This window comes from Scardinius erythrophthalmus (assembly GCF_964197995.2).
Source record: "Scardinius erythrophthalmus genome assembly, chromosome: 19".
NCBI lineage: Eukaryota > Metazoa > Chordata > Actinopteri > Cypriniformes > Leuciscidae > Scardinius > Scardinius erythrophthalmus.
The window spans coordinates 20,063,750-20,352,107 of NC_138239.1; the positions used below are offsets into that span (position 1 = coordinate 20,063,750).

General features: G+C 37.5%; 8 protein-coding genes across 10 annotated transcripts in view; 3 read left to right on the forward strand and 5 right to left on the reverse strand.

The window, feature by feature from the left end:
• Window positions 1-2,458, reverse strand: part of cdk1 (cyclin dependent kinase 1) — a 6,645-nt gene extending 4,187 nt beyond the window's left edge. Inside the window, exons 1-3 of the mRNA XM_081394102.1 lie at window positions 1,974-2,458; window positions 1,300-1,349; window positions 946-1,102 (exon numbers count right to left, since the gene is read on the reverse strand). Of these exons, the coding sequence (XP_081250228.1) occupies window positions 946-1,102; window positions 1,300-1,336 (194 nt within the window). The 5' untranslated portion in view covers window positions 1,337-1,349; window positions 1,974-2,458. The remainder of the gene's footprint in view (window positions 1-945; window positions 1,103-1,299; window positions 1,350-1,973) is intronic.
• A 102,581-nt stretch (window positions 2,459-105,039) lies between these two features.
• Window positions 105,040-215,871, forward strand: ank3a (ankyrin 3a; the record flags this gene model as incomplete). Its single annotated transcript, XM_081394120.1, has 49 exons — window positions 105,040-105,156; window positions 131,183-131,284; window positions 132,128-132,226; window positions 132,567-132,665; window positions 150,269-150,367; window positions 151,645-151,830; window positions 155,382-155,480; window positions 156,142-156,240; window positions 157,163-157,261; window positions 159,025-159,222; window positions 159,603-159,701; window positions 159,904-160,002; window positions 160,659-160,757; window positions 160,969-161,166; window positions 161,392-161,490; window positions 163,048-163,146; window positions 164,145-164,342; window positions 164,433-164,531; window positions 164,671-164,769; window positions 164,851-164,949; window positions 165,743-165,838; window positions 166,459-166,531; window positions 167,239-167,277; window positions 171,346-171,469; window positions 175,017-175,028; window positions 177,735-177,837; window positions 181,780-181,830; window positions 182,334-182,443; window positions 183,286-183,318; window positions 185,399-185,623; window positions 185,887-186,041; window positions 186,144-186,355; window positions 187,053-187,260; window positions 189,595-189,691; window positions 190,656-190,884; window positions 191,218-191,343; window positions 191,940-192,062; window positions 192,372-192,398; window positions 192,977-193,055; window positions 197,261-204,457; window positions 205,153-205,227; window positions 206,274-206,405; window positions 206,545-206,688; window positions 210,423-211,476; window positions 212,649-212,829; window positions 213,138-213,218; window positions 213,713-213,796; window positions 214,090-214,224; window positions 214,575-215,871. The coding sequence occupies 49 exons, from the start codon at window positions 105,040-105,042 to the stop codon at window positions 214,647-214,649; spliced, it is 13,665 nt and encodes a 4,554-aa protein (XP_081250246.1). The 3' UTR covers window positions 214,650-215,871.
• A 6,276-nt stretch (window positions 215,872-222,147) lies between these two features.
• ccdc6a (coiled-coil domain containing 6a) lies at window positions 222,148-237,334 on the forward strand. Its single transcript, XM_081347945.1, has 9 exons — window positions 222,148-222,633; window positions 223,670-223,819; window positions 226,527-226,655; window positions 227,029-227,132; window positions 227,266-227,426; window positions 229,734-229,890; window positions 230,750-230,850; window positions 231,971-232,092; window positions 236,106-237,334. The coding sequence occupies exons 1-9, from the start codon at window positions 222,334-222,336 to the stop codon at window positions 236,283-236,285; spliced, it is 1,404 nt and encodes a 467-aa protein (XP_081204071.1). The 5' UTR covers window positions 222,148-222,333; the 3' UTR covers window positions 236,286-237,334.
• A 4,131-nt stretch (window positions 237,335-241,465) lies between these two features.
• Window positions 241,466-250,754, forward strand: slc16a9a (solute carrier family 16 member 9a). Of its 2 annotated transcripts, none has more exons than XM_081347060.1 (6): window positions 241,466-241,962; window positions 242,309-242,555; window positions 244,827-244,970; window positions 246,640-246,735; window positions 248,256-249,140; window positions 249,339-250,754. In XM_081347060.1, the coding sequence occupies exons 2-6, from the start codon at window positions 242,351-242,353 to the stop codon at window positions 249,545-249,547; spliced, it is 1,539 nt and encodes a 512-aa protein (XP_081203186.1). In that variant the 5' UTR covers window positions 241,466-241,962; window positions 242,309-242,350; the 3' UTR covers window positions 249,548-250,754. The 2 variants fall into 2 exon arrangements, with proteins under 2 accessions (XP_081203186.1, XP_081203187.1); XM_081347061.1 differs by having other exon boundaries at window positions 241,864-241,992.
• A 6,872-nt stretch (window positions 250,755-257,626) lies between these two features.
• npy4r (neuropeptide Y receptor Y4) lies at window positions 257,627-258,760 on the reverse strand (the record flags this gene model as incomplete). Its single annotated transcript, XM_081394237.1, has 1 exon — window positions 257,627-258,760. One exon carries the CDS (start codon window positions 258,758-258,760, stop codon window positions 257,627-257,629), a length of 1,134 nt encoding a protein of 377 aa, XP_081250363.1.
• Window positions 258,761-272,001: 13,241 nt separating this feature from the next.
• On the reverse strand, window positions 272,002-274,096 carry LOC308707530 (uncharacterized protein). Its single transcript, XM_081394087.1, has 5 exons — window positions 274,048-274,096; window positions 273,583-273,673; window positions 272,984-273,086; window positions 272,506-272,640; window positions 272,002-272,286 (listed from the first exon to the last, which is right to left on the reverse strand). The coding sequence occupies exons 1-5, from the start codon at window positions 274,048-274,050 to the stop codon at window positions 272,046-272,048; spliced, it is 573 nt and encodes a 190-aa protein (XP_081250213.1). The 5' UTR covers window positions 274,051-274,096; the 3' UTR covers window positions 272,002-272,045.
• A 5,545-nt stretch (window positions 274,097-279,641) lies between these two features.
• Window positions 279,642-281,835, reverse strand: msmb (microseminoprotein beta; the record flags this gene model as incomplete). The annotated part of the gene is made up of 4 exons (XM_081347819.1): window positions 279,642-279,756; window positions 279,882-279,984; window positions 280,849-280,969; window positions 281,809-281,835. The coding sequence occupies 4 exons, from the start codon at window positions 281,833-281,835 to the stop codon at window positions 279,642-279,644; spliced, it is 366 nt and encodes a 121-aa protein (XP_081203945.1).
• Window positions 281,836-284,532: 2,697 nt separating this feature from the next.
• LOC308707604 (sterile alpha motif domain containing 8) overlaps window positions 284,533-288,358 on the reverse strand; it is a 12,697-nt gene continuing 8,871 nt past the window's right edge. The window contains exons 2-6 of one of the 2 annotated variants that reach the window (XM_081394203.1): window positions 288,354-288,358; window positions 287,767-287,862; window positions 287,242-287,359; window positions 285,815-285,965; window positions 284,533-285,669 (exon numbers count right to left, since the gene is read on the reverse strand). The exon at window positions 288,354-288,358 is cut by the window's right edge and continues 572 nt beyond it. In XM_081394203.1, coding sequence (XP_081250329.1) covers window positions 285,365-285,669; window positions 285,815-285,965; window positions 287,242-287,359; window positions 287,767-287,862; window positions 288,354-288,358 — 675 coding nt within the window. In that variant the 3' untranslated portion in view covers window positions 284,533-285,364. The remainder of the gene's footprint in view (window positions 285,670-285,814; window positions 285,966-287,241; window positions 287,360-287,766; window positions 287,863-288,353) is intronic. The other variant, XM_081394204.1, reaches the window with a different exon arrangement.

A 288,358-nucleotide genomic window follows, 5' to 3' on the forward strand; every position in this document is an offset into this window, starting at 1 on the left:
AAAAAAAAAAAAAAGGGGCAATTCCAACTTTGCTAGGGCAATGTGGTGCTTCTGAATCAGATCCTGCATATGTTTTATTATTTGTTAAACTATTTGCCATTGACTGTTCAAATGCAGAGTTTTGTGCAGTATAGAGTAACGCATATTGTTTGTCGTTCTTAAGATCAAAAGTGCAGAGATGGATTTACCAACTGTTCTCTGCAAATAACTTGTGGTGAAAAGATGACAAACAGATGCACTCTGTGTTCTGTTTCACACTGGTCACTCAAGCAGAGTTACAACTTACCACTGTGAAACGTTCTGCTGAAGTCGTGCTTGCAAAGTTGGTTCAGAACAAGCTTGGGCTCAAACTGATATGGTAAAGCTGACGACTTTATTAACTGTCTTTATAATTGCTTTGGAAGCTGAAGCTCGCGATTATGGTAAGGAGCGTTACATTTCTGACACATACTTGAGGTGTCCGGCCAATCACAACGCACTGGGTCAGCTGGCCAATCAGAGCACACTGCACTTTTCAGAACAGACTGGGTCTAGGGAATAGATCAGCTACAAAAATGTACAGTATGTGAAAAATAATGTATTTTTTGAACATTAAAGCATGTTAGCATTCTATTACACCCAATGCAAAAAATAATGATCTTTGAAAATAGCATCATATGACCCCTTTTAAGAAGCAAAATAAAATCATTACTCTCTCATTTTGTGTGAGAGAGAGAGAGAGAGAGAGAGAGAGAGAGAGAGAGAGAGAGAGAGAGAGAGAGAGAGAGAGAGAGAAAGAGAAAAGTGAGAAGACATCCGCAAGTTCCAAATGTAGTTACATGCACGCAATTTCCGGCAATTTCTATGCAGTAAATCTGACTGAATCCAGATTCTTTATGCTAAACTTTGAGGTTTTGATTCTGTTTTGTGTAGATAAAGATGGTATGAAATCTCTCTGTCTCATACCGTACAACGTTTGGGTGCTGAAGCTCCTTGAGGAGGGAGATTTCTCTGACAGCAGTGCTGGGCACACCCTCCTCCTCACTCTCCAGGCGGATCTTCTTCATAGCCACCACCTGTCCAGTGCTTTTATTCCTGCCCTTATATACCACACCATATGTACCTAAAGAACACATACATGGATTCCTATTAGACATCTACAGGAAAAAATACCAGGAAATCAAATCTCATGCAATCTCATAGTCTGGCTTGAAACAAACTGACTGCACACTGAGAGAGAGAGAGAGGCCAGAGAACAATATAAAATGGTCGTATACAACTCAAATACTTAAGAAAATCACAAAGAAAGATTCAACTTACCTTCACCAATTTTCTCTATCTTCAGATAGTCATCCATTTTACTCAACAGTCTTTTTTAAGGAAAAACAAAGGGTTGAAAAATAAAATAAATTTACAGCATAACATTTGCAATTACTCAACACTGATGCCAAAAGGAACTCACCTTAAAAAGCTAGTGGCAGACAAACTTCTCATTTTTATTTCAATACACTGTCTAATATAGAATGCTATAACTTAGCCTATATCTAATGTATGTAAGTTAACGTTATACATTTACTTAACGTTACACATGATATAAAAGACTGGCTGAACACATTTCTGAACATTAATTACAACTTTTAGCCTTGACATCATGAATATATTCATATTCATAACTTTCTGCTTATGAAAACACGAAGTCCCATTTTTAAATCCATGTTTTGCAAATGAAAATGTGGCCACGTTAAAACAAAATGCAACGGAAAAAAGAGTTAAAACCAATGAAAGGCGACAAGACCGTGCTCTGCTTTTATTTATGAACTATATTTGTGAATCACATGAAGCAAAATATTATTTACAAGTAACTTATAAACTGCATGTTGAGGTTAATGACTAAGTCGTTTTTTGCCCAGTGGGGCCTCATCAACTTTAAAACGTTCAACAATCAGAATCAAGATTGATAACAGGCAATCATCTTCATATATTTAAAAACTCACCTGTTCTGTAACTATATAACTATATCTAATCTGGATGAATATCCAAACCCTCGAATTTTCTTCAGATATCTTGATGATTAAAGTCTTTGAGAAAAGAAAGAGCGTGCGGATGTTGTCTCTCGCTGCCGAACTGCGAGTTCCTAGATTCAAACTGGCCACGTAATTCAAAGCAGCCAATCGGAGTTCTCGGTGGACTTCAAACTAACCAATCAGATTGTAGGGCGGTTAGGAGCGGGAGCGTACGTCTGTCCGAGAGTACGTGCGCGTGCCCAGTGGTTTGTTTGTTCAATATTATGCTGGCAAGGGAATGGTGATATTCCCTATTTTTTACAGTCTATGGATAGTCCCCGTTTTTCCAATGTTCGCTGCTACAGAATCGCTTGTAGTGTTCAGATCAGGAAAACATTTTCTCTTTTTAACCTATAGGTTGTCCTAAAAGACAGACTACCCAATGCAACAGACTAAACTTCATGACGTTCAGTGGTTCTTGAATGTGCCCCACATATTTTTTTGTGTGATTTTTTTTATTTTTGTCATTAGATTGTTTGGAGCACTTTATTATTATTTTTAAATACCCTTTTAATGTGATTTTAATTCAAAAGAGATGTGGTAGCTAGCCTCGAAATTTCAAACAAATCATCCATCTTTCAACTAAATTTATTCACAAATTTGAACAGAATGTTCATTTTTTTAGCTTGACTTTAATTTTCTTGAGTTACTTTACCCTGATTAGACTGATGCTTGACTATTATTTTAGTGTTATTTGTATACTACAGTATTTATTAATATTTTGTTTATTAATATTAATATTTGTATTTTATTTATTTTATTTATCCTCTGGAGAGGACACCAGGACTCAAATAGCATGATAATGTATTGGCAAAAACAATGTTTTTTTTTTGTTTAGTTTTTTACCAATAATTTTTTAGGTTTCAGGCTATTTTCAACCACACTTTGTATAAAGATGATTCTCAACTATGTTATGAAAGATATAACAGAATGATTTGATATATATATTAATATTATATATTTTACTTTATGCAATATGTGTGTAAAATGGCCATAAATGGGTATTCCCATACCATCTATAGGCAAACATTGTATCTAATTGGCATATTAATGTGTTCTTGGGTTAACATGTAATGAAAAAGAAGTGTAAAATGCCTGATTAACATGTAAGTCCTGGTGTCTTCCACGAAGCACATGTATGTTATCAGTGCAGAAAATCATATTTTTTGTAACAGAAAGTCATAATCTGATTTAAAACCCCATAACGTTTTCCTGAGATGTTTATTTTCGACAAATATTATCATATTTCCATAAGAGTGCTAAATTTGATAATTCAGTCAATGGCAGTCATTTTTAAAGACCAAGGAGAGCGAGTTGTCATGGTGAAACCTCCAAACATTTGGTTTCTCTGAAAAGCCCTGAATGTGCTCTTTACAGGACATCCAGACTGTGTGTTGTCAGAGAAATTCGCTAAAATGTAATGTCCACTGCAGAGGAAAAAAAGTATATGCCTTATAGTTGTTTTGTGTGTGTCTGTCAGGATCTGTACACATCTGTTTTTTACAGTGTGTGGTACACACATGCACATACAAACATACAATCCTCTGTTTGACCACTTGGCGTCACTGTTTGACCGCTGTATTTAAGTAAATCAGATGTGCACCAGTGAGAGCGCTGTTTTTTAAATCAGAGGAAAATCACTCACGGTTTATTCGTCCTCTAGACATTCTTATGAGAGAAAGAAAAAAATGTGATGTACAATAAATAAATGAACATGTTTTTTCTAATGTACATGTATACCAGCCTACTTTTTACATTTTGAATGGTCACAAAGTGAAAATAATTTTTTTTTAATAAAGTTTGTTTTTTATTCAACTCCTCAAAAGAGCTATTTAAAAACTCTCAAAAGGCCAATGAAGCATAACTAGGCTGTCTAATTACAGAGAAATAAAGGAGGCTTAGTCCCCAAGATAAAATCTCAATTCAAAAGCCAAATCCTCAGAGGTAGAGACTTTAATTAAAGAAGTGATTAGTGACAAATTATTAAGATGCATGTTTGAGCCGCCCTTATTGGCTGAAGAAACGAACAATGGAATGGAGAGAGTCAAACTGATGATGGGTTGTTGTTGTCGTTGTTCTCGTGATTTCACCAAACGTGTTCCTACATCAACATCTTTGTTACCTTGTCCAATCAACCAATCAGATTTGAGGGAAAAGTTTACAGTTTATGTCAAGTTTAGGCTTACAAACAGGGTTAGGTGCTTCTACATCTGTGTTGTTTACATCATTCCCCTCTGATTTTAGAAATAACTTATGGATAGATTAAGAATTTTCGGACAGGACTGTTGCTCCACTTCCAAGATCAACAAAATATGTTGATGTCTTACTTGGCAAATTCACGGTGATCATAATGCCACCATTCTATATTTACATGTAAGGGATCATGTAGGCCTATTTTAAGCTAAATTCATGATAATGAAATGTATATTGTCCCTCTTATTACACGGCCACCAAATAAATAATAAATGAACTGAACATGAAACATTGGTTTGAGTTGAAATGATTTTATTCTGAGTGCTATGTTAGACATGTATGGTCGATGATACAGTTTAGCGTCATTTTGGCAGATTGCACCGACTGGCCAATCAGAATCAGGCATTAGTTGTGTTACTTTAGTTTTAGTTATTGAGATACTATTATAGTTTTTATTATGAAATAGTTATTATTATTATATTTTTCATTATTATTTCAGTGAAATTTAAAAAAGAATCTTGTATTTTTTGTTTCTTTTTAAATATTTCTATTTTTAATTTTTATTTCTGTTTTATTTTTTAGTTATTTTAGTACATTAAGATAAACTAAATTATTATGAGATATCTTTCTTTGCTTATAGCTGAAATTTTACTTCAGGTTTTAGTGAACTATAATGGCCGTTCCAGAGAGGCATGTAACACGTATTATCTCTCCACCATGTTTTTGTCTGTTATAGTCTGACGTCTGTGAGAGAGACTGAAACACAGGAACACGCACTCAGCAGGAGTCTTCAGGGAGGAAGATGAGCCTCGTGTATTTTGTGTCCCGTGTGAGAGATAGAGATGTGTGTATGTTTACATGAGCTTGTTTTTGAGAGAAAGGTGTTCTGAAAAGAAAGAGGTCATGATGAAGGGGGTTGAGAGTGGGGTACTAACCTAGAGACAGGGGAGTAGTGGGCAAATGCTACAAATAGTTTTTAGGACACTGAGATTTTGGGGCAAGGGAGGGCTGTTGTGTGTTTGAGCGATTTTATTTGAATGCGTGATGTGTCAAATGTAGGGCGAATGCAGGACCAAAGAGGATTCCCTCACCTAGATTTCACACGACCTTCATGTGTGGAAAAACTACAGCAAATAATGAGTACATTTGAAAACTGGCTAATTATAAAGATCTGATTAGGTCAAAACATTTACATTAAGCTGATGACCGTATAAGCCTACACTGTCGGCTTAATAACCATAATCGAAAATTGAATGTAAACATCGCATATTTAGTTTTTTGACCGAAAGTACTAATTCATATATATCTACATTTAAATAATGCTGTAAAACTATCATAATATTCTGTATTGAATATTGTCCATTTTCTCTCTCCCTGCGCTGAATAGACTCTCTGACATTAGCATTCCTACCCAGACTTGGTTGCCATGGTGAAAGCATGTGGTTTCCTGGCGTTGCCATGGGGATTTCCTCCCTGAACATTTCTTCAGCAATCATACACGTGTCTTTTCATGATTTATTCCTTCTCTCTCTCTCTCTCTCTCTCTCTCTCTCTCTCTCTCTCTCTCTCTCTCTCTCTCTCTCTCTCTCTCTCTCTCTCTCTCTCTCTCTCTCTCTCTCAATCACTCTGTCTTTTTTTGTCTTTCCCTGAGATTGTCGGTCTCCATGAGGATCCTGCAGTTGGTGTAACTGTGTAATAAAGGACAGTTGATGAGTCTTGATTCCCCTCAGATGAGGATGAAGGTTTTCTCAGGGTGCCCTTGAGCAAGCGTGACCACATTGCTTTTCTCATATACAGACACACAGATTTGCTCAAACGAGTGCACCTTGAGCAGAAATGATCAGCTAACGGGCATATAATATCACCCACTCACCCGGCCGCCCCCATGCGCACACTATATGAGTTTCTTGTGCTTGTATTTATCAGGAGGTTCCTGAGGAAAACATGCTGTAGTGCTAACAAGACTGATTATGACAGCAGTCTTATTAAATGGCCTCTGGGTGAAACAACATGTGAGATCCTGTTATGTGATCTCTCTACTGCTATATCCTTATTAACACTGAAGCTAAAAAAATATTCAGAAATATTGTATGGCCTTCACCTTGCTGATATTGGTTCTTATTTCATTTAACACCCTTAAAGAGGGGAAATAAGACTATAAGTATACTTTTTAATATGACCTTTTAATTATGTGTAAAATAAATGATAATGATTAGCCACAACTAACTAGCATGCTGCTTTTTTCCTACAGATGTTTTATTTGGTAATGAGACAGAAATATTTGCAGGTAATAAGAGTATTCAGATATACGAATTATCACAATTACATATAGGATTATTAATTTTATCCCATTTAGGCATTTGGTAGATGCTTTTTTTTTTTTGCATTCAATGTACTGTATACATTTGATCAGTTCAGGCATTCCTTTTTATATCATTATACATGTAATATGATTTCTGAATAATATTCTGGTAATTTTCTTGATTTTCTGTATTTATATATGAGAATTGCATGATTCATTCCTTGCGAAATGTTTTTATTTTTTCTTAATGTAAGCATAAAACTAAATGTTTGTGAGGTTTATGCTTCAAACTAAAATCTTTGGTCAAAAGAGTAAGAATTTTTTTTTTTTTTCAAATTCCAATTCAAGATATAGCCTACTTATAATAATTTGAATGTGATTTTAATAACAATATATATAAATGTGTTAATTTATAATTTGATTTTACAGTACATTAGCATTAGGTTTATGAAAAAAATGTAAATATTTTTACAGTGTTGAAATGACTGAAAATCCTGCTCCAAGGCAACTGAAACACATAGTAATGTTTTAGAGATATGTGTTATATACCTCAGCTGAGCTCTATAAATCATTTTCTCAATGTCTGCAGATTTAGCCTATATTGGCAATCTGAAAGACATTAGCAGTAATGTACAGGCAATTTCCAGCCTTATCATTAATTTGTCCTTTATTTTGTCTGTGTGTGTGTGATTGTAAAGGCTCTTCACAGCAGGTGTTCTTAATATTACTGTGAAGTGGACAAAAATAAACCTGTGTACCTCCGCCAAACATTTTACATTTCTACTGAGGGAACCCTGACATTCCTGAAACTAATTCATCAGTCTGTAAATCAGTTTGATCTTTTCTCAGCTTTTCTTTGCCAGACGGTTTCTGTCACAAGGTAAAAGTGTTCACATATACCTGATCATTGGACAACCTTATGACTTGGTGTATATTTGTGTATTCAGTGAGTGCATGAGCATGTTTGTGGTTTGGAGTATATTTGAACATATACTCTGACCATGCCAGATCGACGGAAGTCCTTTTAACACTTCTATCAACACATACTTTATCTCCTCCTCTCTTTCTGTCTCAGTTTGTCCATTTGACCTCTAATAAAGGTCACTTCCTCTTCAGTAATCTCGTAGCATGCAGTGTATGTGGGCTCAGGTTTTGTTTGCGTGCATGAGTGTTTCCCTGCTGAGTGTGTACATGCATTTGGAAAGAGTGTGTGAGAGAGTCAACAGTGAGGACATAGATTTAAATATAAAAAGGCAGGCTGATTTACATGTGAAATATACGTTTTCTGACTATTTATGTGAGTCTATAGGCCTATATTAAAATAGATATTAAAAAGAAAAGAGTTATTTTAAATTCACAATATGACTGTTTTTACTGTATTTTTGATCAAATAAATGCAGCCTTGGGGAGCATAAGAGACTTATTTAAAAAAAAATATTATGAAATCTTACCAGCTCCAAACTTTTGAACGATATTATCCTTATTAATTTTCCATTTTTAATAAACAATTAAGGAAACAATAAAAAAGAGGGTTTGCTTTTTTAAGTGAATTGAGATTTGTTTCCCCCTCTATATTTGACGTCTATCTTCTGTTTTTCTTTCCTTTCCTCCTGCTAAACATTTGTCTGTGTGTGGGTCTTAACCCCGCTCTACTCTCTGACCAAACACATTTGACACACATTAATCAGGCTAGCTTTAGCTGACTCTCTCTCTCTCTCTCTCCGACAGAACAGACCAATGTATTTCGTTTTGTGCTCTGCTGTGGTCAGCCCTCCTAGCCGCTCTGTTTTATCTACCTGGCCTTTGTCATGCACACTTACACAGTGCTTTATTAGGTTGTTCGGCGCTGTGAGAGAGTTGTGTTGCATTAGCTCTAGGTCAGCAGGTTGGGAAGGCTTTGTTAGGATTCTCAAACTGACCTCCCACTCCTATCCTTAAAGCACTGCTCTGAAAACTTCCCCGCCCACAGAGTTGGCCAGCTTTATCATTTCTGCTCTCATTTTTACACCTCATATTGATGATGAATTATAGAGGGTTTAATTAGCCTGCTAAAGGGGAGCAGAACGGCTGAGGAAGCAGAATCTCGCTTGGACAGTGATTATGAGAAACGCCTGAGCTAATAAACATGCGAAGTATGGTGGACCATCGCCTTCTACAGAGGTCACTGCCACTGGAAACATTATTTGTTGTAACATAACTAAACGAACATTAGCAAATAATCCTGATCATCCACAGTCTCATTTTAGAGTCAGTACACCACAAAATAAGCATTATATTGACTTCATTTATAAAAAAATAATGTAAGCCTATTGGTACTATGCACTACATTTCATGACTATTGACAAGACTTTATTGCACCTCTCAATACGCAATTCTTACCTCCAAATGACAAGATTGTTTTATTTTATTTTGCTCATTAATTTGAAAATATAATGTCCGAAGCAGTTCGACTTCACGAACGCATTTCTTTACACACACACACACACACACACACACACACACACACAGGGCCGGTTCTAGACATTTGGAGGCCCTAGGCAAAATTCATGTTGGAGGCCCCCCACCCCCAATAAAAAAACACTTGAAACAAATATGATTCCTAACCTTTTTATTTATACAACATTTAATTTTAAAAGCAGTATATTTTTACTTACACAGTACATAAGTTTGGACACATTACTATTTTTAATGTTTTTGAAAGAAGTCTCTTATGCTCATCAAGCCTGGATTTATTTGATCAAAAATACAGAAAAATAATATAGTGAAAATAGTTAAAATTTTAAATAATGGTTTTCTATTTTACTATACTTTATATTTCTGCATGCAAAGCTGAATTTAGTGCCACGTGATCATTCTGATTTATTATGTTAGAAATGGTGCTTAATATTTATTTTATAACCTGTGATACTTTTTTTCAGGATCTTTGATTATTAAAAAGTTGTTTTAAAAAAGTCTTCACTGTCACTTTTTATATATTTAACACATCCTTGCTGAATATTCCTGTTTTTTTTTCTCTGTATTTTTGATCAAATAAATGCAGGCTTGTAGAGCATAATAATAAACTTCTTTCAAAAACATTAAAAATAGTAATGGGTCCAGACTTTTACCGGTACTGTATGTACATATAAATCAAACTTTATCTAAGGTAATCTCTTTTTTGTTTAATGAAGATGTTATTGTTGTTGTTGTTATTTTGCTGTTTTATTCAATTTATTCACAGTTCCAGAATCCCACTTCAGTAGATGAGCATAAGTGATTTTATATTGCATTGCTACCTTAAATATGCTATACACAAATCAAGTGGAAGAGAAAGACACGATCGCTACTGAGCAGAAAAAAATATATAAAGTGATATTATTGGCGTAATGTCAGGAATCTAATCATCAGCAGAATTTAGAAGATAGACCCATAGATATGAGATCCTTTATTTGAAACATTTAAAAATGTTGTAGTGTGTTGGCTTTTTAACTTAGAATACAGACGTCTTGTCTTTTAATTGTGTAGCTTTTTTACTAGTCAGCTCCCGACGCGATGTTATTCATTGTACGCGCAAATTCAAAGCGTCGCGTCTTGGGCACGTTACGCTCGCGCTCTTTTAAACTCGTAATAAAGCGGTGAATGATTTTTCCAGAAATGACGCTGATCTACAGTACAAGTTTATATTTAGAATACATTGCAATCACTCCAAAATAGATGACGACAACTCACACACCTGCATTATGAGATGTGCTTCTTTGTGTGCTTATTAGGCTTTTGCCTCGCAGCACCTGATGGATGCGTTCTTTACACATAGAGAGCCTAAGTCCCGCCCCTCCGCTTCCGGCTCATGGGACCTTACTTCGGAAAAAATATGTATGGAAGTCAATGGCGAGAGATAACTTATCTTTTTATTCCGTCTGAACTGTGCCCTGAACTACACATATGATGTTTGTCAATTTAAAAGGTAATTATGAAAGTCAAGAAAGTCGCAGTTTGTCATAAAACAGAAGAGTAACGTTTAGTTTTATGTGAAAATCGCTCAATGAACTACATCTCTCGTCTCGCACTATGTACGTCACAAGATCCGTTGCTCGTATGTGTGTATTCTGGCTCAAAACACTCAGGCATGACGGCGTAACGTTACGATTATAATGTAAGACTATAGAATAAAATGACAGACGTTAGCTTCAGTAAAGTTAGCTTCATTCATTGAGAGAAAAGGTATGACGTCGCATGTGCGCCTTCTGGGTTTGTAGTCTTTGTAATTACGTATTTTCACAGTCTTATACCTCAGCAGTTTTACATCAAGCTGCGACTTTCTTGACTTTAAAATGTATCTTTTAAATTGACAAACATCATATGTGTAAATCAGGGCACAATTCAAACGAGATCAAAATATTTGTTGTCTCTCGCCATTGACTACCATACAATATTTTTCCGAAATAAGGTCCCATGGTGGTCGACCGGAAGGGGCGGGACTTAGGCTCTCTATACTTTCAGAAGCCGGCACCCGCTTTGTAACGGACACATTAATTGGTTTAACTGTAGTAATGTAACAGTCTATGGTTAAGATAAACATCGTCACTATTTTTAGTTAATAAATAAATATTGAAATAAATTGTAGATAGGACATTTGTACATTTTTTTTTTTTTTTTTTTTGTCCCTCTGTCTGGGCCCCATCCAACCAATCGGGCCCTAGGCACGTGCCTAGTTTGCCTTTGCGTTAATCCGGCTCTGCACACACACACACACACACACGTGGTTTGGAGACAGGACGCGCACCGTTTTGAATGCCTGTGCATACGGCAAGCACACAGACAAAAATATATTCTACGGAAGTCGCTCAGTGCACAATATGGCGACCGTTGACGTTCGAACTTGAGTGTGTGGGCCAGTACTTCCGGTGAAAACTTCCGGTGATCTGACAGCGAGTGCGAGAGACAACAGCGACCGAGTTCCATTACCAGAGAGATAATTTTTCACAATGAGTGTGTTTAGGATTCAAGAGAGGTGACTTGCCTTTCAGAGTGTATAATGCTGAAGAATTATTGAAGATAATAAGAATTGGAGAATGCTGAATCTCGAACCTCCAGAAAATCAACAGTTTAAAAAACCCCGAAAAGATTCTGCTGGCAAAGAGAAGGCGACAGAGCTCATAATAAAACGAGAATCAGCATCGGATTGGCTTTTCGGAGAGGGCGAGAACTAAGGAATTTAATATGTTGTAAAAGTGACGCAGAGATGGCGTTTTCATTAATAAACAGGTGAGTAACGTTAGGCCTAAAGTATTTTGTTCAAACACAGATAGGCTACATTGGAAGGTAATATTTTATTTTGATGGCCCCCTTAGATATTCTGTTGACTATAAGTAGGCTAAAATTTCAACAACATGTGCTTATATCTGCTAAAACTGTATTTTGATGCTCCCCCAACAGACATTCTACGGACTATAACTTTGTACAACTTACTCTTCTAACCCGAACCCCCTAACCTAACAGTCAACTAATATTCTAATGAGAGTTAATTGACATGTAGGTGCAGCATACTTACAGTCAACTGACAGTCTTAAGGGGACCATCAAAATAAAATAAAGTGAACTGGATATGTAGCTTTTATGTAGTTCATTGTAAAGCATCTATTGTGAAGGGTCATTTCATTATGGGTTGTTGTAGCGCTGTAAGTTACTTGGAAATTATTTTCAAGGAAGTACCGTGTCCATTAATGATAACGTCTATCTTGAGATCTTTTCGATCTCAACTGGTTACATCTCTTCATCCTCTCTCTCTCATGTTCATGCTGAGTCAAGGCACAACCAAAACAATGTTCTTCCGCAAAATGCAGTTTTTTTTTAACCACTAGAGGGCCAAAACCCTGAGGTTAGTATATTCGTTCGTCGTAACCTAGAAGTTATCGCTTTCACATCAACACGTCACCAGATATTTTGTGTCATGCTTTTGTTAATCTTGATTTCTCACGACTCGTGTGCTTTTTCTGGGTGAGACGGAGTGAACTGTGGCGCTAACAAGTCAGACTTATAAAAACAGATGTACCTTGTCTAAAACACAAATATATTGATCAGCAAGCATGGTGCTGGGTAACACAGAGCGGTGGAAACCTATGTAGGCTATGTGAGGAAACCAGTGGAACTAAAAAGAGCTTCAGTGTTTTTTCTCATGGCTGTCGATTAGCAATGCGTGTTGCCACGGTTACCCATGACATCTCTTTTCCTGGAAATGCAAAAGCACAGTCACTCTTTCCTTTCTTTTTTTGCTCCCTTTCTTGCAGCATCAGATCTTCCAAAGGAGGTAAGTGCCATCTCTTGTTCATCCTGACACTCTTCATGTGACTGTCTCTTTTTCGCTCTCTCTCTCTCTAGGGAAAATCACACATTATCCACAGGTTCCCAAAAGCATACAAGTGGGCTGGCAAGAGAGTGTAACCATGGTGATGGGGTAATGGAGTGATCACCGTGGCAACATGGCTTGACAGGTGGATGGAAGGACTAACAAGGCTTGTGATTATGTCTCTCTCTCTCTCTCTGTCTGTAATTGGCCAATTCCTGTCTCCCACTTAATCAGAGACTGCTATATTTTTTTACCGAAATTAGCAGCACAAAAGGAAATGAGCCTATCAGCACTGATCTGCTTAGTATGCCCTCAAGACACTATTTGAAGACCGAAGTACAAGTACACCATAATTTTGAACCCACAGTACTCATAGTACTTATGCTATTAATACAGTTGTATCCAACTTTGCGTACTTTACAGCTGGGGTTACACAATAAAGATCTATAATGTGGAGTGGTTGAATATAGATATCTGGAGAAGAGATAAACCGAACGATAGATAGAAAGATTTGTGTATGTGTGCCTAAGAGCGCGTTTATAAGTAAAAGCAATATATATCTGTGTGTGTGTGTGTGTGTGTGTTTCAGAGCTGACGGGGCACTTGAGCACTGAGGCAGAGCCAGACGGTCACTTTGGAAAATAAGCCCACACTCCCAGAGAAGGGGTGAAAAAGGCTGAATCAAATCTCAGACGTTCACTGGAAAAGAAGTGGGCAGCACAGACAGACCCAGAGCTCTGGTGCCCACCCAGTGGTGTAATGCAAATCTTGGACCCCCGTGGGAATCGTGAGGCGAGGCATCAGGTGGTCACGTCATAATAGTTGTATAAGGGATGAAATAGTTTTGCTGATGAATAAGGATAAGGACAATTTAACCCTGCTTTATCCTTTCTGTGCTGTAATATTTGACCATTTAGAAGTAATCAGCAAGTAAAATAATAAAAGATAACCTCCAGAATTTTAATATCGGTGCATCCCTACTGATATTAGGTGGTCTTTTTTAGAAGAAATGTCAGTGATGTACACTACCCTTTCAAAGTTTGAGGCTCTAATGCTCACTAAGGCTGCCTTTATTTGATCAAAATACAGTAAAAACAGTAATATTGTGAAATAAAATGTAATTTATTTCTGTGATGCAAAGCTGAATTTTCTGCATCATTACTTCAGTGTCACATGATCATTCAGAAATCATTCTAATATGCTGATTTGATACTCAAGAAACATTTATTATTATTATCAATGTTGAAAACAGTTGAAACTTTAATATTTTTGTGGAATACATTTTGTCAGGATTATTTGATGAATAGAAAGTTCAGAAGAACAGCATTTATTTTAAACAGATTTTTTTCACTATTATTTTTTTTAAATCAATTTACTTGCTGAATAAAGGTATTCTGCAGGGACACAAAACCATTAATCAACATTCAAGCTTTCGTGTGGCATAACATTTATTTAAACACATACTTGCTACTTTAATGCAGCTTCTTTGCAGAGTAAAATTGTTCCATAATATAACCACAATATAACTGACTCATACTTCCATGAGAGGATCCCCGCAAAGGGTCAAGGATCCCCCTTCACTGTTGATTAAGAGGAGCATTCCAGATCATGAGAGAGATGTATCAGTAGACTGAGAACTCAGAAACATTTAGATGCAGTTTAGTGTTCTGAAGAGCAAGCGTGCAGTTGTCAAGCACTGTTACAGACTGAGCTTTTATGCTGCTAAAAGCAGTTAAGCCGATGTATATCTGATGGTTTGCTTTGATCTCCATTGTTCGAGACAGGACCGGGGTTCACTCTGTCCCAATTTGCCATGGCACCAATTCGTTTGTTCTGTTTGAGCTAGATAATGTCATCCAGTCCATTTTAAATAAAGTTATTTCAAACTATATTTAAATATAATGGGACCTTTTCTGCACAAATGAGTTTTTCATGGATAAATATGAATGGAAGTGCAATCACAGTACATCTGAAGTCAAATTCAGACCCAGTTTTGGATATATTAGTCATATGTGTACTGTTTCTTAAAGCCAATGAACAACAGAACAGAGTGTCACTTAGTTCTGTGATTAGTCACGTTGTCACGGCAACTGTGGATTGGGATGCCCAGGTGGCCACACTGAGTGGGCTGAAATTCGTGAAGCATTTAAATACGGCAAAGCTTCCTAATGTTGGTATGAAATGATGTGAACAGGATTAGAGTGTCTAAATGAAGGTTTTATTTAACCGAGTTCAGCCAACCAGAGCACAAGCTATGAGAAAAGCACACATTAATGTGTACAACTGGCTTGGCTGTGTCAACACTTCTGAATGACAGACAGGGCTGTATTACATTTTAAACACCTCATGTTGATACAGCTTTTATTTAGATTTGTTAGTGTGGCTTTTGCACGATGAGAACCGCACTTAAAGAAATGAGTTTTCTTCTGGATCTCAACACACATGTCAAACTAACTACATTTACTTTCTCTTACAACTTTTGTGTGTTGAGATCCAGAAGAAAACTAATTTCTATTTACCCTCTCTAATTAACTCTTCCCTTATTTTTTTTTATTTCAATTTGTTTGGTAGATGTACATATACTGGGAATGTTCACTGTTTGTGTCACTTTGCTTGTATGCGTTTGCATTCTAGATAGACTGCATTAGTGGTGGGGGTTTTAGAGTGTCTTTCTGTATGTTAGATTGTTATGCCAGTTGGTGGCAAAAAGTAACTAGCTTTATAAGTGAGCCATAGGGTGTATTCACACCAGGAAAGTCCACTAGTTCACTTGCTTTGGTGCGTACAAATACAATGTTGATGGTGTGGTTCGCTTTCACACTGCCCTTTTTGCAAGTGAACCAAAATTTGTAAACAAAACCACACGTGTGCTTAAGGTCATCCATTCATTGGACAGAAATTCGAACCATACCGAGACCACCTCTTCAGTTGTTTCTCAGTACGGTTTTTTGGTCCGCACTCGAGTGTGATTGCTGTATTCACACCTGTCCCAAAAGATCCGCACCAAGGAGGGAAACGAACTTCACTTCGATTCAATCGAACCAAACAATACAGGTGTGAATACACCCATAGATTCATTCATTCAACCGGTTCGATCAAACACTGATTCATTCAAGAACAAAACCAGTCTTTACGATTGAGTAATTTAATCATTCACTCATCCTATTTTGTTCAAATTATTGATTCATTCAGGAACGAAACAAGTGACTGTCTTTATAAGCGAGTCATTGAATCATTAGTTCAAAAACACAGATTCATTTAGAAACAATAAACTGCTACTGTCTGGCTAGGAGACGCTAGGAGTGGCTTTATTGCATCAAATATATGTAACTTTGCTCACAGCTGATTGGTCCAGTTTTGGTCTGTGGTTTCTAACCCAGAAAAAAACCTGCTCCAGAGCAGGTTACCCAGATAGCATGTAACCATTGAAACAATGTTGAGTCAGTGTTGATGCGTCAACGCTGATTACATTGAAATAATGTTAGAAAGTGATGTTGTTTTACCATCACTCTTGCACCCTCAGTTAATATTGAAATAATGTTCAGATTTCAACCACAAACCAATGGTGTTAATATTGCTTCAACATTAAAAAGTGATGTTGTTTCAACATAACTTTTGCACCCTCGGTTAATATTGAAATAATGTTCAGATTTCAATCACAAATCAATGGTGTTAATATTGCTTCAACATTACAAAGTGATGTTGTTTCAATGTCACTTTTGCACCCTCGGTTAATATTGAAATAATGTTCAGATTTCAATCACAAATCAATGGTGTTAATATTGCTTCAACATTACAAAGTGATGTTGTTTCAATGTCACTTTTGCACCCTCAGTTAATGCTGAAGCAATGTTGAGATTTCAACCAAAAATCAACGGTAATAGTATTGATTCAACATTACAAAGTGATTTTTTTTATCAACATCACTTTTGCACCCTCAGTTAATGTTGAATCAACATTACACTATGATTGATTCTACATCACCAATGCTGAATCAATACTGAAATTAACACAAATAATCAATGGTAATATTGAATCAACGTTACACTAAGATGTTGAATCTACATCACTGCTATTGAATCAACACTGAAATTAACTAAAATAAATCGATGGTAATATTGTTGAATCAACGTTACACTATGATGTTGAATCTACATCACTGCTATTGAATCAACACTGAAATTAACTAAAATAAATCGATGGTAATATTGTTGAATCAACGTTACACTATGATGTTGAATCTACATCACTGCTATTGAATCAACACTGAAATTAACTAAAATAAATCGATGGTAATATTGTTGAATCAATGTTACACTATGATGTAGAATCTACATCACTGCTGTTGAATCCACACTGAAATTAACTAAAATAAATCGATGGTAATATTGTTGAATCAACGTTACACTATGATGTTGAATCTACATCACTGCTGTTGAATCCACACTGAAATTAACTTAAATAAATCAATGGTAATATTGTTGAATCAATGTTACACTATGATGTTGAATCTACATCACTGCTGTTGAATCAACACTGAAATTAACTTAAATAATCTTTGGTAATATGGTTTGATCAATGTTACAATGTGATGTTGATTCTAAATACATTTTGTTGAAACACTGAAAATATAACTGAAAAGGAATGTCAACCAATGTTGCCATCTGATATACCAAGTTAATGTTGAAACAAGATTAATATTTCAACTACACTTCAATGATGCGTCAACAAATTCCTGACCAAAAATTTGGCAAAAACCTTTTAAAATATAAATGACACATTTCCAGCAGTTGAGTTAATTTATTTTATTCAATCAATCAATGACAAAAATATATTAAAAGATCATTCTTTAAAAAAGAAAGGGGGAGAAATAGGACAAAAGCATTTCAACCTTTAAAAATAAAATTGGCTTCAGAAGTCTGATGTCATAACTACAGGTGGTCCAACGGTTCAGGTTTTTAAAAATCTGTCATACATCAGACTACTGCCTCTTTTCCTCTGGGTTCTCTGAAATCTGAAAAAGAACAAGTCAGTTCAGTTGCCACATTCAAGAATGTTAATATACTAAACACAATATTTGCTTTTTTAAAAAAGTTGCTGAACACAAAATATTCTAACTATGATTAAAGTATCATTAAATTTTTTTAAATCTATTAATGCTTCAATATAAAAAAATCACTACGGCAGGGGTGTCCGATTTTATCTCCAGCCCTAATTAAACACACCTGAAGCAGCTAATCAAGCTAATCAAGGTCATTGGGATCAATGGAAACTTCCAGGCAGGTGTTGGAGCTAAACTCATGACTTCATGAAGAGGAACAAACACCTATGGGCTATAGCCATTAACAATATCTCAGTTCAATTTCTGTGAAACTACATAGCATTCAAGTAACACGTTTATCTTGTAGAATAAAAGAACTTTGGTTTTTACAATGAAAATTTCTTTAAAGGGATGGTTCAGCCCAAAATGAAAATTCTGTCATCATTTACTCACCCTCAAGTTGTTCCAAACCTGTATGAGTTTCTTTCTTCTGTTGAACACAAAAGAAGATATTTTAAAGAATGTTGGTAACCAGAAAGTTGACGATATGGCCATTGATTTCCATAGTAGAAAATAAATACCATGGAAGTCAATGGCTACCCTCAACTGTCTGGTTACCAACATTCTTCACTCTCTTCTTTTGTGTGCAGTAGAAGAAAGAAATTCATACAGGTTTGGAACAACTTGAGGATGAATAAATAATGACAGAATTTTCATTTCGGGATGAACTATCCCTTTGAAGCTGCAGATTCATCTTATGTAGAACTTAATCTCTTCAAATATCACAAAATGAAAAAGCCATGTCAGTCACTTTCTTAATAAACACAAGATGTTTTTTGTTATTGTGTTTCAGATTCAGGAATATGAATGATTACCAGGGGGCTGTTTCATAAAAGACGCTTAGAAAAGCGGGGATTAAACTCTAAAACTGGACTTGAATAAGCCTAACAAATGAGTTGGGGCTAAAGTGGTTCCATAAAAGGTAATTGAAGCTCACGCAATCTCACTAATTTGATCCAGGTTTATCTAGTCTAGATAATTGCGTGTGCACGCGTTTCTTAAGCAGCCCTAGAGGTCGATCGTGGATCAAATCGATCCACCATCAAACAGCGTATATTTTGTGCTGTTTTATGCGTTTGTGACATGTTTTTTCCCCCCTCAGTTCAAAACTTACATTTTACAGTTATATTCTCCATCTGTAAATGTTCGAAAGTCATGCAAATGTATCCTTTTTTGCTACTAATTTTCATATTGAACGAGCGCTGCTGCGCGCATGCGCGCCAAATAATAGCGCAATAATTCTTAAAATCGGAAAATTCGGAAAATTAATATGCGATATTTTATAACACTAGAAATATCTTCTAATTATAATAATTTATCTTTAGGATGTTGGATAAGTTGCAGTGAACTTCTAGCGAACAGTAGTACTTCAGTGAAGTAGCTTATAATTCAGGGAAGATTTTAAGAAACTAAATATAAAGCGATACAAAAAATAGTTTTGGGTATAGGACCTATGCTACTTAATAAAAATGATGTATACTTATTTAGAAGCTGAGAATTACAGCTTTTAATGCAATATTTTTTTGGAGAACGCAAGAATCCCCAGTTTTAAATGAGTAGATTTAGTTTCTAAAGTACATTATGGAGAGGATAACATTAAATTAAGAGTAAATGTATACATTTTGAAAAGATATGTGCAACTCTAAAATCAAAGAATATTCCATAAAATAAAGGAATATATATTATTAACTACATTTTTATATAACCCTCCCTCCCTTTTATTTCTAGTTATTTGTTATTTTATTTATTTACTTATTTAATATTGGATATTTGATATTCAAATAATATTACTTGAATAACTAGGAATTATGAGTCTCTATTTAAATTATAAGAGTTTGATATAAATATGTTAATGTTAAATTTTTATTACTATTTATTTATTGTTTTTTGTCTTTTCCCCCTTAAATCATATGTAAAAGTGTCTATGAACTTTTTGGTTATTGTTCTAATCATGTGTGTTTTTAGGCTATGTGTTGGTGGGTATTATCACAAAAGAAAAAAAGTAGAAGGAAAAATAAGGAATATTTATTGGGGGAAAATATGATGTCTTTGTCCATTTGTATAATTGTGTTAAATGTGTTTGAATTGAAAGACATAATAAAGTACATTATATATATACTAAAATATTTGTTATTTGGACATTAGATGTGCCTTATTTAGAATTTTAAACCTGTATTTTTATGATAGCAATAACTGTAAATGGGTAATAACTATTGTAATGGGGTAAATCAAATGTAGGCTAATATACTGTCAATTACTAAGCTCAGATTCATCTTATCAGTTAAAATTTATACTCTGCTTTTGTAATTATTTATTTTTAATTTTGTGATTTTAACTTCTGCTTTACAAAGCTTTTTTCAGATTGTGTTCTAATGTTCTTCTAATAATCATAAACATGTACTACAGCTGCCAAACAAAACCAGAGAGAAATGTATTCATAAATCTTTAAATAAATCCAATTAAATCTTGGGCACAAAACATTCAGCCAGTAAAAAAACCTGTAGTACATATATTGTATTTAGGCCTATCTATCTATCTATAGGTCTATATTGTCTAGGCTAATTTATCATTGTAGCCTTATTTAAGTTGATTTTCTGTATACTGTGTATTTATTTTTGGACTAATATTGGTTAATAAAGTCCAATAATGGTATGAGAGAGTGTCAGTGGTAATATCATTGTGTTCTTGTCGGTCAGTGTTAGAGGATCTGTGTAACAACTGAGGCTTAGCTTGACAGTTAGCCTGCCCTGGACCAGGCTAGTTTCCCAGCATAAGTTGCCAGGGTAACTGAGTTTGAACTATTTTAAGTTTGCTTTATGAAACCGAATCTACCAAAAATAAGCCTGACTAACCGAAATAAGCCTGGCTTATACTCTAATCTTGGTTTATGGAACAGCCCCCTGATTAAGCAGTGATAAGGCACAGGATATCATCAAGTCCCAGGTCAGGTGATTATGCTGTCGACAACAACTCGGTGTATAATCAATGTCAGCATTATCAGGAGGGGGGTTTCTATTTATTTATTGTCCATCTTCGTCGGCCTTCATTCCTACTAAAGGAGCAATGTGCTCTGCATGCAAGCACTGATGGATGCAAGACATGGGCTATGTTTGCATTGTAACTTTCTTGCTCATGTTCATGTCTCCTGCACTTCAAGAAATGTGTTAAATGACGTTAGAACTTTATTCAGGAAATTCGTAATAAACTTTACTAAAGTAATGTGCATTTTTTAAGTATGTAGATGCACCATTGTTTGAAACTGTGCTAGAGAAGTCATGTAAGTATGTCAGGTGCTTCAACAAACCAGACTTCTGTATAGGATGCACCTATGTTTTCTCTCTAATGAGGAAGCATTACACTACTGAGAAGTGCACATGCAAAACCAAAATGGGCGTTTACCAATCAGTGGCCAATTTCAAACTACAATAAATGTTTTTCAACCATTTTTCAACAGACTTGCTAAACCACCCCACCCCTAAACCAAGCCCCCAGTGGATTAGAGCAAATCAGGTAAAGCGGTTGAAAATGCCCATTGTGGTTTGAAAACGCCCCACCGATAGAGAAACACCCACTTGTGTTCTGCAGAGATACATGCCTGAATGATCTTGTGCTCATAAACTACAAATCACTGTTAGTTCAATGTCACTGTCTCCACCCATGTGTGCTGTTGGCTTTCATCAAAATTTCAATGCTGATCCAACACACTTTAAACACTGAAATGTCAATCTCAACCAAAATTATGGTTTGGATCAAAACTCAACATTGTATTAATGTTCCCATGCTATCTGTGCGATTTATTTCAACACTTTACTTACTTGGAAAATTAATGTATGTTAGTAGATTTAGTAACAATAAATAAAATGCAAGTAAAAAGCATGCTAAAAACAGAAATACATTATATGCACCATTGTTTGAAACTCGGAGAGTTCATGCATGTCAAACACACAAGACTTCCGTATAGGATGCACCTTGTGTTTTCTCTCTAATAAGGAAGCATCAATTAACTACTGAGAAGCCCACATGCAAAACCAAAATGGGAGTATACCAATTAGTGCCAACTTTTAGTGCAAACTACAATTGGTTTTTCAAAAGACTTGCTAAAATCATGAGGGCCCACCCCTAAACCAAACCCCCAGTGTATTAGAACAAATGAGGTAACACCATTGAAATTGCCCATCATGAACTGAAACGCCCCACTGATTGGGAAACACCCAGTAGTGTTTTGCACAGATACATGCCTGCAAGATCGTGTGCTCATAAACTAAGACTCACTGTTAGTTCAATGTCACAGTCTTCAACCATGTGTGCTGTTCCCTTTCATCAACATTTCAATGCTGATCCAACACATTTTAAACATTGAAATTTTGATGTCAACCAAAATGATGGTTTGGATCAAAACTCAATATTGAATCAATGTTACCATGCTGTCTGGGTAGCCTTGTAGCGTAAGTTACTATGGCGATGAACACAGCTAAAAAAACAATCCATCTTCTTGACACCCCCCCTCCCAATACAGAGTTTGCTCAAACTTACCTTGGTAGGAACTGAAACCGGCTTCATAAAACAAGCCTCTGAATATCAGCACGACTGTGTTTACCTGAGTTACAGCCAAATTGCTTGTGGGATATTTCTTAATCACAGACTTCTATTTTGTCAAATCATTAAGTTAAATCATTAATCATGGGAACCTGTTTGATATATTGTCATCTAGCTGGTCTAGAAGGTTCATTAATGTAAATAGAATGTCGCCACACCACACGTTTCAACAAAAGACGTAAACTCACATGATCATTAATTATACGGTGCTGTTGCTATCTTGGAGATACACCCTGTAATTTGTGGCAAACCGCAGAGACACCTGGAGAGAAAATATTGACATCTGCACGCAACTGAATTTGATCATGTATTGTTGTATACTTCCCTACGTTTTGTCAGGAACATTTTGAATGTCAGGATTAGGAACTGCATCACACTCTAATGCTGGTAACCATGATTATTTTGATGATTGATAATTTTGCACATTTGGTGTTGAGTTTTCATTCTTCAGGTCCTGAAACAATATTCCTGTCAAACAGACGCTAATGATTTAAGCCCTAAACCTAAAAGCAGAGAGAAACCCCCCCCAGCTAAGCCTAAACCTGATCTTTTCAAATCTGATGTTTCTCGTGTTCTGTTTCACATTGTCAGGTATGGCTTAGTCTGGATTTTAAAAACATACCGAGATGATGTTGTATTATATCTTTGTTTATATTTTACAGTTACAATCCACAGATGTGATGTCTGGAGGCTGGGACGGTAACAGTGCTTATATTCTTCTGTGTTGACAGAGTGACAGTCTTCGAGGCTGTTTCAGGTTCCTCTACAGCTCGCAGGATGCTGGCCACACTTTAGGACAGGTCAGTCTTAAAGAACACTTATTATTTATGGTGCTAGCCACCAGAGGGCGGAACAAAGTGGCAGCAAATTTGTGGGCGCTGAGTTTGTGTGTGCGCCTGAGAGCAGAATCGATGACTGCCGACTGGAGGTAGTCCCTCACGTCCCAGCAATAAGCTGTGTACATCACACACACACACAGCACATTATACATTATTCATGAGAAAGGTGGAAGTCAAGTCACACTGACACACAAAATCCTTACAGATAAACAGAGCTTGTTTTTTTTGGGGATGGTGGAGATCATTTATGTGTGTGTGAAACTGTGGGTGGAGCGTCTGTGTGTGTGAGAGTGTGTTGTCAGTGATGTGCTGTAGGGCTAGAAGCTTTTGGTTGGCCAAGCCCAGCCGTCTGTGACCAGATTACTGTCTTTCTCCTCATCCCCCCCATTCCTCTCTCTTTTTGACACTCGCTAACACTCTCACTCTCCTCTAATTTCCCTCCTCCCATTCCCTCTCTCTTCTCTTTTCCTGTATTCATCGCTCTCTGTTGATGATGCTGTTATCCAAATGGAGAGGAAGCTGGCTGTTGGGCCGCCATGTCTGTGCGCTCTCATATCATACGCTGAAGAACGTTATATCACAAACCCCTTGAGAAAGACACATGGTATTGCATGTTTTTCTAACAAATAAAGCAAGGATGTAACCACCAGATACATCTAGTAAATATTCAGGTTAATGGGTGATTCTTAGAGGAATAGTTTCCTTGAAAAATTTAAATGTTTTCATATACTCACCCTCACGATGTTCCAAATAATTAGCCTATATTCGCCTTTACCAAACATGCTAGAAACTGCAGCCTGTGTGTGAGAGTGCGTATGGCATGTACCTGTGTGTGTTGTTTGAATTTGAATTAATAATTGTTGAAAATAGTTCAGTGTAAAATTAGAATTGGAGGGGTGTTTTTAAAATTCAGATTCAATTTAAAGTATTTTATTTTGTACTTTATTAACATAGAATATCACCAATATACACATAAAACTGAAAGGGGAAAAAAATTAATTCTGTTAAATAAGAAAAATGTCAAATAGAAACATGTTTGGTCCCTATTGTAAATTCACGTATGTACATAAGTTTGTTCAAAAGTTTGTTGTGAGTACGTTTTTTTTTTCCAAAGAAATTAATATTTTATTCAGTAAGGAATAAGGATGCATTAAATTGATCAAAAATTACTTCAAAGAGTTCAACGTTGTTACAAAGATTTCTATTTCAAATAAATGAAAGAATCCTGAAAAAAATGATCAGTTTCCACAAAAATATATTAATCAGCACAGCTTTTGTACCAAATCAGCTTATGATTTGTGAAGGATCGTGTGACACTGAAGACTGAAGTAATTTCTGCTTAAAATTCAGCTTTGTGATCACAGAAATAAATATATTAAAATAGAAAAATTTCAAGTTTTTACAGTTTTTACTGTATATTTACTAAAATAAAAGCAGCCTTGATTAGCATAAGACACTTAAAACAATATCTTGTCAACCCTGAACTTCTGAACGGTAGACTATATCTACAATACAATAATACAAAGTAGTTCTATGAATACAATAAAAGTAAAAATAAAACTCTAGGTTTGACTACACAAATGTTTCTAATGTCTCTCTCTCTCTCTCTCTCTCTCTCTCTCTCTCTCTCTCTCTCTCTCTCTCTCTCTCTCTCTCTCTCTCTCTCTCTCTCTCTCTCTCTCTCTGTTCCCTGTCTCTCTCTCCCTGTTAGTAAGCTGATCTCTTGGCACCGTGCTGGAGGAGTCTTCCTTTTCTGGAAGGACCTGATGCATGCTGGTCCAGCCCTGCGCATACACACACGTTTAGACACCCTCATACACACGTACACACACAGCACAGAGGTGTCACATTTAATATTTCACTCCGTGCACACTTGCAAACGCGCACACATTCTCAGAGAGCACATGAGAGGACTATTGGCAGCAATCTGAATGGATCTCCATTTACTGTGTGAGAATAAGTGTTTCTCTCTCATTTACAGCTATTGTTCTTTCTTTCATTTCATTTAATTGTTCTTTTACACCTCATTTTGTTTCACTCTTATTTAATGTGTTCTCTCCCCCATCTCTCTCTCTCTCTCTCTCTCTCTCTCTCTCTCTCTCTCTCTCTCTATGAATATTAGGAGCGTCTGTGTGGGTGTCCTTAACAGATCAAAGCAGTTAGGCTATTCAACAGGATTACACTCCCCTGTATTTCTTCTTTCTCTGATCTCAACTAATCTGTCCATCAACATCTCATTTCTTTTTCCTGTCTCTCCGTGTCCCCTCCTTCTCTCCCTCTGCCTCACTCTCTCTTTCGCTCCACTAACTCTCCACACCCTTTCTGGGGAACACCAGACAGAAGTAGGCGAGTCTTCTGGAACAGAGAGGGAGAGAGTTCACACAAGAGAGCGTGCGCTTGCCTCTCAGCATCTCTCTCATAAACAAACACCATCAGCGAAGATTTAATGGACTTCTCTGCCTGGTCCGCGTTGGTCCGAGTGGATGTTGGAATAAGGAGGATCACTCAGGGTGTCTGATTGGATCAGCTTTCCCAAAATGAGTGAAGAAGCCAAAGAAAAAAGTAGCTCCAAACCAGCGCACCGTAAAAAGAAAGGAAAGAAGGTAAGATAGAATTGCATAATGTTGTGTTATTGTGGTTTTGGCTGTTGTTTGCTCATGATGGATTGATGAAGATGCTTTAAACCCACTGAGAGCTAAAAAAAGCCAATAAGGGAGATGTATGTCAGGCGTTTGATTGGGAACTTTGGGTATTTGATTTTTAGTATTGATTGTAATTTTTATTTTTATTTTTTTATTGATCTGAAGACTGCTATCCCAATGCATTGACTCTATTGTCATTTGTGTTGGCTGTCAATCAGTATATTAAAATACATAAAAAAAAAAATGTATTTACCAAAACATAGCCTAATATTTAATCTTTTTTTGTGTGTGTGTGCATTCATGTGCGTTTTTTAACCGTGAGGCATGTTTTGCTAGGTGATTTCTTGGTATGTCAGAAGATGGTTATTAGTGGGTGTGGTTTGGGTCAATAGGTCGATCAGCCTATTTTAAAAAAATGTTTTACTTAATTTTTGGAGGTGTGTGTGCGAGTGAGATGAAAAGAGGACGTGCAAACGGTCATGCATTCATGACGGCATGTCCATCTCATGAGCTGTGTATGCTGAGCTTTATTTGTGCGTTTGCTTTTATGTGATGTTATCAGACTCTGAACACTTTGTGTTGTGCTCTTTTCAGAAGTGTACTTGTGCAAGCACAAGTTTGTGCATGCTTGTTTACGCATCTGTGCATTTGTTAGTCTCTCTATATCTGAATTTGCATATTGTGGAATGCTGTGTGATTGACAGGTCCTGTCATAAAGTTATTTGGGAATTTGAGGAAAAACACCAAAATTGCTTTACCCAGGAATCATGTGTGCCTTATACACGCACACTGAAATGAAACGCATATTTTAACTACATTTACAAACCTGATTATCAGCATGTCAATTGATGTGCGTGTATGTAGTCTGATGTCTGACACAAATACTTTAAAGCAGTTGCTCTTCTTTGGTTTTGAAGCTGATGGTATCTTTGAGCCCTCAAGGGAACAACTCCCCCTTGCAACACACTCCTCAACAATTAAAGGATTTTCACCTATTGCCAGTGGCCCCTCCATTTTTGGCTGTAGTTCTGTGTGTTTATGAGTGTGTACTTGTTCTTAATGAGTCATGTGGTGTGTGGAGATTCTTATGTCGAAATAACATTCATATCTAAAAACACACAAATTGAGAGCAGCTGAAACACACTTACACATAGTAATGTTCACGTTACACAAACAAATGTTTAATGATATAGTCTTTGTAGTTGCAATATTTGGGCAAAGAACAAAATAAGCCTAAAGCCTTCTACACTGCAAAAAATAAATAAATATATATATATATATATATATATAGTTTTTGTCTTGTTTCCATCATTAAAAGAAAATTAAAATTTACTCAAGAATACAAATTTCTTAAGAACATGTCTTGTATGAAGTATTTTATGTTCTTTTTTAAACCTATTTTCAAATAGTTTTTTTATGATGAACAAAATGATTTTTGTGCAGTGTAGTACAGGCTCCAAGGATATTTCATTACCCCTCAGACTGGCATCATTTACCTCAGCCATTAGTAAAAGGTTTTGGCATGGAAGGCATTTTGTCAGCGTTTTAATGGTTTGTGCCTGTGCGTGCATGTGTCTTGGCCTGCTTTGTTACTACACTGTGAAATAACCATGTGTTAATGATTGTAGTCATGGAAACAAGAGAAAGAGAGATTTAGACAGGACAGACAGACACAAAGAAGTACAAAAGCTGTCATCAGAATCGTGCCTTTAAATAGCATACATTGACGTCATATGAAATATTTAGCATTTTAAAATTAGAGATTGATGTTCGATATTTTTTCCTTTATCAGCCCAATCAACAGTCAAAATAATAAATATAAATACATATGTTACCGGCAAAGTGTGAAATCCCGGTATTGTATAGAATGCCTAGGCAATGTATAGAATGCCTGATGGTTTTTGGCAAAAATACATTACCTAATTCTATACATTACCTAGGCATTCTACAGAATGCCGGATTACACACTTTGCCGGTAACATATATATAAAACAGCAAACATTTTTCTCTTTTTCTCTCCTCCATATTTCTTGTTTCCTTCACAAATGCCATTTTGTGAAATGGATGGTTCCTCGATTCCTAATTTTCTCTGACTTCATCTCTCTCAGCCACACACAACTACACTTTTCTCACATGCTGTGCTTGTATGAGTGTGTGCTTTGACATTTGCTTGTCCATGGATGTAAGTGAGTCTGTGTGCGATTCTGACATGGGGTGTGGTGCTCCATTATTGCCCCTCTGCCACCATCATGTCCTTCTGGCTGACACACTCAGACACGCACTTTGCAGCGGTCATGAACATCATAACTGAAACACAGATGTGAATTCAGCTTGGAGAGATTAGCAAATATGAGAGATCAGACCTGTCAAAAGAGAGAAATAAAGTGTGTTTGTATGGTGGAAGGGGAGGAAGGAAAGAAAGAAAGAGTTGGTATGGAAGGAGGGAAATAAGGAAGAATGGATTGTTGTTATGCTTGAAGGAGGTAATGAATAAAAATGAATTAGGAAGGAAAAAATAGATTGGTGAAGGAAGGAAGGAAAAAGAAAAGGATGAAAAGAAAGAAAGTGGTGAAGGAAGGAAGGAAGGAAGATTGTTGGTAAGGAAGGAAGGAATTAAAGATTGGTTCTGAAAGGATGGATGGAGGAAAATGAAAGATTGGAGGAAAAAAATTAAGTAGGAAGGAGAGAAAGATAGTTGTTATGCAAGAAGTAAGGGAGAAAGAAAACATTCAGGAGTGAAGGAAGGTTGGAGGAAAAAACATTTAGGAAGGAATGAATTAGACATAATGTTGGTATGCTAGCAGGAAGAGAGGAAACATTCAAGAGGAAAGGAAAGAAGGGAAGATAAGTCCAGTGTGAGAACAGAATGAAAGAGAGAAATGGCAAGCAGAGATTTCTGAAAGAGGGATCAAGAGAACAAACCGCTTTTCTTTTGATGAAGGTAGAGAGAATCCGAAAAGATCTTGACTTAAAGTGCTGACAGAAAGCATGGGAACATAAAAGTGTGAGAGCAGGAGATGATGTAAACAAAGAGAGCGAGGGAGGGTTCGTCTAAATGGAGAGACAGTGTATTTAAGGGGCTGAGGGCACTAAATCATAACAGCTAGAAAAACCGTTGCCATGGAGCTTTTGGCAGAGGGGCAATCTATCAGTCTGCTCAACTACACATGCGCAGACACATGTGTTCACATGTGAATACAGTCACATAGATTTGTGCACACATAAATACTTGCATCAGAGCTTCCTAACTAAACTGAACTAGCCTAAACGCTGCTGCAATCAACAGAAAATATTTTCCTTAAACCTGAAAATATCAAGTCACATGATTTCACAATGGCTGGTTCATGTGTCAATCTAAATATCAGCATAATATCTAAACATATTGAGAGATAATCACGAAAACACTCATGTTTTCATGATTATTATTTATCTAATTTGTTTGTGTTGATGATAAACTTTTTAGAGAAAGTATCACTTTTCTAGCCTAGAAATCTAGACGCACCCTAGCGGCAGCAAAATGTATTTTGCAGCCAGGGCAGTCTAGCAACTCTCCATTGACTTTCGAGCTGCAAAAACCTAAATTGGGTCAGGCCAATCGCGTATAGAGTAGGCGGGGCGGGCTTAACATAATGACGACAGAGTTGCGACGGTTACCTGCTACTTGAAAACAAAGAAGAGCGGCTGCTGCTGGCGAACATCTTTCGAATCGGCTTTGTCCGCGACTCTGGAGGACTTGGAGTTAGGTTTTTCTTTGTGTTCGTAGTTTTGCCGGCCAGATATGGCAAAAGTTGAATCTATCAACTAGCTCCGCTGTTTGGAAAACGATCTGGTTGGTTGAAATGCTGTCCTATTGCATGCAGAGGGAATTTGAAAGACAGCCGTTTATCCCGCCCCTCGGATTGAGCCGTGTCTATGGTGAGTTGCCAGACCCAACATCTTGATGTAGGTCTGGCTTGCCAGGCTACCACTTTTCATCACTCTTGTTTTTCCCACCCTTTATGATCCTTAAAGGGTTAGTCCAACAAAACCAAAAAAAGTAAATTCTGTCATCATTTATTCATCCTAATGTAGTTCTAAACCTGTACAACTTTCTTCTGTGGAACACAACAACCAGTGCTGGGTAGTAACTGATTACATGTAATTTGGAGTATGTAATCATATTCCAAAAAATAAGTATTTGTAATACGATTATATTACATTTTAAAATACTCATAATCAAACTACAGTTACTTTTTGATTGATAACATGATTACATGCTTTTCTCACAATGGCACTACTTTGATTTTATCTTTAAAATTTCCTTTCTTTAAAAACCTATTGATTATATACATAGACTGTAGATTATATATGAAGAGTTCAGATGCAAAAGCCTCTAAGTGCTATCTGAAATTTTCTTCTAGAATGATAATTTTTTATAAAGCTTGTATAATTAAGTTAAGTAATTTCACTTTAAGGACAATTAATTGGTCATTTACATTGCCATTTAAGTGAAATTATTGAACTTAAATATACAAGCTTGATAAAAATGATAATTCTAGAAGAAAATTTCAGATGGCACTTAGAGGCTTTTGCATCTGAACTCTTCATATGTTCAAAACGTCTTCCAGGTTTGTGTAATCGCACACACAGACCAGACACTAGTCATGAGCCGATCACTGAAAACTGAGACGCACACAGCACTTAATCACTGGATTTACAGAAATCATTTCACTTTTAAGAAGTGTTTTCTCAACATTGCAACAAAGTATGTCTAGGGTGTTAGGGGTTCAAGCATGGAGTGATGAAAGTGACCCCTTTTACTTGTGGTCTAATATGTTCCACAGAAGATAGAAAGTCATAAATGTTTGGAGCAACATGAGGATGAGTAAATAAGTAAATGTAGGTTAGAAGGGAAAGTGTGACTGATACTCAAGCAAAACTTGTTCGCTCTCTCTGTAATCTTAATCCCACTCCTGAGCAAACAGACACATTTTCCCAGCCTCTCCGGTGTCTGCTGGAGTATCCAACACACACCCGGTTCCAAACGCCAGCCCCGAGAAATATTTAGCACACGGAAGGGCACCCCGAGACGGATCGGAGAGAAACTGTACACCTGTCAGGGAGAGAGAGACAGAAGGAGTGCAGTTAGACCCCATGCTGAGCATATAGACAGGTCTTACGCTAGGGGTAATGTGTCTTCTGGCTTTTAGGCTATATTTTGACCTAACACTCATTAATATTAATTTCCATGATTAATTAGCAAATCCATATGAATAACCTTTGTTATCAGCCCTGGTGTTAAAAGTATTTACAGACTTATTGACAGCAGATCTAGATGTAGACATCTGGTGCATTGTCGTAATGGTGTACATGTGTATGCAAACAAGTGTGAATCCATGTGTTATGTGTAAGTAACTGATATAACTCTTTCTGGAAAGAGTCTGCAGCATTAGTGAGCTGTAACAGTGAAGTGCTGATAAGGCAGTCTGGGTACTAGTGCTGCTGGCCATTTGGCTCTGCAGAGATGAAGCTCTTTGGCCCATATCATTCTGGACAACCGATTGCACTGTCTGCACCCTTAATGCACAGACTGCTGGGAACGTAAATAATTCTCTTCAGTATTTGGTACTGAAACTTGATCAACAAAACAGTATGTCAAAATGTTCCCATGTCCTCGTTTAAGACAGTTGCTTCACTAGTAAAGTACTGTAAATAGAAACTTTACCCTATTACCTACAACTGTCTGGGGCTGTTACCAGTACGACCGCAGAGTGAACTGACATGTTTTTTTTTTTTTTACTTACCCTGTACTAAACTCCAGCATTTTTACAGAAAGATAGATTATACTTAGCAGTTGCCTTCGTTTCCATTCATCATACAAAACAGCTTGTAGTGCACTACATTTACAACAGAAACGGTCCCTTTGGAGTAACCTGGGGTTAAGTGCCTTGCACAAGGGCACGTGGGGAAGCCCTCATGGGGGTTTGAATCTACAACCCTTGGGTTAATAGCATAAATCAATAAACATTAAACGACCATCACACCGCATATGTTTGAAAGACACACAATCGAAAGCTTTGAATATAAATGACATAAGAGATAATTATAGGTGTGTAAACATTGCGTCAGCACAGCTTACGGTTGTTGTTGTTTGAGGTTTCCATACGTTTAGTTCCATGGTGTTGCAATAACAGTAGTTTAACACTATGCGTAAGAGAGGAAGAACAATTTGACCTGATTATCCATTACACACCCTGTTTACTGAAACTACTACTTATAATTAATGGAATAGTTGTTTGTGTTCATCTCCACCAGTGAGATGACTAATTCTTGACTTACAATAAATCAACAGGTCTGATTGTGTATTTGTATGTATTTGTGCACAAAACCTGCGTGCAAACATGTTTATTCAGAAATAATGATTAATAAATAATCTTAAATTTGTATTCTAAATTTAGAATAAAAGTTAGAACCAACTGAAACCACAGATGCAACAATCCTGGTGGCCTTAAACATTCATGAGACCCTCTGTTTTTGAGAATGGATGAGGCAAATGTGTGTTTGTGAGTGTGGTTGTGGGTGAGAACAAGTGTGATTTGCTTAATTTATATCCACTATGATGGTGCGAACGTGTAAATGCAACACCACTGGAGACTACAGACATGCCCCACTCATAACAGCTACATTGTAGTGTGCGTACTTGCATATACAGATTATGTGAAACTGAGTGTGGCAAAGGCTGTCGGCCAAGACAGATGTGAAAGATTTCTGACACTTTATGGGTTTTTTATTGAGTTTGTGTGACTTTTGTACATTGTTGTAGTTATTGTGTTGGGTATGGTGATACTAATCTTTAAAATACATAATCTTAACAATATAGTCATATATGAATATAATTAATATTATTAATATAATCAAGAACATATTAGAGAACTTAGTTTGGCTCTAACAGTCTTGATAATTAGATAATCTGTTGAAATTAACCAAATGTAGGAGATGGATGCTAAATGTCCTGTGACAGTCAAAGATCTAATGAGATTACTTAAAGAACTGGAGCAGAAAAAAGACAAAATGTTGTTTGAAGATGTAGAAATGATTGAAGGGCTTCTGTGTCATTGAGCGTGTGTTTAGAGAGCTCTATTTCAGAAACATCACCAGAGAGATCTTCCTACATTTGCCTGTTCCTCCCTCTCTCTGTCTTGGCCGTATTCCAGCGCTAGAATCTCAGTTCAGAAATACACCTGAGACCAGCGATCACCCTCACAAAGAGAGCTAGAAGTTCAAGAGAAAGAATTGGCAGTGCTAATGGTGTATTATGTTGGACTAAATGAGAAACTCCCACATGACTGAAAAGAGTTATATAAACATGGCTTGTGGATGTCATTGTGTGTATGTACACACATATTTCCTTTTGTTCTCTTAAAGTAGTGTTCGGTATTACTTTATGGCTGTGCAGACAGAACCGGAATAGATTAGAAGTACACAGTAATGTAAACTCACACTGTCATGAACATGCAAACACACACACACTCTCTGTTGGTCTTGTTATAAAAGTTTTAGGTGAGAAGTGCACAGAACAGGAGAAAAAAAAATCATCCTTTATTTCTAAAACCAGAAATCTGACAACTTTCAACTCAACTCAAAAATCAAAGTTTGTTGGGTTTTTTGTGTTATTTTTTTCCAATAGCCATGTTTAACAATGTTGTTTACATTGAAAAGTGCACACTTTCTTTATTTGTACAGAATCAGGGTTGAACGGGAGCTGTAGGGAATTCTGCATATTTCGTGGGATTTCGTTGTGGAATGGTGCCATAAGCTTATTGGGTAACTTAGGGTTAAGTGCCTTAGTGATGACTGATGCGGATTGACCCAAAAACCTTAGTTACAATCGCTGAACCTTAACCTCTACAACACTATACATTGTCTTTTGGGATGCATGATATATCAATACCATTTTGCTATGTGCAGATTTTAGAAATGTTCTAATTTATTTGCTTTGGTCGATATTGGATATACTTTATAATTGCTCTTCTGCTTTTCACTTGCAGTTATTAAAGAACACTGTTAAATAAAAACCTTTAGCAAATCTCAAAATGAATATCCATTTTTCATACTGTCAATTATTAAACTCACTTTTTGGATTTAAATTGATTGGTTTTATTTTTTTTAATGTTTTATTTAACTTATAGACAACTTATTCCAACTTATAGTCATTATTATTAGTTTAAACCATAATAAAATTATTAATTGCATTATTTCTATTGGTTTTAATACTTATTCTTCATGTATCTTCATTGTTGAACAGGAAAAAATAATTTTCTCTTAAAAATGTAAATGAAATCTTCAGAGGTGTAGTGTGTAATTGGTGTGTTAGTGTCACCAAACAGAACTGCAAAAAGTGTTTGAAAAACAAGTTTCAAATACTTCATCTTACATTTATGAGAATTTCACCAAATTATTCACATTTAAGTCTGTGATGATAGGAACTGTCAAACTTCTATCTTTCCTGTATTCTTACCCAGAATGCACAGCAGATAAGCAGAGAGGAAAACCAAAGGAAATGAAACCTTTAGAACCAAAACAAAAACATATCATTTTTTAAATCTTTTTAAATTCTCCTACATTTTTTTTTCTGATGAAGTGTGAATGATTCAGATCAACCTTTGTGTCTCTCTTTTTCCCATCCCTTCTTCTGCGGCCATATTGACATTCTTTCCTTCTTAGTCTATACGACAATCTGTCTAATCTATCAATCACACACTCATTGTACATTCTCCCTCTTGCACACAAATGGGATATTGAATTTTGGTTAAGAATATGGCAAAAACATCAGATTATGTCCTCTCACGTTCATTTCATGAGATGAACAGATGTCGGATCAGGTTTGGCCTTGAGCTTACTTGAAATTGGTGATTATATGCTAAATGAACACATAGAGAGATAGATTGGTTATTAATCTTCAATTAATCATCAAAGGCTTATGTCAAAATAACCAAATGAAGCATAGCTTTTCATAAGAGATTATCAGCCCTGCAAGAGTTTATGGTCGTGTATGCAGAACATTTTGACGGGGCAGAGATGAGAACTGATGAAGAATTACACTGATGGGAAGTAGCAGTAGATTTGCTCTGATGGCTGAGCATGTGTCTCTTAATGTGAGGCAGATGGGAGTTTTACTTACTCAAACATGTTCTGAGGGCAGAAAGGAAAATGATTGGTTTACAGCTTCAACCAATGAAACTGAAGCAAGGGCGGGGTTTAGAGGTTTGAATTTGATGTGCGCTGCGGTCTGCGGACGTGCGGAGGGATTCTTGGGGAATAGTCGGAATAAAAGACAGATGTTCGTGGGAGAGCGCATTTATTGCAAGGTAAGTGAATTTACTATATTTGGTTACAATTCAACATCCTCTAACGTTTACTAAGATAATAAGAGAACATTTAAAATGCACAGAACTAATATAATCGTCTAAATATCATATTGTATTGTAAAACATGCTTTTCCAAAGCTACCTCGCTGTCTGTTAAATTGATATGAGAGAACAGAACTCGTTAAAATTTTCCGCGATATCTCAACGCCAGTTAAAATGATACATCTCCCGCCTTAGCGCTTCTCTCGAGCTCGATTCAAATCGCTGTTATTTTAGTGTATTATGCGCTGCTCTCAGGGCAGGAGTACTCAATAGATTCAAATTGCTGTTATTTTAGTGTATTATGCGCTGCTCTCAGGGCAGGAGTACTCAATAGATTCAAATCACTGTTATTTGTAGTGTATTACGCGCTGCTCTCAGGGCAGGAGTACTCAATAGATTCAAATCGCTGTTATTTGTAGTGTATTACGCGCTGCTCTCAGGGCAGGAGTACTCAATAGATTCAAATTGCTGTTATTTTAGTGTATTACGCGCTGCTCTCAGGGCAGGAGTACTCAATAGATTCAAATCACTGTTATTTGTAGTGTATTACGCGCTGCTCTCAGGGCAGGAGTACTCAATAGATTCAAATCGCTGTTATTTGTAGTGTATTACGCGCTGCTCTCAGGGCAGGAGTACTCAATAGATTCAAATTGCTGTTATTTTAGTGTATTACGCGCTGCTCTCAGGGCAGGAGTACTCAATAGATTCAAATCGCTGTTATTTGTAGTGTATTACGCGCTGCTCTCAGGGCAGGAGTACTCAATAGATTCAAATTGCTGTTATTTTAGTGTATTACGCGCTGCTCTCAGGGCAGGAGTACTCAATAGATTCAAATCACTGTTATTTGTAGTGTATTACGCGCTGCTCTCAGGGCAGGAGTACTCAATAGATTCAAATTGCTGTTATTTTAGTGTATTATGCGCTGCTCTCAGGGCAGGAGTACTCAATAGATTCAAATTGCTGTTATTTGTAGTGTATTACGCGCTGCTCTCAGGGCAGGAGTACTCAATAGATTCAAATTGCTGTTATTTTAGTGTATTATGCGCTGCTCTCAGGGTAGTAGTACTCAATAGATTCAAATTGCTGTTATTTTAGTGTATTATGCGCTGCTCTCAGGGCAGGAGTACTCAATAGATTCAAATTGCTGTTATTTTAGTGTATTATGCGCTGCTCTCAGGGCAGGAGTACTCAATAGATTCAAATTGCTGTTATTTTAGTGTATTACGCGCTGCTCTCAGGGTAGTAGTACTCAATAGATTCAAATTGCTGTTATTTTAGTGTATTACGCGCTGCTCTCAGGGCAGGAGCACTCAATAGATTCAAATCGCTGTTATTTTTAGTGTATTATGCGCTGCTCTCAGGGCAGGAGTACTCAATAGATTCAAATCGCTGTTATTTTTAGTGTATTACGCGCTGCTCTCAGGGCAGGAGTACTCAATAGATTCAAATCGCTGTTATTTTTACGCGCTGCTCTCAGGGCAGGAGTACTCAATAGATTCAATTCGCTGTTATTTTAGTGTATTATGCGCTGCTCTCAGGGTAGGAGTACTCAATAGATTCAAATCGCTGTTATTTTAGTGTATTACGCGCTGCTCTCAGGGCAGGAGTACTCAATAGATTCAAATCGCTGTTATTTTAGTGTATTATGCGCTGCTCTCAGGGCAGGAGTACTCAATAGATTCAAATTGCTGTTATTTTAGTGTATTACACGCTGCTCTCAGGGCAGGAGTACTCAATAGATTCAAATCGCTGTTATTTTAGTGTATTACACGCTGCTCTCAGGGCAGGAGTACTTAATAGATTCAAATCGCTGTTATTTTTACGCGCTGCTCTCAGGGCAGGAGTACTCAATAGATTCAATTCGCTGTTATTTTAGTGTATTATGCGCTGCTCTCAGGGCAGTAGTACTCAATAGATTCAAATCGCATTTTTTTTTGTGTATTTCGCGCTGCTCTCAGGGCAGGAGTACTCAATAGATTCAAATTGCTGTTATTTTTAGTGTATTATGCGCTGCTCTCAGGGCAGGAGTACTCAATAGATTCAAATCACTGTTATTTTTGTGTATTATGCGCTGCTCTCAGGGCAGGAGTACTCAATAGATTCAAATCGCTGTTATTTTAGTGTATTACGCGCTGCTCTCAGGGCAGGATGACTCAATAGATTCAAATCGCTGTTTTTAGTGTATTACGCGCTGCTCTCAGGGCAGGAGTACTCAATAGATTCAAATCGCTGTTTTTTTAGTGTATTATGCGCTGCTCTCAGGGCAGTAGTACTCAATAGATTCAAATCGCATTTATTTTTGTGTATTACGCGCTGCTCTCAGGGCAGGAGTACTCAATAGATTCAAATCACTGTTATTTTAGTGTATTATGCGCTGCTCTCAGGGTAGGAGTACTCAATAGATTCAAATCGCTGTTATTTTAGTGTATTATGCGCTGCTCTCAGGGCAGTAGTACTCAATAGATTCAAATCGCATTTATTTTTGTGTATTACGCGCTGCTCTCAGGGCAGGAGAACTCAATAGATTCAAATCGCTGTTATTTTTACGCGCTGCTCTCAGGGCAGGAGAACTCAATAGATTCAAATCGCTGTTTTTTTAGTGTATTATGCGCTGCTCTCAGGGCAGTAGTACTCAATAGATTCAAATCACTGTTATTTTAGTGTATTATGTGCTGCTCTTAGGGCAGTAGTACTCAATAGATTCAAATCACTGTTATTTTAGTGTATTGCACGCTGCTCTCAGGGTAGTAGTACTCAATAGATTCAAATCGCTGTTTTTTTAGTGTATTATGCGCTGCTCTCAGGGCAGGAGCACTCATTTAATTCAAATTGCTGTTATTTTAGTGTATTACGCGCTGCTTTCAGAGCAGGAGTACTCAATAGATTCAAATCACTGTTATTTTAGTGTATTGCACGCTGCTCTCAGGGTAGTAGTACTCAATAGATTCAAATCGCTGTTTTTTTAGTGTATTATGCGCTGCTCTCAGGGCAGGAGTACTCAATAGATTCAAATCGCTGTTATTTTTAGTGTATTACGCGCTGCTCTCAGAGCAGGATTACTCCGATTCAAATTGACTTCAACATGCACTAACTGTGATAAGCATGTGACAATATAACTGTGTCCTTAGTACTGTTTTGAGGGCATTAAATGTATTTTAGCTTAAAGATCTTAAGATTTTTACAAGTAATTTTATTTGTTTACATTGGTACCACGTTACAATAAGCTTTCATTAATGTCCCTCGCACCAAGTTTACTCCACAAAAGAAATAGTCCAGGAAATATTTTAAAATGAGGATGTTCATTGTGCAATATCCAAACCTGAAGCTTTCAGGTGAAATACATTTTACGTTTTTTTTTTTTTATGACTATCAGCTTACATTGAAACCAACATCTTTATGTAATTCATTTGCAGGAAGACCTACAGTTCTGGAGAATTTAAGGAGGAACTGACAGACATTTGACCAGGCGACCCGTAGCGTTGGGCCTGGTTTAACGGGAAGCCCATTCAAGTTCAATGACACCAGTCTAAAAGAAAAATAATAAAGCAATTAAAAACCTCTTAGAATAATGATATGAGCTAGTTAAAAGTACAACGGTTTAATGATAGGCTACATCTTTGCTCTGCATTTTTTTGTGATATGTTTCTGTTTTATACATTTAATTCACTGGAAATGTTTTGTAATACTATAAAAAAGGAAAGTCATAATTATGCTTGAACTGATTATTTTGTTGCAAAATTGGACCAAAAGACAGTTCAATAAAAATATAATTAGTAAACTAGTTATTTACAATCAATTTTTGTTCAGTCACTAAATGAAATCAAAATTCCATACTTTTGTAAGGATGGGTTTCCTACAGGGGTTCAGGCTGCCGAATGACTACAGAAACGTTATCAGTAAGATGGTGGAAAACTAGATTTCTTGTCTATTACCACCCACTGCTACTTATATCACCAACGGAAATAAGTGTAGTTACAAGTTGTAACAACAGCTAAATATGTGACAGATTGCTGCTATAGTGACGAATGACGATATTGTTTTGCAATAGGTAGCACTTCAAAGTCAATACCTAATCAAAACTAGTTAGCACATTATATGTAATTGAAAGGGTCTAATGACACTATTTATGGTTACACTTAAAGTTACAAAATAGATGTGATGATAAAAACTTATCCCATCCCAAAATACCATTAATTGAACCCCCCGTATATGTAAAGTGTTACCTGAGAGATATAAAGAGAGGGAGAGGGTGTGGGTGTAGAAAGAGACAAATAAAGAGAGCCAGAGAATAAAAGGGACAGAGAAACTGTTATAATATTTGATGCCTTCCTTGACCGTGTGTCTGTAACCCAAATGTGAGATGTTCAAATTGACTAATCAGATAATTACAATTTCCCCCATTGTAAAGGGTGTGACAATTTGTAGACCCCCGAAGTACACACATTTTGACACATTTAGCACCTCTGCCTTTAGGAATTCCAAATGGTACCCTGGAGTAAGAAAGGGGAATTGAAACAGTCAAAGAAAATGTTTTTGTTCATTTTCAAATATCTTTAATTATTTTCAATCTTACATTTTTCCACTCAGACTTAAAATTGCAATCCTCTCTAGATTTTTCTTACCATATTAAACATTAATGATTCATAAAACATTATATTTTTGGTATAGAGTACAATCAGTACAAAAGTTTTCTGGAAGTGATAAGCACTTACAGGATGAGAAGAAACCTTAAATGCTTTATAACCTGTGTAGTTTGATGTTGCATGAGTTAAATGGTAGTCTGCTCCTTTATCTGTTGCTGGTAGAGGGGCAAATACACATTAATTTAGTGATATTCAAAAGAGACTCGCTTATGATAAAGACAAACAATCTCTAAATGATCACTGAACTTTTGCCATGAATTCAATCTGCTTTTGATCTTAATTTTATATTTTAGAAAAAAGAATGGTGGGAAAAGTATGGAAACAAAAATATTTTTCCATACTTGGAAATTACTCAAATCAAATGCCAAACTTTTCCAAATTGCCTAGGAACCCTGAAATTAAGTGTCTTTGTTTCTCTGCAATACTCAGTGGAAAATTAAGGATTTGAACATAGATCCATATTTTGCAATCACATTTTTGCATCACAAAGTCAACACTGAGATTGTGTGCTTGTATCAGGTGGAACCAAACGCTCTCCATCTTTGCATCCAGGCGTTAATCATAGACTGGGTAGCATCAGGCATCTTCAGTGTTGGCTCCTTTTATTCATCCATTTTCTGCCAGCTCTTTCAGGTAACTGAAGAATGAGATAAAAGAACAAGTTAAAAATAGACCAAAAAGAAATGGTCTACTTATGTGACAACAAAACGATTAAAAATAATCAAATATACCCTTAAAAATGTGTAGGGCTATAGATTTACTAGACTATAAAACCAGCAAAAATATAAACAGAAAAAAAAAAAGTATTTTGTACTGTATATTTTGGTATTGTGGGAGAACTTTGCTTTAGTTTTACAAAAGTGATGCCCTGAAGAATGCCCTGGGAGCTGACAGCCATGTTTACTGAATGTTTTTATGACTGATGTTTTTTTTTTTTTTAGAATTAACAATGATTAGTTATAGAGAAAAATATAATTATTCTAGAACTGAGCTTAGTGTATCGAAAATTATTGCAGCACATAGTATCAATACTACTGTATATTACTGCAATACAGGAATATTACAGGACTTCATTTCTAGGAAAATGCAAAGCAATCAGAATCTCTTGAGTAGGCTACTCCTTCCCTGACAGCATGGAGTACTGCGCTAAAATAACAGCAATTTTAATATATTGAGTACTGCCCTGAGAGCAGCGCGAAATACACAAAAATAACAGTGATTTGAATCTATTGAGTACTCCTGCCCTGAGAGCAGCGCGTAATACACTAAAATAACAGTGATTTGAATCTATTGAGTACTCCTGCCCAGAGAGCAGCGCGAAATACACAAAAATAACAGCGATTTGAATCTATTGAGTACTCCTGCCCTGAGAGCAGCGCATAATACACTAAAAATAACAGTGATTTGAATCTATTGAGTACTCCTGCCCTGAGAGCAGCGCGTAATACACTAAAATAACAGCGATTTGAATCTATTGAGTACTCCTGCCCTGAGAGCAGCGCGTAATACACTAAAAATAACAGTGATTTGAATCTATTGAGTACTCCTACCCTGAGAGCAGCGCGTAATGCACTACAAATAACAGCGATTTGAATCTATTGAGTACTCCTGCCCTGAGAGCAGCGCATAATACACTAAAAATAACAGCGATTTGAATCTATTGAGTACTCCTGCCCTGAGAGCAGCGCGTAAAAATAATAGCGATTTGAATCTATTGAGTACTCCTGCCCTGAGAGCAGCGCGTAATACACTAAAAAAAAAAGCGATTTGAATCTATTGAGTACTCCTGCCCTGAGAGCAGCGCGTAAAAATAACAGTGATTTGAATCTATTGAGTACTCCTGCCCTGAGAGCAGCGCGTAATACACTACAAATAACAGTGATTTGAATCTATTGAGTACTCCTACCCTGAGAGCAGCGCGTAATACACTACAAATAACAGTGATTTGAATCTATTGAGTACTCCTGCCCTGAGAGCAGCGCGTAATACACTACAAATAACAGCGATTTGAATCTATTGAGTACTCCTGCCCTGAGAGCAGCGCGTAATACACTAAAATAACAGCGATTTGAATCTATTGAGTACTCCTGCCCTGAGAGCAGCGCGAAATACACAAAAATAACAGCGATTTGAATCTATTGAGTACTCCTGCCCTGAGAGCAGCGCGTAATACACTACAAATAACAGCGATTTGAATCTATTGAGTACTCCTGCCCTGAGAGCAGCGCATCATACACTAAAATAACAGCGATTTGAATCTATTGAGTACTCCTGCTCTGAGAGCAGCGCGTAATACACTAAAATAACAGCGATTTGAATCTATTGAGTACTCCTGCCCTGAGAGCAGCGCATCATACACAAAAAATAACAGCGATTTGAATCTATTGAGTACTCCTGCTCTGAGAGCAGCGCGTAATACACTAAAATAACAGCGATTTGAATCTATTGAGTACTCCTGCCCTGAGAGCAGCGCGTAATACACTAAAAATAACACCGATTTGAATCTATTGAGTGAGTACTCCTGCTCTGAAAGCAGCGTGTAATACACTAAAATAACAGCAATTTGAATTAATTGAGTGCTCCTGCCCTGAGAGCAGCGCATAATACACTAAAAATAACAGTGATTTGAATCTATTGAGTCATCCTGCCCTGAGAGCAGCGCGTAATACACTAAAATAACAGTGAATTGAATCTATTGAGTACTCCTGCCCTGAGAGCAGCGCATAATACACTAAAATAACAGCGATTTGAATCTATTGAGTACTCCTGCCCTGAGAGCAGCGCATAATACACTAAAAATAACAGTGATTTGAATCTATTGAGTCATCCTGCCCTGAGAGCAGCGCGTAATACACTAAAATAACAGCAATTTGAATCTATTGAGTACTCCTGCCCTGAGAGCAGCGCATAATACACTAAAATAACAGCGATTTGAATCTATTGAGTACTCCTGCCCTGAGAGCAGCGCGTAATACACTACAAATAACAGTGATTTGAATCTATTGAGTACTCCTGCCCTGAGAGCAGCGCGAAATACACTAAAATAACAGCGATTTGAATCTATTGAGTACTCCTGCCCTGAGAGCAGCGTGTAATACACTAAAAATAACAGCGATTTGAATCTATTGAGTACTCCTGCCCTGAGCGCATAATACACTAAAAATAACAGCGATTTGAATCTATTGAGTACTCCTGCCCTGAGAGCAGCGCATAATACACTAAAAAAACAGCGATTTGAATCTATTGAGTACTCCTGCCCTGAGAGCAGCACGTAATACACTAAATATAACAGCGATTTGAATCTATTGAGTACTCCTACCCTGAGAGCAGCGCGTAATACACTAAAAATAACAGCGATTTGAATCTATTGAGTACTCCTGCCCTGAGAGCAGCGCGTAAAAATAATAGCGATTTAAATCTATTGAGTACTCCTGCCCTGAGAGCAGCGCATAATACACTAAAATAACAGCGATTTGAATCTATTGAGTACTCCTGCCCTGAGAGCAGCGCGTAATACGCTAAAATAACAGCGATTTGAATCTATTGAGTACTCCTGCCCTGAGAGCAGCGCATAATACACTAAAAATAACAGCGATTTGAATCTATTGAGTACACAAAAATAACAGCGATTTGAATCTATTGAGTACTCCTGCCCTGAGAGCAGCGCATCATACACTAAAAATAACAGCGATTTGAATCTATTGAGTACTCCTGCCCTGAGAGCAGCGCGTAATACACTAAAAATAACAGTGATTTGAATCTATTGAGTACTCCTGCCCTGAGAGCAGCGCATAATACACTAAAATAACAGTGATTTGAATCTATTGAGTACTCCTGCCCTGAGAGCAGCGCGTAATACACTAAAATAACAGTGATTTGAATCTATTGAGTACTCCTGCCCTGAGAGCAGCGCGTAATACACTAAAATAACAGCGATTTGAATCTATTGAGTACTCCTGCCCTGAGAGCAGCGCGTAATACACTAAAATAAAAGTGATTTGAATCTATTGAGTACTCCTGCTCTGAAAGCAGCGTGTAATACACTAAAATAACAGCAATTTGAATTAATTGAGTACTCCTGCCCTGAGAGCAGCGCATAATACACTAAAAATAACAGCGATTTAAATCTATTGAGTACTCCTGCCCTGAGAGCAGCGCGAAATACACAAAAATAACAGCGATTTGAATCTATTGAGTACTCCTGCCCTGAGAGCAGCGCATCATACACTAAAATAACAGCGATTTGAATCTATTGAGTACTCCTGCTCTGAAAGCAGCGTGTAATACACTAAAATAACAGCAATTTGAATTAATTGAGTACTCCTGCCCTGAGAGCAGCGCATAATACACTAAAAATAACAGCGATTTAAATCTATTGAGTACTCCTGCCCTGAGAGCAGCGCGAAATACACAAAAATAACAGCGATTTGAATCTATTGAGTACTCCTGCCCTGAGAGCAGCGCATAATACACTAAAATAACAGCAATTTGAATTTATTGAGTACTCCTACCCTGAGAGCAGCGCATAATACACTAAAAATAACAGCGATTTGAATCTATTGAGTACTCCTGCTCTGAGAGCAGCGCGTAATACACTAAAAATAACAGCGATTTGAATCTATTGAGTACTCCTGCCCTGAGAGCAGCGCATCATACACTAAAAATAACAGCGATTTGAATCTATTGAGTACTCCTGCTCTGAGAGCAGCGCGTAATACACTAAAATAACAGCGATTTGAATCTATTGAGTACTCCTGCCCTGAGAGCAGCGCGTAATACACTAAAAATAACACCGATTTGAATCTATTGAGTGAGTACTCCTGCTCTGAAAGCAGCGTGTAATACACTAAAATAACAGCAATTTGAATTAATTGAGTGCTCCTGCCCTGAGAGCAGCGCATAATACACTAAAAATAACAGTGATTTGAATCTATTGAGTCATCCTGCCCTGAGAGCAGCGCGTAATACACTAAAATAACAGTGAATTGAATCTATTGAGTACTCCTGCCCTGAGAGCAGCGCATAATACACTAAAATAACAGCGATTTGAATCTATTGAGTACTCCTGCCCTGAGAGCAGCGCATAATACACTAAAAATAACAGTGATTTGAATCTATTGAGTCATCCTGCCCTGAGAGCAGCGCGTAATACACTAAAATAACAGCAATTTGAATCTATTGAGTACTCCTGCCCTGAGAGCAGCGCATAATACACTAAAATAACAGCGATTTGAATCTATTGAGTACTCCTGCCCTGAGAGCAGCGCGTAATACACTACAAATAACAGTGATTTGAATCTATTGAGTACTCCTGCCCTGAGAGCAGCGCGAAATACACTAAAATAACAGCGATTTGAATCTATTGAGTACTCCTGCCCTGAGAGCAGCGTGTAATACACTAAAAATAACAGCGATTTGAATCTATTGAGTACTCCTGCCCTGAGCGCATAATACACTAAAAATAACAGCGATTTGAATCTATTGAGTACTCCTGCCCTGAGAGCAGCGCATAATACACTAAAAAAACAGCGATTTGAATCTATTGAGTACTCCTGCCCTGAGAGCAGCACGTAATACACTAAAAATAACAGCGATTTGAATCTATTGAGTACTCCTACCCTGAGAGCAGCGCGTAATACACTAAAAATAACAGCGATTTGAATCTATTGAGTACTCCTGCCCTGAGAGCAGCGCGTAAAAATAATAGCGATTTAAATCTATTGAGTACTCCTGCCCTGAGAGCAGCGCATAATACACTAAAATAACAGCGATTTGAATCTATTGAGTACTCCTGCCCTGAGAGCAGCGCGTAATACGCTAAAATAACAGCGATTTGAATCTATTGAGTACTCCTGCCCTGAGAGCAGCGCATAATACACTAAAAATAACAGCGATTTGAATCTATTGAGTACACAAAAATAACAGCGATTTGAATCTATTGAGTACTCCTGCCCTGAGAGCAGCGCATCATACACTAAAAATAACAGCGATTTGAATCTATTGAGTACTCCTGCCCTGAGAGCAGCGCGTAATACACTAAAAATAACAGTGATTTGAATCTATTGAGTACTCCTGCCCTGAGAGCAGCGCATAATACACTAAAATAACAGTGATTTGAATCTATTGAGTACTCCTGCCCTGAGAGCAGCGCGTAATACACTAAAATAACAGTGATTTGAATCTATTGAGTACTCCTGCCCTGAGAGCAGCGCGTAATACACTAAAATAACAGCGATTTGAATCTATTGAGTACTCCTGCCCTGAGAGCAGCGCGTAATACACTAAAATAAAAGTGATTTGAATCTATTGAGTACTCCTGCCCTGAGAGCAGCGCGTAATACACTAAAATAACAGCGATTTGAATCTATTGAGTACTCCTGCCCTGAGAGCAGCGCGTAATACACTAAAATAAAAGTGATTTGAATCTATTGAGTACTCCTGCTCTGAAAGCAGCGTGTAATACACTAAAATAACAGCAATTTGAATTAATTGAGTACTCCTGCCCTGAGAGCAGCGCATAATACACTAAAAATAACAGCGATTTAAATCTATTGAGTACTCCTGCCCTGAGAGCAGCGCGAAATACACAAAAATAACAGCGATTTGAATCTATTGAGTACTCCTGCCCTGAGAGCAGCGCATCATACACTAAAATAACAGCGATTTGAATCTATTGAGTACTCCTGCTCTGAGAGCAGCGCGTAATACACTAAAATAACAGCGATTTGAATCTATTGAGTACTCCTGCCCTGAGAGCAGCGCATAATACACTAAAATAACAGCAATTTGAATTTATTGAGTACTCCTACCCTGAGAGCAGCGCATAATACACTAAAAATAACAGCGATTTGAATCTATTGAGTACTCCTGCTCTGAGAGCAGCGCGTAATACACTAAAAATAACAGCGATTTGAATCTATTGAGTACTCCTGCCCTGAGAGCAGCGCATCATACACTAAAAATAACAGCGATTTGAATCTATTGAGTACTCCTGCTCTGAGAGCAGCGCGTAATACACTAAAATAACAGCGATTTGAATCTATTGAGTACTCCTGCCCTGAGAGCAGCGCGTAATACACTAAAATAACAGCGATTTGAATCTATTGAGTACACAAAAATAACAGCGATTTGAATCTATTGAGTACTCCTGCCCTGAGAGCAGCGCATCATACACTAAAAATAACACCGATTTGAATCTATTGAGTGAGTACTCCTGCTCTGAAAGCAGCGTGTAATACACTAAAATAACAGCAATTTGAATTAATTGAGTGCTCCTGCCCTGAGAGCAGCGCATAATACACTAAAAATAACAGTGATTTGAATCTATTGAGTCATCCTGCCCTGAGAGCAGCGCGTAATACACTAAAATAACAGTGAATTGAATCTATTGAGTACTCCTGCCCTGAGAGCAGCGCATAATACACTAAAATAACAGCGATTTGAATCTATTGAGTACTCCTGCCCTGAGAGCAGCGCATAATACACTAAAAATAACAGTGATTTGAATCTATTGAGTCATCCTGCCCTGAGAGCAGCGCGTAATACACTAAAATAACAGCAATTTGAATCTATTGAGTACTCCTGCCCTGAGAGCAGCGCATAATACACTAAAATAACAGCGATTTGAATCTATTGAGTACTCCTGCCCTGAGAGCAGCGCGTAATACACTACAAATAACAGTGATTTGAATCTATTGAGTACTCCTGCCCTGAGAGCAGCGCGAAATACACTAAAATAACAGCGATTTGAATCTATTGAGTACTCCTGCCCTGAGAGCAGCGTGTAATACACTAAAAATAACAGCGATTTGAATCTATTGAGTACTCCTGCCCTGAGCGCATAATACACTAAAAATAACAGCGATTTGAATCTATTGAGTACTCCTGCCCTGAGAGCAGCGCATAATACACTAAAAAAACAGCGATTTCAATCTATTGAGTACTCCTGCCCTGAGAGCAGCACGTAATACACTAAAAATAACAGCGATTTGAATCTATTGAGTACTCCTACCCTGAGAGCAGCGCGTAATACACTAAAAATAACAGCGATTTGAATCTATTGAGTACTCCTGCCCTGAGAGCAGCGCGTAAAAATAATAGCGATTTAAATCTATTGAGTACTCCTGCCCTGAGAGCAGCGCATAATACACTAAAAATAACAGCGATTTGAATCTATTGAGTACACAAAAATAAGAGCGATTTGAATCTATTGAGTACTCCTGCCCTGAGAGCAGCGCATCATACACTAAAATAACAGCAATTTGAATTTATTGAGTACTCCTACCCTGAGAGCAGCGCATAATACACTAAAAATAACAGCGATTTGAATCTATTGAGTACACAAAAATAAGAGCGATTTGAATCTATTGAGTACTCCTGCCCTGAGAGCAGCGCATCATACACTAAAATAACAGCAATTTGAATTTATTGAGTACTCCTGCCCTGAGAGCAGCGCGTAATACGCTAAAATAACAGCGATTTGAATCTATTGAGTACTCCTGCCCTGAGAGCAGCGCATAATACACTAAAAATAACAGCGATTTGAATCTATTGAGTACACAAAAATAAGAGCGATTTGAATCTATTGAGTACTCCTGCCCTGAGAGCAGCGCATCATACACTAAAATAACAGCAATTTGAATCTATTGAGTACTCCTGCCCTGAGAGCAGCGCATCATACACTAAAAATAACACCGATTTGAATCTATTGAGTGAGTACTCCCGCTCTGAAAGCAGCGTGTAATACACTAAAATAACAGCAATTTGAATTAATTGAGTGCTCCTGCCCTGAGAGCAGCGCATAATACACTAAAAATAACAGTGATTTGAATCTATTGAGTCATCCTGCCCTGAGAGCAGCGCGTAATACACTAAAATAACAGTGAATTGAATCTATTGAGTACTCCTGCCCTGAGAGCAGCGCATAATACACTAAAATAACAGCGATTTGAATCTATTGAGTACTCCTGCCCTGAGAGCAGCGCATAATACACTAAAAATAACAGTGATTTGAATCTATTGAGTCATCCTGCCCTGAGAGCAGCGCGTAATACACTAAAATAACAGCAATTTGAATCTATTGAGTACTCCTGCCCTGAGAGCAGCGCATCATACACAAAAAATAACAGCGATTTGAATCTATTGAGTACTCCTGCTCTGAGAGCAGCGCGTAATACACTAAAATAACAGCGATTTGAATCTATTGAGTACTCCTGCCCTGAGAGCAGCGCGTAATACACTAAAAATAACACCGATTTGAATCTATTGAGTGAGTACTCCTGCTCTGAAAGCAGCGTGTAATACACTAAAATAACAGCAATTTGAATTAATTGAGTGCTCCTGCCCTGAGAGCAGCGCATAATACACTAAAAATAACAGTGATTTGAATCTATTGAGTCATCCTGCCCTGAGAGCAGCGCGTAATACACTAAAATAACAGTGAATTGAATCTATTGAGTACTCCTGCCCTGAGAGCAGCGCATAATACACTAAAATAACAGCGATTTGAATCTATTGAGTACTCCTGCCCTGAGAGCAGCGCATAATACACTAAAAATAACAGTGATTTGAATCTATTGAGTCATCCTGCCCTGAGAGCAGCGCGTAATACACTAAAATAACAGCAATTTGAATCTATTGAGTACTCCTGCCCTGAGAGCAGCGCATAATACACTAAAATAACAGCGATTTGAATCTATTGAGTACTCCTGCCCTGAGAGCAGCGCGTAATACACTACAAATAACAGTGATTTGAATCTATTGAGTACTCCTGCCCTGAGAGCAGCGCGAAATACACTAAAATAACAGCGATTTGAATCTATTGAGTACTCCTGCCCTGAGAGCAGCGTGTAATACACTAAAAATAACAGCGATTTGAATCTATTGAGTACTCCTGCCCTGAGCGCATAATACACTAAAAATAACAGCGATTTGAATCTATTGAGTACTCCTGCCCTGAGAGCAGCGCATAATACACTAAAAAAACAGCGATTTGAATCTATTGAGTACTCCTGCCCTGAGAGCAGCACGTAATACACTAAAAATAACAGCGATTTGAATCTATTGAGTACTCCTACCCTGAGAGCAGCGCGTAATACACTAAAAATAACAGCGATTTGAATCTATTGAGTACTCCTGCCCTGAGAGCAGCGCGTAAAAATAATAGCGATTTAAATCTATTGAGTACTCCTGCCCTGAGAGCAGCACGTAATACACTAAAAATAACAGCGATTTGAATCTATTGAGTACTCCTACCCTGAGAGCAGCGCGTAATACACTAAAAATAACAGCGATTTGAATCTATTGAGTACTCCTGCCCTGAGAGCAGCGCGTAATACGCTAAAATAACAGCGATTTGAATCTATTGAGTACTCCTGCCCTGAGAGCAGCGCATAATACACTAAAAATAACAGCGATTTGAATCTATTGAGTACACAAAAATAACAGCGATTTGAATCTATTGAGTACTCCTGCCCTGAGAGCAGCGCATCATACACTAAAAATAACAGCGATTTGAATCTATTGAGTACTCCTGCCCTGAGAGCAGCGCGTAATACACTAAAAATAACAGTGATTTGAATCTATTGAGTACTCCTGCCCTGAGAGCAGCGCATAATACACTAAAATAACAGTGATTTGAATCTATTGAGTACTCCTGCCCTGAGAGCAGCGCGTAATACACTAAAATAACAGTGATTTGAATCTATTGAGTACTCCTGCCCTGAGAGCAGCGCGTAATACACTAAAATAACAGCGATTTGAATCTATTGAGTACTCCTGCCCTGAGAGCAGCGCGTAATACACTAAAATAAAAGTGATTTGAATCTATTGAGTACTCCTGCTCTGAAAGCAGCGTGTAATACACTAAAATAACAGCAATTTGAATTAATTGAGTACTCCTGCCCTGAGAGCAGCGCATAATACACTAAAAATAACAGCGATTTAAATCTATTGAGTACTCCTGCCCTGAGAGCAGCGCGAAATACACAAAAATAACAGCGATTTGAATCTATTGAGTACTCCTGCCCTGAGAGCAGCGCATCATACACTAAAATAACAGCGATTTGAATCTATTGAGTACTCCTGCTCTGAGAGCAGCGCGTAATACACTAAAATAACAGCGATTTGAATCTATTGAGTACTCCTGCCCTGAGAGCAGCGCATAATACACTAAAATAACAGCAATTTGAATTTATTGAGTACTCCTACCCTGAGAGCAGCGCATAATACACTAAAAATAACAGCGATTTGAATCTATTGAGTACTCCTGCTCTGAGAGCAGCGCGTAATACACTAAAAATAACAGCGATTTGAATCTATTGAGTACTCCTGCCCTGAGAGCAGCGCATCATACACTAAAAATAACAGCGATTTGAATCTATTGAGTACTCCTGCTCTGAGAGCAGCGCGTAATACACTAAAATAACAGCGATTTGAATCTATTGAGTACTCCTGCCCTGAGAGCAGCGCGTAATACACTAAAATAACAGCGATTTGAATCTATTGAGTACACAAAAATAACAGCGATTTGAATCTATTGAGTACTCCTGCCCTGAGAGCAGCGCATCATACACTAAAAATAACACCGATTTGAATCTATTGAGTGAGTACTCCTGCTCTGAAAGCAGCGTGTAATACACTAAAATAACAGCAATTTGAATTAATTGAGTGCTCCTGCCCTGAGAGCAGCGCATAATACACTAAAAATAACAGTGATTTGAATCTATTGAGTCATCCTGCCCTGAGAGCAGCGCGTAATACACTAAAATAACAGTGAATTGAATCTATTGAGTACTCCTGCCCTGAGAGCAGCGCATAATACACTAAAATAACAGCGATTTGAATCTATTGAGTACTCCTGCCCTGAGAGCAGCGCATAATACACTAAAAATAACAGTGATTTGAATCTATTGAGTCATCCTGCCCTGAGAGCAGCGCGTAATACACTAAAATAACAGCAATTTGAATCTATTGAGTACTCCTGCCCTGAGAGCAGCGCATAATACACTAAAATAACAGCGATTTGAATCTATTGAGTACTCCTGCCCTGAGAGCAGCGCGTAATACACTACAAATAACAGTGATTTGAATCTATTGAGTACTCCTGCCCTGAGAGCAGCGCGAAATACACTAAAATAACAGCGATTTGAATCTATTGAGTACTCCTGCCCTGAGAGCAGCGTGTAATACACTAAAAATAACAGCGATTTGAATCTATTGAGTACTCCTGCCCTGAGCGCATAATACACTAAAAATAACAGCGATTTGAATCTATTGAGTACTCCTGCCCTGAGAGCAGCGCATAATACACTAAAAAAACAGCGATTTCAATCTATTGAGTACTCCTGCCCTGAGAGCAGCACGTAATACACTAAAAATAACAGCGATTTGAATCTATTGAGTACTCCTACCCTGAGAGCAGCGCGTAATACACTAAAAATAACAGCGATTTGAATCTATTGAGTACTCCTGCCCTGAGAGCAGCGCGTAAAAATAATAGCGATTTAAATCTATTGAGTACTCCTGCCCTGAGAGCAGCGCATAATACACTAAAAATAACAGCGATTTGAATCTATTGAGTACACAAAAATAAGAGCGATTTGAATCTATTGAGTACTCCTGCCCTGAGAGCAGCGCATCATACACTAAAATAACAGCAATTTGAATTTATTGAGTACTCCTACCCTGAGAGCAGCGCATAATACACTAAAAATAACAGCGATTTGAATCTATTGAGTACACAAAAATAAGAGCGATTTGAATCTATTGAGTACTCCTGCCCTGAGAGCAGCGCATCATACACTAAAATAACAGCAATTTGAATTTATTGAGTACTCCTGCCCTGAGAGCAGCGCGTAATACGCTAAAATAACAGCGATTTGAATCTATTGAGTACTCCTGCCCTGAGAGCAGCGCATAATACACTAAAAATAACAGCGATTTGAATCTATTGAGTACACAAAAATAAGAGCGATTTGAATCTATTGAGTACTCCTGCCCTGAGAGCAGCGCATCATACACTAAAATAACAGCAATTTGAATCTATTGAGTACTCCTGCCCTGAGAGCAGCGCATCATACACTAAAAATAACACCGATTTGAATCTATTGAGTGAGTACTCCCGCTCTGAAAGCAGCGTGTAATACACTAAAATAACAGCAATTTGAATTAATTGAGTGCTCCTGCCCTGAGAGCAGCGCATAATACACTAAAAATAACAGTGATTTGAATCTATTGAGTCATCCTGCCCTGAGAGCAGCGCGTAATACACTAAAATAACAGTGAATTGAATCTATTGAGTACTCCTGCCCTGAGAGCAGCGCATAATACACTAAAATAACAGCGATTTGAATCTATTGAGTACTCCTGCCCTGAGAGCAGCGCATAATACACTAAAAATAACAGTGATTTGAATCTATTGAGTCATCCTGCCCTGAGAGCAGCGCGTAATACACTAAAATAACAGCAATTTGAATCTATTGAGTACTCCTGCCCTGAGAGCAGCGCATCATACACAAAAAATAACAGCGATTTGAATCTATTGAGTACTCCTGCTCTGAGAGCAGCGCGTAATACACTAAAATAACAGCGATTTGAATCTATTGAGTACTCCTGCCCTGAGAGCAGCGCGTAATACACTAAAAATAACACCGATTTGAATCTATTGAGTGAGTACTCCTGCTCTGAAAGCAGCGTGTAATACACTAAAATAACAGCAATTTGAATTAATTGAGTGCTCCTGCCCTGAGAGCAGCGCATAATACACTAAAAATAACAGTGATTTGAATCTATTGAGTCATCCTGCCCTGAGAGCAGCGCGTAATACACTAAAATAACAGTGAATTGAATCTATTGAGTACTCCTGCCCTGAGAGCAGCGCATAATACACTAAAATAACAGCGATTTGAATCTATTGAGTACTCCTGCCCTGAGAGCAGCGCATAATACACTAAAAATAACAGTGATTTGAATCTATTGAGTCATCCTGCCCTGAGAGCAGCGCGTAATACACTAAAATAACAGCAATTTGAATCTATTGAGTACTCCTGCCCTGAGAGCAGCGCATAATACACTAAAATAACAGCGATTTGAATCTATTGAGTACTCCTGCCCTGAGAGCAGCGCGTAATACACTACAAATAACAGTGATTTGAATCTATTGAGTACTCCTGCCCTGAGAGCAGCGCGAAATACACTAAAATAACAGCGATTTGAATCTATTGAGTACTCCTGCCCTGAGAGCAGCGTGTAATACACTAAAAATAACAGCGATTTGAATCTATTGAGTACTCCTGCCCTGAGCGCATAATACACTAAAAATAACAGCGATTTGAATCTATTGAGTACTCCTGCCCTGAGAGCAGCGCATAATACACTAAAAAAACAGCGATTTGAATCTATTGAGTACTCCTGCCCTGAGAGCAGCACGTAATACACTAAAAATAACAGCGATTTGAATCTATTGAGTACTCCTACCCTGAGAGCAGCGCGTAATACACTAAAAATAACAGCGATTTGAATCTATTGAGTACTCCTGCCCTGAGAGCAGCGCGTAAAAATAATAGCGATTTAAATCTATTGAGTACTCCTGCCCTGAGAGCAGCACGTAATACACTAAAAATAACAGCGATTTGAATCTATTGAGTACTCCTACCCTGAGAGCAGCGCGTAATACACTAAAAATAACAGCGATTTGAATCTATTGAGTACTCCTGCCCTGAGAGCAGCGCGTAATACGCTAAAATAACAGCGATTTGAATCTATTGAGTACTCCTGCCCTGAGAGCAGCGCATAATACACTAAAAATAACAGCGATTTGAATCTATTGAGTACACAAAAATAACAGCGATTTGAATCTATTGAGTACTCCTGCCCTGAGAGCAGCGCATCATACACTAAAAATAACAGCGATTTGAATCTATTGAGTACTCCTGCCCTGAGAGCAGCGCGTAATACACTAAAAATAACAGTGATTTGAATCTATTGAGTACTCCTGCCCTGAGAGCAGCGCATAATACACTAAAATAACAGTGATTTGAATCTATTGAGTACTCCTGCCCTGAGAGCAGCGCGTAATACACTAAAAATAACACCGATTTGAATCTATTGAGTGAGTACTCCTGCTCTGAAAGCAGCGTGTAATACACTAAAATAACAGCAATTTGAATTAATTGAGTGCTCCTGCCCTGAGAGCAGCGCATAATACACTAAAAATAACAGTGATTTGAATCTATTGAGTCATCCTGCCCTGAGAGCAGCGCGTAATACACTAAAATAACAGTGAATTGAATCTATTGAGTACTCCTGCCCTGAGAGCAGCGCATAATACACTAAAATAACAGCGATTTGAATCTATTGAGTACTCCTGCCCTGAGAGCAGCGCATAATACACTAAAAATAACAGTGATTTGAATCTATTGAGTCATCCTGCCCTGAGAGCAGCGCGTAATACACTAAAATAACAGCAATTTGAATCTATTGAGTACTCCTGCCCTGAGAGCAGCGCATAATACACTAAAATAACAGCGATTTGAATCTATTGAGTACTCCTGCCCTGAGAGCAGCGCGTAATACACTACAAATAACAGTGATTTGAATCTATTGAGTACTCCTGCCCTGAGAGCAGCGCGAAATACACTAAAATAACAGCGATTTGAATCTATTGAGTACTCCTGCCCTGAGAGCAGCGTGTAATACACTAAAAATAACAGCGATTTGAATCTATTGAGTACTCCTGCCCTGAGCGCATAATACACTAAAAATAACAGCGATTTGAATCTATTGAGTACTCCTGCCCTGAGAGCAGCGCATAATACACTAAAAAAACAGCGATTTGAATCTATTGAGTACTCCTGCCCTGAGAGCAGCACGTAATACACTAAAAATAACAGCGATTTGAATCTATTGAGTACTCCTACCCTGAGAGCAGCGCGTAATACACTAAAAATAACAGCGATTTGAATCTATTGAGTACTCCTGCCCTGAGAGCAGCGCGTAAAAATAATAGCGATTTAAATCTATTGAGTACTCCTGCCCTGAGAGCAGCGCATAATACACTAAAATAACAGCGATTTGAATCTATTGAGTACTCCTGCCCTGAGAGCAGCGCGTAATACGCTAAAATAACAGCGATTTGAATCTATTGAGTACTCCTGCCCTGAGAGCAGCGCATAATACACTAAAAATAACAGCGATTTGAATCTATTGAGTACACAAAAATAACAGCGATTTGAATCTATTGAGTACTCCTGCCCTGAGAGCAGCGCATCATACACTAAAAATAACAGCGATTTGAATCTATTGAGTACTCCTGCCCTGAGAGCAGCGCGTAATACACTAAAAATAACAGTGATTTGAATCTATTGAGTACTCCTGCCCTGAGAGCAGCGCATAATACACTAAAATAACAGTGATTTGAATCTATTGAGTACTCCTGCCCTGAGAGCAGCGCGTAATACACTAAAATAACAGTGATTTGAATCTATTGAGTACTCCTGCCCTGAGAGCAGCGCGTAATACACTAAAATAACAGCGATTTGAATCTATTGAGTACTCCTGCCCTGAGAGCAGCGCGTAATACACTAAAATAAAAGTGATTTGAATCTATTGAGTACTCCTGCTCTGAAAGCAGCGTGTAATACACTAAAATAACAGCAATTTGAATTAATTGAGTACTCCTGCCCTGAGAGCAGCGCATAATACACTAAAAATAACAGCGATTTAAATCTATTGAGTACTCCTGCCCTGAGAGCAGCGCGAAATACACAAAAATAACAGCGATTTGAATCTATTGAGTACTCCTGCCCTGAGAGCAGCGCATCATACACTAAAATAACAGCGATTTGAATCTATTGAGTACTCCTGCTCTGAGAGCAGCGCGTAATACACTAAAATAACAGCGATTTGAATCTATTGAGTACTCCTGCCCTGAGAGCAGCGCATAATACACTAAAATAACAGCAATTTGAATTTATTGAGTACTCCTACCCTGAGAGCAGCGCATAATACACTAAAAATAACAGCGATTTGAATCTATTGAGTACTCCTGCTCTGAGAGCAGCGCGTAATACACTAAAAATAACAGCGATTTGAATCTATTGAGTACTCCTGCCCTGAGAGCAGCGCATCATACACTAAAAATAACAGCGATTTGAATCTATTGAGTACTCCTGCTCTGAGAGCAGCGCGTAATACACTAAAATAACAGCGATTTGAATCTATTGAGTACTCCTGCCCTGAGAGCAGCGCGTAATACACTAAAATAACAGCGATTTGAATCTATTGAGTACACAAAAATAACAGCGATTTGAATCTATTGAGTACTCCTGCCCTGAGAGCAGCGCATCATACACTAAAAATAACACCGATTTGAATCTATTGAGTGAGTACTCCTGCTCTGAAAGCAGCGTGTAATACACTAAAATAACAGCAATTTGAATTAATTGAGTGCTCCTGCCCTGAGAGCAGCGCATAATACACTAAAAATAACAGTGATTTGAATCTATTGAGTCATCCTGCCCTGAGAGCAGCGCGTAATACACTAAAATAACAGTGAATTGAATCTATTGAGTACTCCTGCCCTGAGAGCAGCGCATAATACACTAAAATAACAGCGATTTGAATCTATTGAGTACTCCTGCCCTGAGAGCAGCGCATAATACACTAAAAATAACAGTGATTTGAATCTATTGAGTCATCCTGCCCTGAGAGCAGCGCGTAATACACTAAAATAACAGCAATTTGAATCTATTGAGTACTCCTGCCCTGAGAGCAGCGCATAATACACTAAAATAACAGCGATTTGAATCTATTGAGTACTCCTGCCCTGAGAGCAGCGCGTAATACACTACAAATAACAGTGATTTGAATCTATTGAGTACTCCTGCCCTGAGAGCAGCGCGAAATACACTAAAATAACAGCGATTTGAATCTATTGAGTACTCCTGCCCTGAGAGCAGCGTGTAATACACTAAAAATAACAGCGATTTGAATCTATTGAGTACTCCTGCCCTGAGCGCATAATACACTAAAAATAACAGCGATTTGAATCTATTGAGTACTCCTGCCCTGAGAGCAGCGCATAATACACTAAAAAAACAGCGATTTCAATCTATTGAGTACTCCTGCCCTGAGAGCAGCACGTAATACACTAAAAATAACAGCGATTTGAATCTATTGAGTACTCCTACCCTGAGAGCAGCGCGTAATACACTAAAAATAACAGCGATTTGAATCTATTGAGTACTCCTGCCCTGAGAGCAGCGCGTAAAAATAATAGCGATTTAAATCTATTGAGTACTCCTGCCCTGAGAGCAGCGCATAATACACTAAAAATAACAGCGATTTGAATCTATTGAGTACACAAAAATAAGAGCGATTTGAATCTATTGAGTACTCCTGCCCTGAGAGCAGCGCATCATACACTAAAATAACAGCAATTTGAATTTATTGAGTACTCCTACCCTGAGAGCAGCGCATAATACACTAAAAATAACAGCGATTTGAATCTATTGAGTACACAAAAATAAGAGCGATTTGAATCTATTGAGTACTCCTGCCCTGAGAGCAGCGCATCATACACTAAAATAACAGCAATTTGAATTTATTGAGTACTCCTGCCCTGAGAGCAGCGCGTAATACGCTAAAATAACAGCGATTTGAATCTATTGAGTACTCCTGCCCTGAGAGCAGCGCATAATACACTAAAAATAACAGCGATTTGAATCTATTGAGTACACAAAAATAAGAGCGATTTGAATCTATTGAGTACTCCTGCCCTGAGAGCAGCGCATCATACACTAAAATAACAGCAATTTGAATCTATTGAGTACTCCTGCCCTGAGAGCAGCGCATCATACACTAAAAATAACACCGATTTGAATCTATTGAGTGAGTACTCCCGCTCTGAAAGCAGCGTGTAATACACTAAAATAACAGCAATTTGAATTAATTGAGTGCTCCTGCCCTGAGAGCAGCGCATAATACACTAAAAATAACAGTGATTTGAATCTATTGAGTCATCCTGCCCTGAGAGCAGCGCGTAATACACTAAAATAACAGTGAATTGAATCTATTGAGTACTCCTGCCCTGAGAGCAGCGCATAATACACTAAAATAACAGCGATTTGAATCTATTGAGTACTCCTGCCCTGAGAGCAGCGCATAATACACTAAAAATAACAGTGATTTGAATCTATTGAGTCATCCTGCCCTGAGAGCAGCGCGTAATACACTAAAATAACAGCAATTTGAATCTATTGAGTACTCCTGCCCTGAGAGCAGCGCATCATACACAAAAAATAACAGCGATTTGAATCTATTGAGTACTCCTGCTCTGAGAGCAGCGCGTAATACACTAAAATAACAGCGATTTGAATCTATTGAGTACTCCTGCCCTGAGAGCAGCGCGTAATACACTAAAAATAACACCGATTTGAATCTATTGAGTGAGTACTCCTGCTCTGAAAGCAGCGTGTAATACACTAAAATAACAGCAATTTGAATTAATTGAGTGCTCCTGCCCTGAGAGCAGCGCATAATACACTAAAAATAACAGTGATTTGAATCTATTGAGTCATCCTGCCCTGAGAGCAGCGCGTAATACACTAAAATAACAGTGAATTGAATCTATTGAGTACTCCTGCCCTGAGAGCAGCGCATAATACACTAAAATAACAGCGATTTGAATCTATTGAGTACTCCTGCCCTGAGAGCAGCGCATAATACACTAAAAATAACAGTGATTTGAATCTATTGAGTCATCCTGCCCTGAGAGCAGCGCGTAATACACTAAAATAACAGCAATTTGAATCTATTGAGTACTCCTGCCCTGAGAGCAGCGCATAATACACTAAAATAACAGCGATTTGAATCTATTGAGTACTCCTGCCCTGAGAGCAGCGCGTAATACACTACAAATAACAGTGATTTGAATCTATTGAGTACTCCTGCCCTGAGAGCAGCGCGAAATACACTAAAATAACAGCGATTTGAATCTATTGAGTACTCCTGCCCTGAGAGCAGCGTGTAATACACTAAAAATAACAGCGATTTGAATCTATTGAGTACTCCTGCCCTGAGCGCATAATACACTAAAAATAACAGCGATTTGAATCTATTGAGTACTCCTGCCCTGAGAGCAGCGCATAATACACTAAAAAAACAGCGATTTGAATCTATTGAGTACTCCTGCCCTGAGAGCAGCACGTAATACACTAAAAATAACAGCGATTTGAATCTATTGAGTACTCCTACCCTGAGAGCAGCGCGTAATACACTAAAAATAACAGCGATTTGAATCTATTGAGTACTCCTGCCCTGAGAGCAGCGCGTAAAAATAATAGCGATTTAAATCTATTGAGTACTCCTGCCCTGAGAGCAGCACGTAATACACTAAAAATAACAGCGATTTGAATCTATTGAGTACTCCTACCCTGAGAGCAGCGCGTAATACACTAAAAATAACAGCGATTTGAATCTATTGAGTACTCCTGCCCTGAGAGCAGCGCGTAATACGCTAAAATAACAGCGATTTGAATCTATTGAGTACTCCTGCCCTGAGAGCAGCGCATAATACACTAAAAATAACAGCGATTTGAATCTATTGAGTACACAAAAATAACAGCGATTTGAATCTATTGAGTACTCCTGCCCTGAGAGCAGCGCATCATACACTAAAAATAACAGCGATTTGAATCTATTGAGTACTCCTGCCCTGAGAGCAGCGCGTAATACACTAAAAATAACAGTGATTTGAATCTATTGAGTACTCCTGCCCTGAGAGCAGCGCATAATACACTAAAATAACAGTGATTTGAATCTATTGAGTACTCCTGCCCTGAGAGCAGCGCGTAATACACTAAAATAACAGTGATTTGAATCTATTGAGTACTCCTGCCCTGAGAGCAGCGCGTAATACACTAAAATAACAGCGATTTGAATCTATTGAGTACTCCTGCCCTGAGAGCAGCGCGTAATACACTAAAATAAAAGTGATTTGAATCTATTGAGTACTCCTGCTCTGAAAGCAGCGTGTAATACACTAAAATAACAGCAATTTGAATTAATTGAGTACTCCTGCCCTGAGAGCAGCGCATAATACACTAAAAATAACAGCGATTTAAATCTATTGAGTACTCCTGCCCTGAGAGCAGCGCGAAATACACAAAAATAACAGCGATTTGAATCTATTGAGTACTCCTGCCCTGAGAGCAGCGCATCATACACTAAAATAACAGCGATTTGAATCTATTGAGTACTCCTGCTCTGAGAGCAGCGCGTAATACACTAAAATAACAGCGATTTGAATCTATTGAGTACTCCTGCCCTGAGAGCAGCGCATAATACACTAAAATAACAGCAATTTGAATTTATTGAGTACTCCTACCCTGAGAGCAGCGCATAATACACTAAAAATAACAGCGATTTGAATCTATTGAGTACTCCTGCTCTGAGAGCAGCGCGTAATACACTAAAAATAACAGCGATTTGAATCTATTGAGTACTCCTGCCCTGAGAGCAGCGCATCATACACTAAAAATAACAGCGATTTGAATCTATTGAGTACTCCTGCTCTGAGAGCAGCGCGTAATACACTAAAATAACAGCGATTTGAATCTATTGAGTACTCCTGCCCTGAGAGCAGCGCGTAATACACTAAAATAACAGCGATTTGAATCTATTGAGTACACAAAAATAACAGCGATTTGAATCTATTGAGTACTCCTGCCCTGAGAGCAGCGCATCATACACTAAAAATAACACCGATTTGAATCTATTGAGTGAGTACTCCTGCTCTGAAAGCAGCGTGTAATACACTAAAATAACAGCAATTTGAATTAATTGAGTGCTCCTGCCCTGAGAGCAGCGCATAATACACTAAAAATAACAGTGATTTGAATCTATTGAGTCATCCTGCCCTGAGAGCAGCGCGTAATACACTAAAATAACAGTGAATTGAATCTATTGAGTACTCCTGCCCTGAGAGCAGCGCATAATACACTAAAATAACAGCGATTTGAATCTATTGAGTACTCCTGCCCTGAGAGCAGCGCATAATACACTAAAAATAACAGTGATTTGAATCTATTGAGTCATCCTGCCCTGAGAGCAGCGCGTAATACACTAAAATAACAGCAATTTGAATCTATTGAGTACTCCTGCCCTGAGAGCAGCGCATAATACACTAAAATAACAGCGATTTGAATCTATTGAGTACTCCTGCCCTGAGAGCAGCGCGTAATACACTACAAATAACAGTGATTTGAATCTATTGAGTACTCCTGCCCTGAGAGCAGCGCGAAATACACTAAAATAACAGCGATTTGAATCTATTGAGTACTCCTGCCCTGAGAGCAGCGTGTAATACACTAAAAATAACAGCGATTTGAATCTATTGAGTACTCCTGCCCTGAGCGCATAATACACTAAAAATAACAGCGATTTGAATCTATTGAGTACTCCTGCCCTGAGAGCAGCGCATAATACACTAAAAAAACAGCGATTTCAATCTATTGAGTACTCCTGCCCTGAGAGCAGCACGTAATACACTAAAAATAACAGCGATTTGAATCTATTGAGTACTCCTACCCTGAGAGCAGCGCGTAATACACTAAAAATAACAGCGATTTGAATCTATTGAGTACTCCTGCCCTGAGAGCAGCGCGTAAAAATAATAGCGATTTAAATCTATTGAGTACTCCTGCCCTGAGAGCAGCGCATAATACACTAAAAATAACAGCGATTTGAATCTATTGAGTACACAAAAATAAGAGCGATTTGAATCTATTGAGTACTCCTGCCCTGAGAGCAGCGCATCATACACTAAAATAACAGCAATTTGAATTTATTGAGTACTCCTACCCTGAGAGCAGCGCATAATACACTAAAAATAACAGCGATTTGAATCTATTGAGTACACAAAAATAAGAGCGATTTGAATCTATTGAGTACTCCTGCCCTGAGAGCAGCGCATCATACACTAAAATAACAGCAATTTGAATTTATTGAGTACTCCTGCCCTGAGAGCAGCGCGTAATACGCTAAAATAACAGCGATTTGAATCTATTGAGTACTCCTGCCCTGAGAGCAGCGCATAATACACTAAAAATAACAGCGATTTGAATCTATTGAGTACACAAAAATAAGAGCGATTTGAATCTATTGAGTACTCCTGCCCTGAGAGCAGCGCATCATACACTAAAATAACAGCAATTTGAATCTATTGAGTACTCCTGCCCTGAGAGCAGCGCATCATACACTAAAAATAACACCGATTTGAATCTATTGAGTGAGTACTCCCGCTCTGAAAGCAGCGTGTAATACACTAAAATAACAGCAATTTGAATTAATTGAGTGCTCCTGCCCTGAGAGCAGCGCATAATACACTAAAAATAACAGTGATTTGAATCTATTGAGTCATCCTGCCCTGAGAGCAGCGCGTAATACACTAAAATAACAGTGAATTGAATCTATTGAGTACTCCTGCCCTGAGAGCAGCGCATAATACACTAAAATAACAGCGATTTGAATCTATTGAGTACTCCTGCCCTGAGAGCAGCGCATAATACACTAAAAATAACAGTGATTTGAATCTATTGAGTCATCCTGCCCTGAGAGCAGCGCGTAATACACTAAAATAACAGCAATTTGAATCTATTGAGTACTCCTGCCCTGAGAGCAGCGCATCATACACAAAAAATAACAGCGATTTGAATCTATTGAGTACTCCTGCTCTGAGAGCAGCGCGTAATACACTAAAATAACAGCGATTTGAATCTATTGAGTACTCCTGCCCTGAGAGCAGCGCGTAATACACTAAAAATAACACCGATTTGAATCTATTGAGTGAGTACTCCTGCTCTGAAAGCAGCGTGTAATACACTAAAATAACAGCAATTTGAATTAATTGAGTGCTCCTGCCCTGAGAGCAGCGCATAATACACTAAAAATAACAGTGATTTGAATCTATTGAGTCATCCTGCCCTGAGAGCAGCGCGTAATACACTAAAATAACAGTGAATTGAATCTATTGAGTACTCCTGCCCTGAGAGCAGCGCATAATACACTAAAATAACAGCGATTTGAATCTATTGAGTACTCCTGCCCTGAGAGCAGCGCATAATACACTAAAAATAACAGTGATTTGAATCTATTGAGTCATCCTGCCCTGAGAGCAGCGCGTAATACACTAAAATAACAGCAATTTGAATCTATTGAGTACTCCTGCCCTGAGAGCAGCGCATAATACACTAAAATAACAGCGATTTGAATCTATTGAGTACTCCTGCCCTGAGAGCAGCGCGTAATACACTACAAATAACAGTGATTTGAATCTATTGAGTACTCCTGCCCTGAGAGCAGCGCGAAATACACTAAAATAACAGCGATTTGAATCTATTGAGTACTCCTGCCCTGAGAGCAGCGTGTAATACACTAAAAATAACAGCGATTTGAATCTATTGAGTACTCCTGCCCTGAGCGCATAATACACTAAAAATAACAGCGATTTGAATCTATTGAGTACTCCTGCCCTGAGAGCAGCGCATAATACACTAAAAAAACAGCGATTTGAATCTATTGAGTACTCCTGCCCTGAGAGCAGCACGTAATACACTAAAAATAACAGCGATTTGAATCTATTGAGTACTCCTACCCTGAGAGCAGCGCGTAATACACTAAAAATAACAGCGATTTGAATCTATTGAGTACTCCTGCCCTGAGAGCAGCGCGTAAAAATAATAGCGATTTAAATCTATTGAGTACTCCTGCCCTGAGAGCAGCACGTAATACACTAAAAATAACAGCGATTTGAATCTATTGAGTACTCCTACCCTGAGAGCAGCGCGTAATACACTAAAAATAACAGCGATTTGAATCTATTGAGTACTCCTGCCCTGAGAGCAGCGCGTAATACGCTAAAATAACAGCGATTTGAATCTATTGAGTACTCCTGCCCTGAGAGCAGCGCATAATACACTAAAAATAACAGCGATTTGAATCTATTGAGTACACAAAAATAACAGCGATTTGAATCTATTGAGTACTCCTGCCCTGAGAGCAGCGCATCATACACTAAAAATAACAGCGATTTGAATCTATTGAGTACTCCTGCCCTGAGAGCAGCGCGTAATACACTAAAAATAACAGTGATTTGAATCTATTGAGTACTCCTGCCCTGAGAGCAGCGCATAATACACTAAAATAACAGTGATTTGAATCTATTGAGTACTCCTGCCCTGAGAGCAGCGCGTAATACACTAAAATAACAGTGATTTGAATCTATTGAGTACTCCTGCCCTGAGAGCAGCGCGTAATACACTAAAATAACAGCGATTTGAATCTATTGAGTACTCCTGCCCTGAGAGCAGCGCGTAATACACTAAAATAAAAGTGATTTGAATCTATTGAGTACTCCTGCTCTGAAAGCAGCGTGTAATACACTAAAATAACAGCAATTTGAATTAATTGAGTACTCCTGCCCTGAGAGCAGCGCATAATACACTAAAAATAACAGCGATTTAAATCTATTGAGTACTCCTGCCCTGAGAGCAGCGCGAAATACACAAAAATAACAGCGATTTGAATCTATTGAGTACTCCTGCCCTGAGAGCAGCGCATCATACACTAAAATAACAGCGATTTGAATCTATTGAGTACTCCTGCTCTGAGAGCAGCGCGTAATACACTAAAATAACAGCGATTTGAATCTATTGAGTACTCCTGCCCTGAGAGCAGCGCATAATACACTAAAATAACAGCAATTTGAATTTATTGAGTACTCCTACCCTGAGAGCAGCGCATAATACACTAAAAATAACAGCGATTTGAATCTATTGAGTACTCCTGCTCTGAGAGCAGCGCGTAATACACTAAAAATAACAGCGATTTGAATCTATTGAGTACTCCTGCCCTGAGAGCAGCGCATCATACACTAAAAATAACAGCGATTTGAATCTATTGAGTACTCCTGCTCTGAGAGCAGCGCGTAATACACTAAAATAACAGCGATTTGAATCTATTGAGTACTCCTGCCCTGAGAGCAGCGCGTAATACACTAAAATAACAGCGATTTGAATCTATTGAGTACACAAAAATAACAGCGATTTGAATCTATTGAGTACTCCTGCCCTGAGAGCAGCGCATCATACACTAAAAATAACACCGATTTGAATCTATTGAGTGAGTACTCCTGCTCTGAAAGCAGCGTGTAATACACTAAAATAACAGCAATTTGAATTAATTGAGTGCTCCTGCCCTGAGAGCAGCGCATAATACACTAAAAATAACAGTGATTTGAATCTATTGAGTCATCCTGCCCTGAGAGCAGCGCGTAATACACTAAAATAACAGTGAATTGAATCTATTGAGTACTCCTGCCCTGAGAGCAGCGCATAATACACTAAAATAACAGCGATTTGAATCTATTGAGTACTCCTGCCCTGAGAGCAGCGCATAATACACTAAAAATAACAGTGATTTGAATCTATTGAGTCATCCTGCCCTGAGAGCAGCGCGTAATACACTAAAATAACAGCAATTTGAATCTATTGAGTACTCCTGCCCTGAGAGCAGCGCATAATACACTAAAATAACAGCGATTTGAATCTATTGAGTACTCCTGCCCTGAGAGCAGCGCGTAATACACTACAAATAACAGTGATTTGAATCTATTGAGTACTCCTGCCCTGAGAGCAGCGCGAAATACACTAAAATAACAGCGATTTGAATCTATTGAGTACTCCTGCCCTGAGAGCAGCGTGTAATACACTAAAAATAACAGCGATTTGAATCTATTGAGTACTCCTGCCCTGAGCGCATAATACACTAAAAATAACAGCGATTTGAATCTATTGAGTACTCCTGCCCTGAGAGCAGCGCATAATACACTAAAAAAACAGCGATTTCAATCTATTGAGTACTCCTGCCCTGAGAGCAGCACGTAATACACTAAAAATAACAGCGATTTGAATCTATTGAGTACTCCTACCCTGAGAGCAGCGCGTAATACACTAAAAATAACAGCGATTTGAATCTATTGAGTACTCCTGCCCTGAGAGCAGCGCGTAAAAATAATAGCGATTTAAATCTATTGAGTACTCCTGCCCTGAGAGCAGCGCATAATACACTAAAAATAACAGCGATTTGAATCTATTGAGTACACAAAAATAAGAGCGATTTGAATCTATTGAGTACTCCTGCCCTGAGAGCAGCGCATCATACACTAAAATAACAGCAATTTGAATTTATTGAGTACTCCTACCCTGAGAGCAGCGCATAATACACTAAAAATAACAGCGATTTGAATCTATTGAGTACACAAAAATAAGAGCGATTTGAATCTATTGAGTACTCCTGCCCTGAGAGCAGCGCATCATACACTAAAATAACAGCAATTTGAATTTATTGAGTACTCCTGCCCTGAGAGCAGCGCGTAATACGCTAAAATAACAGCGATTTGAATCTATTGAGTACTCCTGCCCTGAGAGCAGCGCATAATACACTAAAAATAACAGCGATTTGAATCTATTGAGTACACAAAAATAAGAGCGATTTGAATCTATTGAGTACTCCTGCCCTGAGAGCAGCGCATCATACACTAAAATAACAGCAATTTGAATCTATTGAGTACTCCTGCCCTGAGAGCAGCGCATCATACACTAAAAATAACACCGATTTGAATCTATTGAGTGAGTACTCCCGCTCTGAAAGCAGCGTGTAATACACTAAAATAACAGCAATTTGAATTAATTGAGTGCTCCTGCCCTGAGAGCAGCGCATAATACACTAAAAATAACAGTGATTTGAATCTATTGAGTCATCCTGCCCTGAGAGCAGCGCGTAATACACTAAAATAACAGTGAATTGAATCTATTGAGTACTCCTGCCCTGAGAGCAGCGCATAATACACTAAAATAACAGCGATTTGAATCTATTGAGTACTCCTGCCCTGAGAGCAGCGCATAATACACTAAAAATAACAGTGATTTGAATCTATTGAGTCATCCTGCCCTGAGAGCAGCGCGTAATACACTAAAATAACAGCAATTTGAATCTATTGAGTACTCCTGCCCTGAGAGCAGCGCATCATACACAAAAAATAACAGCGATTTGAATCTATTGAGTACTCCTGCTCTGAGAGCAGCGCGTAATACACTAAAATAACAGCGATTTGAATCTATTGAGTACTCCTGCCCTGAGAGCAGCGCGTAATACACTAAAAATAACACCGATTTGAATCTATTGAGTGAGTACTCCTGCTCTGAAAGCAGCGTGTAATACACTAAAATAACAGCAATTTGAATTAATTGAGTGCTCCTGCCCTGAGAGCAGCGCATAATACACTAAAAATAACAGTGATTTGAATCTATTGAGTCATCCTGCCCTGAGAGCAGCGCGTAATACACTAAAATAACAGTGAATTGAATCTATTGAGTACTCCTGCCCTGAGAGCAGCGCATAATACACTAAAATAACAGCGATTTGAATCTATTGAGTACTCCTGCCCTGAGAGCAGCGCATAATACACTAAAAATAACAGTGATTTGAATCTATTGAGTCATCCTGCCCTGAGAGCAGCGCGTAATACACTAAAATAACAGCAATTTGAATCTATTGAGTACTCCTGCCCTGAGAGCAGCGCATAATACACTAAAATAACAGCGATTTGAATCTATTGAGTACTCCTGCCCTGAGAGCAGCGCGTAATACACTACAAATAACAGTGATTTGAATCTATTGAGTACTCCTGCCCTGAGAGCAGCGCGAAATACACTAAAATAACAGCGATTTGAATCTATTGAGTACTCCTGCCCTGAGAGCAGCGTGTAATACACTAAAAATAACAGCGATTTGAATCTATTGAGTACTCCTGCCCTGAGCGCATAATACACTAAAAATAACAGCGATTTGAATCTATTGAGTACTCCTGCCCTGAGAGCAGCGCATAATACACTAAAAAAACAGCGATTTGAATCTATTGAGTACTCCTGCCCTGAGAGCAGCACGTAATACACTAAAAATAACAGCGATTTGAATCTATTGAGTACTCCTACCCTGAGAGCAGCGCGTAATACACTAAAAATAACAGCGATTTGAATCTATTGAGTACTCCTGCCCTGAGAGCAGCGCGTAAAAATAATAGCGATTTAAATCTATTGAGTACTCCTGCCCTGAGAGCAGCACGTAATACACTAAAAATAACAGCGATTTGAATCTATTGAGTACTCCTACCCTGAGAGCAGCGCGTAATACACTAAAAATAACAGCGATTTGAATCTATTGAGTACTCCTGCCCTGAGAGCAGCGCGTAATACGCTAAAATAACAGCGATTTGAATCTATTGAGTACTCCTGCCCTGAGAGCAGCGCATAATACACTAAAAATAACAGCGATTTGAATCTATTGAGTACACAAAAATAACAGCGATTTGAATCTATTGAGTACTCCTGCCCTGAGAGCAGCGCATCATACACTAAAAATAACAGCGATTTGAATCTATTGAGTACTCCTGCCCTGAGAGCAGCGCGTAATACACTAAAAATAACAGTGATTTGAATCTATTGAGTACTCCTGCCCTGAGAGCAGCGCATAATACACTAAAATAACAGTGATTTGAATCTATTGAGTACTCCTGCCCTGAGAGCAGCGCGTAATACACTAAAATAACAGTGATTTGAATCTATTGAGTACTCCTGCCCTGAGAGCAGCGCGTAATACACTAAAATAACAGCGATTTGAATCTATTGAGTACTCCTGCCCTGAGAGCAGCGCGTAATACACTAAAATAAAAGTGATTTGAATCTATTGAGTACTCCTGCTCTGAAAGCAGCGTGTAATACACTAAAATAACAGCAATTTGAATTAATTGAGTACTCCTGCCCTGAGAGCAGCGCATAATACACTAAAAATAACAGCGATTTAAATCTATTGAGTACTCCTGCCCTGAGAGCAGCGCGAAATACACAAAAATAACAGCGATTTGAATCTATTGAGTACTCCTGCCCTGAGAGCAGCGCATCATACACTAAAATAACAGCGATTTGAATCTATTGAGTACTCCTGCTCTGAGAGCAGCGCGTAATACACTAAAATAACAGCGATTTGAATCTATTGAGTACTCCTGCCCTGAGAGCAGCGCATAATACACTAAAATAACAGCAATTTGAATTTATTGAGTACTCCTACCCTGAGAGCAGCGCATAATACACTAAAAATAACAGCGATTTGAATCTATTGAGTACTCCTGCTCTGAGAGCAGCGCGTAATACACTAAAAATAACAGCGATTTGAATCTATTGAGTACTCCTGCCCTGAGAGCAGCGCATCATACACTAAAAATAACAGCGATTTGAATCTATTGAGTACTCCTGCTCTGAGAGCAGCGCGTAATACACTAAAATAACAGCGATTTGAATCTATTGAGTACTCCTGCCCTGAGAGCAGCGCGTAATACACTAAAAATAACACCGATTTGAATCTATTGAGTGAGTACTCCTGCTCTGAAAGCAGCGTGTAATACACTAAAATAACAGCAATTTGAATTAATTGAGTGCTCCTGCCCTGAGAGCAGCGCATAATACACTAAAAATAACAGTGATTTGAATCTATTGAGTCATCCTGCCCTGAGAGCAGCGCGTAATACACTAAAATAACAGTGAATTGAATCTATTGAGTACTCCTGCCCTGAGAGCAGCGCATAATACACTAAAATAACAGCGATTTGAATCTATTGAGTACTCCTGCCCTGAGAGCAGCGCATAATACACTAAAAATAACAGTGATTTGAATCTATTGAGTCATCCTGCCCTGAGAGCAGCGCGTAATACACTAAAATAACAGCAATTTGAATCTATTGAGTACTCCTGCCCTGAGAGCAGCGCATAATACACTAAAATAACAGCGATTTGAATCTATTGAGTACTCCTGCCCTGAGAGCAGCGCGTAATACACTACAAATAACAGTGATTTGAATCTATTAAGTACTCCTGCCCTGAGAGCAGCGCGAAATACACTAAAATAACAGCGATTTGAATCTATTGAGTACTCCTGCCCTGAGAGCAGCGTGTAATACACTAAAAATAACAGCGATTTGAATCTATTGAGTACTCCTGCCCTGAGAGCAGCGCATAATACACTAAAAAAACAGCGATTTGAATCTATTGAGTACTCCTGCCCTGAGAGCAGCACGTAATACACTAAAAATAACAGCGATTTGAATCTATTGAGTACTCCTACCCTGAGAGCAGCGCGTAATACACTAAAAATAACAGCGATTTGAATCTATTGAGTACTCCTGCCCTGAGAGCAGCGCGTAAAAATAATAGCGATTTAAATCTATTGAGTACTCCTGCCCTGAGAGCAGCGCATAATACACTAAAATAACAGCGATTTGAATCTATTGAGTACTCCTGCCCTGAGAGCAGCGCGTAATACGCTAAAATAACAGCGATTTGAATCTATTGAGTACTCCTGCCCTGAGAGCAGCGCATAATACACTAAAAATAACAGCGATTTGAATCTATTGAGTACACAAAAATAACAGCGATTTGAATCTATTGAGTACTCCTGCCCTGAGAGCAGCGCATCATACACTAAAAATAACAGCGATTTGAATCTATTGAGTACTCCTGCCCTGAGAGCAGCGCATAATACACTAAAATAACAGTGATTTGAATCTATTGAGTACTCCTGCCCTGAGAGCAGCGCGTAATACACTAAAATAACAGTGATTTGAATCTATTGAGTACTCCTGCCCTGAGAGCAGCGCGTAATACACTAAAATAACAGCGATTTGAATCTATGGAGTACTCCTGCCCTGAGAGCAGCGCGTAATACACTAAAATAAAAGTGATTTGAATCTATTGAGTACTCCTGCTCTGAAAGCAGCGTGTAATACACTAAAATAACAGCAATTTGAATTAATTGAGTACTCCTGCCCTGAGAGCAGCGCATAATACACTAAAAATAACAGCGATTTAAATCTATTGAGTACTCCTGCCCTGAGAGCAGCGCGAAATACACAAAAATAACAGCGATTTGAATCTATTGAGTACTCCTGCCCTGAGAGCAGCGCATCATACACTAAAATAACAGCGATTTGAATCTATTGAGTACTCCTGCTCTGAGAGCAGCGCGTAATACACTAAAATAACAGCGATTTGAATCTATTGAGTACTCCTGCCCTGAGAGCAGCGCATAATACACTAAAATAACAGCAATTTGAATTTATTGAGTACTCCTACCCTGAGAGCAGCGCATAATACACTAACAATAACAGCGATTTGAATCTATTGAGTACTCCTGCTCTGAGAGCAGCGCGTAATACACTAAAAATAACAGCGATTTGAATCTATTGAGTACTCCTGCCCTGAGAGCAGCGCATCATACACTAAAAATAACAGCGATTTGAATCTATTGAGTACTCCTGCTCTGAGAGCAGCGCGTAATACACTAAAATAACAGCGATTTGAATCTATTGAGTACTCCTGCCCTGAGAGCAGCGCGTAATACACTAAAATAACAGCGATTTGAATCTATTGAGTACACAAAAATAACAGCGATTTGAATCTATTGAGTACTCCTGCCCTGAGAGCAGCGCATCATACACTAAAAATAACACCGATTTGAATCTATTGAGTGAGTACTCCTGCTCTGAAAGCAGCGTGTAATACACTAAAATAACAGCAATTTGAATTAATTGAGTGCTCCTGCCCTGAGAGCAGCGCATAATACACTAAAAATAACAGTGATTTGAATCTATTGAGTCATCCTGCCCTGAGAGCAGCGCGTAATACACTAAAATAACAGTGAATTGAATCTATTGAGTACTCCTGCCCTGAGAGCAGCGCATAATACACTAAAATAACAGCGATTTGAATCTATTGAGTCATCCTGCCCTGAGAGCAGCGCGTAATACACTAAAATAACAGCAATTTGAATCTATTGAGTACTCCTGCCCTGAGAGCAGCGCATAATACACTAAAATAACAGCGATTTGAATCTATTGAGTACTCCTGCCCTGAGAGCAGCGCGTAATACACTACAAATAACAGTGATTTGAATCTATTGAGTACTCCTGCCCTGAGAGCAGCGCGAAATACACTAAAATAACAGCGATTTGAATCTATTGAGTACTCCTGCCCTGAGAGCAGCGTGTAATACACTAAAAATAACAGCGATTTGAATCTATTGAGTACTCCTGCCCTGAGCGCATAATACACTAAAAATAACAGCGATTTGAATCTATTGAGTACTCCTGCCCTGAGAGCAGCGCATAATACACTAAAAAAACAGCGATTTGAATCTATTGAGTACTCCTGCCCTGAGAGCAGCACGTAATACACTAAAAATAACAGCGATTTGAATCTATTGAGTACTCCTACCCTGAGAGCAGCGCGTAATACACTAAAAATAACAGCGATTTGAATCTATTGAGTACTCCTGCCCTGAGAGCAGCGCGTAAAAATAATAGCGATTTAAATCTATTGAGTACTCCTGCCCTGAGAGCAGCGCATAATACACTAAAATAACAGCGATTTGAATCTATTGAGTACTCCTGCCCTGAGAGCAGCGCGTAATACGCTAAAATAACAGCGATTTGAATCTATTGAGTACTCCTGCCCTGAGAGCAGCGCATAATACACTAAAAATAACAGCGATTTGAATCTATTGAGTACACAAAAATAAGAGCGATTTGAATCTATTGAGTACTCCTGCCCTGAGAGCAGCGCATCATACACTAAAATAACAGCAATTTGAATTTATTGAGTACTCCTACCCTGAGAGCAGCGCATAATACACTAAAAATAACAGCGATTTGAATCTATTGAGTACTCCTGCCCTGAGAGCAGCACGTAATACACTAAAAATAACAGCGATTTGAATCTATTGAGTACTCCTACCCTGAGAGCAGCGCGTAATACACTAAAAATAACAGCGATTTGAATCTATTGAGTACTCCTGCCCTGAGAGCAGCGCGTAAAAATAATAGCGATTTAAATCTATTGAGTACTCCTGCCCTGAGAGCAGCGCATAATACACTAAAATAACAGCGATTTGAATCTATTGAGTACTCCTGCCCTGAGAGCAGCGCGTAATACGCTAAAATAACAGCGATTTGAATCTATTGAGTACTCCTGCCCTAAGAGCAGCGCATAATACACTAAAAATAACAGCGATTTGAATCTATTGATTACACAAAAATAACAGCGATTTGAATCTATTGAGTACTCCTGCCCTGAGAGCAGCGCATCATACACTAAAATAACAACAATTTGAATTTATTGAGTACTCCTACCCTGAGAGCAGCGCATAATACACTAAAAATAACAGCGATTTGAATCTATTGAGTACTCCTGCCCTGAGAGCAGCGCATCATACACTAAAAATAACAGCGATTTGAATCTATTGAGTACTCCTGCTCTGAGAGCAGCGCGTAATACACTAAAATAACAGCGATTTGAATCTATTGAGTACTCCTGCCCTGAGAGCAGCGCGTAATACACTAAAATAACAGCGATTTGAATCTATTGAGTACACAAAAATAACAGCGATTTGAATCTATTGAGTACTCCTGCCCTGAGAGCAGCGCATCATACACTAAAAATAACACCGATTTGAATCTATTGAGTGAGTACTCCTGCTCTGAAAGCAGCGTGTAATACACTAAAATAACAGCAATTTGAATTAATTGAGTGCTCCTGCCCTGAGAGCAGCGCATAATACACTAAAAATAACAGTGATTTGAATCTATTGAGTCATCCTGCCCTGAGAGCAGCGCGTAATACACTAAAATAACAGTGAATTGAATCTATTGAGTACTCCTGCCCTGAGAGCAGCGCATAATACACTAAAATAACAGCGATTTGAATCTATTGAGTACTCCTGCCCTGAGAGCAGCGCATAATACACTAAAAATAACAGTGATTTGAATCTATTGAGTCATCCTGCCCTGAGAGCAGCGCGTAATACACTAAAATAACAGCAATTTGAATCTATTGAGTACTCCTGCCCTGAGAGCAGCGCATAATACACTAAAATAACAGCGATTTGAATCTATTGAGTACTCCTGCTCTGAGAGCAGCGCGTAATACACTACAAATAACAGTGATTTGAATCTATTGAGTACTCCTGCCCTGAGAGCAGCGCGAAATACACTAAAATAACAGCGATTTGAATCTATTGAGTACTCCTGCCCTGAGAGCAGCGTGTAATACACTAAAAATAACAGCGATTTGAATCTATTGAGTACTCCTGCCCTGAGCGCATAATACACTAAAAATAACAGCGATTTGAATCTATTGAGTACTCCTGCCCTGAGAGCAGCGCATAATACACTAAAAAAACAGCGATTTGAATCTATTGAGTACTCCTGCCCTGAGAGCAGCACGTAATACACTAAAAATAACAGCGATTTGAATCTATTGAGTACTCCTACCCTGAGAGCAGCGCGTAATACACTAAAAATAACAGCGATTTGAATCTATTGAGTACTCCTGCCCTGAGAGCAGCGCGTAAAAATAATAGCGATTTAAATCTATTGAGTACTCCTGCCCTGAGAGCAGCGCATAATACACTAAAAATAACAGCGATTTGAATCTATTGAGTACACAAAAATAACAGCGATTTGAATCTATTGAGTACTCCTGCCCTGAGAGCAGCGCATCATACACTAAAAATAACAGCGATTTGAATCTATTGAGTACTCCTGCCCTGAGAGCAGCGCGTAATACACTAAAAATAACAGTGATTTGAATTTATTGAGTACTCCTGCCCTGAGAGCAGCGCATAATACACTAAAATAACAGTGATTTGAATCTATTGAGTACTCCTGCCCTGAGAGCAGCGCGTAATACACTAAAATAACAGTGATTTGAATCTATTGAGTACTCCTGCCCTGAGAGCAGCGCGTAATACACTAAAATAACAGCGATTTGAATCTATTGAGTACTCCTGCCCTGAGAGCAGCGCGTAATACACTAAAATAAAAGTGATTTGAATCTATTGAGTACTCCTGCTCTGAAAGCAGCGTGTAATACACTAAAATAACAGCAATTTGAATTAATTGAGTGCTCCTACCCTGAGAGCAGCGCATAATACACTAAAAATAACAGTGATTTGAATCTATTGAGTACTCCTGCCCTGAGAGCAGCGCATAATACACTAAAAATAACAGCGATTTAAATCTATTGAGTACTCCTGCCCTGAGAGCAGCGCGAAATACACTAAAATAACAGCAATTTGAATCTATTGAGTACTCCTGCCCTGAGAGCAGCGCATAATACACTAAAAATAACAGCGATTTGAATCTATTGAGTACTCCTGCCCTGAGAGCAGCGCATAATACACTAAAAATAACAGCGATTTAAATCTATTGAGTACTCCTGCCCTGAGAGCAGCGCGAAATACACTAAAATAACAGCAATTTGAATCTATTGAGTACTCCTGCCCTGAGAGCAGCGCATAATACACTAAAAATAACAGCGATTTGAATCTATTGAGTACTCCTGCTCTGAGAGCAGCGCATCATACACTAAAAATAACAGCGATTTGAATCTATTGAGTACTCCTGCTCTGAGAGCAGCGCGTAATACACTAAAATAACAGCGATTTGAATCTATTGAGTACTCCTGCCCTGAGAGCAGCGCGTAATACACTAAAATAACAGCGATTTGAATCTATTGAGTACACAAAAATAACAGCGATTTGAATCTATTGAGTACTCCTGCCCTGAGAGCAGCGCATCATACACTAAAAATAACACCGATTTGAATCTATTGAGTGAGTACTCCTGCTCTGAAAGCAGCGTGTAATACACTAAAATAACAGCAATTTGAATTAATTGAGTGCTCCTGCCCTGAGAGCAGCGCATAATACACTAAAAATAACAGTGATTTGAATCTATTGAGTCATCCTGCCCTGAGAGCAGCGCGTAATACACTAAAATAACAGTGAATTGAATCTATTGAGTACTCCTGCCCTGAGAGCAGCGCATAATACACTAAAATAACAGCGATTTGAATCTATTGAGTACTCCTGCCCTGAGAGCAGCGCATAATACACTAAAAATAACAGTGATTTGAATCTATTGAGTCATCCTGCCCTGAGAGCAGCGCGTAATACACTAAAATAACAGCAATTTGAATCTATTGAGTACTCCTGCCCTGAGAGCAGCGCATAATACACTAAAATAACAGCGATTTGAATCTATTGAGTACTCCTGCCCTGAGAGCAGCGCGTAATACACTACAAATAACAGTGATTTGAATCTATTGAGCACTCCTGCCCTGAGAGCAGCGCGAAATACACTAAAATAACAGCGATTTGAATCTATTGAGTACTCCTGCCCTGAGAGCAGCGTGTAATACACTAAAAATAACAGCGATTTGAATCTATTGAGTACTCCTGCCCTGAGCGCATAATACACTAAAAATAACAGCGATTTGAATCTATTGAGTACTCCTGCCCTGAGAGCAGCGCATAATACACTAAAAAAACAGCGATTTGAATCTATTGAGTACTCCTGCCCTGAGAGCAGCACGTAATACACTAAAAATAACAGCGATTTGAATCTATTGAGTACTCCTGCCCTGAGAGCAGCGCGTAAAAATAATAGCGATTTAAATCTATTGAGTACTCCTGCCCTGAGAGCAGCGCATAATACACTAAAATAACAGCGATTTGAATCTATTGAGTACTCCTGCCCTGAGAGCAGCGCGTAATACACTAAAATAACAGCGATTTGAATCTATTGAGTACTCCTGCCCTGAGAGCAGCGCGTAATACACTAAAATAAAAGTGATTTGAATCTATTGAGTACTCCTGCTCTGAAAGCAGCGTGTAATACACTAAAATAACAGCGATTTGAATCTATTGAGTACTCCTGCCCTGAGAGCAGCGTGTAATACACTAAAAATAACAGCGATTTGAATCTATTGAGTACTCCTGCCCTGAGCGCATAATACACTAAAAATAACAGCGATTTGAATCTATTGAGTACTCCTGCCCTGAGAGCAGCGCATAATACACTAAAAAAACAGCGATTTGAATCTATTGAGTACTCCTGCCCTGAGAGCAGCACGTAATACACTAAAAATAACAGCGATTTGAATCTATTGAGTACTCCTGCCCTGAGAGCAGCGCGTAAAAATAATAGCGATTTAAATCTATTGAGTACTCCTGCCCTGAGAGCAGCGCGTAATACACTAAAATAACAGCGATTTGAATCTATTGAGTACTCCTGCCCTGAGAGCAGCGCATAATACACTAAAAATAACAGCGATTTGAATCTATTGAGTACACAAAAATAACAGCGATTTGAATCTATTGAGTACTCCTGCCCTGAGAGCAGCGCATAATACACTAAAAATAACAGCGATTTGAATCTATTGAGTACTCCTGCTCTGAGAGCAGCGCGTAATACACTAAAAATAACAGCGATTTGAATCTATTGAGTACTCCTGCCCTGAGAGCAGCGCATCATACACTAAAAATAACAGCGATTTGAATCTATTGAGTACTCCTGCTCTGAGAGCAGCGCGTAATACACTAAAAATAACAGCGATTTGAATCTATTGAGTACTCCTGCCCTGAGAGCAGCGCATCATACACTAAAAATAACAGCGATTTGAATCTATTGAGTACTCCTGCTCTGAGAGCAGCGCGTAATACACTAAAATAACAGCGATTTGAATCTATTGAGTACTCCTGCCCTGAGAGCAGCGCGTAATACACTAAAATAACAGCGATTTGAATCTATTGAGTACACAAAAATAACAGCGATTTGAATCTATTGAGTACTCCTGCCCTGAGAGCAGCGCATCATACACTAAAAATAACACCGATTTGAATCTATTGAGTGAGTACTCCTGCTCTGAAAGCAGCGTGTAATACACTAAAATAACAGCAATTTGAATTAATTGAGTGCTCCTGCCCTGAGAGCAGCGCATAATACACTAAAAATAACAGTGATTTGAATCTATTGAGTCATCCTGCCCTGAGAGCAGCGCGTAATACACTAAAATAACAGTGAATTGAATCTATTGAGTACTCCTGCCCTGAGAGCAGCGCATAATACACTAAAATAACAGCGATTTGAATCTATTGAGTACTCCTGCCCTGAGAGCAGCGCGTAATACACTACAAATAACAGTGATTTGAATCTATTGAGTACTCCTGCCCTGAGAGCAGCGCGAAATACACTAAAATAACAGCGATTTGAATCTATTGAGTACTCCTGCCCTGAGAGCAGCGTGTAATACACTAAAAATAACAGCGATTTGAATCTATTGAGTACTCCTGCCCTGAGCGCATAATACACTAAAAATAACAGCGATTTGAATCTATTGAGTACTCCTGCCCTGAGAGCAGCGCATAATACACTAAAAAAACAGCGATTTGAATCTATTGAGTACTCCTGCCCTGAGAGCAGCACGTAATACACTAAAAATAACAGCGATTTGAATCTATTGAGTACTCCTACCCTGAGAGCAGCGCGTAATACACTAAAAATAACAGCGATTTGAATCTATTGAGTACTCCTGCCCTGAGAGCAGCGCGTAAAAATAATAGCGATTTAAATCTATTGAGTACTCCTGCCCTGAGAGCAGCGCATAATACACTAAAATAACAGCGATTTGAATCTATTGAGTACTCCTGCCCTGAGAGCAGCGCGTAATACGCTAAAATAACAGCGATTTGAATCTATTGAGTACTCCTGCCCTGAGAGCAGCGCATAATACACTAAAAATAACAGCGATTTGAATCTATTGAGTACACAAAAATAACAGCGATTTGAATCTATTGAGTACTCCTGCCCTGAGAGCAGCGCATCATACACTAAAAATAACAGCGATTTGAATCTATTGAGTACTCCTGCCCTGAGAGCAGCGCATAATACACTAAAATAACAGCGATTTGAATCTATTGAGTACTCCTGCCCTGAGAGCAGCGCATAATACACTAAAAATAACAGTGATTTGAATCTATTGAGTCATCCTGCCCTGAGAGCAGCGCGTAATACACTAAAATAACAGCAATTTGAATCTATTGAGTACTCCTGCCCTGAGAGCAGCGCATAATACACTAAAATAACAGCGATTTGAATCTATTGAGTACTCCTGCCCTGAGAGCAGCGCGTAATACACTACAAATAACAGTGATTTGAATCTATTGAGCACTCCTGCCCTGAGAGCAGCGCGAAATACACTAAAATAACAGCGATTTGAATCTATTGAGTACTCCTGCCCTGAGAGCAGCGTGTAATACACTAAAAATAACAGCGATTTGAATCTATTGAGTACTCCTGCCCTGAGCGCATAATACACTAAAAATAACAGCGATTTGAATCTATTGAGTACTCCTGCCCTGAGAGCAGCGCATAATACACTAAAAAAACAGCGATTTGAATCTATTGAGTACTCCTGCCCTGAGAGCAGCACGTAATACACTAAAAATAACAGCGATTTGAATCTATTGAGTACTCCTGCCCTGAGAGCAGCGCGTAAAAATAATAGCGATTTAAATCTATTGAGTACTCCTGCCCTGAGAGCAGCGCATAATACACTAAAATAACAGCGATTTGAATCTATTGAGTACTCCTGCCCTGAGAGCAGCGCGTAATACACTAAAATAACAGCGATTTGAATCTATTGAGTACACAAAAATAACAGCGATTTGAATCTATTGAGTACTCCTGCCCTGAGAGCAGCGCATAATACACTAAAAATAACAGCGATTTGAATCTATTGAGTACACAAAAATAACAGCGATTTGAATCTATTGAGTACTCCTGCCCTGAGAGCAGCGCATCATACACTAAAATAACAGCAATTTGAATTTATTGAGTACTCCTACCCTGAGAGCAGCGCATAATACACTAAAAATAACAGCGATTTGAATCTATTGAGTACTCCTGCTCTGAAAGCAGCGTGTAATACACTAAAATAACAGCAATTTGAATTAATTGAGTGCTCCTACCCTGAGAGCAGCGCATAATACACTAAAAATAACAGTGATTTGAATCTATTGAGTACTCCTGCCCTGAGAGCAGCGCATAATACACTAAAAATAACAGCGATTTAAATCTATTGAGTACTCCTGCCCTGAGAGCAGCGCGAAATACACTAAAATAACAGCAATTTGAATCTATTGAGTACTCCTGCCCTGAGAGCAGCGCATAATACACTAAAAATAACAGCGATTTGAATCTATTGAGTACTCCTGCCCTGAGAGCAGCGCATAATACACTAAAAATAACAGCGATTTAAATCTATTGAGTACTCCTGCCCTGAGAGCAGCGCGAAATACACTAAAATAACAGCAATTTGAATCTATTGAGTACTCCTGCCCTGAGAGCAGCGCATAATACACTAAAAATAACAGCGATTTGAATCTATTGAGTACTCCTGCTCTGAGAGCAGCGCATCATACACTAAAAATAACAGCGATTTGAATCTATTGAGTACTCCTGCTCTGAGAGCAGCGCGTAATACACTAAAATAACAGCGATTTGAATCTATTGAGTACTCCTGCCCTGAGAGCAGCGCGTAATACACTAAAATAACAGCGATTTGAATCTATTGAGTACACAAAAATAACAGCGATTTGAATCTATTGAGTACTCCTGCCCTGAGAGCAGCGCATCATACACTAAAAATAACACCGATTTGAATCTATTGAGTGAGTACTCCTGCTCTGAAAGCAGCGTGTAATACACTAAAATAACAGCAATTTGAATTAATTGAGTGCTCCTGCCCTGAGAGCAGCGCATAATACACTAAAAATAACAGTGATTTGAATCTATTGAGTCATCCTGCCCTGAGAGCAGCGCGTAATACACTAAAATAACAGTGAATTGAATCTATTGAGTACTCCTGCCCTGAGAGCAGCGCATAATACACTAAAATAACAGCGATTTGAATCTATTGAGTACTCCTGCCCTGAGAGCAGCGCATAATACACTAAAAATAACAGTGATTTGAATCTATTGAGTCATCCTGCCCTGAGAGCAGCGCGTAATACACTAAAATAACAGCAATTTGAATCTATTGAGTACTCCTGCCCTGAGAGCAGCGCATAATACACTAAAATAACAGCGATTTGAATCTATTGAGTACTCCTGCCCTGAGAGCAGCGCGTAATACACTACAAATAACAGTGATTTGAATCTATTGAGCACTCCTGCCCTGAGAGCAGCGCGAAATACACTAAAATAACAGCGATTTGAATCTATTGAGTACTCCTGCCCTGAGAGCAGCGTGTAATACACTAAAAATAACAGCGATTTGAATCTATTGAGTACTCCTGCCCTGAGCGCATAATACACTAAAAATAACAGCGATTTGAATCTATTGAGTACTCCTGCCCTGAGAGCAGCGCATAATACACTAAAAAAACAGCGATTTGAATCTATTGAGTACTCCTGCCCTGAGAGCAGCACGTAATACACTAAAAATAACAGCGATTTGAATCTATTGAGTACTCCTGCCCTGAGAGCAGCGCGTAAAAATAATAGCGATTTAAATCTATTGAGTACTCCTGCCCTGAGAGCAGCGCATAATACACTAAAATAACAGCGATTTGAATCTATTGAGTACTCCTGCCCTGAGAGCAGCGCGTAATACACTAAAATAACAGCGATTTGAATCTATTGAGTACTCCTGCCCTGAGAGCAGCGCGTAATACACTAAAATAAAAGTGATTTGAATCTATTGAGTACTCCTGCTCTGAAAGCAGCGTGTAATACACTAAAATAACAGCGATTTGAATCTATTGAGTACTCCTGCCCTGAGAGCAGCGTGTAATACACTAAAAATAACAGCGATTTGAATCTATTGAGTACTCCTGCCCTGAGCGCATAATACACTAAAAATAACAGCGATTTGAATCTATTGAGTACTCCTGCCCTGAGAGCAGCGCATAATACACTAAAAAAACAGCGATTTGAATCTATTGAGTACTCCTGCCCTGAGAGCAGCACGTAATACACTAAAAATAACAGCGATTTGAATCTATTGAGTACTCCTGCCCTGAGAGCAGCGCGTAAAAATAATAGCGATTTAAATCTATTGAGTACTCCTGCCCTGAGAGCAGCGCGTAATACACTAAAATAACAGCGATTTGAATCTATTGAGTACTCCTGCCCTGAGAGCAGCGCATAATACACTAAAAATAACAGCGATTTGAATCTATTGAGTACACAAAAATAACAGCGATTTGAATCTATTGAGTACTCCTGCCCTGAGAGCAGCGCATAATACACTAAAAATAACAGCGATTTGAATCTATTGAGTACTCCTGCTCTGAGAGCAGCGCGTAATACACTAAAAATAACAGCGATTTGAATCTATTGAGTACTCCTGCCCTGAGAGCAGCGCATCATACACTAAAAATAACAGCGATTTGAATCTATTGAGTACTCCTGCTCTGAGAGCAGCGCGTAATACACTAAAAATAACAGCGATTTGAATCTATTGAGTACTCCTGCCCTGAGAGCAGCGCATCATACACTAAAAATAACAGCGATTTGAATCTATTGAGTACTCCTGCTCTGAGAGCAGCGCGTAATACACTAAAATAACAGCGATTTGAATCTATTGAGTACTCCTGCCCTGAGAGCAGCGCGTAATACACTAAAATAACAGCGATTTGAATCTATTGAGTACACAAAAATAACAGCGATTTGAATCTATTGAGTACTCCTGCCCTGAGAGCAGCGCATCATACACTAAAAATAACACCGATTTGAATCTATTGAGTGAGTACTCCTGCTCTGAAAGCAGCGTGTAATACACTAAAATAACAGCAATTTGAATTAATTGAGTGCTCCTGCCCTGAGAGCAGCGCATAATACACTAAAAATAACAGTGATTTGAATCTATTGAGTCATCCTGCCCTGAGAGCAGCGCGTAATACACTAAAATAACAGTGAATTGAATCTATTGAGTACTCCTGCCCTGAGAGCAGCGCATAATACACTAAAATAACAGCGATTTGAATCTATTGAGTACTCCTGCCCTGAGAGCAGCGCGTAATACACTACAAATAACAGTGATTTGAATCTATTGAGTACTCCTGCCCTGAGAGCAGCGCGAAATACACTAAAATAACAGCGATTTGAATCTATTGAGTACTCCTGCCCTGAGAGCAGCGTGTAATACACTAAAAATAACAGCGATTTGAATCTATTGAGTACTCCTGCCCTGAGCGCATAATACACTAAAAATAACAGCGATTTGAATCTATTGAGTACTCCTGCCCTGAGAGCAGCGCATAATACACTAAAAAAACAGCGATTTGAATCTATTGAGTACTCCTGCCCTGAGAGCAGCACGTAATACACTAAAAATAACAGCGATTTGAATCTATTGAGTACTCCTACCCTGAGAGCAGCGCGTAATACACTAAAAATAACAGCGATTTGAATCTATTGAGTACTCCTGCCCTGAGAGCAGCGCGTAAAAATAATAGCGATTTAAATCTATTGAGTACTCCTGCCCTGAGAGCAGCGCATAATACACTAAAATAACAGCGATTTGAATCTATTGAGTACTCCTGCCCTGAGAGCAGCGCGTAATACGCTAAAATAACAGCGATTTGAATCTATTGAGTACTCCTGCCCTGAGAGCAGCGCATAATACACTAAAAATAACAGCGATTTGAATCTATTGAGTACACAAAAATAACAGCGATTTGAATCTATTGAGTACTCCTGCCCTGAGAGCAGCGCATCATACACTAAAAATAACAGCGATTTGAATCTATTGAGTACTCCTGCCCTGAGAGCAGCGCATAATACACTAAAATAACAGCGATTTGAATCTATTGAGTACTCCTGCCCTGAGAGCAGCGCATAATACACTAAAAATAACAGTGATTTGAATCTATTGAGTCATCCTGCCCTGAGAGCAGCGCGTAATACACTAAAATAACAGCAATTTGAATCTATTGAGTACTCCTGCCCTGAGAGCAGCGCATAATACACTAAAATAACAGCGATTTGAATCTATTGAGTACTCCTGCCCTGAGAGCAGCGCGTAATACACTACAAATAACAGTGATTTGAATCTATTGAGCACTCCTGCCCTGAGAGCAGCGCGAAATACACTAAAATAACAGCGATTTGAATCTATTGAGTACTCCTGCCCTGAGAGCAGCGTGTAATACACTAAAAATAACAGCGATTTGAATCTATTGAGTACTCCTGCCCTGAGCGCATAATACACTAAAAATAACAGCGATTTGAATCTATTGAGTACTCCTGCCCTGAGAGCAGCGCATAATACACTAAAAAAACAGCGATTTGAATCTATTGAGTACTCCTGCCCTGAGAGCAGCACGTAATACACTAAAAATAACAGCGATTTGAATCTATTGAGTACTCCTGCCCTGAGAGCAGCGCGTAAAAATAATAGCGATTTAAATCTATTGAGTACTCCTGCCCTGAGAGCAGCGCATAATACACTAAAATAACAGCGATTTGAATCTATTGAGTACTCCTGCCCTGAGAGCAGCGCGTAATACACTAAAATAACAGCGATTTGAATCTATTGAGTACACAAAAATAACAGCGATTTGAATCTATTGAGTACTCCTGCCCTGAGAGCAGCGCATAATACACTAAAAATAACAGCGATTTGAATCTATTGAGTACACAAAAATAACAGCGATTTGAATCTATTGAGTACTCCTGCCCTGAGAGCAGCGCATCATACACTAAAATAACAGCAATTTGAATTTATTGAGTACTCCTACCCTGAGAGCAGCGCATAATACACTAAAAATAACAGCGATTTGAATCTATTGAGTACTCCTGCTCTGAGAGCAGCGCGTAATACACTAAAAATAACAGCGATTTGAATCTATTGAGTACTCCTGCCCTGAGAGCAGCGCATCATACACTAAAAATAACAGCGATTTGAATCTATTGAGTACTCCTGCTCTGAGAGCAGCGCGTAATACACTAAAATAACAGCGATTTGAATCTATTGAGTACTCCTGCCCTGAGAGCAGCGCGTAATACACTAAAATAACAGCGATTTGAATCTATTGAGTACACAAAAATAACAGCGATTTGAATCTATTGAGTACTCCTGCCCTGAGAGCAGCGCATCATACACTAAAAATAACACCGATTTGAATCTATTGAGTGAGTACTCCTGCTCTGAAAGCAGCGTGTAATACACTAAAATAACAGCAATTTGAATTAATTGAGTGCTCCTGCCCTGAGAGCAGCGCATAATACACTAAAAATAACAGTGATTTGAATCTATTGAGTCATCCTGCCCTGAGAGCAGCGCGTAATACACTAAAATAACAGTGAATTGAATCTATTGAGTACTCCTGCCCTGAGAGCAGCGCATAATACACTAAAATAACAGCGATTTGAATCTATTGAGTACTCCTGCCCTGAGAGCAGCGCATAATACACTAAAAATAACAGTGATTTGAATCTATTGAGTCATCCTGCCCTGAGAGCAGCGCGTAATACACTAAAATAACAGCAATTTGAATCTATTGAGTACTCCTGCCCTGAGAGCAGCGCATAATACACTAAAATAACAGCGATTTGAATCTATTGAGTACTCCTGCCCTGAGAGCAGCGCGTAATACACTACAAATAACAGTGATTTGAATCTATTGAGTACTCCTGCCCTGAGAGCAGCGCGAAATACACTAAAATAACAGCGATTTGAATCTATTGAGTACTCCTGCCCTGAGAGCAGCGTGTAATACACTTAAAATAACAGCGATTTGAATCTATTGAGTACTCCTGCCCTGAGCGCATAATACACTAAAAATAACAGCGATTTGAATCTATTGAGTACTCCTGCCCTGAGAGCAGCGCATAATACACTAAAAAAACAGCGATTTGAATCTATTGAGTACTCCTGCCCTGAGAGCAGCACGTAATACACTAAAAATAACAGCGATTTGAATCTATTGAGTACTCCTACCCTGAGAGCAGCGCGTAATACACTAAAAATAACAGCGATTTGAATCTATTGAGTACTCCTGCCCTGAGAGCAGCGCGTAAAAATAATAGCGATTTAAATCTATTGAGTACTCCTGCCCTGAGAGCAGCGCATAATACACTAAAATAACAGCGATTTGAATCTATTGAGTACTCCTGCCCTGAGAGCAGCGCATAATACACTAAAAATAACAGCGATTTGAATCTATTGAGTACACAAAAATAACAGCGATTTGAATCTATTGAGTACTCCTGCCCTGAGAGCAGCGCATCATACACTAAAAATAACAGCGATTTGAATCTATTGAGTACTCCTGCCCTGAGAGCAGCGCGTAATACACTAAAAATAACAGTGATTTGAATCTATTGAGTACTCCTGCCCTGAGAGCAGCGCAAAATACACTAAAATAACAGTGATTTGAATCTATTGAGTACTCCTGCCCTGAGAGCAGCGCGTAATACACTAAAATAACAGTGATTTGAATCTATTGAGTACTCCTGCCCTGAGAGCAGCGCGTAATACACTAAAATAACAGCGATTTGAATCTATTGAGTACTCCTGCCCTGAGAGCAGCGCGTAATACACTAAAATAAAAGTGATTTGAATCTATTGAGTACTCCTGCTCTGAAAGCAGCGTGTAATACACTAAAATAACAGCAATTTGAATTAATTGAGTGCTCCTACCCTGAGAGCAGCGCATAATACACTAAAAATAACAGTGATTTGAATCTATTGAGTACTCCTGCCCTGAGAGCAGCGCATAATACACTAAAAATAACAGCGATTTAAATCTATTGAGTACTCCTGCCCTGAGAGCAGCGCGTAATACACTAAAATAACAGCAATTTGAATTAATTGAGTGCTCCTGCCCTGAGAGCAGCGCGAAATACACTAAAATAACAGCAATTTGAATCTATTGAGTACTCCTGCCCTGAGAGCAGCGCATCATACACTAAAAATGACAGCAATTTGAATCTATTGAGTACTCCTGCCCTGAGAGCAGCGCATAATACACTAAAAATAACAGCGATTTGAATCTATTGAGTACTCCTGCCCTGAGAGCAGCGCGTAATACACTAAAATAACAGCAATTTGAATTAATTGAGTGCTCCTGCCCTGAGAGCAGCGCGAAATACACTAAAATAACAGTGATTTGAATCTATTGAGTACTCCTGCCCTGAGAGCAGCGCATAATACACTACAAATAACAGCGATTTGAATCTATTGAGTACTCCTGCCCTGAGAGCAGCGCATCATACACTAAAAATAACAGCAATTTGAATCTATTGAGTACTCCTGCCCTGAGAGCAGCGCATAATACACTAAAATAACAGCAATTTGAATCTATTGAGTACTCCTGCCCTGAGAGCAGCGCATAATACACTAAAATAACAGTGATTTGAATCTATTGAGTACTCCTGCCCTGAGAGCAGCGCATAATACACTAAAAATAACAGTGATTTGAATCTATTGAGTACTCCTGCCCTGAGAGCAGCGCATAATACACTAAAATAACAGTGATTTGAATCTATTGAGTACTCCTGCCCTGAGAGCAGTGCATAATACACTAAAAATAACAGTGATTTGAATCTATTGATTACTCCTGCCCTGAGAGCAGCGCGTAATACACTAAAAATAATAGTGATTTGAATCTATCGAGTACTCCTGCCCTGAGAGCAGCGCGTAAAAATAACAGTGATTTGAATCTATTGAGTACTCCTGCCCTGAGAGCAGCGCATAATACACTAAAATAACAGTGAATTGAATCTATTGAGTACTCCTGCCCTGAGAGCAGCGCGTAATACACTAAAATAACAGCAATTTGAATCTATTGAGTACTCCTGCCCTGAGAGCAGCGCGTAATACACTAAAATAAAAGTGATTTGAATCTATTGAGTACTCCTGCCCTGAGAGCAGCGCATAATACACTAAAAATAACAGTGATTTGAATCTATTGAGTACTCCTGCCCTGAGAGCAGCGCATAATACACTAAAATAACAGTGATTTGAATCTATTGAGTACTCCTGCCCTGAGAGCAGTGCATAATACACTAAAAATAACAGTGATTTGAATCTATTGAGTACTCCTGCCCTGAGAGCAGCGCGTAATACACTAAAAATAATAGTGATTTGAATCTATCGAGTACTCCTGCCCTGAGAGCAGCGCGTGAAAATAACAGTGATTTGAATCTATTGAGTACTCCTGCCCTGAGAGCAGCGCATAATACACTAAAATAACAGCGATTTGAATCTATTGAGTACTCCTGCCCTGAGAGCAGCGCGTAATACACTAAAATAACAGTGAATTGAATCTATTGAGTACTCCTGCCCTGAGAGCAGCGCGTAATACACTAAAATAAAAGTGATTTGAATCTATTGAGTACTCCTGCCCTGAGAGCAGCGCGTAATACACTAATATAACAGCGATTTGAATCTATTGAGTACTCCTGCCCTGAGAGCAGCGCGTAATACACTAAAATAACATTGAATCTATTGAGTACTACTACCCTGAGAGCAGCGCGTAATACACTAAAAAAACAGCGATTTGAATCTATTGAGTACTCCTGCCCTGAGAGCAGCGCGTAATACGCTAAAATAACAGCGATTTGAATCTATTGAGTACTACTACCCTGAGAGCAGCGCATAATACACTAAAAATAACAGCGATTTGAATCGAGCTCGAGAGAAGCGCTAAGGCGGGAGATCATTTTAACCGGCGTTGAAATATCGCGGAAAATTTGAACGAGTTCTGTTCTCTCATATCAATTTAACAGACAGCGAGGTACCATTGGAAAAGCATGTTTTACACCGGTTACACCATAAGCAGCTTTGTTTTGGTCGACTGATGAAACAGTCAAATCAAAATGCATACAATATGATATTTAGACGATGATATTAGTTCTGTGCATTTTAAATGTTCGCTTATTATCTTAGTAAACGTTAGAGGATGTTGAATTGTAACCAAATATAGTAGTAAATTCACTTACCTTGCAATAAATGCGCTCTCCCACGAACATCTGTCTTTTATTCCGACTATTCCTCAAGAATCCCTCCGCAGACCGCAGCGCACATCAAATTCAAACGTCTAAACCCCGCCCTTGCTTCAGTTTCATTGGTTGAAGCTGTAAACCAATCATTTTCCTTTCTGCCCTCAGAACATGTTTGAGTAAGTAAAACTCCCATCTGCGTTAATAACCACCCTTTGACTTCTGGTAATATTGTGGTTTAGACCTAGATATTGTTCTCTCTTGGGTTGTAAATGAAAAACAGTGTTTAGGAACTTCCATAATATGACATCTTTCAGAGTGAAACAGGATATTACAGTTTTTCACAATCACTTTGTTACTATTTTCAGAACCTTGATGTCATTTTTCACAACTCTAGACACAAAACTCACAACCAATGATCAAAATGCACATTTTTCAAAACTCTAACCCTTTTCTCAATTGCTTGGATACAATACACATAAAACTTAGATCATTTGTTCATTCAACAAAAATCACCTGTTCAATATGACACAACTTAACATCAGAGTACTACTATTTCAAAAGGCAATTCACACATTACATTTCAAATGAGTGTCTATTCATTTCCTTACAGTGATCTAACTATCAATTGATACAACTGCTCAAAATGATAAGTTACTGTTGCATTACTCTTAATGCATAGTTGTATGGAAACAGACAAACAATCTTTCATGTTTACTGTAAATCATGAAAGTTTCAAGATAACGAGATTCATTGTCACCAATTAGCATGAAGCATGAACCAATTAGACTACAATATCCATGGATGTAGCCTAATATTTTGGCTAATGAAAACATCCATTGTGATGTAGATGACAACCTGTGGCCAAATCCACAACACAGAGTTGATGACAATGTAGAAGTACAGTAATCGCTCCTGTTTTGTTTGTTACAGTACAAGCAAGCAAGTTGAGGAACATTGCATTTGATGTTTTACAGTACTGTCTTTTCTTTTCTATTTCATAGCTAATTATTTTTGCTTTGATTTAAATAACCCTATGTTGTGATTGTACTGTAGTGTTTTGCATCAATATATTACAAACTTTGTTCAATGATTCCACTGTCTGTAGTATCATGCAGTGCTTTTACAGAGATGTGTTTACTGTACATGTAGTACCATAATGAAACCTGTATCAACTATTTTGTTCTACAATATTTAATGATTGTACGAACAATGACACAGTGAAACTATCGGTTGCTTGTGTGTGGGTGATCTATAGTTATGTTTCAATGGTATTTCACAGTAAATTAGTTTTTTGAACCAATGATTGTGCAAGTGCAAGATTTCCTTAAATATGTGAATGCACAATGCGATGTTTTGAACATTAGACAGCCTGTGTTACAAGTGATAACCGTTTTGAGTTTTGTGTCTATAGTTTTGAAAAATGACATCAAGGTTCTGAAAATAGGAGCAAAGTGATTGTAAAAAACTGTAAAAAATAGGGTGGGACTGGATTAAATTTATAGGATTGATTTTATTGTGGAAAAATGTCTCTATTGGTGTCTTTGCGTTAGGTTATCTATAGGTTAGGACTGCATCTGTGCCAGGTCCAAATCATGTGAATAGATTCATAATTTAATGTTTCTATATTCATAATTTTTTAATTTTGAGGGTTAATTTCAAAACATATTTTTTATATTTATTTGTATTAACAATATGTTATGTTTTATAACATAATATGTTACAAAATTGTGTATTATAATATATATTTATGGTAACACTTTAGTTTAGGGTCCAATTCTCACTATTAACTAGTTGCTTATTAGCATGCATATTAATAGGATATTGACTGTTTATTAGTACTTGTAAAGGACATATTAATGCGTTATTAGTAATTAGGAGTTTATTGAGGCAAAAGTCGTAGTTAATAGTTAGTTATCAGTGAGAATTGGATCCTAGTCTAAAGTGTCACCATAATTATAAAATAGATTCACAATTATTAATTTAGCAGAAGTTTTTATTCAAAGCAAAATACAAATGAGGAATACAACAAGCGATTCATCTTAAGGAGGCAATGCCACAGGAAATGGTAATAATATGAAGCTTCAAACATTAGTTGTGTCCCAAGTGACGCACTACTGTACATTGTGCACTTACACACTATGTACTTATACACTATATACTCAACTGTGTAGTGTATGAATTTTATCAGGTTTTGTCATTAGCTGAGTCTGATCACCCCTCACCTTCTGCTACGTAATTAAAGCTGCGAAAATTGAGTGCATGAAGTGTCCAACATTCCACACTTCGGCTGTGTCTGAAATCAACCCCTATACCTTCAAATAGGGCACTATTTAGGGGACAGCTATTTGTAGTGGTGTCCGAAACCATACTGGACGTTATCGAGTGCACTCATTCAATCCCATAATGCACCGCAATAACGAGCGTACAACTGATGTACACTCAACGGCTAGAGAATACCCATAATGCACTGTAAGGCCCGGGCCGAATGAATTCCAGTGTCTCGATAGAAAATGGCGTCCGCAGCTGAATCATCCATCCATCCATTTTCCAAACCGCTGATTAAATGCGGGTCGAACAGAGTTGACAGAGTTCAAGATACCTTCAAGATATCTTTCTTCCGCTGAACACAAAAGAATATGGAATAATCAAAGTCAATGATGCCCATCAACTCTTTGGTTACCAACAATCTTTAAAAGATTTTTTGTGTTCAGCAGAAGAAAGAAATGCATACAGGTTTGGAACAACTTAGCGTGAGTAAATGATGACCAAGAAGTCAAGCTGTTTTGTGGGTGGAGCAAATTATTGATAATCCTTGACCATAAGACAATCATTTTGATTTTTCATTTACGCTGACAGCAGTTAAATCACTTGATGTTGGCAGTTGCTTATCAGTATTCACTATATTCATGTTCTATATTCGTGAGCATGATGCTCATCTTTGTCATGTCGCTCATAGTCTGTTGCTCACGTTCAACTCAAACCACATATTCACGTTAAAAATGAATGACTTTTGGTAGCTTTGTCGCTGACAATCACTGTCACTGTGAACGAGCCATTAATATTCATATATCAAGCCACAGCAAGGGTCTCAATTCCTTCTTTTCACAGTGCTATCTGACCCCGAGAAGGGCCGTCCCAGAAATACACACACACACAGAGATGTGCAAACTGGCATAGCTCGCTCTAGGCTTCGGATTCATCTTCTTGGCAGGTGGAAGGAACGGGATGCTTTGAAGTCTGGCCGCGCACAAACATGAAGACGCACAGACACAGGCGCTGAAACAAGCAGTCTGTCACACACGGGTAGACGACAGTGCACTGGCAGCCATATTACAGGATTAGGAGTGTGTGTGTGAGATGGGAATGAAAGGGCCAGTGTGAAGCAGGGACAATTGTGACCTGTTTTCAAGTGTGTAGCCTGTGTGTGTGTTTTGCGTCTAGATGATCTTGAGATGTCTGGGTGATATAATGTTGTTGTAGAAGGTCGAAACAGATTGAGAAAGAGGGTCTGTAAGTGCAGTGTAATTTCTGCATTAAAGCTGTTAATGAGTGTGTGAAATGGGCTTAGCTTATGGAAGGAGGGTGTGTATTTATTGTGTTCTTTTCTCAGAGTGAGGGTGTTTTTCATGGTGCTCTATTTGTGTCGCCATTGGTTACTCTCCTGTGTCCGTTGCCTTGACGACCCTGGGGCGGGGTTTCAGACTGAATATCAGCAGTCGCCTCTCTCCTTTGCTCTTTCTCTTCCCCTGTCTGTCTCTCTCTCTCTCATATATGAGCATACACAAGAGACGATTTTAGAAGCCAGAATACTGATTAACTGGTTTGTACGAATGCATGTTTATGTACGCTCAATCGCTCATATCACCCACCTGAATGTGATATGTATGTATATATAGTCATATTATAGTCAATATTATTAAAAAAAAATCAGTTTCTTTTTCAAATCAATATGCTTAGTGTTTTTTATATTTGTGCTTCTTATCAAGCATTTTTTTGTTTGTAATCTTAAATTTTCCCTACACGTATGAGCCAGTGTGGAACATGCAATCGCAACGTTACTCGCTACTGTTTTAGCTAATTGCTAGCAAGCAGTTGTAAATGTTGTATTTTATGTGGCATATAAGTGATCTAATAAAGCAAACAAATTTGACATAATGAAACTGTATTATTTTATTAAAGTCATCTTGAACTGAAAATTCTATTTTCTTATTGCAAGTTTTTTTATGTGCATATATTGCATATCTAATTGTGAATGATTCATACTTGCATGTTTAACCTTTGAATGGCAGACTTCTCTTAGGTGACATATGCCAGACTTCTCCAATCATGTTGTCCGCAAAAACCCTTTCTAATAGTTTGCAAGCTCGCATTCAGATCTGCCTCTATGCAAAAAAACAAATGATGAATTAAACCAAGTCACTGCTCTACAGTTTTTTTTCTTTTAGATAATCTGTTTCATTCTGATGTACATCACAATAAGAAAAAGATCTGTCACTGCTTCTGTTTAATTGTGACTTTTGGAGAAATTTTGATAACTGTGCTTTTTATCCGTGTCATTTTTTGAACACGTACAGTAGAAGCTAAATTCTATTTCATTGATTTTGTACATGAGTTTGGCTAGCACTGCCACTTTCACTTGCGATTTGTTCTGCCACTGCCAAATTTGTCCCATTAGGAAAAACTGGGAGCTTGCGGTTACAGTGCGGATATCTGTGTAAATGGCCATAATAAGCTGAATTGCTTTTTTCCTTTTCTTTTTCAACAGCAGGGAAAGAAGTAGGTGTAATATCTCATCAATAATTGTGTATGACTGTCATTTGTATATATTGTAATTATAACATTTGATAAACACAAATGTGCTAATCATTTTTAGGTTTCCAAGTCGGTTGTAATTGCAACTTTCTGTTTTGAAAAAAACACATTAAACGTGAAATGTTGCTTATGTAGTGGCTTTATCACAAAATGTTCTTTAGCATTTGACAGGACAACTGAATCCCTAATCCTGCCTTGATATTGCTTCTACAGGTACATTTGCATGTACTTTTCAGTCTCTGTGCTGACTAACTAGTGAAATTAATCCTCTGATCTCTTAAACTGATTAGCGATTAGCACGCTAACAGTGACAGATCCTGTTCTGATTGTTGTTAGCATGTATGCTAACTCAGACTCCAGCTGTCACTGAGTCACTGCCAGTGTGCTTAATTAAGCAAACTAGATTGATCTGTGACACAGCAGAACACAAGATGACACGATTGGGAGTCTGACTCGCATACTTGTTTAGCTAGGCTATTCTTATAATTATAGCCTGGAGATAAATGTGTGTTTGCATGCTTGTGTGTCCACTGAAATGTTTTTGAGGATTAGTGGCCATCATAATAATATTTAACTTTCAAGTTGGGACCATTGGGAAACATCAAAGTGATGTTCCAGGAAATAAAACCCATTATTAGTCAGACAAGCAAATGCAACAGTACTTATTTGAATATGAAATACATTTTCTGGAAATCACAGACTTATTTTTGTACAAAGTTTAGCATATTTAAACTATTTGTTTATATATTATTTTTGCAAGGAATTTTTAAATGTGCTTTTCAATTTTTATTTTTCTAAAATTAATTAGGCAATATAAGATACATAATTTTGAATTTTGTAAAAGAGAGAATTGTGCCCATTCAAAATGTCATAGCTAAACCTTTAGTTTTGATAACTTTTTTGGGACTTGTGGGACATCAGTGGGACTTATTTGGGACTTGCCACCTGCCACAGGAAGGAGGACTAACTGTTTTTTGCACAATTTTTAATCAGCCCTCCCTGAATGTGTGTATGACGTGCTTGAATTCAGAAGATTTGCTGTAGAGATGAACTGCCTGAGGTGCATCTCCGTCACGTAGATTCAGCTTTGAAGTGGTGAAGGTGATTGACATGGCTAAGCTTAGTGTGTATGTGAGTGTGTAATGCAATACTGGTTCAGACCCACAGTGACATATATTGAACATATGATACAAGTGACAACACTCAAAACCTAGACATGGGTTACACGCATTTACATGCACATGCACCGAACGTCAAACTAGTCAGTAAGATTTCTTAAAGTTTTTGGAGTTAGCATATAAAGCTTACCTAGTCTGTGAAATAGCACCCGTGTAAGTGTTTGGATCGAGGCTGTGAAATTGACAGCTTAGAGAAACTCCTGTGCCAGCACAAGCAAGCAGATGGCATACAGACCCACTGATGGGCACACACATATGGTCACACTCAAAGATATGTCACACGCACACACACAAAGAAAAACTGCAGACTTGCATTCACAAATTAATTCTTATTACTATATAAGGCATATATTTAGATTCAACATGCTAGGAGTGGAGCTGGATTGCATAATTATTCTATCGTCATCAACAACACAACTAAGTTCTGCATTTAATGTCATTCGAGTACCTCAGGTTTTTGCATTTCTTAACGCCCTCCTTCACTAGACCTTTCCACAGACACAAACCCCTCTGAGTTCATCATTATGCACTGAAATAACCAGCTCTACCAGAGCGTAAAATCGTTTCAATTCCCCCTCTGCATTTTCTTTTTTGCTAATAATTGGGGAAACTTCTTCTCTCTTCACTTTATGAGCTTCTTCATCTGGAAGATCACGGGTGGAAAGTTTAAACAGACTCACATCTGCAGGCCCTGCTGAGGTTGTTAGTGACATACTGAAGTAATGGATTTGAAAAGATATTCATTAGGAATAGATTTGGTAATCATTTTAATCAGTTTTTGTCTATGATTCATTTTGATTTATAAAAAAAAATGTAAACTGTTTTGTAGGGCGCCCTAGAGCAAAGCCGGCCATATTTGTTTAGTAAAGATCAGTTGCTGTTTAATTTAAGGGGAGAAACATGCTTTTGACCTGCAGAATGCTAACGTTTAACTGGCTAAACCAGCTAACTAGCTAAACTTTTATCCCCTGTAAGTAACATTGATAATAATAAGAAATGTTTTCTGAGCAGCAAATCAGCATTTTAGAACGATTTTTGAAGGTTCTGAAAATTCAGCTTTGCATCACAGGAATAAATTACATTTTAAAATATATGAAAATAGAAAACTGTTATTTAAAATTATAATATTATTTCACAATAAGTTTGTTTTTACTGTATTTTGGATTAAATAAATGCAGAATTGGTGAGCATTAGAGACTTCTTTAAAAAACATTTCTTCTTTAAAAAAATCTTTTGAAAAAAAAAAGTTTTGAATGGTAATGTAAACATGGTTGTCCCAATCTTTGCATACTGTAGACAATTCTGTCACTGTGACATAATGGTTAGCAAAAAGCACCATTAGCATTTCAAAACACTTGGGTGGCATCACTATGGCGACAGGAAATTTGATTTGCTGCTGTGAACACCAAAGACCGGCCATTTGCAAGAATAAAAGGGCCCACTTTGCGATCGATCCGTTACTCTTAATGTTGCATAAGTGTTTTTCAGGGATCTTGTTTATTTTGATACAGCTAACTTGAGCTTAAAAGACAAATACCATGGGCATTCTCTGCATCTTGTTTGTTTACACTTATGGTCTTTTCTGTATATGTCAAGAAGGCTCAAACCATCATATATAAATGCTTTTTAGAAATTTGATCATTTTAATTGTGAGGCCTTGAGTGTGTGTTATGCTCTAGCATGTGGAAACAGTGACATTTACCCTGTGTAACACACTCTGTCCCCTTGTGGTTAAGGAAGGTAATGGTTTCCAGTTTGAACATCTGTGTTTGTGTGTGTGCGCGTGCTCGTGCTCGTGTGTGTGTGTTTCAGGTATATTATACGTCATGGGGACAAAATGTCCCCACAAAGATGACAATACCTGAAATCCTTGTCCTTGTGGGAAAACCGTGTATAAATCATATTATATTATATTATATTATATTATATTATATTATATTATATTATATTATATTATATTATGTTATGTTATGTTATGTTATGTTATGTTATATTATATTATGTTTTTTGAAAACATTGGTTGGGTTAGGGGTTAGAATATACAGTTTGTACAGTTTAAAAATCATTATGTCTATGGAACGTCCCCATAAAACATGAAAACCAAACGTGTGTGTGTGTGTGTGTGTGTGTGTAATGTGGGCTAACTAGGTTAACATACAGAGCCAGAGAGTTAATGTCACCTGTTATTTCTCAAGAGAGGAGAGGAAGTAATAGAGTGAGACCTGGCTTCATTATAAAGAGAGAAACATCTAAAATATAAAGAGAGAGGAGGAGAATCCACTTTTTTTCCATGTATAATGTGAGACCTGGATTTTTAGATCTCTGTTTAAAGTGGCTCTCAAGATCATGTGATATTTTTATTTTTATTTTTATTTTTATTTAAACCAAAAAAATTTTATGAGACCCTGGATCACAAAACCAGTCATAAGTCGCACAGGTATATTTGTGGCAATAGCCAACAATACATTGTATTGTATACATTGTCGAAATTCAATTTTTTTATTTTATGCCAAAAATCATTAGGATAATAAGTAAAGATCATGTTCCATGAAGATATTTTGTAAATTTCCTACCATAAATATATAAAAATGTATTTTTGTGAGTGGATGCAGCTAAAGCGCAAACATAAATTTAAACTTCAAAGGTGATTTTCTCAATGTTTTGATTTTTTTTTCATTTATTTTTTTGCACCATCAGATTCCACATTTTCAAATATCTCGGCCAAATATTGTCCTATCCTAACAAACCATACATCAATGGAAATTTACATCAATTTTATTTTTTTTCCCTTATGACTGGTTTTGTGGTCCAGGGTCACATATTTGGTTAGAATTTGAACAGGTGTCCACTTGCACGTTAAATGACTGTAACACTACACTAACACAAGTTGACCATTCACCTTTGACTGGATGTGACCTAAAGGCATGTGCTAGCAGGTTTTCAGTTGAACGTCCAAGCATACAAGCACATAACTTAACACACATAAATTGTAACAATATCACTTACACTGTTGAATAAACTGTATAAGGCAAGGCTAAATAGCAGTCCTAAACAATTTTTTGTTAATACAATAACATTTGTACAGTAAGTTGGTATGAGCCACCACAGTCATCAAAAATATAGAAAATAACACAAAGTGAAAATAAAGTGGTATTTTGGGTTAAGGTTACAAAAACTAGTTACCATGGTAAATACACAATACTAATGAACTGTTAATAGGCCTTAAACATATGGATACCGATCCTGATGAATAATGAACATCGTACCTGCTTGCAAATCCTTCCCAGCTAACACATGATGAACCAGTTACATAATTTTATTGGCACTCTTTGGTATTCATGTCTTACTAATTGACACCGTAACTACGTCTTTGCATGTTTGTAATTTCATTCGCTCTTTCAGTATAGTGAGGTGATAACCTACTCAGTGTGTGCCGCAAGCACATTATAATGACTGACGGGACAGGAAATTCATTTTTCTGAGGTGAGAGACTTTTTATTTCGTAACAAGTTATGAAGGTAGAATAATGACACTGACATATAGCCTGACAACAACATTTAATCAGACAGCAGATATTGAATCGCACTCTTTAGGCTAATTAAACTGCGTCTAACAGAAGAACATTTAGAACAACGTTTTTCTTTCCATTGTTTCTTAGACTACACACTCCGCGACTGTCTTGAGACCCAATTTTGGGTCATGACCCACCGGTTAAGAAACACTGTGTCTAGAAGCTTTAGACAGATGCTTTGAATGGCTAGTGAGATTCAGAGACATGCCCACAATATAACTTTGTATGTTTTGACTACATTAGTTCTCTCTTATTCAATGATTTCATACATTGCACAGAATGTTTTTATCATCTGTATAGAACGTGGACAACTATATATATATAGTATATATATATATATATATATATATATATATATATATATATATATATAATGATTTCTGAAGGATCATAAGACACCAAAGACTGGAGTACTTGCTGATGAAAATTCAGCTTTGCATCACAAAAATAAATTACATTTTAAAATATATTAAAAAAGAGAACCATTATTTTAAATTGTAATAATATTTCATAATATTAATGTTTTTTTTTTTTTTTAACTGCAGGCTTGATGAGCATAAGAGACTTCTTTCAAAAACATTAAAAGTAATGTTTCCAAACTTTTGACTGGTACTATATATATATATATATATATATATATATATATATATATATATATATATATATTTTTTTTTTTAATATGCATACTGTTTTATTGTTTAATAGGAGGACAAAAGTATAATGTAGAGCAAGTTTTGTCTGTTATTTCAAATAGGCCTTTATTTTATTTATTTATTTTTAGTTAAAAAAATATATTTTTCCATTTTCACATTGCTTCAATTTCTCTTTCAAACCACAAGAGGGCAGTAGAGCACCACTGTAAGTACTAGGATCAGAAGTGTGTGGATATTGAAGTACTGTAATACAACTTAGAGAATTGATTTGCATGCATATATGTGCTGTGCAACGTTTAAGCAGTAACATTTGTAAACATTGGTTACTGTCCTCAGTGTTCAGCTGGGAATTTAAAGCTGTTATTTTGCGACTTTTAGGATTTTAATTTTTAAATGATCCTTACACTATTTTTAAATCATCCCTATACTTTGTGTCTAAATGTGAATTTAGGGCAGGGTCCCCAATGAAATTTACAGCAGCTACACGCAAAGGACACACATGTTTATCAAATGCCAATCTGACGACACAGGGCCAGTAGGGGACCTGTTTCCACAACTTTAAATTGAGCAAGTTAAAAAAAAATATTTATTGATTTAATCAAACCTTTTTTGTTTGTAAAGCTGCAAACATTATTTTCTTGAGTTCAGGTGACATAATTATGTTGATGATTACATTAGCTTAATATTGTATGAACTAAAATTTCTGCATTAATTTAATTTAAAAAAATTAAGTTGTAGTAACTTAATAACATTTTCTTGATAACGTTGGAAATTGACTATAGTGGATTTCTAGTTACCAGCATGCTTTGCATAGGACTAGATAAGGAGAGTACATTTTGAAATGAAGTGTTATTTTATGTGTGGTTTTATAGTAAAGGGAATGACCTGTTAGTGTTTAATGTTTTGATAAAGTTTCTGTAATGTTGAAGTTTTTGTGGTTACCATTGTGCTGAAGAGGAGTCCAGTGACAAGTTATATCTTACTGGTTCATCAAATATACATGCTAAAGAGATCAAATTTAACATGTGCTATGATAGCTGTGGATTTTATCTGAAGTAGATACAATTAATTGGTTCCAGGGCTAGTTGGAGCAACTTAATTTTTTTGAGTAATCAACTTAATTAAAAAAAAAAAATTCAATATAGTTTGTTGGTTGGAAATAATTTAAATATAAATAATTTAAATAAATAATCGCATGGTCTATGTCCAGAACCCTTCATGGCGACTGTCCTGAGCTGTGACGTCAAAGGCAGTAGACAGCGGAAAATAAAAAAATAGTTCCTTTAAGGTTACAAAAAACACATCTAATATAAATAGAATGAAACATTTGTTATTTACTCTACTGTTCAAAAGTTTGGGGAAAGAAAAGTTTTTAAGAGAAATTGATATATTTATTCAACATGGATGCATGATTAAATTGATCAAAAGTGAAAGTAAAGACATTTGCATAAGACTTAACATATAGATAGGCTGTGAGTATAGATAGTTGCTAACCAGCAAAACCCGTCCCTCTTCGTAATCCGACAATTCTGTACTGAAGGCAGGTTTTGTGGGAGTTCATGGTCCTTATTATTTATTAGGTCTTCCACACATTAATTGGCAGAGTGTTTTCAATGGAAGCTATTGATTTGTTTTGTCTGATCTGAAAGTAGCTGATTTGATGGGTTCAGCTTGGTTATCTGATCTGACTGGTCCAGCTGTTGGGACTATTATCACTGGTCAGTTTGAATTGACTGCCGAACTGGTCACTGTTGGTGGAGGTGCGCAGGGGTGCATTTCTGCTTGTGCCTGACTTCAGGGGTCACTGGATTCAACAACTTAGCACAAATGCATCATGGGTAATTCCCCAAGGTGTGATGGGGTGGAATGGTCCCTTTGTTGATACGGGTGAGCTGGGAATGTGCACACACTGTCCCAAGGGAGGAGGGAAACCGTGACCGCATGAGCACAAGCTTTGCTCAGTGTGCCAATGAATTATGAATCTGCTTTTCAGGAATCACGGACTCTAAAGTGCTGTGATCAGCTCATATGGTCTAGGAGTTGCACATTTACAACCAATTATTTGGTAGTGGTCATAGTTTTGTTGGATGGTTGGTTGGGCTTTTTAAGAGGCGGGGTACAAAAAAAAGGTTGCTGAGATAGTGTGCGTTTATAAAAACAAAAGCATTAAGTTAAAAACAGTGTTCCCAGACAGAGGTAGTATATGTGTTGGGCTTTTTGCCCAGTCTGACTGGTAAATGAACCCTTCTGAGTTGTGTTTGTGGCAGTAACAGTGTATTCAGAGCAAAGGGAACTGAGCCAGGCTGAGAGTGAGCCAAAACAGACCCCTTGCTCAGTCTGACTGGGACTTTAAGACAATGTAAAGCAGTATTGTAGTAAAAGAGATTTTTTTTTTTTACCCCATGGTACCTCTTTCAAATAGAGACATTGATGCAAATTAGTACAAATCACAAACATAAGATGATGGTCACAAAATGGTATAGCTGATTTTCAGTTAAATATATTATCAATGAATACCACTCAAGACTTTTATTAAATAGAAAGAGATTTATATAATTAGTCTGCACACAAATAGTATTAATTACTTTATTTAATAATTTACCAATTGTATTCATTAGCCTGGAAATCCAGACTGTCGACTAATGAAAATCGGCCAGCTCGAGGGGCGGCACCAAGCATGCATTTGAAAATCTCACTGCACGCAATTGGATAACACTACGACCAATCACAACAATAAACCCCATACGCTTAGCTACCAGCGGAGCTAACTGGTAGATTATACTCTTGCCGTATCCGGTCAGCAAAACAGCAAAAACGTCATTCTTGCAAAGGAACGATTCGAGCGGCATCTTCTGTTCCTGTTTTAGATAAAAAGCCAAGTCTAAATTGTTCATTGTAGCGGCCAAAGCCGTTTCAAACAACTGGTATTCATCCATAGCCATCTTGCAATGTTTACTAATGACTTCGACGTCACAGCGCTGTTGTCATCTGTTTAGTTCGCCTCTGGCCCGCCTATATCAGATAACCTGATGTGATTGGTGCAGCTCAGATCGAGGGGCATATTTAATGAGCATCATTACTCGACACCAGAGTAACTCGCTGAGCAAATTCAACTTGTGCTCTCGCGAGAACTCTGGATTACCAGGGTAGGTATTCATTAAATAGAAAGTGAAAAATCTTAGTAAAGACAATATAAATTACACATTCATTTTATACCTTGTTCTGTTTATTGTTATTGAATAATTCATATCAGATGAATATAACACATGAGGAGTTAATGAGCTGCAGCGTGTGAAGGCCAATATTATATAGGCCTATGCCTAATTATAGGGTGAATATTTATTGTTCAAATGAAAACTCATAACTTATTCACCCTCATGTCATTCCAAACCTGTATGACTTTTCTTTGTGGAGCACAAAAGATCCTAAGGTAGAGTTTCCATATATTATTTTGCACTTGCTTACATTTCATTGAAAAGAGCAATATGACCATTCTGCCTTGGTGTTCCATGTAAGAAAAAAAGTCATAGTTTATAATGAAATGAAGGTGAGTAAATGATGACAGAATTATTATTTTTGAGCGAACTTTCCCTTAAAGACATAACCACATGTTTAGCATGTAGTTAAACAATGCATGTCATTCAGTAGAGTGAAATTGATTGGCCTTTTTGGTGTTTTTTATTCTTTCCTTCTGTCACGCACACATTAAGTGCAGGGTGTTTTGTACAGGCAGTGAATGAGGCAGTCTTGGAGTTGCCGAGGACCCTGCTGCACTCAGGTGGCTGATAACGCAGGCGAAAACCAACATGGCTGCCGTCATTCCATACTCAGAATGTCAATGACATCAGAGAGAAGCCGAGAGCTGTCAACCGTGTGTGAACCACGGTTGTTTTTTTCTCACTTGAGTTCATTCATCTCTCATGTTTCCCTATGGGGAAGACACTGGGCTTTATGGCCACACCGATTTCTGCTGGCCCTAACCATGAATTCACCCCAAATCCCAAATAAATATGATCTAAATATAATGATGCATTACCAATGCACAAAATATTGTCCACATGTCTAAGTGTGTGTGCATATACTAGTTTAATATGCAAAAATACACCTCTTTTTCCATTTTGTGTGGGTCAACCGTTAACATAATGGGGTTGGAGTAGTAGTGGTACCCTCCCTCACATCGAATTATGTGTGTGTGTGTGCGTGTGTGAGCGAGAGTGATCGCACATGCATGAGCTAAATTGTGCGACACCCCTCCCCTACAACCACCATGCACACTCACACACACACGGTGCTGGTGGGGGGCTACATATATGCGCATATATTCACACTCACACACACTGATGTTGGTTGTCGCGTACACGGTTCAGGTAGGACCGTTTGGGGACGGCTGAGAAGAGAACGTGGTTTCCGTAGTAACCACCCCAGCTGCCCTCCTCCACCCCTCTCTCGCTTTCTTTCTCTCCTTTAGTCGTTCACTGGTGCCTGGTGATGTTGGTGTCCCCATCCATCTCTCTTTCTCTCTCCCACCCTCTTTCTTTCTTTCTTTTCCTGTATCTTCTTCTCTCTGGATATGGTTCCTTGAACTGCCAATGATAAAGGCTGGAGGCAAGCAAACGGAGTAGTCGATTTTTTTTTTCTTTTTTTTCTGGATGGGATCTTTCTCTTCCACTTGGAGGGATTTTTTTTGGAGTATTTTAGGGAATTGGAAATCTTCTGTATTCTGGACGTTTATCTCAGTGTATTTGTGTGAGTGTGTATGTATGGTTGCTGTGGGGACGTGGCTGATGCTTGATAATGGCTCATGCAGCGTCTCAGATTAAGAAGAATAAAGATGTGGATATTAATGCACTGGAGGATGAAAAGGAAAAGAAGAGGAAGAGCAAGAAACAACTGCGGGAACAAAAGAAAAAGGTACCAGGAATACACCCACACACATACATGTTATTACAGGGAGATTGATTGGGTTTGTGGGACGACAACATCTCGCCTGTTACTGCCAGTGAGTTTAGCGTGTGTGTGTGTGTGTGTGTATGTGTGAGTGTGTTAAATCTGTGCTGCAGTGCCAAGGTTACACTTAACATTTACCGCTCGCCTTCACATAAACGCACACATATGTCCCATAAACAACCAGCCGTGATGTGTGTGTGTGTGTGTTTGTGTGTTCGTCCTCTTATGCGTTCAGGTTAAAAATGAGAGCATCACACTGCAGCATGTTCTGAGAGATTTTACTGTCCTCTGAAACGTGTGTGTGTGTGTGCATGCACACAGACACTCGTGTATTATACATCACATACTGATTTATTGATGTTTGTTCTGAAGAGTGATGGAATGAAGAATGCAGATGTGAACAGTGCTAACTGTCTATCATTTCATATTATAGAGACACAACACACATACACACAGCCTATATCCACCACACCCAGACAGATCTTCTTCAGCAGTATCTCTGCGATTCCTATTTGTTGTTATGTTGCTGCTGTGTCATTTTAAACTGGAGTGTGTTTTGTGATGTGGTTTGAGACCTGAAGGATCCTTGTGTTAGCGATGAGTGGCTCCCTCCTGCATCCTTTAACATGTGTCTTACCTGTGATCAACACACCGAGCTATGCTCACATCTGTTGACCTTTTCTGTTTTATGTGTGTGTGTGTGTGTGTGTGTGTGTGTGTGTGTGTGTGTGTGTGTGTGTGTGTGTGTGTGTGTGTGTGTGTGTGTGTGTGTGTGTGTGAGAAACAGAGTTTCACCCTCTAATAATGTACCAGAATTTGTTACACCAACAAAGCATTGAAATACTGAAAAATTGAAAAGGTTTGAGAGAGAGAATTGACATTCGACAATATCAATGTATTTTTTATTTAAAATTATTGTTAGACCAGTTTGTTTTATTTTATGTGAAGTATTTTTTTTTTCTTTTGTTGGTTTAAGTTTTCATTGTATTTAATTTGATTATTTTCATAATCATTACTGACACCCTACTATTTTTTATTTTATTACAGTATATTTTATTATTTAATTTAATTTAATTTTATCTTTTCCATTACCATTGCTATCACTATTTATTTATTCTTTCTTTCTTTCTTTCTTTCTTTCTTTCTTTCTTTCTTTCTTTCTTTCTTTCTTTCTTTCTTTCTTTCTTTCTTTCTTTCTTTCTTTCTTTCTTTCTTTCTTTCTTTCTTTCTTTCTTTCTTTCTTTCTTTCTTTCGGTCTTTTTCTATTGATGCTTTGGCAAAATTGTATGCAAACAGCCATGCCAATCAAATACATTGAAAGATAATTTATGAGAGAAAGATAGTGTTTTATAGATAATAATACATAATAACATTGGAAAAAGGAATTTGATCTCATCTTATTTTCTAGAAATAAAGTGTTTTATAGATAATAATACATAATGACATTGGAAAAAGGAATTTTATCTCATCTTATTTTCTAGAATTAAGAATGTATCAGGAGGTTGAGTGATGAAATGAAAGTATGAGAGAAAATAGAGGACAGTGTGTCTCTATACCTATGATTGAAAAACAGAGAGACATCATAAAGATGGATGTCAATCTGTGTCGCACTCTTGCATAGAGGAGGTAATTGCCTTGGCATTGTGGGACAGAGACACATGTGCTTTCTCACACACACATACACACACACACACACACACACACACACACACACACACACACACACACACACACACAGCATACGCACACAAGTACATCACATGCATCTAATAGGAGAGCAATTAGGAAGTGTAGTTTGCCAAAGATAGTTTTTTTTATTTTTATTTTTTTATGTGGGGTTCTGGATGGTTATTTTGTCTGCTTGTACAATCAGGGTATCCCAGTACCTCTACTATAAAACATTCAGTGGTAATACCATGCTTTTTTGGATATGTACTGTATCATGGCAATACCCAAAATTGGAATCAAATGTGTAATGATTGAAGAATTGACCATTGAAAGACCCATTGAGCAAGCTTTAATTTTAATATTCAAGAACATGTGTCACCCTCGATGTCTATGGTGGATGTGGCCCTGGTAATACCATGGTGTATGAATATGGTATTATCATTTAGTACAGTAGTTTATATCAAAATAATTCACTTCCTCATAGAGTGGGATTCTCTGTTTATTTCAGTGTTTGATTCAAACGCAGCTACAGATCTCATGTTTTAAAGCGGTGTCACACAACGTAGATTTCTGCATCCCAGGTTATGCTGAGGGTTGCCGTGGGAACAGGGAATATCTGTTGTGCTTTGGGAGTCAGGCCGTCTGAGTGTCACTGACCTGATCTCAGATCAGTCCACAGGGTTGTTGTGAAAGGCCTCATCTCTCAGGGGTCAAAGTTGGTGTACATTTCACAAAGTGCTATAACAACTTGCATGTGCATGCCTGAATTATTATTATTTTTTATTCAGGTGTCTGTTTAGAATGACTTGAAACAATCTGTTACATGAAGGTGTCGCTGTGGTCTTAGAACTTCATCCTCCTCTTTGAACGTGTCTTCATCTTATATTACAGAAATGGACAGAGATAGTGAATGTAAAATAACAGAGAGAGGTAGAGGCAGAGAGACCAGCTGATTGCCATTGGCAGAGGTCATATGAAGGTTAGATGTTATACTTGTGTGCTCCGGGACAGTGAATCCTAATATAGAACTCACTCATGAAGAAGTGAAGCTGCTGGATCCTCCAGGACATTTGAATCAAGTTTGAGCTCAATTCACTGACCAGTTGTTGATATGATGTTGATTCACAATTGTCTTTGAGCAGATGATCATTGAGAAAAGTTCAGTTTAAGAGACGGTGCATTCCTTATGTACTGATAGCAGGGCAATAGATACAGATAATTTCTTTTTTACTTTTTTGTTTCAGCTGAAAAATATCTGCTTACAGTTCAAATCTAAAAAATATAGTTTGTATAGTTCATTTACATTGCGTCTTCTTTGATTAAACTTCATAATACATGTTTTGTTATTTCTCTTAAAATCTCTTATACACTGCACAGGAAAAGGAAAAAAGTTGCTGTGTGGATTTTAATAAGCAAATGCTTAAGAGTCTACGATTGGATCATTATTGCTGTGTTTATTATGTTTCTAGCATGTTTGCCGGCAACAGTTCTTCTAACACTAATTGATGGAGTGTGTAGTTTTTCATTTCTTAAACAAAAATGTAGGCAGCTCATTTGCATTTAAAGGGACAGGCTTGTGAAAATGGCATTATACCTCCCCTTTTATTGTGCATACATTTTTGTTCAATGCCTGCACCCACTTTAGCTATAGGGCATCTGTGACCATTTTAAGAGAAAAAAACATGCAAAAATTTTTTTTTTTTTTGTGTAGTCAAAAAGAACTTATTAAATAAAATGTCAGTCATTTTAACGCCTAAACAAAGTTTGATATTATTACTTTTATTTGATATCTTTCTAACTTTATAAAGATGCCTGGATATCATGAGATTAATCATGTTTAATTAATCAGTTATAAAAAATCTGCATAATAGGATTATATTATTGTAAATGTATATGTGTAAAAACATAGTTAATTTATTTATTTATTTATTTTTTACAAATTGTTTACATTTTCTGAAAAATCGTCTAAACAAGTTTCTTTATCTTTTTATTAATAGTTGTTAACTGTTTTCATTGATCTTGTCATGGCTGGAACAGACTGAGTTTTTGTGAATAGTAAAAATAATGTAAGAGTTTCATATGCATTGTGTGTGTGTGCATATATATATATATATATATATATATATATATATATATATATATATATATATATATATATATATATATATATATGTTTTGTGAAAGATTATCAAAACAATTTTCTTTTATAATTAACAGCTGTTAACTGGATTTTTGGTACAGACTGGATTTTCTAATGATGCAATTACTATATATATATTTTTTTTTTCCAGTGGTAAAAACTAAATGAATGAAAAACTGCACTGGGCAATGAGAGGTCAGAGGAGTTAAATACTTTTTTGGGGTTTGTCCCTGGTGAGTACTCATAACCTTGTGGAGCCCCTACAGCAGAATATACAGTCACGTATGTGCATGTGGCAGGACAGTGTGATGAATGAGCTTCGCTCCACTCCATTAATGAGAGAAGCCGTGTAATAGTGTCTCTCTCTCTTTCGCTCACACACAAACATGAAGAAGGAATGATGTGGGGGAGGGGAAGGGGGTGATAGAGAGCAGCGCATGAGAGAGACACACACATCGAGGGGGAGATGAAGAGGGTGATTTTGTTGGAGAGGTGGAGAAGGGCCCGTTATCCATCTATTCAGATGCTTTGTTCTTCTCTGTGATCATGTGATCATCAATTATGGCCTAGATCACTGTCTTTCACTCCCTCTTTCTCCCGCTCTCACGCTTTGTTACCATATATGCTTGCCTGTAAATGCAAGTGTGTGTTGCAGTATTCAGGCATTTCAGGATATGTCTGTCGCAGTTATAAGATTGTTTTTCATTCATTTAAAGCAGATCCACATCAACAAATAACTGCATTTGTGATTGTAATTGAGAGGTGGATAATGCCAGGACTTTTTGTCTATTATTCATTCAGTGAAACATGAGTAGCAGATGTTTAAGGTGTCCAGGGTAGGAGAGAACAGGTGTAAACAAGTATATTTATGGTAATAATCGTGTGTGTGTGTGTGTGTGTGTGTGTGTGTTTGCTTACATTGTGGGTACCAAATGTATCCACATGGACAGTAAAAATTGACGTTCCAATGAGGAAAATGGCTTAATTGCTAAAATGTTTGTGTGAGGGTATGTCTATTGGATAGAAGTCAACAGAAATCCATGGGTCAGTGGGCTTTTATGAAAAGGGGCTTTATATTTTTCTATAAAGCTATAAACAACATATTTTACGTTTGTATCACTTGACATTTCCTCGAGTGTTTGTGTTGGTCTTTGAGCTGTATCAGTTGTCTGTTAAAGGTTGATACATGCTTGAGGCTCCATATAGAGCTTCAGTTCCCAGCTGAGAACACTGTGTGTCAGGGGACAGATCACACACTCATGTACAACCGTACCTCCTTATTACAGCCATATTTCCACAAGAGTCAAATGTAAAATGAAAATGAAAAAAAAAATATTGAATAGAAAACAGTTTTTTTAATTTGTTATAATATATTACTGTTTTTACTCTATTTTTGATCAAATTAATGCAGTCTTTTGAATGGTAGTGTGTATAATTGAACGGATTTGACTTTTTGCGCTGTAAAAGGTTTTACTCCTAAAGAAGTGATTTGTACTTTAAAAAAATATTAAAATAATGTACTTATGAGATAAGACAGTCAGTAGTCTAGAAAAAGGTTTTATTTTACATTTGTTTATTTATATTTGTGTTTTCTTCTAATGGGAGCTGCCATGTTGAGATTAGGGATGTAACGGAATGAAAATTTCATATCACGATTATAGTGACCAAAATTATCACGATCATCAATATTACCACGTTTTTTTTAAAAATAGATGAAAGTGTTCAAAAAGAACAGATTTACACTCTTAAAGAACACTTTTAAAACATTTCAACAGGTTTTATATTTGGAAATCAACAAACAACAAATAAAATTAGCAGTTCTATGCACTTTTTTTTAAGCATACACATGATATGACCGTCGTCAATAGCAACGCATTATAACAGTGCACCGCGGACGCACTCTCTCGTTTCATTAAAGGTCCCGTTCTTCGTGATCCCATGTTTCAAACTTTAGTTAGTGTGTAATGTTGTTGTTTGAGTATAAATAATATCTGTAAAATTATAAAGCTCAAAGTTCAATGCCAAGCGAGATATTTTATTTAACAGAAGTTGACTACATCGAACGGCCCGTTTGGACTACATCCCTCTACTTCCTTCTTTAATGACGTCATTAAAACCGTTTTTTGACTAACCTCCGCCCACAGGAATAGGCCTGTAGGCATTATTGTCCGACTCGAAATGAACACCGTTACTGAGAGTTTCTGATATTATCATCATTCCGGGAGATGAATTTGTCCTGACAGACTGAGCGCGAGCTCATGAAGCTCCGCCCCCTGTGTCGTCCAGCAGCAGCTCATTTGCATTTAAAGGGCACACACTAAAACAGCGCGTTTTTCTGAGCCCCAAAAAATGACAATTTAAACATGCTGTAAAAAATGATCTGTTGGGTATTTTGAGCTGAAACTTCACATACACACTCTGGGGACATCTGAGACTTATTTTACATCTTGTGAAAAGGGGCATAATACGGGACCTTTAAAATATGATAATTCTTATAATAAATTTGGATACATTTTGTTATTTTAATGAAAATTTCCACATTGCTCTTTGTATTGTTATAAAATAAATTGATGAAAAACAAATTAATGTATTTACATATACTATAAAATGAAAATACAGTTATTTTAAATGTATAGCGCAGCTTTTTCATGAGGGAACAAAATTTAGCTGAGGTAAATTAAACACAATACTCACGTATCCTTGCTCGATAAAGAATGAGACAACACAACGCTGTAACAACCTTCACCACACAACGTAACTTAGTTATAGCAACCTTTTGGCCACGTTGTTAGAAGGTTGGGTACGTTGTGCAAACGTTCTGTGTTTGCTGGGTTTCCATTCACTTTAATGACTTAAATATCCATTTGTACCTCACATTAAGCTATCGAATGGCTTCAGAAGTCTTGGAATATAGTGCACAAAAACTTTATGGTGCTTTATACAATATTTTGTATATCTTTAGTGGGGCTTAATACCAGAGAATAGTACATACAATATCGGACGTCTCGGAGAAAATGCAGCCGCGGCAGGATTTTTGGGGCTTTCCGCCATGTCTTCTCGTACACAAAAACAACGTTGCATGCTGCGGCTGTCAGACTGATGCTGCCTGGACAGGATTCACCGCGAGTTTTCAAAATCGCGATAATCGAACACGGTTTCCGTGATAATTAAATTTTAAACGATAATGCTAACCGCGAGGACATTTTATCGTAGTAGCCTATATTTGTGAAACCGGTAAGCGTTCCATCCCTAGTTGAGATCACACTGACTAGGCAGATACTTTCTGTGTACTCTACAGTGTGTTTGTCTGGCTGCTAATGCATCCCAGTTTTTAGCGCAATTTTCCACCGGACAAAATTGCGCTTGTTAACTCATGATTTCTGTTCTGTGCGTCTGTGCGCACCAATCTTGCACTTCTATCTACTCCTCAACCAGACCACCTAGAGACTTCGGGTTTTCGGCATTATGTTGTTAAGGAAGGTCTAATCTCGGGAACGCACAAAAAAACATCCAGGAAAACATTTACTATCTCTTAGTGTTGTGATCCCATGAGGTGAGAAAATTGCGCTAAAACACTCACTGAGTTTTTATTACTTGTTTTTTACAGGAACAAAAAAGTACCTATATTGATGTACTAAAAAGCACACATAAAATGCTGTTCAGGAACTTCTTGGAACACTACTGAGTGTTGATTCAAACTATCATTGGAATCAATCATTGGAATCAAATGAACAGATTCACTAAATGAGTGCTAGTCAATAGATGTTTCAGACTTTCAAATGGTGCAGAAATTCAGTCATGAGTTTTTAATTGAACAAAGTCTTTTGTTACATTATTCATAATTTAAAAGGCTGATGTGATCATTCTTTCTTTCTTTCTTTCGTTCGTTCTTACTTCATGTCTTTCTCTGTGACGCATTATTCAGGAAATTCCCACATTTCCATTTTCGAATTATATCCAGCTACTGTTAATTCTTATGTCATGTTCAATATAGATCATATTAAGGGTGTATGACATGAAGGTGTGTGTCTGTGAGTGAGTGAGTGAGTGAGTGATTTCTTAAAAGATGTGTGCGTGTGAGAATCATGTGATCAGAAATTAGGTTGCCCTTCTCACTGTATATTATAGCTTCTTCTAGTCAGCAACACCATGAAAGTCTCCCTGTGTGAGTGAGGGTTTGTAATTGAGTAGTCAACATGCTTACACAACATGTTTGTAAATGAGTTCACTGCTAACCTTAGAAATATGTTCTTCAGTTTATATGTCTGTAGGGGTGGAGTACCTTTGTATGTATACTAACACTCCATAATATTATTATGTTAATGATCTGTCTGCTTTCTTTAGTATACGTACAGTACCATTCAAAAGATAAGGGTTGGTTTTGAAAGAAGTATTTTATGCTCAAGGCTGCATTTATTTAATCAAAAATACAGTATTAACAGTAATATTGTGTAAAATAATAGAATTGAACATTTCTGTTTTCTATAATATATAATTATATATTATAGAAATATATAATATAATCTATAATATATGCTCAAGGAACATTTCTTATTATTATGGTCCACAATTTTTGCTTCAGAGATAAAATGTGTTATTTATTGTGTATTATTTGTTGTGCTGAATTCAAATATGACAATTAAACCAACTGAATGGCTACTGTTTCCAAGATATTTAAGTTTGTGTATTGTGTAGACATTATTTTTCACCTGTCCTGTTTGTGTAACACTTTAAAAACCAGCAAAATGGTTATATGTATCAAATTTATTATGAAACAAAAGGCAAAAAACTGGCTTGTCTCTTGTATTCATTAAATGGAGCATCTCTTGTCACTGTTCAGCAATAGTCTGCAAGCATTGATGGGCTCCATTTGCTCCATTTGAAGTTATCTGCACTGCTCATATAAGTATGAGGCATATCTTCTGCTCACTGGCTATGCAGAAATGTCCCGTTGCAAAATCAAAGCCCTGCAGAGTTTAGCTTTAACCCAAATTAAAAACACATGATCAAGCTCATCAAGTCCTTCAGTTTTATTTGAAAATTACAGGTATGTGTGTTGGAGCAGGTTGGAACTAAACTCTGCAGGGCTGCACTGTAAAAAACAAAAATGGAAAATGTACTGGTAATTTTCTACCAGGATATTATCCAGTAATTTTATGGAATTTTCTGTTAATCCTTAAAACACAACTGTAATGCAAAGCGTAATTCAAAATACAGGTAAAACACCTGTAAAAATACCAATACGGAAAATTCCTTCATATTTATACAGTAGGCTACATTGTGCCCTATTTTATGGATTTTTTTGTTTTTTGTTTACAGTGTGTGGCCTTCTAGGAATTGCGTTTTGAACCCCTGCTGTATGATTTCTAGAGCTGATACAGGGCATTGTGTTCAACAGATTGATGTAAGCTTGGTTATGATTGATCATTCATGACTTATAGGAATAACATGATACAATTCATATCATGTATGAAGCAATACCAGCTAAAAATAAAAGCAAGTACTGTCTAAACTAGGGGTGGGAATCTTTAGGCACCTCATGATCCAATCCGATTCCAATTCTGGGAGTCACAATCTGATACCAAAACGATTCTTGATCTACTTTTTACCGACTTGAAAATCATAAAATCATATCTTTTTAAATTGAAAATTATTATTATTATTTTTAAAGTACTTAATTTAAAAAATTACAAATTTAAACATTTGTTTGTTAAAAATAACTAATATACTTCAAAACATACATTTTTGCGTTCTTTTATACTTTTCTTTATACTTTTCTACTTCTTTCTCTGTGACGCATTATTCAGGAAATTCCCACATTTCCATTTTGGAATTATATCCAGCTGTTAATTCTTATGTCATGTTCAATATAGATCATATTAAGGGTGTATTACAAATTTAAACATTTGTTTGTTAAAAATAACTAAATTATATACTTCAAACATAAAACATAATTGACTGGATCTATGAATAAATCTATGAATAATTCTTTGTTCCTCTTAATTATTTACTATTTGCTTTTAAGTCATTTCTGGTTTAAATTGAGATCCCTTCCCTTATTACTCACTTTTCCTCCGCCATTCAGTCAAGGGTCTTATATACTGACCCAATAGCAAAAATCAACCATTTAAAGCATAATTTTCATTCTCAGTAACCTAGACATAGTAAAGTTTGACTACATTTCAGCATTTTGGCTGTAGACCAGTGCTATATACCAATGTTTAAAACTGTTGTGCTGCTTACATTTTTTTGCATTTTTTTTTTCAGGATTCTTCGAGGAATAAAACGTTTAAAGTACAGCATTTATTTGAAATAGAAATCGATTTCTTTCAAAAAATCACGACAGATTGTTTCTGTAAATATTTCTCTTGCTCTTTCTGTCCATCTTATTGTGTTCATTCTCTCTGCGTTGTAATTCTTTTTAGAACACTTTTGCTTCTATCCTGTAAATGCCAGTCAAAGGTACTCTGTCTGATAATGGTCTATTACCCAGCAGCTCTCTATTGATCGTGTTCAGAGTGTTGTTATATCAGCTCTGGTACATTCTCAGGGCAGCAGCCAGACTGTCTGCCCTTATAAAACTCCTTTACTGTAAACTCAACAGAGATGCGTGTGTGTCTTAGAAAGGTTATATATCTTTTTGAAGTTTTATGGTGAGCTGGCAGGTCCTCATAGCTTTAAGTTGTTTGATATAACTTGGAATGTCAATATAAAAAGTTCTGGTTTGGTTTGAATTTAAACAATTTAGGTAACACTTAACGAGAATGTCTAATTTGTTAATAAAAATGCAATTGTTCATTGTTTATTCCTGTTATTTCAAAATTATCAAAGTTGTTTCATGAGCTCCGCGGTTGACCTCTACTTGACAGTCAAAGCATCATTACGTCATGGAAGCGTGGACTCAGAATGGTTTTCGTGAGAAATTTCTTACAAACTCCATTTTACCATGCGTGTCTCGTCATATCCGTAAAATGAGAAAATTTTCTCTGGCTACTTTGGCGCGTGTGTGGTGTGGGAGTGCCATAGGTTTGTTGTTACAACGTCTGAAAAAGGTTGACATGTAGCACATTACTTCTCAAACCTCTGGGGAATCACTTGCTTAAAAAAAAAGCCAAACAGAGGAGAGTCTGCTGGCAAAAAGAGAACGTGGCAGAGCTCGTAATAAAACGAGAATCAACATTGGCTTGGCGTGTCAGAGATGGCGAGAACTAAGGGATTTGAAATGTTGAAAAAACGACGCAGAGATGATGTTTTTATTATTCAGCAGGTGAGTATTTTACTCAGTTAGTATTTGAGTACTCAATAATCAGAGGTATTTACTGAACAGATAAACTGCCATATGTAGCATTCTAACAGAGTTCACTGTAAAGCATTATCTATTGTGAAGGGTCATTCCATTATGGGTTGTTGAAGCGCTGTGCTGGAATTTATTTTTAAGAGAGATTAATGCATATAGCTTCAGTACCATCTTCAGGTAATCAGCTTGAGATCCTTTCCATCTTATCTCTTAAAGGCAGAGTATGTAAGTTTCGCTGCTAGAGGTCGCTTATTCAAAACAAAATGAGCATGGAATCATGGGAGTTGTCGTCTTCACCTCCACAGCCGATGGAAAGCAATCTGAAGGGACTCAGGCAGACATCAAGTTCATGAGTGAGCTAATGTATTAACTAGTGCTGCACGATTAATCGTATCGCAATCGCGATGTCAAGCCTACGCGATTGTATGACGCAAAATGCTGCGATTTTATATTAAATAAACAAATTAGCGCTGTTAACGCACTTATTAATGCAAATGCTTTTAAACCATTCATGCGCGATAAGACATAAAAGAACAAGCTGCCTGTGAATGTCCTCCTGACACACACACACACACACACACACACACACAGACAGGGCTGGACTGGGACAAAAATTCGGCCCTGGCATTTTGGCCCAGACTGGCCCACTACATATGATCATAGACACCACCCATCTTTGCACGCCCTTGAAAATGTTTTTGTTCAACTCCTATTCCTTAAAACCACTAATGCCATGTAATGAGTGAGTAGGAATGAGTGAGAGTTAAAATTGTAATTTATTAACACAATTGAACTATTCTGCACAGTGATCAATCCAAAAAAAAGCTATAAGCTGCATTGACATAGCAATACCAGTGTTTCTCACAGGATTTTTGGTAAAGCTGTGGTGAGTGTGCCTCTAGGGGGCTTTGGGGGCATGCCCCCCCATAAGAAAATTTTGTGCATTTTAATGTTAAATTCATCAATCTGGTGCACTTTGAGAGTTCAAAATTAAAAGCTTCAACCCATATTCAGTGTGCAAATTAAGCAAAGAAAAATTACAGTTTCTGTCTAGATTACACTACTACATAAGTTATAATATTAATCCAATGATATAATAGCCATATATTGTAAAACAAATGCACTGAAAAATAAAGGAACCTTTCATGATTAGTTTTTGTACTAATTTCTATAGTTGGAAGAGATAAGCACATGATGTTTTATTTTGACGGAAATTGCACAGTTATTTTGGCGGAAAACATGATTTACAAACGAGTCTCATTAAATTTCTACTAAATTGCAGTAGCCTATTGGTAATCGTCAACTATGCAGATGTGGAAATAATGCGTAACTGGGTAATGGGTTCCTACACTCATGACATATCCAAGTGTTTTGAAAGTAGTTCTGCTTACCGCAGGCTCTACACTTTCTCTCTCTCTCCTGATCCTCCACTATCATCATCAGCCACTGGAGCTGATTAAGGTCCTGTTGCTGCAGAAAACATATTTTGACTAGGGGTGTAACGGTTCACAAAATTCACGGTTCGATACGATACAATACGATACACTTTTGTCACGGTTCGGTTCGGTACGATACACGTGTCACGGTTCGGTTCGATATGATACACATGTGTCACGGTTCGGTACGTTTTTGATACAGCAAAAAGATGTAATTTTTTTTATTCTTTTATTTTTTTATTAAAACTAACATCATAAAGTACAATATTTTTTTTTACTTTGAGCAATTCTGGAGCTATAATTGACTCTTCTTAGGAGCATATAAAACAAAACAGCTCCTTGGAAAAAATGAAATGCAATATTGTAGTAGTTATAAATAAAGGTTTATTTTAGTTCAGATTAACATTTGAGGGCGGCAATTGTATTCATAATGTCAAAATAAAACCGACGCAATGTTACTTGAGGCATTATAGCCTACTATTCCTGCCAAACTTCCATGCATGGTTGCAGTTAGTGTTACTACAGTAAATTCATGGTGAATGTTGCTGATCTGTGGACAACACTGGATAGTTCATTCATGGCACAATGTTTCTTCCTGGTTTCCACGTCAGCGCTGTTTGTTCCATTAATAACGGAGAAATGTGAATGTTTCTCACTAGATCTCGCACCGATGTTATTACTTCTGTGGCGAATTCAAATGCTATCTTTACTGGATCTCTTATTAGCGCTGTGTAGTAACAGTGTCGCATGATCACGATCGGCTCGCGCTGCATTGGTCCAAACTGATTAACGGTCCTTCAACCACACAATAACGAGCAGTTTCGTTCCGCTTGCATTACGTTTGCCATGATGTTGGGCAATGTTGTGGTCGCGCCGGCGTCTCTTACGCCACGCATCCAGTGTGTCACCGGCCTTACATTATGAGCGCGCTTGCCACGCGCAACGCGCCTACATTTGAAATAACTAAATTTTGGTCGGCAGGAAAAATGGTCCAACGTTCGTTCGGTTTGAAAATGCGTACCGAAAGCCTCGTACCGAACGGTTCAATACGAATACGTGTATCGTTACACCCCTAATTTTGACACATTTTACAGCGTTCTGTATCTATTTTTTACTCAATTTCTCTGCACATTCCTTGCGTTTTTTCGCCATCTCTCAGACTATTTTGACAGATAGATACACACTGACACAGACCCAAAGGAGGTGTTTAAAGATGTGATTGGCCCAGCTCAGTGTCAATCAAGAAAAGAACCAATGGGCCTACGTGTTCCATGGGCCGGTGTGTCCGAAAAAAAACTAACGCTGCCTTTTTTTGACCAATGCATTACACCAGCAACCAGCGCCGCCAATTAAGCGAAACAAAACAAAACGAATGGGCCGCCGATGTACTAGTTTTATGGGCCATTAAGTAGCCTAAACAAACAAACAAACAAACAAACATTTTTTATATAGCCTACATATGAGATGCATCGGCCCAAAAAGCACGTCGGCCCACCGGGAATCTCCCGGTAGTCCCGATGGCCAGTATGCCTGCACACAGATAGACGCGCGCCAGTATCACGTTCTCTTTCACGGTAGAACGAACAACACACATGTATGCCAAAATGAACGCGCTGCCTGTGAATGTCTGACTGTGACAGACAGAAAGACTTGCGCTAATATCGTGCGTGCGCACAAAACAGCATGACAGAATACAGTTCTCTTTCGAGCTTTAACGAACAATAACACACACAATTATGCCAAAATGTCTTTTTGTCGAGTGTCTTCATAACATAAGAGTAGTCTTATGATGAACATGAAGAGTTGTGATGACTCGTGAAAGAATGAGGCGCGTGTGAGATCCGAGTCTCTGACAGCGGCTGGTCTTAAAGGGACAGTACACAGTAGCCACTAATTACATCTGTCGCTAAAGTTATTCTTTTTTTTTATTCTTTTTTTTTATTCTTATTTTTCTTTACCCCTGCGTGTATGGTTATATGTACTCTTGTATGTAAATTATGTTTTGTTCTTGTTAAAATGCAATAAAAAAAAAAATCTGTCGCTAAAGTTAATCAAAGAACAAAGGGAACAGAGAAAAACACTCACTGCTCTTGACTAAAGAACTTTTTTCTTTTGGCTGATTATCACTAATCTGTGTGTGCATTTATTTTCCTTGAGAACCAAGCAAGTTGACTCATGAAACCATTTGTTTATTAAATCGCATATCGCAATCGTAATCGCAATATTGACCTCAATTATCGCAATATGACATTTTCCCCAAATCGTGCAGCCCTAGTATTAACGTTTTATTAACGTTATTGTGTGGTATGAAGCAAAGCGTTCGTTCAATGGCTGCTATGAGACGCTTGTTGCACTTGTAGTAAGCCTGATCGATTTCTGATTATGCTATATTAGCCACTTCACAAAGTTGTGTTGTCTCTGAGGCACGGTACAAGCATGTTATTCACTGTAAATCAAGAAAAGGAGAGATTCAAACAATAAGACTAATGGGATTGTGCTATATAGCAGTGATTCGTTTTTTCGAACAAAAACAATGTTCTTCCGCAAAATGCATGCAGGTTTGTTTTTTAACCGCGAAAGGGAGCAAAAGTTACATAGTGTAGCTTTAATAAATGGTATCTATATTGTAAAGTGTTTCCACGATTTAATAATTTTAATTGATGATGTTATATGTATAGATCTGCATCATCTCTTGCATGCAGTACTTTAGACTTGTCCCTCAGTTCATTAACACAAAGGAAAAATGTGTGTCATTCAATTCAGATTTTACAGAACGACCATTAGCTTAAGGAGGAAAGCGAGTGACTGATGCAATATCTTGGCTCATGGTCTTCAAACAGCATGTGTGTACATTTGAGATATTTTGAGGTGTGTGTGTGTATGTGTTTGGGGGTGTTTGAGGGCACAGGGGGGAGTAATACAGGCAGATGGCCTTTCCCTCCTCTCTCATCTGCTACAGTCTGGGTGCCAGATAATATCTCACACACACACACTTCTAAATGGAGTGTGACAGTCATTCATCGAGCATGTGCACAGATTTGATCCTGTATTCTGCATTAGAATATGTTAGAAACGGAGCATGTGGTTACTTATCTTAAAGCAAAGGGCATGAAACATTTAGTCTTTAAACTATATCTCAAGGTTTTCATGGACTTCTGTCATAGCATTTGGTTAAATCCTGGCACACAAACATACTCTGATTCAGCTGAACATTTGTACTTGGTTTTATTTTATTTATTTTTGTCTGGTTGTGGCTTGTTTTTACTTACCTTGGCATCAGTCATTACTTCAGTCTTCAGTCCAGTCTTTTCTAATCATTATCAATTTTGAAACTGATTGTGCTGCTAAGTATTTTTGTGGAAACGGTAATTCATTTTGTTCAGGATTCTTCGGTGAATAGAAATTTTAGAAATATAAATACATTTATTTGATGTTATGAATTCTATCAGTTTATTTGATCAATTAAAAGCATCTGCTGAAGAAAGTATTTCTTCTTTTGGAATAATTTTTTATGTTTGTTTCGTATACAGTACTCCCTGTGGAAGTGGCTCTTATTTAAAATCAATATTACTGTGAGCATTCAATCATGGCTATTGAATGTTGTACAGTGTTTCTGGACTTTTTGTGACACTTTGGACACTGTTTGTCTCTCAGTCTCTCAGAAATTTCACACACTCTCTTGCTCTCTCATTCTCACTTGCATCCTCCATCTCTTATTGTCTCACTAATTCACAAATGATTAAACACACCCACATTACATTATGACCATGGTCTTGTCAACACTTAGTTCCTTTATTACTTTTCTTTAATCCAGATTTACAGTGTTTCATAGCATGATATCTCAAGATACTTGTAAGCCCGTGGAGCCTTTTTACCTCCATGCTTTTTGTGTCTTCGCTGCTCACTCAGTTAGCCTCTCTCTTTTCTCTCTGTCCTAATGACGGGGGTTGGGATTATCCTTCTCACCTGACTTTAAATTCCCAGTGTAATTATAATCCATGAATCCAGCTAATCTCAGTCCCACAACTGGATGGACATCTCCAGTCCGCCTCAACACTTGTTGGGATGGCACTGAAAATTACACTCTGTATGTATTATTAAGAATATCTGTAATGTATGATCTATATAGCATACCACTAAAGCAATTATAATTAATTCCAGATGAAGTATAAATTAAATATCTATAAAAAAAAACCTGATAGAACCAGACTATTATTAATTATGTGGCAGTGGTAATGTTTGTGTTTTGGATAGCTGTTGAGTTAGGAAGTATAGGCTATTCTAGACAATATTTTCTGAACACAATTACAACAGACTTAAGTAAGAAAGATGTGTGCATGTGTACAATATTGCATCCCACATCTGCAGGCTGTCTGCACCTGGGTGCTGAGGCCACACACACACACACTTTTTCAGAAAATTAGTTTAACATTTTACTTCTCACTGTGTGTGTGTGTGTGTGTGTGTGTGTCAGATATGGTTTTATGGAGGATGGTTGGGGTCTGTAATGATAAATTCCTTGTAGAAGCATGATTCTGGGTCACACGCTGCTGTTCTGCCTCAAGAGACCCACAGACACACACACTCGCAAGTTCATGCATGCCGGCACACATTAACTGCTGCCCCTCAGAGAGAACAGGAGAGAGTTTAAAGCACTTCCAGCTGCCCGAACTCAAATGAACTATTCAGTACATCTCTGATTGACTCATTAATTGACTGATTTGTTGATTGACTGATTGTAGACTTGCTAAATTAGTTCATTAATAATAATAATTATTAATAATAATTATAATAATATTGTAAATTCACAATACATAATCTGTGGAGGTTATATAAAGCGTATTATTATTATCACCAAGTGTCATAAATCGTGCGTTGCTGTCACGATATATCAGTTGTGTTTGTTAGTTTAGTTTTCATGGACTTTTAGTTTGTTCTCATTCATCACATGTGTTCCTTTGTTTGAGTTTTCCCGCCACTCATCTGTTTCCATGGACACTAATCCTCATCACGGCTGTTTGTTGTTTAGTTCATCTCCATGTATATATAGTTACTCATTTTCACTCAGTGTTGGTCTGGTCTGTGTTTAAGTTAGCGTGTGTAGTTGTGTCAGTCTGAACCTTGTGAATTACTTTGTGGATTTTTATTAAAGTCTGTGTTTTGAATCATCATCATCGTTGTTGTCGTCGTCACTGTCATCATCGTCATTGTTATCGTCTTCGTGTATTCCTTGCTGACCGCTGCCAGGCTTAAAGTTAACCTGAACTGTCATTTGTAACCTTTTTTATTTGGGTGATTTTACATAATTGCGACAATTCTGACTTTTTTTTGAGTTTATACCTCACAATTCTGAGAAGAAAAATCTGAATTGTAAGATTTAAACTCGATATTCTGCCTTTTTCCCCTCAGAATTGCGACTTTATATCCAGCAATTGACTTTTCTTTTCTTTTTTTTAGTTGTGATATAAACTCACATATGAACTTATGAGATTTGAATTCCCAATTGTGAGAAAAAAGTCAGAATTGTGCGATTTTGCCCAATATGAACTGCATATGTGAATATTATGTAGACCTATTGTTTACATCAAATTCATGCATTAATAGAAGGGTAATCGTCACAGGTTTCATCAGTCCAGTCTATCTATTTAATGGCTTGCAACCATAAACGTCTGCATTTATCTTCAAAGGGCGTCTTTTTGACAATGGTATGCTGTAAAAACGAAGACCTTTTTTTTGCATTCCGATTCTGACATCCACAGACATTTTTTCTCTTATTCTGTGCATCTTGCCCGTTGTCCTCCACTTGTTACCACTGTTTTTCCGCCACCACGATACGCACGTAGCTGTAAGTGACGTAGATGTGCTCCCAAATGGTATATTTTTCTTATGTTTGATTTAAGATTACGCTGATTTGTTTGGAATAACTTGCTCTGATTAATCATTTACAATATGACCTGTACAATGCATTAGGAAAGTAAACAGGGTCAATGGGTTTTGATTTCATGTGTACTTTAACATTTTGCCATTTCAAATGTATCAAACAGGACAATACATGTGATTGTCTATCTGTTTCTTTTAGGTAGAGTCAGTAGTATTGAATCTCTCCACTAGGGTCCAGTGTGAGTCTGGACATCAGGCACATTCTGGTGATGTCATCTGTGCCTGACATAGACCTTTCCCTGCCATGCCTCTGCTTTACATGTAAGAAGATTGTTGCAGACGGGCATTACATTTCACATTTTCAGCAAACACAGTGAACACTCACAAACAACATCAGCACTAATAACAAACATACATCTAGACACAGTACTGACAGCCTGACACATCACTCACTTACAAACTGAGTGAAAATGCATACTTAAATATTGTATTGCTACATCCAGTCTGTGTTGGCATTTCGTCATGTAGGAGCGAAGCTCATTTATCTTTCTAGAATGTATAATGATGCCCTATTTCTGAAAGCGTGGAAATCCTCCAGTGCCCATGGGTTTAAAGCAGGTGTAGCCCTTGTGAATACCTCTGTGTCTGACTGTATTTGAGAGAGAGAATGATGACTCTCATACACTCTTCGTGATTGGCTGATGAGGTGGAGGTCATTGAGGGAAACCATCACCACGGTTACCGAACATCTTGAGCTCCTTCAGATCGCATTCTCTTTCCCCTCCTCCTCTGTTGCCATAGCAACGCCACCATCCCAGAACGAGGAGACCTGTGATGCACCCCAAAGCATCATGGGATGCCTCTCTGCATAATCAAAGTGTGTGTGTGTGTGTGTGTGTGTGTGTGTGTGAGCGTCTGTATGTTCAGGTGCATGTCTACTGTATGTCTACATGTTTTACAGAGAGAATTCCATGAAACATGAAGCAACAGCGTACATAAATAATCACTGCAAAAAAATAAAATAATAATTGTTGCAGATGTGGTGTGTAACAGGAAATATGTCTAAAGAGTATTTGAGGGGTTTACAGAAGTAGTTATTAAATGTCCACAAAGCCTTTCAAAAGCATGTCCATGTTTCACACCCAAAATCAAAAGAAAAGAACAAGAAATATATATTTTTGCATAACATGATGTATGTTTTTAGTACTATTAAGATTTTTAGTTTTCATTACTCTAATGTAAAATCATTTTATTAATATAAATAATAAATAGATCACTAAAATATTTATATTATAAAACTGATAAAAATACAGTAAAAACAGCAATACTGTGAAATATTATTATAATTTAAAATAACTTTTCTATTTGAAGATATTTTAAAATGAATATTTGTTTTAATTCTGTATATTTATATAATTTTTAAATTAATACTATTATTTAAATTTGCATTTAAAATATCCATACATCATGATAGCATTTCTTATACATTAATTTATGCTATTTCTTTGTACAATTTTTAATTATCTTTGAGAATGTTTTCATGAGATTCACCTTAAAAAAAAAAGTTTGTTGTTAAAGTAATTCACTACTATTTTTAAATATATAAATATAATATATATAATAAAAATCTCTTGATGCAAGCTTTATAATTTATGTGGTTAAATCTCAATAATGAACAAACGCAAGAGTAAAATAATTGTTTGTTGTAAAATCAAATTGTCAATGCCGGTTAGCTCTCCATATGTTCACACAGTATGTGTCTGTCTAACACACAGCTCTAGGCCTCTCCCCTTTTCCATAAACACATACTGATAATACACGGAAAATAACAAACACCCAACGGTACGTTCAACAGAACAGTATATTCAAACAGACACTAAGATACACACAGTGCAAGCACAGTATGTAAACAACTCTGTATAATGTGTGACACGCTTCATCCCTTTGTCAGAGGTACAGCTGGGGTGCGTGTTTACATGATGGTGCGGTGGCCCTAATACTGGGGGGGAAATGCCCCCTAATCCTTTTTTAAGCTACACCATGAACCCAGCATTCAGCCTAATAGACCGACCCCCAGCAGTCCTAAACACACACGCTCTTTTTATTCAAAAAGGGAGTAGATAAGCATTCAGACAATACAAACCAGGCACATAAGGGTTTGCAGGGAGGGGGAGACTGCAGAATGGAGGGAAAGGGAGAGTCTGCCATAGTCCTATTTGCAAATGCATTAGAATCAGCTGCTATATTTGGACCCCCTTAACACCTCATATCACTATTCAAAAGACCCCCACCCTCTGTGTTCTGTGTGTATGACAGAAAAAGATAGAGAGAGAATCAGAGAGGTAGTGGGAAAGCACATAAAACATGATATTTTGTCTGTGTTGAATGAAGATTGGAGCTGGTGCCCACTGGATAAATAGAAAGAGGGGGATCGTTTTGGACAGGATTGTGAACAGTCAAAGAAAACCGAGAAGTCGATTTTCTTTGACGCAGAAGGAGAGGTCAAGTTGTATAAGAGAAAGGAAGAACAGAGCAGGTTGGATTCAAAGTGACTTAGTATTTGTTTTACTGTAGTACCGGAGAGCTTTGTATCCTTGAATCCGTACCCACACACTCGTCAGGTGGAAGTGTGTCTGAGCATCCTGCTGCCAGGGCATTTTTTACACGTCACATGACTGAATGGCACCTTGCTGGCCGCAGAGCTAAAGAAGTAAGTGATCGGGTTTCTGTGGGACTGCAGGAAAAATGGCGGTGGAAGAGGCTGCTGACTATTTTTCCTCCGTAAGTACTCTACAAATATGACTGGGAATGGTTGGGAAGTGTGTGTTGTTTTTAAATAGGTCTGTTGGGAATGGTTGGGAAAATGTAAGATTTGTTGGTTGGGGATGCTTGGGTCATTGTGTAAGAGACCCTGAAATGCTCTTGCTCTTTATCTGCTACACCTTGAGTCAGATTTTGTTTTTCAAACATTTTGTTATCATATTTCTTAAATGCATGATATATTTGACACCTTTGGTCATTTTAAACTCTCTGCTAGACCTTCTGCAGTTTAAATGGCGCAAAGTCTGCTCTATTGGTCTTGCTGGGCTCAGATTTCCAGATTTTGCTTGCAGAATCCTGCAGAGCTGAATGCCCTCACAGATATTAGAGAATAACTGTTTGTTTGGAGAGTGGCTCTGTTGTCTGTTGAGTTGTATCACATGCAAAAATAATATCTGCTTCATGTTTGTTAGTGTTAGTGGTGTTAGTGTCGACATTCATGTTGGTCAGGCGCTCCAACTCTACCTTTGCTCTAGTGCTTTTTCACTGACCTTGATGCGTATGTGCATGCATGGTAATATAAGCAGAGTGATTGCCGTGCTCACTACTGTTCTAGACCACTTTATCTATGTCATTTACCTAACAAAGCTTTATACTGTACATTCATGACTGAATGATTCTACCTCTTTAAGCTGTTGTGACTGTGGGTCTTCAGTTTTATTGTGATGCTGAGGTTGGAAAGACATTGCAGTCCTGGATTTGAATCTATCTATCTATCTGTCGGTCGGTCATATTGGCCATTAATAAGATTTAGATCTCCATCTACTTCAGCAGTAATGAATAGTGATACATTGTCAAATATTTAACTCTTTAAGTTACGATTTCTTCTGCTTTAAGAGTCGCTGTGTCCATGTAATGATAGTTTTTATTGTGTTTTAGTTTCTTTTTTTTAAAACAAAGTAGTTGTATAGATTTTTGATATTGACTGTTATTTGTTATTAGCCATAATATGAAAATTATTATTGCCTTGGTATCGGTTTCCACATCGGTGCATCTGTACTTATAAACTTATAGTGTATATATGGTGAATATTTTGATTTTAAATTAAGAACAATTGATATGAATCAGTCACCAGTTGGTTTTAGGTTTGTTTTAAAAATGGTTGAAGTGCGAATCAAAACGGACAGGCTGAAAAGGAGTGGAGGATGGATTTTAAAACTAAACAATACCGGACAGCTTCACTTGTGGCCATTATGCCCGACCCAGATGGTCTAAACTGACCAACACCATTGTAAAACCAACCACAACTGGTCCAATCCAACTGTAAATCACAACATGTTTTGCATTGTTTGACTGTAGCTGCATATACTGATGCTGATGTTGTCTCTTCTAAGGACAGGCTTGTGTGTGTGTGTGTGTAGTCACCCTGTCTGCAGCCAAACTGACGGGTAGCTTTGTTTTTTGCCAATCATGCAGTATTCGAGCTCACTGCTTATCTAGGAACTGAAGAGACACTGGGACAGAGAGGCAGAGACAGGGGTATTATTGGGTCAACTATTTAAATGCTCTCTTTCTCTTATTCTTTTATGAACAACAGCTGTACGGACATTAACATTTTGTTTTCATAAGCAGTGTCACATCATTTTAATCAGCATGACCTTTTCTCTTCTTTCCTCATGTCCTCCTTTCAGTCCAGTATCTCTGATGTTTTAATAACAGCTGTACCCTAGAGAATGTCTTATGTAAGATGTGTCTTATTGGTCACTGGGTGTGTGTTTGTGTGTCCGAAACTGTGTGTATGAGGTAGCACAGAGCGTTTCCACTGTACCGTGTGTGTACTGTACATACATAAAGTGTTCACAGGATTTCCCACAATGAAATATTGATGCTTACTATTTTAAAACAGAGGCCTTTCACATTGAGATGAATTATACAACGGGAGCATTTATAATGATTCAGAGCTCGACACTTGACACACAGGTTGCTAACACCAGTGTCACAAGGAAATATGCTCCAGGAAAGTGCTCCATGTCTGTGCATTACATTACAGTATAAACACCAAGAAACTGTAACATCAACCTGTAAATATAAAGAATTTTTTTTAGCGTTTACAGAAAGCTACTTGTAAGACATGGCACCAGTTTTTCAAAGCGTAATCTTTACACAATGCCGATTCATGACTTGTGTGTGTGTCAACAGTAGGACAGGACGTTTTTTAAGTTTGCATTCAGTCATACATTTTTAGCTAGTTTCTCACAACCTCCCACTGTTTTACTTACTGAGAAAATATTTATCCTCTGTGGTGACTGAAGTATGTATGGTTTTGTGTAATACTAAAGTGATACAAAAAGATGAAGGATCTGTTCTGATGGAGACAAATGTCTGAATGCTGTGGAAATTACCAAGGTCGAGTAAAGAGTGTGTTCACGTTATGAGTGTTAAGGTTATGTAAAGATTAGAGTTGAATGTTTTATGGATGTTTTTGGTGTTCTGTGATGCTACTTTGTAGGTTGTATATGAATGTTTACATGTTTGTGCATTGTGTAAATGGCTTAAGATAGACTGTGTTGTGTACTGTTAATTTTCCTGTGTGTCCTTTATTGTAATGCAACAGACTTAAGCACTGGTTAGCAGGTTCGGCATTAGTTTACGCTTCAAAGTCTAAAGTTTAGGGTCAGTGTGATTCTTTTTTTTCTTTTCTTTTTTTCTTTTTGTTGTTGTTGTTGTATGAAAGAGATTAATACTTTTAATCAAGGACACATTAAATTTATCAAAAGTGACAGTAAAATTATTTGTAACATTACTGAAAAAAATCACAATTTTAACAGAAATATTAAGCAGCACAACTGTTTTCAACAGATAATAATAAATGTTTCTTAAGCAGCAAATCAGCATATTAGAATGATTTCTGAAGGATCATGTGACACTGAAGACTAGAGGAATGATACTGAAAATTCAGCTTTGCCATTACAAGAATAAATTACATTTTAAAACATTAAAATAAAAAAACAGTTGTTTTATATTGTAATAATAGTGCAACAGAATGTATTTTCAAGTGTAACAGTAACAATATTACTGTTATTACTGTATTTTTGATCAAATAAAAGCAGCTTTGGTGAGCATAAAAGACTTCTTTCAAAAACATAAAAAAAAAGTCTTATGACCCCAAATGTTTGAACTTGTCACTGAGCAGCTTTTTTATCCAAAGCTTTTATTAAACTTATAGTACTACGGAGAATCCCATCGGAGTAATGAAGGGTTAAGAGTCTTGCTCAAGGTCACTGTGATAACAGGACAGAAGGTCCTTCCTATTCAATGGCAACTCGTTCCTCGGATTGACCCAAAAACACATATATTAGAAAGTCAGATCTTATCCAATAGGACACCAGCACTCACATTATGTTCTTTGTGACTATATATATATAGTGGGTGTGGATGGGTGTTATTTTCCCAGACAGAATCCTCCAGGGAAGGAGTTATGGGTGACAAACTGGAAAAACTCATTAACTCAGAGATAAGAGGTGAAATCACAAAAAAAAAAAAAAAAACGACACACACATAAAATGTCCTTTCTCTCAGTCTTTAGTCTTTTTTATTGTGTAGCCTATGTGTGGGGCAGAATTAGTTTACCGTATGCATTACCCTCTGAGCAAAGGCATCTCTTGCATGTGATTTTAATCCATCATTTCATACGGCACAGACTGTAAATGTCTGATGATACAAGTGCACACACACACACACACAGGAAATGGAGGTTCTCCCAGCAGAATAGGTCGAATAAATGGCTAGCTAATGAGCTTAGAGTTCATTATGAACTGTGAATCTCACAAAAGAACACTGTTACAAAAACACATCTGTCATTTTCTGTGCAATATGTTGAGAGTTTTTGTCACTAGATGAATGTGCATAAATGATCATTTATCTCTGTGATATGCCAGCTTGGCCTCTTCTTGTCAAACTCATATGAGTTACTTTTGGAAAGTGAACCTTTCTTTCCAGACCTTCTTGCCAACACACACACACACATTGATGGTAGATATGGGGAGGAGTTTGTCCTGGGTTTAGTTAGAACTAAATATAGCTGCTCATTTAGAGGAATTCCCCATGTGAGTGTGTCTCTGAGATAAGGCTGTCATATTCTTTATAAAAAAGAATGCGTGCTTATGTGCGAGTGAGGTAAACTCTACTGAAATTTTGCTGTGTGTCCTCTTCTGTCAACAGCAGTGTCCCTGAATCAAACTGAGGCTGACAAAAGAAGACACATTCACGAGGCACACGCATGCAAACACATCGTATTTTCTCGCCAAATCATGCACTCTTCCTCAAATACGCCTGAGAAGAGAACTAATGCTGAGTGAGAGACTGAAAGATCAGAGGGAGAGTGGGCGGAAACCTGTGTCAGAATAATAGCTGTTATTTAGTGTTCTGTTCCGTATCCGTTGATGAGAGACCAGAGCTGTTTTTGGCTGGATTTTCAACTGGAACGCTGGGATATCAGCTCTGCCAATGGTTATAGGTGTTCGGTGAAACTTTGATCCTCTGTCACGCTACAATCGTAGCTTCTCTGTAGGACGTTGACTTGTAAACAAAAGCTGATGTTTCCCTGGATGTGTGTATGTGTGTTTTTGGAGACAAATGGCACAGAGTAAAGATGGAGTTGGTATGAATTATTTTAATTTCATTGCATTTCAATGAGCTGAAAGCTGTAAATATGTTTGGTTTGTTCATTTGACCTCGGTTGCCCTGGATTTGACCTTTAACCCTGTCATCAGAATAATAAACTTCTGCATTTTCTCTCATCACTTGCAGCCGGACAGCAATGCCAGTTACCTGCGGGCAGCGAGGGCAGGGAACCTTGAGAAGGTCCTTGACTACCTGAAGACTGGTGTCGACATCAACATCTGTAATCAGGTATGAATTATTTCTGTCTCTATATGACAGGATGTAACAATAACGTTATCATGACTAAGAATGATGATAGTAAATTGTCAAATTTCCAGTGTGACAAAATGTTATTTCCATAAGTGCTGTTTTTGTGATGCTGTTGGATGGTTGTACTGTACATTTTTACTGTTAGAATACACAGATGGTGTTCTTTATGTCTATATGACGTAGATAGTTTTGAACATTTTTATGTTCAATGTTTTCAACATTGATAATAATAAATGTTTATTGAGCACCAAATCAGCTTATTAGAATGATTTCTGAAGGATCATGTGACTGGAGTACTTGCAATATTTTACAATATTACTGTTTCTACTGAATTTTTTATCAAATAAGTGCAGCCTTGGTTAGCATAAGATACTTCTTTAAAAAACATAAAAAACAAACAAATTTTTGAATTTGGTGATATGAAGGATCTGAAAACAGAAAACTTTATGGATTTTTAGGATTTGCTAGTCAAAGAAATAAGTCTTTCTAAATCCCTCACAACATATATATATATATATATACAGTATATAGATGGATGGATGGATGGATGGAGATGGATATATATATATATATATATATATATAGATAGATAGATAGATAGATAGATAGATAGATAGATAGATAGATAGATAGATATAGAGATATAGATATAGATATATACATACATACACTGCATATATATATATATATATATATATATATATATATATATATATATATATATATATATATATATGTATGGTCCAGGCTGGTTTGTATTGGTATGCTGCTGGTAACCATAACCATCCTGTTCACTAGGAAAACTTGCGTTGTGTGTTTCAGAATGGGTTGAATGCATTGCATCTGGCATCCAAAGAGGGGCATGTGGAGGTGGTGGCCGAGCTGCTCAAACTGGGTGCCGACGTAGATGCAGCAACCAAGGTCAGTTTGACAGACACACACACACACACAGCTTGAGGAGATGTTTGTATCGGTGTTTGATATCACATGGTGTTTTCTGTGCCTGTGAGCATGTTCACACTGGGTATAAAAAGCCTCTTGTGCTGCATTCACTCTGCAGGAATGAAGTGTGTGTGTGGAGGTAATTTACAGGCCAGCGGAAACAACACCTCTCTGGCAAAGGGGACGGAATGGTTGTGGTGGGATGCCAGTGGGACAAAACACCCTTTTGGATGGGGTGACACAAACAGGTGGTAGAGGATTAATCATGATATGCCACTCATTCTCTCTCGCTGTTGTTTCTCTATCTATTCTAATCCAGAAAGGAAACACGGCGCTGCACATCGCCTCACTGGCGGGACAGACGGATGTGGTGAGAGAGCTAGTGACCAATGGGGCCAGCGTCAATGCACAGAGCCAGGTACACACTTCATACTCCACAAACGCACTTTTAACTCTTTCCTCGCCGAAATTATCCGGCTTTCCATGTTTTCAGTGTTATACGGTAGGGGCGCTATTACGTGTCTTCTGAAAGAGTACAGAACATCCGGATCAAAACACAGGCAAAAAAGAAGCAGAAACAAGCGATAAAAGCATTGCTTTTGCACTTTGTAGTCTTTAAAAAAACTAGATTTTCTCAACTTTTTGTTCAAAATGTTGCTTTTTTATGAAACTTACCCACATTCAAGTATTGATTAAAAAAACCCCCAATACATTAAGCTAATATAAAATGATTTGTTTTCTTTAAAGGCAGAGGCTCTGATTTTTATTTTGATATATGAATATATTCATACAGCAAAATATTCTGGGGGCCATGAAAGTTTTGTGAAAATGATCAAAAATGCTGCCGATGGATGGCAACTTTAAAAAAAAAAAAAAAAAAAATCTAGCAGGGAATGCATATGCACATGCACACATCATTTAGTTGGATCAACCAGCTTTTCTGCAAGGCTTCTGCATCTCAATCTGTTGCTATTTTAGATGACCAGTCAATAAACACCCAAATACACACGCATTCACACACACACACATACATGTCTATATTACTAACAGGGGACTATCGCTCTACACTGGCCAAGAGGGGACTAGTGTTTCTGGTCATTTTGAAGAAACAAAAATGACATACAAAATTTTCTTTTAAGCTCCTTTTTCATAATATAACTTCAAATATGCATTTTTTTATTTTTAAAAAAACATGCCAAGTGGGGACCTGAAACTCTGAACGATCTCTACTTATACAAGTGGGGACTCTCATAGGCTGCAATGGAGCTGTGTGTGTGTGAACAGTGAAGTGAACTGGCAGTGAAGTCTGCCTTCATTATGTAACTATATATACAATATATATATATATATATATATATATATATATATATATATATATATATATATATATATATATATATATATATATATATATATATATATATATATATATATATACATAACCCATCAGTTATCAAAAAATAAAAAAATGATTTTTTTTTAGGAAAGACCATTTAAATCTACAACGGGGTAAAAAATACAGACGGCCCGACGGCAACATTTCAAAAGCAGAGGCGAGAATATCCTCTTATCATTCATAATATTAATTTTCTTATTTAACGCTCTCTCTTCAGAGATACTTTCTAAGCTTGATTATGCAGTCCCTAACAATTTACTTGTTACTACTTTTCTTAATAATTTCTTCTGTACCTCAGTAGCAGTTCCATACCAACAAATAATACAGAATATCATAACACTTACAATGAAAGCACTATAAAACATCAGAAGCTTTATGTTGTGGACATTACAGCAAAGTTATTGCTTTATTTGGCCTATTAATTAAAACTTAATTTCTACTCTAATAAAATCAATAGACATGTCATTTTTTTCTATTTCCTTTGTTTCTAGGATGTTGATGTACAGAGATATTCAGTGTTTGAAGTATTGCTCAATTTAAATGCAACCAAACATGTGTCGCTCGTTACCATCCAACAGTGGACATTTCTTGAAGATCAAATTCAAAACTTTTAAGTTGATTTGCTGCATCTGGTCATTTTGAAGAAACAAAAATGAAATACACAATTTTCTTGTAATGTCTTTTTTCATAATATAACTTCAAATACGCAAAAAAAAAAAAACAACTTAAACATGCCAAGATGGAATCTCAACTCTGAACGATGTCTACCTATACAAGTGGGGACTTTCTGAACGATCTCTACCTATACAAGTGGGGACTCACAATAGCCTGCAATGGAACTGTGTGTGTATGTGTGTGAACAGTTAAGTCTGTCTTTATTTTGAAACTATAATTTATTGCTACAACGGGGTAAAAAATACAGACGGCCCGGCTGTAATAAGGATCCACTGAAGGCAAGTGTAAATGAGAACCCAAGTGCAGTTTATTACAAACAAAAGCAAAGATAAAACAAAAACATGGTGTGGCATGAAAAAAAAACTAAAAAACCAGAACATGAACAAAGACTTACAAACAGTGGTCTACAGGAAACAATACTTTACAAAGACACATGGAAAACATGAGGGCTAAATACAAAGACTAATGACAAGACAAGGGACACCTGTGATGAACAGTGATCACACAATTAACCAATGACAAGACACATGGCAGGATCACATGACAAACAGGGAATCACATGACAGACATGGAAACATGACATGACACAAAAACATGACAAGAACAAACCCAAAATCGTGACACCGGCAGCAACAGTTCAAAATCAGAGGCGAGAATATCCTCTTATCATTCATAATATTATTTTTCTTATTTAACGCTCTCTCTTCAGAGATACTTTCTAAGCTTGGTTATGCAGTCCCTAACAATTTACTTGTCATTGTTATGTGCCATTGCACACACACACACAAGAGGGGATCTGCAACTCAATGTTATAATTATAATGTAATTATTATTATATTATTAAGATATTGCAACTGATAGTATTGGCTGCATATTAATTAAAACATAATTTCTACTGTAATAAATTCAGTAGACATGTACTTATTTTTTTTGTTGTTTCCTTTGTTTCTAGGATGTTGATGTACAGAGATATTAAGTGTTTGAAATATTGCTCAATTTAAATGCAACCAAACATGTGTCGCTCGTTACCATCCAACAGTGGACCTTTCTTGAAGATCAAATTCCAAACTTTTAAGTTGACTTGCTGCATCTGGTCATTTTGAAGAAACAAAAATGAAATACACAATTTTCTTGTAAGGTCTTTTTTCATAATATAACTTCAAATATGCAAATTTTTTTTTTTTTTTAAACATGCCAAGATGGAATCTCAACTCTGAACGATGTCTACCTATACAAGTGGGGACTTTCTGAACGATCTCTACCTATACAAGTGGGGACTCACAATAGCCTGCAATGGAGCTGTGTGTGTGTGTGTGTGTGTGTGAACAGTGAAGTTAACTGGCAGTGAAGTCTGTCTTCATTATGTAACTATATATATATATATATATATATATATATATATATATATATATATATATATATATATATATATATATATATATATAGTATATGATATATTATGCCTTTTATCATTCATAATATTATTTCTCTTATTTAAAGCTTATTTTCTCTCTTCATAGATACTTTCTATGCTTGGTTATGCAGTCCCTTTAGGGTTTATGGGATTAATCAAACAGAAATAGCTCTTTAAGGTAACAATTTCAGGTGACTTATATTTAGTGTAGTGTAAAGCATACTTTATACAGTGAATAATGATTTTATTAATCAAAATGAACTTCGCGTCCCCAGTTGGATGGTAAAGAACGATACGTGTTTGGCTGCTTTGTACATTTCTTGCCATCACAAACACACTGTAAAGATTTTGGAGGTCAATCTCAAAATGTTATGTAGACTTGCTGCACTGAACATTTTTAGTTGGTTCAGTTGAAATATATGAAGTAGGGATGTTCATTTAACATTTTGTTTTCTGACTGACAGCTGATGCTTGTTAACCAGTCAGATCAGTTAACTGACATGATTTGAAGGTTAGATTAGAATTAAATGGAATTAGAATAGATAATAGTCTGTGACCGATTCAAATACCTCAAACATGTAGACTTACATGTGCAAATAGCAGCATAAACAACAGAACATGAGGATTCACACACCGTCACATCAAGCACCCGCAGTACTTCTGTGAACACAGTAAACCAGAATAAAACTGTATATATAACTGTATATATAATAAATAGGCCAACTTAAATGAACAATTAACAAAACTAAAGTGCAATAAATAATAAACGCTTTAGGGTCTGTTTACACAACATCATTTTCAACTGAAAACTGAAAACGTTTTGGCCGTTCATTTCAACGAAAATGCCATTTTGGGGGCCTGACAATGCAAGCTTTTGAAAACGAGTTTTAAAGTGCAAGGTTTTGAAAATTATGCCTTTACCATCTGCATGTAAACAACATAAACGGGAATTTGTGAAATTGGTACGTCATTCCAACCCGGTCACACTAAATGCTTCTCTATAGCACACAATGGGCCCTATCTCGCACCCAGCGCAATTGACTTTGTACAGCGACGCATGTATCACTCCTATTTTGCACCCGCGCAAAGCGGACTTTTCCCTCCACAGACGCACGTCGGTTAACTAAGAAATACACTTGCGCTCCCCGGGGCGGTTCAGCGCAAAGAGGAGGCGTGTTCCGGCGCAAACCTTCCCTCATGCTATTTTACAGGTTTAGAAAACAATTGCGCCACTGACCGAAAAAAAACAGTTTAAAGTCAGTGGCGCGTTGCGCATGTTATTCATATGCTATTTTAAGGGCGCATGCTTGGCCATAATCAATGTAGCGTGTGCACAACATACACTTTTATTCTCTCATCTACACAGAAGCAGCAGTTCTTATTTTTGCAAATCATACATTATTACGATAGATAGATAGATAGATAGATAGATAGATAGATAGATAGATAGATAGATAGATAGATAGATAGATAGATAGATAGATAGTTTATTATAAAAGCATACATCTAGCTTACACATGTACCCAAATTATCATACGCCTGTTTAATGTTTAACCGAAGTTAATTTGGGTGTGTTTCTCCATCCCCAACGTCCCTGACGAGAACGTCGGTCTCCTCGGCTGTGAACCGCTCCTCGCGTGCGCCTGGCAAATCCGCCGTTATAATAGGACTCCGCTATAGAACAAGCGCGCCTGCTCTCAAAGGGAATGTGAGATGACGCTCTGATTGGTTTATTTCACGTTACGCCCAAACCACACCTATGAATAATGAAGCGACTTCAGACCAACCCCTTTTAGATTTGCGCCAGGCGCAAGAGTCATTTATCCCACCGGGAAAATAGCAACAGCGCCGAGATCCGCCCACAAAGTTACTTGCGCTTTGCGCTTTGACACTTGCGTTTCAGATCCTTAAAATAGGGCCCATTGTGTTTGTGCAATTTATACGCGGAAATGAGTTTTTACGTGTATGTGATACGCATGGGTGGGTTTAGGGTAGGTTTAGTAGTGGTGTGTAATATGTATTATGTTTGGTTAGGATTAGTGCTGTAGGGTGTGTGTACACGCAATAAAGTGCGTATCATATGCATGTAAAAAAACTAATTTTCGCATAAAACATTGCACGATAAACTATGCGTGCTATAGAGATGCATGTTCATGAGATCAGGCTGGTCATGCACAAGTATATAACATGTTCACATGTGTACTTATCATCAGGTGTTCACATGGTCATGAGTATTACGTGTTTGCCGTTTTTTTTTTTTTTTTTTACAAAGTGAACTACTGGCCTGGCTTGCATAATACAGCCCTTTTAGTGTTTATAGGGTTTGTTTGTAAACAATGTTATAGTTGTATTTAACAATATTTTACATTTTGCACGCAGTTGTGTAGTGTATTACTTTAGTTTGAAAATTACTTGCATTATCTTTTTAACTGTTAAATTCTCATTAATTTCTCTTTCATTATGCTTAGATGAGGTTAAATCTTGGCTTGCTCAAAACTTTTTGTCTTTAAATGAAGACAAAACTGAGGTGATCGTTTTTGGCCGGGGGTGAATAGAGCAGAAATATTGCTTTAAGGTAACAATTGCAGGTCACCACACAAGTTAAACTGTACATGATCTAGACTCTAGATAAATATAATGCGACCGCAGCAGTAAGTCAGGGGAATGCTTATATTTATTCCTTTGGTTTCAATTTTGAACATGTTGCCGTTCTTTTTAAAAGGTACACATTTTTATACAATTATAAAATTATATAACATGATTTGATACTGTATATTAGCAGCAATTACGGTACACATTTTTCACTTTAGCAACAAAGTGGAGACCCTCTTTTCTGTAATGAAAGACCAATCTTATGGGTTGTGGTCTCTCAGACATTGGCAGTAATAAAAATAAAATAAATACATTGTTTCCCTTTGGACTTAAATTACACTTGATACAGGGCATCATTACATTTTTCCCCTGACTGAAAGGGGATGCTTGTAACCCGATCATAATCTGTTATCCGACAAGATTAGAATGTTATATTCTAATTAAATTAAATTAGAATGTATGTATTTCTCAATACTTATCACTTCTTCCAAAGCTCTTCACTCCCATTGTCTTAACCAACTTTCAGCTTCACTGCAGTTAATTTCACATTTAAAACGCATTAAAACTATCAGAACACATCATTCATGTCTCAAATTAAGTCATTCTTTCAGAACTGTGAAGGTTTCAGCCAACAAACATAAATTAAATATACAAAACAAAACACAGACAAACAACAGGCAGCAATATGCACTATTTTCTGCTGTTCAGAATTCAATGCAGTTTATGTTACATGGTTCATGTTTACATTAATGTACAAAATGATTTCCTTTTGTATAGATGGTGATGAAATTGAGAGACTAAGACCTGTGTATGTGTTTAGTTACATCTTCATTTTTCAGATTTTTTTCAAAAAAGAATATTCAGAATATACATCAATGTGGTATACGGTAGAAATATTGCACATTTCAGTCTAGCTTAGGTTTTTAAATTAAATAACACAGTCTTGGAAAAATATGTAAGCATGTGCAAATAAGCCTGTATAGTAAATCAAGTTCTGTTGGTCTTTGTGTTTAAGTGAGAAATTAATTCATTTAAATTGAAAGATCTCAATGTTTATAAGATCTTTCAATTATGTTTAACAGTTTTGAGCGTATAAAAGAGTGTATAAAATGGGCTCTGAGTTTTGGCAGTGGTTGTGTCTAAGTGAAATATGTAGTTTGGAAGATGTAGTCACTGAATGCATTAATACAACATTGAATGACACAGACATTTGCAACACTTCTACAGTAATACCGTATTAAAATATATTCAGAATCTAAAAAATTAAATACTATCAAAACAATTAGATGTAGCTGAACACATACAGGTATTAATCTTTCAGTTTCATCACCATCTATAAAAAGGGGAAATTTGGGGGGAAATGTGTACTGTACTGTAAACAATGAACATGTGACAAAATGCTGTGAATTCTGAACAACAGAAAACAGCAGAAATATGTTATAATGCTACCTGTTATTTGTGTTTTTTTATTTAACGTGTGTTTTTTGGGTAAAACCTTTTCTAGTGTTCTGGAAGAATGAGTTGATCTGAGACATGAATGAAGTTTCAGTGCATTTTGAATGTGAATTGAACTGCTGTCAAGCTGTAAGTTGGTTTGGAGAAGATATCATAGTCTTTTAACCTGATATCATTTAAGATATCATTTAAGACTGTGGTATAAATGATTGAATGATTTAACTATAACTCATTATTATCCTTGATATTCTAAAATAGGTATGTTTCATGTGTATGTAGACTCTAGTGTGTGTGAATTGAGTTGTTGCACTTCCCCCCACACACAATTTACATATCAATGCAGGAAGGCCTGAAAGGCCTGTGTTTGTCTCAGGTGAGAAAACAGGCCAACAACCCCTCACAGTCCTTTTACCAATATATGTGCAACTTCTCAAATAAACTAAAATAAACTAGAGAAAACACTGGGATTTACCCTGCCAAATTAAATTATATTACAGGTTTTTACAATTGCTAGGACACATTTCTCAATATTTAGGTACATTTTCAAAACTCTTCACTCAGTTCTCCTAACCAACTTACAGCTTGACAGCAGTTCATTTCACATTCAAAATGCACTGAAACTTCATTCATGTCTCAGATCAACTCATTCTTCCATAACACTAGAAAAGGTTTCACCCATACACTTAGTGCATTTTGAATGTGAAATGAACTGCTGTCAAGCTGTAAGTTGGTTTGGAGAAGATATCATGGTCTTTTAACCTGATATCATTTAAGATATCATTTAAGACTGTGCCATGAATGATTGAATGATTTAACTATAACTCATTATTATCCTTGATATTCTAAAATAGGTATTTTTCATGTGTATGTAGACTCTAGTGTGTGAATTGAGTTGTTGCACTTCCCCCCACACACAATTAACATATCAATGCAGGAAGGCCTGAAAGGCCAGTGTTTGTCTCAGGTGAGAAAACAGGCCAACAACCCTCACAGTACTGTTACCAATATATGTGCAACTTCTCAAATAAACTAAAATAAACTAGAGAAAACACTGGGATTTACCCTGCCAAATTAAATTAAATTACAGGGTTTTACAATTGCTAGGACACATTTCTCAATATTTAGGTACATTTTCAAAACTCTTCACTCAGTTCTCCTAACCAACTTACAGCTTGACAGCAGCTCATTTCACATTCAAAATGCACTGAAACTTCATTCATGTCTCAGATCAACTCATTCTTCCAGAACACTAGAAAAGGTTTCACCCATACACTTAGTGATACACTTTGCCACTCATAAAATAAAAAAACACAAACAACAGGAGCATTACACAATGTTTTCTTTTGTAAAATGCTTTCATAAAACAAGAATGAAACTATGTACTGTTTATAATTCACTGCAGTTGAACCCAGTTATCATCTATGATAATATCATTGAGCAGGTGGATATAAGTATCTAGGTATGGTCATTGATCGTTAATTTACTTGGAAAGCCCACATTGATTATCTTTGTTCAAAATTCTGGCCACGATTGTATTTTTTAAGAAGACTTAGGCTGTTTGGTGTAAATCAGAGAATTATGCAATTATTTTATTATGCCGTTTTAGGTAGTCTTTTAAATTATTGGATGCAAACTTGGTATGGCAATCTTTCGGTCCAATTAAAATCACAGCTTGCACGTCTTGTGAAAACTGCAATGAAAGTTATGGGTGTAAGAGAGTACTCATCACTTCAATCAATTTACGAATCGATGGTTATTAAAAATGCACAGACAATAGTGAGTGATTCAAGCCATCTTTTATTTCCAATGTGTCAGCTTCTGCCATCAGGGAGATGGTATAGAGTCCCACTGAGTAAGAGTAACCGTTACAAAAAATCATTTATTCCTGTATCTATTAATATGTTAAATAGCAAGATGTAGTAATGTAGTCGTCTTTTTAAACTCTTTTTGGTTTGTGTGTGTATGTATATGTTGTGTACTAATGCAGCTATGAGTCCGAGACAGATTTACTGAAAAAGGGCAATAAAGTAAAGTATACTAACTAACTAACTTTTTAACATTACTGTACTAAAATATTCCTAAGTTTCCCCTTTTGTATAGGTGAACACTTGTGTTGGTGTTTAGTTACATCTAATTATTTTGATAATATTATATTTTAGAATCAGAATATCTATTTCAATGTGATATTACTGATATTACTTGTTATTTTTAACAGTTTAACAGTACTATTATTATTAACAGTTTTAAAAAGAGTATGTAAACATGTGCAAATTAGCCTGTATAGAACATAAAGTTCTGTTGGAGTTTGTGTTTAAGAATAATTCATGTAAATGGCACAAAATGCATTCAATGACATCTTTCAAAGCAGTGATCCACAGTTTAGCTCACATAGACGGATGGTGTGATCACTGTGTGAAGAGAGTTTTGAAAAAGTGACATTAGTATTGAGAAACTGAAATTTTATTTGTGTTTGGAATAATCATTAATTTAGTGTCATTGTAAACATAGTGCTAAGATTTTATATTTAAATATTATATTATAATATATACACACACTGATTTCAGAAAATCACTGGTAGTGTGAATGAACAGAAATCAAACAATCCCGGGACAAATTATCAGTGTATTTTCCGGAATCTCTGTGTGAATGGGGCTTATGTGAGCCAAACTGTGGATCATTTATTATTGCTTTGGCAAAAAATTATTTATTTCTCACTTAACACAAACACCAACAGACATTTATGTTCTATACAGGCCAATTTGCAGATGTTTACATTCTCTAATCAAAACTGATGTTCAAAACCTAATATTTAAATATATTCTGAATAAAAAAAACTAAAAAAAACTAAACACCTATACAAGTGTTACTCTCAGTTTCATATTTTTGTACAGTATTGTAAACGTGGATAATGTAACATTAACTGCAGTGAACAGTAGATAGTGTAATTCTTGTTTTATTTATTTTTAAATACATTTTTACAAAAGAAAACTTTACAAAATAAATTTGGCAGGGTAAATCCCAGCGTTTTCTCTAGTTTATTTTAGTTTATTTGAGAAGTTGCACATATATTGGTAACAGTACTGTGAGGGTTGTTGGCCTGTTTTCTCACCTGAGACAAACACTGGCCTTTCAGGCCTTCCTGCATTGATATGTAAATTGTGTGTGGGGGGAAGTGCAACAACTCAATTCACACACACTAGAGTCTACATACACATGAAAAATACCTATTTTAGAATATCAAGGATAATAATGAGTTATAGTTAAATCATTCAATCATTTATAGCACAGTCTTAAATGATATCTTAAATGATATCAGGTTAAAAGACCATGATATCTTCTCCAAACCAACTTACAGCTTGACAGCAGTTCATTTCACATTCAAAATGCACTAAGTGTATGGGTGAAACCTTTTCTAGTGTTCTGGAAGAATGAGTTGATCTGAGACATGAATGAAGTTTCAGTGCATTTTGAATGTGAAATGAACTGCTGTCAAGCTGTAAGTTGGTTAGGAGAACTGAGTGAAGAGTTTTGAAAATGTACCTAAATATTGAGAAATGTGTCCTAGCAATTGTAAAAACCTGTAATTTAATTTAATTTGGCAGGGTAAATCCCAGTGTTTTCTCTAGTTTATTTTAGTTTATTTGAGAAGTTGCACATATATTGGTAACAGTGAGGGTTGTTGGCCTGTTTTCTCACCTGAGACAAACACTGGCCTTTCAGGCCTTCCTGCATTGATATGTAAATTGTGTGTGGGGGGAAGTGCAACAACTCAATTCACACACACTAGAGTCTACATACACATGAAACATACCTATTTTAGAATATCAAGGATAATAATGAGTTATAGTTAAATCATTCAATCATTTATACCACAGTCTTAAATGATATCTTAAATGATATCAGGTTAAAAGACCATGATATCTTCTCCAAACCAACTTACAGCTAGCAGTTCATTTCACATTCAAAATGCACTGAAACTTCATTCATGTCTCAGATCAACTCATTCTTCCAGAACACTAGAAAAGGTTTTACCCAAAAAACACACGTTAAATAAAAAAAACACAAATAACAGGTAGCATTATAACATATTTCTGCTGTTTTCTGTTGTTCAGAATTCACAGCATTTTATGTCACGTTCATTGTTTACAGTACAGTACACATTTCCCCCCAAGTTTCCCCTTTTTATAGATGGTGATGAAACTGAAAGATTAATACCTGTATGTGTTCAGCTACATCTGATTGTTTTGATAGTATTTAATTTTTTAGATTCTGAATATATTTTAATACGGTATTACTGTAGAAGTGTTGCAAATGTCTGTGTCATTCAATGTTGTATTAATGCATTCAGTGACTACATCTTCCAAACTACATATTTCACTTAGACACAACCACTGCCAAAACTCAGAGCCCATTTTTATACACTCTTTTATACGCTCAAAACTGTTAAACATAATTGAAAGATCTTATAAACATTGAGATCTTTCAATTTAAATGAATTAATTTGTGAACACCTGATGATAAGTACACATGTGAACATGTTATATACTTGTGCATGACCAGCCTGATCTCATGAACATGCATCTCTATAGCACGCATAGTTTATCGTGCAATGTTTTATGCGAAAATTAGTTTTTTACATGCATATGATACGCACTTTATTGCGTGTACACACACTCTACAACACTAATCCTAACCAAACATAATACATATTACATAATACACACCACTACTAAACCTACCCTAAACCCACCCATGCGTATCACATACACGTAAAAACTCATTCCCGCGCCAACGCGCCACTGACTTTAAACTGTTTGTTTTTTTCGGTCAGTGGCGCAATTGTTTTCTAAACCTGTAAAATAGCATGAGGGAACGTTTGCGCCGGAACACGCCTCCTCTTTGCGCTGAACCGCCCCGGGGAGCGCAAGTGTATTTCTTAGTTAACCGACGTGCGTCTGTGGAGGGAAAAGTCCGCTTTGCGCGGGTGCAAAATAGGAATGATACATGCGTCGCTGCATTTAGTGTGACCGGGTTGGAATGACATACCAATTTCACAAATTCCCGTTTATGTTGTTTACATGCAGATGGTAAAGGCATAATTTTCAAAACCTTGCACTTTAAAACTCGTTTTCAAAAGCTTGCATTGTCAGGCCCCCAAAATGGCATTTTCGTTGAAATGAACGGCCAAAACGTTTTCAGTTTTCAGTTGAAAATGATGTTGTGTAAACAGACCCTAAAGCGTTTATTATTTATTGCACTTTAGTTTTGATAAGTGTTCATTTAAGTTGGCCTATTTATTATATATACAGTTATATATACAGTTTTATTCTGGTTTACTGTGTTCACAGAAGTACTGCGGGTGCTTGATGTGACGGTGTGTGAATCCTCATGTTCTGTTGTTTATGCTGCTATTTGCACATGTAAGTCTACATGTTTGAGGTATTTGAATCGGTCACAGACTATTATCTATTCTAATTCCATTTAATTCTAATCTAACCTTCAAATCATGTCAGTTAACTGATCTGACTGGTTAACAAGCATCAGCTGTCAGTCAGAAAACAAAATGTTAAATGAACATCCCTACTTCATATATTTCAACTGAACCAACTAAAAATGTTCAGTGCAGCTACATAACATTTTGAGATTGACCTCCAAAATCTTTACAGTGTGTTTGTGATGGCAAGAAATGTACAAAGCAGCCAAACACGTATCGTTCTTTACCATCCAACTGGGGACGCGAAGTTCATTTTGATTAATAAAATCATTATTCACTGTTTAAAGTATGCTTTACACTACACTAAATATAGGTCACCTGAAATTGTTACCTTAAAGAGCTATTTCTGTTTGATTAATCCCATAAACCCTAAAGGGACTGCATAACCAAGCATAGAAAGTATCTATGAAGAGAGAAAATAAGCTTTAAATAAGAGAAATAATATTATGAATGATAAAAGGCATAATATATAATATACTATATATATATAGTTACATAATGAAGACAGACTTCACTGCCAGTTCACTTCACTGTTCACACACACACACACACACACACACAGCTCCATTGCAGGCTATTGTGAGTCCCCACTTGTATAGGTAGAGATCGTTCAGAAAGTCCCCACTTGTATAGGTAGACATCGTTCAGAGTTGAGATTCCATCTTGGCATGTTTAAAAAAAAAAAAAAATTGCATATTTGAAGTTATATTATGAAAAAAGACCTTACAAGAAAATTGTGTATTTCATTTTTGTTTCTTCAAAATGACCAGATGCAGCAAGTCAACTTAAAAGTTTTGAATTTGATCTTCAAGAAAGGTCCACTGTTGGATGGTAACGAGCGACACATGTTTGGTTGCATTTAAATTGAGCAATATTTCAAACACTTAATATCTCTGTACATCAACATCCTAGAAACAAAGGAAACAAACAAAAAAAAAAAATAAGGACATGTCTACTGAATTTATTACAGTAAAAATTATGTTTTAATTAATATGCAGCCAATACTATCAGTTGCAATATCTTAATAATATAATAATAATTACATTATAATTATAACATTGAGTTGCAGATCCCCTCTTGTGTGTGTGTGTGTGTGTGTGTGTGTGTGTGTGTGCAATGGCACATAACAATGACAAGTAAATTGTTAGGGACTGCATAACCAAGCTTAGAAAGTATCTCTGAAGAGAGAGCGTTAAATAAGAAAAATAATATTATGAATGATAAGAGGATATTCTCGCCTCTGATTTTGAACTGTTGCTGCCGGTGTCACGATTTTGGGTTTGTTCTTGTCATGTTTTTGTGTCATGTCATGTTTCCATGTCTGTCATGTGATTCCCTGTTTGTCATGTGATCCTGCCATGTGTCTTGTCATTGGTTAATTGTGTGATCACTGTTCATCACAGGTGTCCCTTGTCTTGTCATTAGTCTTTGTATTTAGCCCTCATGTTTTCCATGTGTCTTTGTAAAGTATTGTTTCCTGTAGACCACTGTTTGTAAGTCTTTGTTCATGTTCTGGTTTTTTAGTTTTTTTTTCATGCCACACCATGTTTTTGTTTTATCTTTGCTTTTGTTTGTAATAAACTGCACTTGGGTTCTCATTTACACTTGCCTTCAGTGGATCCTTATTACAGCCGGGCTGTCTGTATTTTTTACCCCGTTGTAGATTTAAATGGTCTTTCCTCAAGCAATTAAGTTTTTGATAACTGATGATGTTCGTCATTCTTTTTTATTTTTTTTTATTGTATATGTTTAACTATGCATATTGTGATCTCTGATGCCTGTGTGAACATATATTATATATATGTTATTATGTGTTATTATATGTATACTGTATTTATAAGAACATAAAGACATAAAGACATACAAAATAAAGACATACTTAACTGTTCACACACACACACACACACAGCTCCATTGCAGGCTATTGTGAGTCCCCACTTGTATAGGTAGAGATCGTTCAGAAAGTCCCCACTTGTATAGGTAGACATCGTTCAGAGTTGAGATTCTATCTTGGCATGTTTAAAAAAATTTTTTTTTTGCATTTTTGAAGTTATATTATGAAAAAAGACCTTACAAGAAAATTGTGTATTTCATTTTTGTTTCTTCAAAATGACCAGATGCAGCAAGTCAACTTAAAAGTTTTGAATTTGATCTTCAAGAAAGGTCCACTGTTGGATGGTAACGAGCGACACATGTTTGGTTGCATTTAAATTGAGCAATATTTCAAACACTTAATATCTCTGTACATCAACATCCTAGAAACAAAGGAAACAAAAAAAATAAGGACATGTCTACTGAATTTATTACAGTAGAAATTATGTTTTAATTAATATGCAGCCAATACTATCAGTTGCAATATCTTAATAATATAATAATAATTACATTATAATTATAACATTGAGTTGCAGATCCCCTCTTGACAAAAAAAAATGCATATTTGAAGTTATATTATGAAAAATATAATATATATGGTAAACCTTTATAATAACTGCATCCTATTAATCATTAGTTAAGCATTAGTAAACAGTTAAATCATAATTCATAAAGCAGACATTAATAAGCAGTTTATACATACAGCTTTAAATGCTGTATTACTGATTTAGAAGCATATCTATAATGTGTTTAATAATTGTATTTTCGTACTTTATTAATTATAAATTTATCATTTCTAAATGAAGTATAGCATTATTTACAAACCAGTTATTTAGGTGTTGTCAGTGATTCATAAGATCACTTAGAAAGTGTAAGTAAATGTTGTAGATTCATGAGTTATAAAGCATTTAGTAGTGGTCAGTTAACTATTTTGTGAGCTCATCTGAAGTGAGGACTAGTTATGCCTTGTAAATCATTTATAAAGGAGATTTAAAGACTCAGTTTTCTTCTAAACAGAAAAAGGAAACAAACACACACAGTGATACAGAACATAGAAACATTAACAGCCTTTAAATCTCCTTTATAAATGTTTTACAAGGCATAACTAGTCCTCACTTTAGATGAGCTCAAAAATAGTGAACTGACCACTACTAAATACTTCATAACTACCTGAATTACAGTAGAAATACATGTTAATAAAGCATTTATTAACACACTGAGTAACTATTACCATATGTCTGAATAATAAATATGTATGAATGTACATTTAAATAGTTTAATCATTTACTCAAACTTTCTAAGTGATCTTATGAACCACTGACAACTCCTAAATAACTGCTTTGTAAATGATCCTATACTTTATTTAGAAATGATAAATTGATCATTAATAAAGTATGAAAATATAATTATTAAACACATTATAGATATGCTTTTAAAACAAGAATAAAGCATTTATATCTGTATTTATATACTGCTTATCAATGTCTATTCATTTATAAAACTTTATAAAATGATTAACTGTTTACTAATTCTTAACTAATGATTAATAGCGTGGAGTTATTATAAAGTGTTACTGAAAGCTCCAGTTAAACAGCAGCTCTACAGTCTCAGAGCCTCTAGGACAGCAGCCATTCAAACAATAGAGAAGTGTGAACGACGTGTGTTAATGGGCCACTGCAGTTCCTGCTCCAACCTACAGGAGCGCTGCTGAGTATGGACTTAAACACACACACACATGTAGGTCCCCACTTGGTCAAAAATGTAAAAAATTCACCAGAGCGTGTTTTAGCTGATTTTAACATGTTTTAAAGCATGACCAACAGGGGACTTGAAAAAAGTCCCCACTTGGCTCGACGGTCCCCTGTTGGTGAGTGTGTAACGACACCAAGGTCCCCACTTAGATAGGTAGACAAGTACACACACACACACACACACACACACACACACACACACACACACACACACACACACACACACACACACACACACACACACACACACACACACACACACACACACACACACACACACACACACACTGCTTTGAACTTGAGCTCAGTAAGTTATGAAGGCCACCTACATTACTGGTGTTCCAGTAATAACAGGATTTCCTGCTCTGATCTCAACACAGTACATACAGATGTAAACACTCGAAAAAATATTCTGCAATTTTGTAGAATTTTATTTTTATAAATACTAAAGTTATGAAGTTAGTCAAGGTTTTTTTTTTTATGACAGTTGTTTTACCCTCTCTCTGACCTTTAGAATGATCATGTTTTACGGGGGAGTATGTCTATATGGTAGATTGAAATCTTTTTTGTAAAAGGAGCAAGGAAATTCCATTTTTCTATCACATATTCCTTTTATTTTTAACCCAATGCTATTAGAATTACCCATATATGGATAAAATGACATGAAATAGATTTTTGAACTCCCAGCAAAAGTGCTAAGACATAGAATTGGTAAAACCTGATGATGAGGGCAGATTGTGTCTGTGTCCCTGCTTGATGCTCCATCATCACAAAGTATTGCTCTCTCTTTACCTGCACTGTCAGCATCGCTGTGTTGCCATGGGAACAGGGTCACTTAGGTTAAGGCAGGGGGGTGTAATGGGGTCTGTCCTGTCTGGGGAAATCTAAAAAAATATTAAAAATGACTGAGTTGCCATGGTAACCTGTATGTCTAGTTACAACATCAAGATACTGCTTATTAAGAAATTCGAAATAAAAATTTTCTCTTCTGATTGATTTTTCTTTGCCGAGAGGAGGGGGTGGGTTGCTCAGCAGAGTGTAGATGGGGTAAACAGCGTGTCTATGAAACAATACATTTTGTGCATTTCAATTAGAGTCTCAGGTCTGCTTTTGATGGCTTTTAAAATATTTGTTGTTTCAGTTCATAATATATTACAGGGCACATCACACGGGTCTAAAAATGCTGCGAGGCTTCTGAAGTGCTGTTTTGGGAATAGTTTTAATGCCAAGGTCATTTTTTAAATGGCAGTTTTGCAATAGTAAAACTTAGATAAATAACGGGAAAAGGGAAAAGAGTGAGAAAAAAGGGAGAAAAATACTGACTGACTAATGATTCAAATGTATATATAACATTAATGTAATGTTTTTTCAGAATGGCTTTACCCCACTGTACATGGCCGCACAGGAAAACCATTTGGATGTGGTGCGCTTCCTCCTAGAGAACAACTCCAGCCAGAGCATTGCTACAGAGGTTTGTGTGTGTGTGTGTGTGTGTGTGTGTGTGTGTGTGTGTGTGTGTGTGAGTCTTTTATTGATTATTGAGGTGAGCCTGGTTGACCTTGAGTTGTAAGTGCTTTCTACTTGCCTCAGTCCTCCTCCCCACATCTCTTTTTCTCATACACAGAATATATATACTGTGTATATATATATATATATATATATATATATATATATATATATATATATATATATATATATATATATATATATATATATATATATATATATATATACTGTATATATATATATATATATATATATATATATATATATATATATATTGCCTGTTGATCAGATGTCTTATAGCAGGTGAGATTGGGTGAAAATTCCACTTGCAAAACTTCAACAATTAACATATTCAATTCCCAAATGACTAAAAAGTGTAATTAAAAGGAAAGTTGATGTGACTCATTGGTAAACATGCCTCTGTCCCAAATTTTTTGGAGCTTTGTTGCAGCCATCAAAATAAAAAAATATGTATATTTACAACATACAGTTATTTTGGTCAGTGAAAACATTGGGAAACTTTTTGTCAGTTAAAAAAAGGTTCAAGAGAATTAACAAATCACATATTGTAGATTTTTATTGCAATTTACAAAATGTCCCAACTTTTCTGAAAATGGGGTTGTGTGTATATATATATATATATATATATATATATATATATATAAAATAGCAAAAGTTTTGTGGTTGGTAAGATTTTTTCATATTTTTGAAAGAAGTCTCTTATGCTCACCATGGTTGCATTTATTAGATCAAAAATACAGTAAAAACAGTAATGTTGTGAAATATTATTGCAGTATAAAATAAATATATTAAAATTTCATTTATTCCTGTGATGGCTGAATTTTCAGCATCATTACTCCAGTCTTCAGTCACATGATCCTTCAGAAATCATTCTAATATGCTGATTTGATGCTTAAGAAACATTTATTATTACCACTGCTGAAAACAATTGCTCTGTTTGGAATTTTTGTGGAAACTGCAATATATTGATAAATAGAAAGTTTAAAAGAACAGTATTTATTTAAAAAATATATATATATATATATATTTTTTTTTTGTAACATTATAAATGTCTTTACTGTCACTTTTGATCAATTTAATGCATTCTTGCTAAATAAGAGAAAGTTTTTAAGAGAAAAACTTTTGAACGAATGTGTATATATTATGAAACAAAATACAGTAATATATGTAAACTAAGGTATATGAATCGATAATCAGGCCTGTTGCTCTTCTTCTCTTTAGGATGGCTTTACACCGTTAGCGGTAGCCTTGCAGCAGGGTCATGATCAGGTGGTTTCTCTGTTGTTAGAGAATGACACGAAAGGTAAAGTCCGTCTGCCTGCGCTCCACATTGCAGCCCGCAAGGACGACACCAAATCTGCAGCTCTGCTTCTTCAGAATGACCACAACGCGGATGTTGAGTCCAAGGTCTGTCTGTCTGTCACTTATTTTCTTTAAATCCCGAAATTCTTACTGAAACTGCACCATCCTGGTCAAATATATACTCCTCTACCACCCACACACTCTCTTGTGCACACACTTACTTCCCCACATCTTTTTTTCTCATTTTTTAATGTAATTAAGAGTACCTCACCATATACTCTATATGTTTTGCTTTTAAATGTGATTTAGGTGTTATTTTGTCCTTAAAAACACTCGTTAACACTTTATTTTGATAGTCTGCTTTAGACATTCCACTAAGTTTAAGTAACTTTGCAACTACATGTCAACTACCAGTCATTAGAGTATTAGTAGACTGTGTGCTCAATATATGTTAACGCTTTATTGTGATGCTCCCCAACAGACATTCCACTGACTATAAGTAACTTTGCAAGTACATGCCAACTTATTCTACTTGCCTTAACCCTAACCTAACAGTCTACTAATACTCTAATGAAAATTAGCTGACATGTAGTTGCAAATTAATGAAAGTTAGCTGACATGTAGTTGCATAGTTACTTATAGTTAGTTGAATGTCTAAAGTAGACCATCGAAATAAAGTGTAACTAAACACTCACCCACACTTAGTCCTGTCTTTAGATACATGTGACATGTCCTTCGTTTACCTGTCAGTGTTCACTAACTGCCCATTCTTTCCTTTCCTCACATCTCAACGTAGATGATGGTGAATAGAACAACAGAGGTATACCCATGATAAACATTAAGCTGTTGACCCCCACCTCCACCCCCTGCTTTGCCTAGAACACCCCCTAGTGTTGCCCCCACCCTTGTTGTACCATCTCTATTTTCGTATCATTTCCTGTTTTCTCTTCTCTTGTTTGCTATGTGGGGATGGAGGAATGAGACAATGCTTTGGGTGGAGGGCTGAAGCATGCTTTGATTTCTGCAGCTATGGGCCGTGGTTCCACATCTCAACATGCAGCTTTCTGATTGGTTAAAGGGTTTTATCAGCGGTTTTGTTTAGTTGCTGGTAATGATGTTGATAGTGGTGAATATGAACTGTTGGTTCATGTGTTTCATTTTTTAGATCCCTTTGATCTGAGATACTGCTGTTTGTAGATAGATTTTCTCGAGGTTAAGAACCCTCAACATGTGGAGTAAATAAAGCACAAGATCTAGAGGCTGTCTGACTGACGTGTAAAGCAACCAATCACAGTTTGGTTTTTTCTGTGTCATGTTTAGGGGTGTGAAAATGTAACGTCGATGTCCCTACAATAACAGACTGGTGTGTAAAACTCTTGGACGTATGCTTCACATACTTTTGAAAATCCAGCGTTTAGTTGATCCTGAAAAGCGTTCATCGTCACAGTTGTAAACACGACGGCGCTCTACCTCCACAAAGGGTTTTGGCGTTACATCTTTGTTGCATGACGGACCGTTAAAGAACACCTAACACAGTTCTCCCGGACATACTGTAGAATTCAACCAATCAGATGACGAATTCGGAAATCCTGAAGTGTTTCCAGTTAAGTGTGCCATATGCATCAGACGTTCAGACAGCGGTAGGCTGAGCCTGAGACTAGACATTACTTAGAGCAAACATGATCATTGCTTTTGCCACATTTTAAGATCACATGATATCAAAATTGGAGCTTTTTCATGGGTTTAGTCACAAAAATAACTTTAAGCAGATGCACATTAAATTTAATTCTCTTTTAAAGGAAACGGGCCAAAATATTGATATTGTTCTCCAAAATGTTGATTCTGTCTGGATTTGGTTGCGCTAACATTCTATTTTCTTTTCCAACCATCAAACCATTTCATGGGGTTTTTAAGTCTTAAAAGTCAAGCAATTAAAACATTTAATATATTCTTGCAATAAAGTATTTTGGACTGTGTGAAAACATTTATAAAGTTTGTGAAAGTCCATCTGGCCTTTTGGAGATTCAAAGAGAAGTCATTAGAATGAGAGTATTACATAATGCAAAGGTCACTTCACTGGCACATCCTGCTACTGTAGAAGTGAGAAAACGGTACAATTTTAAGTTTGACCTTTTAAATAACTTTTATTACTAACTGGAAGAAGCATGTTGTTCCAACATTTTTCACTTGGTTTGGCTGTGAAAGAGGAACCCGGCTGGCCAGCTACAGAGATGAGACGGTCTGTTAGTTTAGTCCTCCTCCCTGGGGCTTGTGCATGGGCCTTTAGACAAAAACTCCCTCGGTTTCACTTAAACAGCTGGAAATCTAGCTGTTTAGGATTGTTGCAATGTTGCAAAAAGAATCTGCACATGTGCATGGTCAGGTTTGCCCACACGGCAAGCAACAGCAGTTTGACTGTGTAGATTTATATTTCACAGTTTTGCATGATAGAGAGCATTGCCAAATTGCAAACTAACAAAAACATATTGCTAAAGTCATATTCCTAATGTTTTCTGAGGGAATAGAAATTTGAATGCATTGGTCATGATGACTGTATGGTGATAATCTGAGAATAGGTGACAGTATGTGTTGTCTCTTGTCTCTGGTTTATTATTGTGCTACTGGAAATGTTTAAACCCCTGCTGTTTTTCCATTCATGCCTGTGGCTAATAATTGCAATAATTCCCCTCAAAATGGGTGGAGCCCCGTTCCCTTGGAGATAAGAGAGCAAACAGAAGGGAAGGGCTATGCTGAGAACCACCTGCTTTGTGTCGGATTATTGGCTAATTGAGATGGAAATCTCCATGACTGGAAGGCCTTTGCTGCAATGCAGCCTACAAGACACCTCCATCTCGCCTTGACAACTGCTTCTCATATTCAAAATGTTCTTATAGTCCAAAAATAGTTGATGTTTTGATAACTCTCAGATCCAGACACTCAGATCCAGTTTCTATTGAAGAATGTAGTGAATACAGTATAAATAGCTAAATCTTATTAGCCTTTGTAATATGACTATATAATTTCGTTTAACCATTAAAGAGAAGATAGTATTTAGTAGCAAGAGGATTTTGCATATACATTTTTCTGTAAAAATTTGACAAGTTGTCTTGAACACTCAATCGCTGCGTCCGAATATGCCTACTTCCATTCTATATAGTAGGTGAAAAACAGTATGTGAGCCGAGTAGTATACGTACGAATTCATAGTATTCATAAAACAGAAGGCGAAAAGTACCTACTACCTGTGGCGAGATTCTGAAGTGTGCATTTGATGGACACTTATACTATCCCATGTGGCCACAGGAGAGGATTTGTGACTGGCAGTGAAGCGACGCAACTGATGCTGGTACTGTAGGTCACGTGATAATGTCAACATGGCGGGTGTAGTATGTCCACATTTCATTCATACTACACACATTCATACTATATACAGTAGAACATACTTTTTTAACGGTCACAAAGTACGTTTCAAACCAAATGTGGTTCCTACTATATAGAATGAGAATTCGGACGCAACAACTGTCTTTAGATAATCCCAAACACAATGCAAATGTCTAGACATTTGATATAAGAAGTGCAGGTAATTTAATGGACTGAAAGTAAAAAAATTTTAACCGTCCTGTTCTGTCTTTTTTTTTTCTTTCTTTTTTTTATCAGAGCGGTTTCACTCCTCTTCACATTGCTGCCCATTATGGAAACATCAACGTTGCAACACTACTGTTAAACAGAGGAGCAGCAGTGGACTTCATGGCAAGGGTAAGCTTTAGTGGACAATGATAACAGATTATAGGGCAAAAGGTTCCCCATAGTCTGTTTAAATCTTCTCTTAAATCTTCCCAAATTATTTACTGAGTTCAGTCCACACATTTATAATAGGATTTTCAGGTGCATTGATTTTCATTCAAAATGCAGCCAGACCTGGTTTCAGTTTGACCGTGGACATGCAGTTCCTCTGAGCATCAGACGGGGCAGTATTGCATTAATGTTGCATACAGAATTGTAACCAGACTGAAGCCTAAAATGCTCCATAAGTGCTTTGATGAATGAGCTAAATGATCTGCCTAAGGCTCTTTGTGTGCACACATGCTCACATGTATGTGTGTGTGTGTGTGTGTGTGTGTGAATCTGCCAAATGCCCTACCAACTGAAACCTCTAAACTGTCATATGGCCGGCACAGTCCAAACAAGCGCATGCATGAATCTACTTCAGCTCGAGGGTCACACAGTCACAATGCATCTCATATGCAGTTCAGGATAATGTGTATGCTTCCATAAAACTATATTATTATCATTATTATGATTGTTATATTATTATTTTTTACATAGTTATGTAATTTAGATTCTCTGTGAAGTCTGATTGTGACTACATCTTTTGTACCCGCTGTGTATCTTTTATTTTTGTGTGGGTCGCATACAGAATGACATCACTCCACTGCATGTGGCGGCTAAGAGAGGAAATGGAAACATGGTGAAGTTGCTATTGGACCGAGGATCAAAAATTGATGCCAAGACCAAGGTAATACACACACACACAAATGTTTTTGAAAGAAGTCTTTTATGCTCGCCAAGGCTGCATTTATTTGATCAAAAATACAGTTAAAGAAGCAATATTGTGAAATATTATTACAATTTAACTGTTTTCTATTTTTTTATAAAAAAACACTATTCCCTGTTTCATAATCCTTCAGAAATGATTCTTTAATGAATAGAAATGTAACTCTTTTGTAACATTATTACTGTCATTTGTGATCAATTTAATGATCATTACTGATTATCCCCCCACACCACACACAAATCTTACTGACCTAAACTTTTGACTTTTGTTGTGTTTATGCACAAATATGGCAATGGGCATCTACTACTATAAAATATGAAATCATTATAATCAAATATACTATTAGTAAAGGAAAACGAAAAGAAATGACGTTGCCTGAATGAATCTGTACTTCAGTGTACTTTACCTTAAGGAAAATGTCAGACAGCTTCTTAGGACATTCCTACAGTTATATATAGCCTAGAAAGTCATTTTTGACCTTTTACCTCAGGGATGTCTCAGATGAGACCCAGTTTCAGAGAACATTATGCACCTTGTAAACATGTCAAGTTGTCAACAGTTTGTTACTTATTAGCTTAGAATTCCTAAGGGCGCACAATTCAATGATTCAATTATATATAGTCTTCAGTGCAGGCACATAAGTAACGTAAGACAGGCAGGCAAGATCCAATGAAGTGTAAAATGCAGTACATTGAAATGAATAGCTTTGCAAGAAATATCAAACAGGTCAGCATGTAGTGTCAGTGGAGCATCTGAAGGTGCTGAGGTTTGTCTGTGGTATCAGCTGTTCTTAAGAGTATGATCTCAGAGGGTACCATTTAATCTTATGCAACATTTTATCTTTGTGTTGGCCTGTACATGTATCTGTGTGTGCTTATTATAGGACGGTTTAACGCCATTGCATTGCGGTGCACGAAGTGGACATGAGCAGGTTGTTGAGATGCTGCTGGACAGGGGAGCTCCCATCTTGTCCAAGACGAAAGTAAGACATCTACTTTTTTAACCCCATATATTATTTCTGCCCGTTTGTGTGTGAATGTGGATATGCAGGTGTGATTGCTGGTCTACCCATAATTTCTGGCCATGCCTAAGACTGCCCCCATGTGGCCAATATTTCAACAGAAGCAACAACATATTTATCAGGCCCCCTCTCTCTCTCTTTGCTATCATTTCACCATAGATTGTGGATTTAGGTGCCAAAGCAGTAGAGATTTCCTGTCATACTTACAAGCCCCTCAAAATGACATACTTAATATAAATGCTTCAATTTCTTCACATAGTGTATGAGCTTTTTTAAACATTGGCCCTCTTTGCACATTTGATATTTTAAGGCTATCCAGGAGGTTTTGTGTAGAACAGTCCGTTTCAATATTTATCTATGGTATAGAAATAATCCAGTTAGTTTTGTAGAAAACATTTAAAGGTGCATTGTGTAATGTTTAGGAGGATCTGTTGACAGAAATGCAATATCATATACATAACTATGTTTTCAGTGGTGTATAAAGACCTTACTTACTTACCTTCATATACTAATTCATGTACTCCTTTGAATTTGTTTGCATTAAAAGTACTCAATAACATGATAAACCATTATGTTTTTATTACCTTAGAATGAGCCATTTCTATCTACATACACCGAAATATCCATTTTCCGCCACCATGTTTCTACAGTAGTCCTTAACAGACAAACGCGTTTCGTCACTATTGTTGTTCTTCGTGCAAAGAAGCTAGCTAAAGTCAGCGAATAAAAAACTGACACAATGATGAACAAGTAACAATAATATTCACAATAGCATATGGTTTACTGAATAATTAAGTAAACATAATTTCTTAATTTATGTTTGTAAAGAAACCTCATTGCTTACCTGGCTGCTCTCTGCTGTCTCAGATGACAACTTCTTTTCCTGTCGGCCATCGTATCTTCTGTTGGTTGCAATTTGTAACCTCACCTCTAGATGCTGCTAAAAGTCACACACTGTGTGGTCACATTTACCATTGTTTGGCGAATTTTCGCAGTCGAATCCGGTCATTTCAATAGGAATCCAGGAGATCAGGAATTTCGCTGGAGGGTGAAAGTTTTCCCCAAGCAGATTTCACGTTCATTCATTCAGTTGGTCATGCAAATTCTCTGCTTTGACCAACAGACAGCTTCTTGTTTTGTGAAAAAGTGACTTCTTTGTGAGCTGTGCTTCATAAATTGCCACTTTATTGACAATAGACAATGGCTCTTTTTTTTGCAGTGGCCTGCACCTTTATTTTAATTGATCATTAGTGGTCGACCGATCAAGGCTGGTCAAGGCTGATTATAGTGGCCAATATTTGGCATTTTTTAATTATCGGCAATGGCCGATAAGTTTTTTTTTTTTTTTGGAAAATCTGTGTTCATGTGTTCATATTCATGTCATACTCACTGTGTACTGTATGTAAATTTACCTTTACTGCCCTTTATTTGAGAAAATAGGATTCCCATTGCACACAAATGTACCAGCATACTTCCTTTGTAGTCATGTTTTACAAATCTTTAAACTTTTTCATTTTTCATTTTAGTAAATATTATTTAAAATAAATGTAACTTTCATTGCAGCATGGGTTTACTTACTAGCTGTAAATTAAATAGTGTGATGTAATATAATTTAAATCGGCTGTATATTGGCCGTCGGCCACCTTGCTCTACGACATCGGCTTTTGCCACGATCAACCAGTATCTATTAATCTTGTTAAATGCTATTTTTTGGTTTACTATAGAACGGTCTGTCTCCTCTGCACATGGCGACCCAAGGGGATCACCTGAACTGTGTCCAACTGCTCCTCCAGCACAATGCCCCCGTGGATGATGTCACCAACGATTACCTGACGGCACTGCACGTGGCCGCTCACTGCGGACATTACAAAGTGGCCAAAGTCATCGTTGATAAGAAGGCCAACCCTAACGCTAAAGCCCTGGTGAGAGCAGAGGGAAAAAGAGAACCATACACAATCAAACTCATAAAATACCTTCTCGCGCTTTCCTTTTTCTCTCTGCATTTCTTTCTCAGGGTGACATGGTTCATTTTCCTCTGTTAACAGATGCAGCTGTATGAACGCTAATCTCTCACTCCACAATACACAGTTGTGCGTGTTGCCATAGTAATACTGAGACATTCTGATGACAGTTTAAAAATAAATCTAAACCTGAGAAATAACTTGATTTGAGGTTTAAAATAAATAAAATGAACAAGATCACAAAGCTTTATTATTGAATGCCATGGGTCCATTCAACCGAAGGGAGGTTTTTGTGGGTTTTGTCTCAGTCAAGCTTAACATGTTTGTGTTCACATCAACAGAACGGTTTCACACCTCTTCATATTGCCTGTAAGAAGAACAGAGTAAAGGTGATGGAACTGCTGCTGAAACATGGAGCATCAATGCAGGCAGTCACTGAGGTAAGAGAGAGATATGATGATTGAACTTTCATCAAAAACGTATGTGATATGATATAGTGCCATAAAAGCACTTGAAATGTATTGTCTAGTTTTGAATTGAGTTTAATGTTCATAGTTTTAGATATGTTTCTAAAATGTAATGGCAAAAGCAGTATTATAGTAAAGTTTTCATATTTCATATTTTTATTTGTATTGTTTGTAGTCGGGGTTGACGCCTATCCACGTTGCTGCGTTCATGGGTCATGAGAACATAGTGAAACAGCTCACACATCACGGAGCCTCACCCAACACCACCAACGTGGTACGTTTCCTCTTTTTGTATAGAGTCACTCACAGACATATATTCTGTGATTTTATAAAGGTGATTTTTTAAATATGTATGTCTATCACTTTAAACATTCTATCATACACACAACTTTGTGTGTTAGTATATTGCATTTTGCCATCTCAATCTAAATTAATACAAAAAAATAGTTATTAAAAAATGTATATCATATTTTATGTGATGGGGTGGACGTTATATTTGATTAATCTTGTCAAGCATGAAAAATGGTTTAGCAAAGACTCATATGATTTCACTTCCTCTTTTCTGTTTTGAGGTGGATATTTTTAGATAAAAAATATATGTACAGTATAATAATATATATATATATATTTATATGTATATATGTGTGTGTGATTTATCTGAATGAGAAGATCAATACAAAATGTAATCATGGAAAAGTTTTGGTTGATAGCAATTTTTTTTTTTAAATATATATTTTAGTAGAATTTTTATAATTGGCTATACTGGCATACTGAATAATAAAATTCATACACTCCTTTGAATTTGTTTGCATTAAAAGTACTCCATAACATGAATAATATTGTTATATAATAAGTTTTTAATTAATATATTAAAGCTTGCAAATCACATGCACTTCATCCAATGTTCTGGACACAAATGTTGTATTGTAGAGAGGTGAAACAGCACTGCACATGGCAGCAAGGGCCGGCCAGGCTGATGTTGTCAGCTACCTGCTACAGAATGGTGCTAAAGTGGACATCAAAGCCAAGGTGAGACACACACACACACACACACACACACACACACACACACACACACACACACACACACACACACACACACACACACACACAAGCTCAAATTTGAAATTTGAAGTCACATACATGATTAGAACATGACAGATGATAAATGTGCTTTGCAGTTTTGCCTCTCATCTCATCTCTCTCTCCCACTCTCTATTTCCATAACGACAATTTCTAGGATGACCAAACAGCCCTGCATATAGCTAGTCGTCTGGGAAAGTTGGATATTGTGCAGCAGTTGCTTCAGAAGGGGGCACTTCCCAATGCTGCCACCACCTCCGGCTACACCCCTCTCCACCTCGCCGCCCGCGAGGGCCATCAGGAGATAGCAGCTCTCTTGCTGGAGCAGGGAACCTCCCTCTCTGCAGCAACTAAGGTGTGTGTGTGTGTGTGTGTGTGTGTGTGTGTGTGTGTGTGTGTGTGTGTGTGTGTGTGTGTGTGTGTGTGTGTGTGTGTGTGTGTGTGTGTGTGTTTGTGCTGTATGCCCACACACAGTGGGGTTCAAACATCTGAGACTGATCAGATGATTCAAGCTGACTCTGTCATGAGAATCCTTTTCACTGTTTTTTGTTCTCTTTCATGCCCATATATACATCCACAGAAAGGATTCACTCCCCTGCATGTGGCTGCAAAGTATGGGCAGTTGGAAGTTGCCAATCTTCTACTGCAGAAGAAAGCTGCACCAGATGCAGCAGGCAAGGTTGGTGAACATATGCATACATCATTGCACATTTGTATAGTGATGCAACATTTATATGAGTAGCCTTGTGCATTTCATAATACAGCTTGGTCTTACCCCAAATGTTCACTTGATGTGGACTTCACTTGAGCTTGGCAAAGTCTATAAAAGCCCAAAATTTAGGCACTGGTAAAATATAATATTATATTAATAATAATATAAATATAATGAAATATTTACATTTGAAATGTTTCTTGCAAAAAAACAATTGGTCAGAATACTTGGCTACTTCTGAATGGCCTTCAATGGAGAAACCTGCTTTTTGTAGCCAGATGGTGTAGTTACAACATCTACCAGCAGGGGCTAACTGGGCCACAGTAACCAGCCAAACCAATGACGCCTTAAACCACAAGGACAGAGGGCGTCATTTGGGACAGGACCTTCATTTGTCTTTGTCAACCTTCCTCCAAATGGTTCCTCTTATTATTCTTGAACTACAAAGTATAACTGTCTTCCACATAACTAGATTTATTGAGAGACTCATAGAGCTGACGAGTCATTACGTCAGTTGTGCTGTCATGAAGGTCTGGTTTCCTGAACAAAGATTAAGCTTCTTAATACGTACAACAATAGTATACAGATATACAGAAATATCACATAGAAGCTTAAACTGTGTTAAGGAAAGACACACCCATCCTGTGGAAGGTTTTTTTTAACTTCATATTACGTGTCAGCTCATTGCCGCTTGCTTAATATGGAGGCCCAAACCTGCAGAAATTATAAATAGATATATAGTAATAATATAATAATAGGAAAATTGGCTTCAGCTTCGTATTTCTATTTATGGAAAACCGTGGTCACTACAAAATAATTAGACGTAATGCAAACCCGTTAAAATAACTTACAACTCTCCAGTTGATCTGCCACATCCCGTCGCAAACTCCGAAATCGCTTAAGATCTTCTAACGCTTCATACGCGAGCTCTCAACCAATGATGCACTGGAGCTACGCAAGCTTCCCTCATTTACATGTTGCGCACAGATAAATAAATAAATGTAAATACTTGTGGGAATAAATAGATATAAAAATAAAATAATGCATAAATAAATGAAAAGAATAAATGAAAGAATAAATAAAAGTTAAAAAGAATAAAAAATAAAGAAAGAAAAAGTAATATAAAAATAAATTCACGAATAAATAAAAATGAATTATAGTTGTCTTAAGTCATTTTTTTTTTAATGCATGTTATATATTATACATGTTATATATTTATTTATTTTTAATTTCTGCTGGTTTGGTCCTCCATAATCTTAATGTGGTTTGCTGGGATTTCTTCCCTCTTAACCTTAACATGGTGTGTGTGTGTGTGTGTGTGTGTGTGTGTGTGTGTGTGTGTGTGTGTGTGTGTGTGTGTGTGTGTGTGTGTGTGTGTGCGTGCGTGCGTGCGTGCGTGCGTGTGTGTGCACCTATGTACTGTATGTGCTGACATGCATGCATGCGTCCAATGTTTGTGTGTATGTGTGTTGCATGCTGGCGTGGGTGCTTGTGGTCGTGCTGGGGTCTGTGTGTATATTGTAGACTGGGTTAACACCGCTGCATGTGGCTGCTCACTATGATAATCAGAGAGTGGCTCTGTTACTGCTGGACCAGGGAGCATCTCCTCAATCTGCAGCGAAGGTATGAGATTGGGTTGCTGGATTAACCCTTCCATGCTGTTTACCAAAGCTATTACTGACCCTACATACCAAATCACATCTGAAGAGTTACTACGTGCTGTTTGTGAATTTCCTGCCATGTTCAAATCACAAGGATGTCATGAAGGCTGTAAATTTTGTTAAATTGCATAAAATCTGATTAACTTTAAGCAAAATAAACTAAACTCACTCAAACTGCATGGAAGAGTTGTTAAACAGGCCATATTCTCACATTGAGCTCTGCAGAAATCATTTTCTTTCTCATTATTTTTATTTTGTGTTTTAGTAAACATATCTAAAACAGTAATACAGGATAATTTTAGTAAAAGATTAACAGTAAAAGATTGTGTAAGATATAAAGGTTTGTTGTCAGATAATATGTTAATTTGTTAATTATTCAAATCTAAATTTTGTTTGTTCGGAGTGCCTAAAGGGACAAGGCGATTGGAAAAAAATGAGATGGGAGGAAAAAATCTATTTCAATGCTTTTGTGTTCATTTTTTAACACATTTTCTCAGAGGAACACAAAACTTTTGGGATTAAGCACAAAGATTCTTGGGGGAACAAAACTTTTGTGAGTGAATACAAAGTTTCTCGGGTGAAAGGAAACATAAAAGCATTGAAATATAATGCTTTTCCTCCTACGTATCTCATATTTTACTCAAGGAGGAAAAAAATCGTATGTAAACTGATCTTGTTTTTAGCATTTTTAGATATTTTTATGAAAAACAAGACAAAAATGCAGATTAAGTATATGATTTTTGCAGTTCTAGATTTCATGGCTTGCTTTTTCCCAGAGTTGATGTACCTTGAGTGATGTTAATGTAATCATCTCCATGATAACAGGTTGGGAATTTGGAGAGGAATGAAGTGCTTGGTTACTTCTTACAGTCTTCTTGCAGTCTCTGCTTGGTTTGTGTAATCAAGAAAAGTACTAAAAAAATGACTGGATCTTTGCATCTTATTTCTCTCTCTCTCTAGAATGGCTACACACCTCTCCACATTGCAGCTAAGAAGAATAAATTGGAGATTGGTACAACGTTGCTGGAATATGGGGCGGAGTGTAACACAGTGACCCGGCAGGGCATCAGCCCCCTCCACCTGGCAGCACAGGAGGGCAGTGTGGACATTGTTTCCCTGCTGCTCACCAAATATGCAAATGTTAATATGGGCAATAAGGTAAACGTACTTACACTCGCATATACACACACAGAGCACAATTTTGGAGATTAAAAGTAGTTTGACTCACTCTGTGTGTTTGTAAAACAGAACGGTCTCACGCCGTTGCACATGGCTGCGCAGGATGACAGGGCAGGCGTTGCTGAAGTGCTGTTGAACCATGGAGCAGAAATTGATGGCCAAACAAAGGTCAGGGGTCAGAACTTGTGGCGTTTCCATAATTACAAAACCAGCACAAGCAGACTGATTCATTCAGAGGTTCATTGTCAACTGCTGCGTGTCTGTATCAGTGTCTGATATTCACTTGTCCTTCTTATTCTCCTAATAGAGTGGTTACACCCCATTGCATGTGGCGTGTCACTATGGCAACATGAAGATGGCTAACTTCCTGTTAGAGAATCAGGCCAGGCCTAATGCTAAAACAAAAGTGAGTCGGTTTGTAGCTTGTCGAAAGATAGGTTATCTTGTTTTGCATGTAAACTGACTCTCGCTGTCGTTCTGTGCATAGAACGGTTACACACCTCTTCACCAGGCAGCACAGCAAGGCCACACCCACATCATTAATATGCTGCTTCAGTATGGAGCTTCACCCAATGAGCTCACACTGGTGAGTACTGAGGCATTTAAAAAAAAATCATACTTTATTCAACAAGAATGAATTAAATTGATCAAAAGTGACAGTAAAGACTTTTACATTGTTTAAAAAAACTATTTTAAATAAATGCTGTTCTTTTGAACTTTCTATTCTTCAAATAATCCTGAAAAAATGCATTGCGGTTTACACAAAAATATCAAAGTAAGCATGAAATCAAAATCGACAATTTATGTGCCCTCTAATCTTTAATTAAAGTAACTTCCCCTCCCTCTTGCAACGATATCTCTCCTCTTCTCTGATGACGTGTTTACTGGCGTGAGCGCGAGACAACCTGTCACAAGAATCAATAGCAAACCACAACAATCCAATGATCAAATCAGTTCCCGATGGACAAAATCAGACAAAATCCAGTCTGATTTTTACAGACTACATTTTTCTTGTTCGAGAAGCTGTTTCACTCAGATTTTCAGATATATAATTTTCAACAATGATATTTATAAGAAATGTTTCTTGAGCACCAAATTAGCATATTATAATTACATTTTAAAACATATTCAATTAGAAAACATTTATTTCAACTGTAATAATACTTCACACTATTACTGTTTTTACTGTATTTTTGATCAAATAAATGCAGCCTTGGTGAGACTTCTTTCAAAAATATGAAATAATCTTACAGAGTAGTGTACCTTTCACTTCTCTCTCCTTTACTCACATTAAGCATGTTACATATTATGATAAGAAATGCCTAATTTACAGATAATATAGTATACAGTAATGTTTTGTGTGTTTGTGTGTGTGGCAGAATGGGAACACGGCTCTCTCCATTGCTCGGCGACTTGGGTACATCTCCGTAGTGGACACACTGAGAGGAGTTACGGATGAAAACCTCACTGCCACGGTAACATACTCACTATCTGTCTCCTGACCACCCCTTCCACTTCCCTCAACATCCTCCACTGCAGCAACAATGTCCACAATAAACTTAGAATACTCGGCAATTGTTTTTTTATTCAATTCGCATTTGCATTCTGTCATATGCACACCAACCAACTGCATCATGCAAATCACTTTTGAGCATAGTGTCTGAGTAATTTAATTTAAATTTTTCATTTTTTTTTTTTTATTACACTTCAATTAGAATATTTAATTTTTCGATCTATATTGGATATTTAATCATTCTGACTCATTTCTTCTATTTTTACATTTAGATTACCTTTGCCGAAAAATTTAAATTTAAATTTTTTTAAATAATTGTACTGTTATATTTTTTATTTAATCTGCAATTTATTGGTTATCGGCCATAACATGAATATATATATATATATATATATATATATATATATATATATATATATATATATATATTTTTTTTTTTTACATTGATAGTTTGTCAGTGATTTTTTTAAAGTTGTCATATTATGTCATATTACCAATATAATTTGCTACTTTATACTATTTATTCTTATGGAAGTACCTCTAACTTTTGTTGTATTTTGCATGTTTTCCATTTTTGCCCAGCCTGTAACTGAGAAACACAAGATCAATGTCCCGGAGACCATGAATGAGTTCCTTGACATGTCTGATGATGAAGGTACAGCTGAACTAGTACTGATCTAAACACACACACACACACACACACACACACACACACACACACACACACACACACACACACACACACACACACACACACACACACACGTTTACTTAGCTATCTAAATGGGGACACTCCATAGACGTAATGGTTTTTATATTGTACAAACTGTATATTCTATCCCCTTTCACTAACCCTACCCCTAAACCTACCCATCTCACAAAACCTTCTGCATTTTTACATTTAAAAAAAAAACTTTAATTACTTTATTTTTAAACCAGATTTACAAATGAGGACGTCCCTAGGGAGGTTTTTGGAGATTTTGTCAGGTTTTGATCACTTTTGGGTACAGATTTGTCCCCAAAATAGTTAAGTAGGTACACACACACACACACACACTGTTTCACTCTTTCTTTGCTAACTATATACAGTAGGTTTATAATGCTGAAAATAGCTCTTTACCTGTGACCATATGCACACTTTTTTATTGAATTATCATTTAAACTGTTCTTGCATCCAGTGGTATATTCAAATTTAGTTATTTTGACAGTTTCCCCTCTAGCTTGCACCATGTTCACTGGGCTAACACTATATGCCTTCATTAATCTGTGTGTGTGTGTGTGTGTGTGTGTGTGTGTGTGTGTGTTGTGTGTGTGTGCGAGCGTGTATGTTTAACCTATTGCTGTGCACTGTATGTTTGACAGCTGTGAAAGATCATGAAGCCCAGACTGATGGGGAAGAAGGTACACGCTTTTGCAGTTCTGTTTTTTCTCCCTTTTTTAATCATCCCTCGCTTCACGCACACACTCCCTCGGCTTTGATGCGTTCCTCTCGTCTGGCTTTGCAGTGCACTGTGTCTGTTTTCTTGAGTCTGTATGCACATAACCACGAGTGTGATTGCTGTGATTTCCTGTGAATGCTAACTTTACACACACAGTTTTTTCCCCCTTCGTGACTTTAAACACATATTTACAAATGCTCACACATAGAAACACAATAACATGCCCACACAAGCCTGTATGTGACTCATACAGTTGCCTGGGATGCAGTGAAGCTGACGTGCAGTGAATCAGGAGGAGAAGAAAACACTCCATGTGTTGACTATGATGCCAAACTCTCTCTCTCTCTTGTCTCCTGGTTCAACGCTGAAATATTCATGAGCATAATGTCCCTCTCTGCACCCCTCTCCATGGTTACACAGAGAGATAAGGGTGTACGGTTACCATGTGTGTCAGCAGATACACTTAGAATCCCGCAGGTGACACTGACTGGACCCACAGGTGTCACCCCTCTACCTGAGAGAGAGAGACAATCTTAGAATATAAATATAATAAAGCAGTAAAATGCAGACGTCTAGTGTTGAAACTGCTGTCTGAGCAGTATGTGCATTAGTGCATGTGTGTGTGCGTGTGTTAGCAGCAGACGCCTATAATATATCTATAGGCTATCCTGTTAGTTGTCTGTGTATTGAGCGGTGCAGGCATGCCTCATGTCTGTCAGAAGCAATGACCACTCCACTTTTGATCTCCAATCTTATTTTGTAACACACACCTGTCTGACTAATGACATCTATTGCTTTTATTTTACGCTAATAACCTTCCTTACAGAAACCTTTTTGCATTTCTAGATTTGAATTAAGATGATTACATTTACTTTCTAACCAGTTATTTTGGTATTATTTAAATGCTATTATAGTTTTTATTCATATTTTGAATTAGCCTTAATTTTTGTTTTCATTTTAATTTTAAGTTCATTTTTAATCAATTTATGTCCTTTTTATTAGTTTTTGTTGTTTTAAAATATTACTATTTAGGATTTTTTATTTAATTTAATTGCCATGACTTTTCCAGTTATTTGTGATGACTGGATAGGGTCATTTAAAATAGTTTTATTTTATAGAGATACTTTTCTATTTTCTTTAATTATGAAATTAATAAAACCGCTTTTTGTCATACAATAAAAAAAGTTTTTTAAATAACATTATTTTTTCATAAATATAACATTTATAATGACTATACATTATTTTATTTTTTATTATGTTTTAAAATTGTATATACATGAGGATCCAGGCCTAGAAATCACACCTTTTGAATTCCCTGATATTTTCCAGGGCTGTGTTGAACCATGTATTTAATCCCTTCATTAAACAAATTAAATAATCATTTTATCACAGTGTAGGTCAGTTTAATTGTCATTATGGGGACATTTCATGTATTTAAGCAAAGCCTGATCTCTCCCACACACAACAAAGAGCACTGTGCCAAATACAGCAAAATACACACGATTAAAATGAGATCTTGTGTGTATAACTGTACAGTATATACTTGCGAGAAGAGTGAACTTCCTTAGTTATGTAATGTTCTTTATCACTTTGTAATGAGTAGAATGTTCTACAGTGACTCTGAATGTGTGCCTGAGAGACCTATTGACATTAGCTGATAAAACTTTACCACACAGACTTGTATTAGCATTTAAACTGTATTAACGTTTAAACATATTTCAGCAGTATTTCAGTTTTTAAAATAATTTTTATATTTTTAATAAACAGTTTTTAATAGTTGGTGTATTAGTTAATAATAACACTGGAACAGACCTGTTAACTTTGTAAGATTCTGGGGTGGATTTCAGTCTGAAGCCCCCAAATTAGGGTTTATCAATAATACCTACAATACTTTAAAGCTTAAAATGATTGAGATATGAGCATCTCAAACAGCGAGGACCATTTCAGATATCCAGAAGTTAGTTTTCAACATTCTGTATTTGTGAGGATTTTTATTTTATTTTATATTTGACCCATTTGGAAGTAGCCAAACCAGCACACACACACACACACACACACACACACACACACATTAGAGAAGCGCTTGCACTGTCTCCCTCCCTTCATTCTCCTGAGAGAACTATGTTGACAGTACTTGGTGTCTTGTTACCACCTTGTACTTGCTGCTAGACCTGCAAAATCTTCAGCAGCACACACACACACACACACACACCGGACCTGCTCCTGCGCGCGTGTTCAGTGTGTGTGCGCGCGTGTGTGCTTGCGCTCACGCGGGAGGCTGGAAAAAGAGCAGAGCTCCCCTGACATGTGAGAGTGCAGCTTTGGTAGATCCTCCTTCACTTGACCCAGGCTGCCTTGTGATTTAACTTCTACCGGGCGAATGAACGGATGTAAATCTCGCAAATCCAGCCACGAGAGTTCTGGTCGACTCGGGACGACCGACTCTCACATGATCAACCGGAATAGACCAACCTCACCATTAGTTATTTTCTCAGAGGATACAGACTTCATTGAGAACTTAACGAAATATCGGGGGAATACGCTAATACCGGATATATCAGTATCGGAGTGGGATATGGCAGCGCTTTTATGTGAGTCGTTGTGTCAGAATACTGCGGTGTTTTGGGGCTCTGCTGCATACTGTGTTCACCGGCTGGACACTGCTCGGATATGTTATTCAGATGTAACGTTACACTTTTAAAACTCAGAATGACGTCAAATGCCGTGTCTTCTATTTCTAGACAGGGTCATCTATTAGTCTTTGTCATGAGTGTTCGTTGTCATTAAGTCTTTAATTCGGTACCGGAGTAGAAAGGAATTAGCGAGCCGGTTAGGGAAACAGAGGAGTTCTGAAGCGGGAGGGGAGGGGCTGCAGCACGCAGAGAGAGAGAGAGAAGAGGACAAGCAAAAGTCGCGTTTATGATAATAATGTTGGCTGTGCCTCAAAACCTTGAGAACATTGCCTACCTAGATCTCATTTTGTACATCATAGGCGCCCTAATTTTGTAAAATAACGACACCCTGAAAACCACGAGAGCTATCTGCCTAGACGGCGTTGAATGTTATGATGATGATGTCTAGTTAGCAGCTAACGAGGTTTTGAGAGACGCAGCCGTTGCTTGTTTTGTCATTGGCATAGTGACTATTTGTTTGTTTTTTGCAAGTGGTTTTTAATATAACAGCTTTGTTAATTTCGACGGTTACAAAAACCGTTACAATTGAATCTGTTATTAAACTATACAAACAAACTTGGGTCAATTAGGTCCAAACTTAAGCAAACCATCTTAGGTCGGTTAAAAGGTTTTTTTTACGGACTATCATAAATCATATAATGTAAAACTAAACTATTAAACTTAATTTGATCTATATTTTTTTTATTGCCATATTTCTATATTTTCCCTGCTGAAAACAAACCACTAAAAGCTGCCAGGCTAAGGTGATTTGCTAGTCTTACCTTATTTTAGCTAGATCCCAGCTGGCTCCAAACCCCTAAAACCAGCAAACAGACCATGCTGAGTGTGAGAGACCTGCAAACCAGCATAGCCTGGTTTTAGCTGTTCTTCATCAGGTTTAAGAAACTCTTGGGGGTGTGATGGAAATGTGCTTTATAGCAGGAGACGCAGTGGTGTCCTGATGCAGCAATAACTGTTTCCTCTATGTGTTAGTGAAATATTGCCAACTAAGCTTTTGTTATTCACAGCGGGGACAGAAAAACACCCAGGTGTTATGTGACAGATTAATAATCTAGAAGCTGCGAGCTGGATGTTTGCATGACACAAGAAGACTGTGTGGTCTGGTAGATTTACACCACAAGAGAAGATCCACAAATTAGTACCATTGTGCATTCGAGCACGACACTTAAACTCAGATTGTTCTAGTCAGACTGTCTTGGCAATAATTGAACTGTAAGTCGCTTTGGGTTTTATTTAATTAGAAGAACGAAGGGGAGCTGATTGTCGCAGCTGCTGGTAGGTCACCTTACTCGTTCACCTTCAAGTGAGCTCACCTTAGGCCCGTCTCATCCCTGCAGGTGAAGATGCGATGACTGGCGAGACTGAGAAGTATCTTCGGCCACAGGACCTGAGGGAGTTGGGGGATGACTCCCTGCCGCAGGAGGGGTACATGGGTTTCAGTATCGGAGCCCGCTCTGCCAGGTAACAGCACTTACATACTGTATATGAACTGATAAGAATGTAAAATGTGTACCTTGAAATGCAATGTAAGTGGCTTTGGATAAAAGCGTCTGTCAAATGCGTAAATGTAATTATACTTTATATGGATGCTTGCTTTTTCATGAAGCTGTTTGTTAACTATTCACTGGTTCTCCATGAGTGGCAAAAATAGCCTACATGGTGCTGCAAGTTATGGAAGGTGTAGATGTTTGGATGAAGGATGATGTGGATAGATTTAGGATGTGGAGTTAGACAAGGGAATAGTGTTCAGCTGGACTTCTCTAAAAGCATTACAGTCTTAAAAGGCATGTAAACGGAGTGCTAGTAAGAAAGCAAACTAAAACACCAAGTCCAGGCTGTGGTCGTTTTGTTTTAATGACAGGACATTGTGAATTGACTTTCAGTCTGCATTAGTAAAATGCTTCAAGAACAAAAAGACATCAGGTAAACATCAGGAAAGAGAGAAAGCCTAATCTTGGCCAGATTCACTCTGCATTCAGAGCTGTCAGTCTTCATATCCTGTTGTTTACTGGAAATAATAAAAACACTGGGATATTCTGGTTCTCAGGAAACTGTTCCCACTACACAAATTCAACTCACCATGTGCCATTCAAGTTAAAGTGTGCATGACACTAGTGTTTTTAGATGACAGGATAAAATTATGAGAAATTGTTATGTAAATAGTAGCAGAAAAACACCTGTTGTACTTTTAGTGCAGACATTAATCTTTACAGTATTTCATATTTTTAAAGAGGTAATATCATACAGTTATTCCACTTTAGGCAAAATTGTTGCATGTTCTGCTGGGAAACTTTTGTATTTTTAACAGTAATAATAATTCATGGTTGCAAACTGTGATTTTATCAAACATGAAAACTGAAGACAGTAGAGTTTCCAGTTTTTGTAAAACCAGACACATTAGTATAATTCACAGCAAAAACTTTGTAAGATTGATTGGAGATATACAGTGTAAATAGATTTGTATAGAGGATTATGACTGCAGGTTCTATTTCAGCTTTAAGAAAGTACACATATTGGATACTTAGGTATAAAGGTATAGCCTAGGTCACCCAAAAATGAAAATTATTATTATTTACTCACCCTCAAGCCATCCAAGGTGTATATGACTATCTTCTTTCCGACGAACACAAACGAAGACATATAAATATCCTGGTTCTTCCAAGCTTTAGGATGGCAGTGAATGGGGGTGAGATTTTGAAGCCCAAAAAAATGCATCCATCCATCAATTAAAATAATCCATGTGGCTCCAGGGGGTTAATAAAGGCCTTCTGAAGTGAAGCGATGGGTTTTTGTAAGTAAAATATCCATGTTTAAAACTGAATTAGCTGTAATAACTAGCTTCCGGCAGACGGCCATATGCAGTCATTTGCGGTGGAAGAGTAACCCCTTACCTGACGCATGACACAATGACGAACGCGGAAATGCAGAGGATAGAGCAAAACAAAACACCAGTCACGAATTAGAAGCCTAAAACGAGAAATGTCAGAGAATTTGAATATAAGAGAAGAGGAGCCTATTTGTTTAAACCACAAGAGGCATCTAAGCTTACGATACTCCTACATCTTACGTCATAGGCCTACATCACGTCAGGGTTAAGGTCCTTGCACACTGAGGCCAAAATTTTCGCATGCGTTTTTTCGTATTCGTCATTTGGTGGCTCTGAATTGTCAAATCACCATTCTAAATGCTTGCTACAGATGCGAAAAATGAAGAAAATCGAACCCCATCCATTTTTTTTATAATGGACGAAAGTTTCGGAGGCAGTGTGTAAGCGTGATTGACATAATGTGAGGTCGTATTTATTTTTTAACGTGCGAAAATTTCGTATGCAAATTTTGGACTTGGTGTGCAAGGACCTTTAGTCTTGTGACGCAAGTCGACATGCGCAGTATGCTTAGGTTCATCTGCCAGGAGCTAATTATTATAGCTATATTTTTTTTACACAAACACATCGCTTTACTTTAGAAGGCCTTTATTAACCCCCTGGAGACATATGGATTACTTTTAAGATGGATGGGTGCATTTTTTTGGGCTTCAAAATCTCACCCCCCATTCACTCCCATTATAAAGCTTGAAACATCCAAATATATATCCGATTGTGTTTGTCTGAAAGAAGATAGTCATAGGATCTAGAATGGCTTGATTAATCATTTGTCATTTTATGTAAATTATAGGATAATTTTCATTTTTCCCTTTAATTTAATTTCCCTTTTTTCCCCCGTCTATCCCTCTAAACATGGTCACATTACATGTTGTGTCCATCAACACTTTAAATTTTAACGCACAGTTTACAGTATTTATGTGGCCTGAACAACCTAATGCATTGAGCCATGTTGTGTTTTGTTGCATCTCCTAAGTTGGTTTGGTATTTATATGGTCTATTTATGCTAACAAGGATGTTAGCATAACAAGATAACAAGGATGATGTCCTTGTAAGCACCAAGTCTGATCAGATATTACACATTTTAGAAAAAAAACACATGATGTTGTATGCCTAAAGGTACAAATTTTGAAAAATGTTTTTCAGTACCTTATATAAAATCTAACTAGCTTAGTTTCTCAGAAAGGTTTAGTGCAGATGACACACATTTGTGGTGTTTTGTGCCCATCCCGTCATTTAAGAGGTCATCTCGTCAGGATCTGGTTGTCGTTGCAGAAGGATGATGAGTGTAGGTGAGATAAATGGGGACACTAGGATGGAAAGGTACCAGTCCTGTCATGCAAGCATTATGTGGCACAATGGAGCCTAATTTTCTGTTGTTGCACGGGACATTTAGCTCTGATTGGCTGGCCTTTGTGTGCCAATTGTCATAGCATTCGAGGACGTGGAATAAATGACTGAAAACAATGACGTCATCACGGGGAAGAGAACACTGAGTGACAAAGCCTGGAAAGTGCGTGACTCTTTTTGTGTGAACGTGAGGGTGTGATGTGATGGACACAGACCTTCAGTCTCCAGTTATCACCTTTAGTTATGATGGATTGATTGAATTGATCATTTCAATTTTGTGCTCAGAACTTGTGTAGCTCAGAGGGAAGAATTAGCTCTATGGTTTGCTGTATTTGGATATTGACACAAGAGGTATTAAATAGTCAAATGTGAGTCAAATTAGCTGTATAGATTATTGCTATAAGTACGTAATTTGCAAAATACTCAGTATCCCAGCTGCTTAGCCAAGGTAAGACATACTGTTTCATGTCTGAAAATTAGTTTTACTTGCTTTAGAAATGCTTATTGCTATTTGGATTGTTTGATGTTTCTTAATGATATTCTACTCTACAGTTTCATATTCTGCCTCTTTTGTTTTGTTAACATCAGCCTGGCATTGTTTGCTCTTAGATAGGGCTACTAATGTTGCTCATTTTTGCCAAACACACAGCCAGTCCCGTCTAGAAGCACAACACATGCTGTGGCAGAGCCTCAGTGCCATGCTTAACTCTCACTGCTTCTGCCACGTCCAGTACATTTTACTCTTTTCTCTTTCTTCGCTTCTCTCACTCTCTCTAGCCCCAGGATAAGGTAAGAGTGATGTCTTACTCTCTGCCTTTCTTTCTCTGTGCCTTTCGCCTTCTCTCTCTGTAGCTGTCGTTTCTGTCACTGCCCCTTTTCATCCGTACTACAACTCCCATCATGCCTCGCTCCACCATGTCATCTGGTGCAGTGCGTTTCTATGGAGTCTCATCCCTTTCATACACTGAGGCCTGAGCTCCTCGGCTTGAGAAAACAAATTCATGCATTTCAAATGTAGTTCTGGTCTCTGAACTCCTCTTGTGTTGACGTTTGATTTGTTCTTTTTGGCTCCGAAGCCAAACCTGCTTCTTACCGGTTACACAAAAGCCATCCAACACTTTTGAAGGCGGATTATAAATTGAAAAGATGTGAGGAGTGTTTCAATAAAAGGAAAAGCGGGCAGTAGTTGTGTGTTGTGAAATATTGTTTTAAATGTTATTGATGTCTGAAATATTAATGATTAGTGTGCTAACTATTATATTTTGGTTGCTTTGAGTTTTTGTTCAGTGTGGCATGGACTGTGTTTATATATGTTGTGTTTTGCTGTTGTTTCAGTTGTGATGCTCTATGTAACATCCAGGGACAAAAGCTTCAAGCTGATCAGTCAGCAATTGCAATGTCACATTTAATTGGCCATTACTCACAACATTGATCACAGGTCAATTTTATTGCAAAATTAAGAGTAGATATGGTGTTCTAAGCATGTTTGGTTATAATCTCTAGTGTGCTTTTGATAGAGAAGCATAGAGAGAATAGTTATTCCAAGCAGACATATTTGCACATTGATCGCAGAACATTAGATAGGAGGCATATGATTATAACATAGCTAAGCCTGTTAGGAAAAGAGAACAAATATTCATTCATTTCTTTGCATGCTGTTTCACATGCAATGCACACAAAACCATAGTACAGCCTTCTTTTAAAATACTGTCTCTGTTCAGAACGAGATAATTAGACAGAGAGAAGAAGTGCATAGTAAAGGAGGAAAATGATGAAGTACGAAAAGAAAAAGAGATAAGGTAATGCAGAGGAGGGAAATGAGAGAGTGTGTACTGCAGAGAACATGGATTCACCTGCTGTAATGCTATAGAACCATAAAAACAATGCCGATCAGGACGAATGAAACTGATGTGCGAGAGGACACAGAAAGACGGTTGTAAACCCATTCATCCAAAGACTAGCGCACAAACCAACACCGTTTCTTCCGTAAACACACCCTCGTGCACAGTTCTGCTGTGTGCGCTACAGTGCTGTACCTTTAAATCCTGCTGATTGCTGCAGAATTTTCAATCTCTCATACACACACTGTACAACCAACCCAAGACTGTTGTCCTGCAGAGATCCAGGCATTTCTAAGAGCACTGCAGAAGGGTGCACACAGGCTCATGCAGTCGTACATTTGAAATTAGCTCAAATTGTCAGTTTATTATTAGTGGTGCTTGCTATAACTGCTCTTAGTGGATTTTTTTTTTTTTTTTTTTTTCAAAACACATCAGGTTAAATTTAACTAGCACTAGCATACAAAGCTGTTAATTTAAATATACACTACAGTTCAAAAGCTTATGGTCAGTAAGAGTTTTTAGAAAGAGATTCATCTATTCATCAAATATTACCTGAAAATATTACAATTTCTACAAAAATATTAAGCAGCCACAACTGTTTGAAATTATTTCTGAAGGATCATGTGACTGAAGACTATACATATCAGTTATTACATTACTAACTTGACATCGCAGCCAAAAAATAGTCAACCAAACATAAAAAGTTACACTGCTCAATTTAAATAGTCCGTAGTAGAATCGCTCCAATGTGATCTTATGCCAAGCACTTTTTTTAATTGTAATTTTTACAAAATTAAAATTGAATTTACAAAATCATCATTCACATATATATATATATGTGAATGATGATGTTTTATGTCAATATTGTTTGAGTGAAGTACATAGCCTATTTTACATTCTAAACATTGCTTTAGCATCCAAATACATTGTGAATATGGAAACATTTGGATTCATGCTGAATGAGAGAGGGAGGCGACGAGAACCCAACGCTGGTTTCGGTTTCAGTTATGCTTTAAATGAATTAGTTTTAGCTTGACGTTTACATAGCTACTTATATTTTTCATTCTTGTTCTGTTCTAAATACCATTAAATTGAAAGGATTTGTTGTGGAGTGAGGGGAACTAAATAGCCTATAGTTATATTTATAGTGTTTATAATGTTTGTAAACATTTTGCTTTATTTACCGGTATTTTAGATTATTTTTGAATGTAATAATAAAATGCATCTTATACACGGACTTATAAAAAAAATGCGCGTGTGTGTGTGTAATTTTTTTTTTAATATCTTGAAAAATTACTTAAATTACTTTTTAAACTGATAACTGATTTTAACTGATAGTATTAATCGGTTAAAATTCCGATGAAGGGTAAACCAGTTAATTATAAGCATCCCTGTTGCCCATTCAACTTCTCTTCTACATGTCTGCCCATATCGGTTTTCTTCTTACTTCCTCCTCTCTGTCCATCAGACATCCCTTTCTCTCCTCTCTTCTCTGAAGGGGGTTTGCTTTTGTTCTCCCTGGATGTTGCATGTTGTAACTTTTGTGTTTTTGTTTTGTGTTTATGTTTGTTCGTCCCTGTTTGTGTCTTTTGCTTTATGTTTGTGTGTATCTGCTTGTGCGTGTGTACATATGTGAACTTCTTACACACTCCAGTCTGCGCTCCTTCAGTTCAGACAGGTCCAACACTCTGAACAGAAGCTCCTTCGCTCGAGACAGTATGATGATTGAAGAGATGCTGGCGCCTACCAAAGACACGGTGAGAATCCCTACTCTCTTTATCTCTCTCACTCTCATTCAGTATTGTTATACTCTGTGTCATACTTCCAGAAAGTAGTAAGAAGTAGTAAGTTCTTTTTGCCAAATACTAAGGTAGCATCATCCATAGTAGGAAAGGCAATCCTATAATGCTTAGAATATGATGAATACATCAAAGATGAAGTAAAAAAAAAAAATTCATATTTATAAACAGTGTTGTATTATATTTTATACTACTTTGCTATTTATTAATATTTTGAATTAGCTTTTATTTTTATATTTTCATTTTCATTTTAGCCAGTTAATTATGTGCTTTGATCACTTTTATTACTATTAAAAATATTTCTATTTCTGTATTTTAAATAAATTTTTTATTTATTTCAGTTGTAATTTTAATTCGTTTTTTCTTTACCCGTGTCAAAATACCGAAGTGAATGCAAAGTGGCCCATTCCACGGACGAGAATCCATGAACTCGCATTATTATACCTGCACAATGTATTACCGTAAAACCAAACCATAGCGCAGTGCTATTGTGAATTCACAAAGGCTGCGATTCAATTAAATAAATATATGCCCTGAGGGATAAAATGAGGTTTCGTGCGTCTCAGAGCGGCTCCGTTCACACTAAATGCTGCTCCACGTGAATTGTTATCATTTATATGCATGGAGCCTTTCAAACTCCATCTCTGCATATGCTGTGAGTTTGGGCTGCGTAACGTTCATCTGGGAATGCAATGTGCGCCATTTTATCTGATTTGTAAGGGAAATCATTTGTAAACCTTCACCAACACAGGAGAATATGTTTCTAAATATCTTGATTATCGTGATTTCAAATTATAAGTTTAAACCATTTCTCTGAGTTTGCATGTTTGGATGTCCACATATTATTCTTATAGAAAACATTCGCTGTTCGAGAAAAGTGGCTTTAGCATTTCTTTAGTAAAGCAGTGGCCAATTATTAAAGGTTAAGCAAACATTTGAATTAAATGTTGTTTGGCCAATATTAAACAAGGATTTAATCTGCTGTAAAGTGTAACAATACCTGGCCGTTGGCACCCTCTGCAGGCATTTGTTATAATACATAATGTACATTAGATGATTGTTTATATTATGTATATTATGTATTTTATCAGTGTTGTTCTATAAACCATCTGATTATTTGCATTTGATACTTCATTTGAACCAAATATTATTACCTCATTGTTATTATATATGTATTTTAAGTCATTTTAAAGGCTTAGGTCTTTGCTTAGATCTATTTTTATTACCACAAAAAAATGCCAGATTACTCAATTAATCGTCAAAATAATCGACCTATCACTCGATTACCAAAATAATTGTTAATGACAGCCCTAATTTATAACTAATAGTAATAAACTAAAAGTCTTACTTTTAGGTTTAGTTAACAATAACAACCCTGTTTATAATTTATTTTAAATATAATGAATTCATTCAATACTGGGAAAATATATTCAAAATGTATTTTACCTCAAATTTGTGTGCTATGTTTGTGTGCCACTGCACCGCTTTGAGATATCACACTTGATCTACATCAACACTGACTGGTCACCACTAGAAATTATATACAGCATCAAAAAAATAAGGTTTGCTTTATGCACTTTCACACTTTATATTGTGTGTTTTAACAACTATGTATTTGCATAAAAAATTGTTAGGTACAGTTAACTTATTGTTTTTGTTGTATTGCAAAACACTGTTATTGATGTGGGATACAGGTAAGGTTAGGACAAGTTTGGTGGTATGGGTAGGTTTAAGGGTGTGTTAAGGTGTAAGGGAAGGGTCAACAGTGTAAATATAGATGTAATTACAGAAATTAATTACAGCTGTAATTGCATGCATGTATTTAAAAAATAAATAAAAGTACAATCATGTAACAACAATAAATGCATTGTGTCTAATGCTTAATTTAAAGGAGACATATCATGCTTTTAAATCGTTCCTTTTTACATATAAATCATACATTTGTAGTCTATATAAAGCGGAACTGCAATGCTTGGGTTTGAATTCCTCATTATTATAGCTCCACGGGCCCCTTTTTTACCCCTTTTCTGATGTGCGTCTGAGAGCAACTCGTTTTGGTGCGGTCTCTTTAAATACAATTGAGACACTTCATACCCCGCCCTCTCTCCAGGTTGCAGAGGTGACACTCGGTTCAACTCCACCCCGTTCGGCCATTTTTGTAGTTTGATAGCAGAGATACGATTATCTAGCGGCAAAGAAACTTTTTATTCACACATTATTAACAAAATGTCAACAACGGGAGACTTGTCCAGCCAGCCTTACATGTTTGAGCCAGAGTCGGAGCCGGAGCGAGATGAAAATGAAGACGACGAACCTGCAGAACAACGTCTTCATATGGATGTATCGCAATGGTGTGTAACTGTATTTACACATGAAACTTTGGTCTTCCGACCTTTTACCACCATGTCGATTTATTTTGATTAATATGTGCGAGGGAGAGAGAGCAAGACAGCGTCTAGTTTGGAGACGGTGTCTTGTTTACACTTTCGCCTGGCTCCGAAGAGAGAGAGAGTGCGTGCGTGCGCGCGACCGGGTCTCTCTCTCTCTGCTCGTTCTTTCAGTTAAACATGCGCCGTCACAAGCGCGGCAGTTCATCTACATTAGATGGTGTAATGAAGCATGTGGGTTACTACATCCAACAACCGAACATTTTGACTTACCCTCTCGTAACTTCTGCATCTTTTAGCTTGGACTACAAAATTGCAGCGAGAAATAAAAATGGCGGATTGCTCGAAGTGTTGGGCTGGAAGTCAATGTCCTTATTTGGCAGTTCCGCTGCAAATACTGTGACGTAATAGTTCACAAAACGTCATAGATAACAGAAAAATCGAAACAGGTTGAAAAATAAGGCCAAAACAGAATATAAAGATATCAACGAAGCACCTGAAGAGAATAATTTCAACTCTTCTGTACTTCTAAACACTCCAAATATACAACAAAATGCATTTAAGGGCTAAAAACAGTGGATTTAGCATGATATGTCCCCTTTAAATGTTATTACATAGTAGTTACAGACACTTAATTTAAAGCTTTATTTTTTATTTCATTTATTGTCTGGCATTCTTCCTCAGGACTTTCCACAACACAGCAAAATGTCCTGGAATATTTGTGTTGGGTCCCATGGGGTTTGCGAAAGCCCGGTCCCCATCCACACGGATACAAACACAACCTTCTCTTTTGTCCAGTGTCACATTCTCATTTCCAAATGTGCCTTTTAATAAACTCGAAAGACTTTCAGTCTAATAATCAAAATGCTTGACCTCAATCTATCCATAAACAGACGCTGGCAGAAAGATAAAGAGAGGGAGAAGGAGAGAGATGGATAGTCACACTTGGACTCTGTCAAGCTTTTCCATGATGTGTTTTCCTGTTCAGAGTTCGGTTGCTCTTTCCATTTTCAGGAGCAAATGTTCACACCAGACTCTTGAAAAATTAATTTCCTTAAGAATGCAGAGATATAGTTATTAGTCCACTGTCCACTGAATTTGTTTGATTAAAATTTGAATTGGATTCACTTAAGCATATCAAATATGACAACCATTTGCCTTAACTGAGCATAATAGTTGTGAGGTTTAGTATTCATACAGCCTTGAGAGTTCCTTGAGAGTGCAAGAGAGAGAGTGCGATACTGCATACTAAACTGTTTTTATTTTTCCTTCAGTGTCAGAGGCTGTCTTCCAAAAGTGATTGAGCTGCTTGCCTTGACAGCTTTTTGGGCATCATTCAAGTGTTCAATTTAGGTTCGATTAGGTAGACAGATCACTAGGTTTTAAACAACATTAGAGAAAGACTTTGTAATTTCTTATTTCCTCTCTTTTTGTTTGTCAGAGCAAAGATCACCCTTTCCTCCTTTACAGCAAGTAGCGTAAACATGCCTGTATGTGTGTTTTTCTTTTAAAGCTTCAGAGTGTATTTAAAGATATTTCCTACATGGTGGACCCTCAGAATAAGGTACAGGTTCTTGATCGTGACCATGTTAGTCATCACTCTCCATTTTTTCCATTCTTTCATTACCCAAAAATCCGAACACACTCGTTTTCTCTCATTTAGCCGCTCATTGGTATTTGTGTGTTATTGTTTGCTTATAAATATAAGCTCCACCCCCATATGCAGCCCTGTCAGTGTTTATTTCATGGTCTTTCACTCATTGTGTTTTTTGATTTTTTCTTATTGAGTGTCCTGTTTGAGGCCATGTTTCATCCAGATGCATCAATGCGGTGTTTCCGAAGACATATTGTTTTCTTAACTTCATATCTTGGCAGTGGTTTTACAAGGCATCTCAGGAGATCTTTAGATAACCGGGTCATCAAATAAAAAAATATATATATCATAATTTTATTTTATCATATCATTTCTGAATGTAACATGTTTTTTTTAACAACCTGCACACATCTTTTAAAAGGGGGTAAGCAACTTTCCTGACCCCATATCATTATGTTTGGATGTATTTACAGCACCTCGCAGTGACTCGTGAATACAACAATGAGTGTATGCGGCGGTACAGTTGGACCCCTGACACAGTAGACCACTCACACAACACTGCGTGCAGTCCTGTGCACTCTGGGTAAGAATACGTTTTTGTGTTTAGATTGTTTAACATGATTTTAAAGGATGCAAACACATTAGTAGCCACGACATTATTATATTTTGATTAAATATGATGTTTATTATACACTACTGTTCAAAAGTATTATCCTTGTGCTGCTTAATATTTTTTGTGGAAACCATAATACATATTTTTTCAGGGTTTTTTTATGTATCGAAAATTCAAAAGAACAACATTTATTTGAAATTGAAATATTTTGTGACATTATAAATGTTTTTGTCACATTTAATCAATTTAAATCAAAGTTTTAATTTGTAAAAAAAAAAAAAAACTTTCTTACTGACCTATAACTTTTGAATGGCAGTGCTCAACCCCCCTTATTTCACAGTAGAATTTTATTTTATTTATGAGAGTTTAAAGGTGTAGTCTTTTCCAGTAGTGGCAATTCTGTCCATTCATTCCGATGCTAAAACTTGACTCCCTACTTTTAACCACCTATTTCTTCTAAGAGGGGGGACTGAGCATTTCATTAGTGTATTATAATGATACCATTTATGATTGGTGGAAGATGATTTAACCCAACCAATCTGCAAACATGATGCTGTTTTGGGCAAGCATGCAAAAAGCTTTTCATTGACTTCATTGAGTTGTTCGCATAAAGCACATTTTGTTTTCCTTTAGGTTCCCCCCCACGCACACACTTTCTTCTGCATTGCACATAAGATCTGATTTTTGATTTTTGATTTGCTTACTTGTATGTCAGCTGTTTTACCATGACAACAACTGTAATAATAAATGCTGTTTATGTTTACCTCCTGCTTTCTGTTCTTTTTTTCTTTTTGTTAATTTTCCTTTTGCAGCCCTTCCTCCCCGCTTCCTCAGTATGACTCCAGGTGAAAACTGAGTCCGGTGACATCACTATTTCTATAGCTTTCTGTCCTTTCTTTTCTCTATATTTTTCATCTGTTCTCTCCTGTATTCTTTCACTCTTTATCGCTTTCCTGTTCTCCGGTGTTTTATTCCCTGTTTTATCTCCTCATCTGTGTGAGCGCTCCTCCACACTGGGTGTGTGAATAGCCGGTCTGTGGAAAATGGACCTCACATGCATTCAGAGATCAGCAACTTCAGCACATTTCTAAAATAAATTGCAGATCACTCATTACACACACTAGTACTACCACCATCAGCACATTAGAAAATTAGTGATGAAAGGGAGGTTTTTGTCATGTTCTTCACTTCTCAGTGTGAAATCACCTGTTAAAGCTGCATCATTTTTTTTTTCACTAGGAATGGGCTATATATTGAAATGTAACAGTGTATTTGTGATAATTTTGCTGATGATTTAAAATACTAATTCTGAATTTCACAATGATGGTGACACGGTTAGTCCACACCATTAGACATTGTTCTTGTCTTGTGAGTGTGAGAGCGTTTATAGTGTCCTTACGTCATCACTCAATATTGTTCCTGGAATTCTTGAGGTGACATATCTCGTATCTTAAATATATATTTATTATAGATATGTTAGCAGTTTGTTTTACTATTTGTTGTTATGTTGACCCATATAAAAGGAAATAATTAAATATCATTCTTCCATTAGATTTTTAGTTATTTATTTATTGAAAATAATCTGAAAAACATGCCTTCATCATTGACTTTACCGTTTTAGTTCCTACATTAAACAGTTTTAGTTGGAATCACTGGATGTTTGGTGAAAACTGAAAATGGTTCCTCGGACAACAAAAACATACTTTCAAGCCATTTTAGAGCAAATGTATCAGAGTACAATACTGTACAAAAGCTTTTCAACTCTTTCAAGAATGTTTTTAAATACTTGACACCAAGGATGAATTAAATTGGTCAAAAATAACAGTAAAGACTTGTTACAAAAAATTCAATTTCAAATAAATGTGTATTTCTCAACGAATCTTAAAAATTAATGTACCACAGTTTTCACTCAAATATTAAGCAGCAAAGCTGTTTTTAACATTGATGATAATAAGAAATGTTTCTTGAGCACCAAATCAGCATATTAGAAAAATCTCTGAAGGATCATGTGACTCTGAAAACTGGCATAATGATGGCTGCTGAAAATTCAGTTTTGCCATCTCAAGAATTACATTTTTAAAATAAACAAATTTAATTACATTTTATAAAATATCAAAATACAAAATCGTTATTTTAAATTGTAATAATATTTCACAATATTTCTATTTTTACTGTACTTTTGATCAAATAAATGCAGCCTTGGTGAACATAAGAGACTTCAAAAACACAAAATCTTACCGATCTCAAAATCTTGAGCGGAATATTTTATATCATCAGTAGGCTGAAAAATGTCACAATTTAGCATTTTTGCTGCACTACCCAGCCCACATCCAGTGTTAGGGTCTCATGTGCATGTGACAAACACACAATTGCATTCAGTTCACATTAACAGATAATGGGTGTTTTGGGTTTTCTGTCCACCTGTGGAGGTGCTTCTGGTCACACTGTTGATCACTGATCACTGCTTCGAAACAATTGATCTTGGCAGTAAACGGGATAGCATTTGACTCCGAGTCATGAGTACAGTGACTGTGGTAATATTTTGGTAAGTCAATATTCAAGGAGTCCCTTGTGTTTCTTCTAAGTGTCTCTGCTGCTGTTGAATGAGGGATTAAATGCTGCCAGGTTTAACAGCTCGAAGCACTGTCACTCTTTTTAATTGTTTTTCCTGTCTCTATCTCTCTTGCTGTAATGGTCTGTTCTCGCTTACTGTTTCTCCTTCTTTTCTGTTTCTGCTTAGACCTTTGCCTTCTCTCTCGCTCTCTCTCTTCCCCCACCACGTGTGTTGGGTGTACAGTGATCAAAGCATGGGAATCGTCTCTCACTCGTTCGTGTCTGTGTAGTGGTTTTAGCGTGGTGTCCCTCTTTCTTTCTTAATTTCCTTCCCTCTCTCTCTTTCATTATTCCTTCATTCTCTTCTTACAGGTTCCTTGTGAGTTTCATGGTGGACGCTCGGGGTGGGTCGATGAGAGGAAGTCGTCATGATGGTATGCGCATAATCGTTCCACCCAGGAAGTGTCCAGCACCAACACGAATCACCTGCCGTCTAGCAAAGCGCCACCGCCTGGCGTACCCACCCCCTATGGTGGAGGGGGAGGGTCTTGTGAGCAGACTGGTGGAGATGGGGCCATCCGGTGCACAGTTTTTGGGGTAAGAGTTCCTCTGAGGTGGCTCAAAATATCTGTAGTTTCACAGTAAAAGCAGATAAATCATGAAAAACATAATCTCTAAGGGGACTTAATTCAGACTGAGTAATATAAGGGCTTCCATCTTAAATTCTCTTCTTCACTTAAATTCTCTTTAAATTAGTTCTGATTTCCATCTTGCTGTCCGGTTTTGAATGCTTGGTTTTAGTGAATGCATTGGACTTCCACTATCTGTTCACCCCTTTATTGTCTTCACTTCATTTTCAGGCCTGTGATAGTAGAAATTCCTCATTTCGGCTCTATGCGGGGAAAGGAGAGAGAGCTGATCGTCCTACGCAGCGATAATGGAGAGACCTGGAAAGAACATCATTATGACTGCAAAGTAACAGAGCTCACTTCAATCCTCAATGGCATGGATGAGGGTAATGTACAAACAGCTGATGACATAACTAAAACTACCTCACGGGGAGCTTTCATTTAATTCTCATGATTTTGTTGATTTGTGATTTCATATGTGATTACAGAGATGGACAGTCTAGCAGAGCTGGAGAAAAAACGTATCTGCCGCATCATCACAAAAGATTTCCCACAGTACTTTGCGGTGGTGTCACGCATCAAGCAAGAAAGTGATCACATGGGACCTGAGGGCGGAGTCCTGAGTAGTGAGGCGGTTCCCATGGTGAAGGCTGCCTTTCCCCAGGGAGCGCTTACAAAGAAGATTCGTGTTGGACTACAGGTATAAAGGCTTATCAAGATGGTTGTTGTCAAATTATATTTAGTCAAGCTTAATTTTTACTTTTACGTGGTTTCCAAGGTCATGGAAAAACAGGAAATATAAGGGACCAGGAAAGGATGTTTCTATAGTAAATATATTTAATATTTACTATAGAATATATCATATGATATTGTTGAAGAGCTTGTGTAGATGAAAACTCACTCGATTTGTTTTGTCTGAGTCTGTCTAAATGGTTCACAAAATGATCAGAATGATTTTCCAGATAAAGTCATTTTAGAAGTTTTCATAAAACTGGCCTGTCTTGTCATCTCAAGGAGCTCTGGGAACTTTCTTTCTCTCTCTCACACACAATAGTAGAATATTCCTCCCCCAACACACACACAAAACAGCAGAATATTATCTATTCTTTGGACATAGTGACTACAACATGGATTTCCTGGCAGACAACCCATGACTATAGCATAGAAACTGAGAATGTATACATTACACAAGGAACAAGTCAGGAGACTAAAGCAATAAAAAGCTATTCATATTCTAATGATAATTAGTTAGAAGCATATGCCTAGAGACATGAACAACAAACACACAGCATGCATGCTCGAATTTGCACACTGTAGATACTCTGTAAATAGAAGTTCTTCTGTTTTTTCTCCTATTCTTAATACTGCTTTTCTCTCTGTCTGTTTCTCTATCTTAGGCACAGCCAGTGCCAGAGGACATGGTGTGGACCATCACTGGTAACCGTGCGTCCTTCAGCCCGATTGTTACTGTGGAGCCCAGAAGGAGGAAATTCCACAAGCCCATCACCATGACAATCCCTGTACCGCCCAGATGCAAAGAGGCTATTGCTAATGGACGCAAAGGAGAACCTGCCCCCTGCCTTAGACTGCTCTGTAGCATCACAGGCATGTGAATAGTGAAAGTTTATGGATGTGTATTTTAAATGAGATAGGGGTGAAAATGTCAGGTTTAAGTTTTGCCTTCCTAACTTAAACTTCAGAGCTTCTTTCATTCGAGAGCATAAATATAAATGAATCATGATGGCTTTAATGAATGTGCAACAACAAATGCACGTTGATTTGAGATCCCCCATCTGAATTTAAATTCAACATTTGGGTTCACTTTGGTATATACAGAGTTAAAAGAGCAGGTCAATTGGGGCTGTTTACACGACACTTTTCAATTAAAAACGTAAAACTTTTTATGCGTTTTGGCCGTTTGTTTACAACCTCAAATCAGAAAAAGTTGGGACACTGTACAAATTGTGAATAAAAACAGAATGCAATGATGTGGAAGTTTCAAATTTCAATATTTTATTCAAAATACAACATAGATGACATATCAAATATTTAAACTGAGAAAAAGTATCATTTTAAGGGAAAAATAAGTTGATTTTAAATTTCATGGCATCAACACATCTCAAAAAAGTTGGGACAAGGCCATGTTTACCAATGTGTGGCATCCCCTCTTCTTTTTATAACAGTCTGCAAACGTCTGGGGACTGAGGAGACAAGTTGCTCAAGTTTAGGAATAGGAATGTTGTCCCATTCTTGTCTAATACAGGCTTCTAGTTGCTCAACTGTCTTAGGTCTTCTTTGTTGCATCTTCCTCTTTATGATGCACCAAATGTTTTCTATGGGTGAAAGATCTGGACTGCAGGCTGGCCATTTCAGTACCCGGATCCTTCTTCTACGCAGCCATGATATTGTAATTGATGCAGTATATGGTCTGGCATTGTCATGTTGGAAAATGCAAGGTCTTCCCTGAAAGAGACGACGTCTGGATGGGAACATAATGTTGTTCTAGAACTTGGATATACCTTTCAGCATTGATGATGCCTTTCCAGATGTGTAAGCTGCCCATGCCACACGCACTCATGCAACCCCAAACCATCAGAGATGCAGGCTTCTGAACTGAGTGCTGATAACAACTTGGGTTGTCCTTGTCCTCTTTAGTCTGGATGACATGGTGTCCCAGTTTTCCAAAAAGAACTTCAAATTTTGATTCGTCTGACCACAGAACAGTTTTCCACTTTGCCACAGTCCATTTTTAATGAGCCTTGGCCCAGAGAAAACGCCTGCGCTTCTAGATCCTGTTTAGATATGGCTTCTTTTTTGACCTATAGAGTTTTAGCTGGCAAAGACGGTGGATTGTGTTCACCGACAATGTTTTCTGGAAGTATTCCTGAGCCCATGTTGTGATTTCCATTACAGTAGCATTCCTGTATGTGATGCAGTGCCGTCTAAGGGCCCGAAGATCACGGGCATTCAGTATGGTTTTCCGGCCTTGACCCTTACGCACAGAGATTGTTCCAGATTCTATGAATCTTTGGATGATATTATGCACTGTGGATGATGACAACTTCAAACTCTTTGCAATTTTTCTCTGAGAAACTCCTTTCTGATATTGCTCCACTTTTTTTCGCCACAGCATTGGGGGAATTGGTGATCCTCTGCCCATCTTGACTTCTGAGAGACACTGCCACTCTGAGAGGCTCTTTTTATACCTAATCATGTTGCCAATTTACCTAATAAGTTGCAGATTGGTCCTCCAGCTGTTCCTTATATGTACATTTAACTTTTCCGGCCTCTTATTGCTACCTGTCCCAACTTTTTTGGAATGTGTAGCTCTCATGAAATCCAAAATGAGCCAATATTTTGCATGACATTTTAAAATGTCTCACTTTCAACATTTGATATGTTATCTATATTCTATTGTGAATAAAATATAAGTTTATGAGATTTGTAAATTATTCCATTCCTTTTTTACTCACAATTTGTACAGTGTCCCAACTTTTTCTGATTTGGGGTTGGACATGACAACTGTGTTTTGGGTGCGTGAAAGTTTAGTGAAAACGGTCTCCATGTAAACAACAAAAACGCGAATCTCTGAAAACGATGACATCATGCACATGCGTCTATAGTGTTTCATCGCCATCTAATGGCCTAGCAGCAGAATACAGGGTTGTTAGTCATTTTCGTGGATCCGTGTGAATGGGGATCGTTTTGACAATGGTGTCGTCTGTACGCGGAAAACTCAAAGGAAAAACTTCTCAGTTTAAAGCATATTGTTGTCGTGTAAACGTACCCGGAGATAAAGCATGCATTTGCAAGTGACTTCAAATTCCGTACTGCTATCAAACAAATAGGACCAATAAATTAAGTATCATACCCCATCAGATATCACAGGCTCTGTAGTGATTCCCGACACCAGTGTTTAAAAGTGTTGCATCTTTTTAGGTGGAACATCCCCTGCACAGTGGGAAGACATCACTGGGACCACTCCTCTCTCCTTTGTCACAGACTGTGTTTCCTTCACCACAAATGTGTCTGCCAGGTGAGTCTCAGCTGATGTTGGAGTTTATCACATGCAGATTCAAATCATGTGCTTCAGAGTGGGAGACAGTAGAGGATTGGTGCCCTAGATTCATTTATAGCATTCTAATCGTGTTCATCTGCACATCTGCAAAGTCAGATGCTGATTGAACTTAAATATGACTGCAGACTGTTGCCTAGAAAAATTAGTTAGTGAGAAGAGGTTCACACAAGGTCATTAAATAACAGACATCTGAGGATCTGCTTATCTTTCTGATCAAATTTCTCTAAATTATGCAAATCACTTTTTTTATGAATGTCAGTTCCTAACAATAATGTTCTTAAAAATAAAACATGAATTAATTAATAATTAACTTTAATTGATATTACCTTGAACTGCATAAGCCCAGCAATATGCAAAATTAAACCATGCATATTCTCGTTGCCACTGACCCTGCATTTAATGTAGTTTGGGTTGTATTTTATTTTACGTTACATGTTTTTGTTAGTTGTTTTTGGGAATATGCATGTCATGCAACATATTCATGTTGGGATCTTCCTAATTTGACTAGCTACTAATAAGATTAATTTATGTAAAAAATGGTATTGGTACGAACTGCCTTTGATATCAACAACAAAAGATATGAGAAATGTTTTCTCCTCCTTTTGATAAGCATATTTATTTTCTTATATTATTTCTTTTTATATTATTATATTTTTTGTCTATGAAACAATCAGAATAGATTTGTAGCCTTTTTTTGGATTTTGACTGACACGCTGAGCACCACTGGTACAAACAGTGGTGTCAAACAGCTGATATTTTGTTTCCATTACTTAGATCATGTAAACATCTTAGAACCAAGATTCTTTATCCCGTGGAGTTGTAACAGCGAAAGAACTGTAAATATTTGTGAAAAATTTAAGAATTGGGGAGAATTTTCCTTATTCTATGCAATCCCCCACCCCCTCTCCTCTCCTTTCTGTAGATTTTGGTTGGCAGACTGTCAGCAGATCAGTGAGACGGTGGGTTTAGCATCTCAGCTGTACCGAGAGCTGATCTGTGTTCCATACCTGGCCAAGTTTGTGGTGTTTGCTAAAATGATCGACCCTGTAGAGTCCCGCCTCCGTTGCTTCTGCATGACTGATGACAAAGTCGACAAAACTCTGGAGCAGCAGGAGAACTTTGAGGAGGTGGCAAGAAGCAAAGACATTGAGGTGTGCAACTGTAACTCACACTCTAGCCTTCACACATGCACACACACACACAACACTATACACGTTCACATAAATAATTAACGATGAACATACTGTCAGTGTTTGGAAACAGTGAGTCATCATGAGTTAGTGAATATTCATGTATACACACATAAGAAAAAACCATGACACAACATATAGCTGTCATTCAGTCCATATTCATAAAAACACCCACACATTTACAGTATATTCTCCTATATTCAAACACAATAGCACTTTTCTTTTACAAATCATTGACAATATAAAGACATAAATGTACAGCTTCTTATGATCTGTCCCTTGTTTCTTTGTCAGATTCTGGAGGGTAAGCCCATTCATGTAGATTTCTACGGTAACATCTCTCCTCTGGCAAAGAGTGGCCAGCAACTCATCTTCAACTTCTATGCCTTCAAAGAGAACCGACTCCCATTCAACATCAAGGTTTGAGAGACAGTGGCTTATTCATCCTAATTCTTCCAGCAATTAAAGTTTTTCTCAGTCGATTTGACATATTTCTCCAAACTCAGATAACTGCTTTGATCTGAACATTTTCACAGGAAATGTGAAATATATTAGGGGTGGTGGAAAAAATCGATTCACATATGAATCACAATTCTTCTGCCAATCTGCATCGATTCACAAATGTCAAAAAGTCTTACATGTCTTTAACTTCACAGTACTACTTAAAGTTATTGACACGTAGAGTTTTATTTATCACAATAAGCCGCGAAAAGGACTCAGTCTGTTGCTTGCGCTGAGAGACATACAGCTAAAGCTTGATGTATGCAATCCCGAATTCAATTGCGTTTTACAGCTTATTGCGCATGAATGGTCAAATTCACACACAATTATGTAAAAGGTTCCAAGATAAATTAAAGAAAATAATACAAGTATCAGCTGGTCATGTGATCTCAACTTAGCAGATCCCATGAGCTCAGCTCAATATAAACTAAAACAGCTTTTATCGGGCTACTGATATGATTGGAGTTATATGTTAAGATTTTTTGTCATTCTATGTGTGTGTATGGATTTTGTAGGTCAGAGATATGGGCCAAGAGCCATGTGGGAGAATATCTTTCCTCAGAGAACCTAAAACCGCAAAAGGCCTGCCACAGAGTGCAATCTGCAACCTTAACTTCACACTGCCAACACACAGGAAGGTAAGAACAAACATTTACATGATTCTGTTACATTTCGTTTAGTGTTATCTAGAGTCTTCAACTATTAAACATTGTCACAGAGCTATTTGTGTTGCTGCTTTAGCTGTAACTTTATTTTGCCTTTCCTTTTGTCTTGCTCTCTTTTAATCTCTCTGCATCTGCATTTTTTACCTTTTCCATTCCCTTACTGTCATCTTTAAACTCCCTTTCTCTTACTCCTCTCCCTTCAACGCCATCTTCACATACTCACCATCCTCGGCTGCTGCCTCTCCATTATGTATTGCTGCAATGCATCGTGGGAAATTGTAGGAAATGGAGTCAGATCCTGATGATGAGGTACATATTTCATAACTTGTCCACCTTTGACTTTAGTGTGGTGCTTATGTGATCATACGCTTATTTATGTGATTGGTCAAAAGCTTTTGTACCAGGTCATTGGTCAGGCAAGTGCATGCCTCCTTTTTGTGTTTATCAGTAGATTTAAAGCATTGTTACTTTGTGGCTTATTGGAAACATTTTTCACATTTCTCTTTTGCAGATTTGATTTTTTTTATTTATTTTTTATTTCAAAGTGAAGCAATTAGGCAGTTTCACTGGAAAATACCTTTCACACTGTTAGCAAATGGGCTGTGCTTGTCTAGTTGACCCTCTCTCAGGAGACCGCATTTCAAAGTGAAATGTAGCACAACATTCCTTACAGAATCTGAAGGAATTGGAATGTTTTACTGATATCCTAAATTAAATGTACCACATCAAATAATCCCTTCAAGAAAAAAAAAAATCTGGGCCAACATTGATACAGTGCTTTCAAAACAATCAAAAGGAAATTATAGTAATTAGCCACTTAAAAGATCATTGCACTACGATTTTTGTCACTTTGTTCTTACATAGGATTTTTACTTTTGTTATTGCAGAATGACAAAGATCGACGACATACCTTTGCCTCATTAGCATTGCGAAAGCGCTACAGCTATCTGGCCGATCCAGCATCCAGTGAGTCCTACATTTTCTTTGTTCTTGAAACATCAGCATGACATAATCATACATGTCACACATACATAGGCATCTGATACAGGCATATATATGAAGGCACAATAATCTCATATCTCACCATTTTTCGAAAACAGAACTGCCAGTATATCATGTTTGTGTACATTAGTCATAAACAGTTACATTTGTTTGCTTGCTTTTTTTCCATTTTTCTTTTCTTTGTAGTTTGTTGTTTTTTCCATTGTTTGACATTTTATATGATTTGCTACCACATTGTCTACACAGGTTGTGTATTGCCTGGTGTGTTTTTGAATAAACCCATCATTATGTTTTATTGTCATTTATTGTGTTATTTTCAAAACTTGCTTGTTTTATTGACAGTTCTTGTAATTGGTCATGATAAAAAGCCATGGAACTCAATATCAATATTTTACCACTTGCTTACTTATTCATTTATTTAGGATGTTTTTTGTAACTTGTTAAAACTGCCTTGTAATTGATCAGATTTATAAGGTATTAATAACTATTTAACTAATAGGCTATTTAACATACTCCTTTATTTTAAAATGCAATTATTAATGTAAATTTAAATTTAAAACAATGGCATTTATATATGGGTTTATCCTGGCTCAAAACGAGGCGGAGGTGGCAAAATCCTGATCATGTATTTTAGTAATAAGATAATTGAATTTGTATTTTTCGTAGACCATCATATAGCCTACTATGTTTCCCACAGTATTTTTATGGGTGGAGCTCTGTACCTCTAGTGGGTTCTAGTGGGTTTTTTACATTTTAAATATAAATTCATTAATCTGGTGCACTTTGAGTCACCCGAATCCGCTGTTAAAAATAAATAATCCAACCACCCAAACCTATGATATTCTTTGATTTAGATATCTGCATCTGATCATCAGATTAAAATTATTCAAATTCTTAGTGTTAGACATGATAATATGGTAAAATATCACTCTGAAGTAGGCTGATTTAAAATATTTAAAATAAATAGAATAGATTCAGTTCAAACGGCTGATTTATTTAGAATGAGGCAGTTTATGAATAGGTAACTGAATCTTTGACTCAACCGATTCGTTCAAAAATCTGAATCATTCAGCAATGTGTGTTCCTGTGAGATGCGCTATGGTTCTGCTGTGATCTTTGTTTGGAACTATTTTCACTGCTGAAACAGAACAAAAACAGTCATTGCGTCTAAAATGTAAGTGACTTCATTTTAACTATTTGTTTATTGAACTGTTATGAAATCAGCGTCTCGGTTTCAATCATGATGGTATTCAGGAAAACAGCACTCTGGTTGTGTGATGTTTCTTAACTGTATAATATGTAATAAATAACTGCGCGAGCCTCAACAGCGCAACTTTGTTACCGTCAGTAGCATGCATTAGGGAGGCCTATATATTATTATCAACTATAAGCTATCAATCGCCACTTACATTAAATGAAATAAAATCAGATTCATCCTCGTGGTTTCGTGGATTCCCTAGTTATTTTATTTTTTTGATATTGAACATTTTTTAATCAGGGCATTTGTCCGGTTGGGCAAGTACAATTCTCTTTCACTTGTCCCTTAAAAAAAAACACGTGTCCTGGTCAAGCGTTAAAGGTGGTATCAGCGATTTCAGGCCCAAACATAAATGATCACATTCATCTAATATTTCGCTAGCTGCACGCCCCATAAGCATGCTGTCAAAAAAACGCGTCTCTCTAGGTAGCCTAGGCTCTGAGATCCGCACACAAAAACAGCTGTTTTCAGTCTGTTTGGCCAAACAATCAAAACCCAAACAGATAGTGTTCCAACCAATCACCGACAGGGGCGGGTGTTGTGAGATTTTCGCGTGCTGCCGTCATAGGCAGCCGTGCACGAGCGCAAAACCTCACAACACCCGCCCCTGTCGATGATTGGTTGGAACACTATTTATTTTGGTTTTGAGTGATGTTGATACCAACTGTTTTTGTGTGCAGATCTCAGAGACTAGGCTACCTAGAGAGACGCGTTTTTTTGACAGCATGCTTATGGGGCGGGCAGCTAGCGAAATATTAGATGAATGTGATCATTTATGTTTGGGCCTGAAATCGCTGATACCACCTTTAATGTCGAGCCCTGATATGTTTTCGTTGATTGGTTTTCCCTGAAGAGAATTACATTGTTGAAAACGAAAGTAAAAGAGTGACACACGTTCATTGCGTTTTGCCGTGATGAGAGTTATGTGTCTTTATTAAACTCAACACATTATAACGATTTATCTGTCATCCACCCTCGATTAATTGGAATGTTATGTTTTTATTACTTGGCCCGCCCGACCCGCAAATTATGATCCACACAGCACTATCGGCAAACTATACAGTTTGAGAATGGACACAGGCCCGGAACCCGCAACAGAATAGACACAGGCCGGGAACCCGCAACAGAACCATCACGGTGGAAAAAGTGTATTTTGAGCACTTGCTTACTTATTCATTTATTTAGGATGTTTTTTTTGTAACTTGTTAAAACTGCCTTGTAATTGGTCATATTTATAAGGTATTAATACCTATTTAACTAATAGGCTATTTAACACACTCCTTTATTTATAAATAATAATAATAATAGAGGTGGGCATAGATTAATTTTTTTAATCTAGATTAATTTTGAAATTAATCTAGATTAATCTAGATTAAAATGGCTCATTTGAATTCTGCCGAAGGCATTCAGAATATGTGTGCTACCCAAATAATGACTATAAAAGTAGCCTAAGTCTTTGAGAACGGGTTTCTCAAGCCAGGTGGCGCATTAGACCAGGGGCTCATCTCCTGTTTCCAAAATGCATCACAAACTGCTTGAGAAAGCTGTTCTACTCATAGACTGTAAAAGGTTACTTCTGTACTGTTACCGTCCGTAGGCAACATAGGCCTATGTTATTATCAACTACTATAGGCTATCAATAAGGGATGGGCGATATGGCCTAAAATCTATATTGTGATATACATTGCAGCCTCTTGCGATAACGATATACAGTATATTATAATAAAACTATTTCAGAACAGGTTACACAGAGCCTGCTAAACAACTGCTAATTTTTTTTTAAGGGTATATGTAGTTTTGAGAACATATATTGTGCAAAACTGTAAGTATACAACAGAATTTTGCAGATAAATAAAATTTAAGTACACTAGCTGCAGAGATCTTAAGTAGGTCTAATGTTTATTATAGCTTTGAGCTCATGAAACCCCAAATTTAAAGTTATAATATTGTCTAACTGATGTCTTTTCAGTTAAAAAGAAACACAACAACGATTCTTAAAATCGGGCGTAGACATAGATTATGTGTTAACGTTACACCACTAGATATATTGGAATGAGAATAATACGCGCGCGCTGGTGATGTCATGTTTCGTTTTGAATTTGAGGTGGTAGAACGGATTAGTCGTGTGTTAACTTACCGAACCGTTACCCCACACACTCTGTCTATAGTTTGCTGCTGTTTGTCGGACGGCTTAAATCTGAACCAAGTCCAAATTATGGATGTTGCAGTTTCACTTTCAGCCGTGTTTACTTAAGATGACGACGAATATGCGCTGCAGCCGGGTTTACCTCAAGGCCGCGGGTAGATTGCGTCATCATTGCTTGTGTAGTAGAGCCATCTCCCAACCCAACTTGGGGAATAGATTAACGGCGATATTTTTTTTATCGCGCGATAAGAGTCTCGCGTTAACGCCGATAACGGCCCACCACTAAATAATAATAATAAAAAAATATATATATATTTATATATATATTATAGTATATATTTATATAGTAGCGATTGTAATTTAAAAATGACTAAGGCCTAATGCACAGATCTAGTTTGACATAAATCCTATTGACTGAATCTAAATGTACTCTTTACGAAGCACCGGTACTTATGACATTCCTAAGCATAAATTGAGAGACTATTAATTGTTTTCCACTTAAGATCTGAACATATTTTCTGAATATTTAGAGCTTGTTATCTTATTTAAGTGGCTGATATTTTAGCATCATTTTGCATCTCCACCCATTTACCACAGGCATGAATTACTTTGTTTTCCCACTTAGCTTTCCATTGTCAAAAGCCTCCACACTTTCAGTATTTTCACTACTGGTTGTTTCTGGATTTATCCCCTGACTAAATCTTGTTTCTCTTTTCTCTCTTATTTAACTATTTCTGTTTACTTTTATTAATTTGATTATGCTAGAAACAGGTGAAAGAGGCCATAACACCACTCCAAAAACCACGCCGCAGTCTTCTGGCTACGCTTACAAGCCTGTCTTTACGACGCGCACCTACCAGGCCTGGGCGACAAGCTCTCCCGTCAATGTCCCTAGCCAGACCAAGTCTGGTTTTGGCTCCCTCTCCAGCTCCTCATCCAACACCCCCTCAGCTTCCCCACTGAGGTCGGTGTGGTCTGTGAACTCTGCTTCTCCCATCAAATCCATAATTGGAGGTTCACCAGCATCTTCCATCAAATCTGCCAGCGACATTGCATCACCGATTCGATCCTACAGAACAATCTCCTCACCAATAAAGACTGTAGTTCAAGGTGCTCAGTATCCAGTCCAAGCCTCCCCCACCCTTCTGTCCTCTCCAGGGAAGAGTTCCCCTGATCCAGTTTCACTTAAAGGCCTCACAGGTCTCACAGCCAGGACCTCTCCGGTACCATCTGGTGGGACCTTGCTGGAAAGATCCTCCATTTCTATGACCCCTCCAGCCTCACCTAAGTCTTCACTAAACATTTACAGCTCAAGTTTGCCGTACAAGTCTGTTGTAACCTCAAACCCTCCAGCAACCTGCTCCCCCATTAAAACTGTCCCGGGCTTTTCCTCCATCAGAACCAACACTGATGCCTCTGCCAGAGGATTCCTGTCGTCCCTCTCCTCGCCATTGAAATCCGGCTCAGCCACTACAGCAGCTGCGCTGATCAATGGGACAGTTTCCCCAACCAAATATCGCTCCTCCTCCCCAACAACCCATCTTACCAGCACCCTGCAGGAAAGAATTCAAGCTACAACAAATGCAGCAACAACAAATGTGAATGCAGCCTTTGATGAAGTGGAAAAAACATTTAATTCCTGCTCTGCTGGCTACGGCACACTAAAGTCAGTGTCCTCCACTCCCTCATCCTCTTACCAGTCTATCCGTTCCTCTGCGTCCAACTCACTGTATGCCTCCCTCAGATCCCCTCCCAATTCTACCACATCTGTAACTTCCAGCACTATTACAGTTCCTGTCTATTCTGTTATAAATGTCTTACCAGAACACCAGTTTAAAAAGCTCCCTGAAGTCTCCAAGTCAACAGCTGCTCTCCTGTCCCCCAGAAAGGCCATGCCCCAAGAGGTTAATACCCAGACTCAGTCCTCTTTTGCCAGAACTCTGTCTCCTGTCAAGACTCCCCTGCACATGTCCCCAGGAACACTAAAATCTGCTACCTCTTCATCCCCTCTGTCTAACAGCCAGGAAATACTAAAAGATGTTGCTGACATGAAGGAGGACCTAATCAGAATGTCTGCAATTTTACAAACTGATACAAATTCAAGCTCCAAAGGTTATCATTCTCACTCTAAGGAACATAAAGTGGACGATGAGGAGCCTTTCAAGATCGTAGAGAAGGTAAAACAGGACCTGGTCAAAGTCAGTGAAATTCTTAGCAAGGATGTTTTGAGAGAGAGTAAGGCAAATATTAAAAACAGCAAAACAGAAGATGTCCCAGAGGATGACATAGATGATAATCAACAAAATGAATGGAGATGCCCCCCTCGATATGAAACATTAGCCCCTCAAGTGAAAACAAAACCAGTGTCTGACAGAGATTTTAACCTTGCTAAAGTTGTTGATTACCTAACTAATGACATTGGTACAAGCTCTCTTTCTAAAATAGCAGAGGCAAAACAAAGAACTGAGGAAGCAAGGAGAGAAGGAGAGGAGAAACAGAAACGTGTCCTGAAACCTGCAATAGCATTACAGGAGAACAAGCTCAAAATGCCTCCAACTAACATGCGCCCTTCACCTTCAGAAAAAGAACTTTCAAAGCTAGCTGATGCATTGTTTGGTCCTGAAATCGCACTGGACTCTCCCGATGACGTCTCCCATGACCAAGACAAGAGTCCGCTTTCTGACAGTGGGTTTGAGACCCGCAGTGAGAGAACCCCCTCAGCTCCCCAAAGTGCAGAGGGAATGGGGCCCAAGGGCCTATTTCAGGAGATTCCCCCTGTCATCACTGAAACACGCACTGAGGTTGTACATGTCATAAGGAGCTATGAACATCCAGACGATCCTAAGGACCCAGCATTGGAAGATGCTAGAATGACAAAGCCTCCACTGCGGTGTGCAGACACTGAGCCCCGATCACCTGGTGGGTCCATCAAAGAAAGAGTTAAAGCTTATCAAGCCAGAGTCAATGCAGAGGATGATGTGATGGGCAAAGGCATGCGGGTCAAAGAGGAAACTCACATAACAACAACTACAAGAATGGTGTACCACAAACCTCCTGCTAAAGAGGCTGTATCTGAGAGGATGGAGGAAACTATGTCTGTACGAGACATAATGAAGGCCTTCCAGTCTGGAAAGGATCCATCCAGAGAGTTAACAGGCCTGTTTGAGCACAAAAGCAGCAGTGAAGGGGCAGATTCATCTGTTAGGCCTCTAGACCCAATGCCCAAAGTCGAGCGCATCATTGAGGTTCACATCGAGAAAGGCAACAAAGCTGAACCAACTGAAGTAATTATCAGAGAAACAAAAAATCACCCTGAGAAGGAAATGTACATATTTCAGGGCAAAAGTGGTATGAAAGAAATACAAAATAGGATGGGCAATGAGCAACAAGACAACATAGAAGCTGAAGAATCTCTTCCTTGTTATCTGGACTCCAGAATACACATGCCTGTCTCAATGGAGAATGATAAGACCTTGAAATTGCTTAGTCAGCAGTCAGTGGAGTACCATGATGATGAATCATCTGAAACTAGGGGAGAATCATACAAGTTTTCAGAAAAAATGCTCCTGTCAGAAAAGTTTGACTCGTCCCATTCAGACTCAGACGAATCTGTGATTGACAGATCTCGATACTATGGTGAGGGAACACAGAGTGGCTCAATTAGAGAATTCATGCTAAAGCCTGATAGGTCAGGTAGATCATCAGATGATGACAATTATGACAAACTCACTTTGTTGCAGTATGCTTCTGATCCTGACAGTCCAAAAAGGTCTATTTGGATGAGAGTTTCTGAGGACGGGCAGAATAAAAGCAGAGAGAAGCAAAAATATGAGGACAGGGTAGACCGAACTGTCAAAGAGGCAGAGGAAAAACTTAGTGAAGTCTCACAATTCTTTCGTGATAAAACTGAAAAACTGAATGATGAGCTTCAGTCCCCTGAGAAGCATCGCAGACAAGATGCAAGGGAGACTCGTTCTGGGCCCAGCTCAACTTGTAGTAGCCCAGAGAGGTCAGTTCATAGAAATGGAGGGACTGGAGAGGACTGGAGCAGAGACAGGTTTAGGGATAAGTATGGTTCCCATGACAGAAAATGTGCCAGTCTGCCAAGCAGTCCTGAAAGACGGGTCTTGCTTCAATACAATGATGACCCAAAAAAGGGGGACTGCTCATCTGCTAGCAGTGCAAGTGAATCATCTAAATATTTCCAACCCTCATCATCTAAGGTTAGCTCAGTAAGAATGAAATTTGAATCAGAGGCCCAGAAACAAGATAAAGGTCCACAATGGGGACAGACTTCAGGATCCCCCGTAAGGAAGCTGCAGGAAAGTAAGCTACCTGTTTACCAAGTTTTTGCAGGGGGGAATCTTCCAAAGTCAACAGAGTCTTCAGAAAGTCAGAGAAGCAAAAAAGATAGTGAGGTGGGCCATAGTTATAATGTTAGAAAGGCTCAAGCATTTGCCCAAAATCAGAGTGACAGACAGAGAAATAGGTCAGATAGCTCTTCACCAAACCAACACCAAAATATTTACAGCAAGGAGCAAATTGTCAATGAAGACAGGAAAATATACAAAACTTGGGAAAACCATGGCAATGGGCAACTGAAAGGCCAAAAGACAAAGCTCACCCATACCCTAGTGCATGATAGGCAAAAAGATGACTCACAGAATGAGCAGCACTCATTAAGTGATGGAAATACCACAAAAGAAGAAACAACTAAAAAGATCATTTACACAGAGTTGGTAATTCGAGAAGACCCTGGTAATGCTGAAAAATGCAACAGTGCTCTAAAAAAAAACTCGGAATCACAAATTCCTGTTAGGGTGTCATCTAGTTTTATAGACCATCATCAAAGTAGTACTTTAAAGTTAGATTCCTCCATTAAATCTGAAAGAACAGGGTCTCACATAGCCAGAAATAGACAGCACCCTAATTCAGGTGCCAACAAATCACCTAGTGAATTGTCCTCTGTAGTGAACTCAGATTCTAGCAGGCAGATTGTTAATATTGTCTGTAATGGTGTTGATGATAACCAAGTTGAGTATATTGAAAAAGTGACCCCAGGTGTCACTGCGGACATTAAACCTCTTCCTGTGTATGTCAGCATTCAAGTAGGTAAACAGTATGAGAAAGAAACAGCTACTGGGCAGCTGAGCACATACAAAAAAGTAGTAAGCCATGAGAGCAGGACAGTGCATGAAACACGTGGAGCATTTTATTCTGTTAAACAGAAACAGCCGCCATCTCCACAGGGAAGCCCTGAAGATGACACATTAGAACAGGTGACATTCATAGACAGTTCAGGGAAGAGTCCGGTAACTCCTGAAACACCTACCTCTGAGGAGGTCAGCTACGACCTGAACTCCAGGGCTCCAGAGCCTGTCATTGGTTCCATGGCTAGCATGCCTAGCCCAATCCCAGAGGAGTCTGAGGAAGAGGAGCAGCCTAAGACATTCATTTTCAAGGAATTACCAGCAGAAAAAGCCAAACCTGCCACTCAATCATCAGAGTCTTCAAAAAGAAAACAAGACTCGTCTGGAAAAAGATCAAAAGACAAACGCATAGCTTACATCGAGTTCCCTCCACCACCACCTTTAGAGACTGACCATGGTGACCCTGAAAAGAGGGGGTCATGTCCTTCCTCAGAAGCAGGAACAGAGATGATAGAGGTAAACCTTCAAGAGGAACATGACAGGCATCTGCTTGCAGAGCCAGTAATCAGAATCCAGCCTCCTTCCCCTCTCCCACCTGGAGCTGACAACAGTGACTCTAGTGATGATGAATCTGTTTTTCACCCTGCCCCCCTCAAGAAGTACACCTTCAAAATGGCTGAGGAGTGTGAGAAACGTGTTAAGCCTAGGAAACCAGAGAGAAACGGCTCACATCACAAGGAGTCAGGTATCAATGGCATTGTGAAAGGAGAAGAGGTAGAATGTGAACAGAATGGAAATGATCAATCTATCACTGATTGCTCTTTAGCAACAACTGCTGAATTTTCCCATGATACAGATGCCACTGAGATAGATTCTCTTGATGGGTATGACCTACAAGATGAGGATGATGGACTGAGTGACCCTAAAACATCCAGCATGTCGAATGAGGGAAAAGCAGGAGATCGGTCTTTCAGCCAGAGTAAACTTGAAGTGATTGAAGAGGAGAGCATGCCTAATGAGGAAACAGGGGAAAAGGCACAAATAAAAAGGTCATCTGGGAAAAAATCAGACAATGGGAAAGAGGATAAAATCTATTCTTTGGAGGGAAGACACCCTGATAGACAAGGTTTTGCTGACAATTATTTCCAGCACCAACTAGAGGAGGGCATAAACACTACCTTTAAAACTGTGGCTACTAAAGGCTTGGATTTCGATCCATGGTCTGGCAATGTGGGAGAGGAGGGAGCTTTTGATGCTAAAAACAAAGACGAAGATCCAAAGCCCTGTACTTTGTCAGTGGACGACAAATCGCAAGCAACCACGCCGGATACCACTCCAGCAAGAACCCCAACAGATGAGAGCACCCCAACTAGTGAGCCCAACCCTTTCCCCTTCCATGAGGGCAAGATGTTTGAGATGACCCGCAGTGGTGCTATTGACATGAGCAAGAGGGACTTTGTTGAAGAGAGACTTCAGTTTTTCCAGATTGGTGAGCATACATCAGATGGGCAGTCAGGGGACAAGGGGAAAGGGGGCAGGAGTGCGGGGGTAGTCACCTCTCACTCAAAGGCAGGGGAAAGAGCTGTAGAGGGGAAGGTAGAGGAAACCACAGATATAACACCATCCAGAGGCAGCACAGTGCAGGGCAGTGCTGACTGCCTGGACGCATCTCCATCCGTTGACACCACCTCATGCACTGTCACAGCCTCCAAGGTCGACCCCAAATTACGCACCCCCATTAAGATGGGCATCGCAGCTTCCATTACTATAAAGAAAGACCCTGGCTCAGCTGAACTGACTGATGTTAAAACTGAGTCCTCAGACAGTCAGATGCCGGAATACATTAGCTTGGAGTCTCAATTAGCTGAAAGTCACTTTGATAGCACTAACTCTTCCCCAACCGGCAGAAAAGATTACCCCTCAGAAAACTACAATAACAACAATAACTTAGAGTGCTCTAATGTGCAGGCCAACTACATCCAGTGTGGTAGTGTAGTTTTCAATTTGCAGTCATCTTCTGAACCCACCTTACAGAAAGCTAGTAGAATAGAAGCTCAGTTTTGTAGGGAGTCTGTGGAGAGACTGGAGAAAGCTAGCACTCAAAGTCATCAGGCTAAAGTAGTCTCAGAGAACAGGCAGCAAAAGTCTAGACTCCCAGTCAAGGCAGCAGGTTTCAGTTTTAACACACACAGTTCAGGAAAGCAGAAGCCCAAGCAGGTTGTGAGGCCAGAGGCAAGGAAAGTGGATCCCGCATCCATAACGCCTGAGCCCAAGTCTAGAATTCCTGTCAAGGACATCAAAAGAAATGGTGCAGTTAACTCAGCTGTCACAGCTCAGGTAGTTCCAAGGTTAAGTAAGCCCACAGACTCAGAGAGATTAGTCCGACCAGTAGTTCCCTCCAGGCTGCCTTTCAAAGAGAGGTCATCTGGTGCTTCCGGTGTTTCGGTTAGCGAGGCAGGTAGAGGCAACTTTAGTGAGGTGTGTAGGCAGTCAATTGAGTTCTTAAAGAACGTTAGCGGAGAAGCAATAAAGGTGGCTGAACGACTTTCAGACGAGGAGAAACAGACACAGGGAGAGCAGTCGCAATCGGAGGAGGACAGCAGCACATCACGAAGCACCTCACTATCGGACCCCTCTCAGTCCCAGCCCTCCCTCTCCGCTGGCTCCTCCCGAAGGGTCACACCCTCGAGGACAAAGGTCACAAGGGCAGCGGGCAGTGAGAGGAGGAGGAGTAAGCGGACTGGAGGAGGGAAGGAGGGCAGTAAGAACGAAGGGGCTCGCAGGTCGCCCCCCGTCGCGGAGATCAAGCCTAGTTTGTAAAACTTTATTGAAAACTTTACTTGATCCTTAGTTGCATGAGCCTTTGTGACTGATTGGATTGCCTGTGGCGTGAACAATAGCTGTCATTCTTGTCATTCTCTCATCACTGTGCTGTGTGACTGTACCGTACTGTATCTGTCCCTGTCAGATCTCCCCTACCTTCCACAAATAATTTATCATAATAAGGGGTGGGGCACTGAACAGTGTATCTGTGCTGGGTTGGTTAAAGGAACGTTGTTGAGGAATTTATATCTGCTTCATTGTTTGTGAAGTTTGTTAGATAAAATGTACAATACTATGTTGTCTGCATGCCTCATCTCAACAAAATCTATTTTTTGTTAATATTTTGTTTTCATTTTTTATACCATTGTATAAACTCATAGTTATTGCCTGCATAGATTCTGTGGAAAATTGGTTTTACATATACAATCAGAGCACCAACTGTGTAGCTGGAACATTGTAGTTCACCATCTGTCTGTTCTTCCTTTTCTAGCCAAACATATTACTATTCTAAAAACATCCACTCCTGTACATGACATTTTTCCACTCCTGTACATAGCCTCTGTTGCATAAAAATAGTTTTGTTAATTTTTTCCTTGTTTTGGCCAGAAAAGAAGGAAGTCATCTCGATTTTTTTATTTGAAGTGAATAAGTAACATGTTTGTAATGTTCTGTATGTCATGACAGGTCCACAGAGTCCCTGTGAGAGAACAGACCTTCGCATGGCCATTGTGGCCGATCACCTGGGTCTGAGCTGGACAGGTGAGACTCACTATTGCCCCTTTCACACAGAGATTGCGGAAAATACACGGATAAAGTGACCCGGGATTTGACCCGGGTTCGTTTGATTTTGGTTCATTCACACTGCCAGTGATTTTCTGGAATCAGAGAGTGCGTTCATACACAACCCGTAAAAATCCCATAAAAACACGTAACATCGATGTGACTTGTAATGTCTCAGCAGCGTCTTACGTTTGCTTATGAGCTTATGAAACCACGCTTGTGCATTTTTTTCTCTGATTCGATCATAAACTTGCATTACGTACCGTTTATCATACTGCCGAACGATCCCAGCTTCAGCACTATGTCATCACTACGACACAGCATTATTATGGCTTTTGTTCACACAGCGCGCATTCCGGGACTGAACACGACAATGTTACTAGGTCCCCAACCCGGCATCAATGCCAGCATCAATCCCGGGTCGTGTTTGCGTTCACACAGAAGCCGTTTTGGCAATTTCCCAGCAATTTGCCGGGATCATTGCGCTGTGTGAAAGGGGCTTATGACTGACAAATTATGACTCAGTTTATATTCCACTTAACCTTGTGCTAATTATTTATTATTGTCCTTTTGAAACTTGAAATATTTAAGTAGGAATTCAAATGATAATTTGATATCTAATAATCAAAGGGAAACAATTCTCAACATTGCTCTGCTGCAGTGCCCTCTTGTGCCTGTGTGTATTATTGCAGTGCAGTCCTGGATTTATCATTTTTAATTCAGATTTTTAATTTAAATTAAATTACATTCATAATTCTTCACATCTGACAACATATTACGTCACTCTATATTCCTAAATATCTGATTCTGCTTACATTTTCAAGTGTTTACTTAAAGGTCAGAAACAGGAATTCTTCAACAAACTCAGAGCACAGCAAATGTTGGAGGGCTAAAAAAGTTGTAGCATTTTTTATTTTATTACTAATTTGTCTTTACATCTGTCTTCCTTTTACTAACTGTCTGTGCAGAGATGATGCTAGTTATATGATGCTAGTTATAATATGATGTGTTTTACTGTTCTATAGAGCTGGCTCGAGAGATGAATTTTTCTGTAGATGAGATAAACCACATTCGCACAGAGAACCCAAACTCTCTCACAGCCCAGAGCTTTATGCTCCTTAAGAAGTGGGTCAGTCGGGATGGGAAAAACGCTACAAGTGAGAATCAATTTCTATCCATCTCTCCTGGCCTGTTTTTTTCTTTCTTTCTTTCTTTTGCTTTCTTTCTTATACTGTGATGTTATTATAATATCTTTCTTAATCATATCAAATTAAGTTACGTCAATTTTTTTCTTAGCGGATGCACTGACGACGGTCCTGACTAAAGTGAACCGGATGGATATTGTGACTCTGCTGGAAGGGCCCATATTTGACTATGGTAACATTTCAGGCACCAGAAGTTTTGCAGATGATAGCGCTGTGTGCCAGGAAAAGGCGGATGGTAAAGTTTAGCCCCATCTAGCTGACCCCCCCCCCACCTGACCTCACCCCCTACCCTCCAACTCATTCCTTTATTATTGTCACCTGTGTTTTTTCCTCTACAACCTCCCTGTGCAGTTTACCAAATTGTTAATCACAGATGGACCACAAATAGTAACTATCTTGTACTTGAAGTCTACATTCAGACATTGCCTTTGGCACATTTATATAAGATCAGATCACAAGCATCTTCTTAAAGGCCCCAATCACACACACAGTGTGTTGAATCACTTACTATTCTCATATTTTAAAGACTTTCTGTATTCAGAGACTCTTCATTTCTGTTACCCCTTTCCCTTCCTCCCAACACCATATGCATGGACCTGGTTTGAACATGCATGTATATGGTCATGTAGTGTGAAGCAATCACAGCATGATGCTTTGCCTCGAGAAGTGTAGGAAGGGCCGTTCGAAACAGTATTTTCCTGTTACACATGTACACACATTTCTTACAGTTTTAATGAATGCCCTAGAAAATATTGCCAGTGGAACATAAAACTGTTCTCAGCCATGACATTAATTCTGTTATTGAAAGGACAGGAAAGAGTTAATTCTAAACCAAATGCATGTTGTTATCAGCTGTATCCTGATGAAGCTGTTTTGATATTAGTTTGTAAGAGTGTTATATACCAGCTGTTTTTTACATATTGGACCACAGCGCATGCCTCAGCTAAAAGACTCAGCTGTCCTCTACCTCTCTAGCTGTCGATCTGCTTCCTCCTCCATCTATCCTTCTCTCCTCTCCTCCCCTGCCCTGGAGCAAGGGATAAAAAGAGAGAGGGGAAAAAGAAGAGAAAGAAGGAGATCATCCTTCTCTCCGTAGTCGTCTCCTCCTGACAATCTCCTATGCCCCCCTCTGTCAGCTACAAAATGACATGTCCTCTCCTCTCCTCCAGTACAATCCCTCATTTCCCCCTCCCAGCCCCCTGTTCATTCTTGTCATTCACAGTCATTGTCATGTTTTTCTAACTTGCATGTTCTTTTTTTTTTTTTTTTTTGGTCGCCCCACACTCCCAATGCTCCATCACACAACACATACAACTGTATCCTGATGTGGCCCAAGACTCATCATCCAGTTCACTCTTCCCATGTGCTCCTCTCAAGTCTTCTCTCTCTCTCTCTTCTCTCTCTCCTTCTCTTGCTCTCAGTCTTTCATCTCCCATTTCCGCACGTAGAATTTGTCTCTCACCCTGCCATTCTCTTCTCCCCTCTTTCTCTCCCTGTGCATCCCGTTGCCTGTGTCTTGCCTCCTCCCCACCGCCCACGCCATTACCCCCTTGTGCGTGCTGTCACTTCCCCTGCGTGCCCCCAGGACCACCCCTCACCACTCCATCCCTCTGCCCCAACTCCTCTACTATTGAGCTTTTCATCTGAAGAGACATAATTATCCTCATTTTTGTTTAGCCAGATTTTGAGTCCTCCTCATATTAAGTTGCAACACACATCTTGACTATGACTATAGCCAGGTTTCCATCCAAGTTTTTTTTTTTTTTTTTTGCGAAAATTGTTTCTTCAAAATGGTTATCTATATAGCTGATGGAAATGCCAGAAGTTTAAAAGAGAATAGTAGAGCAGCAGTTTGCAAAATGAACAGCAGCTACTGTTAGTGGTGATTGGTCGGGAGTTATTCAATAAAGTAGTTTAAATTATACGTTACTATTTTACTCTAGCCTGGTGGAAACTGAGACATCGCTGCCATCGTTCAGCCTTTCATATTCGCCTCTCACGGCATGAGCATGCACGCATGTTTTGCATCATTAAAATTGATCGGTTTATGTGTGCGTCAAGTTTATAGATGTATCGAATCCAAGGAAGTGATTATCAGCTGGTTCCGATCAATGGCCGATCATTTGGAGTTAGAAAGTATAATGCGTGCTGTTGCATTGTCAGTATTTAGTGATTTAACATCAGATAGAGAATTTGTTCATCAGCTTTTTACAAGCAGGTATTGTTCGTTACCACGGCAACCGCTTGCGTCCATGTTGAACGCGTTTCTCGTGTGTAAAAAATGCCTGTACACATGAGAGTCTGTAAGATCGCAAGAAAGCTTGATGTGTGCAAGTAACTATACATTATTTAAGGCTATTTTTTATTTGTTAAGATATTGATATAGGAATTGTTGTTGTCAAGTGAGCTTAATTTATAATGCTTCCCCCGTTGCAAGCCTGTGCACAAAACTGTCCAGGTGATGCACTATTCTCGCAGTTGACTCCCTCCACCTTTGTTTCGGCAACATCACGATATTAAAATTTAAAAAAAAAAAAGAAATTTTAGAAATTTGTGAATTGATTCCATTTGGTAGTAGATAGACCACGATTAATAAATTGTAAGTCTTTTTTAATGTTATGGTTAGAAGCTGTCCTAAGCTACATGACAAATGCAAATACATTTCACTGTACCTTAAAACTCTGCATACAGGACAAATGAGCTGCCATGTGTCTAAACCCATGGGTTTTGTCACACAAAGGCAGTAACATGGATAAGCTATTTCCTAATAATATTAATAATAATAGTTTCCTAATAATAATAATGGCCTATTATTTGTGAAAATGGTAAGTAGTAAATTGACGAATATCAGTTGTCTCATTACTTCCTACATTTTACAAATATTTTTGGATGCGAAACACAATATAATTTGCAGTAGTGAAATTATATATGGAAACAGCTAAGGACAGATTTTTTTAGCAATACAGCGAAACTTATCTTTTTAGTGATTACATCATTACGCATACCATTTTATTGTAAACAGACTGGAGACTGGAAATTCAGCCAGCTTTTTTTAACGGATATTCACTTTTTTCGATAGCGCAAAAACTGGATGGAAACTTGGCTTATGAAATTAAGACTATGCTTCTTTGCAGTTATGCAGCATATGTAATGGTGTCCAACTAGCACAAGTAACACCCAATTTTTATTATCCTAGACTATAATGTTAACTCAAATGCTGTACTTTTTTTTAAGTCAAAGTTAAAGATGAACATACACAGCTCTTTCACTATGGGGAGATCACACGTACATATACACATATATACTGTTCAAAAGTCTCTTATGCTCACCAAGGCTGCATGTATTTGGTCAAAAATACAGTAAAACTGTAATGTGACATATTATTAGAATTTAAAATAACTAATTATTATTCCTGTGATGGCAAAAATGAATTTTCCTCTTCATTCCTCAAGTCTTTAGTGTCACATGATCCTTCAGAAATCACTTTTTTCAGGGGACTTTTGAATGGTAGTGTATATGCAATCACAAGCCCTCTGTTTTTGGAAATCTGAATCTGTTTCATTTTCATTGTGTATTAACTGTGTGTTTGTTGGCCTGTGCGTCTGCTGAAGCTCTGGGAAATTCTGTCTAAAACTGCATTTGCTCTTCAAGTTGGGCTTAGGTGGTTGTCTGTCTACATTTAAATAAATAGTTCACAAAAAAATGAAAATTGTCAATATTTACTCCTCCTCATGTTGTTTCAATCCATCATTGTATGAAAAAATAACATTTGTACAAAGATTCTTTAAAAAAAAAAGTGAACAGAATGCAGTTTCAAAACAACATGAGGTTGAGGAAATAATCTGGAAATAATTGTTGGTATACTTCTCCTTTAAGCATGTGTACGTGTGTGTGTGTGTGTGTGTGTTTGTGTGTGTGATCGTAATTGTGTCCTGTCATGTCCATCCATCTGTGTATCATCTCACCCAGGTTTCCACAACATCCTGGCTCAACTGCAGTCAACTACCAACCCCTATCCCACCACACCCCCTATCTGCCCCTCTAGTTCTGATGACCTCGAAGCAATCTTAGATCTGCCCTTTGATCCTCCCCCTTATTGCCCCTCCTGGGGGCTAGTGCAGGACAATGAGGACGAGTCTGTCAGGATCACCCCATCCAGACCCTGTGACCTGCCCCTGTCCAAACCTGTAAACCAGCCTCACACTCTCTCTGAAACATCTGCAGAAATACACACACACATACTCTCCCCTGATCCTCATACACACTCTCAGCTCCCTCCCAACAACCCCAAATGCACAACACAACCCGCTGATGTCACATGTGACCCTGACTCACACATTATCCCTGAGCTTTCTCCACTAGACCATGATGAACCTCCTCTAAACTCCTCGGTTTGCTCTGTACCACTTCAGTCTGTCCCAAAAACAGACCAACCCTCTCTGATCGAACAGGACCACAATATACAGGGGAACCAGGAATCTCAACAAAGGGAACAGAGAGAAGGAAATGAGAAAAAAGAGTCTTTTCACTTCCAACAGAAATCGTCCCCTACGGTGGAACAGACTGACCTAACATACAAGGGAAATGAAGAGTGTAAGAGTCCCTCATCACCATTATTACCATCACCATTAGAAGAAACAAATGTTAACATGAAGGGACAAGAGAGAGTGACTCTGAAAGAGGTCAAAGATCATGATTCATCCCCTTTGCGACCCTGGGCAGAGGTCCTGAGGGAATCTGGCTCAGGAGGAGAGGAGGAGGAGGAGGAGGAGGAGGAGGAAGCCGAGAAGAGACAGGAGCGATTGGAGGTGTCAGGAGGCCACGTCAGAGAGAGGGAGAGGGAAGTGAATGAGGAGATGACTAAGGAGAAAGTGAGAGAGGTAGTGAGAGGTGTTGAACAAATTGAGTCTGAGATGTGCTCGCTCTCCACAGGCTGGCTCACTGAGACATCGAACGTTAATGCGGAGCCGCCCACTTCAGGGCGGAGCCATGGGTCAGACTACATGGACAGACAGGACAACAGGTACTTCACTTTACACAGTTACTATTATGCTTACATAATCTTGAGAAATCAAATTTGAAACTTGATCTTTTGAGTGTGTTTGAAGTACTAGAAAATCACACCGTAACTTTTCCAAAAAGACCATCTATTGAGACTAAGGGTGTTTCCACACCTGGCTTGTTTGGAGCGTTTGTTTCAGAACCTGGTGTGTTTTTTCCCTTAGTTCGGTTTGTTTAAGCATATTTGAAGCAATTGCGCTCAGATCTCCACTAAAACAATCGCCTGAACGAGGTGGTCTCGGCCCGATTGAAAATGAACTCTGGGGTGGTTCGGTTGAGGTGAGAACGTAATCCAACCCAGCCGAGTAATGAACTAAGCGGTATTATAATTCATAACGGGAAATGTGTTGTGTAAAAAGCAGCAGTGTCTGATTCTGTGAGTGAGCACACTAGTTATAACAGTTAAAAACCAAAGAGCGCCTTTTCATCATAACATTTTGTGTAATTGCTTTTTTCTGTGCATTACAAGAATTCTGTCCCAAACAGTGGGAAGTCAAGTCAGTCCCGGGCCCATATGCAAAAAAAAATCGGTCTATTTTGGATAGTTTTTGTGTCGCGAGCTTGCAACTAACTTCTCCACCCTCTCTTACCTCTTTAAGGCCCCACTTTTATGTTTGTATTTGTCCATCCTTTAATGTTCAATTAGCTAGCCGCTAGTAACCTCTCACACAGTGTTTTCTTTTTTTTATTTGGCATGGCGATGCAGCGTCTATACAAAATTACGGCGTAGTTCTACGGCAGCCACGGGGTGCAAAAAATAATAACGCACACAAGAAATGACGGAGAAATTAGACATTTACGGAGAAACAAGAAATTACTACACATGACATGCATACAAAAATATATTTATTGTGGCCACGAATTAAAAATGAATTCCCTCGTTTTAATTAAAAGTTCCCCATGGGGGGGCCCCCTATCGGCCCGGGCCCATTTGCATGTGCATACCCTGCGTGCCCAGATGCTACGCCACTGGTCCCAACGTCTGTTATAGTCTTGTGTAGCGAACTTGTCAATCCATCTTGATGGATGACGCAGTGGAAACTCTGGTTTTGTTTTTAATTTATTCTTACCCAGTATCATTTCAAGTTATTTGTTCCTAACTTGCTACATTTTTACATTTCAACCCTCTTGTAGTCAGGAGAACTCCAGCGACTCAATGACATCATCATCCAGAGGTGATTCAGGCAAACCTCGACAAAATGGTGAGCACTCCAATGCCATGCCCCGCAGCTCAATGTCTCAGGAAACAGCCAGTGGTGTGAAGACAGGGGCGGGCAAGCAAGAAGGAGCTCTGATCGCTGAGCACAAAGTCCAGGTGAGATAATCATATAATAGCTGATTATATTATAACTGGCTACAGCCAGTTTAAAACTCTGCTGCTCCCTTTGCCTCAGTTGTGATAACTGTTATGAACTGACTCTCTTAACTTTGTTACAGTGGAATGAGATACAAATTCATGTTAAATGAAAGTGTGAAATCCTTCACATCCTAATACATGCATTTGCTCCAGAAAAAAGAATACACTGATGACAATTTAGACTAATTAAATGAGAGAACTGAAATCAAAATAGAAAATACACAAATACAGCACATATTAAGATGTATTTTATATGCATCCATTAGCAGCGCTCATCAACAGAGACTGGGCTGGATGAAGAGCGTACCATCACCACTAAAGTGTTTCGTAGACGTCTCATTCTTAAGGTATCCACCTGCTAAACTGCAGGACGGTCAGGTTAAGATTCGATTTTGGTCAGAGTCTGATTTCGGTGTAGCTGGTGGAGTGAATCTGATTCTTCCAGTTAGAAACTCAGTGTGCTCTGATCTTTGATCGCATGTTTATTTTTACATCACTTTATTCTTGCTGTGTGTTGTTTGCTTTTTCTTTGTGCTTACAGGTGCTTGGTTTGGGTTCACATCTTTTTCACATCGTTCACATCGACATTTTATCTTCTTTTTGCTTGTGTGATAAATACACGTGATATATGCACATACAAGCGTGTGTTTCTGTTAATGCTTTGTGTGATTTTGGTGGTGATGCTGGGCATGAAGGTTTGTTGGCTCATATTTAAAGTTCCAGCTTTGCTTGCAGGTTCACATGGCTCTGGGTGTGTGGATACTTGTAGGTGTGGTGTGCCGCTTTTGAAGGTGTCCTGGGTATGTGTCTGCATATTGAACAAAGTGCTGTTTTGCTTTAGGGAGAGGAGGCACGGAACATTCCTGGCGAGTCAGTTTCAGAGGAACAGTTTATTGATGAAGATGGAAACATCATCACTAGAAAAGTATCTCCAATGTTCCCTTTGTTTATTTTTTCTCATACTTTCTTATCCATTTCTATTTTAGCGGCATATTTTACTCCCTTAGGTTGCTTGTAGTTTTTTTAGCTTTACCTCTTCAGAGCTGATTTAGAGGCAGTGAGACAAAAGATTAAATACTAAAGACATACATAATAAATTTTTCTTGCAGCTCACTCCTTTATAACCTTAACCAGTCCTTTCCTGTTTTTCCTCACATTCTTTTATTTTTCCATGCCACGTATTCATGATGACCTCTGACCTTTAATACCCATCCATAGGTCATTCGAAAGGTGATTTGCCGTGTGGACACTCCCACTCCTGAAAACCAGGGCTTGGGGAGTGGCATGGAGTCACAAGGAGAGCTTGCCACCCTGGTCCCTGACATCCACACCCACCTCGCTGCACATGCTGAGGTTTGCACAGTCTGTGTGGAGTTTTTCTCTTTCCGGATACTTACATATTGATATTATAATACATTTAAAATCTCTTTTGGGAAAATGGATCAAAGTTTTTAGCCAATAAAACGCTCACTAACACGATAATGTCCCACTCCCTAATATCATGGATCATATCTATATGTAAGTTAACAATACTGTCTATTTTTTAAAAGAGATAGTCATGTGAAAAAGAAAGTACACCCATTTTTCTGTTTTTACGAATCAGGACATAATTATCATCCGGTCTAGAGCATTCAGGTGTGTGTTAACTGTCATAATTCAGGGGCGGAAGCAATATGCAAGTAAACTCTTTTATTGTTGGTCAGAAGACACAGCAAAAACACACGGGTGGGCTGGTGGCGCAGGGACTTGATGGTCAGCGTGGAGGTGAAGACAGGTGACGGTGAATCCAGTGAAGTGAACATCCAACACGACGAACACCACGAAAACACCGAACAGGACACGATCAGGAACTGGAACAGGAACTGGAAGAGCTGACGACGACAAAACACTGAGGACACCAAAACCAACGATCTGACAGGGAAAGGAGAGTGCGATGAGTTTATATAGCAGAGATGATTAATGGTAGCTGATGAGGGGAATGAGATCAGGTGGAGTGCTGATCAACTGAACGAGCAGCCACGCCCACTCACACACACCCACACACACAAAACAACAAATACACGAGACACGAAGAAACCAGTGAATTCATGAACCGAGACATTAACACAATGCCAGGGTGGAAAGACATCAGCAATGATCTTAGAGAAGCAATTGTTGCTGCCATCAATCTGGGAAGGGTTATAAAGCCATTTCCAGACAATTTGAAGTATATCATTCTACAGCGAGGAAGATTATTGACAAGTGGAGAACATTCAAGACAGTTGCCAATCTTCCAGTGGACGTCCCGGCAAATTCACCCCAAGGCCAGACCGTGCAATGTTTTCAGAAACTGCAAAAAAACCACAAGACTTTTGGAACAATGTCCTTTGTACAGATGAGACCAAAGTGATGGCCATAATACACAGCATCACGTTTGGTGAAAACCAGCATATCAGCACAAACACCTCATACCAACTGTCAAGCGTGGTGGTGGAGGGATGATGATTTGGGCTTGTTTTGCACCCACAGGACCCTGGGCACCATGCAGTCTTTGAGTCGACCATGAACTCCTCTGTATACCAAAGTATTCTAGAGTCTGAATCTAGAATCTGTCCGACAGCTAAAGCTTGGCCGAAATTAGGCCTTGCAACAGGACAATGATCCCAAGAATGCCAGCAAATCTACAACAGAATGTCTGAAAAAGAAAAGAATCAAGGTGTTGCACCGGCCCAGTCAAAGTCCAGTCCTCAACCCGATTCAATTTCTGTGGCAGGACCTTAAGAGAGCCGTGCATAAACAAATGCCCACCTCAATGAATTGAAGCAATGTTGTAAAGAAGAGTGGGCCAAATTCCTCCACAACGATGAGAGACTGAAAAAGTCATAGTCATACAGACTTCAAGTTATTGCTGCTAAAGGTGGCTCTACAAGCTATTAATTTGTAGGGTGTACTTCGTTTTTCCACACATGGCTTCTCCATTTTGTCTCTAATTTTGTTAAATAAATGACACAGTGTAATATCATTTCATGTGGTGTTGTTCATCTGAGGTTGTATTTACCTATTTTTAAGAGCTGCTAACAACCAGATGATTTTTTTTATTGTCCTGATACATGAAACCAAAAATTCAAAGAGGGTGTACTTTCTTTTTCACATGACTATTGCCCTATTTCATGAAATAGGAAATTCATTAACACAGTGAAGAAAACTGTACTCGAGAAGCATTTCATACATTTCAAAAGTGTGGGTTCAGTAAGGTTTTTTAAAATGTTTTTGATAAGTCTCTTATGCTCACCACTCAAGGTTGAATTTACTGTTAAAATACTAATATTATGAAATATTATTATAATTTAAAAATAACTATTTTATTTTTTCATATATATTAAAATGTAATTTATTCTTGTGATGCAAAGCTGAATTTTTAGCATCATTACTCCAGTCTTCAGTGTCACGTGATCCTTCAGAAATCATTCTAATATGCTGATTTGATGCTCAAGGAACATTTATTATTATTATTGTTATTATCAATGTTGAAAACAGTTAAATGCATAATATTTTTGTGGAAACTGATACATTTTTTCAGGATTCTTTGATGAATGGTAAGTTCAAATTAATAGCATTTATTAGAAAAACTTTTTTTGTAACATTATAAATGTCTTTACTGTCACTTTTGATCAATTTAATGAATCCTTGCAGAATAACAGTATTAAAAATGTATTTCTTTCAAAAAAAAAAAAAAAACCTTACTGACCCAAAACTTTTGAATAGTTGTGTATGTGCTGTAATAATAAAACTATAATGAATGCACATGATGTTTTTGGTATGATACTGGCCTAGTAGACAGATTTGGATACCAGAAATCCTCATTATATCCACACAGACTGGAGACCAGAATTAACCAAAAGTATTTGCTGTGAATTTGTGTGAGGGTTTATTGAGAATTATTATTATTATTATTATTTTTTTTTTTTTTATGTTCATACCGAAACTGATGAAAATGTTTCTTCAGCCTTATCTCTTCTAACCTTCAACTTGTCTTGGCTTTCTTTTCCTTCCCTTTTAACCATTTTTTGCCTTCCTTCCATGCCTTTCCTACAGGAACAAATAACATGAACTGAACTGATCTATTTAATATTAACTTCCTGTTAATTGTTACTGATAGACTGTTATCAAATGATGGTGTCTGGCTATTTTCAGGGTGATTGTATTGATTCTGAACTATCATTTATTCCTAAAAGATTTGTTGAAGTAATTATCCATCTCTTTGATACAGATTGTTCTCTCTGTTTATGTGTAAACAGGGCGACGTTTCCAAGGCGAGGAAGAAGGAAGAAAAGCGTTCAGAGAGAAAACATCATTCTTAGATGTGACTTCACCACTATAGGCAGGTACACTTCAAATAGCTCTGTTTATTAATGTTTTTATTTATATTATTAATTATTCTCTGTGCCTCATGTACTACTCAGGGGTGGACTTAGATGTGGGACCCTAAGCAAATTTACCACTTCATAACTTGTCTTTGGGATTTTGAAAATTCAGCAATTTATTAGTCAACCTGATGTTGTTCTAAAGCCATCTTACCTTATTTTTTGTATTACAAAAGAATAAATTACACACAAAAAATCATACTTGCACTTCTCCATTTAATAGCAGTGAATGTGGCCTTCTACAATCTTAAAAAAAAAATAATAATTATTCAAACAATAATCCCATGCAACTCACTCTGAATTCCAAGTGTTCTAAAGGCATATGGTTTTGTTTGGTGAAAAACAAACCGAAAATGTAATCTATTGTTAAGCGAAAATATTTAGTCGCTGCATTCCTGTGTACATTCATGCAAGTGCGCAGCATTTCGTGCCCACACACATGGGAAAAGCAAATTTTGAGAAATCAAGACAAATAAAATCATGGCACGAAACACACGGCTTATAAACCTCAAAACCGTACATTTTTCTCTGAGGTGAGTATCTCTGTTGTGAGACCATCAGATTGTCAAATGCTCGAATAGTGTGTAGTAGGCTATACCCAACACAATATATTATTATTTTCTTTAGTTGTAAATTAAATCATTTTAATTACTAACACACTTTAATAATTTGAAACTAAACATTTAATCATTTTGTTTATATATAGCCAAGAAAGCATGCAAAGAGCTAACCCCTTAGAATCACTAAATGTCTGTCACTCATTTCATTTCATCGCGATCTCACCAAGTTCCATTATAATCAATGAAGCTCTCTACACTGCATTCTGAATCTCTTTATTTACCTCATGTCTATACTTTGTTTATTATAATGAGAGGATTCAAGAGCGTTTAGAACTCGGCACTAAACAAAACCTTCCGTTTTGAGTGGTGAGTGGATTCTGACTAACTTAAACACCTCTCATTTGTCATTGCGTTCAGAAATCAAAAGATATGTCTGTGATTGGCTACATTGCGCAACTCTGCAAAAACACATTGTAAATAGAAACTTCACGCTCTCCAGAGCGCAAACATGCACTTGAGAGTTAGCCAAATATGTTTCACCAAATCAGATGATTCCCTGTGGCCCTAAGCACCCGCTTACCTTGCTTATTGGTTAAGTCTACCCCTGGTACTACTGTTCAAAGGTTTGGGGTCTGTTAGGTATTTTTTTCTGAATGATCATGTGACCCTGATGACTGGAGTAATAGCTGCTGAAAATTAAGATTTGCATCACAGGAATAAATTACATTTTAAAATATATTAAAATAGAAAACAGTTATTGACTCAAATAACATTTCACAATATTACCGTTTTAACAAGTTTAGATGAAACAAGTACAGCCTTGGTGAGCATGAGACTTCTTGTCAAAAACATGAACAATCTTAGTAACCCTAAACTTTTGAATGGTTCTGTATGTCAAATCATTCCCCATGTAACTGTTACATTACAATTAGAGGTCCAATTTACAATTACTTTTATTCTTTTATGGTCTGTTTTGTGTCTCTCAAGGCTTGCAGGTATATGGTTGATCTGTTTCCTGAGCGGCAGGGCCACAAAAGATGAAAAGGGGCATTTGGCCTGAAAAACCGTCTATGGCTTCCACTCTGAAACGCATGGTCTTCAAAGAGACAGAACTTTGGCCTATTCGCTTGCGCATGAGCATGCATCACACTGCTGACACACTTCCTGTTCCAAGGGGGTCTTGATCAATTCTACTTCCTGAGATGGGTCCTGGCGAATTCTACTTCCTCTCTCTGTTGGGTCCTATATAATTCTACTTCCTGTTTCTGGGGGACCTACGAGATTACACTTCATTTTTCTTGCTGGTTAATACCTATGCTGACCTGGACCATCAGGAAATCAGAAACTGTTTTGTGTGCCATGAATATCAGATGCATAAGTGAAGGGGTATATTCAAAATACCCCTTAAACTTCAAACCGTATACTCACACAAATTTCCCTGTGACCAAAGATGGCACAAAAGCTCTTTTTCGTGTTTTAGGGGGAAAAAACAATAGATGCTGTTGAACCACACCTTACATTCGCCTTACACGTTACCGTGGACCCATGACGTCAGGAGGAGGATCCCTGTGTTTTAATTTTTTTTAATTTATAAAACAAAATAAATTATGTGGTGGACTTTTCTGTACATAAATCACATTATGTAAAAATAAAATAAAATTTAGTAGTTAGGTTTTGGCGAGAGCACTGCAAACATACACTTTATAAGTGCTTTCGACATTTTAAAGACAGTGAAACTTCACATGCTCTTGTATAATTAATTATTATAGCAGGTATGTTTGTATATGAGAAAAGTTGGTTCGGTTTTCAGGGGACATTTCCTTAAAATCCTCTGCGAATTTCAACTATTCCCAAAATGGGAATTTATCAAATTCTGTGAAGAAGTCATACAGAGGACTAATATTTTGATGCATGCAGTTCACCTTATTTTAAGAACCTTTTTTCTAAGTTTGCAAAACACTGTATTTAAAAAGACAAATAAGAAAAGACTTTTTCTTGTGTACACATACAACCCTAACATGTCTCGACTTTTATATTCCAAAATGTCACCCTACAGGTGTCCATCGTGTAGAAACGGTTAAGTGTGAAAAGCTCTAACCAGATTGCTTCCTTAGGAGTTCAGTGTAGTGTCTGTTATCATTTGTATGAAAGAGAGTGTCTGCTGATATTAGCCTGAGCGCTGCAAGTATGAGGTGTTCAGAATGTATATGCTAGTTATCAGCATCTCTGTTCAACTATCACTGTATCATGTGTATTGGCTGTACAATGTAGAGGTCTCTCTTTGTCTTAAGGCTGTTTGTTATCATGATAGGAATGTCTTCATTTTTTTCTTTTCATTTTGATTGCTGAGGTTTTGAAGTAACATTTTGTCAGTTTGTTTCAGGTTAGGTGAATATTTAACTTTTTCATCTGAGTCACCCTTACATGTATGGGAAGTCTTTAGACCTTTAATACTTGTAGATTTAATAGCTTATGTATTACAAATGACACACACTGGATGGTCATTCTAATTTAAAGTATTACAAGAAATCTTTTCCAATTTTGAAATTGTGTGATATATTTTAGACCAGAGAGTCAATGTGTTGCAGTGTTCTGCATCGGTTTTAATAATATATAATTTTTCTTTAGATATTACTTTTTGTTTGTTTGTTTTGTTTTCCTCCAATAGAGCTCAAGTCTTTTTAGCTTGTGGTGTGTATGGTGTGAAATATCCTTAAGTGTGCTGAACTTGGCTATGGCAATGAGATCTGAAAGACTTTATAAGGAAACTAGGTCATGATGGGGTGTGGTTCTGCTTCCCTGTTACATGTCAATCAAACTGTGGGAGGGGCCTGGCATGGCCCAATGGTTGATTTTGTTTAATATAATATGTTTTCACCTAAGCAACATTTTTGATGTACAATTCTTACAACGAGTGAAGCCATTTAAATGTAACTATAATAGCACTTTGGTTATTAGAGGTCTTCTCTTTTAGAAACTAGCAGCTATGATGCCACCATAATGTTTCAAATGTCTTACAAAAATCTGATTTAAAAATAAACGCTTTGATTTTACAAAACTTCTGCATTCTTTTTTTTATTTACAGTTATTTGACAATCTTTTTCAATCTATGTATTTTGTGCACCACATCATAGTTGAATGTATTATTATGCATGTAATGTGTATCTATGTTCATAAGTCATGACATTATGATTATTTAAATGTTTACATATACATATTTGAAAATGTCTGCAGAGATATGATGCACTCTTTATGTAACTAAATATAACTGGATTCATATGTGTAGTTTTGACAGAGTATATGCCCTGATGACTATGATTAGTTTTCTTTTTTGTGGGCTACATGCAATCTTTCTTTCTAGAAATGTGTGAAATTGAATTTCTCATGTTGTACCTCAAACAGATGCTAACTTCTCTTTAAACTTTGCTCCATATATCATTACTGAAATCAGAACCATGAAAACAGCTAGCAAAACAATCATGATGTATCAACTAACATTTTGTCACAGAATCTAATTTAACTAAACATGCTTTGGCCCCTATAATAACACAGTACAATTGGTAATGTTCACACCTTTCCACTCTATAGAAATATAACATCCCTAAGGGTGAACTTGTATATTGAAGACTGACATGGTAAGTCAAAGTCAAATAAGTTTATTGGTTTGTTGTTTTGTTTTTAGTTTAACCCGTTAACTGGTTACATGACTGTACTATATGTTTGACAACCAGAAAGTGTCACTATATATATATATATATATATATATATATATATATATATATATATATATATATATATATATATATATATATATATAGTTAAAATTATTAGTGTGAAATGTTTTGCTTTACAAGTGTGCTTCTATATGCATAAATGTTGTTCTGTTTAATATTTTGCTATATACAGCAATGACATTTATTTTTAAGTGTCAGCATATTTTTTTCTGGGCCACTATAACAGATTTTTACATAAACTTTACACCATACAGTGGAGACGCCAATAAAAACACTTTCACAAATGAACAATACAGATGTGAGCTATATAAAACAAAACAAAAAGAATTAGAATATAAAAAATATATATTCTTGTTTTGGTCGAGCCAGTGTTTAAAAACGGTTGAGTGAATGATTCAAAGATTCACTCACGATACACAAGAAGACTGCTCATTACCATATGGCGTAATGATGTAACCCAATGTAAGGGCCGCTGAACAATCGAATTTGAACAAATCTTTTTACAGAATGGATTAAAAAAAATTGGAGTCACTGGGATGAAAAAACAACAACAACAACAAAAAACACACACTGTCCTCTCCACCACATGACGGCGCCACCCTCCCCATTCGCCTGCACTTTCAGCACGCCCAGTCATTTCTTGGACCGTTCCCTCTCCAGTCTAGTAGCCACACTTGTTCCATCCCTCTTTCTCCCTGGCCCTTGAAACACACTTCCTCTCCATTGAAATCCGTCGCGAGCACTAGGTAACGAGCGCGCGACACCATGGCGGACAGCGCGAGCGAGAGCGACACGGACGGCGCGGGCAGCAGCAGCAGCTCCGCCACCCCGCAGTCCTCCTGCACCTCGGCGGCCACCTCCAACACCACTACGACCACAACGAACACCGCCAGCAAAGCACAGGGCGTCGTGATCTCGCAGTCCCGACTGGAGGAGCTGACAAACCGACTCGCGTCACTGCAGCAGGAGAACAAAGTGCTGAAGATCGAGCTCGAGACGTTCAAGTTGAAGTGCAAAGCGCTGCAGGAGGAGAACCGCGACCTGCGCAAAGCTAGCGTCACCATCGTGAGTCAGCCCGTGTTTTTATCATTTTAATCTCCGCGGCACACCTGACAACACCATCACGGCATGCAAAGACGTCTGAGGCACATTATACACCACACTGGGGTGCCAAGTTAACTTGTTTGTGGGAAAATAAAAGAGTTTAAGGTCGCTAAACCTGCTAGCCTTCGAGCTAACTGTGAAAATATCCAACAAAAGCCTGATGGCACGTTCATAGTTTCAGTGAAAATGTATATCACAGGCCAGTTTCTTAAAAATAGTTTAAATTTCAACATGGACTGTTATAGCCCACAATGTATCTGTCTTTATGTATGTTTTTCGTCTCAACGTTGTTTTATATGGTTAGTAGTACTCTGCAGGTGTGTGTGTGTGTGTGTGTGTGTGTGTATACTGGCCACATAAGGCGTTTACTGATTTACCGTAAGCTTAATTATCATCATGCATCTAATGCAGAACGTGTTTTTGCACGTCTGATACTTTGTGTTGAGCGAATGAGGTTGTCATCAGGACTTCATATTTGAGGCCTATGTCAGGGTGGGAAGTTGGCACTCTGAATATTTGGCTCTAATGCGTCAACATCCTGAATGTGAATCAGACCATCTGCATTTTAGACAATGAGCCAAAACTCAAGTGTCACTATAGAAACACTGACACCTATTTCCACTGCGTTTGCATTTTTGGCAATCTGTAATGGTGGAAATTGATAGTGGAATGTGTTTATTGTTGGTTGTGCAATTGTTTGCTGTGTGAAATGCATTTCTGAATAATTCTGCTGGATTTATTGTGCAGAGTAGGTATTAAATGCCTCATTGTCAATACTAATAATTATTGTCTGAATGCCTATTTCCTTTTGTAATCAGTATTTGTAATCTAAAATAAGGTAAATAATAGTTTTGAAATCATGTTTCAAGATCAAATATTAATTACTTGGTTACAGAAGTATGTGGAAATATAATGTCAATTATTTTTCCAAGAGAAATCTTTAAGAATAATTGCCTTTTTCAAATGCATGAGTTTTTTTTTTTTTTTTTTTCTGCAGCAAGCGCGGGCAGAGCAAGAGGAGGAGTTCATCTCCAACACTTTATTTAAGAAGATTCAGGCTCTGCAGAAAGAGAAGGAGACGCTCGCTGTCAACTATGAGAAAGAAGAGGAGTTCCTCACCAATGACTTGTCCCGGAAGCTCATGCAGGTAAGAAACTCTAGAAGGAATGAGCCCATCAGTGGCGTTTGAGGTCATGGGTGGGAAATTTGATCGCTTGCCCTTAGAATCATCCCCTAAAGGTAACTTTCACATCGAGATACAGTGAGACACCTATTTCAAAGTTATTGTTCAGCGGCAACCAAATTAAGCTGCTGAACAATAGCTCATTAAATCGTGTGAGAGATTATTTTGGTGTTGTGGCCCATTAGTCAGACTGAATCTGGCTCTTCTTAGCTGAGACCAGATGACATTGTTTATGGTGCGTGTGTTTAGTAGGTGTGTTGTATTGTGTGGAGGAATAAAGAGAGAGATTATGGAGCTAGTGTGCGTATACAGATGGTGTGATTCATTAATATTTACACTACCGTTAAAAAGGCAGTAAAATTTTGTAATGTTTTACAAAAAAAATGTTTTACAGCGTTACCAAGGCTGATTGGTTTTAAATCAATTTAAAAAATACAACAAAAACACTAATATTGTGAAAATGTAAAAAATTTGAAATTGCTGTTTTCCTTTTTAAATATATTTTAAAATGTGTTTCTTCAGTGTCACATGAACCTCCAGATTAATTTAAATATGCTGTTTGGGTGTTTAAGAAAACAGTTGTGCTGCTTAAAGGTATAGCGGAGGATTTTTTACTTCCGGGTGGATCACCTATACTATTGGTCCTCCTAATTGTCAATCATTCTGGTGAATCAATCAAACTTTTCAAAAAGTGGAGAGGGCGGGTCTTATCTAAAATTCGGAAAGATCCTCCACTATACCTTTAATAATTTTGTGGAAATCATGATATTGTTATAATAGAAAGTTAAGAAGAACAGCAATTATTTGAAATAGAAATCTTCTGTAACATTATAAATGTCTTGTTGATTACTGTTTGATCAATTTAATGCATTTCTTGCTGAATAAAATTATGAATTTCTTTCAAAAGCAAATCTTACTGACCTCAGATTTTGAATGGTACTAGTGATATAAATATAATATATGCAGACATGGCTCAACAATGAAAGGTTGGCCCAAGTATGGAAGAGTTTTGGACCAGTCGTTAGAATCCAGTGCTGTGTACTCAGTACATTTTATGCTCATTGATTGTGTTTATTTTTAATGGGTTGCAAACATTTCTTTTTCTGTGGTGGATTGAATTTTGAACACTGTTGCAGATTCCTCTGGTTAAAATGTGTTGCAGTGGTAAACTGCATGGTATATTCTAGGGCTGCCTCCTAATAGTCGACTAAACGTTATTCAGCAGGAAAAAAAAACTTTCGAGAGGGTAACGAATGATCAAAAAAAGGTGACGTGCAACCTCAAACATGATTGATTTAAAACATAAGTAGTGTAAAGTAAGCCACTTTACATGGCCGCTCGATAAATGTGTGCTAATATTAGGTGAATAGCCAAAAGATTGTGTGGAAGCTAAATTAGTACCGCCCAGTGTTACGGCTTCATTGTAAGCAAGCTCCTTTCTCATAATGTAAAGACGATGGAGATTAGAGGATGGAGATCAGTGATTGGCCATATTGTAGTGTTTCAGTTTGCTGGTATACATTTTTCTTTATTCGTTTTTATATAATGTATATTTATTTTTTTTATTTTTGTTCAGACTTCTGAGTTTTCATTTGATGTTAAGGCTACTTGTTCATTGACCTTATTATGTTTGCACTGATATTTCACTTTCAGTTTGCTGTATATTTATATTTATTTATAATTTATATTTAAGTCCTACATTTTTATTTTATTTTTAAGATAAAGCTGTTATTTATAGGTTATTTTTTGTTTGCGTTCTGATCTCTGACAAATTCATGCAATGTTTGCAGCAAGCTTTATGCGATAGCGTGCTGGAACATTTCATTTATATTTTAAATACTCATTATTATGGTTGAGTATTTCTCCCCCGACTGATCGACTAATGGCTTAAAGGAGAACTCGGCAACTCTAGCGAACTCTAGTCACTTCTTCGCTGATTTTCCCTTTTGTTGTTGAATGTTTTCCCCACGAGCTCCCCCTACAGCTGTGGTGGGGCGTATATTTCACAACACAGTCGTAAAAAACTCACTTGCGGCAGCCTCCTCCCCCTCTCTACCGCTGCTCATGTGCGTTTGTTTTGATCGGAGCAAGCCAACTGTATCGCGTGGAGCTATGTCTACCGAGGTGGGTAATCTGGTAATACATCATACATGCGTGTGTGTTTATGTCGAATTGCCGTAAAGCAATTTGTGTTTCGCGCTCGTTCTCGTTCTCGCTTTCGCTTCTCACGAGACTTCCAATTTCTATCTTGCCGGGACGGTAGTGAACAAGTTGCAAGGTTGGTTTTCCGCCTGGGAACGCTGGGGGGAGCGGGGAAAGTCACCAATATCACCAGAACAGGTTGTTTAACCATCCAAATGATTTCTAGACAGTTTTATTAAGTTAAAAAAGCTACCAAGTTCTCCTTTAAATGAACGACTAACTGATGACTTGGAAAATCTTTAGTCGGGGCAGTCCTAGTATATTTGCAACACTAGTAACTTTGCATGAGCGTTCAAGATAGTTACCATGAACGATTAGTTATCATGGTATGGACATCAGGGTGAAATGTGACAATATAACATTACTGCTTTTCATCACAGGCTTTGCCCATCATGTTTAGATTCAGGACTGTGTTGCATCTTTTTTGGACTTTTTTTCTCTTATTCGCTTATTTCTCTTTCGTTTTCAGCTTCAGCATGAAAAGGCAGAGTTGGAGCAGCATTTGGAGCAGGAGCAGGAGTTCCAGGTCAATAAACTGATGAAGAAGATCAAAAAACTGGAGAACGACACCATCACCAAACAGCTCACTCTAGAGCAGGTACCTTCTTCAAACAACTTGCTGTAGAACAAGATAGTCTCTAAACCACTCATTCTTGACTGGCCACCATCTATTGCACAGACAATTTTTCAGATCAATTGGTCTAAACCAGTTGCGCTTTCAAAACAGAGCAGGTGCTTCCAATAACCTCGTTTTTTTTTTTTTGTTAGCTTAGGCATCTGCCAGTACCTGGCTCTGGAACACGCATTCAGCAATCTTCTCGGATTAGAACAGGTTATTCAGGAACAAACACATCATTTGTACTTTCAGAAAGTCCCACGATTATTATTGTGGCCCAACATTTTTCCTTAAGACCATGTATTGTATTGTTAAAATGCCATATTGTTTTATTAATTCCATGTAATGTGTGCAGCTCCGGCGTGAGAAGATTGATCTGGAAAACACTCTGGAACAGGAGCAGGAGGCACTGGTCAACCGGCTGTGGAAGCGCATGGACAAACTTGAGGCAGAGAAAAGGTAATGTCCCTTGTAATGTGGACTTTTTTTTTTTTTCTTAGTGCTTTTTAACATCAGTAAAAAAAAAACTTTGTATGTGTCTAAGCACACTTCATTTCACTTCACTATTTTACCTCTTCATTCTGATTGGCAGGATTTTGCAGGAGAAGCTTGACCAGCCAGTGTCAGCCCCTCCCTCTCCACGTGAAGTTTCCATGGAGATTGACTCTCCCGAGAACATGATGCGGCACATCCGCTTCCTGAAGAGTGAAGTGGAGAGGCTGAAGCGCAGCCTCCGCACTACAGAACTACAGCGTGAGTCCTTGCCTCATTACGCACTCCTGCACCAACACAGTCTTTCTGCCATCATACTCAACCAGAGGAAAACAAATTGCATTGCAAATTTGGATACATTAGCTCATGGTATTCATACTAAATAGAATTCCAGATTAGGATAAGTATGTCCCAATATAGTACATTGGAAATAGTACACTAAACGATACCCAGATGGTATTGCCAGATTGTTGAGCTAATGTTTGCATGTAAATATAAACAGATGCAAATATTAACAGTATGACAGTGAGGTTTTAAAGTGCAATTTTATGTTGTGGTGTACTAGTGTTGTCAAAAATATTGATATTTCGATATATATCGATACGGAAATATCTGAAACAGTTCCAATACTTATTTTCTGCCATATTAATACACCGATACCAGCTGCGCTGTTTCGCTCTCTCTTCTCTCCGACTGTGAATTTACAGTTTGACACACTTGCCTTCTGTCACTCACTCGTCTCATTCGCTCTGGTTGAATGGTGCCGCTATTACTCATAATTTTACTAATTCCCGCAGGTTTTGCATTTACATCAAAATAATGCACACCACTGATCTATATGTAAGTGGCGCATACATAAAGCCGCCTCTCAAACAGCTTGTGAGTACCAAATTGAGTTGTTTTTCGTGGCCTATTGGTCTTAAACAGTCAAATACACACAGCTTTGTCAAAACACCCGTCTTGGCGAGTATTCAGGTAAATACAGTCAGTTTTTGTACGCAAATAGTTGAGAGAGATTGCACATGTTGTGTAACAGTATATTGGATCCGTGCATACGCTCTTAAAGTGACAGCAGCCTAATAAACCTGCTGCTGTCTGTCATGTTCATCAATTAGGGCTGGGTATCGAGTTCGATACTTTTTAGGTACTGACCGAATTGCCTCTACTATCGAGTATCGAAACATTGCTTGTTGTTCGATAACAAATTTCGATACCTAAGGGGTTAATCTCATCAACGTCAGTGATTGGCTCACACGTGAGGCTATAGTGTGTAAGCGTCCCAACCCCCATAGATGTAAAAGATGTGGAAAATATCAAAAGTGTGATCCATTTCACCAGGCTCAATGCCAACAGGCCGTGATGCAATTTATGCGACAAGATGATTGCTGCCAAGACCGGCAACACGACAAATCTGATGAAGCACTTTTTTGCATTGGTGCTTTTTTACAGACTCAAAGACTACTAGTCTCTGAGTCTGTAAAAAAAAGTCAAGAATCTGACAAAAAGTTTTTTGAGGTAATGTAATCTTGTTAAAACGGATTTCATAAAATTGGTATCGAAAAAAATATCGTTCAGGAACCGTTATCAAAGTCAAGGTATCGGTATCAAATTTTTTCGAATGATACCCAGCCCTACACAAAAGACAAAGAAAATCGCTCACTGCTCTTGTACCTTTAATCATAAGCATTAATCTGTATTTAATTTTTACAATAAAGTCTATCCAGTGTTATTTTATTTTTTTTACATTTTATTTCTTTAATTTCTGTAGTTTCTTGCCTGAAAACTAGCCAACTGATAGACCCACCTGAAAAACTTAACGCTGTTTTTCATTTCTCTTTATTTTAATTGATTTATTTGTGCTATTGTTTGTAGTTTGTTTATTTGTTCTTATTTTATTACCAATTGTTTTCTTGTCTTTTTTCCTTATTGAAGTTAGAAATTCCAGTATCATGACAACACTATGATGTACTCTTGTATACTGACCAGTGAATTACATGGTTTTACTTTTGTAGTACAGATTGGGATGCAGCCTTAGCTTGTGGCACAGTGCAGTGAGTTGCACACAGTTGTTTTATTCTTAGCTTGAATACTTTTTTGAATTGTGTTATGGCCACTAGAGGGAGACATCTACATTGTAAGACAACCATAGCTTACTTCTAGCTCATGGTATCGCACCCATTAAGTGTGTGTGTTTTAAAACTATTTTAATTATTTAAAGATATTAACTTAATTTTAATTTATTAAGACTATAAGTGGACTTCAAGCAGTGAAAATATTAATTTTTTATTTTTATTTTAATCTTTTTTTTATTTTAATCATTTTTCTATTTTATATATATAAATTATAAAATTAGCTGCACTGTAAAGGTATGCTGATTTTAAAATTTATAATGAATAAAAAAGAGAAACTTTAATTGAAGTATTTTTCTTAGTATTTGAAAGTTTAAAATTATGATCATGTAATCATGTGTTTTGAAAATGATTCAAGGAGCATTTTCTTCATCTTCAGTTTATTACAGTTTGTATATCTTTGTAACATTTGTTTGTTTTCCATCATCACTCCCTCCAGACACAGAAAAGCGGGCTCAGTACATTGAGGAGGAAAGGCAGATGAGGGAAGAGAACATCCGTCTTCAGAGGAAACTCCAGAGAGAAATGGAGAGAAGAGAGGCGCTGTGTAGACAACTGTCAGAGAGCGAGAGCAGCCTTGAGATGGATGATGAGAGGTGCATTGAACACATACAGAAAAGATGACTGGAATCATAACCTTATCTATATACAATGTATTTGACGGTCTGAATATGATATATTAAAATATGAAAATAACCGGACATGTCTTTCTTAACGTAGAACGTAGGGCTGTGTTTCCCGAAAGCATCATGAGCTAAGTTGATCATAAGCCGCGTTTCCACCGAAATTACCCGGAACAGTTTGTCCCAGGAACTTTTTTTCCCCCAGACCAGTTGCTAGCCGCGTTTCCACCACGGTCTACAGTCCCGTGAAGATTAGGCAAATAGTCCAGTGACATAGGACTGCGTGCGACTTTACAGTTCCCAGTGGATTTCATCCTCTATATTTAAGCTTGATAAAGCCTGAACCTCGTCGTCGGTCCACTGGTCGTATTTTTTAAACTCCATTGTTGATTCGAATAGCAGACAACTGTTACTGATCGCAACGCAGCAGTTGGTGGTTGAATAAAATGCTGCATGGAGTCAACCAATCAAAATGCAGCATGAACTCAACCAATCAGCATGTTCAGCGCCCAAGTCCCATCTCTGAAAGTTCCTGAACTTTGAAAAAGTACTACCTCGTGAGCAGGGACTTTCGGAGGGGGGAATTACCCAAAACTTCATTTAGACCCTGGTTCCTGCGGTGAAAACACACCGAGTACCACTCCAAAGTTCTTAGTTCCTGGTGAAAGTTCCTGCAGTGGAAACGCGGCTATAGAGACCATTGGTTGCAATAGTTCTATGATCTATTTAGGCTTATGATGCTTTTGGGAATCACAGCCATGGCTAGGTTTAAACCTTGTAAATTGCATCTTAGTTGTATTGAATCTCTCTCTCTCTCTCTCTCTCTCTCTAGATATTTTAATGAGATGTCTGCTCAGGGACTGAGAGCTCGTACGGTGTCCAGCCCAATCCCCTACACCCCCTCTCCTTCCTCCAGCCGCCCCATCTCCCCTGGTATGTGTCCACACAGTTAGCTTTGTAAATGTATCACTCTTTAATAGCAAAATATACAGTACTGTTCAAAAGTTTGGTGTCAGTAAGATTTTTTTTTAAAGGAATTAATACTTTTATCAGCAATGACGCATTAAATTAATCAAAAGTGACAGTAAAAAAATGCTGTTCTTTGTCATCACAGGAGTAAATTACATTTTAAACAATTAAAATAGAAAACCGGTATCTTAAATTGTAATAATATTGCACAATATTAGTGTTAGTTACTTATACTTTTATATTTATTTACTAGTTATACTTGTATTTCTGATACAAATAAATGCAGCCTTGATTAGCACAAGAAACTTCTTTATAAACTGGTACAGACTGGTACAGAGTATGTGCTTTGTCTTTAAAATCCACATTTTAACACTCAAGGCCTCATGTTTTTGATGGAGTGTTAATTATTATACAAGTTGTACTGTGCTGTGATGTGAAGGTATAATAGGTCAAAGACTTGCTTTCATTCCCATTCTGAGAAAAAACTGATGAAAGACCTTTGAGGACTTCAAACAAGATTCTTTCAGGCCGATGCTGCGATGTTTATGGGTGGTACATTTGCTTTGCATATATTGCAGGTATTGATAAACACAAAATAGATTAACTAGATAATAAACTAAAACAATCTTTAATAAGATAAAAAAGTACCCAATGAACAAGTATATCAAGTTATGTAAATCAAAATTGTATGTTGTTCAAATGACCAAAGATTCATGTCAATAAGGAGTGTTTAAATAAGAAAAAAAAGTCAGCATTTAGGCACAGTGTACTGTTTTTTAAAAACAGCATTAACGAGTTGCATCATGTAAAAAAAAAAGGCGTGAAAGCCATTTTTTATATTCTATCGCTGGTCTTCTTTCATTAGGTTCCGTTGAAAAAGGAGTCCAGTTATTTATACATTTTCCCATGATCCCAGAGGAGTGATCTGCAAGAGCTATTTATATTTGTTCTGCGTACTGTCAGTATGGTGGGCCAGGTTTCATAGTTTTTCGGATATATTGGCACATTACATAGATGTGACAAAAAACAACTGTATAAAGGATCTCACTAAAACTTATTCGCAGACGCTGTTTTTTCATTCCAGGTTTGTCTTACGCTAGTCACACGGTTGGTTTCACCCCTCCAGCCACGCTGAGCCGAGCACCACTCCCCCACTACACATCTCCCGGGCTACACATCCACCCAGGACCCTCACACGCTGTACAGGTGCGTGTACGCTATATGCACATCTCTATCAGTGTGTGTGTATGTGTATATATATATATATACACAGTAACACACTCACTCTTTGCACAAGCTCATATCGATGAGCAGCAAGATGTTTACATGCAGGAAGTAGTGTGTGTCATGGATGGCCTGTTTTCAGTTAATATCCGTCGTTACACCATTCAGTTGAATTGCTAACAGGACATTAGATGACTCATCCTAGAATCACCTGGTAACACTCCAGTTCTGGGAATCCTCAGCCATCTAAATAAGATAAAGCACAAAAGCAGCATTCTCTTTTTCTCTTGCATCTCTTCCCTTGCTGTGTCCTTTGCAGTGTATTCTGACCTTTTAGATGGAGAGATAGCAGGGAGTCCCTTCAGTAGAGAATCTAGTACACCACACAAAACCTTTGTTCTTATCAATCACAATCCCAAAGGTGCCATGGCACTTGTATTATGTAACAGAGATATTCAATTGTATTATAATGCAGAAACCCTGATAAGATAACAAACTCACTGAACAAAGACATCCACAGTGTTTTTGTACATAGAGGTACCTACAGTATCATTAGTGATAATGGACTACATTTTTTTTATTTAAATTTAAATTGAATTGTAAGAAAATGTTTTTTTATGATTTTTTTTTAAAAGGAATTAATACTTTTATCAGCAATGACACATTCAATTAATCAAAAGTGACAGTAAAAAAATGCTGTTCTTTGTCATCACAGGAGTAAATTACATTTTAAACAATTAAAATAGAAAACCGTTATCTTAAATTGTAATAATATTGCACAACATTAGTGTTAGTTACTTATACTTTTATATTTAATTACTAGTTATACTTGTATTTCTGATATAAATAAATGCAGCCTTGATGAGCATAAGAAACTTCTTTAAAAACTGGTACAGACTGGTACAGAGTATGTGCTTTGTCTTTAAAATCCACATTTTAACACTCAAGGCCTCATGTTTTTGATGGAGTGTTAATTATTATACAAGTTGTACTGTGCTGTGATGTGAAGGTATAATAGGTGAAAGACTTGACCTACAGTATCATTAGTGATGATGGACTACATTTTTTAAATTTAAATTGAATTGTAAGAAAATGTTTTTTTATGTTAAATTCACCATTTCATTTCACTTTACCCAAGGAACATAAAAAAAGAGTATGTTGATGAAATGACATGTTTTATCCTCTGGTTTTACTGAGATTAAATATTGACTATCTAGGGTAAAAGCACAGCTTTATTCCCCTCACAAAAAAGTGAAATTGCAGTAATGTTTAGGAAAGTCAGACAAAGTGGTTTAAAATTTACTTTTGAAGATTTTTTCTATATGTGTGTCAGAACCAGGTTCATGCCAGCTGAGACGAGACCTAGACATTCTTTATCACCTTCTGTCATTCATGGCAGCAGAATAATTGGTCACACTTCAGCTTTTGATTTCCAAATGAAAGGGCTGCATGTAAACATTTCTTCTTATTATCAATGTTGAAAACAGTTGTGCTGCTTAATATTTTTGTGGAACCTGATTTTTCAGGATTCTTTGATGAGAAAAATGTTCAAAAGATAGCATTTATTTGAAATAGAAATCTTTTATACATTTTATTTTTTTCATCTTTACTGCCACTTTTGATCAATTTAGTGTATCCATGCCGAATCAAAGTTTGAAATTTTTCTTTAACGAAAACAAACAAACAAACGTCCTGACCCCAGATTTTTGAACGGAAGTGTATATTGCTTTTTCAAGCTGTTTAGTACCATTTGAGATAAATGACACGCAACGTAGATTTAATGTGTCACTTTATCTGGTTAATGTTAGCTAGCAGATAAATAAGTTATCTATAAATGTACAGCAGTGAAGTAACCAATTTAACCGGTCTCAATTTCAGCTTATGAATGTTCCGCAACACCCTTTGGATATTGTCCAGTTGAGCAGAGGCCAAAAATGTAAGATTAGCCTGGTTGCAGCAGCAATTAGTCATCATGTTTATGTCTGTTGCACAAAAATGACCCCTCTATGTACCAGCAAAGACTTTTGATGAAGTGTCTGACTAGGTAAATAACCTCACCATCCCTTAATGGGATGGCTCATTTTAAGCTTTAACATGGCAATCTAAATAACCAAAAACAATAAGAAGCAATAACTTATGTTTAAAAAGACTTCATCCGAGTGCTCGTCCTTTTAACAAAACTCCTTTGTAAACAATTTAAATATTCTAGGTAAACTTCTGAGATAGGTTATCAAGACAAATAAAAAAATCTAAGATATGCTTGTGTATGTGTTTTTTTTTTTTTTTTTTTGCAGTAGTATTAGCAATCTTTCAGTAAATCCAGTCACTTCATCAACATTCTTTGTACTTTTCAACAGATATGGTCTGGTATGAGAGCTGAACTGATTTGGTTATGTAATGAAGAATTTGATCTTCTTACTACATGGATGATCACCTCAGGCTTTCGAAGAATAATATTTAGTGACATGTTTGGATTAGCATTATTTTTGCTTCTTTTTGCTTTCCCAATACCCATTTGAACATAGTGGATTATATTTTCTTGTTGGGGAGCTGTTGGCTATAGCAACAGTGATCTGTTTGTTTTAGCGAAGAGCGGTTGGCTCACTTTCATGTCCCGCGGTGCCATGAAAAAGTCAGCTTGTTTTGATAAACCAAGGAGTGACAGCAGAGCCAGACTCCTCCAACACGCTCAGAGGGGTCACATTTGCACTTTCACACTCTGTTTTCACATGTAAACACTCATGTGTCAAATAAACTAGAGGTGATGATACCAATGCACATTCTATGTGTAAGAGTTTTAGAGTTAATTTTAGCAAAAGCGTGACCGCAATTGTCAGAAACTGTTGAAATGTGTTTGAATAACTTATGAGTTACACTTCCATTCAAAAGTTTGTGGTAAGTTTTTGAAAGAAGTCTTTTATGTTTACCAAGGCTGCATTTGTTTGATTGATAAAACAGCAAAAACTCTAATATTGTATAATATGTATTTTATTTTAATACATTTCAAAGTCCCCCTGCAGTCAACAATTTTATCCTTTAAAGGTAGGGTAGGCAGTGATTTTTTTCATAAACACTTTTTGTTATACTGGTTGAAACTTCAAATCCTTATAGCAATCAATAATAGAAGTGGTCTAATGTCCATATATCTTCTTTGGAATATTCGTCCAATAATTCAGTCTGAATGCAATGATTGGATGTCCTACCTGCCTGTCAGCGTATGTATTTGCATACCTCCATGCAACCCTGCTCACACAGACATCGCACGCCATCAGCGTGTTCCTTTAAGCTATATAGAGTTGTAGACAGACAGTCACAGAGCGCAGCAAACAAACAGCAGCCACCTTTTACAGTTCCTCCTGAACCAAAACAACAAGTTTATGCTGCGTTCAGGCTATGCCGTAATTACAAGATTACCCATGAACAAGATTACAAGAACTAAATAGAACCCATGACGTTCTACTCGAAACTGTTCACATCCTCTGACTCGAATTGATCAACGCCGAAATGAATCTGCAGCTGACAGGTTGTACAAGTCAGAGCTCTTTAGGTTGTTGATGTTGGAAATATTGGTTTAATTCAGCCATGGATGTTTGAACTAGAAACTAAGAACTAAACTAGAGTCGTTTACAAGTGTATGTATCAGATGGTAATGCGTTTTATGTATCGCTCCCTACAATGTCGGACACATAGCAGTAATTGATATGATTAGCCTTTGGCTTGACTACGTTATCAATCAGCCAGTAATGTGTTGCGTATATTACACAAACCATGTTCCCGTTCATCATCTCCGAGTCAAACAGCTGCCTTCTAAAAATCAGTATCCTTAGAAATGCTATAGAATAGATTTTTCCCCTCTAAAATATAGATTTTTTTTTGTAACATTATATGTCTTTGCTGAATAAAAGTATTAATTAAAAAAAAAAGACATTAATGACCCTGTATTTTTCACCAGTATCACATTATGAGCTTGTCTTTTATTTCCTTCCCACATACAGAGGCCATCCCCAAGGAGGAGCACCAGCCCAGATAAGTTCAAGCGGCCGACGCCACCTCCCTCCCCGAACACACACTCTGGAGCACAGCACCCCCCTCCTCCTCCGCCACCCGCACAGCCGATGGTTCAGTCCGGCTCCTCCCACTCTGTGACATCACAGAATCCCCCCTCTCAGCCTTAATGCATGCACCGTGCGCTACCTTAAGCTAGGCTGCTCCAAGCTAGGCTATACTACTACTATAATGATAACAACTCAGTGATCCTCCACTGGGCAAGGTTGGAAGGGTTTTGGAGCGGATATGGAATTAGAGGACAGTTGAACTGGGGAACCAAAGGAATGGGAGTGTGAAAAGGGAGAATGTATAGATGCTTGGCCAACTGACAGATCCATAACCACCCCCATGCCGTTAAATTTCGTTTTTCTTACCATATTTTTTGTGTGTGTTTGTGTGTGTCAAGTGATCAAGCTGGCTCAGGAAACAATTGAGAAAGGTTTAGAAGATTGTACGAGAGGGTTTTCATCTGCGGATGTCTGTCATTTTGTTTGTGGAAAATCTTTCCCATGCCCCCATTTAATCTTAATTGTTTTAAAAGATTGACTGTCATGTCGAATCAAAATTCTACATTTAGTAAACAACTGAATGCTCGATTGGATAAATCCTTCCTCTTAAATGACTGTCTTCACAAAGGTTGAAAAAGAACTGAATCCCAGCACATTTGCCGTGGGGGCGGCAGTAAAATGTTTTGTTTTTTTCTTTCGTTTTATTGTCTGTTTGTTTTAGGCCGTTTTTGTTTGTGTGTGTCTCTCGTTGGCAGCATGTAGATGGTAAAGAAGACAGACTGAAATGTACTGAAACAGCACTTGTTGCCTCTCTGCGTGTGTATTATAGTGGGATTATAGTGTTTGTGTGTGCGGGTGTTTGTGTGTTTCTGCACAGCCATAGAGGTTTCCCACGACTGCTGGTCGGGGACCAGTCTCTCCCTGCTAGGATCCAAACATGACCCGCTACAAAAACAAAGTCAATACTGGTTTCTGATCAGCAGCTCAACCTCTCTCGGAGCCTTCGCTGTAAAGTGAGTGCTCTGAATGCTTATTCAGATGGGGAATTTTGCTTAATGCCAGTGTCATATAACACCTAAATATGAACCGACATGTTGATGCAACAAAACAAGGTACTGTTGAATAATAACTCAACATGATTAAATGCTTGTACAAAAAAATAATAATAATCTTGTATGCGTGATTTTTTTTTTTTTTTTTTTTTTGCCTGAAATGTGTGCGCAAGTGATTGGACTTTTGAATCTTTAAGGATATTGTAATTCTGAAGGTTGTTTTCTTTCATTTTCACTGTCAGATCCAGGGGGAAAGCTTCTGAAGTCATGAGCAATTGCTCATGTTTCCTGCTGTTTTACAGCTTTTTAACATGAACTACCCAGGGGTTCTGTGAGTCCAAAACGTTTTAAAATATATATTTTTTAAATCAATAAATTGGCAGGTTCGTTAAATTGATATCCTTCTATGATTCGTTAAAAATAGTTAGTTAAAAGGTTATATTATGAGAGAAAACACATCTTAATTGCAAAAAGCAAAAAAAAAAAAACCTTGTAGCCATTGATGTACTCGTGCATAGTAAAATAAATATACATTTTTGAAAGAGATGCATGCCCTCATCCTCAAATCATGAGGATGTTAAATATATTTGTAGACAATGAGACATACATTTGGCCTTAACTCATTTCTGTGGGCCGAGAGCATAATACAACCAAAACTCAAGAGACATTTATATTTTCCTATAGGAATGTCATAGGACCTTTACGGTTCATAATAATATTAATACTGCTTCATTTGACAACATTTGTTCGTTTTATATGATAGAAAATAGTTTTGATGCTGCATTGGAACATAATACAAGATGATATTAAAGACCTAGAAAATATTGAGTTCTGTAGAAAATGTAATATCTACCATATGTGTTTCCTGGGCTATTGATCGGTTTCTGAGGATGTTCCATTTCCATTTCGGCATTCAGTCATTACCAACATGTCCTATCATAGAGCGCATGTCGTTAGCAATTCTAAATAGGTGTGTGAAACTTCAGTTTGCATGAACAGACATTCTCTATCAACTTTCTAACATCAGCCCTGTGTAGGTGTCAGGTAATATTGCACAACTGTTTGGCACTGCACACCAACCCCCCACCCCAGTTTTCCATTCTAATTACCCAACACCTCTTTTTTGTCTTACCAAGCACTGGTTCTCACACACTTACAGTCCTGGAGCTGTGTGGTAATCCCTGTAGAAGTATTTCAGCATAAGCTGTCCTGTTCTGCTTTCACCCAGCCAAGCCACCCTCACCTGGTTCAGACTGGTTTTGTCAGGCTAGGGTGTTCAGAGGGGTGTATCTGACCCTCGAGTTCTAACACTCCGGTCAGTTTCGAGGAATAGTTGAAGTCATGCAGTTCACTGTTTGTGCTTATAAAAGAACTAACATAGATTTAAGCGTGTGACTGCTTTAACAACAGGTAGGCAACAACCAGGGGTGCTTGTACAGATTTAAAACAGAAATATAACAAATCATCGCCTTGGAATTATAAGATTCTATTTGGCATTTTTTGTCAAAATTGAGTTATTCAGATATTCTTATTCTGTGACAACTTATTTACATTATGTGATGTAAAAAAAAAAAAAAAGTTATTATTTAGAAAACAAAAAGGTTCTATCTACAAAGTCGAATGTAACGCAAAAACTTTGAAGCTCAACATCTCAAAACTCATCAGAATGCGGATAGAACCTTATAATTCCAAGGTGGTTATACATGTTAATCATTAATGATACAAATTTTGGTAGCAATCATGTCAAATTAAAATATAATAATAATAAAATAAATCATTTATTATGTGATTTTTATAAAAAGTATTTAATACTAATAATAATGATGGTAGCAATCACAGAGAACCTTGCTAAAGAGACAAATAAGTTAATAAAAGTCTTTTCACCCATATTATCAATTGTTTTAATTTAAGAGACACTAATAAAATGAGTTATCATGCAAGAGGAACATTTCTGGTTTCATGTCAATCAGTACTTGAGCATTCTGAATCTTCAAGACAAAAAAAATGTTTCAGACATTTGGTATTTAATAATTAAAAGGGTAAAATTGGTCCTGATAGAAAGTTATTTGACGTATTAGTTTAGTTACACTTACTGCAGTGCTGCAAGTTCCACTGTCCTGCATCAGTCTTTGGAGAGATTCACTTACCCTGACCTCAGTTGACCTTGGCTCGATTTGCTGCTGACCTGTTTAGGAGTATGGAATGGCAAAGCAAGACTGTAAACGTCAGGAGATGCTGTATGTGCAAGCAAGTGAAAAACAGAGGACGAGGGGGGAAAAGGGAAGCGAGTGTCAGGATATCACAGAGGTCGCTCAAGGTTTGTGTTCTCCTGCCATGCTAGTCAACTTAAAAAAACATTTGAGTCAGCACTCCTGAAAGAGGAAGCGAAAGCTCATAGTAAACATGGAGATCATGTCACACTCACATCTTTTGTTTTCCAGATTTCCTCTAATTCTGAAGCACGGATTTGATTACGCACACTTTCAGGATTCAGGATTACTTAACGTTACAGCAAATTAAACCAAACAGAATTAAACCAAAAGCTTTTTGACCCTGTTGCACAAATGGAGAATCAAGACGGTAACCTATCAGTCAAAAGTTTCTTTAGTTTTGTTGACAAATGTAAATTATGCCTTTGTATGAATTTAGTTACGAAACACACATTTTAATTAAAAAGAAAAAAAAAAATGGGCTAAAGAGTGAAGGGAAAACAACTAAGCACCCAGCATGCATGGGAACTACTTCATGTTTGTTGGAAAAGCATCTCAAGTGGCTACTTGTGAAGTTTTGAGAGATTGCCAAGTGTTTAGAACTGTTTGGTACATTAAAGAATTTAAAACAGAACAGTTAGCCTCTGTTTAATGTGCACGCTTGTTTCACAGATGACTTTGCTGTACTTCTTAACTGTGCAAAAATGAAGACTTGAGAAGGTGTGTTTAAACTTTTGACTGGTACCGTAGATGAACTTGTTCTGTCCATCATGCCAAGTTCTGTTTTCTACTTTTTAAACCAAATGTAATCTAGAGCCAAGCATATGTTCCTTCCAGAAGTATCCCATTGGCTTCCCAGATCTCTGCGGGCTGCCACGCTGCATAAGAAGCGATGTTGTCCAAAAAGATGATATGAGGCAAATGCAATTAACTGTTCTGTTCTTTCTTTTTTGTTCGCTCTCTTTTCATGTCAGAGGGGATTACAGAGTCAGGGTGGGGGAAGACTCTCTTGTTTTATGTCTGTGTGGGAACGAGTTCAAGCATTGGACAGGAACAGGATCTCGGTGGGCTTAAAGCCCAAGCCGTCTGACCCTCACGCACTCACACAGCACAAAAGTTCAGCTGACCACCCAGACAGAGAGGAGAGACAGAAGGGTGGGAAGAAGTTTTTAATCTAGGCCTAACAGAAGTCTAGTCCTATGAAGTTTGATCTGGGGCACAATCTAAACATGTTCTTCAATAACTTCAGCTCTGACATCAAACAGATATTTCGTCTACACTTTATTTTAATGTGTCTCTGTTACAGTGTAATTATACAATCATAGCCTACTAATTAACTAGCCTACATGTACTTACTATAGGGTTAGGGTTTGGTTAAGTTGCATGTATTATCCCTAATTTGTAGTTATTACTATAGTAAATACATGTAACGTGTAACAAGGACACCGATATTTAATTATATGTAACCTTCAAATAAGTGAATTATAGTAACATAGTGGTTGAAGCCTTTGTGACGCCAAACACCTATAGATTCCAATGGAAAAAAATTGTGTTCACACATGCTGGTGCAGGTATTGGGATTTTTATTTTAAAATTTGCACATTACTTCAGAGATGCATAACCTGAATAATAATAATAATAAAAAAAAACTTTAGACACTAATTTGTTCATTAGACATAACCTTGACATGATTTCAAATGTCCAAGTATTTACTCAAAAATGTGTCCTGTAGGCTATAGCCTAGTTTTTTGTCATATAAAAATTGCAGAATATGTATGTGAACTATATGTCCACACTGTCTCAGTTGTATAGCCTAGTTCATAAACAATAAGGAGCTGATGTGTCACTTTCAGCATAGAAAACGTAATTTAATCATTTGAATATGCTGGTATAATAATTATTATTATGCAAATGCATATTTTAAAATTTTAAATAAAAATAAAATAGAAAATCATAATTAATCATAATTATTTATTAATATAGCATAGCATCAAAACGATTAAATTGCGTACAGTTTTCCTGTGACGCAATATAAAATACTAGAATGCAAAAGCAACAGAGACGGACGCAATCGCTCTTCTTTCCAGTTGATCGCACAAGTTGATCTATTTGATTTCTCAAGTTAGACCGGTGAAAACAGCTTCAAACCGGTTCTTTATTTCACACGATAGAAGAGCGCATGTTGAGAAAATGAGAAACTTCAGCACGCTTCCGTTGGCACCGTTCTGCGCGCGCTGGAGAGAAAGATGCATCCGCGCGCTCCAAACGGCACCAGTTCTCCTCGCGACTGCGGGATGTCATCTATGTTATGGACGTAAATAAAAGAAAACTGGGCGATAAGAAGGCAGTCCGCTCAGTGGTCTCTCCACCTTCGAGGTGTGGTCTGTGTCCAGAAGCGTTTAAAACTAGTCGGCGTGCGTTGCTGATCTCGAGAAGGTATTCAGCAGAGAAGTACGTAAGACTGGCCTGGTCTACCAGGCACGAGCGGTTCAGCACACCGCTCTCGGCAAGCAAGAGCAACATCCTCCACCTGTCGTAAGTGCCACAGCTTTTTCCACATCTTGTGTGAGTTGACAAATAACATGCACGGAAACAATCATGATTTGATGCAAAAGTGAACATTATAGGTTCAGTAACTTGCCATTGAACATTTAAAAATGTCACTTTTAATCACATTGTAGCTTTTTGTCACCTTTATATATAAAGTTAAACCTAAATAGTTATTTGTGTGTCAAGTATTGCAAATTAAATATAATTGCATACAGCATTCCTGCAAGAATGATATTTAAATGAGTTTTGCATAAATTATAGCATGTCACACTGCTGTCACTGCTTGACATGTGAGCTTCCTATTATCATGTTTCACCCTTTCTTTCTGCAGACCCCTGTGTCAAGTGTAGTCAGCGTAAGATCAGTGCTGAGAATGGGTGCTGTAAAGGGTGAGGGTGCTTTAGATGGTGGATGGGGATGGATTATTGTGGTGGCCTCCTTCATGGCCCAGTTCCTGTCATCAGGATCCCCCCAGTCCGTTGGGGTGTTGTACCCCGAGTGGCTCAGTGCCTTCCAGGAAGGAAAAGGCATGACGGCTTGGGTCGGATCCATGGTGTCTGGTATGGCGCTCATCACCAGTGAGTAATGATCATTTCTCTCTTGTGTGTGTGTACCTGGTACTCCTTACGTTATGGGGACCAAATGTCCCCACAAGGATAGTAATGCCAATTATTTTTTACCTTGTGGGAACATTTTTGTTGGTCCCCATGAGGAAAACAGCTTATAAACCATACGAAATGAAGTTTTTTTTTTTTTTTTAAATGTAAAAATGCAGAAAGTGTTCTATGATGGGTAGGGTTAAGGGATAGACTATACAGTTTGTACAGTATTAAAAGCATTATGTCTATGGAAAGGCCCCATAAAACATGGAAACCAGTGTGTGTGAGAGAGACTGAGATAAAGAAAGTGTACAGATTTCCTAATAAAAAGCAGCACGTGCAAACAGAAAGAGTCATCGGTTAATGCACGATCACACATGCTGACCAAAAAAACTAAAAAAACATTGCAAGCCAAATTGTGTAATGTAAGTTTTGCTTTAATTTTTCCTTACCTTATTGGCAAATATTATTTTCTTTTTTTTTCTACATTTTGTTAGATTTATGCTTTAAACAAGTAAAAACATTTTGTTTTAATGTTCTTTTTAGTAGAAAACAAGGTGAATGAGATAAACTATACAGCTCTTTTCTAATATCAGACCTGTTTCTTGTATAATCGGACATAGAAATCGCACACACTAAAACACACAGCACTGCTCTTTATTCATATAGTATGCTGCTGACTCAGTTCTTTAATGCCTTGTTCCACGAGAAAACACGCTGACAGATAGAGTAATTATCTACTTGTTTACAGTGCAGTTCTTTACGTAAGTCATTCATTACTGTCTGTGTTGCATGGGGCAAATTGACAATGAAACACTTTCTAAACTTCACTTAGAAATATGGTCAAGGAGTCTAGGTTTGGCTGGTTAGCATGCAAGTTAGCCCCTGATGGTAAATGCCATAATCTGATTATCAAATTATGCCTTTTAAGATGTGCTGTCAATTATGACCATTCTTTTCCCTTTGTTTTGCAGGCAGCATGTACATTTCTTTAACCGTTAATGAAGAGTTTGCGATTACTGAGATTAGGACATAACATTGTGTTTCTGAAGACAAGAAAGGCAGCCCTCTCTCAACTTTAATGAGCTACAGTAAAGGTTCACACAGGCAGAATGCGCATCTGTAAATGTGTCTGTGCGTGTTTTGGAGGTGTCAGGTTTTGTTTACAGACATAGTTGTGTAGTCTATCGTCACGACAAGGAAAGTCATGAATCATGACTGGACAGAACTGGCAGGGACATGGGTGTGTATTTGAGAGCATAAGCATGTTGTTGTGTGCCCTGGTCATGCTGATTCAGAAAAGGAGAGTTGTTTCTGCTTAGACATACTCTGGGAAAGAGCTGTGGAGAAAACAGAGCAGATTGTTGCCATCTCCACTGGTTCTATTGGCTATTATATAGTTTAATTTCTCATTATGTTTGATAGAATATTGGTTATTATGGGTTCTGATTCGGCTTTGAGTTGTCCATTCATGAGTGTTGAGTAATGGCTGGTGTTGAGTAATCTTAAATGTGTTTGAGGACATTTGGCAGTGATGTTAGGGGATATAAAGTATCCCATACCAGACAGTAAAGAACTTAATGAGCCATCAAAATAAGACAGGGAAATTATTTAGTCTGGATGGCACAAACACACAATGTTCTCACTAGATGCTCTTCCGGGTCCAGGCATTTTAGCCATATTAGGAGCAACTCTGGGTCATTTGTTATTTCTAATCATAGATAGACAAACATGTTCTCTTCATCACTGAAGTTTGACAGTGTCTATTTTAGTATACGTTAAGACAGTTGGAATGAGGGTCCCCTTTACACATAAATAGAACAGAAGGGCTGTTTGTTTTCTGAGTTGTCTTATAACATGGTACCAATAATTTAGTTTTCAGGTTAAGCTTTTATTGGCAAGACAAATAATGTGCATTTGTGTTGCCTTATCTGACACACTGAAAATAGTGCATAATTAAAAAAACTGTGAGGTAAATAAACTACATGCAATAATTCAAGATCAAATAAAAAGACTAAAAGTGAAAATAACATGCAATAAAAAAATAAAATTGTACATAGGTCTATGTGGAAGGCAAACGCATTTCTGTTCTGTGTTGCTACGACACAGCAGCCTAACTCCAATGGGTTTTTCATTTTTTGGTAAATTGTCCAGATTGTGGTGTGCATTATTTTTCTTCTAGATCCTTTATCAGATTCTTCTGTGTTGTTTGCATTCAGTAAGATGCTGTTCCTGTGTCTCTCTTTGTAGGCCCGGTGTGCAGTGTCTGTGTGGATAATTTCGGTGCACGGCCCGTTACTGTCTTCAGCGGTGTGATGGTGGCCGGCGGTCTGATGCTGAGCGCTTTTGCTCCGAGCGTCTCTTTCCTCATCTTCTCCTACGGCATTGTTGTCGGTAAGAAACTAAAAGCATCATTAGTGTTCATTAAATAGCACTTTGCTGGTATTTAGAACATGTGTTTGAGTCTGTTTTTTGACCTTCAAAGCTTTATGAATATCTCGTATGAACATGTGAATCTATGTGTGAATGCTCTGCATTAGTAGAGAGTGATAGTATGTGTTTGTGTGCATGATTGATTGTCAGTAAGTGCTAAACAGTTTGCATATGTCAGATGAATATGTTAGAATATTTGTGACAGGGTTGCTTTTAATTGTTATTCACTGACAGTTTATAATTTAAAACCATGTACCTTCACTGTTTACGGTGCCAACCCCTCCTCTGAGCACACACACACACACACACACACACACACACAGAAATGTATTACCCACAAATACCATTGCATATTCAGTTCAGTGGAGTTACTTTATATACAGCAGTCAATCTATCAATCACTCAGTCATACGATTGTTTTCATCCTGTTGTTGAGGTATATTCACCTCTTTTTTCCCCTCAATCAGAAGTACATAATATAGGAAATTATATAAAATTTAGCACTATTGGCTGACTCGTCAACTCCATCATTACCTACACCCTAGCCTATCCTCACTGGAGAGAAGTGCAGACAAGGCCTTTAGTTTGTGTGTGTGTGTGTGTGTATATATATATATATATATATATATATATATATATATATATATATATATATATATGCATAATGTATGTTTTTTTTTAGATTGACATTAAAGGGATAGTTCACTTTGAAATAAAATTTTGGTATATTTTAGCTTACCTCAAGGGCATCCAAGATGTAGGTGTCTTTTTTTCCACAGTAGTTTCAATTTTGATATTTTTAGGTCAAACCGTTCTTGTCTGACAGTCATATCATGCAGGTCTATGGTCACTGTCTCAAAGAGTATGCACAGAGTCCAAATTAAAACAATTCCCCATCGTCCAAATGAAACAATTCCCCATCGTGTACACATTGATGGCCTAAGACACGAAACGAGCGGTTTGTGTGAGAAAACGAACAGTATTTATATCGTTTTTACCTCTTGTAATACAGCCACGTCCAAGTGATCTGAGGGCTGGTGTATCCTGGTGTGTGACGTGTGCGCAGACTGGTGCATAGATATATACACTAGATGTCGCCTTGGCTACGGCAGTTCATTGGAACGAATGTCATTAATGCGACATCTAGTGTATATATCTATGCACCAGTCTGCGCACACGTCACACAGCAGGAAGCGCCCGCGCCCTCAGATCACTTGGAAGTGGCTGTGTTATAAGAGGTAAAAACTATATAAATACTGTTCGTTTTCTCACACAAACCGCTCGTTTTGTGTCTTAGGCCATCAATGTGTACTTACGATGGGGAATTGTTTAATTTGGAAGATGGGGAATTGTTTTAATTTGGACTCTGTGCATGCTCTTTGAGGGGGTGACCATAGACCTGCATGATATGACTGGCAGACAAGAACGGTTTGACCTAAAAATATCAAAATTGAAACTACTGTGGAAAAAAAGACACCTACATCTTGGATGCCCTTGAGGTAAGCTAAAACATACCAAAATTTTATTTCAAAGTGAACTATCCCTTTAAATTTATAGTTACAGAGAAATGTGAAACAGCAAATGTGTAAATAAAGTTGTGAAATGTTACATTTGTGTTTCTGTGTTTAAGGCATGGGCTGCGGACTTGTGTATGCTGCCACATTGACCATAACCTGCCAGTACTTTGACAAGAGGCGTGGCCTAGCCCTGGGCATTGTTACCACAGGTGTGGCCTTTAAATTCTCTCTTTCAATGTGACTTCACTTTGGAATGGAATGGAATGTATTATGATATTTTCTCTCTCAAAGTTTTTATTTATTATTTGTTTTTCAATACAAATCAGATTCAACAATCCCCTATTCAAAGGGAGGAAATTAATTGCCAGCAAATAAGTCTTTGAAACATTTTATCCCTTTGTCAGACCAACTCTTTATTGATCCATCCTTCATCGAGATCGAGGGCGAAAAAAGTGAATACGAGCAATAGGGCTAAAAAGAGAAATCCTGAAAGCCAAATGATTTTCTCACCTGGCTCCAAATCCTCACCGAGTGTTTCACTACAGGGAAATCAGCAGGAATATGGGAAATTAGTTGTAGTCTAGCTGCAAGAAGTGCTGGAAGGGAGATTGGCTTATCAGCATGAATTTCCATATCCAACCAGGATGATCCATGATCTTTATTAGGCAAGAAGTGATAGTGCCACCAATACAGTGTTTCGTATGTTGGCTGCCCAATAGTAAAACTTAAAGTTAGTTAAGGCCAGACCTCCGAAGCAATGCTTTACACAGACAGGGATGCTTACCATTCCAAATATAACTAGAAATAATAGAGATTTTTTTTTTTTTAAATGACAGGGATAAATTAAGGTAAGCACTGAAAAAGGTAAAGGAATTTAGGGAGCAATACCATCTTAATAGAATGAATGCACCCAGTGAGAAAAAAGCTAGGTAAATGTACATTTTACCGGCTTAAATTGTATATTTGAATACTGTAATTGCTTAGCTACCTTAATTGGATGAGGAAAAAAAAAAAAACACTCTTGTGCAGATTAAGCATGTAACCATAAAATTGACCACAATTCTCAAGCAAGAACAGGGCAGTGGGCAAAGAGGTCTGAGGATTAGAAATGAAAAGCAATAGATCGTCTGCATATAAAGTAATCTTATGCTCAACATCACCACGGTTAATTCCAATAATCTGCTGTCTTTCACGTAGGGCAATTGCTAAAGGCTCAATGGCTAAAGTGAATTAAATTGGGCTTAAAGGACAGCCCTGTCGAGTGCCACAGTACAAATTAAATGGTCTAGAGTACAAACTATTAGTCAGGACTACTGCGGAGGGAGCACTAAATTTAATCCAAGAAAAAAAAGACGGCACCAAATCCAAATTTTTCCAAAAATAAGACAAGGAACTCCCACCCCACTCTAACATTAAGTAAATGGCAGAAATTGAAAAAGTGTTGGCAATACCTTATAAACCCTATTTGATGAGGGAAAACAATAGTAGGGAGGACATCCTCAAGAACCTTTATATTATGATATTATATTGATACCTTAGTTTGTATTGATTAACTGTCATAAGCATTTTTTGAAAAAAATGCATTATTTATTTAGGTTATTGAACTTTCATTAGATATGGAGCAGATAGCAAAACATTTTTGTTTGATTACCTGTATAGATTCTGTATGTTCTTCCTTAAAATGATTTTTCAGAATGGGACAGATAATGATTCTTTTCATCTTCCTCAGGTACAAGTGCGGGCGGGTTCATTTACGCCACACTCCAGAATGAGCTCATTGAGTTGTTTGGATTGGAGGGCTGCCTGCTTATCATTGGAGCACTGGCGCTCAACCTGATGGCATGTGCTGGACCAATGCGACCTATGAACTTACCTGGTTACTACTTAAAACAGAGAGCTGCTCTACAGCATACAGAGGAACCAGAACCACTCTACACCAAACCTACTGCCATTATCATCGACTCTTTCTTGGATCTCAAAACCACACCCGGCTCAGCCAATAACATAGCCGCCATGAAGCTGTTGATCACCATGGAACCCACAGAGCTGCAAGAGAGTGAAGGGGAAAGAAATGGCGGGATATCGTCCTGTTCAATAGTAGCACGAGCCATTAAGAAGCGGATGCGTCCCTATAGACGGTACCTGTGCAAGACCATAGAGCTCCTACAGGACCGTGTCTTCATGGCTTTCTGCATCGCCATCTTCTTGTTCAGCTTAGGGGCGTTCCCACCTGTTCTCTTCATGGAGGACGTAGCTCAGAGTGAGGGGCTTATTGATGGGATTGCACTAATACCCCTCGTCTCAATCGTTGCATTGACAACAGGCATCGGTAAGCTGGTCTTGGGTGTGCTGGCAGACATGCAATGGGTGAACAGCCTGTACCTGTACGCCCTGACGCTGATAGGCACAGGTTTGACTCTGCTGCTCATCCCAGTTTTTAAGAGCTACCTGGGTCTGCAAGTTCTGTCGGCCATGGTTGGATTTTTCTCAGGGAATTGGTCTATCACGTCCTACATCACTACCAAGATAGTGGGCATGGAACGACTCAGTCACGCTCATGGCATTCTCATGTGCTTCGGAGGGTTTGGAATCACGCTTGGGCCACCTGTTGTAGGTAAGAAGAAGAATCGTATCAACTCCAGTGCAGTTAAAAATAGAGACAAATGCTTTCAAGAATAAAAAAAATAATAGATGTATAATTATAAATATATTTCCCTTGTTGGCTCCACAAATGGAGTGATATCTCACCGCAGGGCGTTTTCAAACAACCCTGCTCTTTTACTGATGTTGTCTCCATTTTCTTTTCTTATAGGCTGGTTCTTCGACTGGACTCAGTCATATGACCTGGCGTTCTACTTCAGTGGCACTTGTGTTTTAGTGTCTGGTTTGTTTCTGTGTTTGGCCACCCTGCCTTGCTGGAACAGGACGACGGAGGAGGGAGATTCTCCTCCGGAAAAGGACGTCAACATTTCACAACAAAATCACACTCTTGATTGTGACAAAGTAGCCTCTGTGGCTTGAACAATATTTCTAAAACTGAACTTCGCCTTAACATTCTGTTGGACGTAGAAGCTCGTCTTCCTTTTCTTACCTGGTGATTAGACTGACATTTTGCCAGGGGATTTCTCATGGTGCCTTTTTCTTTGGTTCAATATGATATATATTTTTATACATTTCCCACGAACCCTGTTATTTTTGAGAGGGTGTATTATTTTTTCTTAGATGCTTATAGAGACTGCCTCATTTTTGAGGCTTGAATTAATAACAGAAATTGTTTGCTAATAGTATATTTAGTAGATTGTTTACTGGACACAGATGCTTTTTTTGTAGATCTTGATCACTTTGAATTGTTACTTTACTCTCTGAGATGAATGATCTCACTGTGTTGTACATGATATCACCAACCTGTTAATATATACAATAGTTTCCATTAATAGGGAACATTTCTGACTGAAGGCTGCAGAGAACTATAGCATGTGTGAATAGGGCTTTTCACTGCACTTACCATGAAAACAATTGGGGGGGCGGGGGGAATCCAGATCCAAAGATTTATGTCATTATTTCTGGAGTGACAAGGACTTGAAACAAAGAGAAAATGCACTTCAATGCAATCTTTTAAATAGCGTCTGCACATTATTTTCCTACTTAACCACTTTTTCATGGTCTCCTGCATATCATCTCCTTTTAATGTATGTAAAAAAGGCTTTATTTCAAAATGTATTTACTTTAGCCACATTTGATTTTAAGACATACCCTCTGCAAGTTATGTATCTCTAATCGTTAATCATTTAGAAATACAAGAATATGCTGATGAAAAAAGTCAGAAAAGAGATAAAAACAGAAAGACTGTGTTGGATTCTGTGACTGCAACGTACTGTTTGTGTGCAGAGTCATCCTCCACATTTGTTCAACAGGCTGGTCCCTGGCAACACTATATCTTATATTACTGTAAATTTGAAATGCCAGTGTCATTATTTTATATGTCAGTATGCTGTAGAATCATCATATATTATTTATACATTTTTGAAAAGTAATGTAAAGAAAAGGCCACCACTTTTACCGAAGACTTGCTTTGAGTCTTGAGTGAAGATTTGACAAGGTGCAAAATTATATATAAAGTGTAACACTGTCCCCCTATGATGTACCTGTCTTTTTCTTTTATTTCAGTGTTTGTTTTGTACCGTACCATTTGTTGATTTTTAAGTGACAATAAAAAGATTTGATTCAATTCAATTCAATTCCTTGAAACAGCAAAGGCTAATAATTCTTAACTCTTTCCCTGGCATTGACAGAAATTTTCAATATATATTGCAATTTCAGATATTTATAAAACAAAATATTCAGGGGGCAATGAAATTTTTGTGAAAATGATCAAAAATGCTGGCGGTGGCTGGAAACCTTTTTTTTTAACTATTTCTTGTTTTGTTTTTTTTCTTTAGTGTGTTATGTAGCTGTATGTGCACCATGTATAAGATCTGCAGAGTTACAAAGTCTCAAACACAAAGAGATATAATATACGCTATACAAGTTTTTTGACATAAGTCAGCATGACTTGGCGGTCAGAGCCATGTAGAGATCATCACAAATGCTGGCAGTGGTTGGCAACTTTTTTCCTCTTTTTTTTTTTAAATGCGGGGTTAAAATAAAGCTTCAGCTATCATCTGTCACAATAATGTTATATCTTTGAACTATGCTTATTTTTGTAATTTATTTACCAGTTCCTGGTGTTTGTGCAGTTCCTGCAGTACAGGAAAATTACTTTGTCATGTTGCATGCTGCAAGACATTCTTTTGGCATGTTCCATTTGGAGCAGTGGAAAAATAACAGACAGAGAGAGAGAGATGCCCTTATGTGTTTTTTAATATGACTTAACTGGACTGTCTGGCCGCTCAGTAAACAAACCTATAAATACTTCCATGCTATTAATAATCTGGCCAGTGATACACCCTCTTGAGCACTTTTCAAACACAAACAAAAACAATGTTGGCAGCCATTAATACACTGAAACACATATGTAAACTGATTCAAGTTCAAATGCACCCATGTTACTATATATATATATATATATATATATATATATGAATATATAATTTTACATTATAGAATAAACTGAGCAATAGCACCCTCTACATGTATGATTCAACAGTGATGCCTAAAAATGTGAATGAAAGCCACATCTTGTTCAAACATTAAGCTTGAAAACCCATTTGAATTTATAATACACTTTAGCTGAAAAGCACAATCCTGACACAGGTTTAGCCAACTGTTTAGTTGAGTAAATGATGTGTTCGCACCATAGCACAGCATATTGAAAGACTGTTCCTCTGGTGAACAGAAGGGGGAGGTAGAGCTGAGCCGTCAGCTCAGAGAGTTTTCATGCCAGTGTTTGGGTGTTTTGTAAAGCTCTGATTAAAGTAAATATTCTTTTTTTTTTTTTTTTTTTTTTTTTTTAAGAACAATGAGACATAAACAAATATATTTCATGTATGTGTTTTTACTAAATGCAGTACTTAACGTAAATTCAGTAGTCACTTGTTCATTTAATCCTGTCAAACACAACTCATGTATTAAATGGACGCTTACCTCAGTTACACCGCCTTTATTACTATTGTTTTATTTATTAACAATATATTATCATTAAGTAGCCTAGTCCAGATCGGATTTAGATATATATATAATATAAATGAGCCACGATTTGATCAAGCAATCAAATCACCTACTTTTTGGAGATGAGTTCTTATCACTGACAGTCTGAACTGTTCTGTCAAAGTCCTCTGGCTCACTGCATAGCATGGACTTAGTTCATAATGTAAACAATAAGAATCATGTAAACTTTATATTATTTCTTATGCAGTCTCAGTTGTCATTGCTAACTAGCATTATCGCTAGCTATTAGTCTGACTTTGGTGGCCAACTAGCTGTCAACATAATGTTATAATGACCAAATACAAACAACTGTAATTCCCTGAGATCTAGTTTGGATTAAACAAAGGTTTGTAAAACATCAAAATAGTCAGGGATCTTTTCTTTAGTCCACAGTAAGTTGCCTGGACCAATATGGCGGCGCCATTGACATACGATTCATCGGCCAATAAAGCGTCTATGGCTGCATCTGAAATCGCGTACTTCCCTAGTAGGCGGGAAACAGTATGTGACAGAAGTATGTCCGAATTCACGGTAGGCTACTTATAAAAGAGTAGGCAAGGGTGCACAAATAAGAAATTAGTAGTTTAGGGAGAGCAGGGCACAAGGCACAAACTAACACTTTTTTACTTTCTCAGTTTGTGTAAATCCACTTGGGGTGCAGAGAAATTTTTTTTTCCCACATTAATTTCCCACATGTCTAGTACAGTTATGTGGTTTTGTTTCATTTATATAGTGTATACTTTTTTAGGTAGCTTACTTGATATACCCCGAAAGAATGGAAGTAATGTGACAACATGCCCCAACATGTAAGGGGTTACATTGTGACATATGACCAATTAAAATGTTATCTGATCTAATAAAAAAAAAAATATACAAGACAAACTAAAATATTTTGTTAATAAAATACAATTATTAACTTTTTCATATAAAATAATGGCATTTTTTAATAATTAAAAATAAACCAATTTTTGAGTTTGACAACAAATTTACACCGCAAAACACAGCTATACAGCATAGTTAAAAACATAATAATAATTAATAATTTCTGAACATTGACTCTCAGTCTTTATTCACCTTTTTCTAGAATAGAATGACCTGTTTGCAAGTTTTTTAAAGCTGATAGCGAGTCTGTATGGCTATTTTTCGTGTATCTGGCTGCTTAGACCCATCTGTGAAAATTTGAATATATCCATAATAGCTATCCACATACATCATAGCTAATTGCCCACTAGCTCCCTTGTTACTTTTAATTTTTCACAGAGTGTATATCTTTATTTAAACCCGGTTAGTGTCTTCTGCTAGTTAGATCATCAATAAAGAACTACTGCTCTCAACTGTTAAATAACATACAAGATTAAAATAATATCAGATTTGTCTCATTTTAAATAAACACAAAAAACAGGTGTAAAATTTACTTCAGTAAGAAATTTACTTTTGCTATAAATGTTCAGTGATAGCCTATCCAAAGACTTTGTTCCCCACAGCGAGGAGGACATCGTTGCTAATTTATTATCCACGCTGTCTTAGATGAACTTTTAATGAAATTTTTTAGTTAAATGTCAAAGGAAGACTACACCAGAGCTTAATTTGGGGCAGAAAACCAAAGCTTTTGAAAGAATTTCAACCCAACTCATACCTATAATTGCTGATAAAGAAAATGTAATTGTGCGTTGGCTTAGGCAACATAAAATTTTGTTGATTTTGTGTGTTTTGCAACCAGGCCAGTGTCACCATATTCCACATAAGTGCACACACTGATTGTGGGATGATGCAATTATTCGTAATGAGAATTTTCATTTTATTACACTTTGTAATACTCTCCCACTCACTGTTTGCTTGTTTCATTTCTTGTCAAAGGTAACTTATGCAACAGTCGGGTTTCAGAAGTAAAAACTCCACTGAAGTTTCTTCATAGAGAAATTGATTTTTATTGATAACTTATAAACCTTTAAAGCCAACCTTACGGTGAGCTACAAGGTTGTTAATCAATGGTATTTACTTCCTTTGAAGACATCAACCCACATTATTTCAAGTTAAATAGTTAATAGTTGTTTAACAGCAGAATTCACGATGAAAAACTACATTACCCATGATGCTGTACACAATTCCACCAATCAGAGTCAAGACAAGCAAAACACAGCAAAAGATTGTTAGCTCCGCCCACTCCCATGAAGCACTGCAAATTATGTAATTGAGTCGGTCTCCCTATACGCTCACAAAATACTTAAATATTTGAATGTATATTTGAAAAATATAATGTTTATATATATATTAGTTTATAAATGTCTGTTTTTAATTTAATTATGCTGTTCACAATGCTTCATGGGATTGTAGTTCTTATCACTAAAGTCTTGTACCTTTGAATTTTAGTATTTTACTTTTTTGCTTCAAATTAAAGTTTGTAATGTTATGATTCACCTTCATGGCTTAAATCGCTTTTTCCTATGGGAGAAATGAAAGGAAAAAATACTCCCGGAACCAACACCGCTAAAAAAAGTGGGCAGGAGCTGTTGCACTCCATTGAAGAGGACACAGTAAGCTATGGGCTGATTTTAGGTTTACTATTACGACTATAGGTTTACTTTTTTCCCGATGAGGGAAGAGGGTGAATGGACCAAGGTTCACTGATGAATATGATGATGAATGTTTGAATATTTGTTGAAAATACGTTTTAAAATTGAAGTTAATCACACCATGTCAAATGTCAGACCACTTACCAAGGCTAAAGTCAAACTCCAAGAAACTGAAACAGTTGATCACAGTGAAAACCAATTTTTACATTCAAGCACCTAGAACAGTTTTCAGGAGGAATGCAAAATGTTTTACATGCATTTATGACAGTGATTGAAATAGAATTGGGTGAAGATTACAATTGCTGATGTTGTTTAGTTTTTGAATTCTCAGAAATATTATGTGTCCCTATAAATTGCACACAGCCTACACCTTATTTTGTGCATGTATGGCTCATTTAAAAACTTGGTGACTTAAACAGCAACATGTGCACAGATTAACATGCCTGAGACACATATCTGTACTAAATAAAATAAAAGTATAATTCCTGGTCATTAGAAAATGAAAGTGAAAGCAAAGTGACGTAAAGGCTAAGTATGGAAACCTTAGGAATATGTCCTCTGCATTTAACCCATCCAAGTTAGTGAACATGTAAGCATACATGACATCAGATCTAATATAAACTTCAAAATTCATTGCAACAACCAATCATTTTATGCAATTTATGTGCTGTCTTTCTATCACATTTACAAAAACTAAACATCATCAAAACAATTGTAAGTGTAGTGAAGAAATACAGGCAAACAGATGCACAATTGAGAACCTTATAGCATGAGCCAACAGAACCGTTCCAGGAAAATTCATATTAAACTCATCTATCGTCTCTTCTCTCTTTACTTCTCCCTCTAAATCTCAGCTTTTCTCTTTTACAACATTTGGTATCACCTCAATTGCCCATAAAAGAGATTTATTGATGTTCCACCCATGGATATGACATTACACAGATACAGAACAGTAAACGTTTATAATGTTTCACAAAACCTGAAAATATATAACACTAGAATAAGATACAGTCACATTCAATTCAGGCATTAAAATCTGTCTAGAGAAGTTTGAGCAGTTACAATCTTGCTGCTGAATGCATTTAAATATGAGTCCTGCTTGGTGAACTTAATTTCACCTAATAAAACATCCTCGTTGATCCTGGAACAACGTTCCAATCAACCAATCAGATTTAAGGGATAGGTTTAATGTAGCCTCAATCAAGTTTAGGCTTACAATCAGGGTTAGGTGCTTCTACATCAGTGTTATTCATCATTTCCCTCTGATTTTAGGATAAGTTCTAGGTAGGGTTTGGTTTATGGGTAGGGATAGGGTTAGACCTATGTTTTTGGACAGGATTGTTGTTCCAGGATCAACAAAAGATGTTGATCCAGGAACATGTCTTACTTGGCAAAATCACTGCGACCGAGCATGCTTACACATGGTTATATATTTTAGATTTTATAATGGAATTCTGTCAATCAGAACAGTATGGTACATAAATAAAGTATGGGGGTATAAGGGAATAAGGGATCTGTTGTGTTTGATTCCCACTATTACAGATAAGGCAAACCTTTTCCCAGGGACTGACAAAGATGTTCTGCCTGGCAAGGATACAAGCACTCAGTCCTAGATGATTACACTATAACCTCATTACTAAATCATGAAATGGGTGTAATCTTGAAATGTGGATGCTTTTTCTATTGGGAATGCACTTTAAAATAAATTGATGTATTGTACCAGAGCCCCTTTATCATACAAAATTATTAATCTCATCAATCATGTCTTTATGTGACAGACAGATGAGTTATAGGGCCTGACACCGGATCAACAATCTGAACAGATATTCATTTAGTGTATTTCACAAGCACAAATGAAGGTGACATTTATGTCTCTTTCGCAATTTTATTTAATGCTCTTTTTGAGTTTAAACATTGTATAATATTAATTAATAGTTTCTGAAAACTACTTATTTGATAGAACATTTCAGACAATGCATCTTTCTGCTGGTTGTGTGTGTGTGTGTGTGTGTGTGTGTGTGTGTGTGTGTGTGTGTGTGTGTGTGTGTGTGCACTCGTTTGAAAGGATGAGTCACAAAAATAACCCCTAGAAAAATTAAAAACTCCAGCACAGTTTTGTTTGTCCAGTGGATATTACCGGTTTTCCCCTTTTAGGCTGCAGCCTGACAATATAAGCTGACAGGTATATTCAGATTTATTGTGGTTTTAGCTTGTATCATGCTAGACATTAGGGCTAGCATTAGGGCTTAGCTAGCTGCAATTTCCAGGCATTTGTACACTGGCAGTACCTCCAATCTTAGCTCTGTGCCTCAAGGAAGAAGAGATAATGTTTTAAATGCAAGCGTTGCCTTCGCCTAATTCATTCCTTATAGCTTTCATTGTGTTTGAGTGAAAAAAAGCTACATAGCTCACAAACCTTCTGCTGCCTTTTCCTTATATAGTCCACCAGTTTTAGCAGAGTAAAATGCTTTTGCAAATTTAAAACATAATCAGTGTGCATAACATACCTCAATGTTACAACAAGGATTAGAATGATTCAATCCGGATAAATCAAATGGGTTCTAGTCACGACTTCCTTCCTTGGACCAATAGGAATCCACACCATTCAATCGTAGAACAAGTTAACATAAATACATTTTTAATACATTTATGTACTTTTATTTCCACATTTATATATATATATTTATATATATATATGTATATGAAGACTTCAGATGCAAATGCCTCAGAAAAGAAAATTTCAGATGGCACTTAGAGTCTTTTGGATCTGAAGTCTTCATATATATAGGGGCTGGCATCTGTCACTGGAGTGGAAGTCAAAGTCGTTGATCTAAGCTAAACACTGGTTTTGATGTCCAGATTAATTAAGCAATAAGCCCAATTACACAGAATTGTTTCTGAGTCTAAAAGATGTCCGTGACACATCAGTGTTCATGGTGGACATTGGAAAGTGTTCATAGCTGTCTTCGATTGGCTGAAAATGGCAGTGTAGCACCACGGAGGACACATCCTTGCGGAAGTTGCTGTTGAGGAAGCCATAGATGATGGGGTTGATGCAGGTGGAACTCATGGCCAGCAGATGACAGAGTGAAAACAGCAGATTGTGGTAGCACACAGGCAGCGCCTCCTGGTGCCAGTCCGCCACCACATTAAAGGCATTTAATGGGAGCCAGCACACCGCAAATGCAACCACCAAAGTGGCAAGCATAATATTTATGCGTTTGCTGTGCATCACACGCCTCTGCTCGTCTTCTCGATTGCGGCTGCACTGGCGCTCCAGCATGCGTTGTCTGCGTCGCAGCCGCAGGAAAATGCGAAGGTAGCAGAGAAGTATGAGGAGCAGCGGGAAGCAGTACTGGAATAGTAACAGGCTGGTGGTGTAGACTAGTTTGTGCTGCTGAGAAGGCCAGACTTCCAGACACGCCTGTAGCTGGCTAAGCGGCGCTGGAAGCAGACTGTATGGCTCGCTGCTGAGCATGTGGAATGCCAGGAAAGGTAATGATGTTACGCAGGCCAACAACCACACAATCAAGACGGCTATGTACGCCTGTGGGACGCTCGGCTTCCAGCCAGATGGATGCAGTATGAGCTGGTGCCTTTCAAGTGCAATCAAAACCAGAGACAGAACTGAAACTGTCACCGACACACACTGCACAAATGGCATTAGGCGACATAGCAGCCCACCGAAGATCCAGTGATCCATAAGAGTGTAAACCACAGTGAAGGGAAGGCAGAACACGCTCACCAGGATGTCAGAAACCGAAAGGTTTGCAATGAGGATGCTAGTGACGTTAGGAGGGTCCCGCTGGTGCATAATAATGCAAATGAGGAGGATGTTACCAAGCAAGCCCAAAATAAGCACCAGGCAGTAGCATAACACGAGTGTAAGTGTCATGGCACTTGATTGCCAGCAGGGGACGTCAGCCAGGAACAAACTACTGTTGCTTTGATTGAGGGTGAGGGTGGAGTTTAAGAGCGCCTGCCACCACGGCATGTCAAAGAGAGCCGACGGCATTGGCCACCTCAGGATAGCGCCATCTTGGGAGTCTGAAAATAACAAAAAGGAGCATCTAAATTAGATGTGCACTCCCCTAGGGCACTCCACATGCATTTCAGCTGCTGTGATACTATAGAGACTATAGTGGTTATTTTAGAAATAATGAGGACATAAAGTGAAAGAATGTTAAAGGTGATTTTAAGACAAGAGTTGTACTTAATCCCAAACAGTGACTCTTACAGCGCGCTATTATCAGTTCTTCTGAGACCTTTATATCTATGGGTTAAGAGAGAGAGCTGGGTTGACACCTTAGATAAAAAAAAAAGGACAAACTCTTTGTTATGTGACTTTTTTCTGTAGTTGGACATAATGGGAAAGAGATAAAGGAGAAGTGTGTGGGAGGAGTGATACTGTGACCCTGCTGAGGGATTTGCAGTGCATCCAATTATAGATGTTCCTTTGGGGGTGGCCATTGATCCGGGACCTGCAATTGCTCATAATATAAGAACACAATCAGACCATTTCAGCAAAGTATCCACAGAGTGTCTTGGAGACTGTAGTGTTTTATTTGTGTGTTTCTTGGGTTGCCAGGCTTGCAAACGGGTCTCATAGTGTCACAGTGTTCTATGGAGAATCTATAGATGCTCTGAATACACACACACTAACACACATTTATCTCACTGAAGCAACTGTTCTTGATTTACTCTTAGCAGTGTCTGAAAAGCGCCTCACATTCCATCGATCAACAATCTAAATTCTTAAAGGAATAGTGAACCTAAAAATGAAAAATCTATCATTAACTCACTTAAGTGCAATCAGTTTGTCGTGCCAACTTAGTGCTTTGCTGTCAGAGAGAAAAGGAATCACAGGGGACAGAAGGTTTGCTCTTGCCTATTTCTTGGGGAAATCTTATATAAATTATATAGAATATATTTAGTCAGTATTAAGTCCAGCAGATATTGAATAAAATGTAGTGTCCCATTCGTTGGCAACTGTATAAACATTGCCCACATTGCACAAAATGCTATCTAGTAGACAGCTTGTTGACGATTCCGGAATTTCGGTCAAATAAATGATATTTTTGTAAATATACATGACTGTAACGGCAAGAGAAAGCAATATAGATAATAATAATAATTACATTTATATAGCGCTTTATGGAAGGGGGAATCTCCTCAACCACCACCAATGTGCAGCATCCACCTGATGATGCGACGGCAGCCATATTGCACCAGAACGAACACCACACACACGCTTACTGGTGGAGTAGAGACAGAGTAATGAAGCCAATCATTATATATTAGGAGGCCATGAAGATGGACAGAGACCAATGGCCAATGGGCAAATTTGGCATTAAAGGTGCTGCATGTAGTTTTTAGCGGCCTCTAGCGGTGATGTTTCAGATTGCAACCAATAAGTTTACAAGCGCGTGCTCTTACGCGTGCTCGAATTTATGAGCGAGCACTGTGGGTACCGGCCAGACTGAGACGCAACCGGACGTAACACACAAAGCATCCCACAACATGCTGAAAACTCAGGTAAACTCCCACTGCAACGTTACAATAATAAGCTACTTTTATCAGCTTGACGTTGAACTAATGCTCCATGCTCGTACCATGATATGTATGGAACCCTATCAACCGTGCCTAATTCTGTCACTGCAAGCACCACTTCACATTTTCTTCAGGAAATGTACATTCTAGGTTTGTAGATAAGGTTTCTCCATTATTCAAATGCCCTGCTGATGTTGATCCGTGTTTTTTACCCGAAGTTCATCCGATTCACGTCTGGCCTTACGAGCTTCAGCAGAATTTTTTTAGTTTTTTGTTTTTTATCAATATGTGGAGTTTGTGTTGGAGTCTGTGTTTTGCTGGGCGCAGGTCGTTTCTTAGTGTTATCAGACATGTCATAAGTTGCAGAAGTCATAAGTCCATGTCATAAGTTGCAGTGTCGTCACTGTTGAGTGCAAAGTCAGTAGGCTAGACGAGGCGAGAGGCTCGGGAGCGCGCATGCAGGTGACGTCACTGGCGGTAAATCCGACCCGGGACCTTCACATAAAAATAAGAATACTTGCTTTCAGAGGTAATAGCAAAACCAGCAAAGTGGATAATTTTAATGTGAGATTACAACCCCTTCACACACAGGCAATAAAAAAAAGGATTCGTTTTGGTAGAAAAGCTACATACAGCACCTTTAAATCCCTAATTTTTTTTCCTCAAAAGACATCCTGGTATTTTTAATGACCACAGAGAGTCAGCCGAAAGACGGTGCTTTTTGACAGTATAGTGTCCCCATCACTATACTGGGTCGTAAGGACACACACAGACCACTGGGTGAGCACCCCCTGCTGGCCTTCCAGCAGCAACCTAGTTTTCCCCAGGAGGTCTCCCATCCAGATACTAACCAGCTCAACCCTGCTTAGATTCAGTGGGCAACCAGTCTTGGGCTTCAGAGTGATATGGCTGCTGGCTTGTTGTGGGAAAAACAGTTAAAACATACAGTATCGTTCACTGCAGCAATGGTAAAGTTACGGCCAGTCCCAACCTGGAAACTCATCTATCAAAGTGATCTTTTTTATGATAATTCATAATTACGGTAATTTCAGCAGCATGTTGAGGCAGCATTAGGCAGGATGTTTACACTGCTCTTTTCCATACAATAAAAAGGAATGATAACCATGTCAAGCTCCAAATCGGGAAAAAATCACCATAATTTTTTTTTTTAAATAAAACTAAGAATGAAATTGAAGTCATTATTTATTATACTGAAAAGAGCAGCATCAGCATTCTTCTTTAGTATTCCACCACATATGGGTGAGTAACTGATGAAAGCAGTTGATCACTACAATTTACGTGAAATCATTATGTGGAGAGACTGATTGTGTTGCCCTGTTGCAAATCATGTGAAAGAGCCATTAGCTTTGCTCACTATATGCCAGCTGAACTCAGAATAGGTTAGACTAAGGTAGAGAGGCATTCTTAGCTTTTGACTATGAAACAATGAGCATAACCATCCTTTATTTGCGCAACAAATTACATTTTCATGCTTGGCTGTAGTTGTGGCTCTGTCTTTATCTCTCTTTGTTGGTCTCTCTCTATCTCGCTCTCTCAATCAGAGGATAGACATAATGAGATAATTTTGGACTTCCTGTTGTAATTGTGCTTCATTTAATTATATTATAATATTAGAATTCTCTCATCGTCAAACATATCTGCAACTTGGCAAACAAAGAAACAAGATGAGACGAAAATCAGTTTGTTATGGTCAAATGTGTGGGTGTTTCCAGACAAACAGTTAAATAATAATTTCACACTTTTAGCATAATTTGGTTAAATTACAGATTGGAAATAATGCTCTAAAAATATTATGCAATGTTTACCTTGGTTGATAGTCATTTCATGCAGTAAACATTGAAGTGCTTGGATTATTGAGTGAATATTTCACTCTTTGGTTAGATTATCAGTTTTTTAAATGAAATATGTTATAATGGATATTTTTAGATTAAGTTGGAAATTCCAAGTCTAGCAAAAATAAACTATGAAGGCCTAAAACAGTTTTCAGGTCATTTTAATGTGTTTTAAAAAAAGTTGAAATCTGTTAATCTGATAAAAGTGCCTGTAACACATGCACATGTGTTTCGTTTGATGAAGAGGAAAGGAGGAAGAGTGGTCGCTACCCTGACTTACAGCTGATATCCTTTTCTTTTCTATCATCAAATGTTATTCTTCACCTGTGATAGGACTCGGAGGGTGAGAAGATCACATTATCCTCCAGCACTTTCTCTCTGTCAGTCTCATTATTTTCTCTCCCTTTCATAATCATCCCAATCTCACATCATCTCTATTCTTATCCTACAGGTGTGGATTTTCCCTTAGGCAGTTTTACATGTCACACTGACCAAACTGTAACATATTCACATCTGCACTCACACTCATATACTGACCATAATACAAAACCTGAGCTGTAGATTATGTAGATGATATTAAAGCCTGGTGCCTGATGTGGTTTAAACTTTTAGTTATTTACTTAAATACTTAGTACATGATTTTCATTTTCAAAACAATCACAGATGCTGTTGTGCTGACCTCTGAACTCCTTTTGGTCAAGGGCAATTGTAAATTTCCGTCAGAAAATCCTCTCACACATAACACATAGCATTGTCATCATATATCCCATTTGTGTGAAGTGACTTCATCCATATAAAGGTAAAACATTTGACCCTGAGACATAGCTTTTCAGTCTGAATCAGATATAATCCAATTAAAGCTTTTAAAAATCACTAAATTCTGTCGCCATACTGCCCGCCTGCACAAACATACTGATCTGAGGAAGTGTGTGTGCATTTATGTGTGCAAGGGAGAAAATTGCCTGTGTGTCCTCACTTCATGGCAACACCAAAGAGCTGCAGTCTATGTCAACATGTCCAATAGAGGACTGTGGGTTACTTCAAGCTTTTCACAACCTATTCCGAACAACTATGTTTGCATATGCATGTATGGCTGATGTGGGCTGCAATATCAATGTCTCCAATATGGAAGTGAAACTGATCAGATATACTAAATAGAACACAACCTTTCCAACTTAAAGAGACAAAAGCATCCACAGAGGCTTATATCATCGTGTCCTCTTCACAGACAATCAAACTTAAAACACGCGAAGATGCTCTACAGATTAATTAAACTGTGAGCCTGATACATTCATAAATTCAGTCCGTTTCTCATCTTTGAAACAAGGATTTATAAAATAAACAGTTACACATTTAAATGATTGTATTCTAATTATCATTTATTATTACTGAATAGCTATATAATGTAGAAACATGCATTTTTCTGTGTATATAGCAGAACTCACCTGTCTTCTACAGCAGATTGCTGTCAGGCTGCAGGCAGTCGGGGGAATAAACACTCTGATTCAGTCAACTCCAGGTGTTCTACCTCAACATTCATCTCTCTCTCTTTCTCTCTCTCTCTCTCTCTGTCTCTCTCTCTCTCTGGGCTTCTTCTGAGCCCACATCCTTGCAATGTGCCGTCTCTGTAGTAACTATTCTGCTGGGCTTCACACTGTAAGCATAACCCCATGCGAATGCACTGTGTTTACTGCCCACGTGTGACATGAACCATGTACTGCATCAGGTTCTTTTGGATATACTCTATAAAACACATTCAGGTCCCTTTAACATGTATTTTCCTCAAAAATACACTAGCACAAATGTATGCTCATTGGCCCACGGTACATGTAAAGGTAGGGAAGGCTATGTTTTTCATAAACACTCTTGGTTATACTGGTTGAAACTCTCTTCACATCCTGATAGCAATCAATAATGAAATGTTGTAACCGTAATTAAGATAAGATGGCAACCCCATTTTATAACTATTTATGTCCTCAGACTCGAATTTAAGCGTTTCAGTGGCAACACTATCAACGCTGAAATGAATCCGCAGCAGTCATGTGTAACATGGAACATTATTATTGTAATGTTATGTGCTTTGAGGCATTTTAACGTAGTCTCTCATGACGCTTTGCAGACTCTGCTCATGTGTTTTTGAGGAGGTGCTTTGGGGAGCGCTGTGAATGGACGGTGGGATCTACCTTTAAGGCCCTGTTTACACCTGGTATTAAGATGCGTTTTAGTCGATTGAAAAACAGGCTGGGTAATAATGCAAGATTGCAGTTTTTATGACACACGTACTTGCATTTATTTCCCGACATGAAGCTTTAAATTCCTCTTATTAAAACAACACACTTTTAGGCTGAACGTTCAAATTAGTCCAATTTAGCAATGACATTACCTTGAAATGATGAGTAGCTATCAATGCCATTACCTGTTGCCAATGCCTAATTTTACAGAGGGAAAAGTCACGAGAAACAGCCGTGATAGAATATTATGCCAGAAATAAACGAGAAAGAAGGTATTCTTTAATCAATTAATCTAATTATAGCCTACTGGTCGGGTGTTGGCACTAAACGCACATGATCATTGTCTTACAATTTCCTGAGACTGGCAAGAGCAGCTTCCAAATCCTCAGTAGCCTGCTCATCTTGCTGGATCTGTCTGCTGGCTGTTTACACCTGGCCACTTCATGCGTTTTCTGTGATTGGATAGCTATCCGATCGTGGAAAGACCAGGTGTAAATGCCCTCCGAAACGCATTTGAGACAGATTTAAATCCGATCGCTCAGACCACTTCAGGAGGTGGTCTGGGCCGCATTTCAGACGAAACTGTAAAGTGTAAATGCATCTACTTATTGAAACCACATTATGTAAATTGTACTCCTCCCAACAATGCTAAAAAATAAACGTGTGAGAGCATGTTATAGGCCAGGGGTGCCCAATTCTGCTCCTGACGATTGACTGTCCTGGGGTGCGTTTCCCGAAAGCATCGTTGGCCAACTATGGCTGCAAGTTCATCGCAATGTCCATTGAACTCTATTGGTAACGACGGAACTTGCGACCATAGTTGGCCAACGATGCTTTCGGGAAACGCACCCCTGCACAGTTTATCTCCAACCCTAATCAAACACACCTGCCTTTAATTTTCAAGTGATCCTGAAGACCTTAATTGGTTGCTTCAGGTGTGTTTGATTAGGGTTGGAGATTAACTGTGCAGGACAGTCGATCGGCAGGAGCAGGAGCAGGATTGGGCACCCCTGTTATAGGCTATATGTCATGTTATAGACAGATGTGACGGCGCTACTGCAGCATGCATCACCGCAGATGGGCGTCTATTTGTCAAGCCAGCCAGCGCGTGCAAACTATCACAAATTAAAGTGAAAGTAAGTCGCAGACGCTTAACACACAATCATCTTCATTAAGTAAAGAAACAAAATGATATTACCAGTGCTGTTGCCGTTCTCTCCTATTGCGCTGATGATCAATAAAATGCAGCTCATATCTGTTGCTTTCGGTGACGTGAACTCCATTAAATCTGCATATAGTGCAGGAACTGAAGATTGGATTTATATCCGTTTTGCAAAAACATTAAGTGACCAGGTGTAAATGGAATCGTTTTGATAAATCAGATAGCTATTTGATCAGTAAATATGCATGAAGTGACCAGGTATAAACAGGCCCTTCGACATAGTTAACCACCAGATTAACCTCCTGTCTTGTCAATCCTCAAGACGAAGGGCATCTCAGGAACAGCACTCCAATGGTTCAAGTCTTACTTCTCAGGTAGGTCCTTCAGGGTGTCATGGAGGGGTGAGGTGTCTAAGTCGCAACATCTAACTGGGTTGCCTCAGGGCTCAGTGCTTTGACCACTTCTCTTCTCCATCTACATGTCATCACTAAGATCTGTCATTCAGAAACATGTTTTTTCCTATCACTGCTATGCTGATGACACATAACTCTAACCCTCCTTCCAATCAGGTAGATGCTTGCATCTCAGTAACAGACATTTCTTGCTGGATGAAGGACCACCTACTTCAACTAAACCTTGCGAAGACAGAATTGTTTGTGGTCTCGGCCAGCCCAACGCTTCATCAGAACTTCACCGTTCAGCAAGGTTCGTCAACTATAACTCCATCCATGGCATCCAGAAACCTTGGAGCTGTGATTGATGATAAGTTGAACTTCACAGACCACAATACTAGAACTGCCCAGTCCTGCAGATTTGCCTTATACAACATTAGGAAGATCAGGCCCTTCCTATCGGAGCATGCTACACAACTCCTTGTCCAAGGTCTTGTTCTATCCAGACTGGACTATTGTTAAGGCTCCCTTGGCAGGACTTCCAGCCAGAGCCGGTTCTAGACATTAGGAGGCCCTAGGCAAAATTCATGTTGGAGGCCCCCCACCCCCAATAAAAAAAACACTTGAAACAAATATGATTCCTAACCTTTTTATTTATACAACATTTAATTTTAAAAGCAGTATATTTTTACTTACACAGTACATAAGTTTGGACACATTACTATTTTTAATGTTTTTGAAAGAAGTCTCTTATGCTCATCAAGCCTGGATTTATTTGATCAAAAATACAGAAAAATAATATAGTGAAATATTATTAAAATTTTAAATAATGGTTTTCTATTTTACTATACTTTATATTTCTGTGATGCAAAGCTGAATTTAGTGTCAAGTGATCATTCTGATTTATTATCAAATGTTAGAAAGGGTGCTTAATATTTATTTTATAATCTGTGATACTTTTTTTCAGGATTTTTGATTATTAAAAAGTTGTTTTAAAAAAGTCTTCACTATCATTTTTTATATATTTAACACATCCTTGCTGAATATTCCTGTTTTTTTTCTGTATTTTTGATCAAATAAATGCAGGCTTGTAGAGCATTATAATAAACTTCTTTCAAAAAACATTAAAAATAGTAATGGGTCCAGACTTTTACCGGTAGCCTACTGTATGTACATATTAATCAAACTTTATCTAAGGTAATCTCTTTTTTGTTTAATGAAGATGTTATTGTTGTTGTTGTTATTTTGCTGTTTTATTCAATTTATTCACAGTTCCAGAATCCCACTTCAGTAAATGAGCATAAGTGCTTTTATATCGCATTGCTACTTTAAATATGCTATACACAAATCAAGTGGAAGAGAAAGACACGATCGCTACTGAGCAGAAGAAAATGTATAAACTGATATTATTGGCGTAATGTCAGGGTATAATCTAATCATCAGCAGAATTTAGAAGATAGACCCATGAGATCCTTTATTTGAAACATTTAAAAATGTTGTAGTGTGTTGGCTTTTTAACTTAGAATACAGACGCCTTGTCTTTTAATTTTGTAGCTTTTTTACTAGTCAGCTCCCGACGCGATGTTATTCATTCATTGTACGCGCAAATTCAAAGCGTCGCGTCTGGGCACGTTAATGACGCTCGCGCTCTTTTAAACTCGTAATAAAGCGGTGAATGATTTTTACAGAAATGACGCTGATCTACAGGACAAGTTTATATTTAGAATACATTGCAATCACTCCAAAATAGATGACGACAACTCACACACCTGCATTTTGAGCTGTGCTTCTTTGTGTGCTTAGGCTTTTGCCTCGCAGCACCTGATGGATGCGTTCGTTACACATACTTTCAGAAGCCGGCACCCGCTTTGTAACGGACACATTAATTGGTTTAACTGCAGTAATGTAACAGTCTATGGTGAAGATAAACATCGTCACTATTTTTAGTTAATTAATAAATATTGAAATAAATTGTAGATAGGATATTTTTACATTATATTATTTTTTTTTTTTTTGTCCCTCTGTCTGGGCCCCATCCCGCCAATCGGGCCCTAGGCACGTGCCTAGTTTGCCTTTGCGTTAATCCGGCTCTGCTTCCAGCATGGCCTTCTCTGCAACTTATCCAGAATGCTGCAGCAAGAGTGGTCTTTAAAGGGATCGTCCACCCAAAAATGAAAATTCTGTCAGTAATTACTCATGTTGTTCCAACCCCGTAAGACTTTTGTTCATCTTCGGAAGACAAATTAAGATATTTTTGATGAAATCTGAGAGCTGGATCACTCCTCCATATGCTACTAAGGGATCGAAACTTGCCGGTCCAGAAAAGTTAGAAAAGACATTGTTAAAATAGAAAAAAAGTTACTACAGTGGTTCAACCATAAGTTTATCAAGCGACGAGAATACTTTTTGTGCGCAAAAACAAAACAAAAATAAGACTTTTATTCAACTATTCATTTTCGTTTGTGTGGGACTGAATGAATTCACGTAGTGTAACAGAAAACTAACTTGTCTGGGCTGGCAAGTTTCGATCCCTTAGAAACCTATGGAGGAGTGAGCTAGCTCCCAGATTTCATCAAAAATATCCTAATTTGTCTTACGGGGTTGGAACAACATTAGGGTGAGTGAATACTGACAGAATTTTCATTTTTAGGTGAACTATCCCTTTAATGAGCTGAAGAGAGCACACGTCACACCTCTCCTCATAAACTTGCTCTGGTTGCCAATTGCTGCACGTATCAACTTCAAGGCACTGATGTTTGCCTACAGAACAATCACTGGCTCTGCACCCCTATACCTAAACTCATTTTCAAACCTATACATGCCACCCAGAAGCTTTTGTTCTGCAAGTGAACTGCATCCTGTGGTACCATCCCAAAGAGGTAGCCTACAAAATCACTTTCACAGGCCTCTACCTTGGCTGTTCTAAGCTGGTGGAATGACCTGCCCACCTCTACCCGAGCTGCTGAGCCATTTTTATGAAACTGCTGAAGAGGCATCTTTTTCCGACAACACATGACCAATTAACACTAACACTTACTATTCTATATCTATTTAAACAACAACAACAACCTTGCAACGCACTGTGCTGGAATGACTGGTCACGGACTCACGGCACTAGTATATTTTTGCCCTATTGTTGGCTTGATTGCTTCTATTGATTGCTTCCAAGTCGTTTTGTATAAACGTGTCTTTTAAATGATTCAATGTAAATGTAGATCTGGTGGAAAATGCAAAGAAATCAATTGATGTTGGGTGACTCACATAAAAAAAAAATATAACATAAACATTATTAATGTTTATATTTATGTTTCTAAAAATGATTTTTCCACATAGTAACATAGTAATATTAAACATGAAACATAGCGAAGTGAAGGCCAGGTAGGCATATGGCAACCAATACCTGTCAACCCTCTCGTTTTTCCCGAGATTCTCCCGTATTTTACCTTGCTATCGTGCTATCATCCCGTTTAAATAATTTGCCGTATTTCTTCCGTATTTTTAATCTTTCTATAAATTAAAAAGAAAAAATTCCACTGGGCGCAAACCAGTTAAGCAGAAATCCCGCCCTGTAGCTAATTTCATTGGTTAAGGTTACTTAACCCCGGTTACCTAGGTCCGCTGAAGTAGTTTGGGGGGGAAAAAAATCGCGCGAAGAAGAACAGCAGCATCCCGAGGATGGACGAACATGGCATGGAGATTATGTATGTACTATGGATGTAATACAGAGATTTATTTATGTTAATATCTGCGCAATTAATGTGTATTTAGCCTCTTTTTATCTGTGTTTAAGCCGTTTATCGCACACTGTTGGGCACACGCAAATGTTCCGATTATGTTCAGTAAGAGGCTACTTGGAATTCGTAGCATATATTGCAACCAGTGTTTGATTTGTATGTATGTGTGATCATCACATTAACAGCTGAAACGCTTGCTGTTTCAAGTTTATGTACGCGAAAAGTCGCGAATCAATGTTTCTGATTTACATGCAGTTCATTGAGCTTCATAAACAGTTTCGGTTTGAATGTCATGCCGTTTCTGACCACTAAGTGGCGTTGTCGCATAAGATTTTGTTGCTCATTGATTCCTTTATTTTATTCTAAAATTTAACTTGAGAATTTATTTACTTGAGAGATTTGTAGCTGTTTATGGAAGTAATGTTTGTATAATAATACCCAAGACACATATTTGTTAGCTGTATTCCTTTCCCTTTGTAGACCACACACATCTACACACACTCAGGGCCGGACTGGGACACAATTTCAGGCCGGGAAATCCTATACCCACCCAGGCCATCCTATGCACCCAAGTAAAATTTAGAAACACGGACAACCCTATTTTTTCCTAAATTACATTTATTGGTCTAAATCCTTAGGCTGGGGCCGTGTAAAATAATTAAAGGCTTTCTCTTGAACGGTATCCTCACTTCCCTTTTCCTTCTCTTAATTTCCCCTAATATCTCTGTCTCTCCCTTCCACCAGTACCTGAAGAAGAGACAGGTACAAGAAAAATACGCACACTTCATATATACATACATACATAGCCTACATACATACATACATATATATATATGTGTGTGTGTGTCTGTGTGTGTGTGTGTGTGTGTATGTATGTATGTATAAAGTGGTACACTTTATAGGTACATATTTTTCTTGTACCTGTCTCTTCACCTGTCACTTGTTCTGGCCTTATGTTACAAACAGAACTGTCTCCACCTTGGTGTAAAACAACCACCTTATTGTAATTTGTTTGCCCAGAATAATATTTATTTTAGTAAAAAATCTAAGTATTATATTTATGACAAAATGTTGTTGTTTTTATCTTAAAATTACTTAAATATCCTACATTTAGCAACACTATACTTCATAAAATATGAAAAAAAAAAAAAAAATCTTATTTTGCTTCTACATGTCATCTCACTCCCTGTCACTGGCTGAATGTGTGATCATTGCACCACAGCTAGTAGGTTGACTGTCTCCACCTTCATTTGATAAAAAAAAAAAAAAAAGGAAAAAAGGAAAGGAAAGGAAAAAAGTTTTAAACCTCACAAATGGGCAGACATAATTTTCTAAATTGTGTAATAAAATGATATTGCATTATTTTTTGTTAATAAATGTTAATATTTGTCTGCTAAATTACTAATGTAACTTTACACTACTAAATAATATTAATCTCCTTTAGCATACAGTATTTTGAGTGACGATAGTAATAGGGGCGCTATACCGCTTACATTTGCTAGCATTTCAATACTAAGTTAACAAAGAAAAAAAGTACAGTAGGCTATTTACAGATGAAACTGACCTGCGCTTGAAGCCCTGAACAGGTCATTCATTTTGCAACATTTTGATGCTCTGAGTGCTTTCTTTTTCGTTGTCCTTTCCCTCTCTGCTACACCTTGCCGTTTTCTCTCCATCATTGGGTGCTTCTCGCATTTTCTGTTTAACCGTTTGGCTGAGGCTTAAAGTCGTTAGGTAAGACTAACAAATTAATGATTTTATTTTTATAATAATAATTTTATTGAATGACGAATTCTAAAATGATCACTGGTAAAGGTAGTAGTGTATATATATATAAAAAAAAAAAAAGGCTGGCTGGCAGCAGGTGCTCCCGATGGACAGTCCGGGCCTGCACACACTTATATAACCATGTAGGCTAAAGCCTGTGTACTGCTGTGTTGTGTACAGCCAAAGATTTACAGCAAATAGTCTACACCTCCTTTGCATGGAACGGATCAAATCCAGTGTGTTCTGACGACACCCCATTGAGGAAGGCTATAGCTATAAACCATCAACTAATACAGTCCAACCTTTTCAGTCCTAATATCGAACACTGTGGGGATTGAGAATCAAACCTGCGACCTCTCTGAACATTAGGCCACTGCTTCTGTATCTTTGCAGTATACTGCTACTGTTCTGGTTTTAACAATGTTTTCATAAATGCTCAAACAACCACAAATGTATGCTCAGGTATGTTTATTTTATTAAGCCTCATTTATATATCAACTCATTCAACAGGTTAAAGCTTTGCATTAAATGTATTAAATAGCCTACATTTAAGTATTTTTGCTGGATTATTTACTGTCATCAGCTGACTCTTTAAAGTAATCAGAAATTACTTAAGTTGAGTCATAAACGACTTCAGGTGAGTCAGAAACGACTTCAGGTGGGTCAACAATGACTTCAGGTGAGTCAGAAACGACTTCAGGTGGGTCAACAACAATGACTTCAGGTGAGTCAGAAACGACTTCAGGTGGGTCAACAACAATGACTTCAGGTGAGTCAGAAACGACTTCAGGTGGGTCAGCAATGACTTCAGGTGAGTCTGAGGAATCCGGCTCACTGGGATCTTCATCACTGCTGAAACACACACATAGACACAGTCATCTAAGTTATAGCCTATGTCTGCATATTGCCATTTCTCAAACCATTGCACAAAGCACTAGTGCTTCTTGAAAACGGCACATGCAATTCACAGATGCATACATTTCATTGATTTTCAAAATGGCATAATAAGACTTTACTGCCGGATTTTGATTTTGATTTTGCAAGAGACATATTTTCTGTAAAGGTTGTTACATGGATGGTTCTTCTTCAGGCTCTCCCTGGTCATTCTCAGTGAATGCTCCAAAGTTATCATAATAGATTTTATCGGTGGATGCAGTGGTGGTGGTGGTGGAATCAGCAATGGATTCAGCAGTGATGAAAAAAGACCTGCCCAGACATTTGCACAAAAAAAAGTATAAAGAAAGAATAATAGAGTGTCATAATTTTGGTCATATTCAGTAGAAGAAATTTCCTGATTTTTTGCGAGAAAGTTGGAAATCCATTTTCTCTATAAATGTGAAAGTGATGTGGGCTATATTTAAATAATAATAATTTAATATAGTGCCTTTCGTGCACTTAAGCCATTTTATGCAAACAGAAAAAACAAATAAGAAAAAGATAATTGAAGAACACAGTCATGCATCACAGCAAAATTTCCACAACCATCACAATATAATTATTTTATAATAAACAAAAATTGAACATGGAAATGAGATGTGTGCACATGTACCGATCACAACAGATGACTCCATAGTCCACACAGACACATATTTCAGCTTCGTTCCCCCATTCAGAGTACAATTCCTGGTGATTTCCATTAGAGTCAGTACAACCTGAATGAATTATAGAAATGTACCTCAAATATCTATCCAGGATTATAAATACACACAAACACAGAAATACTTTTTCATTTGATCTCATGAGAAAACTTGTACTTTCAGTGCATACATTTGTGGATTCATTTATACGGGCCTGCTGCTACTAAATCAGATGTGTCCATGAAATGTGTCCAGATGAAATGTGACAAAAACACGTTTTTCAATCATTAGTGAATGTAATGCTTAAAGGGATAAAAAGCCACACAAATCTTCAAACCACTGGAATAGCCGTTGATGGGTCTCTGAACCCAATGGGCATTTAAGCCCTCCTACCACAGCGGCATCTCTCTGGCTTTAATAGGACGTGCTGACAATTTCTGAATCAATCAATTGATCGATAAATGAATCAATCAGTCAATCGTAGAGTTTGTACCTGCAACCATATATTTAACGGTTTGCAAAAATGTGAGCATAGTTACATTTTTCCCAATAGACAAGGTAGTAACATCACCTGGGCTGTCAGTGGAATCTGTAGGGTTCACAGATTCTAATCTGCAGGCATTACCGCAGACCACTGCTGTAAGCAACACAATCAGTCTCAACTGAAAGAGAAGACAAATAGAGATTAACATGGATTTATTTGACATTACATTTGATGTAAATATTGTATATGCTGCAAAGTATATACAAAAATTAACATAATAAAGGCAATCTAAAAATATATAGTTGCATTTTAAATAACAAATGCATAACTGGAGACTCTAGTATGAACTCTACCAAATACATCTACAACATAAGACTCATGAATGAAATACTGTTTCTCCCCTATATAGGTTCCTTATATGTAACAGAAAATCACATTGTATCATATTAAAGAAGAAAACACAGAATATTCAGTACCAGAAGAGACCCCAAAACAACATATTGTTAAAGAGACCCCGTAAACCTGCTGTTTAGGATAAAAATGGTACAGTACCATTATGGCGAGATGTGGTGAGCAATACAAGAAGACTGGTCAATCAAACACCAACAGGCACTTATAGGAAAACTCTTGAACTGCTACAATAAATACTATCTCTAAATTCACGTACTTGACGTATAGTCTTTTCCTCCAACCAGTGAACAGCAGCTGTATGCTGGCATGAATGGGTAAACCCCACCCCAATTTTCTGCTTCAATTGGTCTACTTAGTTACTTTGCACCTGCAATTGTTACAAAACAGCACTTATCCAAAACCAAATTATTTGCATTGGTGGGGTCAGTGTAGATATTATACAAATTGATCTTGGATAAATATTTCTAAGAACTGGTTGAGGGTGTGAATGCAAAGTGCTTGATTTAAATTTTTGGTGGCTTTACAAACAAATGACTTGATAAAAACCTAAAATATCCACTGCACGAATCAAACTTCCATCAACAAATTAGAAGAAAATTCATTGTAACTGTACTGTAAAAATATTTTCATGATTTGTTATCACAATTTTTTTTATTTTGTCAAATCATCTTAAATAATTCATTTGGTTCAGATAACATAATACTTTTAGATTCTGTTGATTAATCTCCGTTGTATTAACTCAAATTTTTAATTTCACTGAACACCAAATTTTAAGGCAACCCGGTTACTTACTTTTTTTTTAAAGCTGCAGTCCGTATCTTTTTTGGGTTAAAAATTATTCAAAATAACATTTTTGAGTAAGTACATAACCAGCCAGTGTTCAAAACTATCTGCTTGCTTTAGCTCGATTCAAAACGGTAAGCTTGTAATAATGTTTTTAATTCCAGTGGTACTGGTGGATTTCCGCGGGAAATTGGAGCATGTCTTTGCGTCATTACGTCACATCTGTACACATAAAGAAGGTGTCCTGGCTAGTAGTCTATATTGCGTGTGAGGATGTTGGAGGTGGAGATTTATAGCCTTTGCTCACAGCACTTGATATAATTATAATTAAACTTAGTTTGATGGCGGATCCAGAAAGGTTCAAACGACAATCACCAGTGACAACTGGAGATTCACCCGTCGTAAAATGCAAAAAACATGCAAAAAAAGAGACTGCAACCGGGCCCATGTGAAAACAAGGACAAATATCGGAAGGGCATTATATGTAGTCACGCAATGCTGATGTTGTTAACATTAACAATTTGAGAACAAAGTATAATTTGCACAGTTTGATGTGATATGATAAGCGATCATTCGATTTAATCAGTGTTATTACTGCAATGCTTTCTTTCCCTTAGTTGGTCAGTGCAAAAGTGGATGTTACTTGTACAGATGACATTTTCCGGTGAAAATTCTTATTTTGGTCATACCTCCAAAAAGTAGAATCTGTAATTCCGAATGACAGTATTCACACCGGCGCGGTGACTGACAACCGCACATTCTCCTCAAAACATTGGATTCATGAGCCGAGGCACAACCCACGTAAAGTTGATTATTCTGTGAATAACTGCAATTGCAGATTTTGAACAAAGATGGCTACAAAGAGGAAAAACTATAAGGACTGCAGCTTTTTAGTTTAATCAACAATCATTTTTTACAGTGTAGAATTATTTTACTTTGTACAGGTCAAAACCTCTGTCTGAACTCAAATCTTCTTCACGCTTCTGTACAGTATGTTCAGCCCAGTTTCTTCTTTGAACGGTGTAGAGTTGAGGTGGCCTGGGCAGTGGGCACACAAGACCTCACCCATGCACTGCTTGCACACAAATGGCTATAGGCAAAGGTCAAATGCGTTTTATATAAAAAAAGTTGTTTAATTTAACAGAAATAAAAGCAATAATGATTAGCAATTAGCATTTAGCAATGTTAGCAATCATTGTTGGAGATTTACATTTCTATTCATTTCATTCAAAGTTAAAATTATCCAGTTCTCTGCAATGAAACAATTAGGCCTAAATTCAATTCAATAAAAAACCAACTCACAATTCTCTTCAGGACTATATGCGCTGACTTCAAAAGTCTTTTCTCTGCAGTCTTTTCCTGCAATAATTGAACAGCAATTTATATTGTATGGTGGAATAAACAGGTGAAACCATTGTGTAGCTTTCAAATCTCATTCACACTAATTAATATTCAACAATATTATTGATTTGCCTGCATTGACACCATTATAGGACAACTGAACTGAGCTGGACGATGACATCACTGTTTTCTCCAGAGCGGTTGTATAGATAAATGAACTGAATTAATAACTTTTTTACAACAGAAGTGAACCATCACTGAACAAACTTAGGCTGGACCATGACACTATTTTCTTCTAGAGCTGCTGTGCCGAAACAAACTTTGCCCATTTTCCTGTTGAAAATTGAACATCCAATCACTTTACTGCTTTTTTTTTTTTTTAAATGGAGAAAAATTTATCTCCCCCTCTTCCCACCAAAGGTCTGTTGACGTCCAATGGTTTTTTTTTGCATCAATGCTGGTGTGGGTGTGTTTGTCTGATTAAAGAGAACCACAAATTAATGTGCACACAGTTCTTCCAGTTTAATAATAATAATAATAATAATTCGTTACATTTATATAGCGCTTTTCTCGACACTCAAAGCGCTTTACATAGAAGGGGGGAATCTCCTCAACCACCACCAATGTGCAGCATCCACCTGGATGATGCGACGGCAGCCATATTGCGCCAGAACGCCCACCACACACCAGCTTACTGGTGGAGAGGAGACAGTGATGAAGCCAATCAGTATATATGGGGAGGATTAGGAGGCCATGATGGACAGAGGCCACTGGGCAAGTTTACTTTATTCGAAGATTCATATCAGTTATAAAAAAAATATTTCTTCTGCAAACAGGTAACATATGACTAGTCAAATGTTAACTGTTTGCAGAAGAAATACTTTTTTATAACTGATATGAATCTTCAAATAAAGTAAACTGGAAGAACTGTACACATTTATTTGTGGTTCTCTTTAATCAGATTAGGGATTCTGAGAATGTAACTAACACATAATGAATCTAACACACGTTTCAGTCACATGGTAATTAAAACCATTAAAATGCTGAAGAAAGAATAAGATCTTTACACACACACACACACACACACACACACACACACACACACACACACACACACACACACACACACACACACACACACACATAGAGAGAGAACTTAGATGATACAAAAATCTATGAATACAGTTTTATCTAACACATTTATAAGGCCATCCAGATTATGTGATTTTTTGCATACATAATGTTTTCAGTTGCTTTTTCATTTTATTTGTATATTTAAAAATATATATATTTTTTTTGTATGAAAGGTACTGATGAATCATGATTTGTTCATGAAAGTGTTTTATGTATTTTTTACACATAAATTTGAGACGGACAAACTTAAATCCAAATACATCATTTTATTGTATAGGTAATCATTTCATTCAGTTTTTCAACAAGACAGTGCTAACAGGTATAAAGCAGACAGTCTTCTAATACCCTACTAAAACTCTAATGAGAGTTAGTTGACACGTAGGTGCAACGTTTCTCAACATAATGTCTAAAGGAGACCAGAAAAATAATGTTACCAAACTTAATACATACAGATATATTTTAAAAATAAGACAAAACAAGTAATAAAAACTCAGTGAGTGTTTTAGCGCAATTTTCTCACCTCATGGGATCACAACACTAAGAGATAGTAAATATTTTCCTGGATATGTGCGTTCCCGAGATTAGACCTTCCTTAACATAATGCCGAAAACCCGAAGTCTCTAGGTGGTCTGGTTGAGGAGTAGATAGAAGTGGAAGATTGGTGCGCACAGACGCACAGAACAGACATCAAGCAAGCACAATTTTGTCCGGTGGAAAAATAATAATAAAAATGAAAAAAAAAACAAAAAAACACACAACATACAAAAACTTAAAGGGTTAGTTCACCCAAAAATGAAAATTATGTCATTAATGACTCACCCTCATGTCGTTCCAAGCCCGTAAGACCTCCGTTCATCTTCGGAACACAGTTTAAGATATTTGTCTGTGTTGTACGTCAAACGCATCACACATGACCAGCATCGGCCAATAGTGAGCCTACGTGTGACGTACAACAGACGCGCTGCGCAAAAACACTACGTGAACTCACTCGAGTCCTAGAGAGAAGGAAATGAATAGTGGAATAAAGTCGTTATTTTTGTTTACTTTTTGCGCACAAAAAGTATTCTCGTCGCTTGATAAACTTAAGATTGAGCCACTGTAGTCACTTGGACTACTTTGATGATGTCTGTACTGCCTTTCTGGACGTGAACAGTATGACGTCCATTGACTTTCAATGGAGGAACAGAAAGCTCTCGGACTAAATCTAAAATATCTTAAACTTTGTTCCAAAGGTGAACTGAGGTCTTATGAGCTTGGAACGACATGAGGGTGAGTCATTAATGACATAATTTTCATTTTTGGGTGAACTAACCCTTTAAACTAAAATTAAACTGAAAACAGAAAATATTATACATTTTTGAAATGTTAACAAAAAATATAATAATATATCAATGATGCTAATATATATATATATATATATATATATATATATATATATATATATATATATATATTATCTGTTACATGTTGTATATTGTTTTTTTTATAGTTATTTAGTGGCAGTGGTCGGATGAGTTTAAACATCAACATAATAATGTTTGAAACATGCTCTTCAAATTGAAAATCTTACTCCAGCATGCCATTATGACAAAATTGTACCCCAACTAATTTCATGACGATAATTGTACCCCAACTAATTTCATGACGATAATTATACCCCAACTAATTTCATGACGATAAAATTCCCATTCCTTGTTTAGTTGTCTATTAAAGACTTAAATTCCTGTTACCTGATGTTTTCATTGACATTAACTAAGTCAAATAAAAGTTAACAATTAAGTAAGGCTATAAATTAGGTAACACTTTATTTTACAGTGTCATTCTTACATGTTACATGTAGTTAATAACTATTATGCATAGAAGATGCAACTAAACCAAACCCTAATCCTATATAGTAGCCTACATTAATATTACTGAGTATTAAATGTATAATTACAGTGTAACAAAGACACCTTCAAATAAAGTGTAACAAATTATTATTATTTAGGTTTTTTTTTAAAGACAGTAGCCATAATAATAATTCACATGCAAACTCCTTGCTGTTACAAAACATGAAAACAAAGCGAAAAACTTTGCCTTCACCTTTAAATGAACAGAGAATCAGAAAATGCAGTTATGTGCTTAACGTGCACATCATATTTTCTCTATGTTGTAAATACAGGTTTAAATATTTATGTAAAGCATGAAAAATACATTGTAGTGAATGGAGCACAAACAACCTAAAACCAATGGAAAAAGTCAGTTATGTTACTGAACTCAAGCTATAGACACTTAAGAACCAGCAGAGAAGATAATATTTGCAAATTTGCATGAAAAGACTATCGGCGAACAATACTGCACACAATTCAAATCCAGAGAAAGCCAGATAAATCATTTTATTGTATATCAGGTTATACAGTTAAGCCTTTATTTTATTTGTAAGGCTTTTCACCCAATATGAGACCTATTCCATAGATGTGCAATTGCTTCCTGGTGTGTTAGGCAAGAACGCATGGTTTGCTGTGGTCTGAAACAAGTACTAGGGTGAAAGAGCAGGTTGTTCTGTCAACAACCATCTCGCATTCATCAGGGTGTTCTATTGCTGTTGGGATCCTACACACACACACACACACACACACACACACACACACAATACCATGTATAAGCTTACTATTATTACTGAAAACAGAAGGGTTATGAAAGGACTAAATATCATGGCCATCTACTGTAAAACTTACTTGTTACAGCATCGAATGCCAAACTGTGTACAGAGACAGTTGTAACAGTCATTCTGCCACTCAGAGTCGAAGTCATGGGCTACTCCCTCTGAGTCGACACAACCTAAATAAACAAGCATGCACAGGACCATAGAAAAGCTATATGCAAATGTTGTTATTTGATTGACAACCATTATTTAAAACAGGACACATTAGATGGAGAGATTACAAACATTATCCTCTTTAACAGCTGTGGCTTATCCTTAAGATGGCACTATGGTATAAATTAATAATAAATACATTTATATTTTTATACAATAAAATATGAATCAAGTCAAATATTGTTTAAATGTTAAACATAGAAAGTAATTATATATTTAATATAACTTATAGCAGAAACATATGTCAGAAAGAAAAGGCTTTGAACCAGGGGCACACGGGAAGTGTTTTCACAGGATTGTAAATGCAACGCAATTTATTGTTCATTTACATTTATTCATTTTAAGCATTTAGTAATTTATTTGTAATAAACACAAAGTGGGCTATTTAAAAAGTGTTAGGACTATTTATATGTTAAATTATGTTTTTTAAAACATGCGCAGAGTGTGATGTCATATTGTGTGTGCAAGTATATAGGCACTATAGGCAGCTTATTGTGTTAATTTCTATTTCCGGTCGCTGTGCTAGATCTTTTATTGTAGCCTATGACAGTGGTAACAGCCCAATGACCATTTTATTTAAACGCTTAATTTATCCGTTGCTTTACGATTGAAAGCAGTTGGCCTATCAATAATGTCAAAAAAAGTGATGTGCAGTCAAGTTCGGGCGTTTGTATGATGTTTTCGAGTGTTCTCATCGATACGCTTGTTGTGATTCGCGGAGTTTTATAGACTTGATATTGTTTCTTATTCAAAAGTGGTGAAAAAAAAAGAGAAAAACCAGCACCCCGAAACATCTTCCCGCGCCCTGCTTTGAACACGTTAGTCACCTTGCAGATGGTTTATTAAGTCTTCGGGGGATAACAAATCAACTTGAGGTTTCTGAATGTAGCACTCGGCACTACAGTAGACCACCATGAAGAGGAGAACGCACACTCTCAACAAACACACCTGAGAAGATGAGGAGAAGTTACTGGACAGTTAAACATGTCAAGACATGATGCAAATAAAAAAAGAGATGAAAAGAGAATATTAAAATTAATGTTCCACCAATGAAATGTCAATGTTAATTTTTGAGTAATTATGAATTACAGACACTACTTATTGTAAAATAAGACAGAGATACTAAAAGTAGTATTTGGTTGTAGTAAAGATTTCTAAAAGGCTGTATCATACTGTACCATGTTGTAAATGTTTGCAATATCCAGCCAAAGCAGGTGCTGATGAGGGATCAGTTAGTGGCCGAATAGAAACCCTCACAACTTTTTATATCGTGCCATTGCTGTGATAAATCAAAAATGACAAGTTTGTAATACATTAATAAATAGGAACTGGTTTTCCCTCATGATGGGAAGGAAAGGTCATTTCTCTAGAGCAATTAATTAATACTTTGAGCCTATGTTTGATCCTGTCACTTCATTTTGTATGTGATGGCATTAATCACAACTGCAAAAAGAATAAAGAGCCTTTTGTTCCCTCTACTGAATCAATATACAGGGTTCAGCCAATACACTTAAAAATATTTAGTTCTTTTTTAAAAGAAGTTACATTTTGATTGTACAAATTTCAGACTGAACTGAGTTAAACAAGGCAACATTGTTATTATCTTTAAGTAATTAACATAGGCAAGTATTAAAATAATGAAAAAACAGAAGAAAAACCTTTCATATAAATCATATTTAAAATGTATATGAATAACTATAAATTAACATTTGTAATATCATATATCATTCATATGTGATTCATGTGATTTTTCTTGGTTTATTTACCATCAACATCTACAATTATACCAACGTTGTCTCGTTGCTGAGGTTCATTGTTTTCTCTATACACTTCCTTGTGATCGAAATCTTGATGGTGACACTACTTGTTAAACAAAATGGTATATTTCATGCATGATTCCTGGCACCAAAATGTTGAAATTAAATTGCATTCTCTTCTAGTTCACTTTAATTTGTAGTATACGAGATTCAATTTACTTGTTGGTGTGAGTCTTGACTGACTAAAAAATTGTAATCTAGATCACACATGTTGGACAGTTAAATCATTTCATCTCTAGCCAAACAATGCTGTATATTCTAAGCTACTTTATATATCACACCTAACTGTATAAATAGAAACTGTCATACTAAGCTAATATACAGGGGCGGACTTTACCATTAGGCAAAGGTCGGCAATTGCCTTGGGTCCCGAGCTAGGGGTCCCCAAAATGCCCTATTAACTTATGCTTAAAGTGTAAGTTGCAGGTTAACCACCACAGCCAATTAATGTGTAAATTAAAGTGCTCTATATGTATATATTTAATTATTTCTGTCTTAAAATGCGTTAAAATAACATTTATTGGGGTTTCTTCAAAGGTAGCTGTTTTTTCAGTTACTGGGTGATGACGTCACAAGAGGAACTCGCAACCCATACTCTGCTAGATTCTTACTGTATTAAAGGAGAACTCGGCAACTCTAGCGAACTCTAGTCACTTCTTCGCTGATTTTCCCTTTTGTTGTCGCATGTTTTCCCCACGAGCTCCCCCTACAGCTGTGGGGGGGCGTATATGTCACAACACGGTCGTAAAAAACTCACTTGCGGCGGCCTCCTCCCCCTCTCTACCGCTGCTTATGTGCGTTTGTTTTGATCGGAGCAAGCCAACTGAATCGTGTGGAGGTTTGTCTACCGAGGTGGGTAATCTGGTAGTACATCATACATGCGTGTGTGTTTATGTTGAATTGCCGTAAAGCGATTCGTGTTTCGCGCTCGTTCTCGCTTCTCACGAGACTTCCAATTTCTATTTTGCCGGGACGGTAGTCCCCAAGTTGCAAGGTTGGTTTTCCGCCTGGGTACGCTGGGGGGAGCGGGGAAAGTCACCAATATCACCAGAACAGGTTGTTTATCCATCCAAATGATTTCTAGACAGTTTTATTAAGTTAAAAAAGTTACCAAGTTCTCCTTTAAGGCTATTTGGAGAACGACTGAGGATGTGGGAAACCATCAAATTCTTTATGGACCACAGCCCTAGAATTTTTAACCGGTCAGGCGTGAGAGAGGGGAGCCATGGCACTCAAAGAGTTATTAATGCTTGGTGTGAGGAGAATTAGTGGAGGGTTGGCCAGGTGTCCTGGTGAGTAACGTTAGCTACGTTAGAGCTAGTCTAGCCTGGTGCAAACTTAACCCGGATAATATAACGGAACAAGCAAGTCTTTTCAAAATATTGCCGTCATGTAGAATAGCAAGGAGGGACAACGACTGAACTGAATAATACATTATTTAGCTACTTACAGCAAGTCAGTCCAAATCAGAGCTGTAACGTTAGAGATGCACACACTGCGCACAGGCATCAATCGCTAGTCTCATCGACGCCTCAAACGTCATGTAATACCCTTCCTCAATCCACGCTATTTCTCACGATTTAATTAGCGATGTTTATTGTCAGAAAAGAAAAAGAGAGATCGATGTCCCCATCACTGTGTTTGTGTGGGCTATGCATGCCACCTAATTGAATCAGCAGTGGGGAGTAGGCCTATGTGCTGCCGTGAGGTGAACGCGTTTTGGAGTTTAGTGGAACAGCTCGACCTGCGACCGGCTGATCTGACGTGCCTGAACCCGTTTGTTTTGCGAATAGCTTATTTTCATTTCAGGCAGGATCACGGTCCCCTTTAAGTCAGCACACACGAGTATGTTTACAATGGAGTTATTTTATCCATAATTTTTTTTTTATCAAATAAAACATACAACCAACTTTTCTGTAGTTATGTAAGGCAAATATAGCTGCAAGCGTAGGGTAACTCTACTAGTGAGTTCCTCTTATGACGTCACGCCCCATCTAGTGGAGCGGGAGTGGTTAAAGTCCCCGTGAACCGGAAGTTGCAAACGACTTTTCTCCAGTGTTATGACGTATTTCCCAGTGAAAAGGAATATTGAACAGAGGGCAGGGTTTTACTCTAGCGCTCCTCCTCTCCATCTCTGCTCATAGCAGACTAACGGTTTGAGGGGAGTGGTTAAGCGTTGCCCAAACCAATTCCTCAAACCTACGTCATCAGAGAAGGTCCTCCAATGCAGAGGGGAGGGGCATTTTCAGATTTTGATTAAAGATTACCATGGTAAAAAAATTTTTTTTTAAATATTTTCTTGCACGGATTAATTGTTCACCACAAGACTAGTAATATGCGCTAACAAAATAAATAGGGTCAATTTTGATTTCATGGGGACTTTAAAACCACTGTTAAAAGTGCCAACTTTTCATATTATATCAGCATTTTGGTATAAAAAACAATGGTGGGCGGTTCTTATCTTTTTTCTTTTTCTTATCTTTATCCCCGTAGATTAGCTTTACCTCCCTATCCACCATTCAGTCGGTACATATTTTTTTCGTTCTCTTTTAAAGATTGGATGGGTAGGGGCCCATAGCCTACCTTCGCCTTGGGCCCCCGATTTGCAAAATCCGCCACTGCTAATATACAACACACTGGACATTTGTCATGCTGCTAGTTTGGTGTATTACAAACGCATATATAAAAGTGTTTAGTGAGTCTGTAAACTTTTATTATTCCAGTAAGTATCCTTTGGGTACCTCAAATGATAAGACAGAAGTCAAGTTACATTTAAATAAAACAACAAAAAAGAAACAGTATTATATTTCAAAAACACTGTATGCACAAACATACAAATACAAATCATACTGGTAAATGAAAATGGCCTCCCTTTTTTTTATTTTTACAATGTACTTCCCCTTTAAGTCCATATAAAAGTGCTGAATGTGTCTTTGATGCTGATATTGGCAAAACATTTCATAATAGCAATCTATTCCTAGAATCACATAAAAACTTTAAACTATCTATACAATGATCACATTTTAATAACAGTGTCAAAAAGTATACAAATTATATCTCTGTGGCTGTAAGACTTAAATTTGCCCCATTATGACGTAGCATAGGCAGCACAAGGCATGATTATTTAATAAAGACTGAATGTATATTAGCACTTTTCCTCAGTTAAACATACTGTTAGTGTTCAGGAGTTGAAATACTATGTGTCCAACGGTTAGAGAAACATAAATCTGCAATTGTTAGAACTCAAACCTGCTTCACCAGATAATGGAAAATATGATTCTGCATAATGAGGTATCAAAGAAAAAAGCATTTCGAGATGTGCTTTTTAGTTTGGTATACAGGCAGAAATTATAATAAGTTAAAGTCACCAAAACGATGTTCTGATTTAGAGAGAATAAAGAATTATAAATAGCGGTTTCAAGAAAGTAAACAAAACAAATCAAATAAAAAAATAAATAATTCCCCCAAAACCCCAAATTTGAAGACTGTGGAGCCAAAGTCTGAGCTAGACATAAACACAGGTGTCCTATTCTAGAAATATCCTCATGAAGGAGGGTTTGGAGAAAGGCCAGCTATACTCGTTTGGAACCGGTCCGGTCACGTTGCACTCAAAGAAAGAGAAGAGAGGGAACCAGATACGTGCTCGGCGGCTGTGCTGGTAGGCCTGTGTGTTTGCTAGCGTGTGGTAGTACAGGAACAGTCTGGTGGTGATGTAGAACGCGATGAAGACGTCGATTGAGTAATGTTCATGAGCCGCTAAGATGAAGAAGATTCCAAACAAGTTTAGGACCCAAGACATGGTGTGGATGAAGTTCCAGTTACGTGGCGTGTCTAAAAAAATAATAATAAAAAAATAATATTATTCACAAAAAGACGTTGACCACACCACTGAAACACTGCTGATAAATGCATGATACATGTAAGTGCTATCTATTTAAAAGGAGTAAAACTCTCTACACTGTTTGTGTACACTCACATTCGGTAACAAAAAAGTTGAGCATGGTGAGAACAACAGTGTGTCCGCTGAACATGTAATCGCCACATGTATGAACCCCAGTTAAAGACATGCCGAGCCCGCTCCAGATGTCCAGTGCACGTTGCACTTTTGTCCATGCATCACCATACATCTGCAAAACACACATATGCAGGATAATGGCCACACACACTGCACAGATGGATGATGGTCAGCTGAAGTGTGTAAGAGAGATATAAATAGTGAAATAAAAAGATAGAGGGAGAAAGAGAAAGTAATTTTTGTTTTTACTTATATAAAAACAAATTAAAATAATAAATATCATAATTATAGAATTTATATTGTATATATATATATATATATATATATATATATAGTTATTTTTGTTAAGTAAAGCTAAAACTATTACAAACATTTCTGTTAATTGAACAAAATCTAAACAAAAATGAGAAATTTTGCCTTTGCAATAAGCTGAAATAAGTTTAAGTTGAAGCATTATAATTATTAACTGAAAAAAAAGAAACAAAATACTAAATACACAACGAAATGACTAAAAATTATATATATATATATATATATATATATATATATATATATATATATATATATATATATATATATATATATATATATATATATATATATATATATATATATATATAAAAACAATACAAGCTAATTCAAAATATTAATGAAACTAAAATAAAAAATAAAATAACACCGGATCAAGGAAGATGGTGCAATCAAGAAAGATTGTTTGTACATACAGTATTGATATTATGCTCAAGTAACAAAAAGACTTTGTCTTTGTACTCTTCAAATCAAGAGTACATTGTTTGATTTGTGAAGACTCTTGTAAAGAGATATGTAGAAGAAAGTAAATATGACCAGTACATGAAATACAATTGATATATACAAATACTTCCAAAAACGTTAAAGAATCTTACCATATATGATTTATAGGTAACACTTTACAATAAGGTCTCATTTGTTAACATTAGTTATTGTATCAACTAATATGATCTAACAGTAAAAAAAAAACAATTATTTACAACATTTAACATTTACAATTATTAACATTCATAAATAGAGTTTTTCATGTTGGTTCACAGTGCATTAACTAATGTTAATAAAATGTATTTAAACATTTTTAAAATGTATTAGTAATTAAATGTGGTAATTAATATTAAGATTAATAAATGCTGTACAAGAATTGTTAATTCTTAGTTCATGTTACCTAATGTTAACAAATTAAACTTTATTGTAAAGTCTTATCATTTTATATTTATATGGTCTATCCTTAAGTTTCATTTATCTTGTTTTCAAGGCATTTTTGTGGGGACTACCTACAGTAAAATGTCTTACTTCATTGCCCATCCCAAATGCACCTTCAAAAATAAATCCTACATACCGGTATGCATGTTTCTCACCTTGCCTGAACACTGTAGGTGATGACCAGGTACAGACAGCGAAGTAACAAACATGGTGACACAGCGGAGCAAAAATACAGTGCCCGTCAAATTACACAGTCTGCGAAACAGAATGGACCTATCACACAAACACACAATGACAGAAGTTACAGTAAGATGGAAATTGAAAAAGATCAGGGGTCCACAATAAGCAAAATAACAATAATATAAAATTCACTGTTTTACCACAATTAAATAACTCTTAAATGTTACTGTAAACGCATCAACCAAACTCTTTAGTCTACATAGTCAAATTACATCTAGAAAAAGCCTCTCTGTCTAATGACTACCTCTATCAAACATGAAAATAACATTTACATGAGATTGTCATAGTAATGAAGTATTTTCATAAGTACCAGCAAATTTCTGAAAAGAACAGTGTTGTCTCTGAGAAGATTATAATTACACAATATGCAACAGTTGTGAGACCACAGTAAACTTTATAAAGTGTCTCTATGTGCTGGTTTGTATTTTCTGTGTGTTTACCTGTGTTTGTGCATCAACAGGACCAGCACTAATATGGAGCCCAGCACCACTGCACATGCTTCAGCCATGGCGAAGGCCCAGGGAATTCTGGGAACACTGACACATAAATAAAGAGTCATAAACCATCAAACCATTCGAAAAACAAGATACTGAGCATAAATTCAGAATTTTTTTTTTCTTGATCAGAGGAATCATCATTTTGACCACTGTAGCTAAGCACATTCAAAATAAATTAGATGTAAAATAAAATAAAAATCTAGTAGACATGATTCCAGACGTTTTTTTTTCCATACGAAATGAATATTTAATTATTTTTTTAATATTTTTTTCCAATTATTTTATACAGTACTTTACTAACTAAGTTCTATACAGTTATATCATTGCGTAGTAACAGTTATATTACATATACTGTATTTACATATATAAATATCATTTCATATGTTCATTTTGATACATATTATTTTACTAAAACATTTAAAAAAAAAATGAGATGAGGTTTAAATAAATGCAATTAAAATATATCTGTCTTAACACTAGTGAAGCAATATAACACACTAATCCCAAAAATGCATCCAGATATAACTCACCTGTC

Excerpts from the sequence above, each read along its gene's own strand:
- LOC308707530 (XM_081394087.1), bottom strand. Across the intron at positions 273,087-273,582 it reads AGATTCCACTGACAGCCCAG|GTTGTACTGACTCTAATGGA; the intron begins GTGATGTTACTA and ends TAATTCATTCAG. Across the intron at positions 272,287-272,505 it reads CCTGAAGAAGAACCATCCAT|CAGTGATGAAGATCCCAGTG; the intron begins GTAACAACCTTT and ends TGTGTGTTTCAG.
- slc16a9a (XM_081347060.1), top strand. The coding sequence starts at position 242,351 with ATGGGTGCTGTAAAGGGTGAGGGTGCTTTAGATGGTGGATGGGGATGG. Across the intron at positions 242,556-244,826 it reads TGGTATGGCGCTCATCACCA|GCCCGGTGTGCAGTGTCTGT; the intron begins GTGAGTAATGAT and ends CTCTCTTTGTAG. Across the intron at positions 244,971-246,639 it reads CTCCTACGGCATTGTTGTCG|GCATGGGCTGCGGACTTGTG; the intron begins GTAAGAAACTAA and ends TCTGTGTTTAAG.
- ccdc6a (XM_081347945.1), top strand. The coding sequence starts at position 222,334 with ATGGCGGACAGCGCGAGCGAGAGCGACACGGACGGCGCGGGCAGCAGC. Across the intron at positions 227,427-229,733 it reads CCGCACTACAGAACTACAGC|ACACAGAAAAGCGGGCTCAG; the intron begins GTGAGTCCTTGC and ends CACTCCCTCCAG. Across the intron at positions 232,093-236,105 it reads GACCCTCACACGCTGTACAG|AGGCCATCCCCAAGGAGGAG; the intron begins GTGCGTGTACGC and ends TCCCACATACAG.